This window comes from Rissa tridactyla, chromosome W (genome assembly GCF_028500815.1).
Source record: "Rissa tridactyla isolate bRisTri1 chromosome W, bRisTri1.patW.cur.20221130, whole genome shotgun sequence".
NCBI classification, from domain to species: Eukaryota; Metazoa; Chordata; class Aves; order Charadriiformes; family Laridae; genus Rissa; species Rissa tridactyla.
The window spans coordinates 4,613,593-4,889,991 of record NC_071496.1 but is presented as its reverse complement, the minus strand read 5'-3'; the positions used below and the strand labels follow the sequence as shown (position 1 = coordinate 4,889,991).

Here is a 276,399-nt window from a genome sequence, read left to right as displayed (position 1 = left end):
AACTATGCCTTGTTCTAAAGCTCTTTGGGAACAGCTTGCGTAGCCCCACAGACCTGGGGGCTGCAGGCTTTCCTGCTGCCTTCAGCCTCAAAACCACCCTTTCCCACTTGGCGCCGCGCCAGGCACAAAAATGGCCATATGGCTGGAGATGGGTCCCACGCCCAAAGAGCCAGCAGGGAAAACTATGCCTTGTTCTAAAGCTCTTTGGGAAACGCTTGCGTAGCCCCACAGACCTGGGGGCTGCAGGCTTTCCTGCTGCGTTCAGCCTCAAAAGCACCCCTTCCAACTTGGCGCCGTGCCAGGCACAAAAATGGCCATATGGCTGGAGATGGGTCCCCCGCCCAAAGAGCCAGCAGGGAAAACTATGCCTTGTTCTAAAGCTCTTTGGGAACTGCTTGCGTAGCCCCACAGACCTGGGGGCTGCAGGCTTTCCGGCTGCCTTCAGCCTCAAAACCACCCTTTCCCACTTGGCGCCGTGCCAGGCACAAAAATGGCCATATGGCTGGAGATGGGTCCCACGCCCAAAGAGCCAGCAGGGAAAACTATGCCTTGTTCTAAAGCTCTTTGGGAACCGCTTGCGTAGCCCCACAGACCTGGGGGCTGCAGGCTTTCCTGCTGCCTTCAGCCTCAAAACCACCCCTTCCCACTTGGCGCCGCGCCAGGCACAAAAATGGCCATATGGCTGGAGATGGGTCCCACGCCCAAAGAGCCAACAGGGAAAACTATGCCTTGTTCTAAAGCTCTTTGGGAACCGCTTGCGTAGCCCCACAGACCTGGGGGCTGCAGGCTTTCCTGCTGCGTTCAGCCTCAAAACCACCCCTTCCCACTTGGCGCCGCGCCAGGCACAAAAATGGCCATATGGCTGGAGATGGGTCCCCCGCTCAAAGAGCCAGCAGGGAAAACTATGCCTTGTTCTAAAGCTCTTTGGGAACCGCTTGCGTAGCCCCACAGACCTGGGGGCTGCAGGCTTTCCTGCTGCCTTCAGCCTCAAAACCACCCCTTCCCACTTGGCGCCGCGCCAGGCACAAAAATGGCCATATGGCTGGAGATGGGTCCCACGCCCAAAGAGCCAGCAGGGAAAACTATGCCTTGTTCTAAAGCTCTTTGGGAACCGCTTGCGTAGCCCCACAGACCTGGGGGCTGCAGGCTTTCCTGCTGCGTTCAGCCTCAAAAGCACCCCTTCCAACTTGGCGCCGCGCCAGGCACAAAAATGGCCATATGGCAGGAGATGGGTCCCCCGTCCAAAGAGCCAGCAGGGAAAACTATGCCTTGTTCTAAAGCTCTTTGGGAACCGCTTGCGTAGCCCCACAGACCTGGGGGCTGCAGGCTTTCCTGCTGCCTTCAGCCTCAAAACCACCCTTTCCCACTTGGCGCCGCGCCAGGCACAAAAATGGCCATATGGCTGGAGATGGGTCCCACGCCCAAAGAGCCAGCAGGGAAAACTATGACTTGTTCTAAAGCTCTTTGGGAACCGCTTGCGTAGCCCCACAGACCTGGGGGCTGCAGGCTTTCCTGCTGCGTTCAGCCTCAAAAGCACCCCTTCCAACTTGGCGCCGTGCCAGGCACAAAAATGGCCATATGGCTGGAGATGGGTCCCCCGCCCAAAGAGCCAGCAGGGAAAACTATGCCTTGTTCTAAAGCTCTTTGGGAACCGCTTGCGTAGCCCCACAGACCTGGGGGCTGCAGGCTTTCCGGCTGCCTTCAGCCTCAAAACCACCCTTTCCCACTTGGCGCCGTGCCAGGCACAAAAATGGCCATATGGCTGGAGATGGGTCCCACGCCCAAAGAGCCAGCAGGGAAAACTATGCCTTGTTCTAAAGCTCTTTGGGAACCGCTTGCGTAGCCCCACAGACCTGGGGGCTGCAGGCTTTCCTGCTGCCTTCAGCCTCAAAACCACCCCTTCCCACTTGGCGCCGCGCCAGGCACAAAAATGGCCATATGGCTGGAGATGGGTCCCACGCCCAAAGAGCCAACAGGGAAAACTATGCCTTGTTCTAAAGCTCTTTGGGAACCGCTTGCGTAGCCCCACAGACCTGGGGGCTGCAGGCTTTCCTGCTGCCTTCAGCCTCAAAACCACCCCTTCCCACTTGGCGCCGCGCCAGGCACAAAAATGGCCATATGGCTGGAGATGGGTCCCCCGCTCAAAGAGCCAGCAGGGAAAACTATGCCTTGTTCTAAAGCTCTTTGGGAACTGCTTGCGTAGCCCCACAGACCTGGGGGCTGCAGGCTTTCCTGCTGCCTTCAGCCTCAAGACCACCCCTTCCCACTTGGCGCCGCGCCAGGCAAAAAAATGGCCATATGGCTGCAGATGGGTCCCACGCCCAAAGAGCCAGCAGGGAAAACTATGCCTTGTTCTAAAGCTCTTTGGGAACGGCTTGCGTAGCCCCACAGACCTGGGGGCTGCAGGCTTTCCTGCTGCCTTCAGCCTCAAAACCACCCTTTCCCACTTGGCGCCATGCCAGGCACAAAAATGGCCATATGGCTGGAGATGGGTCCCCCGCCCAAAGAGCCAGCAGGGAAAACTATGCCTTGTTCTAAAGCTCTTTGGGAACCGCTTGCGTAGCCCCACAGACCTGGGGGCTGCAGGCTTTCCTGCTGCCTTCAGCCTCAAAACCACCCTTTCCCACTTGGCGCCGCGCCAGGCACAAAAATGGCCATATGGCTGGAGATGGGTCCCCCGCCCAAAGAGCCAGCAGGGAAAACTATGCCTTGTTCTAAAGCTCTTTGGGAACCGCTTGCGTAGCCCCACAGACCTGGGGGCTGCAGGCTTTCCTGCTGCCTTCAGCCTCAAAACCACCCTTTCCCACTTGGCGCCGCGCCAGGCACAAAAATGGCCATATGGCTGGAGATGGGTCCCACGCCCAAAGAGCCAACAGGGAAAACTATGCCTTGTTCTAAAGCTCTTTGGGAACCGCTTGCGTAGCCCCACAGACCTGGGGGCTGCAGGCTTTCCTGCTGCCTTCAGCCTCAAAACCACCCTTCCCCACTTGGCGCCGCGCCAGGCACAAAAATGGCCATATGGCTGGAGATGGGTCCCCCGCCCAAAGAGCCAGCAGGGAAAACTATGCCTTGTTCTAAAGCTCTTTGGGAACCGCTTGCGTAGCCCCACAGACCTGGGGGCTGCAGGCTTTCCTGCTGCCTTCAGCCTCAAAACCACCCCTTCCAACTTTGCGCCGCACCAGGCACAAAAATGGCCATATGGCTGGAGATGGGTCCCCCGCTCAAAGAGCCAGCAGGGAAAACTATGCCTTGTTCTAAAGCTCTTTGGGAACCGCTTGCGTAGCCCCACAGACCTGGGGGCTGCAGGCTTTCCTGCTGCCTTCAGCCTCAAGACCACCCCTTCCCACTTGGCGCCGAGCCAGGCAAAAAAATGGCCATATGGCTGGAGATGGGTCCCACACCCAAAGAGCCAGCAGGGAAAACTATGCCTTGTTCTAAAGCTCTTTGGGAACCGCTTGCGTAGCCCCACAGACCTGGGGGCTGCAGGCTTTCCGGCTGCCTTCAGCCTAAAAAAACCACCCTTTCCCACTTGGCGCCATGCCAGGCACAAAAATGGCCATATGGCTGGAGATGGGTCCCCCGCCCAAAGAGCCAGCAGGGAAAACTATGCCTTGTTCTAAAGCTCTTTGGGAACCGCTTGCGTAGCCCCACAGACCTGGGGGCTGCAGGCTTTCCTGCTGCCTTCAGCCTCAAAACCACCCTTTCCCACTTGGCGCCGTGCCAGGCACAAAAATGGCCATATGGCTGGAGATGGGTCCCACGCCCAAAGAGCCAGCAGGGAAAACTATGCCTTGTTCTAAAGCTCTTTGGGAACCGCTTGCGTAGCCCCACAGACCTGGGGGCTGCAGGCTTTCCTGCTGCCTTCAGCCTCAAAACCACCCTTTCCCACTTGGCGACGTGCCAGGCACAAAAATGGCCATATGGCTGGAGATGGGTCCCACGCCCAAAGAGCCAGCAGGGAAAACTATGCCTTGTTCTAAAGCTCTTTGGGAACCGCTTGCGTAGCCCCACAGACCTGGGGGCTGCAGGCTTTCCTGCTGCGTTCAGCCTCAAAAGCACCCCTTCCAACTTGGCGCCGCGCCAGGCACAAAAATGGCCATATGGCTGGAGATGGGTCCCCCGCCCAAAGAGCCAGCAGGGAAAACTATGCCTTGTTCTAAAGCTCTTTGGGAACCGCTTGCATAGCCCCACAGACCTGGGGGCTGCAGGCTTTCCTGCTGCCTTCAGCCTCAAAACCACCCCTTCAACTTGGCGCCGCGCCAGGCACAAAAATGGCCATATGGCTGGAGATGGGTCCCCCGCCCAAAGAGCCAGCAGGGAAAACTATGCCTTGTTCTAAAGCTCTTTGGGAACCGCTTGCGTAGCCCCACAGACCTGGGGGCTGCAGGCTTTCCTGCTGCCTTCAGCCTCAAAACCACCCTTTCCCACTTGGCGCCGCGCCAGGCACAAAAATGGCCATATGGCTGGAGATGGGTCCCCCGCCCAAAGAGCCAGCAGGGAAAACTATGCCTTGTTCTAAAGCTCTTTGGGAACCGCTTGCGTAGCCCCACAGACCTGGGGGCTGCAGGCTTTCCGGCTGCCTTCAGCCTCAAAATCACCCCTTCCCACTTGGCGCCGCGCCAGGCACAAAAATGGCCATATGTCTGGAGATGGGTCCCACGCCCAAAGAGCCAGCAGGGAAAATTATGCCTTGTTCTAAAGCTCTTTGGGAACCGCTTTCGTAGCCCCACAGACCTGGGGGCTGCAGGCTTTCCTGCTGCCTTCAGCCTCAAAACCACCCCTTCCCACTTGGCGCCGCGCCAGGCGCAAAAATGGCCATATGGCTGGAGATGGGTCCCATGCTCAAAGAGCCAGCAGGGAAAACTATGCCTTGTTCTAAAGCTCTTTGGGAACTGCTTGCGTAGCCCCACAGACCTGGGGGCTGCAGGCTTTCCTGCTGCCTTCAGCCTCAAAACCACCCTTTCCCACTTGGCGCCGCGCCAGGCACAAAAATGGCCATATGGCTGCAGATGGGTCCCCCGCCCAAAGAGCCAGCAGGGAAAACTATGCCTTGTTCTAAAGCTCTTTGGGAACCGCTTGCGTAGCCCCACAGACCTGGGGGCTGCAGGCTTTCCTGCTGCCTTCAGCCTCAAAACCACCCTTCCCCACTTGGCGCCGCGCCAGGCACAAAAATGGCCATATGGCTGGAGATGGGTCCCACACCCAAAGAGCCAGCAGGGAAAACTATGCCTTGTTCTAAAGCTCTTTGGGAACCGCTTGCGTAGCCCCACAGACCTGGGGGCTGCAGGCTTTCCTGCTGCCTTCAGCCTCAAAACCACCCTTTCCCACTTGGCGCCGCGCCAGGCACAAAAATGGCCATATGGCTGGAGATGGGTCCCCCGCCCAAAGAGCCAGCAGGGAAAACTATGCCTTGTTCTAAAGCTCTTTGGGAACCGCTTGCGTAGCCCCACAGACCTGGGGGCTGCAGGCTTTCCTGCTGCCTTCAGCCTAAAAACCACCCCTTCCCACTTGGCGCCGCGCCAGGCACAAAAATGGCCATATGGCTGGAGATGGGTCCCCCGCCCAAAGAGCCAGCAGGGAAAACTATGCCTTGTTCTAAAGCTCTTTGGGAACCGCTTGCGTAGCCCCACAGACCTGGGGGCTGCAGGTTTCCTGCTGCCTTCAGCCTCAAAACCACCCTTTCCCACTTGGCGCCGCGCCAGGCACAAAAATGGCCATATGGCTGGAGATGGGTCCCACGCCCAAAGAGCCAGCAGGGAAAACTATGCCTTGTTCTAAAGCTCTTTGGGAACCGCTTGCGTAGCCCCACAGACCTGGGGGCTGCAGGCTTTCCTGCTGCCTTCAGCCTCAAAACCACCCTTTCCCACTTGGCGCCGCGCCAGGCACAAAAATGGCCATATGGCTGGAGATGGGTCCCACGCCCAAAGAGCCAGCAGGGAAAACTATGCCTTGTTCTAAAGCTCTTTGGGAACCGCTTTCGTAGCCCCACAGACCTGGGGGCTGCAGGCTTTCCTGCTGCCTTCAGCCTCAAAACCACCCTTTCCCACTTGGCGCCGCGCCAGGCACAAAAATGGCCATATGGCTGCAGATGGGTCCCCCGCCCAAAGAGCCAGCAGGGAAAACTATGCCTTGTTCTAAAGCTCTTTGGGAACCGCTTGCGTAGCCCCACAGACCTGGGGGCTGCAGGCTTTCCTGCTGCCTTCAGCCTCAAAACCACCCTTTCCCACTTGGCGCCGCGCCAGGCACAAAAATGGCCATATGGCTGGAGATGGGTCCCATGCCCAAAGAGCCAGCAGGGAAAACTATGCCTTGTTCTAAAGCTCTTTGGGAACCGCTTGCGTAGCCCCACAGACCTGGGGGCTGCAGGCTTTCCTGCTGCCTTCAGCCTCAAAACCACCCTTTCCCACTTGGCGCCGCGCCAGGCACAAAAATGGCCATATGGCTGGAGATGGGTCCCCCGCCGAAAGAGCCAGCAGGGAAAACTATGCCTTGTTCTAAAGCTCTTTGGGAACCGCTTGCGTAGCCCCACAGACCTGGGGGCTGCAGGCTTTCCTGCTGCGTTCAGCCTCAAAAGCACCCCTTCCAACTTGGCGCCGCGCCAGGCACAAAAATGGCCATATGGCTGGAGATGGGTCCCCCGCCCAAAGAGCCAGCAGGGAAAACTATGCCTTGTTCTAAAGCTCTTTGGGAACCGCTTGCGTAGCCCCACAGACCTGGGGGCTGCAGGCTTTCCTGCTGCCTTCAGCCTCAAAACCACCCTTTCCCACTTGGCGCCGCGCCAGGCACAAAAATGGCCATATGGCTGGAGATGGGTCCCCCGCCCAAAGAGCCAGCAGGGAAAACTATGCCTTGTTCTAAAGCTCTTTGGGAACCGCTTGCGTAGCCCCACAGACCTGGGGGCTGCAGGCTTTCCTGCTGCCTTCAGCCTCAAAACCACCCTTCCCCACTTGGCGCCGCGGCAGGCACAAAAATGGCCATATGGCTGGAGATGGGTCCCACGCCCAAAGAGCCAGCAGGGAAAACTATGCCTTGTTCTAAAGCTCTTTGGGAACCGCTTGCGTAGCCCCACAGACCTGGGGGCTGCAGGCTTTCCTGCTGCCTTCAGCCTCAAAACCACCCTTTCCCACTTGGCGCCGCGCCAGGCACAAAAATGGCCATATGGCTGGAGATGGGTCCCCCGCCCAAAGAGCCAGCAGGGAAAACTATGCCTTGTTCTAAAGCTCTTTGGGAACCGCTTGCGTAGCCCCACAGACCTGGGGGCTGCAGGCTTTCCTGCTGCCTTCAGCCTCAAAACACCACCCCTTCCCACTTGGCGCCGCGCCAGGCACAAAAATGGCCATATGGCTGGAGATGGGTCCCCCGCCCAAAGAGCCAGCAGGGAAAACTATGCCTTGTTCTAAAGCTCTTTGGGAACCGCTTGCGTAGCCCCACAGACCTGGGGGCTGCAGGCTTTCCTGCTGCCTTCAGCCTCAAAACCACCCTTTCCCACTTTGCGCCGCGCCAGGCACAAAAATGGCCATATGGCTGGAGATGGGTCCCCCGCCCAAAGAGCCAGCAGGAAAACTATGCCTTGTTCTAAAGCTCTTTGGGAACCGCTTGCGTAGCCCCACAGACCTGGGGGCTGCAGGCTTTCCTGCTGCCTTCAGCCTCAAAACCACCCTTTCCCACTTGGCGCCGCGCCAGGCACAAAAATGGCCATATGGCTGGAGATGGGTCCCCCGCCCAAAGAGCCAGCAGGGAAAACTATGCCTTGTTCTAAAGCTCTTTGGGAACCGCTTGCGTAGCCCCACAGACCTGGGGGCTGCAGGCTTTCCTGCTGCCTTCAGCCTCAAAACACCACCCCTTCCCACTTGGCGCCGTGCCAGGCACAAAAATGGCCATATGGCTGGAGATGGGTCCCACGCCCAAAGAGCCAGCAGGGAAAACTATGCCTTGTTCTAAAGCTCTTTGGGAACCGCTTGCGTAGGCCCACAGACCTGGGGGCTGCAGGCTTTCCTGCTGCCTTCAGCCTCAAAACCACCCTTTCCCACTTGGCGCCGCGCCAGGCACAAAAATGGCCATATGGCTGGAGATGGGTCCCACGCCCAAAGAGCCAGCAGGAAAACTATGCCTTGTTCTAAAGCTCTTTGGGAACCGCTTGCGTAGCCCCACAGACCTGGGGGCTGCAGGCTTTCCTGCTGCCTTCAGCCTCAAAACCACCCTTTCCCACTTGGCGCCGCGCCAGGCACAAAAATGGCCATATGGCTGCAGATGGGTCCCCCGCCCAAAGAGCCAGCAGGGAAAACTATGCCTTGTTCTAAAGCTCTTTGGGAACCGCTTGCGTAGCCCCACAGACCTGGGGGCTGCAGGCTTTCCTGCTGCCTTCAGCCTCAAAACCACCCTTTCCCAATTGGCGCCGCGCCAGGCACAAAAATGGCCATATGGCTGGAGATGGGTCCCCCGCCCAAAGAGCCAGCAGGGAAAACTATGCCTTGTTCTAAAGCTCTTTGGGAACCGCTTGCGTAGCCCCACAGACCTGGGGGCTGCAGGCTTTCCTGCTGCCTTCAGCCTCAAAACCACCCTTTCCCACTTGGCGCCGCGCCAGGCACAAAAATGGCCATATGGCTGGAGATGGGTCCCCCGCCCAAAGAGCCAGCAGGGAAAACTATGCCTTGTTCTAAAGCTCTTTGGGAACCGCTTGCGTAGCCCCACAGACCTGGGGGCTGCAGGCTTTCCTGCTGCCTTCAGCCTCAAAACCACCCCTTCCCACTTGGCGCCGCGCCAGGCACAAAAATGGCCATATGGCTGGAGATGGGTTCCCCTGCCCAAAGAGCCAGCAGGGAAAACTATGCCTTGTTCTAAAGCTCTTTGGGAACGGCTTGCGTAGCCCCACAGACCTGGGGGCTGCAGGCTTTCCTGCTGCCTTCAGCCTCAAAACCACCCTTTCCCACTTGGCGCCGCGCCAGGCACAAAAATGGCCATATGGCTGGAGATGGGTCCCATGCCCAAAGAGCCAGCAGGGAAAACTATGCCTTGTTCTAAAGCTCTTTGGGAACCGCTTGCGTAGCCCCACAGACCTGGGGGCTGCAGGCTTTCCTGCTGCCTTCAGCCTCAAAACCACCCTTTCCCACTTGGCGCCGCGCCAGGCACAAAAATGGCCATATGGCTGCAGATGGGTCCCCCACCCAAAGAGCCAGCAGGGAAAACTATGCCTTGTTCTAAAGCTCTTTGGGAACCGCTTGCGTAGCCCCACAGACCTGGGGGCTGCAGGCTTTCCTGCTGCCTTCAGCCTCAAAACCACCCTTTCCCACTTGGCGCCGCGCCAGGCACAAAAATGGCCATATGGCTGCAGATGGGTCCCCCGCCCAAAGAGCCAGCAGGGAAAACTATGCCTTGTTCTAAAGCTCTTTGGGAACCGCTTGCGTAGCCCCACAGACCTGGGGGCTGCAGGCTTTCCTGCTGCCTTCAGCCTCAAAACCACCCTTTCCCACTTGGCGCCGCGCCAGGCACAAAAATGGCCATATGGCTGCAGATGGGTCCCATGCCCAAAGAGCCAGCAGGGAAAACTATGCCTTGTTCTAAAGCTCTTTGGGAACCGCTTGCGTAGCCCCACAGACCTGGGGGCTGCAGGCTTTCCTGCTGCCTTCAGCCTCAAAACCACCCTTTCCCACTTGGCGCCGCGCCAGGCACAAAAATGGCCATATGGCTGGAGATGGGTCCCCCGCCGAAAGAGCCAGCAGGGAAAACTATGCCTTGTTCTAAAGCTCTTTGGGAACCGCTTGCGTAGCCCCACAGACCTGGGGGCTGCAGGCTTTCCTGCTGCCTTCAGCCTCAAAACCACCCTTTCCCACTTGGCGCCGCGCCAGGCACAAAAATGGCCATATGGCTGGAGATGGGTCCCCCGCCCAAAGAGCCAGCAGGAAAACTATGCCTTGTTCTAAAGCTCTTTGGGAACCGCTTGCGTAGCCCCACAGACCTGGGGGCTGCAGGCTTTCCTGCTGCCTTCAGCCTCAAAACCACCCTTTCCCACTTGGCGCCGCGCCAGGCACAAAAATGGCCATATGGCTGGAGATGGGTCCCCCGCCCAAAGAGCCAGCAGGGAAAACTATGCCTTGTTCTAAAGCTCTTTGGGAACCGCTTGCGTAGCCCCACAGACCTGGGGGCTGCAGGCTTTCCTGCTGCCTTCAGCCTCAAAACCACCCTTTCCCACTTGGCGCCGCGCCAGGCACAAAAATGGCCATATGGCTGGAGATGGGTCCCCCGCCCAAAGAGCCAGCAGGGAAAACTATGCCTTGTTCTAAAGCTCTTTGGGAACCGCTTGCGTAGCCCCACAGACCTGGGGGCTGCAGGCTTTCCTGCTGCCTTCAGCCTCAAAACACCACCCCTTCCCACTTGGCGCCGCGCCAGGCACAAAAATGGCCATATGGCTGGAGATGGGTCCCCCGCCGAAAGAGCCAGCAGGGAAAACTATGCCTTGTTCTAAAGCTCTTTGGGAACCGCTTGCGCAGCCCCACAGACCTGGGGGCTGCAGGCTTTCCTGCTGCCTTCAGCCTCAAAACCACCCTTTCCCACTTGGAGCCGCGCCAGGCACAAAAATGGCCATATGGCTGCAGATGGGTCCCCCGCCCAAAGAGCCAGCAGGGAAAACTATGCCTTGTTCTAAAGCTCTTTGGGAACCGCTTGTGTAGCCCCACAGACCTGGGGGCTGCAGGCTTTCCTGCTGCCTTCAGCCTAAAAAAACCACCCTTTCCCACTTGGCGCTCTGCCAGGCACAAAAATGGCCATATGGCTGGAGATGGGTCCCACGCCCAAAGAGCCAGCAGGGAAAACTATGCCTTGTTCTAAAGCTCTTTGGGAACCGCTTGCGTAGCCCCACAGACCTGGGGGCTGCACGCTTTCCTGCTGCCTTCAGCCTCAAAACCACCCTTTCCCACTTGGCGCCGCGCCAGGCACAAAAATGGCCATATGGCTGCAGATGGGTCCCCCGCCCAAAGAGCCAGCAGGGAAAACTATGCCTTGTTCTAAAGCTCTTTGGGAACCGCTTGCGTAGCCCCACAGACCTGGGGGCTGCAGGCTTTCCTGCTGCCTTCAGCCTCAAAACCACCCTTTCCCACTTGGCGCCGCGCCAGGCACAAAAATGGCCATATGGCTGGAGATGGGTCCCCCGCCCAAAGAGCCAGCAGGGAAAACTATGCCTTGTTCTAAAGCTCTTTGGGAACCGCTTGCGTAGCCCCACAGACCTGGGGGCTGCAGGCTTTCCTGCTGCCTTCAGCCTCAAAACCACCCTTTCCCACTTGGCGCCGCGCCAGGCACAAAAATGGCCATATGGCTGGAGATGGGTCCCACGCCCAAAGAGCCAGCAGGGAAAACTATGCCTTGTTCTAAAGCTCTTTGGGAACCGCTTGCGTAGCCCCACAGACCTGGGGGCTGCAGGCTTTCCTGCTGCCTTCAGCCTCAAAACCACCCTTTCCCACTTGGCGCCGCGCCAGGCACAAAAATGGCCATATGGCTGGAGATGGGTCCCACGCCCAAAGAGCCAGCAGGGAAAACTATGCCTTGTTCTAAAGCTCTTTGGGAACCGCTTGCGTAGCCCCACAGACCTGGGGGCTGCACGCTTTCCTGCTGCCTTCAGCCTCAAAACCACCCCTTCCCACTTGGCGCCGCGCCAGGCACAAAAATGGCCATATGGCTGGAGATGGGTTCCCCGCCCAAAGAGCCAGCAGGGAAAACTATGCCTTGTTCTAAAGCTCTTTGGGAACCGCTTGCGTAGCCCCACAGACCTGGGGGCTGCAGGCTTTCCTGCTGCCTTCAGCCTAAAAAAAACACCCTTTCCCACTTGGCGCCGCGCCAGGCACAAAAATGGCCATATGGCTGGAGATGGGTTCCCCGCCCAAAGAGCCAGCAGGGAAAACTATGCCTTGTTCTAAAGCTCTTTGGGAACCGCTTGCATAGCCCCACAGACCTGGGGGCTGCAGGCTTTCCTGCTGCCTTCAGCCTCAAAACACCACCCTTTCCCACTTGGCGCCGCGCCAGGCACAAAAATGGCCATATGGCTGGAGATGGGTCCCCCGCCCAAAGAGCCAGCAGGGAAAACTATGCCTTGTTCTAAAGCTCTTTGGGAACCGCTTGCGTAGCCCCACAGACCTGGGGGCTGCAGGTTTCCTGCTGCCTTCAGCCTCAAAACACCACCCTTTCCCACTTGGCGCCGCGCCAGGCACAAAAATGGCCATATGGCTGGAGACGGGTCCCACGCCCAAAGAGCCAGCAGGGAAAACTATGCCTTGTTCTAAAGCTCTTTGGGAACCGCTTGCGTAGCCCCACAGACCTGGGGGCTGCACGCTTTCCTGCTGCCTTCAGCCTCAAAACCACCCTTTCCCACTTGGCGCCGCGCCAGGCACAAAAATGGCCATATGGCTGCAGATGGGTCCCACGCCCAAAGAGCCAGCAGGGAAAATTATGCCTTGTTCTAAAGCTCTTTGGGAACCGCTTGCGTAGCCCCACAGACCTGGGGGCTGCAGGCTTTCCTGCTGCCTTCAGCCTCAAAACCACCCTTTCCCACTTGGCGCCGCGCCAGGCACAAAAATGGCCATATGACTGGAGATGGGTCCCACGCCCAAAGAGCCAGCAGAGAAAACTATGCCTTGTTCTAAAGCTCTTCGGGAACCGCTTGCGTAGCCCCACAGACCTGGGGGCTGCAGGCTTTCCTGCTGCCTTCAGCCTCAAAACCACCCTTTCCCACTTGGCGCCGCGCCAGGCACAAAAATGGCCATATGGCTGGAGATGGGTCCCACGCCCAAAGAGCCAGCAGGGAAAACTATGCCTTGTTCTAAAGCTCTTTGGGAACCGCTTGCGTAGCCCCACAGACCTGGGGGCTGCAGGCTTTCCTGCTGCCTTCAGCCTCAAAACCACCCCTTCCCACTTGGCGCCGCGCCAGGCACAAAAATGGCCATATGGCTGGAGATGTGTCCCCCGCCCAAAGAGCCAGCAGGGAAAACTATGCCTTGTTCTAAAGCTCTTTGGGAACCGCTTGCGTAGCCCCACAGACCTGGGGGCTGCAGGCTTTCCTGCTGCGTTCAGCCTCAAAACCACCCCTTCCAACTTGGCGCCGCGCCAGGCACAAAAATGGCCATATGGCTGGAGATGGGTCCCCCGCTCAAAGAGCCAGCAGGGAAAACTATGCCTTGTTCTAAAGCTCTTTGGGAACGGCTTGCGTAGCCCCACAGACCTGGGGGCTGCAGGCTTTCCTGCTGCCTTCAGCCTCAAAACCACCCCTTCCCACTTGGCGCCGCGCCAGGCACAAAAATGGCCATATGGCTGGAGATGGGTCCCCCGCCCAAAGAGCCAGCAGGGAAAACTATGCCTTGTTCTAAAGCTCTTTGGGAACCGCTTGCGTAGCCCCACAGACCTGGGGGCTGCAGGCTTTCCTGCTGCCTTCAGCCTCAAAACCACCCTTTCCCACTTGGCGCCGCGCCAGGCACAAAAATGGCCATATGGCTGGAGATGGGTCCCCCGCCCAAAGAGCCAGCAGGAAAACTATGCCTTGTTCTAAAGCTCTTTGGGAACCGCTTGCGTAGCCCCACAGACCTGGGGGCTGCAGGCTTTCCTGCTGCCTTCAGCCTCAAAACCACCCCTTCCCACTTGGCGCCGCGCCAGGCACAAAAATGGCCATATGGCTGCAGATGGGTCCCACGCCCAAAGAGCCAGCAGGGAAAACTATGCCTTGTTCTAAAGCTCTTTGGGAACCGCTTGCGTAGCCCCACAGACCTGGGGGCTGCAGGCTTTCCTGCTGCCTTCAGCCTCAAAACCACCCTTTCCCACTTGGCGCCGCGCCAGGCACAAAAATGGCCATATGGCTGGAGATGGGTCCCACGCCCAAAGAGCCAGCAGGGAAAACTATGCCTTGTTCTAAAGCTCTTTGGGAACCGCTTGCGTAGCCCCACAGACCTGGGGGCTGCAGGCTTTCCTGCTGCCTTCAGCCTCAAAACCACCCTTTCCCACTTGGCGCCGCGCCAGGCACAAAAATGGCCATATGGCTGCAGATGGGTCCCCCGCCCAAAGCGCCAGCAGGGAAAACTATGCCTTGTTCTAAAGCTCTTTGGGAACCGCTTGCGTAGCCCCACAGACCTGGGGGCTGCAGGCTTTCCTGCTGCCTTCAGCCTCAAAACCACCCCTTCCCACTTGGCGCCGCGCCAGGCACAAAAATGGCCATATGGCTGGAGATGGGTCCCCCGCCCAAAGAGCCAGCAGGGAAAACTATGCCTTGTTCTAAAGCTCTTTGGGAACCGCTTGCGTAGCCCCACAGACCTGGGGGCTGCAGGCTTTCCTGCTGCCTTCAGCCTCAAAACCACCCTTCCCCACTTGGCGCCGCGCCAGGCACAAAAATGGCCATATGGCTGGAGATGGGTCCCACGCCCAAAGAGCCAGCAGGGAAAACTATGCCTTGTTCTAAAGCTCTTTGGGAACCGCTTGCGTAGCCCCACAGACCTGGGGGCTGCAGGCTTTCCTGCTGCCTTCAGCCTCAAAACCACCCCTTCCCACTTGGCGCCGCGCCAGGCACAAAAATGGCCATATGGCTGGAGATGGGTCCCCCGCCCAAAGAGCCAGCAGGGAAAACTATGCCTTGCTCTAAAGCTCTTTGGGAACCGCTTGCGTAGCCCCACAGACCTGGGGGCTGCACGCTTTCCTGCTGCCTTCAGCCTCAAAACCACCCTTCCCCACTTGGCGCCGCGCCAGGCACAAAAATGGCCATATGGCTGGAGATGGGTCCCCCGCCCAAAGAGCCAGCAGGGAAAACTATGCCTTGTTCTAAAGCTCTTTGGGAACCGCTTGCGTAGCCCCACAGACCTGGGGGCTGCAGGCTTTCCTGCTGCCTTCAGCCTCAAAACCACCCTTTCCCACTTGGCGACGTGCCAGGCACAAAAATGGGCATATGGCTGGAGATGGGTCCCACACCCAAAGAGCCAGCAGGGAAAACTATGCCTTGTTCTAAAGCTCTTTGGGAACCGCTTGCGTAGCCCCACAGACCTGGGGGCTGCAGGCTTTCCTGCTGCCTTCAGCCTCAAAACCACCCTTCCCCACTTGGCGCCGCGCCAGGCACAAAAATGGCCATATGGCTGGAGATGGGTCCCCCGCCCAAAGAGCCAGCAGGGAAAACTATGCCTTGTTCTAAAGCTCTTTGGGAACCGCTTGCGTAGCCCCACAGACCTGGGGGCTGCAGGCTTTCCTGCTGCCTTCAGCCTCAAAACCACCCTTTCCCACTTGGCGACGTGCCAGGCACAAAAATGGCCATATGGCTGGAGATGGGTCCCACGCCCAAAGAGCCAGCAGGGAAAACTATGCCTTGTTCTAAAGCGCTTTGGGAACCGCTTGCGTAGCCCCACAGACCTGGGGGCTGCAGGCTTTCCTGCTGCCTTCAGCCTCAAAACCACCCTTTCCCACTTGGCGCCGCGCCAGGCGCAAAAATGGCCATATGGCTGGAGATGGGTCCCACGCCCAAAGAGCCAGCAGGGAAAACTATGCCTTGTTCTAAAGCGCTTTGGGAACCGCTTGCGTAGCCCCACAGACCTGGGGGCTGCAGGCTTTCCTGCTGCCTTCAGCCTCAAAACCACCCTTTCCCACTTGGCGCCGCGCCAGGCGCAAAAATGGCCATATGGCTGGAGATGGGTCCCCCGCCCAAAGAGCCAGCAGGGAAAACTATGCCTTGTTCTAAAGCTCTTTGGGAACCGCTTGCGTAGCCCCACAGACCTTGGAACTACGGGCTTTCCTGCTGCCTTCAGCCTCACAACCACCCTTTCTCAGTTCGCCAGGGCCGGCCTCCAAAATTTCCATATGTCTGGAGATTGCTCCCACGCCCAAAGAGCTAGGTGTAGGAATGTGTCTGAGAGAAAATGGTCATGTGAGCCAACCTCCCTACTATGAGAGATTAGATTAAGAGCAAAACAGGTGGTAGAAATGGAATTAGTACATGGGAAAAACGGGAACTGAGAAGGTAGAAAACATGTTGTGCTAATGACTAAGCAATTTACTATGTGAATTCTTGTAACCAACCTGATCTGTGAATGACCTGCATGGACAGCGCGTGAACAGAGACTGTAAGCCAATCATATAGCTGCCGCTAGCGCGTGCTCTTATTGCCTGTCTATATATACTCTGTGAAAACTTGAATAAAGGGAGAACGATCATACTCTTAGTGAAACTCCATCGTTACTCCGGGTCCGTCTCCCACTCCAACAGCTAGGAGGAAAAAATTTTGCATTGTTCTAAAGCTCTTTGGGAACCGCTTGCATGGCCCCACAGACCTTGGGGCTGCATGCTTTCCTGGCGCCTTCAGCCTCACAACCACCCTTCCTCAGTTCGCTACGTCCAGCCTCCAAAATTTACATATGTCTGGAGATTGCTCCCACGCCCAAAGAGCCATGAGGGAAAACTATGCCTTGTTCTAAAGCTCTTTGGGAACCGCTTCCATGGCCCCACAGACCTTGGGGCTCCAGGCTTTCCTGGCGCCTTCAGCCTCACAACCACGCTTCCCCACTTTCCGCTGCACCAGCCTCCAAAATTTCGATGTGTCTGGAGATTGCTCCCACGCCCAAAGAGCCAGGAGGGAAAAGTGTGGCTTGTTCTAAAGCTCTTTGGGAGCCTCTAGCATGGCCCGACATACCTTGAGGCTCCAGGCTTTCCTGGCGCCCTCAACCTCAAAACTACCCTTTCTCAGTTTTCCAGGGCTGGCCTCCAAAATTTCCATATGTCTGGAGATTGCTCCCACGCCCAAAGAGCCATGAGGGAAAACTGTGCCTTGTTCTAAAGCTCTTTGGGAACCGCTTGCATGGCCCCACAGACCTTGGGGCTGCAGTCTTTCTGGCGCCTTCAGCCTCACAACCACCCTTTCCCTCTTGGCGCTGCGCCAGCCTCCAAAATTTCCATATGCCTGGAGATTGCTCCCATGCCCAAAGAGCCAGGAGGGAAAAGTGTGGCTTGTTCTAAAGCTCTTTGGGAACCGCTTGCATGGTCCCGCAGACCTTGGGGCTCCAGGCTTTCCTGGCGCCTCCAGCCTCACAACCACCCTTCCTCAGTTCGCCAGGGCCAGCCTCCAAAATTTCCTTTCCCAAAGTGCGGAATAATTACTAAATTGGCCAAGAATACAAAAGTACAGCTTTGTTCACACATTAAGTAAAAGTATAAAATCAAGAGGCTTCTGAGGTAGAAAACAGCCGCGGCTGGCATGCGAAGAATGCAACATCTGCGGTTCCCTGTGCAAGGATGCTTGCAAAGCTACATGAGGCACGGGACGTAATGTAACCATTCCGTGGCCTTGCCTTATGACGTATAGCAGATACAGGAAGGAGATGGTACCATGAAACAGATAAGCTGCATACTAGCTTAGTGTGGAAGAGATAAGCTGCCTACTCGCTACCCTGAGCCAACATTTTTTCAAATTTTGATGAAATGCTGTCCTTTGTGCGAACTTTGCTCATTATAATGTCATTATAATACCAAAACACACCTCCATCCCGAAGGCTACCCGCCTCCCAGGTGCGACCACTCCTTCTTGAGTCTGCGCCCTGACTTTTTCGTAAACTATACCTTTAAATGTGAAGCAAGAGAGTTTTACACCACTCATAAGAAAAGTATGTATGACTAAAGTCACTCAAACTCCACCTTGAAGACAACATAGAGTATAAAAATAACCCAAGAGAGGGGGGATGTCAGGGAAGACACCATCGCGAACAAGTCGAGGAGAACTGCTTCACTGACTTGCAGGATCAGTCGATGGGCTGAGCCTTTCTTCCCCCCCATAGGGACGCCTTTGGGTAAGACTTCGAATATACTGAGTGCTTCCCTGGGAAACTTAGAAACTTCTCTAGAGAATCTCTCTCCTACATTTATAGCCAGGCTGTATTGTTTATAACTGTGTCACGCGTTTTGTATATGTAACAATACCTTTATTTGCACGTGCTTTGCAGACAGTGTATTTATCACCGGCAATCATAAGAACCTATATTATGGGTAACAATGGCTGAAATATAAATACAGCCTGGTAGATTGATTATATTGTTGTCACAAAATGGTGTCGTTTACCTGATGTGCAAGATGCCAATTACACACAGAGCAGAGGTATTATTTATTTAAATCATTTCTGCAGAGATGGGTGCTAGGTGGTAATCCACAAAGTTAGCACACTGGCCTACAAACTCTCTGGAATATTTATACAGTTCAAAACACAGAAATACACAGCCTTAATTATAATTATCGGTTAGTACCTTATCTTAACAATTTCTATTGGTTAGTACAGTCTCACGCTTTCATTTAAAGTTATAAGGTCCTTTAATTGATGTGCACGTGCTCCAGTACCGTGGTGGGGTAGTCCTGTTTGGTCTCTAATTGAGTCGGTGGTCGCAATCTCCCACTGCCGCCTTTCCCCCAGTTTCTGCAAATCTTTGTTGACTTTATGCTTCATCCAGCAGCTGTCCAGTTTTCAAGCAGTTTTGGTGCCTCCTGCAAAGAGATGTTCCCTTGTTATCAGCCTTCTGTTCTTCTTCAAGGGTATATTCATTAGCAATGAGGGGACAGTGTACCCTCAGCAAGTTTGCTGATGACACAAAACTGGGAGGAGTGACTGACACACCAGAAGGCTGTGCCGCCATTCAGCGAGACCTGGACAGGCTAGAGAGTTGGGTGGAGAGGAACCTAATGAAGTTTGACAAGGGTAAGTGTAGGGTCCTGCACCTAGGGAGGAATAACCCCATACACTGGTACAGGTTAGGGGTTGACCTGCTGGAAAGCAGCTCTGCAGAGAGGGACCTGGGAGTCCTGGTGGACAACAAGTTGACCATGAGGCAGCAATGTGCCCTTGTGGCCAAGAAGGCCAATGGTCTCCTGGGGCGCATTAAAAAGAGTGTGGCCAGCAGGTCGAGGGAGGTCATCCTCCCTCTTGCTCTGCCCTGGTGAGGCCACAGCTGGAGTACTGTGTCCAGTTCTGGGCTCCCCAGTTCAAGACAGGCAGGGAACTACGGGAAAGAGTCCAGCAGAGGGCTTCAAAGATGATCAAGGCCAAGCCACTCTCCATGATATTTGAAAAGTCATGGCAGTCAGGTGAAGTCCCTGGTGACTGGAAAAAGGGAAACATTGCACCTGTTTTTAAAAAGGGGAGAAAGGAGGACCCCGGGAACTACCGACCTGTCAGCCTCACCTCTGTGCCTGGGAAGATTATGGAACAGATCCTCCTAGAAGCTATGCTAAGGCACATGGAGGACAGGGAGGTGATTCAAGACAGCCAGCATGGCTTCACCAGGGGCAAGTCCTGCCTGACCAACCTAGTGGCTTTCTACAATGGAGTGACTGCATCAGCGGACAAGGGCAGAGCTATGGATATCATCTATCTGGACATCTGCAAGGCCTTTGACACGGTCCCCCACAACAGCCTTCTCTCTAAGTTGGAGAGACACGGATTTGATGGGTGGAATGTTTAGTGGATAAGGAACTGGCTGGATGGTCACATCCAGAGGGTAGTGGTCAATGGCTTGATATCCAGATGGAGAGGGGTGACGAGTGGTGTCCCTCAGGGATCTGTACTGGGACCGGTGCTGTTCAACATCTTCATCTATGATTTAGACAGTGGGATCAAGTGCACCCTCAGCAAGTTTGTAGATGACACCAAGCTGAGTGGTGCGGTTGACAGGTCAGAGGGATGGGATGTCATCCAGAGGGACCTGGATGAGCTAGAGAGGTGGGCCTGTGCAGACCTCATGAAGTTCAACAAGGCCAAGTGCAAGGTCCTGCACTTGGGTTGGGACAATCCTCCTTATCAATACAGGATGGGGGATGATGTTATAGAGAGCAGCCCTGCAGAAAAGGACTTGGGGGTACTGGTGGATGAAAAGCTGGACATGAGCCAACAATGTACACTTGCAGCCCAGAAGGCCAATTGCATCCTGGGCTGCATCAAAAGAACCATGGCCAGCAGATCGAGAGAGGTGATTCCCCCCCTCTACTCTGCTCTCGTGAGACCCCACCTGGAGTACTGTATCCAGCTCTGGAGCCCTCAGCACAAGAAGGACATGGACCTTCAGGAGCCTGGTTGACAAAGTCCCCTGGGAGGCAGTCCTCCAGGGTAAAGGAGCCCAGGAAGCCTGGATGTTTTTCAAGAAGGAAGTCTTAAAGGCGCAGAAGCAGGCTATCCCCACGTGCCGGAAGACAAGCCGTCAGGGAAAAAGACCGGCCTGGCTAAACAGGGAGCTACTGTTGCAACTTAGGGAAAAAAAGAGGATTTATGGCCTTTGGAAGGAAGGGCAGGCCACTCAAGAGGACTACAAAGAGGTAGTGAAGCTATGTAGGGAAAAAATCAGGAGGGCCAAAGCCCAGCTAGAACTAAACCTGGCTTCTGTTGTCAAGGACAACAAAAAAAGTTTCTATAAATATATTAGCAATGAAAAGAGGACTAAGGATAATCTCTGTCCTCTAGTAGATGGGGCCGGTAACAAAGTGACCAAGGATGAGGAAAAGGCTGAGGTACTTAATGCCGTCTTTGCCTCAGTCTTCAGCAGTAGGACCAGTTGTTCCCTGAGTACCCAGACCCCTGAGCTAGAAGACAGGGATGGGGAGCAGAATGACGCCCCTGTAATCCAAAGGGAAATGGTGAGGGACATGCTTCAGCACCTGGAGGTGCACAAATCTATGGGGCTGGATGGGATCCACCCAAGGGTACTGAAGGAGCTGGCGGAAGTGATCACCTGGCCACTTTGCATCATTTATGAGCAGTCCTGGATAACCGGGGAGGTCCCAGCTGACTGGAGGTTGGCAAATGTGACACCCATCCACAAGAAGGGCCGGAAGGAGGATCCAGGGAACTATAGGCCAGTCAGTCTGACCTCGGTGCCTGGGAAGGTCATGGAACAGATCATCCTCAGTGCCATTACACGGCACATGCAGGAGAACAGGGTGATCAGGCCCAGTCAGCATGGGTTTGTGAAAGGCAGGTCATGCCTGTCAAACCTGATCTCCTTCTATGATAAGGTGACCCACTTAAGTGGATGAGGGAAAAGCTGTGGATGTTATCTATCTGGATTTTTGCAAAGCTTTTGACACCATTTCCCACAGCATTCTCCTGGAGAAACTGGCTGCTCATGGCCTGGACAGGTGTATTCTTCGCTGGGTAAAAAACTGGCTGGATGGCCATGCCCAGAGAGTGGTGGTAAATGGAGTTAAATCCAGTTGGTGTCCGGTCACAAGTGGTGTCCCCCAGGGCTCGGTGCTGGGGCCAGTTCTCTTTAATATCTTTATCAATGATCTGGATGAGGGGATCAAATACACCCTCAGTAAGTTCGCAGATGACACTAAACTAGGTGGGCGTGTTGATCTGCTTGAGGGTAGGTTGGCTCTGCAGAGGGATCTGGACCAGCTGGACCGATGGGCTGAGGCCAATGGTATGAGGTTCAACAAGGCCAAGTGCCGGGTCCTGCACTTGGGTCACAATAATCCCATGCAGCGCTACAGGATTGGGGCGGCGTGGCTCGAAAGCTGCCCGGCAGAAAAGGACCTGGGGGTGTTGGTGGACAGCTGGCTGAATATGAGCCAGCAGTGTGCCCAGGTGGACAAGAAGGCCAACAGCATCCTAGCCTGTATCAGGAATAGTGTGGTGAGCCGGACTAGGGAAGTGATCATCCCCCTGTACTCAGCACTGGTGAGGCCCCACCTCGAGTACTGCGTTCAGTTTTGGGCCCCTCACTACAAGAAGGACATTGAGGTGTTGGAGCGTGTCCAGAGAAGGGCTACAAAGCTGGTGAGGGGTCTGGAGGACAAACCTTATGAGGAACGACTGAGGGAGCTGGGGTTGTTTAGCCTGGAGAAGAGGAGGCTGAGGGGAGACCTTATCACCCTCTACAACTACCTGAAAGGAGGTTGTAGAGAGATGGGGGCTGACCTCTTCTCCCTGGTGACAAGTGATAGGACAAGAGGAAACAGGTTCAAGTTATGTCAGGGGAGGTTTAGATTGGATATTAGGAAACTTTTTTTCACTGAAAGGGTTATTAAACATTGGAATAGGCTGCCCAGGGAGGTGGTGGATTCACCATCCCTGGAGGTGTTTAAAAAAAGGGTAGATGTGGTACTTAGGGACATGGTTTAGAAGTGGTTTTTGTCAGGGTAGGTTAATGGTTGGACTTGATGATCTTAAAGGTCCCTTCCAACCTCAGCAACTCTATGATTCTATGATTCTATTCTATGACCTGTTGGAGTGGGTCCAGAGGAGGGCCATGAAGATGATCCAAGGGCTGGAGCATCTCTCCTATGAGGACAGGCTGAGAGAGTTGGGGTTGTTCAGCCTGGAGAAGAAAAGGTTCTGGGGAGACCTTATAGCGTCATTCCAGTAACTGAAGGGGGCCTACAAGAAAGCTGGGGAGGGACTGTTTGCAAAGGCATGTAGCTATAGGACGAGGGGCAATGGCTTTAAACTAGAGCAGGGTAGGTTTAGATTAGACATTAGGAAGAAGTTCTTTACAATGAGGGTGGTGAGACACTGGCCCAGGTTGCCCAGAGAGGTGGTGGAGGCCCCATCCCTGGAGACATTCAAGGCCAGGCTTGATGAGGCTCTGAGCAATCTGATCTAGTGGAAGATGTCCCTGCGTATTGCAGGGGGGTTGGACTAGATGGCCTTTAAAGGTCCCTTCCAACCCAACACATTCTATGATTCTATGAAGGGAATGGAGCACCTCTCTTACGAGGAAAGGCTGAGACACCTGGGTCTATTTAGCCTGGAGAAGAGGAGACTGAGAGGGGACCTCATCAATGCTTATCAAGATCTAAAGGGTGGGTGTCAAGAGGATGGGGCCAGACTCTTCTCAGTGGTGCCCAACAACAGGACAAGGGGCAACGGGCATAAGCTGGAATACAGGACACTCCATCTCAACATGAGGCAAACTTCTTTACTTTGAGGGTGCCAGAGCACTGGAAGAGGCTGCCCAGAGAGGCTGTGTAGTCTCCTTCTCTGGAGATATTCAAAACCTGCCCAGATGCATTCCTGTGCAACCTGCTCTAGGTGAACCTGCTTTGGCAGGGGTGTTGGACTAGATGATCTCCGAAGGTCGCTTCCAACCCCTAACATTCTGTGATTCTGTGAAAAGTAGCACAGCGAGCTGTAGGCAATCCAGGTGACTCCTGGAGTGCATCGAAGATAACTTCTTAAGCCCAGTAATAGACAGTCCTACCAGAGGGAATACGATACTGGACCTGTTGGACACCAGCACAAGTGAGACAATCGATGATGTCAAGATTGGCGGCAGCCTGGGCTGCAGTGATCACACACTTGGGGAGTTCACAGTCCTGAGGGATACAGTTCAGGGGAAGAGTAAAGTCAGGACCCTGAATTTTAGGAAAGCAAACTTCCATCTCTTCAAGCAATTAGTGAATAGGCCCCCTGGGAAAGTGCCCTCAGGGACAAGGGAGCAGAACAGAGCTGGCAGATCTTTAAGGATGCTTTCCACACAGCCCAAGAGCTCTCAATCCCCAGGTGAAAGAAATCAGTAAAGGAAGGCAAGAGACCAGCATGGCTGAGTCAAGACCTGCTGGTCAAACTAAAGGGCAAGAAGGAAATGCACAGGCAGTGGAACCAGGGACAGGTATCCTGGGAAGAGTATAGGGACGCTGCCTGGTTGTGTAGGGATGAGGTCAGGAAGGCCAAGGCACAGCTGGAGCTGAACTTGGCAAGGGATGCAAAGAATAAGAAGGGCTTCTACAGGTATGTCAGCCAGAAAAGGAAGGTCAAAGAAAGCGTACTCCCCCCAATGAACACGACTGGCAAACTGGTAACAACAGACAAGGAGAAGGCTGAGGTACTCAACGACTATTTTGCCTCAGTCTTCACTGTCAGCCTCTCTTCCCACACCTTTCTAGTGGATAGACTGCAAAATGGGGACTGGGGGAGCACAGTCCCTCCCACTGTAAAAGAAGATCAGGTTTGTGACCACCTGAGGAACCTGAACATACAGAAGTCTATGGGACCTGACGAGATGCATCACAGAGTCCTGAGGGAATTGGCTGATGTAGTTGCCAAGCCACTATCCATGATATTCGAAAAGTCATGGCAGTCAGGTGAAGTCCCTGGTGACTGGAAAAAGGGAAACATTGCACCTGTTTTTAAAAAGGGTAGTAAGGAGGACCCTGGGAACTACCGACCTGTCAGCCTCACCTCTGTGCCTGGGAAGATCATGGAACAGATCCTCCTAGAAGCTATGCTAAGGCACATGGAGGACAGGGAGGTTATTTAAGACAACCAGCGTGGCTTTTATTGCTGAGCACAATGTCATATGGTATGGAATAACCCTTTGATAAATTCAGGTCAGCTGTCCCAGCTGTGTCTCCTCCCAGCCTCTTGCCCACCCCCAGCCTACTGGCTTTGGAGAAGAGGGAGAAAGCCTCGATGCTGTGCAAGCACTACTCAGCAATAGCCAAAATATTGGTGTTTTTATCAGCAGTGGTTTGGTTAGAAATACAAAACACAGCACCCTACAGGGTGCTATGAAGAAAATTAACTCCATCCCAGCCAGACAAAGTACACTAATTTAGAATGGCAAACAAGTCTGATTTTAATTATCAGTTTGTTGAGATGGTGGGTGGATTTTTTTGGTCTTCCTCCTTTTCTCTTCAGGCATTAGCCAAAATTCAAAGAGGCTAAAAAGTGCATTCTTACAGGGTATTCTGCTAATGCTATACGGTCCTTGTACACCCGGAAGACCATGGGAAAGAACATTTCACCCACTTCTGCTAGTGTAATTATATTGTCTTCAGACCTTCCCACAGTCCACAAACATAGGAAAAAGCCTTAAAAGTTTCAGTCATATTTTTCCACACTAGCCCACTACAGAGATACAAAAGATCCAAGGAAGACCTCTACATAATCTTCAAGGAGGGAAAATACTGGGGAAAAAATCAGAAGTAATTTTTCAAATGCACAGCCTTTCTAAAAGCTTCTGCTTTTCTGATTCACTGAAACAGACTCTGAACAATTGTACTCTGCAGGATAAAGAGGCTGTGAAGAAAAATTGCAGAGGCCTCTATGCTCTCTGATACTCTGATTCAGTTGGGAGAACCCAAATCTTTATCTGAGCCTGAAATTTTAGCTTCAAGAATGGGGTAGGTTGACCCTGTCCAGCAGCCAAACACCCACCCTGCCTCTCGTTCACTCCCCTCTCCTGTAGGAAGGTGTGAAATGTGCTTAACTGATTCGTGTCAGTGTGGAACAGTGTTAGGGCCACAGGGTGAAGTGTGACCTTTGATTGTTTTGTCTGTATGGCCGCAGACGAGACGGTGTGTCTATCGTGTCTGTGTTTTGCAGGAGCCACCTGGCGAACATTCTAGAATACCAACTTAAACCGGTCCTGTTGTTATCTGCATAGTGACCTGTAAGAGGGGGGATACACCCATTTTTGGCAAGGGCCAACCATTTTAGAGGCAGTTATGAATATGTATTAGTATAGGAGATATAAACCAAAAATGGGGTCTGTAAGGTGTGTGTCTTGGTTGGGCAGAGACCCCCGGCACACCCAGCGCTGTTTGCTTGCCTTTATTCCTTTAATAAATTATAAATTCTAATTGGAATCCTGTTTGCGATTAAATCATTTATCACACATGTATCAGTTACTTGGGAAGACAAACACCATAATGTCCTCTCCTTCTTCCTCCCAGGTTTTATTGCTGAGCACGACGTCATCTGGTATGGAATATCCCTTTGATCAGTTGGGGTCAGCTGTCCTGGCTGTGTCCCCTCCCAACTTCTTGTGCACTCCCAGCCTACTTGCTGATGGGGAAGTGTGAGAAGCAGAAAAGGCCTTGACTGTGTAAGCACTGCTCAGCAATAACAAAAACATCCCTATGTTATTAACATTATTTACATCACAAATCCAAAACATAGCCCCATATGAAGAAAATTAAGAAAATTTAACTCTATCCCAGACAAAACTAGTACAGCTTGAATGACTGAAAAAGGAGGAATGGACAGAAACTGTATAGCAAGTGCATACAAGGAATCTGCTTGTGATACATCTTTGCAGACTTCATGTAGAATTGTTTATTGCAGTAGGACTCTGACCAATGTATTGTTCATTAATTTTTTCTTCTATATTTAAGCACAGTTTGGTGTCAGAAGTGGGATTGCTGCACACTGGCAGAAGCAACCAGACTGGACCTGGTGAGGAGACCCAACGTACCACAAGAAGTAAGAGATCCTCATTTCAAAATCTCACTTGCATATGGTCTTCTTCCCTACCGTGTTTCCTGGCTGACCGTCACATCAGCAGTAAGAAAAACCTATGTTATTTTATTTTGTGCTTATAATATAAAGAAAGGGGGGAAACAGAATTAAGAGTTGTTTGGGGCTGTTGGTTTTTTTTAAGCCAAATGAGAGTTGGCTGAGTTTGAGACTTCTGAAAGCTTGGGTCGCACTCTGGAGACATCTCTGTGCATGACGACAAGTCCTCTCCTGTTTGAGTCCAGGTTTTGAGGGGATAAAACTGAAGCTCTGTCTTCTCAGGGATACCTGAACCTCCCCTTCTATCCCTTTGCCGAACCTCTACTTCTGTCCCTTTGCCATGTACAGGCCTTAGCTTCCTGCTCCCTCAGTTTTATAAGGACCCGAAAGCTGAATGAGAGTAGGTTCTGAAAGCTTTTCACTTTGAGGGGATCAAGTCAAAGCTCTGTCTTCTCAGGGATGTCTGAACCTCTCCTTCTATCTGTTTGCCATGCATAGGCCTTAGCTTTGTACTCCCTCACAGAGAAAAGTCAAAAACTAATTGGGAAAATGGGTCAAGGTTCCTTCTGGCCAGATCTTAAAAGCCTGTTAGGCTACATGTGCCACAATTACAGTACATGTTTGGGAAAAAATGGGGGCAAGCAATTGGTCCAACTTGCCCACCAGCTGAAGGGCTATACTTATGCCAAATAAGAGCTGCAATTTCCAGACAAGGGAGCCTTTGACCTGGACAAATTAATTTACCTTCATGAAGACAATAAACCAAGACAAGCAGATGCTTGTTTTTTGCCAGACAAGGAGATAAGCAATCACGAGCAGAAATCTATTATAGCTAGCTTACAAGATAATAATGCAAAAGTGAAATAATTTTTTTAAATGAAAGTTTAAAAAAACCAAATTTAAAAAAATGAAATCAAGTAAAAATTAAAATAAGGATCCTTCTAAAACTTTAGCTGCGTCACCTAAATCTCTGTACCCAAGCTTAGTACCTGGGCACCAGTCCTACCCCTGTATCCTCCTCCTCCGGTGATGCCAGACACCCCACCTTATACACTAGGTGGTGCAGGGTTAGAAGAGGAACAAGATCCAGGCAGGGATACTGAGAGGACAGAAGGGTCCGTGCTGGTACTAGGGGGATATCATGGTTTGGGCCAGGTTGGCCAATGACAAGATGACAGATGCTCTCCCCCACCTCTCACTCTAAGGAGAGGAAGGAGAGAGATAAAAAGATTTAGAAGTTTAGAAAAAAATAAACTACTTTAATGAAATATTAATAATAAAATAAAAAATAAATAATGAAATAAATACAATATATATAAATATATATAAAACCATATCAAGCTCCCATGGAGATGTCACTGGCAGGCACTGGGAAAGTTTCAGACTGGACTCGGTAACAAATGGGAACTGGATTCCAGATCTAGCTTCAGGAACGCACAGATCGGGATCAAAGGCAGATGAACTGACAGGATCCTCCTTGGGTGTCAGTCATCAAAGAAAGAGCATCATCAAAGAAAGAGCATCATCAAAAAAGTCAAGCCATGGAAGAAAAGGCAACATGACCCCTTTGATCCCTCAGCTTTTATACTAAGCATGGCAGATGGTTTGGGTCACCTGACCTGTCCACTCCTCCCCACAGGTGCGACCCCTCCACAGGGTAAACAAAAAAGTCAGCTGACCCTGGTTGCCACAGCAAGTGTAAGCAAGGGCCTCTCTCACTGAACAGAAAGTTGGCTCTGCTTCACCCCAAAGCAGGACAGGGGATCTGCAAATATATGTGTGCTTGTGAATCTAGAAAGTGGGGGGTGTGTGCACGTGCGTGCGTGCGTGCGTGCTCTCACTAGTGAAATTGTATCCCTACCAGCTGAGGAAGAGGAAGGGAACTTGGCTGTCTGTGTTTGTGTTCTGTGAATCCTGTACCTGGGTGCTGTTGATACCAATGCCTTGTCTGTTACAGTCTGTGTGACCAGCCGTGTCAATGTCCTGTGTGTGTCTCTGGGATATGAGCTCAGCTTCACTACTGGCTGAGCCTTTAACCGGGAAAACAGCAGCTACATCTCTCATCCTGGGCAGAGAGCTGTGTCCCCAGTGTTGTCCCAAAGTACATCACCAGGGCTGGGCTCCAGTGGCCGAGCAGGAACATCCCGGCTAGGGCTGTTGGAGAAGTCATCCAGTCAGCTGTGCTTCTAACATCCCTTCACAGTTTTGTAGTCAGCAGGACTGGTCAAATTGTGAGTACTCCCGAGATCATGTATATAATTTGTATGCGATGGGGGGGCTGATTCTTTGCTAATGTGCCTACTTGTTAAATTTGTAACCAACCTTTTGAACTTTATGCCGGCACCCAAATGGGACTTGTGCTGGCAAACTGTTGGATTAATTGGAACAATTGGACTGAGAAGATGTTTACAGAACATTAGAAGGTCAATAGGAGGTGTAAACGGCTCAAACTGTAGGCCTAGTGACTGGGATTTGTAGTTTGGGGGATGAAAAGAGAGACTTACCAAAGTATGTACAATACCTCCTGTAAGTAACAGATCACTTCCACCTGTGAAATCGATAATGATATTGGCTATAAAGCAAGAGGAAACCTGAGAGGATCAGGATAAGGCTGAACTCTACAAATTGAATTTCCAAATTTGTGATGATACCAACATACTACAGTTTGTATAACATAGTAGGTTTTAAGGGCTTTAGAATAAGGTATGTAAATTTAGAAGTTAAGATGTGGTGAACTTTGTACTGTATTTTCTGCTTGCACATAAGTATCAGTAGACATGAGCAAAGGAAGTCTGAGAGGCAAAGGAGAGAGAAAAGTCTGGCAACATGTGGTTGAGCAAGATAAACATGAGATAAACTGACCTTGAAGATAAAAAGGAAGTTAAGATTGTTATAGTTGAATTTAAAATAAATCGAGTCCGAAATAGATTCAATAAATATTTATTGAGGTAGGAAGGCAAAAGCAGCGCTGGGCGGCCGGGGAGTCGCAGCTCCACCAAAGGCTCGCAAATTCAAGCAAGCTGAGCAGCTCTTTTTATCTTCACGGAGGTCGGTTTCGACATCTTCGGTACGCCCCTCTGTAGCTTCTTGCTTGAGGTAGTTTAGATAAAATGTGGGTCACAGAATCAGCTCAAAACAATACATTCCGATAACATTGTGGTTAAGCTTTTTGTCAAACAGGAGTTCCCATGTTGGTGTAGCAAGATAACATTGTGGGCATGTCTCTTCTGGTTAAACAGGGAGTTCTCAAGACTGCCACAATGGGTTCGTTCCTCTTGCTTAACTTGTTCGATCAGCAAATCACCTTTAGTTACTTATTACAATCCCCCCCTTCTTTTATTTATAAGTGATTTGCTGATCAAACCTAGACAATACCTCACAAGCTGCATCTAATTCAGGATTTTCGTTCGGTATAATTTTCATTGCCAGTTCTGATTGCTTCATCACCATTAGCTGCACTTTTTCTAACCTGCTTTCAACAAAGGTTACAAATTTATTAATGACACAGGGTCCAAAAGTCAGAGCCAATAGCAACATCATGAGGGGTCCCGCCAAAGTAGAAATTAAGGTAGTCAGCCATGGTGACTGATTAAACCAAGATTCATTTTCTAAAGTCATGGTAATCAATACCATTAATAGGATACCAGCTTTCATTTCCCCACTGTTTAGTACCTCTCTGCCTTCCTTGTCTACTCCTTTGCAGAGAGCAACGGGATATCAAGATCTTCTTGGCAGCAGCAGATAGTCTTCAGGGGAATTTTGCTGTTATCCTGTCAATAATTTCCAAGGTCTAAAGAGTTAGTTATCTCTCAAATATATATTTCCACCTATGTGGTTGTTGTGCCCGTTTCCAGGCGAATCTTATAGCACACTGTCTTAAAACTCTATACCAGTCTGTTTCATATACTTCCCAAAGTTCAGGTACTGACAGTTCCCACCCACAAAATAATTTACGAATTTCCACTGGATCCTCTGGTCCCCTGGCATTGGGGAAAAATCAAATCATTGCGACATTTTATACAGTAGGGTTGTCTCTTAAATGAAACACAGGACCAATCTCTATTACAATTTAGACATCGGCAAACAACCCAACATAAATGTCCGGAAGTAGGGTGTTTTAAGCAGGGTATTCCCCAGAGATCTCCTATTCTGGGTGATTCAGGTATCTCCGTCTCTGTTTCGCAACAAAATGGAAAAACCTGGGGAGTTCCTGTTAGTTTGTATAATCCACCCCCCCCTGTTTGGTCCGGTATCCTTTCTTCACTCCAAGGTGCAAAATATACCTTTCGTAGAGTATTTCCTGGTGGTATTTGGAACCATCGATATAAACTATCTCTTACTTCCCTTCTGGAGTGGTTCATTTACCGGTCTCGCTTTTCCTTATCTTTACTCGAAGATCTCCTGATTCCGACGTCACAGTCCACTTCTCTGGGAAGATAGGTCCCTTAATCCTACTAGCGTGAGTCCATCCTTTTTCTGCTGTCCGTACAGCCGTATCTGTGGTAAGTAAAACAACAAAGGGTCCTTCCCAACGGGGTGTTAGGGAGGTTTCTTTCCAGGTTTTGATTAGTACCTGGTCTCCGGGCTGGATTCGGTGTATGGAAATGTCCAAGGGAGGTCTTTGTACTACCAAGCCCTTCTTTCTTAGTTCCTGTCTTCTTTTTGTAAGGTCTAAAATATATTCTGTTAAAAGTTTATCCTCGACTTTTGGGTGTTCCACTAATAACCCAAAGTCATAAGGCATTCCATACAACATTTCAAAGGGGGATATACCAGTATCTGTTCTTGTCTGAGTTCTAATGTAAAGCAAAGCCAATGGTAAACATTTAACCCAATTCATTTTTGTTTCCACCATAAGTTTGGTTAGGTGTTTCTTTATCTCCCCATTCATTCTTTCTACTTTCCCAGAACTCTGTGGGTGCCAGGGAGTATGGTATTCCCATTTTGTACCAAACAATTCAGTTGTCTCTTTAATTACTTTGGATGTGAAATGTGGACCTCGGTCTGAGTCAATTACCACAACAGTCCCATATCTTGGAATAATTTCTTCCAAGAGAATCTTAATAACTGTCTTTGCAGTAGCTCTTACCACTGGAAAGGCTTCTACAAAGTGCGTAAGGTGATCAACCAAGACCAATAAATACTGATATCTCCCCACCTTTGGCAATTCAGTAAAATCCACCTGTATTTTCTCAAAGGGTCTTTTAGCCAATTCACGACCTCCTTGAACCTTTTCCCTAAGTTGTCGTTTATTCACTTTGTGACAGGTTAAACATCCCTCTAAAATCCTCTTAGCTAGACCGTATATTCCGACACAGGCATAGTTTGTCTCAAACTGATCCACTAAAGCTTGAATTCCCCAATGAGTTTTATGGTGTAATTTATTCAGTATTCCCCGAGCTAATCCTTTTGGAAGAATTTCCCTGCCGTCTGGTAGCAGCCATTTATCACCATCTCTTTTTGCTCCAATTTGTTTTAGCTTCTCCAATTCTTGGAGAGTGAAAGTTTTATCTAATTTTAGCCTTTCAGGTTCCTCTCTCAAGGTCTGAACCATTAATAATGCAGCCCGTTTTGCCTCCGCGTCGGCTAGATTGTTTCCTCTTACAGTATGGGTTAGTCCCTTCTGATGTCCTTTTACATGGACTATGGCTATCTTTAGTGGACCTCTTAATGCCTTTAAAACTTCTAAGATTAGCTTTTCATGGACTAATCCTTTTCCCTGGGTGTTAATTAAGCCTCTCTCTTCCCAAATTTTTCCAAAAGTATGTACCACCCCAAAGGTATACTTTGAATCTGTATAAATAGTTCCAATTTTATTTTCTAAGAGCTTTAATGCCCTTAGCATAGCATATAACTCACACGCTTGTGCGGACCAGGCTTTACTTAATGGTCCTGATTCTTTTATCTTAAAAGTATACCCATTCACAATAGCATAACCTGATTTCCGTTGTCCTTCAACCACTCGTGAGGAGCCGTCCACAAATAATTTTTCTCCTTCGTCTAATTCATCGTCTTCTAAGTCCTCCCTTATTTTAGTCTGCAAATTTATTAGTTGGAGGCAGTCATGTGTCAAATCTTCTTTAGGTTCTCCGTATAAAAATTGGGCAGGATTCTGAATAGAAGTGGTTTCCATTTCTAGTCCAGGGGAGTTAATTAAAATTCCCTCATATTTTAGCAGTCGACTATCTGTAAGCCACTTATCAGCCCGTTGTTGCAATACTCCTCGAATGTTATGGGGGGTGTATACTTTTAGTTCACCTCCCAAGGTGACTTTTCCAACTTCTTCCACTACTAATGCAGTGGCCACTATTGCTTGCAAGCAGGTGGGCCACCCGCGGCTTACAGGATCCAGTATTTTAGAATAATATCCTACAGGCTTTCTCTGCCCTGCCCATCCTTGGGTCAGAACCCCATAAGCTGTCCCGTTATCTACATTGATAAAGAGTTGAAAGGGTTTATGGATATCGGGTAAACTGAGGACAGGTGCCTCTACCAGATCTCTTTTTATATTTTCCCAACGATTCTCATCTTCAGGGGACCATTTTACCAACCTGTTTTTAGTTAATTTTTCGTACAAGAATTTTACTTTACTGCTGTAATTTTCTATCCACTGTCGACAATACCCTAATAATCCCAATAACTGTCTTATCTGTCTTTTATTAGTGGGCGCTGTTAGAGACAAAATTCCTTTTACTCTTTCGGGATCTAATTTCTTGTGTCCCTTTATGAGCCAATGCCCCAAATATTTTACCTCTTCTTCAGTAAACTGTAATTTGGATTTAGAAACCTTTAATCCCTTGAGGCCTAAAAAGTTCAATAATTTGATGCTCTCATTTCTGACTCCTTCTTGAGTTTTTCCAGCGATCAATAAATCATCCACGTATTGTATTAGAATTAGTCCCTGACTTAATTCATAAGATTCCAGTAACTGTTCCAGAGCTTGTCCAAACAAGTTCGGAGACTCTGTAAATCCCTGGGGCAAAACGGTCCACCGTAATTGTTGTTTTCTATGGGTCTTGGGGTTCTCCCACTCGAAAGCAAAATAGTCCCTACATTTTCCTTCTAAGGGACAAGCCCAAAAAGCATCTTTTAAATCTATAACACTATACCATTTATAATCTGGACTTAACTGATTAAGTATAGTGTGTGGGTTAGCCACCACAGGGAACCGGGTAATGGTTCGTTCATTTACGGCTCTCAGATCTTGTACTAAACGATAGGACCCATCCGGCTTCTTTACGGGCAATATGGGAGTATTGTGGGGAGACATACAGGGTTCCAAAAGCCCTTGGGCCAAAAGTCTCTCAATTACTGGCTGCAACCCTTCTCTCCCCTCTCTAGAGATGGGATACTGTTTTATCCTAATTGGCTGGTCTGGGTCTTTTATGGAGACCGTGATCGGTTTGATATTTAATTTTCCCACCCACCCTGGGCTATACCAAGTTTCTGGATTAATCTTGGCTTCATCTTCCACAGTTAATAAGCGTAATCTTACTTTTAATTTCTCTTGCTCTACTTCCAAATTGATTCCTAATTCCACCATCAGGTCTCGTCCCAAGAGGTTATACTCAGCTTCTGGGACCAATAAAAATGTTCCCACTCCATATTTATTTGGGGCTTCTATTGTTACATTCCTTATCGGGGCACCTTAAAAGGTTCCCCCTTTGCACCAATTACTTGGAGTTTATCCTTTGATTCAACACATCCAGATGGTAACTTTTGGACTGTTGATCTTTCGGCACCCGAGTCCACAAGGAACTCGAACACTTCATGCTGAGGACCCAATTTCAATTTTATCACGGGCTCGGTAACCTTAGGGGTCCCCAGCAAATAGAGCCCCTGACCCCCCTAATCTTCCTTAAAAATCTCCTCATCCTGCATTCTTTTCCGACAATTTCTCTGTAGATGTCCCTTCTTGCGACAATAAAAACATTCTATGTCCTGCGAACTAAATCTTCTTCTTCTCGGTTCTACTGGGCCCTTCCGGGGACTTTCTCCTCTCCTGCCCCGATTTTGTCCTTCCCTTACAGCTGCCATCAGGATTCTGGCTTGTTTCTTCTGATTTTCTTCTTCCCTTCTCACATACACCTTCTGAGCTTCTCGTAATAATTCATCTAACCCCCTTTCCTGCCAGTCTTCTATTTTCTCTAACTTTCTCCTTATATCTGTCCAAGATTTAACTACAAATTGAGTTTTCAGCAGGGCTTGACCCACTTGGCTATCGGGGTCTAACCCGGAATATAGCTGTAAACTTTTTCTCAATCTTTCCAGCCATTCGGTGGGGGTTTCATCTTTCTTTTGTTGTTCATTAAAGGCCTTATTAATATTTTGCCCTCTGGGTACAGAATCTCTAATCCCCTGAATTATCATATCCCAGAGATCAATCATGTTATTTCTATGTGCGGGGTCTTGATTGTCCCAATTGGGCCACTGTAAGGGCCATTTTACATCTCCGGCGGGACCATGCTGATGCCTCTGATCCCAATGCCTCAGGCCTGCCGTTCTGATCATTCCTCGTTCTTCGTTTGTGAACAAGATCTTTAAAATAGACTCCATCTCGTCCCAAGTATAAATGTTAGGCCCGAGGAATTGATCAAAACGTTCTGCTACCCCTAATGGGTCCTCTAACAAGTGTCCCATTTCTTTCTTAAATTCCCTCACATCCCCGGAGCTGAGGGGTACAGATACAAATCCAACTCCAGGTTGTGGTCCCCCCATAGCAGTCTCCCTTAAGGGATACAATAAATTTTCCTCCCTCCTTTCTCTAGTTTGACTTCTAGTTATTCTTCGATTAGGAGGAGCCTCTTCCCCAGGTTCTGTGGGGGCTGTTGGAGGGAGATCTTGCTCAGGACCTTGCGGAGGGGGGACATAGGGTGGGGGAGATGCTGGAGGTTCGTCTACATCCCACCTTTTCTTTCTATCATTTTTCTTTTCTTTTAATGGAAACAAATTAGTGGCCTGAGCCATGCCCAGGATCCATAAAAAGGCATATTCACTCTCCTCCTTATTAAATGGTCATTTGTTGTTAACATATATGTTTAATTGTTGGCATATCTAATCCTCTAAGAATCCATGAATTGGCCAATATAAATCTTTTCTTATCTGTTTTCTTCCCCATACCTCCATACAATAATAGACCAATTTCTCCTTGGACTTCCCTTTTCGAGAAGGGGAACTATCCCAATATCGAATCATTAGGCCTAACGGGCTATCTTGGGGTATATCGGGGAGCCCACCCCCACCCCGTATCTCCCGCATGGAACCAGAAGTCCTACTTTTCTTCTGTCCCATCTTCCGAAAGTGCCTTCTTTCACTCAAAATTCACTCACTTCCCTCCATTCGTGGCCCACGCCCTCGCGGACAATGGGAACCGCACTATTAGGAGGTCCACACTCACTTTGTCCGGTGGGCTACTAAGCCCAGTGGACGTCTCAGTCACTCGCACCCGGGTACCCAATCCCTGACCGAACGGAACCGCAATATACTTACTCACTCCCGAGTCTTCGTCCGGCTCTTCGTGCACAAAAATTACGGGGAACTGCAGTATCTCCTTTCTCTTTTCTTTTTGCTTTCCTATCTCAGTTCGGAAAATCCAGGTGAGCTAAGTCATAATCTCCTCCAGGACCATCCGAAGATGGGGCGCCCTCCCAGAGTTGAATTCCGAGTCGGCTGTCTGGATCCGAGTCACGGCACCAAATTTGTTATAGTTGAATTTAAAATAAATCGAGTCCGAAATAGATTCAATAAATATTTATTGAGGTAGGAAGGCAAAAGCAGCGCTGGGCGGCCGGGGAGTCGCAGCTCCACCAAAGGCTTGCAAATTCAAGCAAGCTGAGCAGCTCTTTTTATCTTCACGGAGGTCAGTTTCGACATCTTCGGTACGCCCCTCTGTAGCTTCTTGCTTGAGGTAGTTTAGATAAAATGTGGGTCACAGAATCAGCTCAAAATAATACATTCCGATAACATTGTGGTTAAGCTTTTTATCAAACAGGAGTTCCCATGTTGGTGTAGCAAGATAACATTGTGGGCATGTCTCTTCTGGTTAAACAGGGAGTTCTCAAGACTGCCACAATGGGTTCGTTCCTCTTGCTTAACTTGTTTGATCAGCAAATCACCTTTAGTTACTTATTACAAGATGAGGAACGGAACCCTGCTCAATTGAAATTTGCACATCAGCAAACAACTCCTTTTAAGGAAAAACAACCTGAAGAGCTGGTCCGAGGTTAAACAGCAGATGGGGTTGGAAGTGCCAAAACGACCACCAGGGACCACCAGAGACCATCGACTCAATTCATTAAGCATGTGCGACTGGGAGGAGAATATGTAAATGACTTCTGGGAACTAATTAAGATATGTACGATTTTTTGAGAAATGTAGTGAATATGTAAATATTATGACCATAAATATGTCTGCTCTGTGTTTCCAGACAGACACACTTTGGAGGAGCGATCCCCATGCGTCTCCAACACTGCAGCTTTGCCAGTAAAGAATGCCTGCTTTCTAAGATTTTCACATCAAGTCTTAGAGAGTTTTATTTGCCGCTTTTACGGTATCAGTGAAGAATCAGGTAGAAAAGGGAAATGCACAGTTGCAAAGGAATAGCCTCATCTTACAGAGATTTAAACCTGATGGAGCCAAGTAGTAAAATGGAGTATTACTGGGGAAATTGGTGAATTACAGGGGAACAAACATCACTTAGCTTGACAAATAATGTACCTATTGGAAATGAAAATTTCCTTAGACAAATACATATCACCCTGCTTGTAAACAAGAAGTGGCTGGACAGGACATCCCAGGGTCAACCAATTGGCACAACAGATCCCTGTCTCTAAGGATGCTCAGATAAGTCCCTGGTTTTGTGGTTCTTTTTTTAAACCTTTTCCTCCCCTAAGGAGATGGAACCCTTCTAAGGATCCTTAAAAGATTCTACCCTTAAGAACGACAGGGAGGGGCCAAGTGACAGTTTCGGTGCAGTCGTCCACCACCCCACGCACACCTTAAATGTCAGTGCCACAGCAGCACAACCCAACAGTGAAGGAGTCAGCGCAGGGGAAGGGGCTGAGATAACTTTCAGACCCCTCCACCAGAGAGCCAGGGAAACCAGGCTCATTCACGAAAGCAGCAGGAACTTTGCTTTAAAAGTTTCAGTTCATGCTGAATAGGAGTTTCATGCATGGATGAGCAAGGAGCTTCTGGAAAAACTCAAATGGAAGGAGGAAATTTACAGAATGTGGAAAAAGGGACTGGCCACTGGAATATAGGAATGTTGTCAGAGTATGCAGACATGCAATGAGGAAGGCTAAGGCCCACTTGGAATTAAATTTTAACAATCTCTTAACAGCTTAATACGCTCAGTTCACGTACACGGGCTTCCAGCTTAAAGGTGGGTTCACCATCCCACTTCTTCAGGTCATCCCCCTGGTCACAGGAAGAACCAGAGCGTGCCACGCAGCATGCGCCTGGGGCTCCCTTTCCCCCTGACCGGGGCAGGAGGGGACTGACTTCTTGGGGGACCCCTAACAGCCAAGGTGCTGGCCCATAGGGATGAGGAGGGACAGAGATTTTCTTCAAAGTTTTGGAGCCAAGATGACACTCGCTCCACAGTTGGTGTATCCATATCTGGGCAATACATCTCTGCCAAGCTGTTAGAATATGACGCTGGGGTACATTGAATCATCTTCCTCCTCATGGCCATGTGCACAGGACATCCTCTGGATCTTTGGAGACCTCATCATTGTCTAGATCACTGTGGATTACTTATATCACCTCTAATTCTCTCAGGTACTGGATGCTTTCATCTGCGGTAGTCCGCTTTCCTGGGGAGTTCAGAAGATCTTCCTTGATGGATATCTTGCCCTCACACTTGAGAAGAGCCACCTCCAGAGACTGCAGATTGCTGCCTCTTTTCCAATTCCTCTATCAATTCCCCAGTTTCTAGCGAGGTATCCCAGCTGTTGGGCTTCCCTACCTTCCAATTGCTGACTGTTGGCCCCGTTATCCCAGCACTGGAGCAGCCAGGCAGCAGTCTGCTCACCTGGCTGGCAGCTTTAATCTTTCTGCATGTCTTGAAGTTCTGATGAGGTCAGGGACCGGGTGGTTTCCGCTTCCTGTCTGAATTCTCTCACTCCTTCCTCCAATTTCTTTGTTGAAGAATTGGCTTCTTGATCAAACCTTTCCTCTTCTTCCACCTCCCTTACTAATCGATCATATGGACCTGTTGTTCTCCTTGTCCACTGTTTCTTTTTCACTACTGGAACAATTACTGTAGTTGTATCTCAACCATGGTGTCCTTAGATGCAGTTTGGGTCCCTGCCTCAACCGGAGTCCTCTGAGAGTACTCACCTGTGGCTCAATAGGCATAGGCCAGGCCCCAGTACAGAGCTAGAAGCTGCTGTTTTTCATTGGGGTAGGCAAGGTACCCTTCTATCAGGTGGCGCGTCAATTTGCCATGGTTCCTTGCCTGTTCAGATGTAAAGTCCCAGGTTATGGGAGGTGATACCCGTCCTAGGAACCTGCACAAATCCTTCCACACACTCTGCCACCTACAGACTGGCCGCCTCAGGGCACATTTCAGTATCGCCTCACCCAAAAGTTGTCTTCTCTTACACCAGGACGACACCAGATTCCACAAACCCCATAATACGTTAACAGTGTTAATTAGTAGTATTAAACATCTCATGTAAGGATGAACAAGGACCTCAGGAACCTGCATAATAAAATCATCTACATCAGTCCTGGGTAGGAAGAGGGAGATGTATTCCCTCATCCTCTCCACAAGATAGCTCCCTCAGCACAGCAAGGCCATCAAAGGCAAAGCACATAGCCATTATTTGTATTAACATGTTCCCAAGCTCAGCAAAATAAAGAGATAAACAGTGCAGCCAACAAACTCCGTGACCTTCACAGGAGCTTGCTACTTAATAACTGGAGAATGCATATTCCAGGATATAGTCAGATTGTGAGACCTCTCTATGAAGTGACTCGAAAGGAAAATGATTTTAAATGTGGCCCTGAGCAATGACAAGCCTTTGAGCAAATTAAACAAGAGTTATGCATGCAGTAGCCCTTGGACCAGTCCAAACAGGATGGGACATTAAAAATGTGCTCTACAATGCAGCTGGGGACAGTGGTCTGACCTGGAGCCTCTGGCAGAAAGAACCAGGGGAGACTCGAGGTCAACCCCTAGGATTTTGAGGTCGAAGATATAGAGGATCTGAGGCCAACTATACTCCAACAGCACATCACAGAATCACAGAATGGTAGGGGTCAGAAGGGACCTCTGGAGATCATCTAGTCCAACACCCCTGCCAAAGTGTCCGTGTGTTTGTGTCTCTGTGTCTGTGTGTGTCTGTCTGTCTGTGTCTGTGTGTGTCTGAGTGTGTCTGTGTCTCTGTGTGTCCGTGTGTCTGTGTCTGTGTCCGTGTGTTTGTGTCTCTGTGTGTCCGTGTGTGTGTGTCTGTGTCCGTGTGTTTGTGTCTCTGTGTGTCTCTGTGTCTGTGTGTGTCTGTCTGTCTGTGTCTGTGTGTGTCTGTGTGTCTGTGTCTCTGTGTGTCCGTGTGTCTGTGTCTGTGTCCGTGTGTCTGTGTCTCTGTGTGTCCGTGTGTCTGTGCCTGTGTCCATGTGTTTGTGTCTCTGTGTGTCTCTGTGTCTGTGTGTGTCTGTCTGTCTGTGTCTGTCTGTGTCTGAGTGTGTCTGTGTCTCTGTGTGTCCGTGTGCGTGTGTCTGTGTTTGTGTCTATGTGTGTCTCTGTGTGTGTCTCTGTGTATCTCTCTCTGTGTCTGTGTGTGTCTCAGTGTGTCTGTGTCTCTGTGTGTCCCTGTCTCTGTGTGTGTGTCTGTGTGTCTCTGTCCGTGTGTCTGTGTATCGGTGTCTGTCAGTGTCTCTGTGTGTGTGTGTGCATGCATGTGTGCCTCTGGTTGCACATGTGCACAGGACTGTGCGTGTACATGGAGTGTGTACACAGCTGACCTGCGCGCCTCTGCCGCGCACGTGTGCGCACGTGTGACCGTGCTGTCACACCCGCCTGTGTGCATGGCTGTCTCTGTGTCTACACGCGCAGTGCGTGGGTGCACACGCACGTGTCTGCTTGTGCACAGTCGTGCATGCACGTCTCTGCACACATATGTACACACACACGTGAACCTGTGTGTGCATGCTGAGTGTGCACGCGTACGTACATGCATGCACACATGTACCTGTGTGCACACATGTATGTACACGCATGTACATTGCACGCTGTGTGGGCACACGTTTTTACACGCATGCAAACATACAGTGTGCGTGCACGTATGCACACACATGCACACGTTATGTATATGCATACATATGCACGCATGCACACATGTATGCACACACATGCAGGAGTATGTTGTGTGTGCACATGTATGTACACATACACGAGCGCACGTGCACACACATATGTACACGCATGCAAACGCGCATGCAGTGTGTGCACACATGTCTGTACATGCCTGCAAACGCTCACCCCAGTGCGCAACCGTATGTACACGGACACACGCGTATGTGCACGCACGCACATGTGCACCTGTGTGAGCAGGCGTATGTACACGCGTGCACACATGTAACCTTTGTGCACACGCGCATATACAGGCACGTACACACATGAACACATGTGTAGCTATGCACACATGCACACACCCATGTGCACATGTATGTACATGCATGCACGCGTGTATGCTGTGTGATCACATGCATGTCCATGCACGCACATGTATGTACATATATGCACGCAATATACACACACATGCACACATATGTTCACGCACCCACACATACGCACACGCACACGTATGTGCATGCACATACACATATGTACATGTATGCACATGGACGGATATGTATGTACACATATGCACACAGATGCATATGCATGCACAGGTATGTACACACACATACGCACACATATGTACACGCACGCATACATATGTTCACGCATGCACATATATGTGTACACACACGTAGGCACATGCAGGCACACGCATGTGCACACAAGCACACACACATATATGCATGCACACACGCATGTACATATATGCACACATATGTACATGCGCGCACATATATGTACACGTATGCACATGGACACATACACACATGCAATTCATGCATGCACACGTATGTACACGCACACACACATGCACATGTATGTGTACGTACCCAGACATGTGTACACACAGCTGCATACACACGTACACGTATGTACACACACGCATGTGCATGCACACATATGTACACACACGCATACATACGCTCACACACGGACACATATGTACATGCAGGCACATGTACGTACACACAAGCATATGCACACACACATGCATGCACACACATGCACAAATATATACATGCAGACACACGCATGTACACATATGCACACATGCACACACACACGTATGTACACACAGATGCATATGCACGCACATGTATGTACGCACATGTATGCACATGCACAGACACATATGTATATGTATGCACACGGCTGCATACACACGCACACATATATTCACGCACGCACGCATATGTACACGCACACACATATGTACACGTATGTGCATGCACACAGACGTATGTACACGGACTCACACATGCACACAGACGCACACGCATGCACAGGTATGCACGTGCACTCACATGCATGTTCATGCACACACACACATATCTACATCCATGTACACATATACGCACATGCATATTCACGTACCCACACATATGTGCATGTACTTCTATGTACATGCACGCATATATACACATGCACACGGACGCACACGTATGCACACAGATGCATATGCACGCACACATATGTACACACGCATAAGTATGTTCACGTATGCACACATACGTACGTACACACACATGTATGTACAGGCAGGCACACGTTTATGCATGCACATGCATGCGCGTGTATGCACACAGACGCATACACATGCACACGTATGTTCACGCACGCACGTGTACATACACGCACACACATATGTACATGTATGTGCATGCATGCACACACGTATGTACACGCACACACGTATGTACATACACGCATACGTGTACATACGTGTATGTACATACACACATACACACGGTCGCACGTATGTTCGCACACCCACATGTGCACGCGCACACATGTACACGTTTATACACGCACGCACACATATGTACACGTGCACACAGACGCATCCGCACGCACACGTATGTACACGCAGCCATACGTATGCTCACGCACACACGTCTATGCACACGTATGTACACGCAGCCACACGCACGCACATGTATGTGCACACACGCACACGCATGTACACGTATGGACACATACGTACATGTATGTGCACGCAGGCACACGTATGGAGACACGAGCACACGCACGCACACGTACGTTCACGCACGCACGCGCATGTACACGCGCACACACATATGTACACGTATGTGCATGCACACACACGTGTGCGCACGGACGCACACGCACGCGCACGTACGTACACGCACGCCCCCGGCTGCACACGCACGCACGCGCATGTTCACGCACGCACGCGTATGCACACGCACAGGCACGCGCACGCCCGGTCCTCTCCGCAGGCTGCGCGCGCCCCCGCCGCCGTCCCGCGCCCGCCCCGCCCCCCGCCCTGCCCCCGCCTCTCCCATTGGCTGGGGGGCGTGTCCCTCCGCGGGCGGCGCCCCGCCATTGGCGGCCGCCGTCTTTGTGTGCCGGCGGAGCGGGCGGCCGCCACTCGCCGCCGCGTCGGAGGGGCCGGCGGGACCGGGCCGGGCCGCGCCGCTCCGCGCCACAAAGGCCGCAGCATGGTCCTGGTGCACGTCGGCTACCTGGTGCTGCCCGTCTTCGGCTCCGTGCGCAACAGAGGTACCGCGCGGGGCCGCGGGTTCGCGTCCCGGGGCGGGGGGGAAGAGTCTGTGTGGCTGGGGGCGGGGGGGAGGAATCTGTGTGGGATGGCGGCCGCCCGGCGGGCTCGGCCCGGGCTCCCTCAGGTCGGCGGTTGGGGCGAGCCCGCCTCGCGCCCCCTCAGCCCCCTCCCCAGCGCTGCCCCTTGAGGGGGGTGTGTGTGTGTGTGTATTTCCCGCCCCACCCCCCCGGGGCCGCCCCGGCGCTTGCCCCGCTCCCGCCTCCAGCAAGTGCTTCGGTAGATCCATTTTCCTTTTTGTTTATTATATATTTTTTTTAAATTTTATTTTACTTTTGATTTAAACCCCCCCCCCCCCCATCCCGTTCCCCACCCCTCCCACCCCGTCTCGCCGTGTAGCCTAGCCACCAGGCCATCTCAGCCTAGCGGTAGACGATAACAGCCATTTTTGTACCTTCATCCTGTTTAGCTGAGTACATTGCACTGTAAATTCCTGTTAAGTGGATTCATTTTGCTGTGGTCGTAGGGTCCAGAGTCTCCTGGCCCTCCCCTCACACCCCCCCCCCCCCATCCCCCAAATTGCGGCTGAACACCCCCCCCCCCCCAAAAAAAAAACCCACAAGGAACGGCAATTGGCCTTAATGCGAAAAACAAAATTGTGAAAGGAGTTGGGGAGTAAGAGGATGGGGGTTGAATACACCCCCCCCACCCCCTCCCCCCAAAAACCCGCGGCCAGCAGAGGGGTGCAGCCCCCCTGTCCCCGGGGCGGTGGCAGCGCAGCGTGTCCCCGCTCGCCCGGCCGGCACCACGCTCCGTCCCGCTCCGCCACAAGTGTCCCGTCCCCTTCCCGCAACGTCCAGCGTGGCCGACGTCCTTCCCCCCCACCCCCCCCCAACACACACACACACACGCACCCCTCCACCCCCCAAAAATACCCGATTGCGAAAAGAGACGACTGGCAAAATGGGTTTCCATTAAACAGGGATAACATTTTTTTCTGCTGTGCTAAATTACTTCCTGTTCTTATTTTGTGGGTAATTTTCTGTATCGAATATCCTTTGGTTGTGTATCTCCACCTTTTTTCTTGTACTAAAACTAAAGCATGGTCTGTATTTTTTTACATTACCTAGTTTCTGATGTAAATCTCTCTGTAGAGACATACCCTGCTGAAATGTAATGTGCTGTAGCCTATACATCTGCTCAGTGTACGCTGCTTTTGTTCTGTTGCCCTTCCATAGCATGGTGGGCCTTGCCTTTTTGTATTGTGTGCATGATGACATTGTTACACACGATTCCACTAATACTAATATACGATCTCTCAATAAAGAAACTAGTTTTCCTATATTAACCTAGTGTGCTTTTTCTATTGCTGTTTTCCCATTTATTGTCGTATCCTGCTGTTTAGATTTTTTCCTTGCTTTCCCCCATCGTGAGGTATGAGTGAGTGGATATTTTCCCCTCTGTAGTGCAGATATGGGGGCTTTTTAGTACATTATTTTTTTTTTTCCCTCGTATCCCATATCTACCCTCAGCATTAGTCTGTGTGTACATATTCCTTTAGACGCACGGTCCGTATTACCGTTGTGCCGATGCAGAGTTCTGTTTTACCGCAGAATAGCAAAAAAAAAAAAAAAGGTGTAAAAAAAACCCCAAGCCCTCATTATTAATCAACAGAAGATAAGATATTTCATGAAGGGTCTGCCGCTTATTTCATTCTAGTTACAACATTACACATTCCTTACCAGACTAATACCAAAACGAGAGGGATGACCTCCGGATGGATGGGGGGAATTATTATTTTATCTTTTTTTAAAGCTGATTAACAGGAGGTAAATTAACCTGGAGGTAAAAAAAAAAAAAAAAATTCCTTTAATCTATTAGCTGTATATTTAAACGTATACATATATATGTGAGTGCCCTGCCCACCATCTGCTCGGCGAGAAGTTGCTGTGCCTGGGTCCTGCATGCTATAAATATCTTCACTAGACCCTTGCAAGGCAGGGCTCCTAAAACCATCCCAGCTGCTAATGTTGTAACTACACACATATATATATTTTTTTATTTTTTTTGTTCTCCCCTGCTTGAAGCCTCCAGGCCTAATAACCCGCTTTGGTTGAAAGAGCAAACTCCGGGGTTGGGAGAAAGTCACCGGGAACCTTAAAAATTTTGGAAGCAGAGGGGAGGGATGGACAACCCAATTGCGGTCAGCGAGCGATTTTTTTTATTTTTTTTTTTTTTGCTGCAGCTGCAGAGCGATAATAATAATAATACTCGGTCACCTCTCCTCGTTCCTGCACCAGACCTCCTTTCCCAGGTCTGCAAAATGGTCCTGTAAAACCTCCCAGTTTGGGCTCGGATGCCAGCAGAAACTGCTGGGGGGGCGGCGGTGGGGGGGAGTCAGGGCTCCCAAAAGTAGGAGATGGCGCTGGGGTTGGGGAGCGGAGGGGGTGGAGGAGGAGGAGTGTGGTGGAGAAGGGGGGGCGGGGGGCGGGGGGGGGAGCATCTTGTCTTAATTCCATTTCCACAAAAGGTGGGGAGGCACAGGACTGGTGATTTGTCTTTAATGAGAGGAAGACAAATTCAGCAGGTTTCCCACCCGCCCCGCTTAAAATTTCACCAGGAGCCGCTTGCGAACAGAGCCAGAAGCCAGTGGCCCCAGCAGCCCCCCCCGCAAGAGACCCATCATTTTGCAAGGCCATGCCTTTCCGCCTCCCCCTTAGCTTTACCCTCACTTTGGTTGTTGGTTGGTTTTTGTTGTTTTGGTTTTTTTTTTTTTTAAATTTCTTTTTAAACATTTTTTGTTGTTGTTTATATATTTCCTTCTCCATATTTCCTTTTTTCCGTCTATCTCGATGACTGTTTGGCCACCCTGTTTTTCCCCCCCCTCCTCCCCCCCCCCCCCCCCCCCCAACCGCCTTGGATGTAGTGTATGCTGTGGCCCTTTGTTCTCGCTCCATCCTCGCCCCCGGGGCCAGCGAGCCCCCTGCCTGACACATGTCCCCATACGCGTCCCCAGGAGGGAGGCTGTGCTTCTCGCTTGCATGAAGGGAGACATGCATGCCTGTTGGGGCTGATCATTTTCCAATGTGATTTGGGTTTTTTTCCTCCTTTCCTTTATTTTATTTTGATCTTTTATTTATTTATTTATTTATTTATTTATTTGTGTTAAAAATTCAACCCCCCGCAATGAGATTTTTGAGTCGTGGCGTGGAAGAAAAAAAAAAAAACAACAAAACAAAACAAAAAACCCCAACCCCCCGAATCCCTACCCCAAACCGAAACCCCGACACGGATAAACCCCTCTGAAACGTGCAGCTGCCCCCTTTGTTAGGAGCGACGGATTCACCGCAGCGAGCGGAATGCTCAGCCCCTCCACTCCCCCCAGATCTTCTGCAAATTAGCGCTAATACGGAGCACAAACTGTTTGGTCAATATACTCTTGAGGATACCTCGGTAATCTAATAATAATAACAACACAGAAAAGCTGCTGGGTTAATGGCAACTCATGCTAAGCAATTTATCATCTGCATCATATTTTGACCTGTCTTGTTAGAAACAAGTTCTTACGAGAGGAGACATTCCGCCCCCCCCCGCCCCGCAACCCCTCCACCTCCCAGCCTTAGTAACCACCAGGCTTTCATAGCTCATAATCCATCCACAGTTTAATGATTTAATTCCTTTGACGCTCCCGAGTCTTGAAAAGCCACCTGGTACGAAGAAAATAATTCTTTTTTCATATATATATATTTTTTTTTTTTTTTTTAAATTTTAGCATTGCGGGCTGAGGAAATCCAAGAGGAGTCACGTGCGCTGGGTGTGGAGGCACATGCAGTGATTTCTGTAAAGCCTCTACACCTCTCCAGCACCGACCGGTATTCCCGGGCTCCTCTCACTAACAGGGAGACAGATAATCCCAAACATGCACAAAACAGACTCTATATATTCGTTTATGTAAGGGTCGTGTGAAGCTTTTACACACCCGTGTGCATTTAATGACGCCAAATGGGAGCTGGACCCACCTGTCTCTCTCACACGGGGGTTAGGGCCGGTGTCACCATTTCCACCGTTTTTTAAGAAAAAGATAACACAAATAGCGGTCGCATTTTGCTCAGATTGGGAATTATCAGCAAAGTCTAAGGAAAGCTGATCTGGATTTACCTTGCTGCGCGCAGATCCGGCCCCGCGGAAATGGGTTATTTAAGAACCGGTGAGTTGGTGCCCGAGCGAGAAAAGCAAACGCAGCTGCGAAGCTCGGGGCGGGGGGGGGGGTGGGGGGCATGGTGGGATTTGGGGGGGGTGTTCGCCACAAAACCCAGGAGCTGCTCTGGTTGCTGGGGGGGACAAGGTGGTGGGGACACGATCCGGCATCACTCGGGGTGTCCCGGACAGAGCGTGGGGTGCCAAACCGGAGGGGGGCGAGAGCCGTAGGCGCCAGGACGCTGCCGTAACCACCGCGGTCCTCGCCGAGTCCTCCTCTGTGAACCTCCTGGAAGGACTTTCCTAGAGTAAGTCTGACCTTCCTTTTTTTGTTGTTGACGTTTTAAACCCTGCCGGTAATTTGGGGAGCGCCTCGTTAGCTGGAAAAGGGGAGGATGGAGCACGGCTGGGGCAGGCGCAGGAGCCCCGTCCTCCCAAACCTGTAGGAGAAATTCCCCCCGCCAAGTGCCACGGGGACATCCAAGACGGACACTCATCCCTCTCCACCCACCAGACGGAGGATGGTCGCAACCGCTGGAGGTGCAGGGGTGGAAGGAGAGGGCAGGACAGCTCTTTCTGGGCTCTGCCAGGTCGTGAGGGCACGGGCATCCCCTCCAGCCTCTTTATGTGCTGGTTTAAACCCAAACTGTGCTGCCTCGTGTCAAAACTGGAGACACCTTATCTCTAGAGGTGTCCAAAAAGGAACACGTGCTGCAGCAGGTCAGCAGAGAAAAGCCTTTCTCACCCTTAACCTGGGAATGCTCGTTTTAGGAAGCGTTAAATAAATATGCCAGAAATGCAAAGGGGGGACTTTGCAAAAGGTCTTCTCCTACATCTACATCATCTTTGATATCTGTAACCTGCAAGACCAGAGTTGGTTTGGCAGCTGGGAGAGGTGTGACAGCACCGCCAAATGTCATGTGAGACTCGGACATTTGGCGGTATTTGGGGTGTTTCTACATAAACCCGCAGCTCCCGGAGCCAGGCGATAGCTCAAGGCTTTAGTGTATAAAGTAGAGCCTCAAATTGCTGTTTATGGCAAATTTGATGCTCCAAACTCAAAAGTCAGCTACAGCGCTCTGGAGGTCGGTGGTTTGGGAAGGAGAAGGGCGATGTGCGTCTGCGGTGGGGCCAGGGCAGGGACCTGCAGGTGGGCAGCGAGAGCGGGGCCGAGCCCCAACGGGGAAAATGATAATTTTCTGCCTTTTGGGGTTCAATGTGGGGAGACGGAGTAGGTCGATCTGCAGTCGGGGTTGCAGTTTCCCGAATGGCTCCGTGTGGGACCCCATGGGAGACCCCCCCCCCAGTTTAATCCTGCCGTGGTCTTGTCTTACTCCTAAACCTTCTTAGGGAGAAACTCAGGTCTTTGGGGAGCACCTAAATTCTCCCTCTAAAATAAAATAAACCACCTTTCAGCTGGAGTGACAGATCCTGGTGGTGGCAGGGACCAGGCTCCTGTGCCGGTCAGCTGAAGGTGGGCAGCAGCCAGGAGGAAGGGAAAGCAAACCCATGTCTGCTCCATGCCTCCCCACCGCCTTGGCTTGACCCTTCCTGCTGCTCCTCTGCTCAGTTTTGCAGTCTCCCAGGACCTTTCCTCACCCATTTTCCTGCCTGCTGGTCCTTTACATTCCCCAGCCCCAGCTGGGTTGGGCTGGTTGGCACGTGCTATGGTGGATCTCTCTTGGTAAGTGTCCTTAACCACCCTTGTTTTCTCTCCCTCCCTTTTAAGGCTGTAAAATGTGCCTGCAGGAAAGTTGCCCGTGTGTGGTCTGTAGCTCTTTAATTAAGATTATCGCTTTGGTTTGAGTGAATAAAACTCAGTGGGGTCAGGAGGAAAGCAGATGCTGGAAGCGGTGGAGATGCAGGTTATGGGGAGAGGCAATAAGGGGCGGCTTGGTACCTATGGGCTGGGACCCTACGACGTGAGGGTGTACCTGTGGGGAGATGGTTGGATGAGGATTTCAGTAGCTCGGAGAAGGACCTGGCTGTCTCCATCTCTCACACCGCATCCCTGTGCTCCTGGTCGCTCGCAGTGTCTGCCCTGCCTGGAGGTGACACCTGGAGGTGTGAGTGACCATTGGCTTAGATGGAGCCACTGGCCATTGCTCTTTTTCCCTGGAGGGCTCAAGTGATGTTGTGGAGCTGTTACCATGTGTTCCTCCTCCACCTCCTTCCCCAGATGGTACAAGGAATGGCTGTTTCCCTAAACAAGGAGAAAGCCAGGCCATGGGTACCTTCTGGGACTTCTTTGAAGGGACCCTGAGCGGGGCTGTGGTGGAACTGGACATCCCCCCTGGCCACACGTCCAGGCACCCAACACTGGGGCTGAGTTAGGAGCTGCTCCGAAAACCTGCTCTTGTCTTTTTCTTCAGGCTTGAGAAGGTCTCTAAAAGACATTCAGAAACACGGTCCCTTGGGCATCCATCGTGCTGCGTCTGCTCCCCGCATTGGGCTCCTCCAGTGGAGGGTGGGATTGGGAAACCTCCCCATAGCAAATGTGCTTCGTGTTGTGTCTCTGGGTTTTCTCATTCTCCTGGTGGCATCTGACTCTTCCTTCAGCCACACCGGTAGCTCAAGGTACTGGTGTATCCAAAGGGATCTTGGGTTTTTTAGAAGCTGTGGGTGCATGAGGAGGTACCACACATGAGCACTTGCCCAACCAACCTGTTTCCATGGTACGTCTGCTTAAAAATTGCTACAGACAAAAGGAAGCTTTCTCCTCTCTTTCTTTGGTAGCAAAGGAGGTGCCTGTTCCCCTGTAGCGTTGGGTAGGACCTCATTTGTGCTCCTTGGGGCAGGATGTTTGTCTGGTCCATTCAGGGCTGATCATCATCAGCTGGTGGCAGCTGAGACTTAAATAGACTCTCCTGTGAGCCCCAACCCTCCACGAGGAGCAGCTGGAGGCAGAAATGGGCCGTGGGTTCACGGTGGAGGTGCCTATGTGTGGGATCGGACACCAAGCTGGAAAGGTCTGAGCTCGTTTATACCTGCGTAAATCCAAAATAAGTCCTCAAATTTTAAGACTTGCTTGGCTTTTACACCGGGATGAGTAAAATGGGAATCTAGTTTGACATGGGTTGTTTGTTTTGGGGTTGTTTTTTTTTTTTGGAAAAAAAAAACCCCACCATAATTGGCAGTAAATTGATCACGATCTAAAGGTATTTTGTTTGCACGAGGGTTTGGCGATGCAGTTATCTTTGCAAGACCGTCGGCGTGTTTTCTGCCCTGACGTGGCATTTGCTGGCCCGCTTGAGCAGGAGCTTTTTAAATCTGAAGGTGACAGGGCTGCTCATGCTTCGGGAGAGGTATCTGTCAAGCCTGGCAGCTTCCACATCCTCCAGGCGGAAAATACCATGTCTCTAATTTGCCCGCCAGGAAAGGAGCTGTAAATCTCGTGCAGATTACCGCACTTGTTGTTGTGGTTTTGCTTAAATCCACATTTCTCTTTCTTGTAGCCCGGCCTTTAATATTAATATCTTTAATTTCATTTATAAATTCACTTATCAGCTTTCATTAGTCATCCCGTTAATGATCCCAGGCAAGAAATTTGTCATTTGACGTCAAAAGGCAGATTAAGGGACTTCTAGAGCCTTGGGAAACGGCTTCATGCTGCACCGGAATTATAGCGGTTGGCATATGAGGCTAAATACTATGTATAATTTGCATCTGCTGCTCAGGGGATGAGTGATTATTTTATATATTTAGCAGAAAACAAGAGCGTTTCTTAATCGTGAATGGCGTTACATTTCCTGCAAACTCTGCAGTCTCATGAATCACTGGGCTACGAGCATCTCGTTTGCCGGCGTGCCTGGTCTCGCATTACCGCGGTGGTAAACCCTGGAGGGTCGGATCCTGACAGCTCGCCTCCTCCTTGGGGGTAGTCTTACCGCACGAGCCGCTAATTGAAAGTAAGAAGTTCCCTCAGCATTAGGAGCTGGAAGGGATGGGGAGTGGATTGAGCTTTGCTCGGCCAAGATTGAGCGCCTTTGGTCTCTGCTCTCCCTGAGACGTGAGGGTGTTGGTAGGGTCTGGAGACGGGCGTGCGTGAAAATGGCGGGGGTGGGTGGGGGGAAATCACAATATTTGCTCAAAACGTCAAGAAAAGAGTAGGGTTGGAGTGAAAACAGACGAGATGTAGCATCCCCAGGCACCGGTCCATTCATGTCCGTCACGATGTGGCTTTATAGATGTTAGGAGCAACCAGTGTGTTGGGAGCAGCCTTATCTTGTCCAGCCGTTATTTGTGATATCCCTCAAATTTCCGGGGGCGGAGATAAGGAAGGAGGAGGCTTTCCGCGCAGCGCTAGCACGACATGAGTGGCCTTGGGGTTACAAGGGGGTTTTTTGTTAATAGTGAATATCTTAAGTTGCGTGTAACCCTATAAAAAAGGGGTCCTCTCCCACACTGGCCACCTGCAAAGCCCCTCAGCAGCCCTGAATTCCCCCCTCTGGGCAGGGCTTCCTTTGAGATCGATGGGCTGCAGGCAGCTCTCCATGAGGCTGAACAGAGAAGACTTTACCCATCATGTACCAAAAGCACTTACCGAGCTGGTTTTGCTCAGCCCTTGTTGGCCTGAGTGGAAAATGTCGGTATGATCCCGAGGTAGTGGTTGTATCGCACGTCAAGTGCTGCGCTGGGAGGGTCTGGAGGTAAACGACCAACCTGGCCAGGGGCTGCAGACTGACCTACGCCATCTGGCATTTTGATTATCGGCGTGTGAATCTGGCCTGGGTGGGAAATGGTGGCATGGGTGAATCTAGGTGGGCCCCTCACCACAAGAAAGACCTTGAGGGGCTGGAGCGTGTCCAGAGAAGGGCAACGGAGCTGGTGAGGGGTCTGGAGCACAAGTCTGGTGAGGAGCGGCTGAGGGAGCTGGGGGTGTTCAGCCTGGAGAAAAGGAGGCTGAGGGAAGACCTTCTCGCTCTCTACAACTCCCTGAAAGGAGGGGGTAGCCGGGGCTGTCGGTCTCTTCTCCCAAGGAACAAGCAATAGGACAAGAGGAAACGGCCTCAAGGTGTGCCAGGGGAGGTTTAGATGGGATATTAGGAAAAATTTCTACACCGAAAGGGTTATCAGACTTTGGAAGAGGCTGCCCAGGGCAGTGGTGGAACCACCATCCCTGGAGGGATTTAAAAGCCGGGCAGACGTGGTGCTGAGGGACATGGGTTAGTGGTGGTTTCTGTCAGTCTTAGGTTGATCACTGGACTCAATGATCTGAAAGGTCCCTTCCAACCTAGATGATTCTATGATTCTGTTCTTTGGGGCTGCCAGAGGTTGTGGGGAGATGGAGCCCCTCAACCTCCTGTTTGCAAGGATGAAAGGTGACCCACGTCCCAGGGAATGAAATACCTTCCTACTCTTACCAAAACAGCAGCAAAACCTATTGTCCATCATTAATCTGTTGGTCGGCTCTCTGCCTGACTCCTTCCTGCGTTAAATTAACGAGCAGTGGCCGGACTCTGGTCTCTGAGGTAGCTCCTTGAAGCTATGAGCTGAAAAAATAGCAATTTGATTGCAATGTGGAGGTTTGTTGCACAGGAATCGGGCCCCAGAGCGAGGGATGTCGGGTCCCCATGGCAGCAGGGGACAGCATGGGCGAGCGGTGGGTGGTGGACCAGAAGATCAGTTGGTGGCACTTCTATTGACATGAGTTGCTGAGCACTAGAGCTACGTGAAAACAGAGATATCTGCTTTGGATGATGATGATTATTTTCTGATCCACTTGCTGAAAATTTTTTTTTCCTGGTTTTATATTGTCTTTGAGGTTTTTCAGCAAAATGGGGGGTGTGGGGTGGGGCAGGCTTTTAAATGGTTCATTTGAAGTGAGATGAAATAGGCCACAGCCCCAGAAGTGAGATGCTGTCTTATGGCAGAAAACGAAACCCCGTCAACTGGATGCAGGGAATAAAACCCATTTGTCGTAATCTTTCAGTTGGGTTTTTCGTACAGAAACGTTTCACCTAAACATAATTATCTTTTTTTTTTTTTTCTTTCTGAGAGGTAGGTTCAGTGTTTTTCACTCACTTGGAAAGCATGCAATGGTTAGGAGGAGACTGCCCCAGTCCTTCATGTTCTTGTATGGTGAAACCACGTTGTGCCTCTAGTGTGCGCAGGAATTTTTTTAATCAACAGAAAGTGCTTCAATGCCTGAGATGAGTCTTGGAGAAGCAAAGGCTGTGTTCCTGGTGCAGGAGATGGCAAAATGTAGTTGGCCCCTTACAAAACAAGGGAGGTCATGTCAGGCCCTGCCTCTCCTTCCTTCTCACCTCTCTTGGCAACAGGGGTGGGTTTCCAGGCTTGCGAAGACCGGAGGTGGTTTCCAAAATGAAAATGAGACCTGAGATCTCAAATGGGATGTGCAACCACTGCTTTGCTCCTCACCAGGCTCACCTACCTGAGTGACTTCAGCCTGCAGAGACAATTAGCGACTTCTCCATGGCCTTGTTTGATTTGAGGAGGAAAATCTGTCTGGCACGTGTGATTACAAACTTTCCGGTGGAAATCCTGGATGTTTTGCCAAAGGAGACCACCATAGAAGTAGCCTGGAGATAAGGACATACCATCCTGCCCTGGGTCATTTGCAAGGAGAGCCCTGTATTGACAGATTCAAATGGGACATGATGCCGTCCAGGTGCTGCTTCTATAGGGTGTGGGGGTGTTCTGGGGAAGGAAAATATTACCAGAAGGTAGTTACAAGCTTAGAAAAATCGGACGTGGACCAAAGCAGTTCCTCCTGAAAGGAGTTGGGGTGCTGCTGGGGAGGATGGACTATGTTTGTTGTGTGTCCAGCGTAACTCCGTCCTTCCTGTAGCAAGCAATTTTGAGCCCCATTAACAAAACCAAGGGCCAGACCTCAACAACATCGAGGAAGCTCATAGCAGTTTTGGGGATATGTTACACTGGCTTGTGTGTTCGTCCAGACCGTGTGTGACCAGCTGTGCTGAACCCTGTCCTTGCCCTAGGGTTCCTTAACCACAGCCCAGCATCTCTCATTGGACCTTTTTCTATTGGAAACCAAGCAATAAGGGGAGGTTTTTTCAGCCTGGACTGACCTCGATGCTGGCAGACCTAGGCTTAGACCCATCCTCTGGCTCTCTGCAGAGACACAGCATTTGCTGCTCTTCAGCAAATGCATTATGAGGCTGGTTTTATGCCACTTGAGAAGTCCTCCTGGCCAGCACTGCTGTTGGCATTACCTTCACTTGACTTCTTCACCTTTACCTCTCTCTTTTCCCACTGTATTTTTAAATGTTTGCCATGTCTTCCCCCGTGGATATGATGGGTTTTTCTGAATTGCTCCACCCTCACGTTCATTCCCCAGGCACCAAAGTCTTCCTCAGGGCTGGTGTTGCCTCCAGGGCTCAAACCCTTGGAAACTCTTGAGATGCTCAAGCATGCTGATCTGGTGCGTGTTGGTGGAGGGGAGGGTGAGGCACTGCTGTCCATGGCATAGCATGGCCAGAAGATGGAGGACCTCCTTGGGACCTCTGTATGGGCTGAAGGTGAAGGGATGAGGAGGCTGAAGAACACTGCGTCAGGAGATGGCTGTGTCTGATGCTGTAATAACTGGTGTTCGGAAGGCAGCGATGGGGAGGTCTATCTCATAACTGGAGTACTACCTTTAAAGCATGGTCACGTTGGTCATTTGGCTGGGGGCAAGGAGCATCATGGTGTGGTGGTGCTGATTGGGCTGTAGGTACACATCCCTCATCCAGCTTCACTTCTAGAAAATATTGCTTTTAGAGGGATGGTGGTTTTGTTGGATGCTTTGCAGAAAATACGTGTGCAAAATACCTGCTCAACCATCACGTTGATTGGGGAGCGCTGGTGCCTCTCCTCTCCCCCCACCTCCTGATTTTGGTGCACCGGTACAACTGGTCACAGCTTTCTGGCCCCACAGTGGGAATGGGCCCCTTCCCAATGCCCTGCAATTCAAATGGGGAAACAGGGGGATGGACATGCTTTGCAGAAACCCAACTCACTGGTAGCGTCCCTTGGGGGGAGGTGACATCCAGGCCGGCGCGAGAGCCAAAGGGCATCGAAGAAGTGCTGGGACCCTCCTGCGATCCAGGGCTGGGCAGGTGGATGGTGCAGGGGAGGAGGGATGGACCAGGGCACACAACATCTAACCCCGCTTGGAGCTGCCACCTCTGCAGAGGACTTTAGGGAGTCCTCTTCAAAAGCAGCCCATTGGAGGTAAGTTCAATGGAGTGAGTTGGCACCCTGAGCCAAAACGCTCCTCTCCAGCCCATGAACAGACCCAGCTCCTGGTCACTTTTTTTCAGCGTAAAAAATAAGTCTGTTTCTAGTGATGTCATGACGCACGCACTTTTGCATCACGCCAGGGAGATGGAGCTTTGAGAAAGTCAGCAAATATAATGAGATTTTGTGATTTAAAAAAAAAAAAAAAATAGAAAAAAGGGATAAAAGCCCACAACAGTAACATGAAAATGCAAAATGTTTGCCAAGGTTCAGACACCAAAAGCCAATGAGAAGGTGCTTTGTTCGTATCGATGCCTGCCATGAGGGGTCTGCTCCTCACGTCTCCTGGGATTTTGGGGTTGGCGGTGGTTGCTTTCTCTCTCCAAAGGGCAAGGCTTAAAATTCCTGGCAGATGCGCATCTGTGGGAGCAGTTTTAGCTGAGCTCTGGTGTGGAAATGCTGGGTGATGGTGAAGAAAGGGTGGCAGGACACAGCAGGAAGCCTGGGAGGCTCTCAGGGCAGCGGGTGATGGACTAGGAAGTCAAGGAAAAGCAGCAATGTACAGAAAGAGATCCTACACCGTGGGCTGGGGATGCTCGTCGGTGCAGCTTGGTTACGGCTAGGAGAACTGTGGGTCTCTCCACCGCGTCCAAGCTGGGCAGGGGCTGGGGGTGGCCATTGGCTGGTGTCCATGATATTAAGAGAAAAGGAGACCTTTGTCAGCTGCTCTGAAGGGTTGGCCACTTTGGTTGAATGAGCCACCACTTGTCATGGGGGAAATGGGACGTTCAGGAGCGTGACGACCCTGCCAAAGCTGCACCTCTAATACCACAAAAAAAAAAAAAAAGCATCTCTGCTTTTAAAACGACAGGCAGGATAACGCTCGTGGGGCTCTGCACTGCTGTGCTGCTACCCCAAAACCCTGAGAGAAGAAATCCATATACTCCATTAGATCAGGAGAGCAAATGACCTGAACCCAGGGGCCCCAGGGTTTGCCATCTGTATGGCTTTTGTTGTTTCTCTAAAAAAATAAGAATAACCCCACTGTATCAGAATCAGAAATCAAGATTCCCTCACCCAGCTTTCTGTGTGAGGGTATTCAGGGCTTGGGGACTGCCCGCAGGCATCTCTTTGGGGCTAGATGTTTGTGGATCTGCCAAGTCTTGGACATCTTCTGACGCAGCCAGCACCTCCTAATGGGTCTTGGTTTGATTTGCTTGCCTCAAAATGCTCCGTGTGAAGGCAGGAACAGGATTAGATGCTTTGTAGTCTGTGTTTCTCAAAAACACGAGAGAAATTTTAGAAGAGGAGCGTGCAGCTCGGCCGGTGTTCTAGAGGGACCAGGCTTTAATTAACGTCGCTGAGAAGTTCAGATCCCAACTTTAATTCCTTTTTGTTTGTAAGTGGGAGCTCTGAGGAGTCAACAGATTTTGTGGCTTGAACAGATGATATTATTTTTCTTTTTTCCCCCCAGAGCTGGGTTGAATCTGAAATACGCCTTTGTAATTGCAGTTCTTCTCTCTTCTACTTGATGTCTGCCAGAACCACCATCCAACGGACATTACATGGGTTAGTGGTATTCATGCAGCATTATTTCAGCTCAGGCAGAAGTCTTCTCCTGGATTCAGCGGTTAGTGCTGTGAAAAATCTTGTAATCTTTTTCTGCTCTCTCTAGAGGTTCAGCTATGCTGTGAACTGACAATATAAATGGAAAATGCGCAGCTAGGATTATTTTCATGCCCGTCTTTGTGCGAAGTCTGTGCTCCTCGTGATGCAGAAGTGCTGTGCACTGCACCACTCTCTGCGCGTGTGTGCATTTACAAGCACATCCCTTGCAGGGGTAGAGGAGACTTTTCCATGTTCTTGGTGCGTTCAGAGCTGTAATGCGGAGGGACGTACCCAGCTGCCCCAGAAGATGCTCTTCTTTTTTAACAGCACCTTCCACTGGTCGATAGAGTTGCAGAATAACTCATCTGGGATGAGAGACCCAGATGAAGGCCTCCAGCCAAGCCTCCTGCTCAGGACAGGGCTGTCTTCACAGTTATTGGGTGTCTCAGGGTCTTGACCATTCAAGGATGGAGATGGCAGCACCTCGGTGGAGCCTGCTCTCTGGCCAGCAGTCCCTGGGTGTACACCCACTCTGGATGGGCAGTCAGACGGCATGGGCAGGGGTGCAGATGTGCTTTCCCCTGCCATAAAATTCAACGTTGGACGCTTCCCTTCCATTCTGCACCAGGGTCATCCCCTCCAAACAAAGGGACTTTCCCTGGCCAGGGAGATCCACTTCCATGGCCACATCTGCATGGGGAAGATCCCAGACCACCATGGGTCTGGTCCATGGCCAAGCAGCTGGGCTGTGTCCAACACCCAGAGCAGAAACAGGCTCTCCCCAAAGTGCTGGACATGCTTCTGCTTACCCAAATGGCATGTATGGGTCCAGGTGGGCAGCGGGCACAACGTGCTGACCCTCAGCTCCATAGTTCCCTTGGACCTTCTGGTCTTCCCTAAGGTTGAGTAAGTGCTTTTGGTCTCCCACCTTCATTTCTCCATCCGTACAACGCACCAATGCCCGTCTCGCAGGTCACAAGGTGTAAAATTCAGGGAACAAGGAAAATGCGTATCATTCTGCTCCTTTATAGGTACAATTCCTGGGAAAACGTAAATGTTGCTGTGGAAAAGGGGATTTCTGGTTTTCATCCTCCTTCCTGTGGTTGCTTTTGAGGAGGTGCGTTACAGGAGATGTCTGAAGAATTGTACTCAGCCATAAAAACTTGGTCAGATGTCGCTGCTTCCTTCAAGAAATAGGTTTAGGAATTAAACAGAAAGGTGACAAAGCTGAGATTTTTTTTTTTTTTTTTGGATGAAAAATAAACACCTCAATTCCTTCTTTGTGTCATATATGTATATATTTAAGAATGATTTTAGCATTATTTTGTTTTAATCCCCGGGGGTGGAGGGCATTTTCCCAAGGTAGTAGCGGGAAGAGTGACTCAGAACACACCTCCTTTATCAAATATGCTTAAAAATAATGGTCTGGGGGAAAACCTGGTGCTGACACTAACTGTATGACTTCCTTATCTAGCTGCTCTGATCAATAGGTTTGCTTTCCCCGTGTAGCTGATAGATCTTGACTTTTTGAGTCCGGTAGCGACTTTTTGCAATGCCAGCTGCTTCAGGGCCGTGGAGACTTGTGGCCACTTCTCAATAGCAGGGGATTTGCCGAAGTAAATCAGATCTGGAGTCACTGAGAAGGAATTAATGAGAAATGCCTTGATGTTAGTTTCACAGTTGCTTTAATAGGCATAACTATGCTATTAAACTGATCTGCCTGTATTTAACTCTTATTTGTACTTGAGTGGAATCAATGTTTTTCTTTAGGAAGGATGAATTTTACAGAGTAAAAGAGATATTATAAAACTCCCAAATGCCTCACCTATAATGACATGACAGCTTGCAGCCTGAAACCTAGACTCCTTATACTGCCTTAAAGTCCTATTTCATCCCCTTCCCCACCTCCTCTTCCCCCACACCCCAATTACACTTCCGAAATGGCTCTGGCACGATGGTGTCGGGCACACAGCTGGTTAGACCTAGGGTGGCCACACACAACTAAAATTGTCCTCTTGCTTCAGCAGAGCAACTCCTGACTTCAACCCGAGTCAGCTTCTTCTCCGTGTTGTTGTGTTACGTGGTGGAGAACACCCTCACCCTGACACCTAAATGGGACTTTGATAAATTAAGACTCTATAAGAAGCTGCAGCTTGTACTGGGCTGGTATAGACATGAGCTGGTTGCACCCTTAGATTTGGGTTAGTTGTGCTACAGGGTAGGAAAAGCGTTTTCTGATATCTTTTTAGTGGTAGGTCCTCCTGTAGTGGTCATACCGCTATATGACAGCCATATAGATACTGTCACGAGTGACATTAGCTAATGCCACTTTGTTGTAGAAGCAGAGAGAGAAGCTGCAGGTGAGGTGGGCCATCTGCCGTGGGGCCATGCCCGGAGGGCATGGGCAGATGATGGGTGATCACCCGCGTTGCTCGCTTTCCTGCTGTGTTGACCACCAGCTCCTCAAAGCTGCTTCCCAGCTGGGCACAGACGCCAAGGCGGAGGGGCAGTGATGGTGGCTGTTGGGCGGTGAAAAGCGGGAGGAGGGATAGACCCAACAGATTGGGGTGAGCTTGTCCAGATCCAGTGTCCATGAGTCCAGCAAGGACCTTGTAACATCTCTAAATCCGCTGCACTGTCTTTATGGCAGGCAGTGGGATGAAAAACCTTTATTCCTGCTTATAAAGCGAGGGGTAGAAATTCACAGCTGGGGGCGAAGGCTGGAAACTGAGACAGAACTGTGTTGAAATCTGTTTCTTGCTTTTAGGATTATTTTTTTTTTGTGGATTTTTTCTTTTCTCCCGCCCCCCCCCCCCCCCCCAACTTCTTGCCTCCGTCTTTCTTTACTGAAACTCCTGCAGATTTGTCACAGGTCAGAAAATCTTAAGGCACAGTTTTGTAGAAGATGAATGGACTTTTAAAATCAATTTTGCGGTCCCCGGTGTCGGTGGGGTGCCAATCACTCTGTGCTGGTGCTGCCCGGTTCCTCTGCCGGTATCATTAGGAGGCGCGGGCAGCATTCGTTACAGGGAGGCTGAGTCTCGCCGCCTGTTAATGGAATTGAGCTGCCTGACCTTAACGTGTGACTGATATTTAATTTGAAGTTTCTCTGGACACCAGCAGGCTGTAACGGAAACAATACAGGCCCAGCGACGCAAAGCCTTAGCCCCGAGAAGAAAGCAAAATAAATTAAATTTAGTAATTAGTAAAAATCCTTGGGTCCTCGAGGTCACACTTGGAACTGAAAAAAAGTGTATTTTTTTTCCACTTTGCAACTCCACGGGTCCCTGGTAGTGTCTTGTGTGCCGTGTGAAGAAGTGTGGTACAGTCTATTCGTGCTGGACTGGTGGGAAATTTTGATGCACCTGCTCAGATGGGTCCATCTCCAGCCCCATAAGTCATCTCCATCACCATCTCCTTTGCTTCGCCGAGACGCAGAGGAGAGAGACCCTGTACCCCTGAGACACTCATCCGTCGGGTTTCTCCTGATGCACCCATCATCCCATGGGGTCACTCCTTTCAGGTGTGTTACCTGCAGTGATTGGGCTCTCTACGGTCCCCATCTGGCCTTGGGGATGGTGACCTGCTGAAAATCCATGGGTAACCAGAGTGGATGTGGTCACCTCTGTCACAGTTGCATTCCTTGCTGTGGTGGTAATTGCAGGCAGCATGTGGATTTGATATGATATACCGGGGACTGGGGAGTTTGCACTGATTTGGGATGCTCCCTCGGTGAGGTTGTCCACTGTTGAGAACATCTGTGCAACCGGGTCAGAAGCTGGGCTGGTGGGGGCTGTTTTCCTCCCGTCCTGTGGGATTTTCGAGACTGTAGGAAGAAGTACAAACATCTGCCCGTGGCTCAGGGCTTTGGGCTCTGGCTGGGACCCAGCACTGGCCAGTTCCTGCCAAAGATAAAGGGTACAAGTAGGGCTGGGACCATCAACCAGGTTTATTGCCCGTTCCCCTCTCCCCGTGAACCACACTTGCCCCTTGGTGCCACAGGGCAGGCAGGCGAGGTACAAGCAGGCGGTTCCCAGCACGGGAAAGGTAAAATTGGAGAACGAGCCCACCATCCCAGCTGTTTGGCAGGGAAGAGCATGGTCTCATCTGTAGTCCGGAGCAGATGAAGATGTCTCTTTGGAGCCTGAAGGAAGCTCTGAGCTGGCACGGTGCCAGCTAAAAGATTGAATTACAATTTCCTAAATGTCTCCTGAACATCTAGGGCCACGACGTTGTAAAAGGTGCTCTGTCATCCTTGGGGAAGGAAAGGTCTAAGGAAAGGAGTGATATACGCAGACAAAGCCGAGCTATCTCATGGTCTGTAAATCTGCTGCCCACCTCCCTGGGGCTGACCCATCGCCCTCTGGGATGAGCCTTCCTGCTCCTGGTCATGTGTGTCCGTGGTTTGCAGGGCAGAAAACTGCCTGCCGCTGGGAAAAATGGTTCATGTAAGGCAAAAAAGGTGTATCTAGGCTGCTGGTGGTAGAAACTCAGCCCTGTTGGTCTTCTTTGGTTCATCTTGCTCGCAATGGTAACGCGCTGATCGGCATGAGAGCCCTGTGTGCAGTGGTATCTGTAAATGCCCTGCAAGCATGGGGTGATGTGGGAGACCTCGGCTGGTCACAGGGGAAAAAGGGGGCTTCAGTCCCTGAAGCATCACCAAGAGGCAGTGGGGAAGGGAACGGCGTGTCAGTGACTTGCGCTTGTACAAACACCTTTTCATGGGAGACGTGCAGAGGAGAGGGTCTTGTCCTGGGTCCACCATCCACCACTTCTGCCCAGGACAGCTTTGTCCTCTGCACAGGTCCCATCTCCTCCTCTGTAAAACAGGGTGTGTATTTACCAGCCCGGTTCTCGCTGCGCTGGGTAAGTGTCCCTCCATGCCATTTAAGTACGGAAACAACTAATTTGGGTGTGCCGTGATTCACCACAGCACGAAAAGTCGGCTTGAGGGCCCTGCGGAGGAACCGAAATCAAACAGATTTCAGATGGTCGCACAAATCAAGCTGAAAGGTCATAACAACATCAAGCAGGAGGTCGTGTGTGGCACTGCAAGCCTCTGCTAAATATCAGCCAAAGATTAGTCCATCCTCTCTGAAAGGCCAAGAGCTATAAAGGCTCCTCCGAGTTCCTTCTGCCGCACGTTCAAACTCACGGCATCTAAAAATGGCACAAGCCCCCTGTGAAAGAGAGATGCAACTTCAGGAACAGCAAATTCGAAGGGAAATGTCAGGCTGGTGAGCTATAAGAGAATGAATTTAGAGAATTCTTAGATTTTATTATTTGTTTCTTTTAAAGCCAAAAGGGACTTGTAGATCGTGTGGCTAGCGCTAATTAATCTGTCGTTTTGCCAAGCATCGTCATCCCAGTTTAATCGGCAGCTGTGAAACAGAGCGTTGTCCATCTGCCAGCCTCCTGTCCCGGCTTCTGGGGATGGCCTCAATGGATGGACAACCGTTTTGAAAGATGAGTTTCCGGGGTGGGAGGAAAGCTTGAGCTAGTCTGAGATTGATTAACTGCTTGTTTAGGTCCCCCAGGAGGTGGGAATGGTCAGTCCCATGTGGTTGCATCTCCTTGGCCATGTCTGGATGTCCATTAGGTGCATCACCACATCCCGTATTTGTTTGAAAATCTGCTCTTTTAAAGGTTTCGTCTGACGTAAAAGTTGCCCATGCAGGGACTGTGCTAGAGACAAATTTCCTCTGGGAAAAGCAGAGTCAAAGCATCAGTTTAACCAGGGGATAGACTTGTGGAAAGAGCTCAACAAGGCTGCAGGCTTCTCCACAAGGCCACCAACCTTCTCCTAACAGAGTTATGCTAATTACCTGGCAAATGCCTCGGTGCTTGTGCTGACATGGATGGCTGGTCTAACTGGGTTCAGTAATTCTCCCCAGACCAACGTCTGGTGTCTGACACCGGGTCTCCCACAACCTCCAGAGGTCCAAGAGCAGCACGTGGAGGAGCACAGATGAACCTCACACCCATTAAAACCACTAAAAGCCCATACAAGACACCCTGCAAACATGAAATAACCCATCGGCATGACAGAAATTTCACCTTATATGTGGCAGACCGTGACTGATCCTGAAAACACGTGGGTGGATGCATCAGTTAAGTTAAAAAGTTCCTGGTGTGCAGAAAGCCCTGGGGACACATGCTTTCCCTACCACAGCATCCCTCCTCCTTCCTCCTCCGGTGACACCTCACCACCTCCAGTCATTGCCATTATTTGGATTTATGGGGCACTTAGCCAGCCCTATAAACAACAATTTACAGGTGATTCTGCAACTTGTAACCGAAAACCTCTTCTTTATTTTGTTGTCTCTGTTAAGAGCAGCCCCAGGAGCCGAATTCCCTCCTAAAGCCAGTTTTCTTTCTCAACAGCAAGGCTGGCTTTGGAAAGCAAGATAACGGTGGCAACCTGGTGCTGCTAATGGGCTTCTCCAAAGGGGTTTGCTGGTCCAGGGGGCTGAGGGCTGCGTAGCCTGCCCGTCCGTACCTGCTGTGCTTGCTGGCTACGCAGAATGGCAGTGTGTGGGTTTCCAAGGTGGATGCGAGAAAAACAACACCCACGTGAGAGAGGAGAAATGTTTCTGTCTGAGCGAGCTCGGCAAAACCACTGTCAGGAATGGTAAAAATCATAATGGGAGGTCAGCTCAGGTCCTCACTCTCCTTCGTGTGGTGGGAGGAGGCAATTCTCTGCAAGAAAATGGTGAAGGGAGATAAACTCAACTGTCTCTACCTTGGTAACCCTCCCTCCGGGTGTCTTAAGGCCACCTGGTTTGACTTGTCCCCTGCCAAGATGCACTTTCTTCTCCTAGCAGCTGCTCCAGGTCCCTGATGCTCTCCATCCCACGACCTGCCCATCACGTCCAACCAAGGGGTCGATACGGTGTGAGACGCAGCCCCCGTTTCCCACCCTGCGATGCCCAGTTTAGGTCTGCCTGAACTAATTAGATGGGGAGCAGACTGCTGGGGGTTGTGTTTTGCTCGAAGGAGAGAGCAGACTTTGCTGCCGGGGTCCTTCTCCTCCTCCCCTGCATCCTCCTCATCTGCTCGAGCCTCCCATTCCTCCCGCAGCAGCTGGAGAAGACATGAAGCCAGGGGTTGCAGGTATGCGTATGAACTTCCCTCGTCCCCTGGCGTGGTTCATTCTGGATTTGTTGGTAGTTTCTGCATCTTTAATATACGCATGGATTAATTTCCATTAATCTGCAACAGATTTTCTGTTTTAGTTGGGTTTGCTTCTTCAGACTAGTTTAATGACTGGTACCCTATTGCCTTTAAATCTGAAAGAAAAATAAAAGCGGGAAGACCTTGCTGTGGTTGGAGGTAGCTTTGGACGCAGCGTTGCAATTTATCCACTGAAAAATTCCTGCAATGGCCTCACTGAAGCAGGATGATGCTTCTTCCTTGGGTGCAATTGCTATTTCACGTCAGAGAAGTTTCACATGAGTGACTTCTTGCTGAGACATCTCCTACGTGCTTTATAATGTGGCTTGTGTTGCTCAAGGACAGATGGCCCAAAATGCACCTGTATATTTAGGAGTTTTTCTTTCTTTCTTTCTTTCTTTCTTTCTTTCTTTCTTTCTTTCTTTCTTTCTTTCTTTCTTTCTTTCTTTCTTTCACTCCTTCATTCAGTAAGTCACCTGGATCCTGTGCAAATCCATACCTTATGTGGGCTGTCCCATTCCTCCTGCAGACTACACGTACGCAGGGCTGGCAGCAGACTGGAACCTTTTGGGACAAGGGGTGGGCTCTGCCCCCTGCCTGGCTTCCAGCCAGCAAATTCCCCATATTTCTCTTGCAAGTAATTCTTCTCTGGGTCTGCTGGGATTTGGGAAGGCTGAATCATGGGATGAGCGCATGGGCAGGCTCTGTGAGTGCTGTTGGGTTGCAAGCCCGGCGCTGAGATGAAGAGCTTGGTGGGAGGCTGTTTTGGGGAAAAATTTCCAACCCTGTAGAGTTACCTTCAATCCCCCTCCCAGCAAATGGGAATGTGGTTCAGAGGGAACAATGGGTGGATCCCTGCCCCAAGGAAAGAACAGAGGGCTGGAGCACGACTCCTGTGAAGACAGGCTGAGAGAGTTGGGGTTGTTCAGCCTGGAGAAGAGAAAGCTCTGGGGAGACCTTATAGTGGCCTTCCAGTACCTGAAGGGGGCCTACAGAAAATCTGGGGAGGGACTCTGGATCAGGGAGGGGAGCCATAGGACAAGGGAGAACAGTTTTAAACTGGAAGAAGGGAGATTCAGATGAGATATTGGGAAGAAATTCTTTGCTGTGAGGGTGGTGAGCCCCTGGCCCAGGTTGCCCAGAGAAGCTGTGGCTGCCCCATCCCTGGAGGGGTTCAAGGCCAGGTTGGCCGGGGCTTGGAGCAACCTGGTGTGGTGGGAGGTGTCCCTGCCCAGGGCAGGGGGTGGAACTAGGTGATCTTTAAGGTCCATTCCGACTCAAACCATTCTGTGATTCTATGATATTTTCCTAAAGTAACATCTGCAGATTCCTCCTCAGGCCACATTGCATGACCCTAACCCAACATCATCCCAGCTCCCTGTACCGGTGCAACGTTCCCATACCCGGCAGCTCCCCGCTGCCTCCTGCAAAAAATTCAACCCTGGAGACAAAGCATTCAGATAACGGCACAAGCTGGACAGTAGCCCGGTGTCCCACTAGGGATCCTCCGATGTCTGGAACTGACCATATGAGCAAAATCACCGCTATTTCGCTCTACTCCAGCTGAGGTGGACTTTTGAAGGGCGGCCAAGCCCTTGGGCTGGGGGTGTGGGGAGTCTCCTTGGCTTTTGGCCAGTGGAAAGTAGAGCAAAGTCTGAGTTTGGGGTAAATCTGAAAGTGCTAAAATCCCAGCAGATAGCTGAAGAAAACCAATGTTCACCCAGGGGCTGCTTAGATAGTGCTGGGCTGCAATAACTGCCTGAACTCTAGAGAAGTGGGATGTCACAGGGGCGCAATTAAAACAGCAATCCATACTCAAAACATTACAGACATTGATTAAAGGGCTCGGGGAATTTTGCCGTGTTTTAACTCTTCCTGAACAGCAAGCTTCATATGTCAAAGATCGAATAATCTGGCGCTGAGAGTCATCCCCGGAAATCTCTGGCTGCAATGCTGGCATTGTGCTGGGCGAAGGACATTGATCCTGTTAAAGAGCGGATATTTAAAAGGCAAGATATTTGAGAAATGGCATTGTGAGCTGTGTGTATCTATAAAAAAAAAACTGCCATCATTCAGTATAAGCTGCTGTTCCAAAATTATCGGAAGGTAAGAAAAAAAAAAATCCCACACATTTTTCTTTTCCCATTTTACATGCTTAAGCCAAAAAAAAAAAAAAAAGGCTTATGAGATTTAAGCTATTTATTACCAAATAAAACTACATCTGGGCCGTGTCTTTCTGTGCCAAGTTTTGGCCTCCTGAGAGCACAAACATAGAGAGTTACGAGCCCCTCGAAAATAAGGTTGATGACGGAAACATTGACTTAGTCTTAACTCTCTCAGGGATGCTAGACGCTTGTTGGGGTATTTCAGAAGCTGGTTACAGGGAAATGAGACGCTGCCTGTGATGCAGAGACGTACCTGCAGCATCCCACCTGGTCGCTGCCAGGCTGCCTGCAACCCTGCAGGATATTCTTGATGGAATAAGCAGGAACCTAGTTTCCTATTCCCATTGTGGTGGAAAAGTGAGCCCCTTGCCATCAGCCTCCTTTGACTTCGGCAGGAGGGGGAAATACCCGCAAGCGGGTGGTTTTTCATGCCGGAAGGGACAGCTGTTATCACCTTCTCCATCCCAAAATTAATTCCTGCCCAAGTGAGGGGATGTCCTTTAGGAAACCATCCAGCCCGGGCTTTACCTTTCTGCTGTGGGGACACAGGTCTCCTGCAGTGCCTCCCTCCAGGGTGGTGCATGGCACCCTTGGGCTTCTCTCCAAGTCTCCTTCCTGGCTTTGGCATCAATATAAGGGGCTTATTGCTCCCAAGGGACCCCGCCCCCTGCTTTTTATAGAGCAAACACTTGTGCCTTCAGATGCTGCTGGGGCTCTGGGAGCTCATGGTTTGCTGATTACCAAAAATTACTTTCCTTCGGATAGCCTGCCACCTGCAAATAGGACCTGCATGGTTTTTCTTAGATGGATGGCTTTACATTTAGCCCTATAAAATACATATTTCTTGTTCTCTGGGTAGAGTTTTCCCTTATATGTTATTACAGCAGGGCTTAGCAGCACTAACTCATGCCAGGACCTCATGCAGAAATGTAAAGAACTATTTCCACATTGAGAAACTGACGTTTTACTTGTACTTTAAACACAGCTCACTCTCTCCTGGAGTGACACATACCTATAAAGTTTGGGATATTAAGTTTAATAGGGAACAGGCTTCCAGGATCTTTGATTTTTAGCTACAGACTTCTTATTCATGGAGCATAAAAGGGTAATTGCCAGAAAGTGACGCGGCAGGACTTGCGGTAGCTGGGGTTTTCCCAAACCTGAGTTCAAGTCAGTTCAGCCTAAAGCGCCGCTGAGCTGCCCTGACCCATGACAGCTCGCTGCCAGCATCTCATGCAGCTTCTCTTCAGCCTTGGTCCTTGGGATGGACCGTGGTCCCAGCTGCTGCCGTGGTGCTGGGGGTGCAAACAGGTCCCTGCACGGCACCTCCAACCAGCGCGCAGTGATGGTCTAACCTCCAAAGTCCTTTAGGTTAATTAAATGAAGAGGTCCAGTGGGGACTGGGAGCTTGCAGGAGCTCCACAGGTGCAAGCCCCCATGCTGAGGGCTGCTCTCGGACCAGCTGGTGAGCTCATGGGCTCAGGATAGGACCTTATAATGCTGTACTAGGACTTGCTAACTTTGTTGAATTTGCTGCATCCCATGGACCCACCTACCAAGACCATTTCCTCTCTCAAGAAATAATCTTAATTTTTTGTACCTTGGCATTTGTATGACGTTCCTGTATTCTGTATATTGTCACTTGGAAGAAGCGTGAACTGATGAACGGCTCCAGCCTTCTGCCTTGCGGTGTTAGGAGGGGCACTTTTTTGGTGTGGTTTTTGGGTAGTGTCTGAAAAAATGGAGGGGGGCAGAACAGTATATTGGCTTCCCTGGGCAGTGGGTACCGCAGATGCTGTAGTGTTGCCCTCCTGGCCCTGCTGAGGGTCTCCTGCAGCCTGGTAAATGCTGTGCACAGCACATGGCATGTCTCTGCAAGGTTTAGGAGGAAATCCAGAAGGTGACCTGCAACGTGGGATCAACCGATCCCTTTGTAAGCAGATGTCCCATGTCCTGACTCTCATCCTTACCTCTCACCGCTACGAACTTTATTAGCCCTCAGCATTAACAGTGACAGTAATGACATACCCAGCACTTGCCACCTCCCTTTCTTTAATAGCCAGCCTGACTTCTTGCTGCTCCCCAAGGCTGCACTCTCTCCGTGAGAGCAGACAGCTGGTTTTGGTGGCACATTTCTGCAGATGTTAGGAGAAACAAAACTCGGAGCTGTGCTCGGCTGTCAAAAAGTTCTGGCTTTTTGTGGTTGATTTGCCGGAGAGCCAGCAAAGAAGAAAGGCTGGACTGCAAAACATCCCCCATCCAGCCTGATGTGCTATTCCCAGAAAGGGTGAAACACTCCACCGGCTTCCCAAACCCGCCCCTCAAATCACTGCCACTCACTCTGGAGCTGTGTGGACGTGTTGGGTGGCATCTCCCACCTCCGGGCTTAAGCTGCAGATAAATAAATCCAGCAGGAAAACCCAGCTGGTTATTACAGTCCCGTTTAAAACATGGGGTGGGGGCAAAATCAAGGCGTGCAAAATGGAGATGGATGGGATTGATGCAAGTAACCCCTCCCCAAAACATCCTCCTCTATGTTTGTAGGACAGGTTTCAACAGCTGCTCTCATCTCTCCCTAGCAGGGAGGTTTAAAGCAGCTCAGGCAAACTGTGCCCAAAAAAGCACCTTTCCCCCTCCTTGATGAGAGCGGTATGGAAATCACTGGAAATCCCTATGGACAGGGTAGACAAGGTCCATGGAGGGGAGAAGGCTGGCACCAATGCTGCTGGTCCTCACCCCAAAGCTGTGGAGGAGGGAGAGGATGTTGGGACACAGGACTGGGGTGCTGCCGCTGCACCCCCACAGCCTTGCGGGGCAGAGCAGTCCCATCCCCTGGGCTGTGCCAGGACTGGGGATAAGCCCTGGATTCTGAATGCCTGCGGGGTACGGGTGTACTGAAGGACTCTGCTCCTCTCTGAGCCGTCGTGGCGTGGAATGGGTTGACGCTGAGCAGATGCAAGTTTGAGACCAGGTGGTATCACGAAGCCATTTGCCTAAGCAGAGAAGAGAAACAGCTGAGAGCATTGGCTCTTCCCATTAATGCCTTTTCCGGAGAAGGGTTAAAGTTGCATTTGGATTTTAGACTCTCCAGGTCTGGCAGCATTTGGCTGCAGGGTTTTGGTTTGGGCTGTCACAGAATTAAGAGGCTTCGTGAGCGATGCAGCACAACACTTGAGAGCCTTCCAGGTCCTTGCAATATCTAGCTGGGTTTTTTCCCCCCATGGTTTTGGCTTTTTGCCTATTTCTGGATGTTCTGCGTATAGTTACTGGTAGGAGGGAGCTGCTGCAAGCCCCCCAGCCAGTCATTAGGAGCAGTTAAGAGTGTTTTGAGGCAGGTGTTGAGCACTTCCAAATGTCTGGGGAGGGCTTTGGACACTGTGAAAGCAAGGAAGCCTTGGAAACCCAAGTATTGAATTTCCCTTTCCAAACAACTGGCTGCAGCATATCGCTGCCTGTCAAAGTCGAAGGCTCCTGCGTGCACAAGTCAGCACGTTTTTACATTCCCAAGGGCAGGGATAGGGGTGGCTCCAAGTGCTTCCCCATTGCTCTCTGCAGGCAGAGCCAAGTAACAGACCGCTGTCACGTCAGGATTTTTTTTCTTTTTAAATTGAGGATGAATTCCTTCCCCTTGTTAATTTTCCCATTTCCAGGCTGGGGACTAATTCACGTTGCTATAACACCTTGTTAGTAATGTATAGCTACAAAAAGATGAGCTTTCTTACCTCCTTTGACCAAAGGGGCCCCTGGCCCCTTCCAACGCCCTTGTCAACTTTTTTTTTTTTTTAATTGGGCTAACAGTCCAAACGCTGGTGAAGAGCCGTCGAGCCCAGGCACAGGTTTATTTTCCCAATAAACTGGGTAAATCTCCAACGCTGTTTGCCTTCCCCATCGTACGGCACGTAAAATGGGCTTGGGTTACACATAGGAGCTGGCTGGGGTGATGGTGGGGGAGAAGGGGTGGGTGAGCACCCCGGGATGCATGGCTGATGGGCCGAGCCCTGATAATTGCCTTCGAGTTCAGGTACCAGCCAAATCCTCTCTGCCCTTGGCAGTGCTGGCGTTTCGCTCGGGGGCATAAGCCCTGCGAACGGCCGAGCAGCCCAAAAATGCTGGTGAGACCTGAGATGTGACCCCTGCTTTTAGAGCAGGATTTGAGGGTATAAGCGGTTCCTGTCGACCGTTCCTTCTCCATCCTTTCCAATGCCTTCAGACCAAAAAGAGACAAAAAATATCACAGGGGGGTTTTGCAACATCTCCAAAGCTGGGTTTCCTCCAGCGCCCTTTCCTGGCACACACACACAGAGCTGGGCCCAAAACCATGAGAAACGGGACAGTTTGGGGAGGAAGAGCTGGGCTGGGTGGGAAACATCATGCCAGGCTGCCGGGGCCACCCATCCCTCCAGGCATGAGAGAGCCTGGGACGGGAGGAGTGAAACTGGGGCCATTAAATCTCAGGAAACATTTTCTTTCATCGTGATTTGGCTTTTTTTTTTTTGTGTGTGTGTGATGATCCAAAAATCATAAATACACCCTTGAATGCCGTACATGAGAATAAAGCTATAATTAAAACAGAGTGCGAAGTATAAAAGCAAAAAGACAGATTTAAGTGTAGCAACGCTGCCGAAGTGTTTCTCCTTCTTCCTCGGAAAATATTGCTGAATTCAACACATTCCTGTGAAACATCATCTTCAACAAAACTTTTTTTTCTTTTCCCCCCTGAAGCTAGCGGGAAAGTGTTGCAGGATAAAACCCCTCAGCCTGTATAAACAGCCGTCTCTCTCCTGCGATGGATCCAGGCTGCCCAGCCGTATCCCAGCACCAGCTCTCGCTGCTCCCCATCCCCACCGCTCAGCATCCCTTCAGCCCCGACGTAAATATGCTGATAAACGCTGGTTGTTGCCAGTTGTAAGAGGGTTTTTGTTTTTGTTGTTGTTGAATGCTGAGTCTAGGCTCTGGAAAGAGTCCCACCTTGGCTTTTTTTGGGTGCATCAGGGCTGCACGTGGCTTCACCCCATGGTGTGCAGGAGAGGAGATGCTCCTCTCAGTGTTAGGGACCGTGGGCGTGTGTATGGGCCTGTGCCCCAGCCATGCAGCAATTAATGAGAGGCTTCGTCAGGGTGAGAGGATGTTGAATGGGGATTGTACAAGCAGGCAGGGGCAATCTGCAGTCTCCGAGATCTGTGTTTATGTGTTTTTCAGGATGAGCTGGGCTGTGTTTTGCCGTCCATAGAGGCAGGGTGCAATAAGGGCTATTGGGTGGCAGTGACCACTGAATGGTGATGAGGGAGCCCATCTCAGCTCCGGTCCCCTAAACCCCTTTGCAGCCCTTTTCCATCAAATGTACAAAACTCTGAGCAGGAGGATGAAAAAACCTCAAAAACCTCATGTTTCCACCCAGGACCCAACCATGCTCCACCAACCACGCTCCACCAACCACCATGGACCAGCCCTTTGCCCACCACCAGGGCTCCATCCTGACTTGGTCCCTGTCACTGCACAGCCTGGCCAAGCGAATAAGGCAAATGAAAACGCTCTTTATCCATCTCTAACGTGTGCCGGGGCTGCTCCTTGCCCGGCCACGGGCTGTTGCTGGGGTCTGCTACCCGTTGCATGGCACTAGACACGTGGGACGGGATGTCAGGCTGCACCCTGGGCTGGGTTTGAGCCGGCTGCCTATTAATTTTGGCACAGTTCTTCCCCTTTGCTAAATGAAATGAGAAAGCTGTTGGGGAAGGTGCTGAAAGCGAGACAGATTCCTTCCCGTCGGATACATTTTTCCCAAATTCTTTCCTCCTCCTCTTCCATCCTCCCTGCCCCAATCTCCTCGCCCTGCAGTTTGGTGTCTTATAATTGGAGTGAGACGGCATGTTACCTCCCTCTGTGCAAGACCGCTAGGTTTTTACGCAGCTGAATATACCATGGGTTTGGCTTGGGGGTTTATTTGTTTAATTTTTTTTTTTGTTTTCCAGGTGTGTTGTCACCCCTCATTTCCTGTTAACAAGTCAATTTAACTCATTTAGCAAGGGTATATTCACAAATAATTTGCAAAGGGTTAAGACGTGGTTGACAGCGCCAGGCAATTAGTAGCTTGTTTGTAAAACGCAGTCCTTCTCCATGTGCCACGTGAAGCAGGAGCTGCTCCCACAATTTATACTGTATACTATCGGGGTGGATGCTAACTTCCCACCGAGCTCCTGTCTCCAAGGGGAATTTTAATGCACGTCCAGGGAAACAAGCTGCAGGCGCCTGGGCTATTAAAAGCCTGGCGGGCTCTGGTTTATGGGGTTTATCTGCCATCCCAGGGCAGGAGGAGGGGTTGTGGGGGCTCTAATCAGGGCAAAACGGCCGAGAGGCCGCGGCTCCAGACCCTTGCCCCGCTCCGGCTCAAGGGGCAGATCTTCCGTGCCTGCAAAATCTGTCAGTGAGTGAAGGCAGGGCTCTCCGGGAGCTGCCGTCTCGCCTCCCTCTCCGCTGTGATGGGATCGAGAGGTATAAATAGCCCCAGCCTCCCTTCTCTCCCCCTCAGCTCGCACACTGACCGCCAATGCCTCCGCAAAGCTGGCCAGGTTGCCTTACCCAGGGGAAAAATTCACATGCATCGCAGGCAGTTTAACAGCATAAGGCAGATTTTGTTTTCTTTTCGGAGGTGGCTGCGCTCCCTGGGCTGCAGCTGTCTGCTCCAGATCCCTATCCCCAGCGCCAGCTCCGGGCCTCATCCCGTGTCCCTTCCCAGTAGCCCAATCACTTCAAAAATATCGCTGCCACGAGGAAAGGGGGTGGAAATGAATTGTTCTGCTGTCTGGGTTTTTCTTTGGATAAAGCCCCTAGCATCCCCTGTCTCTCTGCAGGGTTTACCCGGGGGCTTTGCATCTCCGATATGGGTCGGTGTTTAATGAGCACATGGATCCCTCGAGCCTTTCTGGGTGAAATAATGGTGGAGGGGTAAATTTGTATGTGCATATGCATAGTCAAATCCTGACTGATGCTAAAGGAGACTCCCCGGTGACAGAAATACCCAGTAAATTTCTGTGACTCGGTCACATACCAACTTGCAAAAATATAAGAACTTGTCATTTACGGGGTTCACCTAGGGGAACAAAGGAATTGTGAGCATTTCGTTTAATGAAAAAAAGTCCAGGCTGCTTCAGATAATGTGTAAAAACAATAAATATAACCGTAGAACTGAGGAAAAAAAAAAAAAACAAACCAAAAAAAAACAAAAGAAAAAGGGCCAGGGCACCGCTGAGGTGTGTGGTTGTGGGCAATAGAGCAGACCCAGCTCCGTGGGGGTCCTCGGCGTTGCGGCGCGAAGCCGCAGCATCTTTCGCGGCAGCAGAGGTGAGACGGACCAGTTGGGGCAGCTGCTGACCTGCACTCGTGTTCTGGCAGTGGTAGGAATTAGTGAAGCCCCGATTCCTTCATCCCTGGTGCTGGCCTTGGCTTTGGGATGTGGCAGAAGAAGCCGAGGGGGGGTGGGTGCAGCACCTATCAGTGTCACACAAGTCAGGGAGGTGTTGCTGGTGCTCACCTGAAAGCACAAGGTGGATGGGGCTTCCCTGACCCATGGTCCTATACCATCATGCTGTGCCATAGACTCTTTTGGGGCAGGCTTGGCCCCAGGCATGTCAGGGGACCACGTCGCTCCTCTTTTCCACCCTGCAGGGAGCTTGCCCAAGACCCGTTTCACATCTCCACCGGATTCTACCTTTGCATCCATATGTTGTCACTTTTTAGAGCTGGATTAGCCAGGCTCAGGCATTAGCTGCTTTTGTGGCTTAGCAGAGGCCAGGGGGTTGTAAGGCAACAAGGGTTGTCCAAGCTGGGAGCGTGGGTGGGTGGCAGGCTGAGAAAGACAGTAGACCTTGCAAATGTCTCTGGTCAACAGAAGAGCATGAGGAACTAATATGGAGATGGAGAGGAAAGGCAAAGAAGGGGGGGAAACACGCCCCTGCTCCGTTTAGGTCCTTGCATTGGGACAGAAGCCTCTGATCAGTGTCCAAATTACATTTGGCCTCAACCAATGTGAGACTACACAAAACTGAAGTAAGCCGTCTGCTTTGCTAACACAGAAGTGACGCATTGCTCATCTCAGAGCCGCTGATCTGATGTTGCTCTGATCTGTCATCATCTGCCACAGCAACAGGATTTAAATGAAAGTAAGAAGCAACAGGACCAGAAAAGAAGTATTTCTGGCTGGTGAGCAGCCTGACAATGAGCCCAGAGAAATCAGTCCTCCGTGGCTCCAGAGATGAGCAGCTGGAGCTACTCATGCCACCCGGAGGAGCACATCAATGAGCCTCAGGCAGCAGGGCAGACCCTGTCTTCCTGACCATCAGGCTGGACATGGGAACGAGTGTTTCCAGGTCGCCCCCAGGTCAATAGCTTCTCAGGGCTGGTGAGGACTGAATTGCCTCTGCAGCAAGGACACTGGGCTTCTCCCTCCCTCTTCAGCTGGAGGAGACAAGTGTTTGCTGCAAAGACCACTGAAGCTATTGAACCTGTTAGGTGCCTTTGGGGTAGTCCATAAATAACCATCCAAGATCTGGCTGACCCCTCATCCTGCAAAATTGAAGTATAATCCTGCTGTAGGATGAAGACCAAAACTCTGGAGCTCATTGAGTGGGGAGAAGGTCTCTGCCTTGCCAATCCCAGAGCAACATCGCCTTCCTGCAGCCACCACTGGGGCAGGTGGTGGGGAATGTGGCTCATGGAGGATGCAATTAGTGGGAGCTTGATAGGCATAGTTTCCAACTTCATCGTCTTTGCTGCAGAAATGTCCTCAAAGCTTAGGTAATGAAAATGTCAGCCCTGCCCTTGCTCTGGGGAGTGAAAACAAAAGATGGAGTGGTGTATCTGGACTGGCTTTTAGTCATGGATTGCTCTCTGCTGTGTCAGACATTACTGCCCAGGCAAAAAGCAGATTAAATCCCTGAATCATATTTTCTTGAAACATTTTATGGGCAATGCTTGTTTCTTCCAATGCAAATGTGACCTAGAACCCAACTGTGGCTTGGGAAAGAGAAAGAAGAAGTGCTAACGGAGTAATCATTAACAGACACTGCTAATGCGAGATCCTCCATTACGTTGCATAGGGTTGAGTGTCTGCGAGCCAGCTTCTGGTGCTGGTCAAGGTGAGTTACGTGGAGTGAGGGTGCTCAGCTGGTGTCAGCAGGGTGACGCTGGATTTGCCTGGTGTACGCAAGGTCAACATGTGGACTTGGAAAGTAGTCTCCACCAAGGCCCCTTGTGGCTATATCCGATGAACAGAAGAGGGTAAACTTGCAAACAGATAACTCAGAGCTTGAATGTTCTGTTGTGCACTGTTATTTGCTTGCCAGGACTTTCTGGGGTCCAGCAGTACCATGCTTGGCAGGGACTGTCTCTTTGTTGTGCAAGCTGGTTCGGTTATGCCGGCTGTATGATTTGATGACTGCTAATAAGCATAATTTGCTGAAGTATTCCCCAAAGTCTTTGCTTCGCTGTCAAAATCCTCATCAGCAATTGGATTAGTTGTAGGGAATGAACAATTACAGCGCAAGATAGTGAATTATGTTAAGACAAATTGATGGGGTTTGTTTAATCATATGGTCTCGGTCACATTTTGATAGCATTTTTCCTATGGAGGGAAATGCATCATTGCATCAGTAGGTACCAGGAAAAATACTAAAAAATGCTTGTTTTAATTGACTGGTGCCTCAAAATAAGGCAAATCAACTCTCTGTGCCAAAACAAAATGGCTTTTACTTTAGGTTACGTTGGCTCTGCACAGGCCCTGCAACCCTTCCTGACCAGACACCAGACACAAAGTTTGCACTTTCTGGACCTCAGGGAAGAGTATGACGAAATTCCTTGCAAGGACTGTCTTGATGTGGCAGGAAAAATTCAAGTCAAAACTTTCAAGATGATCTGCCCACCCTGTGCTCTCTAGTTCATCATGGTTTAGGCATTAAGGGTCCTTCAGACGTTTTGCTAAATCAGGCTAAGGCCTCCCAACGTACAGCAAAAGGCTGGAAATCCTTGGCCAAGGTTGCACCAGGCATCAAGAGACGAGAGAGATGCAGAGGATGAGAGACTGGCTTTACTTATGTGCTACAAAATCCATTCCAGTAAATGTGGGGGAATATCACTAAGCTTCATTGTCGTGTATCCTCCTAAGCCAGTTTTGTCTGAAATACAAGCAAACTGCTGCCTGGTGGGATGGGCTGGTGTGTTTGGGTGTGCAGGAGGATTGGCACGTTGTCTTCAGGTGCCGTGAAGACCTGGAGGTGTAAAATGGCTCACCCGTGACTTGCTGCAGCTGTTTTCCATTGGGAGGACCCATGGCCATCAGAGGTTGAGCAATTCACCATGAGTCGCTCTGCAAGCACCCAGCAAACCCAGCAGTTAGGAGGCATCTCCCTGTGATTGGGGTGTTGCTCAGCTTGAGCAATGGGCAGCACAGGATCCCTATTTAATTACTCAGCCTTTACCTGTAGGTGGGGTACGGTGAACTGGGACTGATGGCAGCAAATACAACTTGCAGTACTGGGGATGGGGTGCACGGACGGTTCATGGGTCTGGGTTTGCAGCTCCCTCTTTGGGGAACAGTGTATCTGATCCCACCTCCTCTGGTATTAATTAATAGGGTAGACAAATAATGCTGTTATCTGGCAGCGTGAGAAATGACCGCCTTAAAAAGTTCTGTTGGGTGGCATTTGTTACTCACTGCCTCTCAGAAGGGCTCTAGGGAGGATTAGTTGTATTTAAGAGACGTTATGTGTAACTACTTATGCACAGTTTTGAAAACTTCTCCTTTCTGTAAGGTCTTCTCCTGTTGTTTCTCTTCCTGGCATCTGGCTTTCTTTGTGCATCTCCCGTGTCCATACGGACGTGAACAGAAAGTGGTCAGGGCTCCCTGAGCTGCTGGGATGGGCTGGCCCTGCCTGCTGGCGGAAGGGAGATGTAAGCAGAAGGCATCTGGGTGAAGAAGGCATCATGGGCACGTCTGGCCTGTGTCTTGGGATGACGCTCAGTGTCTTTTGCTGCTGTTGTTCCTGGATTAAAAAAAAAAAAAAAGAGGAGTTTTTAGGGAGATGAGATGTTCAAAAGACTGCATAAGAGGTTAGGTGTCCTATCCTGAAGCTAATCCTCAGCAAAAAGGTGTTTCTAATAGTCTCATTCGAGTCTCATCCTTCACCTCTGAGCTGCCTCTCTCCCTAGTTTGAGCCAAAAAATTTTCTGTGATGCCTGTAAATGCTCCGGGAATGTAGGAATTAACATGCCGGATTGGGCCAAGGGCCTATCCAAGCAAGGATCTTGAGGGAGGTGCAAGCCAGTGACAGATGTTTTGCAAAAAGCCTCCCCTACGGATATCTTTCACACCTCATTTCTTCCTCATTCCCACCAGTTTCATGGCTGGTCTCACAGCAGTCCGTGTTGTGTTTCCCGCAGCCACTCTCCCCCTGCACGCAGCTCACCAGGATGGGCTATTGAAGGGGCTCAGCAAAGACCCATGGTCTTAATCCCGGCTCTCAGAGGTGGAAGGTGTCTCATCCATGTCCTGCAGTCAGCAAGGGACACTTTCTTAGAGCAGAGATTATTTCTTTGCCTATGAAACATTTTAAGACAGGCGAAGAAATACCTTGAATTGCATGGAAAGTCTGTGAGGTTTGAAAACTTTGATGAGCTCATAACCCATGTAAACATATTTTAGAAAACACTTTTTTTTTTTTTCCTTTTTTAATATGTCAAGGCTTTTTCATAGAATCACAGAATGGTTTGGGTTGGAAGGGACCTTTCAAGGCCATCTAGTCCAACCCCCCTGCCGTGAGCAGGGACATCTTCAACTAGACCGGGTTGCTCAGAGCCCCGTCCAGCCTGACCTGGAATGTTTCCAGGGATGGGGCATCTCCCACCCCTCTGGGCAACCTGGGCCAGTGTCTCACCACTCTCAAAGTAAAACATCGCTTCTTATATCTAGTCTGAATCTACTCTCTTTTAGTTTAAAACTGTTACCCCTTGTCCCATCGCTGCAGGCCCTGCTAAAATTGTTGTTCTTTTTCTCTTTAAGACAGGCAAACCAAAACAAGCTGAAGCCATTTTCATCAGTATACACTTCATTTTGGAGCCAAAAAGTTGCTTTGAACCCAAACCCATGTTTTGGTTCTAATGTTTTTTGGAGGAGAAAAACCACTAGTCAAAATCATCATTTTTCCGTGGAATTCATATTAACTGACCTGTTTTCTTTTTTTAAATCCTTCTGGCAGAGGAGAGAAAGAACTGTTTGCCCAATTCTTGCCCTGGATGGGCAACCACCAGGCTGGGGTGCCCTGGCCACCGCTGGCCCTCGTGACGGCCGTGCTCTTCTCTTCCAGGTGCTCCTTTTCAAAGGTCTCAGCATCCCCATGCTACCTCCTGCCGGCACTTCCACCTGGGTCCCCAGCCTCAGCTCTCCGCCGACTTCACCCTGCCTCACGCGGTGCAGCCCCAGCCGGGGCTGACCCCCCACATGGCCCCCGCGCACCAGCACAGTGGTCCCCTGCACCAGCCCCTGGCGCCGGTGCCAGCCCTGCCCTTCCAGGACGTGGCCGGACCCTCCTTCCTACCTCAGGCGCTTCACCAGCAATACCTCCTCCAGCAGCAGCTCCTCGAGGCACAGCACCGCCGGCTCATGCCCCATCCCAGGTAAGGGGGTCTTACTCTTCCTAAAGGACGCTGAGAAGCTACAACAGGCTCACTTCAGCGAAGCCGTTTCTGCAAAGCCCCATCAGTATGTGCTGGTAACGTTGGGTTTTCTTCACAAGTTCATCTGTGTACCCCTAAAATGCATCCACCAGAAGGTGGTGCAGGGCAGGTTGCACCTGCAGATATGTGTTTTGCATGAGGATCCATACTGTGCTCATCTAGTATGTCCCAAGGTCACCTATCATAAGCAGGACTAGAGCAGTGATTGTCCCCCTGTATTCGGCACTGGTGAGGTCCTGCCTCAAAAACTGTGTTCATTTTTGGGCCCCTCACGACAAGAAAGACACACTTTGAGCGTGTCCAGAGAAGGACAACGGAGCTGGTGAGGGGTCTGGAGCACAAGTCTGGTGAGGAGTGGCTGAGGGATCTGGGGGTGTTCAGCCTGGAGAAAAGGAGGCTGAGGGGAGACCTTCTCGCTCTCTGCAACTCCCTGAAAGGAGGGGGTAGCCAGGGGGGGTCGGTCTCTTCTCCTAAGGAACAGGCAATAGGACAAGAGGAAACGGCCTCAAGTTGTGCCAGGGTAGGTTTAGGATGGATATTAGGAAAAATTTTTACACTGAAAGGGTTGTCAAGCATTGGAACAGGCTGCCCAGGAAGTGGTGGAGTCACCATCCCTGGAGGTATTTAAAAGCCGGGCAGACGTGGTGCTGAGGGACATGGTTTAGTGGTGGTTTTTGTCAGTGTTAGGTTGATCGTTGGACTTGATCTGAAAGGTCCCTTCCAACCTAGGCAATTCTATGATTCTGTGATTCTATTATTGTAGGAGAATCATAGTAGTAACACCTTGGTCTTGCAGTCAACCTGTTCTGCATGGCAGAGAGTGCAATAGACTACGTGCACAAGCCACCTCCATGTAGCTGCTGTTTCAAAACCATGTAAAAGACAGTATCCACCTCTTCCAACAGGTTTTGCACGTGAAGAGCTTGCTCCTCTGGGTCTAGGTAGGTTTCCCAGATCTATGAGGGAAAGATGCCATTGACCTGCAGCACGTTCAATCATGGAAAGCAGCCTAAATTCAGACTGGGCTGATGACTTCAGAGAGAATTGCTGTAACTCAGCAGCGGTGGAAGTGGATGCCTGGCCTTGTCCTGATTGTGTTTCTTGAGAGAGGGGTTTAGATAGCACGTAGGAGAGGAGTGCTTTTTTTGGAAACATATGGAAGCTATTTGTGGGTTGTACCCATGGATCAAGAATCAGAGGATGAGTCTTTGCGATAATGCTTCATTTGGAAAGAATGCTATAGACGGAAAACACTTTCTTTCCATACACTTTCTGTCTGAAAATTGTGTGTTCTTATCCTTGTTTTGTTTTACATAAGCTGGATTTTAGGTGGATTTAATGATTAGTTAATAATTGGGTAGCAAATATGTGCAGGGCTGAGGCACTGATGATACAAGTATTTATCTCTTAGTCATAAGCTGAATTAAAATAAAAGCAGGGAGCACAATTCCACACAGAAGCTGCTTTGGTAAACGCTGTCAGTGTTCCGTTTGCGAGTGGGTTGTGGTGTGGAAATGGGCAGGGATGCCTTGCCTGGTCCCACAGCCTGTCTCTGAAAGCACAGCTGCATTGGAGGAGGGTGTCAGAAACATTACAGGTGTGGGGCATGACGTCCCAGTAATGGGATTCTGGGTTGCACCTTTAAAAGTGAAGCCTCTGAGCTGTGGCTGCAAGAAAAATTCTTTATCTGATAGTTCCCTGCTCCATTTGCTCTAGTGTTTTCCCGTAGATTTACTTTGCCATGGCTCCACTGGTAAGCAGGGACTTGATAAGGAGCAAGGGGTATGAGCCTGTTTGTGGTGCGAACGCTGCTTGTGCAGCCACCTTGTCTCTCTCCAGATGTGAACGCCGATCAAGCAGGACGTGCTCTTCCCCTGAGTAGTTCAAATGGGCAATAATCACAAAAAGAGGCTCAAATCCTTAGAAAAACCTTGCTGTATTTTCTACCACTTTCCTTTCCCTGCCTGCAAAGGCAGCCGAGCCAGGGGAGAAGGAGCTGGATCCCAGCCTGGCCTGTCCATCATCCAGAGAAATGTTGGCAAAGGCCAGCGAGAGTAAATTCTGCTTTCAGTTACTCCTGAGTAATCGTGTTATGAATGAGGTTCCCCAGGAGTTTATGGACTGCACGGGGAGGCGAGACAACCTGCAGCTTCTTTACGATGATGGATAACGGCTGAACCAGGGAGACGTTTTATCTTGTGTGTTGTTTATGGTGCTGACAGTGGAGAAAAAGCAAGTAGTGCAAATGGCACAATGCTTCTAAGGAAGAAGTTGTTTGGTTTCCTCTTTTTCTCTCCGTGTTGCCACCAAAGAGCATCTCCTGTAACCTGAGCATATGTGGATGGTGCAGGGGCTGAGTTGGAGGTCTGCCTTATGTCCGTGGTGACCACGAGTAAATGACATTGCTCTGGGTTCCTCCTCCCATCATCCCTGACACCTGCCTGGGCTCTTTTCTCTTGGACACATATTCACAAGCCCAACCGTTTGGGCTTTCGCCTTGTGTATTGACACGAGCTCGGAGCAGGAGCCAAAGGTACCAGTGTCCCCTCCATGGCTAACTCTCTTGCTGGTCTCCTCCTCCCCGCAGGCGGGCTCAAGAGCGCATGTCCGTTCAGCCTCACCGCCTACACCCCAGCTTTGACTTCAGCCACCAACTGCAAACTCCACAACCCATGGGACCCCAGCCCAGGTATTTGGCAGAAGGCACAGACTGGTAAGTCTTCCACATTTCCCTTGTGCGTTGAATGAGGTGGTTAAAAAGTCCTGGGGAGGCTGCAAGGGTTGGTGAATGTCATCACGGATCAATGCTTTCATGAAAGCTAATGGTGCAGCTCAGCAGATACAGTGTGGGGAGCGTGCAAAGGGAAGACTCAACTCTGGGAGGGCCATGGGTGCGTGCTAAAGCCTTTATACATGTATATGATAACATCGAGGCATCCATATTGCCCAAAACTCTACATCCATGGATGTAGAGCGCAGACATTAGTCTTCCTCCAGGGGCTTTTCCTGCTGCAGGGCACAGCCAGGGTCTTTTTCCTGTAGACCAACGTCTCTGCCTGAACTAGATCTTCTGCTGACCACCAGGCACTCAAAAAAAAATAGCCACAACTTTTTCTGTGGTCTAAATTAGGGAGCATGGTGCGGCCCTGCCCCGCAGGGTGGCGTGAATGAATTAATAGCTGTTAATCGTTCTCCCACTGTAGTGTTCGATACCCTGGAAAAGCTGAGCAGAGAATTGATCGTTTCATTTTCAGAGCAGGTTTTGAGCTCTCATGCAGTTAATGAGGTACTGGGCACTGCTTGGAAGAATAAGAAAATAAAAACATACTTCTGAAGAGCTGCTTGTTAGCTGAGCAAAGTCCATTCTGTGCACTGAGTGGAAAAAATAGCATGTGAACATGTAATTAGAGACAATCGCAATGTGTATGCACAAGGGGACCGAAATAAAATGTCACAGGAAATCTTAATTATGGCATTTCCTAACATCTGAGCACTTCGCTCTGCAAACGGAGAGTCCTTTCAACACAGGGGGAATGTGTTCCCCCTCCGGGGTAATAACATGCAACCTAAAATATGGCCAGATCCTTCTGCCATTTTCTTCTCAGGTGTTCCCATTACTGGCACCACTACGAGCTGAATTTGGCCGGGATGACATTGTTCAGATCAGTTTGCAAAGCGGTTCACGTACCATCTGGATAGAGCCATTCTTTCTGCCTCTCTTTCGGCGCAGAGCGTTTAATTATAATCATTAGAAGGATCTGATAAAACACTGCTTTACCTTCCCCTCCTCCTCCCTCCTTTCCCCCCATGTGTTGCTCCATCACCTTGTAAAACCTAAGGAGAGGGGATGACAGAAATCATACACTGTGTGTATATATTTGGGTGACTCACTTCCCCTCGGGGCACACGTACAGTTTTGCCCAGTGACAGATATAAAATCTTTCCTCTAATGTGTTACTACCGCACGAGCAGCAGCGGGGCTGGCTCGGAGGCAGTAGGTGTAGGCACCGTCGCGGGAAGTGGGGACAGAAGGAAGATCTGAGGGTGATCAGTCATCTCGGACAGCCCAACCTCGATGAAAATCTTCTGGTGAAGAAGAAGTAAACTCACATTCGGTTCCTTAAATCATCTTCTGAATATGCATTTAGCGAGCATCATCCAACCTGCTACCTGGGTCCTTAGCTTTCACTTTTTGGTTGTGTGTACCATAGGCATCCCAGCTCTTGAACCTCACATCTGAGCATGAAGATGCTGTCCATGTAGCACAGGCTAGAAGGTGATGGTTGGTTTTGGTTTTCTGCAGTTAATATGCTCTGCTTGTTCACTCACAAACCCTGAGAAAACACCGTTCCATGCGGTGTTCTGCTGTGGGCCCTTCTGTGGACCCACAGCATCACTTCGGGAGCCTCAATATCCGATTTTAAGGCGCTAGACGCACCGGTGCACAAACAGTTCCGCAGTGCTCTTATGGCAACTACTCATGCAAGTTAACAATGGATGTTCATCTTTGAGTGATCCTTTCAGTCCTTGATCTCAAAGCACTCTGTGGATTATTGCATCTGTTTTGCAGACAGGGAATATGGGAAGGCAGGGACAAACCGGTCAATGCATCAGGCCAGTGGCAGGGCTGGGAATGGACCCAGTTTCCTCGTTTCCAGTCGAGCCTTCCATCCACCTAGGAACAGTCTGCATCAATTGGATAAATATCCAAAATTGTGACATGGGAGCTGGAAAATGCCCAGTCCTGTGGATTCTCACCCTGGTTGTGCTCCTGCCAGTCGCCTGCTGTGTTTTATCTTCTGCCAAGTTTTGTCTGTCTGGCACCTGGCTAGCACAGGGCCAGCAAAGACAGTCCCTCTCTTGGTTTCAGCTTGGTGTGGGGGTCTTATTAGGGGGTTCTAGAGTACTGGAGCTGCTGCCTGGTTCACAGGCTGTTCCGGGTAAAGGATTTCTGCATTTGCTGTTCCCTCACGTTCGTTACCTGCTGTTGGGCAGAAGCAGTCCCACAGCTGCTGGAGGACACGTCTGGGTTGCTCCTAACAAGCCGTGGAGCTCGCTGCCGCTGTCCTCTGCCCAGGGGAAGGGAAGTTCGAGGCTGAAATGGGAAGCCACCCCTGTGCTCTAATTAGCTTAGCTTTGGCAAATGTGAAGACAATGGTTATTAGAGCGCCGGCTTTTGTAATTATGCTAAAGTGAATGATGTTCAAAGCACTTGTTTGCTGAGGGACCCTTTGGCTGGAGAGACGAGGGATCAGCTAATTGGATTACAGATGGAGATGTTGTGTTAGGTCTCCTCCCGCCCCCTCCACACGGCGCGGGGACGGAGTTGCAGTTTGTCTCCGTGCGCTGGATTGGGCAGAGCTGTGGCACTTGCCGGGATCTTGGTCATATGAAGTCCTGGGATTGAGCTGAGTTGTTTTTCTGGGGGGACGAAGCACCCAAACTCACCAGCTCTGTTTGCCTGGGCCAGGCTGCCTGCGGGAAGTGGCACCATCAGGGATGTCCTGCTTCATTGGCATTGGCCCGCTGGCTGTGTGACACCATTTGCTACAGCAGTCTAATCCAGAAATGTCTTAAAACCTTTACATTTTCTGTGCAAACAGCAGCTCTGGAGTTCCCCGAGGCTGGATTCAGGCAAGGTGCAGTCTCCCTTGTCACCCCAAGTCCTACCATGACCTGGGCTGGGAGACCTCCAAGGAGTGCACAGGCACATCAAAAAGCCCCCAGATGGTTCCTAGCTGGCTCCTAACAACTACCCAGAACGGTTCATCAGTGTGTCCCCTGACTAATTTGTTGTATTCCTGCAAAATATTCAAGGCAAAATGTAATTGTTTGCAGTGATGGCAGCACAGGGAGGACCTGGTCTGGTCGGGTTGAGTTACTGAGCCTGGGCATCAATTGGAGCCACCAAAATGCTCTTGCTTTGAAACTCGCAGGCTGCATCTCTGCAGCTCTTGACCCCGGCTAACACAAATGCTAACTGGCACAAAAAACCACCCTCACGCTCCTTCGTGAGGGCTTGGTGGGCATTGGAGGAAACTCCCTTCCAAGCAGCAGCATCACCCCAGGCTGAGGGACCCACAGCAGCCCAGAGCCCACCAGCGGAGGCTGCCCTGTGGGCATGATCTGACTTGCTCTAAGCCATGCCATCGAAACCGTGCAGTCAAAGCCGTATCTTCATCCTCATGCCCACAGGGACCTCAGTGTCGATGCGGGGCTGACTCACGCCCAGTTCCAGGTCCGGCCGGTCCCTCAGCCCTATCAGCATTACTTAGCTACACCTCGGATGCACCATTTCCCCAGGAGCACATCCTCGACACAGATGGTAAGTGAAATGCTTTTACCGAGAAATGTTTTATGCATTGTCTGCCAGAAGGCAGTCAAAATAAAGGCTGCTATCTTTCTATCACCTGTCTTCTGCGAATCCCACTTATCTCCGGCCGTGGGAGGGAGTGTCTGAAAGGATAATGTTGCATCATTGCACTCTGGATTAGAGAAAGGAAAGAAAAGCTCAGCTGCTCTGGAAAGATTCAGTCCACCACAAGCTGGTCTGCAAAACCTGGGCAGGATGTGAGAGACTCAGCAGTCATTACGAATAACATTATTAATACTGGAACAAATTGTGGGCTCCCTGCATGAAGAAGGGTCGGCCGTGTGTGGCTCCCTGTCCCTCAGCCCTGAGGACCGTCCCTCATCGCATCGTTGCCCTTGACGCCGTCCGTAAAGGTTTTGCATGACCTTTACACAGGTGGAGGTGGGGTCTGAGGAGAAGACGGGCTGACTGGGGTCATTTGCTGGGTGCTGCGTTTGGAGCAGAGCCATGCAGAGCACCGCTAATCCTTAAAGCATCCTCAGAAACCTTGCCGCGTTTTTTTTTTTTTAATCTCGTGCCCATAGCCAGACCCTGACACCTGCGTACTACAGCGAGCCGTAAAGAAATCAAAGCTTGGATGAAGAGAAATCCACCCATTTAAAAATATATAAAATCCCTCTTTAAGCTAATCCATGTGGAGAGCTTGGAACCGCGGTGTTATAGCAACAGGAATTATTATAACAGATAGTTTATTCAGAAGAAGCGCATGTTTTTAGTTATCATTTATAGGAGATCTATTTAATAAAAACTTTTTTTTTTTTTTTGTTATTAAAAGGCTTCCATTGGGGAAGGTGTCAGTGTGCTCTTTCACTTTGAATTTTTAAAGCACTAAATTTGAATCGGGGTACACGAGGGATTTCTATATGCAAGTAGATGCGGCTTTATTCTTCTCCCTCACTTCTCGCAGGTTGTTCACGAAATCAGAAATTACCCTTATCCTCAGCTCCAGCTACTTGCTCTTCAGGGACTGAACCCAAGCAGGCACACGTCCGCTGTGCGGGAGAGCTATGAAGTACGTCTCTTGGGAACTGGAATTGTTATTAAATTTTTAAGTGCTGGGATTCTACGCAAGCTCTAGCATAAACTTGTAAGGCTGTTTTGTGGCATGCCAGCGGCACTGAGTCTTGCAGAAATTTTAATAATAACTGGGAGGCACAGGGGTTGGGGGCGGTGGGGGTTGGTAAAAGACGGTTTACTCCAGGGTGCCCGGTTCTGGCTCGGGTTGACCCTGTCTCCCTTCAAGTCTGTGAACAAAGTGCTCCAGTTCTACAGGGCTTTGCTTCCCAGCCTGTCAAATGGAGCTCAAATTCCTCCTTAATTTCTGAAATATTGGGTCTCCAGCTCTCTGCCTTTGAATGCTTAGTTATTGGTCCAAGAACCAGCAGTCAGATCCACCATCAAAGCACAACTGATTTGATGAGGTGGTGAGCCCCTGGCCCAGGTTGCCCAGAGAAGCTGTGACTGCCCCATCCCTGGAGGTGTTCAAGGCCAGGCTGGACGGGGCTTGGAGCAACCTGGTGTGGTGGGAGGTGTCCCTGCCCAGGGCAGGGGGGTTGGAACTAGATGATTTTTAAAGATCCCTTCCAACCCAAGCCATTCTATGATTCCATGATTTGGGTTTGATGTGCATTTCCACTGAGGAAAAGACAGAAGGGAGCCTTGGTTCCCAGCAGGTAGGGTGAGCTGGTGGGACCTTGTGCCCCGGGAACAATGCTGATGGTGCTTTGCTGCTGTTCCTGCGTTGTAGGAGCTGCTGCAGCTGGAGGACAGGCTGGGCAGCGTGAGCCGGGGTGCCGTCCAGAACACCATCGAGAGGTTCACCTTCCCCCACAAGTACAAGAAGGTGAGCACCCCAAAATCGCGGCATGGCTGCCACCCCCTCTCAGTTGGCAAAGGGTTGCGGGCACAGAGCGGACAGAAGGAAGGACTTTGGTGGGTCTCAGTCCTCAGGGTTGGCAAGCCGGCACCGTCAATATTCCCCAAAATGGGGGAAGAATGTAAAATCCAGAATTGGTGCTTTAATATCTTGTGGGGCTCCTGGGCTGAAGCGGTGGTGTAGCTCAGCTGGCTGTTTCTCACTTCTAGGCTAGGAAGCTGCGGGCCAAATTTTCAAAAGGGTCTCAACCTTCTCCCACCCAGCGGGTGCAATTTCCCCCCTGTCCGCACCTGGTAAGAAAGTGCACACACCAAGGGGGCTTCGTGCATGCAAACCCACCCCATTCTGCATGGAAGCGGCGCTGCCCGCACGCTCTGCCGTGAGGGCGCTGGCTCCATGGCTTGGGGGAGCTTGTCCTCCCCTCCTTTTGCAAGAGGTGTCTCCTCTGTTGGAGCTGATCTCCTGCCCATAAGGAAATGGGTGCCATTTTTTTGGGTCGTGCTAAATAGAAAATGGGAAAAGTGCTTGTTTGCATATTAATTTCACATGTTGGTCATCCCTGGCTGGGCAGTAACAAGTAGGGACATTACATTGCCCAAGTTGGAAGTGAGTCAACTCCTGCTGCGCATTTCCTCTGACTGCATCTCCAGTGGATCCAGAAAAATGATATTAATAGGAATGGATGGGGGGGCAGGGAGAGAAAATGGGAGAGCTGACAGACTAAGCACCGTCCCATGGCGCAGTGTGGGGCTGGGCCAGTAGCCAAGCCAGCATGGGGCACAGTGGTTGCCCTTCCTGGCAGCGGTGGCCCCCCATGCTTTGGGGTCAAGTGGAGAAGCCTCCAGAAAAGGACACTGTGGGGCCATCCCCACTGCAAGGAGGATGGAGGAGGTGGCGGGGGGCTGTGTGAGGGCAGCAGAGCACAGGCTGCTCCTTGAGGCACTGCCACTAACCCCAGGAGGAGACATGCCGACCAGCAGCATGTTGGTGGCTACTTTGGCTGGGCTGTCTTCCCCAGGGTGGAGGATCTGGCTGATAGAAGAAGCTCATGTTATTTGCCTTCCTGCAACTACCCAGGCTTGGGAGAGCGTTAGAAAGCCAAGTCCTAATCAAATTATGTCTTTAACCTTGCTGCAGAGAAGACCACAGGAGGGCAAAGCTGAACCAGATGATGGAGAGGAGTCGGACACCGATGAGAAATGCACAATCTGTCTGTCCATGCTTGAAGATGGAGAAGACGTCAGGTACGATCCTTCCATCTCCTCCTCTGCCTCTCAATGCCATTTGAGTTGTGTTTACTGGGATTAATGATACCATGTGTGGTGGGTTTGTCCCTGTCCTTGTCCTGACAAACTCACTTGGGCTGTTGCAGGGTCTGGGAAACCAAATGCCATTTAGATGGATATTGATATCGGCTGTAGGTGGGAAGAGCTCTGCAGCAGCAGGAAGACGAAGTTTTTATAGTATCTCCTGGGCTTGGTTCACCTGCTTCAAGGCTGTGCCAATGAGCCAGGTGGCAAGTGTCAGAGAAGGATGTGTCCTAGGTCTCAGACAGCCATCTGGAGCTCAGGGACGTCAAAGTCTGAGCTTGACAGATAGAATGACCAAAGTACGATAAAACGAGTGTACACATGAAGTCCCAGAGAGTTTGGCTTGCAGCCAGGATGGAGCTGCTTTACTGTAGAACAAGTGAGATTACTCCACCCGCATGGTCACAGGGAACCATCCTGAGCCAACAACAAAGCCCCAGTTGTCCCTCATGGATGTCCCCAGGCTCTTGGCTGGGTCAAATCTCTGCTTGTGACAGAGGATGGGGACAAGCAATTGCAAGGGGTTGAGCTACCATGGCTGAAGAAGCTGCAAGTGGGCAGTGCAGCTGCACACGGTCCGTCTCCTCACCCTTTAATTGCCTTAAACCACCAAGAATATCTCCGATCCTCTTGCTGTGCGTCTTTGTGGTTCAGGGTCCCTCCAGCTTGCGAGGGTGAGCGAAGAGATGACAAAGGTGATGTAGTTAAAAAGCAACAACACTCTGTGGGGCACACCAGACACACACATGGAAGCGGTGGTGACCCACCTGACTGCTGTGATCAAGAACCAAGAGGTGTTAGAGTAAAACCTAATACTCCTGAAAGGCTAAAAAGCAGCAGCCAGGGCAGTTAATAACCGGAACAACTCAAGTTAGGAGGGTGTGGAGCTTTTTAAAAGGCTTTTAGCCAAGAAGGACACTGTCTCTGACCTATTGTCCTATGTGAGCTGGCATGACTGGGGGAAGGCTGTAGGACCTAGGCAGCACTGGTGTCACTACATTGGTGCTTCCCCATGTTTGAAGCAGCTCTGGCTGCTGCTTTCTGGGTCTTCTTGATCCCCCGGACCTCCTTCATCCCAATGGGGTGGTACTTCTCTCTCTGCAGGCGGTTGCCCTGTATGCATCTCTTCCATCAAGTGTGCGTGGACCAGTGGCTGGCCACCAGCAAGAAGTGCCCGATCTGCAGGGTGGACATTGAAACACAGCTCGGCTCGGACAGCTGAAAGGACTGGCTGGACACACCATTTTCCTTACCAGGTCGTATGGCCATAAACCCTTGCAGCAAAATTTTTGCCTTCTGAGCCATTTGATTGAGAGGAAAAGTCTGCAGGCACATTAGGGAGGAGGAGGCGGAGGAGGAGGAGGCGGTACAATATCTAGCGGTAGGAGATATTGCACATAACGCAGGATACGGGCCCGGTGAAAGGGAGCTGGCATTCCCGGAGCTCAGAGACCCCGTGCTGCAGAAGATTTAGTGTTGAACATGAAGGAACTAGTTGTGGTAGTCTGGCCTGTCAATCCTGCATTTCATGAGGATTGTATATATACCTCTCGAATACGTAGAAACATGTTAGGGGTCCTTTAGCTATTTCTATGGATGGCAGCTGGAGCATGTTAGCTTAAGAAATGTTGTGTTTGATGCCCTACTCATCTTGTGGTGGACATGTTGCTGTTACCTAATTTGCACCAAATATTTTTTCATAGATTCCTTATTTTGGTGCCTGATTAATACATTGCAGAGGGGGAATAAAGAGGTCAAGCTTTCCCACCCTTGGGGTGGGGGGAAGAGGCGAAAAAGCAAAATCCTGTTTACAGTCAGAAGGGTTGCGCTCTTTGCCTCAGCCGCGTGTGCTTCCTTTCCTTGCGTTTACAGTGTGTTGCAAATCTAGAGAAGCTTAAAAAAGTAAAAATAAAAATTGGGAATGAAATGAATGAAGCAGTAGGGAGAAGCTTCGTTCCTGCTTATCTGCTGGTGCTGGACGCTTTCTGTTGGGGCACGATATTGGAGTAGATGCTGTTTCTTTGCTTTCCGTATCTTAACGAAGTCGCTTGGCATATCGAAATCCAAGGAAGGGCTGTCTTCATGATTGCCATTGTCCATGATGCTTTCTCCTGTGAGCTGTGAGGCTGGTTGGCTGCTGCCAGCACTGGTGCAAAATGATGGTGACTGGACTCGGGGCCTATAGCTGTGTTTTGGGGTATAATAACGCCGGAGAGGTGCTGAGAGACGCACGCTGCTGACTCCTCTTCCATGCAAAGGCCTCTCTGATAACAGGATGGGAGAAAACTCGATGCCCTCAAGGCACTGCTGAGGCCACGAGCATTTCGGCGTGGGAGGGGAAGGCAGGGGGGAAGGGGGTTGTCTGCTTTCTGGGTTGTGACCCTGCCGCAGAGCAGGTGCACCTGCACCCGCGCGTGTGTGGATGCACGTTTCAGGCTGTATCCGTACGGGAATGGAGAGGTCGTTGGAAGGAAACGTAATTGCATTAATGCTCAAAACAGAATTGGGAGGTAGTCCCCGAAGGAGCGAGCTGTTGCAATCCAAGCTCCCCCTGAAATAAAGACCTTCGCACACCAACCACAGGGACCGAGCTGAAGACGCTCTGGAGAACCGGCCTTCACAACGAAAAACCTTTTTTTCTTTCATTTCTTTTTTTTTTTTTTTTAATACTTTTTTTTTTTGCATACTAAGGAAGCAAAAGAAAGATGCTGAGGAGCAAGGGGAATTGGTCGGGAACATTATATATTGAAAATACTGATGTGGCAAGGACGATTTCTGGCTCCCCTGAGCATCTGCTTCGCTGGAGCCAAGCGATGCTCTCCAAGAACAATCATAAATTACCATCAGAGAGATCGTGGGATTCCTGTGAGCTGTAATTGGAAAACACCAACCTCAGAGGCACCCCAGAGATTTTTTTATTCCCAGTTGGAGAGGGGAGGGAGAGAGGGGAGCCCCACAGGGTGCAAGGATGCAGGAGCCCCCTCTCTTGCTGTGCCTGTGCAGTTAGGAGGGAATAGAGGAGGACACGTGCTGGCATATAAGAAAGATTCAAGGAAGAAACTTTTTACAGTGAGGGTGGTGAAACCCTGGCCCAGGTTGCCCAGAGAGGTGGGAGATGCCTTATCCCTGAAAACATTCCAGGTGAGGTTGGACGGGGCTCTGAGCAACCTGGTCTGGTTGAAGATGTCCCTGCTCATGGCAGGGGGGTTGGACTAGATGGCCTTGAAAGGTCCCTTCCAACCCAAACCATTCTGTGATTCTATGATTATATGATATATTTACCACCCAGGGCAAGAGATGGCTTCTCAGGGGTTGTGGTGGTCTCAGCCCTGTTGTCCATGGGTCAAGGAGTGGTCCATCAGTACCTATGGGGTTTGCTCCAGCAGCAGCAGATTGAAGCATCATTAAAAAGAATACTAATAATATGGACAAGCAAAGCAAGGTTTTGCTGGTAAAATACACTGTAAGCTGGTCTGGTCTGTCCAGACGTGAGCTGGGGGCAAAGCAGGGGGAGGAACGGGGCGATTGGGACCCCGGCCTGGCAGGGAGGGATGGAGAAGCGCTTCCAAACCGTGCGTTTTCTTAAAGCCTATGCGAAAGTGTTACTATTTGCCTAATGAACAAGCACAGTTTTTACAAAAAAAAAAAAACAAAAAACAAAAAAACAAACAAAAAAAAAACAAAACGAAACAAAAAAACCTTGGTGAAGAAAAGCACCAAACTCCCGTGGTCTCGTGTGAGTGACTGATCCCGAGGTGCGTGCGAATTTACAGCGTCTGGAGTTGCATCGGTGTGTCAGGTTCCTTTGCGTTTAAATAATTTGTACGAGTAGGTTGCGATAATAGGGTGAGTCTAAAAAAAAAAAAAAAACCGAAACAAACAACAAAAAATCTCTAGGAACAAAACATTGATAGTTTACAGGGTTTTGTGAGTTTAAATGCCTTATATTTAACAATCATAATTTATGACTAACTTGTAGATATTGTGGGTTCTTATTTAATTATTTTTATAGTTGTTTTTTTTTGCATTTTTAATTATAATTTATTTATTTAGAAATTAATACTAATTTTTTTTATTACTCCTATTACCTCATTTTTGCATTGTTTCTGGGAATGGAATGCTTTGCATGCGTCGGTACTTTAAAAAAAAAAAAGAAAATTAAACATGGGATGTGGGGGGTAATGCTTATCTTGTCAAAAAAAAAAAAAAGAGAAAAAAATCAGGGTGTGTGATTACAAACTGTATTACTGTGGTGCTGTTACCTTGGATACATTCCATAAAAATGCAAACCTTTGATTCTGTATGCTGTGACATAGTGGAAAACTGCAATATAGTGACTGTGTTTAGCACATATATATGAATATTATTTGCACTCATAATCAAACTCTGGTGATCCTTTCCCTCGCGCCCTTGCGCATTGAAGGCGATTTGACGGCGCTCTGCCAAACCAAAACTTTTCCGGTCGATTCCCGCTGCCGCCCGGTCCCCGTCGCCGCCGGGGATGCCGCTGCCGCTCTCGCTGCATGCGTTACCCTGCGATAACACCCGGCGGGCCCCCCCCGCCACACGGCTGTGCTTGGGGACAGTGCACGCATTTAGCGCAAGGCTCTGCACGTTTGCTTCAAAAGGCATGGAAAGAAGCCCCAGGCATGGTGGTTCTGTCCGATTTTTGGTGCCGGTCGGTGCTCCGTCTGGCTCTTCTCATCCTCTGCGCGTGCACCCAGCTGGGCGCCATGGGGAGGACGAAGGGATCGATTGAGCCTGAGCTTGAAGGCAACAGAACTGAGGAGTTTATTGCAATTTTTAAGGGTTGAGCCCTGGTCCAGCTGAGAGGGGCTGGGATGGATGCGGGAGCGATTCGGCATCCTTTGTAATGCCTGGCCATGATCTTTTTCATACCCCAGCCGTGAAACGTGCCTGCAGCAGAAGCCCTTCAGCGCTGATCTTCTTGACTGATGGGTTTCATCCCCCCCCTGTTAAGGGGGAAACCTCAACTTGGAGCTTTTTAATCCTCTGTAGAGCTGGGACCTGCACCAGAGCCCTCCTGTCCCCAAGGAGGGGACCAGCCCCGAGCTGACGTCCCGCTCCTGCAGAGGTGGCCAAGCATCTCCATCCCCATCCCCAGCCACGGCCGCGCCGCTCTCGCAACGCGCTGCCCTTTCCCAAAAGGCTCTTGAATATCAAGCGCTCGAGCCTCTCAAGAGGGTCAGAGCACCCTTGATGGTATTTTAAGCTTTAAGCCATAACCACTCTTGGTCAGCGCAGATGCTCGGCCGTGTATGGGCAGAAAGTGGGGTTTGATGCACATGCCCAGCCAGTCCCCCTCCCTCTACCCCGCCAAAAAGGCTTTGGGTGAATGTCTCTTTTGGGTTAGAAAGGCACAAAAAGGCTGTATCTTAACATGTTTCTCTCTGTCCCTTCAGGGTGCTGCTCTGCTTTGTTGACTTTGCCTTACCCTAGGTTGAAAACCAGCCTGTGTTGTTTTTTTCCTTGCTGCTCTGTAACACTCCTCCCCGGTAGCCCGGAGCTGTGGTTTTAAGCCATGCAGGGACAGGGGTCGGTTGTTGCCCTCCTGCCCCCCACCTCCCGCCAACAAAGACACTGCAAAAGGGATCAGTAAAACAAGGGGTGAGCGAGAAAAAAGTCCTCTCCTTTAATGACCCGGGCTGGTGAAAGGATCACCCACATTTTTGTACTCCTACTGCTGTTCTGTTGTGCTGTGCAACATTTTGCTACATAGACTATTTTATAGAAGAAAGCTAGAAAAATATTTATTATTAATATTAAAGCAATAGTGCATTGAAGAAATGAAAAGACATTAGAAATTGTGTAAATGCTTAGATTCACTTTTGGTGGATTTTTTGTACTTTATTTATAACTAATAAAACAAACTGCATTGCTAACTATAAACCTGTGCCACGCAGAAGTCACCTGGCAGGGCAGTCTCCTGGTCTTTATTTACCGCTCGTTCCTTGTTTCTTTGGGTCGGAATCAATTCTCTTTTCACTGCTTACGCATTTGGCCTTCGATGTGCAAAAGAGATGCTACTGGGGTATAAAATCCTCTGCCCAGCTGGTTTGCAGAGGCTGTTGGTGCCCGAGCTCCATGGCGGCGGCAAGGTGAGGTTCTCCACACCACGCACACCACTGTGCGTGTTCTCCTGTGGCACCAGTTTTGTGATTTGGTACCAAAATTGCCTTCTAGAACCAGGCTGGAAATCGCCTGTTAAAGAGAGATTTCTCCTCTAAACACAGCCCACGGTGCCCGTAGGATCTCTCCAGAGAATCCTGCGGAGATACCAACAGGTCCTCCAACCTCCCGGTGGAGAAGCATCTCCCTCCCTGTGGGTCTCCTGTTTAATAACTAAGGAAAGAGAAACTTACTGGAAGAAAAACAAAAAAATCCTCCAAACTAATACAGATGTATTTGAGGGTTTTTTCAATCCTTTTGCTACCTGAATCCAATGGGCCATGTACCCAACTTTGCATGCTGCACAGCTCGTTTCGTAGGTCCTCTTGCACTTTTATTTTTTCTCACATTTTTGAATGGTGCCAGACTCTCCTCCTACCGACTCTCGAGTCGGCTCTTCCTCCACATGCATTCTGTGTAGAAAGGCTGAGTCCAGTCCCCAGCTTTGACTGCGTGATTAGACTAAATAAGCCTTGGAGACAGGCGGCTGCCGGTCGTACAGATTTGGCTCCTGCAGGCGAGGGGAATCGCTGGCTCCTCCAGCATCCAGCAAAGGCCGTGTAAGGGATGCTCCATATTCGGGGAGTATGAAGCTCCCATTATAGCAAGCTTTAAAAAATTCAGAAAACAGGTTAAAAATGACCTGCTGGACCAGCTGGGGAAAAATCTCAGTTGCTCGCTGAGATCTTGCTGATGTCCTTCGAGAGGGTTAACAGCTCTGAGAAGAGTTCCTTTGAGATGGCAATCGGTGTTGCTTCAAAGCTGCGTGATCTGATAACAGCCCTGCCAAGCACAGCCAGAGGAGAGGGGTTGTGCCCAGAAAGGTACAACAGCACGGGCCAACGCGTCTTTATTCAAGTCTTTACTCGCTTCGAGGATCTGCTCTCGCAGCATCTGCCCTGGGGTCGGGAAGCTTAGCCCTTATTTGTGTTCTGTAGTATCTAAATCCTCAGCTGGCCCACAGGCTGCAGCTCAGAGCTGTACAACCCCATCAGTGAGTATCTTTTTGCTTGTTTGTTTGTTTGTTTGTTTGTTTTAAATAGAGCTTTTTTCTAAGTCAAAATGGACCTCTACACATAACGATGGGGTAAGGGAGATTGTAAGTGGGATACTTACTGCCCTGTGTTATTCTGCCTTCCTGCACGTAAGGTTGGGGTAGGTGTATGATGCCATCAAAAATATTTCACAACAGTTTCATAGAGATTTGCAAATAATTCTCTGTGTCCTGCAGCAAGAGACAACCGTTCCCTCTTAGCACCCCACACTGCAAAGGACTCCTTGGTTAGACTTGTTTTCACTGGCAGCACCCAAGCGCTTTTGTAAACACAGCACTTCATTGGGCTCCCAAAACGATGGGGACCACAGGGACGATGGGGTAGCCTGGTTTTGCAGACTCCGCCCGAGTGCTACCATCCTTGTCCTTTGCTCCTTCTTCTCATCTATGTTAAAGTTTTTTGGATGAAGGCATGTGCCTTAAAACCCCACCGATTAAGAAATAAAGAGCAAAAAATGGTAGAGGGCGGCGGGGGTAGCAGGAGCCGTGCATCTGCCTAACATACAGCTTTGGGATGCTCTGCCCCATTGCCTGAGCCCTGCAAAAGGCACAGCGCTAAGACAATTTTGGCTTTTCTTCTCCCCAGTTCTCCACTTAGCCAAGAACGTGTTGGTTTTAGCAGCTTAATGCGAATCCAGCCCTTGGAAAAACTCCACTCTTGCCTTATTACTTCTGTAGCATTAGTTGTTGTAGCAACAGAATGACTCCCCAGAGCCAGGGTGGGGTTGAGTTTTGCACAAACAAGGGGCATTTTTGAAGTCTATAGAAGAAAAAAAGCAGAGTTTTTTTCATGCTTTGCCAAAGTTGCCTTCCTGGGAGGCAGCGAGGTTGCTGACCCCGTATCGGCAAACTCCCCCTTGGTCCTTTTTAGGGCAGCATTGCCTGGAGTTCAGCAGAGCTCTTGGGTTAAACATGCCCACCCAGGGATGGCAGGTGGATTTGATGGCAAATCAGGAATCTGCAATCCCATCTCTCACTTATGCAGTGACTTGGTGACTCCGAAGATGTTCACTCCCGCTTCAACAGGACCTCAATCCACAGCTGCAGCTACTTGCTATATGTGATTACTCCCAGATGTGAGCCCATCTCATCAAGCAAGCTAAGGATTTCTCTTTCCTCCTTGCCCCACACAGGAATGGTGCGTGGATCCGGAGCTGCCCCACTGCTCAAGGGCTGGATGCACGGAGCAGTACAGGTCCCACATGCATCACAGTGCATTTGCTCAAGGGCTGGCAGGGGTTAAACTGCTGCCATGCAGCAATGCTGTAAAACCAGCATCTCTGGCGTCTCCGAACCAAGTGGGTGCTGACTGGAGCCAACTGGAAACTCTGGCATTAGAACATTTTAGTGGGAAAAATTCTTATTTCACTGCTGTGCACATTTGTCTAAAAATGGGACAAATCTATTGACAGGGAGGGTTTTTTCATGGCCCTGGTAGACCGGGGTGGGAAGGAAAGCGGAGAGATCGAAAGCCTGACCCTTTTTTCGTTTCACAACACCAGCTGGGGAACTGCTGCTTTGCAATATCGCTGCACAAGCGCACCAAAAGCCAATGCTCCAGACTCTGCTGATGGGAACCCCTTGGCTGTCCAGGCAGCCTGAGCCCCATGCCGGCAGGGTCCCAGGGATGGAACGTGCCTGCTGACCCCAGCACCCACCTTCAGTCCTCCCGAGGCACGTTCTGCTCCTCCTGTGAGCTCCCAGCCCTGGCTCAGTCCTCACTCAGAGCTTGGTAGCACCTGTCCGCGGCGAGGAGGGAGAATACAGCCAGTAAAGGCTGCTATTATTCTTCCCATCCGTGAGTAGTTGATCATTGATGAGGTTGATTACTGGGCTCATTTAAGTAACTTGCTCTGCTCCAAAACCATAAAGATTTCTAAAATGAATTAGTCTGAACTACCATTTGCGAGCTGGCACAGACAGCCCTGAATAAGCTCAACTCGCTTCCCTGGTGCTTGCTGTGGAAAATAAAGATGCAGTACTTCCCTCGTGGGGCTTTGGTGGGATGCAGCAGCTTTCAGATATCTAGGAGCAACCAACAGCACCTGCAATACACCCCTAACTCCTGTCTCAGCATCACTAGCCTTTGCAGGGGCCTCCTTTGCCCATGGCCAGGCAGGGACTCAGCAGTGGGACAGTCCTGCCTTATGGCCAGGCACTTCCAGGTCACAGAATCATAGAATGGTTTGGGTTGGAAGGGGCTTTAAAGACCATCTAATTCCAACCCCCTGCCATGGGCAGGGACACCTCCCACTAGACCAGGTTGCTCAAAAGCTGTCTTTGTCATGTCCCAGCAGAAGCATTGTCCCCAGCCCAGGGGCTGATGCGGCAGGCGGGCTCAGCGGGTTTAACGCGCTCTTGACCTATTTGATTGACATTCACACAAAGTGCTTGTTTAAAACCAGCTTCTGGAAGGGGAACGACCTCTCCTAGGACACAAGTGGGCCAGGAGGAAGGTCTTCTTCTCATGGTGGCTCAGACACCCCCCTTTCTCCTCCTGCTGCTTTGCTCCGTGAGGAGGGAGATGGGGCTCCAGAAGTAATGATTTGTAAACAAGTTTTCTTGTTGGTACCTGTAGAGTTGTGAGTAGCTGGGAAGAGCTCACCTACAGGAGCACTGGCCTTTACGGTGGCCGGGAAATCCCTTCTCCACCACAATCAAAACAGCAATCCATACTAAAAGAAAAAAATTAAAATGAATGGCAGCTGCTCTGAAACAGAGTTGGTGTTCAGGCCATATAGGGTAAGGTTATCCGGCGACAGCGCTGAGTATCATTAGCACAGCTTCCATGCAGTGGAATTATCTGGTAGGTCTTTTGCTCTGGCTGCTGTAACTGTAGATCTCAGCTCTGGGCAGACTTGGATGAATTCAGCCCAAGAGCTGGGTCTGGCTTGGGGAGGGAAAACCCATGGCTGGAAAACAGCCCCCCAGATCCCACCCCGGGAGACCCGTCTGGGTGGATAACAGGTCCTTCCCAGCCTCCCTGCAGAAAGCCCTGCTGCGCCCACAGCTTTCAACGTGGTGCCTTCTGGAGGTGGGCGCGTCTCTGCACGGACATGCAGTGTTTACAGTCGCCAGAAGTGGGAAAAACTGGGATCTCCAAGCTCAATTTTCCTAAATATATTGGCTCAATTCCCTTGTCATCTTTACTCATCTAAAAGGGGAGCCCGTCAGTGGTGGAGGCCAGCGGGCTTTCCCAGCCCTGGCGAAAAAAGGTGCTGAAAGCAGAAGACAACATCTGAGCTGCTAAAGGATGTTTTATGAATCTGCTGGTTGCGGCTTTTAATCATAAATAAGCGAGAAAGGTATTTATTTATTTCATTCACAATTTTATATGTGCTTTAAAAAAAGCAGCATTGCTTTTACAAAATGTTAACCCAGGAAGCACACCTTGCTACGAAAAATCTCTCAATATAAAAGGCAGCATTTTAAAAAGTAAAATGCAATATAAAACAGTATAATGACAAAAACGCACATACAGAACAGATGGAAGCTCTCCTGCAGCCCTGCCCTCCTCAGTATCTAGGAAAAAGCTCCCTCCAGATTAACCCATCGCCCCGGTTTTCATCCAGCCACTTCCCACAGGGAAATATGGTGGTCACGCCGGTCGCCGAGTTGGTGATCTCCACCCGCTCCACCAGCCAGCCCGGCGCCAGACCGCTGTTGTCATGTTCAATCCGGACTTTTTTTAGCTCCCCCATGTCCAGCGTTTCCAGGTAAAACCTGTTGGTTTTGCCCCGCTCAAAGAGGTTCCTGAACTTCTGCTTCAGCGCCCGCTTTCCCGAGTCCCCGTTCAACCCGAAGATGGTGATGAACACGTTGGCATCGGTCCCCGCGCCCTTTTCAAAGCCTGTGACCACGATGGTCTCGTATTTGACTGGCACCAAGCTCCGGGCTTTGCTGGCAAAGCTCTCAGTGACCTTGGCACACTCGAAGACTTTGTAGTCCCGCCTCTTGTAACGCAGAGGGATTTTCACGTTGCACCTGAAATAATATCTGCCAAAGGAAAATTAGCAGCATGTTAATGGTGTGGACGGCCGTGTTATTGGGTGTGATCAAGGTGTTCAAGGCCAGGTTGGACGGGGCTTGGAGGAACCTGGTCTAGTGGGAGGTGTTCCTGCCCAGGGCAGAGGGTGGCACTGGATGGTCTTTAAGGTCCCTTCCAACCCAAACCACCCTGTGATTCTATGATTCTAAATGTTATGGACATTGCTTCTAAATTGCCATATATAAATGCTTCAGTCCTTTTCCACGTATGTGCTAGCACTAGAGTTTCTCTCTAGAAAGACAGCCCTGATTGAACATCGCAACTGCAATGGGAAAACCCAACGTCTCTCTAGACAGCCCCAGACACCCTGCGCATGGGAGGGATGGTGTGGGCCACTTGTCACCTCTTTTGCCTGCGCAATGGCATCTCCATTTACACACCCACCGAGGCAGGACCAGCAATCAATCCTGCAGCCAATGCAGCCCAGTGCCGCTGAGTTTAACTGATCTGAGAGCAGGGTCTCATCCCTGCAGCTCTCGAAGGGAGCTCAGCCAATTATCCCCACCGACAGCACAGTAAAGGTTGGGCTAGGAAATAGGGAATAGGAAAGATGGGAGGAGGAGGTTTAAATTTCCCCCTTTCCTCATCTAGATCAGCCAGCCCATCCTTAGCAGGCAAAAAAAAAAAAAAAAAAAAAAAAAGGCATGGAGCACAGAACTGATAGGTACCAGATGCTGAAAGCCCTTGGCTCGGCAGTGCTGCCTGTGGGGATGCGCAGGGAGCACACAGCACGTCCATAAATTACCACGTACCTGGCAGCCGGCCAGAGGCTGGAGCACTCTGCTTTTAATGATGTATTTCATTTCCAATGATGCAGATCATTTCCAAGCGAGGTTTTTTTTTCCCCCTCCTCCCTCCCTCCCTCCCTCCCTCCCTTCCCCCTTCACCAAACTGCAGCAGGTTTTCCTGGAGGGAGCGTAGCTGGATTGCAGTGCGTGTGCGTAAAATAAACACCTGGAGGAAGGGTTTACTGCAGCTCCAGCAGTGTTTCCAACACTTTTGACGTTTTCCGCAGCCAAAGGAAAGCACTTCTTCCCCTGGGAAGAAGCTTTGTAAATGAGAAATGCTGGTGGGAGCAAAATTTTAGTCTCAGGGACAGAAAAACTGCATGAGGGTGGGGTGGAGGTGTTGCCCGACACTGCAGTTTTATTTCCTGGGCTATGTAATATCTCATGGTCTGGAGTTATAATGGAGCGTGCCAGTTTTCAAGAGGGGCAAGAACAAAAAAGAAGAGGGGCAAGAAGAAAAAAGATGACCTTTCTGGCCCTGGGATTTGCAAGAAAAAGCTCCTAAAAGCAGCCCTTTCACATACTAAGATAAACTATTAAAAGGCAAACAGCCCAGTATAATTCACAACTACTGCTGTAGCAGTCTCATAACTCTTTTAATTTGGTCCTCGGCTAGACTGGGTGGGGTTTTTTGGAATGTTTGGGATCGGGAATACCTGGAGCAAGCGCTTGCTCTCACGGCGCAGTCCGCTCCAGTTGATGGTTTGCAGAGCAAACACCGCTGAGAAGTGCTGCATCTGCAGAGCCGGAGCCCCGCTTCAGTGCAATGACAGGCTTTACCCGTATCTCCTGGCTGCCCTCTTTAATTTAATACAGCTTTAAAAAAGCTGGGGGTTTATGAGAAGACCTCTGGCCCCTTCAAAACATACTACTTGAGCAGTTTCAGAGTGCTCCCAATGAGTTTAGTGCATGGATTTGATTGCACAGCTGGACTTTTAAGGGTTCCAGGCTTTTCCCCACCAGGGGAAAAGAACATGTTTTAGTATGTAATTGACTGAGTTTTCATTCAGCAAATATTATTGTGGCTCTTCTGCTGTCTGATTAATTTGCTAGGAGAGACTCTTAGCTTCTAAAAAAACCCAACCACTTCAAGGATTTCTTCTTAAACACTCAATTGTCTCAGTTGGAACAAACTCCTTATAGTTAAATTCTTTAGCAGCAATGGAAATATCAGAGGGAAGAAAAGAAATCCACAATGAAGTGGTAGATATTTTCTCTCAAGAGGAGTTTATTTTGCAAATGGATGATCTTCTGCGGCTCCTGCCTAGTCCCTGAGCTATCTGCCCCCTGAGTTGTGAACGTCACCCCTTCAAAAGACGGGGCTCAGACCAAAGCCTGTAGGATCTGACGTTCTTGGGGCTTTTCAGACATGTTCATTCTTCAACCACGGCAGATTTCAGTCGTATTGAAACCAGAGTAGCTGAGCTGCATGACCTTTCCAGTGGGCCTTTTGGACCACACCAGAAGGATCTCTCATCCAAACTGGTGTGAAGTGGTGGTTCAGGTTTTGTCTTACTCTCAGCTTTTTTCTCAGAGCTCTTTTTACAAGACTTACCTAAAGGCCAGTGTGTGCAGAGCATCTTACAAACCCCTTAAATTTCAGTCAGTCTAAGTATTTTCCACAAGCGGAGGCATTAATTTGTCATAGCTGCAAGACTGACCCAAGCCAACTTGTTTATAAACTTATTGGCACATGCAAATTCCCTCTCTAACAACTCAGAAATCGCACAGGCGGGTCAGGCTGGGGTGTTCTGTACCCAACACACAGCTTGTCCTTAGCTTTCAGAAAGGGAATAAGATTTGGTAAGCCTTTCCACTATTGCTTAAGTCTGAAGTGCTTCAGGAGGACGCATGCAGAGCTGCTCAGCTTCCCCATGCCCTCCTGGAGCGGCTCCTTGCAGATGTGAAGGCACTTACTTGTTGCAAAGCTCCATCTCCGTCACAATAATCTCTTGGACGTGCCAGAAGACATCAGCTTTTGCAGATGACTTCTTCCCATCTTTTGGGCAGTGACCAACACAGATGGCTGCAATATCACCAACGTTCTTTGAAGAAAACTGAAATGTGTCTGTTGCTCCCCTACAGGAAAGAGGGAGCAGTTTCAGTTAGTACCTTGAAGGCTGGCAGTGACTTGTCTCATACGGACATTAACTAACTTGCACATAGCCACGGAAGATAGAAGATAAGCCTTCATTTAAAGTCATTTGATTTAACCTACAATCATTCAACACAAAGTATAATTTCCATATTTAAATTTAGTATTTTCTCTGATTAAGGGTGACATTAAATTGTTGCCACTAGGACTTTCCAGGATAAACTTGAGCTGTTCCACACACAAAATCAATTTGCCTCATTATAGATAAAGCTAAAGAATGACTAATTTCCCCTCTGGCACTTACTCATTCATCCTTGACAGATACTGTATCTGTTACACATCTACCCACCATAGCTGTTTTAAATTTGCTAGTTCAGCCACCCTTCCTGAAGCTCAGCTTGGAAACAGTTTAGAGAAACAATAGGCCTCTGCCAAACCCTTGTCTGACTCCCTGTCATGTCCCCTGCGTATCTGTTAGGTTTGTCTCCTCGGACTGGTCCTTGTTCCAACCTGCCTCCAAGGATGGGCTGTGAGTGATGCTTTGGAGAGTGGTGTCTTTAACTCCACTGTAGACACCATCAGCGGAAGGTCAGGAGGAAGCTCCCCCCGATCTCTCATGAAATCTCAGCCATTCATACTAGAGTCTACATCAGCTGTCATTTCACCTTCCTTTACAGAGCCGCAAGAAAAACCTTTCCTCCCTGCAAAGCAGCAGAACATCAGCAGTGTCCACGACTTTGAAGAGGTTCCCATCTCCTAAGGACGTGCTGTGTCCTTAAACAAAGTGGAAAACCCATCTCACATCCGGAGCACTTTGGTCCCGCATGAGAGAAGGAATCACCCCCACATTACACGGATGCGCCTCCAGCTCGTCTGCGCACGAGGCTGATATTCAGCTTTTCCCTCACGCGACAGTGATCTTTCAGCCTTACCCCCCGCCAAGATTCATCTGGAAAGTCAAATCTGAGCAGCTCTGACAACATTTAGCCTCCAACTATTTTTACTTTCTCTCTGATTCCCACTGCCAGTGAGATGCTGTAAAAGGAACTAAAAACACCTCCAGCTTCCTTCTGCTCCTCCCAGCTCAAAAATACACAGCCTCCCCAGGGGCTCGCCAGGAGCCCATTTGTATTTACTAATAGAAAAGGACACAAACACACACACATGCATCATCTACATTTCCTTTTACCAAATGCCTTTTTCTTATAATTTTTAAACCTGCTTTGTGTCTGCCCAGCAGAAACTAATTTTACATCTTCCTTTTGAAGTTCAACAAGACCTCACAAAGTTCAACACGACCAAGTGCAAGGTCCTCCATCTGGGTCGGGGCAATCCCAAGCACCGATATAGGCTGGGCAGTGACTGGCTTGAGAGCAGCCCTGAAGAAAAGGACTTGGGGGTGCTGGTGGACGAGAGGCTCAACATGAGCCGTCAGTGTCCACTAGCAGCCCAGAAAGCCAATCGTATCCTCGGCTGCATCAGGAGAAGCGTGGCCAGCAGGTCGAGGGAGGTGATTCTCCCCCTCTACTCCACTCTCGTGAGACACCACCTGGAGTACTGCATCCAGTTCTGGAGCCCCTACTACAAGAGAGATACGGAGGTGCTGGAATGTGTCCAGAGAAGGGCCACGAGGATGATCAGAGGGCTGCAGCACCTCTCCTGTGAGGACAGACTGAGGGAGTAGGGGTTGTTCAGTCTGGAGAAAAGAAGGCTCCAAGGACACCTTCTAGTGGCCTACCAGGATCTTAAGGGGGCCTACAAAAAAGATGGTGAGAGACTTTTTAGGATGTCAGATAATGGTAGAACTAGAGGGAATGGATCAAAACTAGAGACGGGTCGATTCAGACTGGACATTAGGAAGAAGTTCTTCCCCATGAGGGTGGTGAGACACTGGAACAGGATGCCCAGAGAGGTGGTGGAAGCCCCATCCCTGGAAGTTTTTAAGGCCAGGCTGGATGGGGCTTTGAGCAACCTGATCTAGGGGGAGGTGTCCCTGGCCATGGCAGGGGGGTTGGAACTAGATGATCTTTAAGCTCCCTTCCAACCCTGACAATTCTATGATTCTATGATTCTTTTACTCCAGGTGAGAAGCCATTACGCAACTCTGTAGACCATCCTGAAGAAGAGGTGGCGTTTGTGGAAGACACACCACTGGTGGGGAGTCCCTCTAGCCCACCATGCAGTCCCACTACCTTTCAAATCTCCTTTTCTTGGAGGAGTTTTCCATAAGGAATTCTTTCGAGCGGCCCATCTTTCCTTCTAAGATGATCCAGATGTTTTCCTTTGTTTCTGCATCCTCTCTGTCGCTTGTTACTGTGACAATCTCATAGGCTTTAAAGCATAATTAACACACACGTTAAACAGAAAAGGAAGAGCAGATGGCCAGAAAAATTTCTTAATTTGGCTGTCACTTTGCTTAAAAACTCTCCTCCTAATATTTATCACAGCACACAAGAAAGCATTTGCAAAATAAGGACGGAACCACACTGAAATCTGTGGGACTTTTGACTTCTACGTGCTGTGGATTTCACGCAGGGATAGAGTACATGAAAAATATGAGTCCTGCTCAATCAGCTAGCAGGAGTAGATGGAGCTGCTCTTGAACAAGCAGTGTCCAGCTCCCTGCTGTGCTAAGCATCCCCTTTTTAACACAGCCCAAATCCCACAGTTTTTGTGCCACCATTCCTAACAGGAATAGTGAGGGTATCCATGTACCCCTCAGGATGTGCTCGGATGCTATGGTGGCATGTAAGTACATAAAATGTTAACCGAAAGGCTGTTTTTTTGCAGGGGCAGAGTGAAATCACACTGAAGTAATGTGATTATTGACTCTCCAGGACTCTCCTGAAGAAGTTCACCGTGGTGCAGGAATTCTGGAGATGCGCTTTGCATATCATCAGTGCAGTTAAATAACTCCTGCTCACCTCATTAGACACCAGTGTAATTACCTTGGACTCGGTGGAATTACCCAGAGCAGGCCCAGGGCTATGGGGTGTTAAGCTTGGCCATCGTGGTCAGCTGGGATACTTGAGCTAGTAGCCCAGAACATGTTAAGGAGGAAGCTGGAGCAATGTTACTTTGAAAGCTTTAAGGACTGAACTTATTTTCCACCTCAAAGACTCAAGCCCATTATTTCTAATGAGATCATAACCACGTGTCCTTATGGCTCACTGTTGGATTGAACCGCTGCAGATGGGCCCCTCTTAAGTTTCAACCCCAAATGAGATTTTTTGCTTCCTCATAAATCCTGATTTGTTTCTTTCTTATCACAGCATTGCACTTTTGAACTAAGGAGAATCTTAAGTAATTCAACCCTTAAAGCCTGCAAATACAAACACCAATTGCTGGGGAACCCTTAGTGGAGCAGTGTGTCAACTCTAAACTCTAAACTCTTAGTCAACTCTAAACTTACCAGTCCGTTCCTTCAGTTCCAGGATGTCATTATTGGCACAAGCCAGTTCCCTTATGAGCTGGCCATCGTCTTCACCTTTAGCCAACCAGCGATCGCACTGGAAACGAAATGTCTTGTCCATGGCGGAGTCTGTAACGTCAATATATTCCAAGTGCCAACCTGGTGCAATTCCTAGTAAAACAACCAAACAAAAAATATTTTGATATTTACACATAGCTTGGGTAAGAAGGTGAGACACCTCCCCTCAGGAGCACCCGGCTGGTGCTAGAAAATATATGCTTCAGATAATGTCACCAGTGAACATGATGTTGTTCTGATACCAAAAGCAATGATGACCTGCTAAAGACCATAATCTGATCCCTCTTCTAGAGTCAGGCCATGCTTTTCAGGGACTCGCTGGCTTTTGACCAGATATAAGGAAGTTGGAGCGTGGTCCCAGATAAGCCAGATTTCAAGCTCTCTGGGCAAGGGGCCACCTCTTGTCCTTGCCCAGCACTTCACACAAAATGGGGCTGCTGCAATACCAGTAACAGCAGCAGTGAGCAGGGAGAGATGGGTCTGGAGTGCCCCCTCTCAACACACCAACGCAGGGACCGTCCCAGACAAGCACTGGGCTTAGGGACAACAAACCCTTGTTATTAAACAAGACACAGCCGTGTATGCATGGTTTGTGGGTGTCCATCTTGGGAGTGCTAGTGGACGACCAGCTGTGGGGTTTAATGTCTTTCTCTATGGCCCCCCAAACCCTTCATATTTGGATTTGAAGGTCAGAAGGTACATTGCAACTTGCTCTTTTGACCCTGCCAGCAAGGAAATTACCTATGTTAGCCTGATCTTGCCAAGCAAACACAGTGAATTCACTAATGCTGCAACTGGCCATGAACGCAGGACAGACTAAAGGATGGATGCTCTGTCAGGGACCACCAAATCACCTAACTTATGTCTTTGACCCTTCTGAGGAGTCATAGCTTCCTTATAGTTTTCTACTTCCTTTCTTTTTTTTTATTTTCCCCAGTGGAAAAACAACTTGAAAATGAAGAAAAGGGCATTTGGGAACATTTTCCTGATCTCTGTTGAAATAGAAGAAGCCCTTGTTGAGCTTTGGTGGGCAGAAGGTTCTGACAGTTCTACTTACAAGTGCTCTTATTAGTCAAACAGAGAAAGGTTGTGTTCATGATGAGAGATCTCTGCTGACTTATTTACATCCCAGAGACACTAAACAGCTCTTGCGCTTCCAAGAATTCACTGCCATGTGCTTACTTCCTTAGTTTGCAAATATTAATCTTCTTTAGCCCTGAAAAGAAAATGATGGTACCTTTTCGAGTTATGTCAACAAGTCACCCTGCTCCTGTGGACTGCGATCCCTCCACACCATGTGTTGGTAGCTCTCTAACAGCCTCACAGCCATTCTTGTTTTGTACTTTGGCTTCCTGAACCTTCTTCAGGCTAGGAAATCACCTGCTACAAAGCACAGACCTCAACCAAAGACACCACTTGCCCCTTAAATTCCAATTTAGGGGTCACAGAACTGCAAAATCGTTGTGGCTGAAAGACACCTCTGGAGACCTCCTAGTCCAACCCCCTGCTTAGAACAAGGTCAGCTAAAGCAGGTTTCTCAGGGCTGTGACCACTCAGGTTTTGATTATCTCCAAGGATGGACACTCCACAACTTCTCTTGGTAACCTGTGCCAGTGTTTGATTATCTGTGCAGAGAAAAAAGCTTATTTCTTGGGTTTAAATGTAATTTCCTGTATTTCAATTTGTGCCCATTGCCTCTTGTCTTATCACTGGGCACTGCTGAGGAGAGTCCGGCTCCATCTTCTTTATTCCCCCCATCAGATACTTGTACACATCAAGAAAATCCCCCTGAGCGTTGTCTTCTCCAAGGTGAACAGTCACAGCTCTCTCAGCCACTCCTCATACAACAGATGCTCCAATTCATTAGCCATCTTTGAGGCCCTTCTCCAGTACGTTCGTGTCTCTCTTGAACTGGGAGGACAGTGCCATGTGCCAGTGACAAGACCTGTGCAGGACCCAGGCAGGGGAGTTGGATGCACCACCCAAACATGTAAGACCTTCTCCAGGCTCCAGCAGCATAAGAAGGGTATGAAGGGGTTTTGGGCATGAGCTGGTGTGCCATGCCCTCACAGATCCTCACCAGTTTATTGCCTCCTGGGCAGATCTTATCAAGTTCCTCAGGCTCCCACCACTCTCTAACTGGGGCAACTCGCTCTTTGGTGCTGTTTGGAAATTTATTCTAAACATGTTGGCAGTGTCAGCCTTTAATCTTTTTGGCAGGCTCATTTCCATTTAAGTTCAATGAACGTCTCTGCAGCATATTCAGGGGGCTGCTCCGCTTCCATCAAAACTTTAGTTAAAAAAGTACAGGATGAAAGAAAGAAAACTTCCCATCCTTCTCCAGTGAGAGAGACCAATGTCTGCAGACCAGGATAGAATAAATTGGTGATCTTAGTCCTGTTGACAGCAGTGAACAGCATGACTGGGACAGGATCAGAGATAAGCAGTGGTATGAGGAGAGAAACTGAGTGAGACGCAGCCTCACTCCCTCTTCTCCTCCCTCTTTTCTGGCCTGGTCCCACCAGCCGCTCACCAGGAGAGCTGCTGCAAAAAATCTGCTTTTTCATTACAGGGAGAGATGGGCCAGGGCTGACTTTCCAGTACGTGTTGGAGTTGAAGGCCAAGCAAGCACAAATTGCAGCTTTTCCTGGTGTTTCCTGCAAAAGGTGCATTTATCAGCTCTGGGCTATTTAAAGACCAAGCTCTGGGCTCTGTCAGGGGCTCAACACAGGAAAGCAAATACCAACAGGGTGTCCCTTTACAGCACAAGGGTACCTGAAATCAAGGAGATGGCTGGTCGCTCTTAAAAAAGCATTGCTACAGCCTCAAAGCATCCTCCTGCCTGCTTTAAGGAAAAAAATAGTTCTCCTCCCCCTCACTAGAATCGGTCTATCCTTTTTCCTGTTTTTCTTCATGATGATTAGCAATTTTAACTAGACTGGGAACCCTGGAAGCTGTAGGAGTATCCTCTATTGCTTTTCATTTCTCGAGATAAATGATTCACCCCAGGTGAACGGTTATGTGCAGAGCAGCACATCTTCCTGCCCTGTCCATGTCCCCCAGTGCCAGGAGTGGTGTCACACCAAGGCTTTCACTGCCACAGCATTAAACTCTCTGTAAAAGCTGATATGGAATGATTGATGCATGAAATGGATGATGGATGGATGGATGGATGGATGGATGGCATGGAAGGATTGGTTTGGGGCTGAAGAAAGACAAAGTATTGGTTTTCTCTTGTTTCAGTTTGGGAAAAGATATATTTAATATCTTTTTGCATTGATCTAGACAAAAGCACAAAGCCCAGTTATGCACAGAGCCTAAATGTGAGACTTTCCCTCCACTGAGCTGGCTTTGTGTGCCATGGGGGCCCATCAGCGGATGGAGAAAGAAGAAACTGTGTTTGCAGAATCCCTTTTCAGGTCATGAAATCCTGGTTTCGGGATATTACCCTGTTTCCACCTTCTGTTCCTGTGCAGCTTTTTCAGAGCAATGGTCTCAGAGATGTTACAGCACCTAAGAAACATCAGGAAAGGAAACTACATCCCATACAGATATAACACCAGAGTCATCAAATCCTCAGCACGAGCCGGTTTATGGAGCGGACATCAGTGAAGGAAGAGGAATCACAGAAGTGGCGGGGATGTAGCAGGGTGGAAGGACTTTCCTAGGTCCTGTCCACTGCTCACAGAACCTGGCCATGCTGGAGGATCTCTGCAGGGATGGCTCACCAGCCTTTTCCCTGGATGCTGTTGGATGGTGGACCCTGGTCCACTGTGAAAGCCACAGCTGCTCCATCATTTAACTTTCATTGCCTGCCGAAGAGCCAGAGCAGATCTGTCTGTATCTCTGGCACCCTGACCAACAGCACCAGGAGAACAAGGGCTTAGGCACAAATCAGCTACACAAATGCCTTGGAGGGCATCATGGGCTTTCCTGCAGTGTAGTGTACAAACCAGGACCACTACATTTGTCTCCGTTACTCTTTTGGGGCAGAAGGGAAGAAATAGCGCATATCATAGAATCATAGAATGGTTCGGGTTGGAAAGGACCTTAAAGATCATCTCGTTCCAACCCCCCTGCCATGGGCAGGATATCTGAGCAGTCCTTGCTTGATTATGCAGGTCTCGGTCTTCAAAATGGTTTGCCCGCCACTGTGCCTTTGTGGAAGATCCCTTATCACCATAGCAAGTGTTCAACGTTTGTAACAAAAGGTACTTCGCTCCAGGCCTGGTTTGCTGCCACTGAAATCCCCATCAGCAAACCTGCCCTAATAAAACCCGTGGCTGTGCCATGTAGGCTCCTTAATGGTCCGCAGCTGGAAGTGACATTTTCAATAGCGTGGAAAACATTTCAAATGTAATTAGAGGAGAAGAGCTTTGGGGAAAACAGAATCACTTTGCTTGCTTGACTCTGCCAGTTGTATAATTTAGTGTCGTGTAGGGAAATGTATTCTCTTCCCCAAGTGTCCTTATCCAAAAGAGCAGTTATTTATCCCATTTATCCTCTTTTCCAAAAGGGCTGAAGCTGACAACTGGGTGATGCTGGGCGAGGACCCTCTATGTCTGTCTGCAAGGTCTTCATAGGATCATTTTCCCCTTTTCCCAGGCGATGCTAAAAGTCTGTGCTTTCCTGACATTGGACAGACAGGTTGGAGTGTAAGCTCCTTGTCATGTATCTCTGCAGTGATTAGCACAATCGAGTCTGACTTCAGAAGCGGTAGATGTGACACAGATAATGAAGTTACTGCTTCATTTAACTAAAACCCCAATCTGCAGCACAAAAATTTCCCTTAGCCCCTCTTGGGAACAGCCACCGCTTGCCCCAGCCTATATTCACCCCTAAAATATTAAGCTGTTCTGACACATGTGGAAACGTGGGAGGATGGGAGAAAAAGAACGAGAACGAACCGAGTCTGGTGGGTTCTCAACTCACCCACCGGGCACCTGGTCACTGACCTTGGTCTAGTGAATATTAGCTGTTCCTTGCAAAGCGAGAGCTGGTGGGATCCAATCCCTGCTGGCAGAACCACACCCAGGCTTGGATGAGCACACGTCCATGGAAGTTTAAACCGTCTCCACTCTCCAGCCATATTAATCGATTTTCCTTTCTACCCCTTGTCTATCTGCAGCAGACCTTCTTTGGTTTGGTTTTGAAAACGGTTGATGCCTGATCAGGGATAACAGTGGTCATTACTGGTGCTTATGTTCCCACAGGAATAAAAGAAGAATCCCGCTCAGGCCATTGACTGCTGAGGGGCCAGTGAAGAATTGCTGCTGCCCAGCCATTCACAGCCATCACCCAGCGCTGATCAGCACCCTAATTGCATATTTATTTTTTTCTTATCACGTTTTCTGAAACATAAAAGTAATGACCATTGCAAAGACAGTTCATCAGCCTTGTGTCTTCTGACATTACTTATCCCCTGCCTGGTTAGACTATCATCCATCCCTAAACCCCACCGCATGAGACATCACCCAGAAAGTGGTGGGAGTTTTGATAGCAGCTTCAGATTGCTAGAAACGGAGCGTTAATTGTGAGGTGTTAAAATTGTAGCATCTAGCTTTGCATCAGTACATCTCAAAACACTTTAAGAAGGTGAATAATTTTTATCCCTAATTTACATAATTGAAAATGAGGTACGGGGATGTGATTTACGCAAGGTCATTCAGCAAGCCAGTGGCAGAATAAAAATAGATCCATTTTGTATATCTCTCCTTTAGGATCATGTTAGTTCACACCACAACCTTTCTCATCAGAGCAGACAGGCAATGCAAAACCTCTCACAATCTTTGACAAAGGAAAAGCTTAACACTTGGGACAGTTTTAGAAAATGGGTCTCCTGCCCCACCCCCACCCCCCTCCGTTGGCTATGCAACTTGCTCAGTCCAGGATTTGACTCGGATCAAAACCACCCCTAAATTACTCTCAGACAAAAAACCCCACTCCCATATCTTACAGATATACTACTCCTGTGCAAAACCACTTCACAGCTCAGAGTGAAGATATAGCAGTTTCTCAGATGATATTCTTGCGATTGAAGCACATTTTATGTTTTAGTGAGGCACACTTCATGCAAAAGCATTTAACAAGGGTGCGGGATAATTTGTCCCCAAGAGGAGCAAAAGAGGCTTGTAGAAAAGAGAAGCTTTTACGGAATCAATAATTATACAGCTACATCTGGCCTTTTGGGCTCTTTCTACTCTGTAATGAATGGTCTGCAGTTACAGGAGATTGGGAGGAAATGAATGACCTGCGCAACGTAAACACTCAAGTCTTCACCTTCTCTCCAAGTCTGATGTTTTGTTTGCTTACATCTTTTCTTTTTTCTACTTTATGTCAGCTCTGGACTGTGAGATCTTTTCTGCGTCTTCTGCTTGTGCTGTAATGCCTGTAGCTCATCTTTGTGATAGGACGCGTGAAACAGGATGATACCATGGATACTAATTTGTTTTTTATCATAAATCTGTGAAGGTAGCGTAAGTGTTTCTTCCTGGCTCTTCTGCTATTCTTATTATGGAGTTGTTTTCCAAAACCAATAGTTGGCTTCTATTGCTCATCCTGGAGGGTTGTTACCCATGTTGGCTCTTTTAATGCTGTATTTAGTGCTTTACACAAAGTGAAGATACTTGGAACAGATTGTGATGCTTATCAGCTGCAACAGACCCCATAAGTCAACTGCTCAGACTGAGGTAGCCTGGCTTGTTCAGTTTAGAGAAGAGAAGGTGCCCTCATCGCAGTCTACAGCTTCCTCACCAGGGGCAGCGGAGGGGAGGGTGCTGATCTCCTCTCTCTGGTGACCAGCTGTAGGACATGAGGAAACGGAATGAAGCTGCGTTAGGGGAAGTACATACTGGACATTAGGAAAAGGTTCTTCACTGAGACGGTGGTCAGTCACTGGAACAAGCTTCCCCAGGGAAGCGGTCATGGCACCAAGCCTGTCAGAGTTCAAGAGGCATCTGGACAATGCTCTTAGTTGTATGGTTTAGTTTTATGTAGTCCTGAGAGGTGCAAGGGAGTTGGACTCAATGATCCTTATGGGTTCCTTCCAACTCAAGATATTCTGTGATTCTATGACTCTGTAACTGTTGAGCATAAGGAAGAAACCTGCCATTGAAGAGAGAGGAAAATGCATGGCATGTGAGGAGGGCTCTGCAGGCTGGTGCTGGGATCTCCTGAGGGCCTGAAGCCAGATTTGGGCAATCTGAAGGACTAAGGAGCCACGGTGCAGTTGCTGGCATGCTACACCGGTCTGCAGCTTGCATGCCCATTTGTGCTTTATCTAAGGTGTTGACTTCAGTCCACCCAGAAAGATGCAGGAGTTGACGTGGTCTTCCTCTGTACTGAGCCACCAACAAAAACAGGGGGGATGATGGACTCTCCTCTCCTTGGTCAGTTTTACACATCTATTTCTCTTTCTCTCACTTTTTATTTAAAGCAGAAACTATTCAACAAATCTGCCCCACGGATCAACAGAGTTTATGAGGCAACAGTCAAGTGCAGAGAAGAGGGCTTAGAAAAGCCCTTCTCAAGTCTGATAGGTGAACAAATCCTTACAAAGGGCTAAAATGGCAGATCTTTAGGGTTTTTTAACAATTTATGGCCTACAAGTGCCCAAAAGGCTGGAATCATGCCTGCGACTTGCAGAAACATATCTCTGGAAAAGCTGTGTGCTGCAAGTTCAAGGCTTGTGCAATTTAAGATCTGATCTAAGATATTGCTCCTTAAAAAGGTAGTTCATTCAGAGAAAGGAAAGGAAAAACAAGGGTATAGTAAAGTTTTTGACTTGGGTCCGGATCAAGAAAGAGGAATAAAATACTTTCTCCACTGGAAGAGCCACCCATAAGGAGTCAGTGGGGCAGTTAGGCTACTTAAAACTCAATTAGACAATGTCATAGCAGTTGGTGTAATTGAGAGAAGGGCCCTAATGAGGCAACGAAGAAGTTGGGCTGAATAACCTTGGTATTTACTTCTGTCTTGGCTCCTATCATAACACAGAGAAGTCTAGTTTATCCATAATTAGACTCTTCCTGGCTCGCTTTGGCTGATGGCAACTGAGATAATCAAGAATCTGAAATTAATGACTTTAGAAAGATTGCTTATCATCCGGGTTCAAATCTACTCAGGCAGACGAGGGAGCTAAATCCAGATTTCCCATATCTCCTTGTTGCAAGGAGAAAAAGGCAACTACAATTAAAAAAAAAAAAAAGGAAAAAAAAGCTTTCTCTAGGTAAATAATTCCATTACTGAGATACTGAGAAACTTTAAGCCATTCTTCCAGAATGGTGATTTAGTCCTTAAACCAGAGAAAAAAATTGAGGCCTATATTTAGAAAGCCAGCATTTCTACAGACCTACAGATACTGATCTTGCATAAATGTAGAAGTAAATGAACTGAGATATGAGAAAATACATAGTGCCTATCTTAGATGAGGACCTGGGGAGTCTGGAAACGATTAAATTTGCTCAGGGAGTCTAAATATATTAGGTCGAAGATCAGTATCTCAAAGTAAACAGGGACAAGATAAAAAGGCATGCGGCAAAACTTAAAACTAAATTTCATTCACAGCAATTCATTGTTACCAGACTCTTGCTGGTGAGCTCTAAACATCTGAAATATCACGAACAAGTTCCTTGAAATCGCAGTTGCGTAGTCTTTAAACTGCCTGTTTTCAAATGAGCACCGACTTCCTCCATAATCAATTTTACTGAAGTCAGAGGAATTAAATGGGGGCTTCATTCCTCCTTTATACCTCATACAGAGATGCCACTCAGCAATTTTTGTGGGGAAAATGTCATTTAAAAGCACTAAAGTGGGACTATAAAACTGACATGCTTTTCCAGAGGAGGCAAATGCTGTGTGTTTGCAATTTAAAGACCTTCTGACAGTCTTTGCCATTGCAATTACTGCCTCTTCAACTCTGAACACCCCACTGCAGTCACATTTCAGTGAAAGGATAAACAAAAGTGGGATGTGAACTGGGAGCGATCCACCAGCAGCAAAACTTCGCCAACGGGGATGGATGCTGAGCTGGGCTTCACGGCAAGTTGCCACCTGGGGCAAGCCATTTAAATGCATTTTATCCTGAAATAGGGGTGGGTTCGTTGACTTCTTGCTAGGACGAGGTGATGTCTGAATGGAAAGGAAGCCCTGCGATGGCTAGTAGTTCCCTTAACTAGCCCATAGGTGCTAAAAGCACCTAATGCGAGTCAAAACAGGCTGATGCCGTCATTGAGGCTACTTATTAAGAAAATTAGGAAAAGAACATCAACCATGTTCCAAGAATTCAAGTGAGGAGCAATGGGGTAGGCCAGTGTGAGGTAGAGTCTTCCACAGACCATTGGCAGAGAACCATTTAGTCCAAAAAAGAAAAAAAAACTAAGGAAAGAACAATCAACATCTGGTGCCCCAAAGTAACGGTAAATACAAGCACATTTTTATTTAATACCCAAAGTCCCCCAAGCATCTGACAAAAACCATGCACGACCCTTGACCCCTGACCCCACTACTCCTTTCCAAAAAATAGAGCCAGGAATTTCTAACCAGTGGCACAGCCAATTTATATAAATTATATAGAGAGCACAGGCATATATGCAAAGGCTAGCTATAGCCTGGGATCCCAGCAGTAATAAATACTCTACCCACCCAACAAACTGTCAGGCTGCATTGTGTGAAGTTTGAGATAGGATATGCCTTTCACATGACTAATGCAAGAACAATGAAGACAACATATGTTATGATTTAAACTGCAGTTGTCCTTCCTTCTGGGGGGAAAACCAAGTACATTTTTGCTGAACAAAACCTGAGCTCGTTGTTTGTCCAAGGCTTAACCCTGCAGTCAGCTAGGTCTGGCAAAAGCCCTATTATTTATACATGGAAACCAGTGATATTCAGGAAATAAGGAAAGAGAATATGAGGTTGCAATGTGTATGTATATTCATAAATAGGAAGTACTTTTTCAGGTTCTGGACACATGGTTTACTATTTTAGATGACTTGTGGCAGCTATCTGTGTACATGCTCTTAGCCCCCAGCAAATTTAAACTAATTGAGCCTTTTTTACTGCTTAGCCTAAGGCTAAACTCTGTTCCTTCCCTTTGCCACTAACCAAGAGCATGCAGACAGCAATTGCCATAACTCAGTTGCAACGCGGTAACTCCCCAACCTGTATCAACAACATCATCAGTGGCACGGAGAAGGTGAACCAGGATCACTTGTGCAAGAAGGAAAAGGCCGCAAAACCACCTAGATTAACAGGGTTCTCTTGCCATGCACCAATGAGCAGACCCATGGGAGTCATTGCCACGGGATGCCGTGGGTGCTAAATGTCTCCTGGAGAGTTTGGACCAGCACTTGAATGAGAAAATTCACTGCGAATTACTTAACGGGCAAAAGTTATACCCAGTTCAGGAGATGCACCGAGCAAGATACCCATAGCAAGATGCAGAGGATTGGGGAAGGATTACACACGCCTGCTCAGTTCCTCCTCTCCCTCGGGCACCCAACAATGCTGCTGTTGGAAACAGCTGCTGGGCTGGACAGACCCTCGGTCTGACCCAGTTCTCATCATCCTACATCCCAGCCTGTTCACGTGCCTGAACCCTAAGGATCAGCTCCGATCTGGTGGGTGGTTTTCGTTCTGTTAGCATGACCGGGGAGCCACAATGCCCCTTGAGGAAAATGTTCTTTTCGTAGAGGTTTTAGCTGGTAATATATTTGAAAACAAATCTGCAAGTCCACGTTGATTTCTTGCTGCTCTCAGAAGGACACCTGAACCACCCTTCTAACTGCAGAGATGCCTGTTTGCTGAGCTAAAGCTCTAGTGGGTATTTTGATAGCCCTTTCCATTTCGGCATCTACACGGCAGATTCAAAGAATAAGTGTTTTGGCAGCTAAAATCAGGTAAAAGCAGCTCCCTTACCGCATTCAGCACTGGCTATATAACACGGTATTACAGAGGTTAATCAACTAAATTGTCCTGTGTTGTACAAGCGATAAATACAAGCCCAAAGCTTGCAGTGGCTGGGAATAAACAATCATGTTAGGTGGATGGTTGCATTTCCCATATTTCACAACAGGCAGAGGCTACAGTAAGATTTCTTTTGTTTTCTTTAAAAATAAAAATAAGAAGGCAAACTTCCAGTGGGAGAGTCTGACCCAGAGGTAGAGTCTTTCATTAATATTGCATGAGATGCAGCCTTCCCCAGCTGCCACAACTGGGAGAAATCAAGATGACGAAGGCCAGGACGTGTCCACGCTGACATATAACGCCAGCTCAGCCATAAACTCAGTACAACCAGGTGACCACTGGGTAGTCCTGTTGCCATTCCTCCCAGGACTTCAATAGAATCATAGAATCATAGAATCATTTAGGTTGGAAAAGACCCTTGGGGTCATCGAGTCCAACCATCAACTCCACTCTACAAAGTTCTCCCTTACATCATATCCCTTAACACCACATCTAAACGAGTCTTAAACACATCCAGGGATGGTGACTCCACCACCTCCCTGGGCAGCCTATTCCAGTGTCTGACCACTCTTTCTGGGAAGAATTTTTTCCTAATGTCCAGCCTAAACCTACCCTGCTGCAGCTTGAACCCATTCCCTCTTGTTCTATCACTAATTACCTGTGAGAAGAGACCAGCATCAACCTCTCTACAATGTCCTTTCAAGTAGTTGTAGAGAGTGATGAGCTGAGGAGGCTCCCCTCAGCCTCCTCTTCCTCAAACTAAACAGTCCCAGCTCCTTCAATCGCTCCTCATCAGATTTATTCTCGGGGCCCTTCACCAGCTTCGTTGCCCTCCTCTGCACTCGCTCCAGCACCTCGAGATCTCTCTCGTATTGAGGTGCCCAGAACTGGACACAATACTCAAGGTGTGGCCTCACCAGTGCTGAGTACAGGGGGACAATCACCTCCCTCCTTCTGCTGGTCACACTATTTCTAATACAAGCCAGGATGGCATTGGCTTTCTTGGCCACCTGGGCACACTGCTGGCTCATGTTCAGCCGCTTGTCAATTAGAACCCCCAGGTCCTTTTCTGCCAGGCAGCTCTCCAGCCACACTTCCCCAAGCCCGTAGCGATGCATGGGGTTGCTGTGGCCCAAGTGCAGGACCTGGCACTCGGCCTTGTTGAAGCTCATACCGTTAGCATTGGCCCATCGATCCAATCTATCCAAGTCTCTCTGTAGAGCCTCCCTATCCTCATGTAGATCAACACTCCCGCTTAGCTTGGTGTCATCTGCAAACTTGCTGATGATACACCCTATGTCCTTATCAAGGTCATCAATAAAGATGTTAAACAGAAATGGTCCTGACACCGAGCCCTGAGGGACACCACTTGTGACCGGCTGCCAGCTGGATTTAACTCCATTGACCACCACTCTTTGGGACCGCCCATCCAGCCAGTGCTTGATCCAGCAGATCGTATGCTCATCCAGGCCATGAGCAGCCAGTTTTTCCATGAGAATTCTACGGGGGACAGTGTCAAATGCTTTTCGAAAGTCTAGGTAGACAATGTCCACAGCCTTTCCCTCATCCAATAATTGGGTCATCTTGTCATAGAAGGAGATCAGGTTCATCAGGCAGGACCTGCCTTTCATAAACCCATGCTGACTAGGCCTGATCCCTGCTGATCAGGCCTAGTCAGCATGGGTTTATGAAATACTACTGCCCAAACCACCTGGTTTGGTGGGAACCATCAAGCTTCACCTTCAGGCTGCAGCAAGGGCCTGCCGTTAGCAAGCAAGTCATCGTTAATGCAAGGTCCTCTCTTTTAGACGAAGACACGATGGGATGCCAGTGTGAGCGATGCATTTGTTACAAGGTGCTGCACGGTGCCTGAATAACACAAATGACTACGACAGTGGTACCGAGCGCTGCCCGGCTGTTTGTGAAACCAGTCAGGGTGTCCAGCAGCAGGAAACTGTCAGAGTCTCTCTCAGCAGGGCACTGCACACTCACCGGCTGATGTGGTGATTTAAATAAAGACAGACACAGATCTTTATTTCTATCTTCTGAAGCTCACTGTGTTATGCCAGGCTGCATTACCCCATGTGTCAGTGTCAGGCTGCTAGCATTAAATTGCGAGGAAAGTGCCGTACTGTCCTGTGAAAAAGGTACAGCATTAATAGAGTCAGTGTGTTGGGAGAACAGGCTGGATGGCTCTGCTTTGGAGGAGCTATCATTATCCGTGCTGCAGCCGTGGCTGTAAGGTCAGGCTGAAGCTGGGGACCCATTAGAGGAGATATTACATTAGCACGGGGGGGAAAAAGGTCTCCTGCGTGAAGCGGGTATGTCTAGACAGGCAAGAAGGCTGGCTTTCCCTGAGTGAAAACATTGTCCCAACCTCTCCCACCCCCTCAAGTCACCACCCTGACCTTTGTTGTCGTGCCAGATCCGCACTTTGCAGAGATCTCCGAGGCTCAGCATGTCCGAGAAGCTGAATTCGTCCATCTGGTTCCTCTCAAACTTGTTAGATTTGTTGGACTCCTTCAGAGCCAAGGTCCCGCTGTCCCCGTTCTCCCCAAACAGGATCAAGGACACGTTGGCATCGGTGCCTGCTCCTGGAAGGAGAGAGAAAGGCACATCATCACGAGTTGACACCCAGCCCCAAATTGCATGGAAATGGAAGCAGCAAAGACAGGCTGGAAGAGGCTGTAGTGATGCTCAGGGTTCTCCGGGCACAGCCAGTGCATTTCAGTGAATTTGTTCAGGATCCTGCAAGGAGAATGCCCCATGCTAGCTAACAAGCCACCCTTCCAGCCTGTTCCCCAAATACAACTGGAACGCTTTGTCCTTGCATTCGAGGTATGGTGACCATGGTGATAGCAGTACTAACGGGCAGCAGGAGCATCTGCTCCTGATGGACCACTGTGCGTCGCATCGCTTTGAAGAGGGTATCAGTGTTGTGACTCCCATTTTTCTAAGGTGGTTTGGGAAGCAAAGTGACTTACTCAGCAACATCCAGCAATCTATGAAAGAGCGTTAAAGAACATATTTTAATTTTTCTAGCTATAAAGTATTAATACGCGTTGTCCTGGGCTTCCAATTGGGGCCACAGTCCCTTTTCCACACTGTGGTCTTCTCCTGCAGTCCCACAACCTCCTCCTAGCTGTCCTGTGGCACCCAGGACACTTCAGCTGGGGCTTGTCTCGTGCTGCTCTCCCTGTGTTGTATGGCACAGGGATTTGAAAGCCAAATGCAGATCATCCACCAAACCACTACGGCACCTTGTGGCCCACTTTCCCCTCCCACAGGTCTTCCTTCTGTATTCCTGTTTCTCAAAATACTGTCCATGCTGCATTTAATGGAAAAAGCCCTAGTTTCTCATACAACAGTTTGCCCCACCAACTCCCACCTCTTCTCATGTGTATGTTAGGAAAAGAATAATTTCTAAGATGATCTTTATTACCTGACACTGAATTTTGCATGTCCATTACCATCCATATTTTGCTGCAGATGCTCTCTATTTTCCTGACTTTTGGAGAGTTCAAGGCCAAACCATCACCTGCAGTGACCTTACAAACATTTTAGCTGAAAGCATTACAACATTTTTACCTGGCACTATTTATAATCTGACCAAAATTATTGCTTTTTATTTTTGATGCCATAATAAAAAAGCAGATTATAAAAGAAATTTGACTCCACCTGGGCAGACATTCATTGCTTTGTCAGAACAAAAGCCCTTAAATTTTGGAAAATGAAAATGAGATCATCAAACTCAAATCTGTCTTACAAAAAACCTCAGCATCTGCTGCCCTCGGTTAGATAGCCCAGCTTTGAAAACTCTAACTGCCTGCCAAGCCGTTTCTTACACAAGAGTACCGTAAATCCACTTTGTGCCACACGGACAGTACTTCCCACAGCTCCATTCACCATAAAACGCAGAGACAAAGTTGCGGGGAATGAAAACTTTTTGAGAAAGCTACCACTTCTCTGGGATAATTATTTGAACACAGTAATTAGGAATAAATCACAACTCTTCTTACAGAAGAAAAAATGTCAAAAGGAAAAAAAAAAAGAGGAGAAAAAGAGTCATACAGAGAAAAAGCAAAGCAACATTTGGTGTCCACGTGAAAAAATTGCCTATGTTAAATTGGGGCTAATTTTCAGCAGTTCCCTGGGAAGGACTTAAGCAGGAAGAGAAAGCATCAGGGATTCAGGCAGTTCATCTGGCAGTACCTTTTATGACCCTAAAGCTTGCTGAGGTGAGGAACAAAGCAAACTGAAGTCCATTTCCTTACAAGGAGCAGGCTTGCAATTAATGCAAGGTCTCAAAAAAGCACAGAACCAACTGCTTCTTAGCAAAACCTTCCCTGCAGGAAGAAGCTTATGAGGGCCTCATGCCGTGACATTTCCCTCACAAGCAATTAGCAGGAGATGGGAAAGAAAAGAATGGAAATTGCCAAATCAATGTACATTTCACCTATTTGGGCCTCTGATTTTTTTTTTGTTGTTGTTGTTGATTCCAGGAAACTGTCAGGCACATTTAGGAACTGTAACAAATTTGACAAACGAAGAGATGAAGGTACTGTGGTTGCACAAGTCTTAACTGGCAATGAGTGCAATAGCTCACGGGTCGATACTGGGGTCTGCAGCACTGAACTTCATCACCAACACGCTGAACAATGACAGAGTGCATCCTCAGCAGATTTCCCGATAACATCAAATTTGGGGGAGTAACTGACATGCTGAATGGCAGAATTCCAACCCAGATGGACCTTGAGAAACTTGAGGACCGGGCAAGCAGAAATCCCATGAAGTTCAGTAAGGAGAAATGCAAAGTTCTGCGTCTGGGGTGGAACAACTCCCTGCTGGGGAGTTGACAAAGACCCAGAGGTCGTAGCAGTAACATTCACATTCAGGTTGAATCTGAGCTAACAGCAAGTTCTGTGTTCAACACAAATCACGTATTTGGCTACATCAGGAGGAGCATGGCCAGCAGCTGAAGGGAAGCTCTTATTCCCTGTGCTCAGCACTGAGAAGCTCATACTTTGATCATGTTGCCAGTTTGAGTCCCTGGGTCATGTCAAGACGCTGAGGAGGGTTCAGGAGATGGTTGCCAAGATGGACAGGAGCTGGGGCATGTAACTGTGAGGAGATGCCAAGGGAGGTGAGCTGGGGCAGGTGAAGAAGGGTCCCTTGACCACATGGAGGGGCAGTGATAGCAATGACAGGGTGATACGCTGTGGAGATGTTAGACCATACCACAATGACCCACAGGCACAAATTTCTGGTGAGGTTCAGGTTGGGCATCAGGAAAAAAATATTTCTTAGGAATATGGTACAGGTCTGGATCGGGTGCCTGGGGAGATGGTGGCATCACCATCCCTGGAGGTGTCCAGGACTCGGCTGGGCAGAGTCTTGGCTGGCAACAGTCCTTTGGGCAGGAAGATGGATGAAATAACCTCCAGAGGTCCCTTCCAACAAAAGTGTCTATGACTTTATGATCCTTATTGAGCAGCTGCATCATTTTTAAACAAGCTGTAGGCTTGAGTCACAGCCTTCTGAGGCCAAAGAATGTCCTTCTTTTGACTTAACAGAGACTTGGATAAAGCACTAGGAACTGACATCAACTGTCCTAAATTATGTAATTTGTAGGCTGTAGCTGAGCTGACAACATATTAATTAATCTTATAACAGCAGAGATAAAAACCTCCTGCTTCGTTAATGCTTGAAAAATGAGAAAGCAGTATTTATTATTTCCCCATCTTTCTTGCATTAGCATGTATATGATGCCTGCATACAGAATAGAGAAAGTCTGTGTAAGTCAAAATTAATGGCGAGGACATTTTTGTACAACAGAAAGAGTCAGCAGGTGGTCTGTCTCTATTGCAGGTGTGTCTGTGGGTCATACCTTGAAGAAAATGGGATTGTGAGTTATTTCTCTTATAAGATCGAAAGTAAATCAAGATTTTGGTTTTAACCAAAGATTACCCATCTGACTTGGCATGTGTCTGCCGTAACGACCTCTTCTTCCCTTATCTGTGTGCACTCTGAGACCTGCCATCTGACATATTTTTGGTGGCCTCTGGATTTGACCTTTGAAAGAGAAAAGATTTGAGCTTTGCAAGAGAGGAGTCCTTCCCTCATGCAGCCTCTGTACATTACATGATCGTTCCAGTTGAATGACTTCTGGAAAGCCAAACTGTAACTCAAAGGTTTCTTTGATGAACAAGTGAAACAGGACTGTTGTTAAATATATGTGTATGGTGGGGAGGAAATGACTGATGCTTTCTAGTCTGCTGCAGGACATTTTTGGGATTCATTTTCCCTAACTTTAGCCATCTAAGCTAAGTTAATTGTGCTAGCTCTGTCTGAATCTGACGAAGACAGAGTGACAGAGACCATCCAGAGGATCACCCAGACCACCGATTGACTCCTCTCCCAGATGAATTGACCAGGGAGAGTCTAGACTAGACTAGAAGGAGTTAATACCACAAGTATAATTTTTTTGAGCGTGACAAGTAGGTGAGATGAATCCTACCCTACATTTTGTTTTTGTTTGTTTCAATGCCTCTGGTGCACTGGAAAGTTGAAAGCTATTGCAGAGAAAAACTTTATACCTAGAAACAAACACATCTGATCCTATTCACTGTGGAGCATTGTTGCCCCGAGACAATATCAGGGTGGCAGGAGATGATATAACATGTTTAAACTTACCATCAAGGATAAAATGTCTCTTTTCGTGAATTGGTCCAACCAGGAGTAATCGTGGAATACATAATGATCAAAGAGGGGAGATGGTTCATGACTTGTACCCTCTTTAGATAAGCTGGATAAAGTTCAGCATTATGTCAGTGTGCTGTGTGATCTAATCATCAACAGACTCTCTGAAACCTCTCCGTAATCGGCTCTTTCCTACTGGTTGTCGCTGCTCATAATGAAATAAAATGTTTCGTCATTAATACTCGTCATCCTTCATTCAATGGGAAGGGCAGATCTGTCCGCTGTTGCTGTCATCTTCTATTCTCCTCTCGTTTCTATTTCCATTGCTTTTGTGAGTTAGGGCTGGATTTCACAAAAAGGTCACAGAAAGATCTACCATTATACCAGATGGATTGCCAGATATATAAACAAATCTTCCTCTTCCTTTTTTTTTTTTTTTTTTTTTTTTTTGTATTTCACTACATGTTTTTCAGATGAGCAGCAGGCAGAGCAGATAGATAAAAAATGGTGAGGTGGCACGAAGACACTCTGCCAGGGGAATTTTGATATTCTCGGATCAAACCTCACAAGCTGCATAAATTATCACTGGCGAATCCAGAAAAAAAAAAGAAAAAAGAAAAAAGAAGAAAGAAAAAAGAAAAAAAGAAAAAAGAAAGAGAGGAGGAGAGGTAGGGATCAGGAGGTGATTATGTGCATTGGTGTGGCAGAATCCCCTTTGAGGGTCAACCTTTCAAACAAGGTGTCTGCAAGATAATGTCTAACTTGCCCCATTTTGGCACCAGGCAGCCTGTATGCAGTTGCAGCTTTCATTCAGCAGCCTGACAGAAGTTCTCATGAAAAGAGGCAGCGATCCCAGGAAATGACATAGAAATCCCATTTCTTGGCTCTTGAAGCTCTGCAGCTTTCTTTATACTCTGTTCCACCTCTTCTATCTGGTGTGCATTTAGGGATGGTTTTTCATGGCCTGAGATAAATGGTCTCAAACCGCTTTGAAAAGGAGGGTGAAGTATTGCTCCTCTCTTGGGCCAAAGTAGATAGTGCTGACTGAAAACCTGGAGTCCACCTGCTTTGACCGTAGCCTTTTTTTCCACCCTGCGTGGATGAACCTGACCTGACCAAAAAGAAAAAGGGGGCTCCTGACCATTGCAACATGGTCTAGCAATAACTTCTGTTAAGGCGTCTTCAGAGGGAGCAACAAGCAGGCAAATCTAGGCTTTGTGTCTAAGTACTTTATGCCCAGTGCTCAGATGAGGATAAATCCCACAGCATAACAGGCATGATGAACAGCCAGCCAAACTGAAGGTCTTCCAGCATAGTAGGGATAAATTATTCTTTTTAAAATGTAATTTCAAATTAAGCAGGAGATATTTTCCATTGTTAAAAATCAAACTTCATACTAGAAAAGTCATAAAATATCCACCATGCACTTGCCTCCAACATCACTGGTTTTAACCTGAAGAGTGTATGTTGTGTCCTCCATCATCTGCTCATCATTTATCACAGCTGGCATCTCACACACAAGACTTCCCTTGGCATTTTTCAGCTTTGACAGCCATTCACCATAGGTAAATGTGGCCACTTCTTGGTTAGTCAGGTTCTTCAGGATGATCTGTGAAGACCCAAAATAAGGGAAAAAAACTTCAGCTAAACTTGAACTACCATTTGAACGAGGGCAAAGATCAAACCTATAAAGCGCAGAGTGTGGTAGGACGTGGGTAGAGCTTGGTCATAGCTTCAAAACCTGTACTGAGTCTTTCTGGGCTAAACAGAGCTCTCTGATACGGACAATATTTGCTGTGGTGACTTATCCTGAGAAATGGTCTTCATAATACTGGGCCTTTTCACTCATAGGGCAAAGCATAAGAGGAAACTTGCTCCTCTCACACATGTTATGGATAAAGCTCATCTCTAAGAGAGTCAGACCTTTCCTGGAAGACAGTATGGAATTAAGTCTAAAGAGAGTTATTGAAAACCACACTACTTCTCCTTGAAGTACACAGTATCGTTCTTTTGCCTGCCTCCTGCGCGCAAACTCACAGCTATCATTGTAGAGATAGGCAAACCAACCCCAAACAAGTTAAAGCAACGCACAAGATAAAATTAGGCCAGCAAAACTTAATTCTTCACACTCTTCTCTGTCTGGGAAAAGGTGACAGAACAAACAGTATGCAACAGATATTAGTCACACTGTCTAATGTGTCACGGGAAGGAGCTCAGATGCTGTGGTGATAAGAACAGAATAGGAACCTATTTAGAACAAGCCAGTGAGTTCCTCCAACAAACACCTAATAAAACACCCATCCTTATATGTCCTGTTGAATGTGGGCTCTGTGGAGCATCAGCCTACTGGGAGAAAGGCATTACACTTGCCTACAGCAAAAACCTAGCAGTAAGTTCTCACTAAGCTGGGGAAGTTGGAGGGAAGGGAGGAGACAGGGCTGCAAATTACCATTTCTGTTACCATCTAACAGAAATAGAGACCGTACCTGAGTGAAGGAAGCGGTGCATCAAGAAACACTGCCTTGCAAGGTACCTCTCTGCAAAGGCCATGGAAACACTAGCCCAGAGGCATCAGAGGAGTGTGACATGGTGTTAGGAAGAAATGAATCATGGACTCCTGGGAAATGTTAAGTTAAAAGGCACACCTGGAGGTGTCTAGTCCCACCTCCTGCTCCAAGCAGGGCTAACTGCAAGGCCATGTCCAATTGAATTTTGAAAATCCTCAAGGGTGGACATTCCCCCGGCACTGTGGGCCTCTATCCTAGTGCTGCATCACTCTCATTGGGAAGATTTTTTTCCTTATATTCGATCAGGACTTCCCTTGTTGCAACTTGTGTCCATTGCCTCATACCCTTTCACTGTTCACTTCTGAGAAGAGACTGTATCGATGGTCTCCGTAACCTCCCTTTAAGCAGTAGAAGACTGCAATTAGATTCCCCCTTAGCCTTTTCTTCTCAAGGCTTAAAAACTCCATTTACTTTAGCCTTTCCTAGTATGCCATTTGCTTCAGCCCCTTGACTATCTTAGTGACCTTCCGCTGCACTCTCGTATATCAGCCTCAGAAACTTATAAAACTTATCTTGAGATAAAATGCGCTCAAATCCTGTCCTCAAACTGCATGTGTCCCAGTCCATGCACTTCTGTTGACCCCAACCAAGCTTTGCTGGAGCCTTTAGCAGTTCAAAAGAAGAACATTGCTCCAGGTTATAAAAAATGATTTTAAAGAGGGCAGCAGCTACACCGAAGCTGAAGCAGGAGCTGCGCTATTCATGCATTGTACTGTTCCTTGGGTAGGACGCTCATCTGGGGTTTTCTCTCTGCCTGATGCTAAACAGGGATCTGTAACACAGCACCTTCATCCCAGAGGTACAGGACATTTTAGGCTGTTGAAGCTGTCCCACTTTTCTAAAAAGCTGCTTATTCACAGCCGGTGACACTATTGCTTTGTGGTCAGAAAACTGCTCTGTGAGTCAAGAGATGTTGAATCAAATCCTTGCTTTGAACCGAGCAGAAATCAGGTCTCCACCACCCCAGCTGGTGCCCTCTGTGCTGGGGCACAGACCAGAGGGAAGTCTCCTCGCTCAAGGATACGTGAACAATGTCTACGTCCTCGTAGGAGTCCAACCCAGAAACTTTGGCTAAAAATTGCCAATTTGAATTGTGAATCATCTCAGGTTGACTGAAAATGCCCTTTTTTTTTTCTTTCCCTTTGATGCATAAACTCTTTGCTGGAAAAGGTTCAGCCAGCTCTACCTCTTGCCCTGCTCGGGGATGACAGCGACACTGTTAGCAGCAAAAAGGCCTGAGCAAAGCTTGCAGGGAAATGTCAGGAAAGCAGCGGGGGGTAGGAGCAGATTAGAGTTGCCAGCTGGAGTGCACTCGCAGACGGAGAGATCAGACCTCTCACAAATAGCCAGCCCTTGCCCAACGCTCCAGATGCTGTCTGGGAAAAACTGTCTGGCTACTAAAACCACCGGAGCAAAATGCCCTCTCTTTCCATCCCCAGCCCCTCACCCAGGATGGGTGATTTCACCCGCATATGGCTTCGTGTAAGCAGTTTACACAGGCAGAGCGAGCAGCCTCGGCCATCTCGTTCTGGGGTGGTGCTCCAGAGAGGAGCAGACAGGAGCAAGACATTCCTTTTAGGAGCTTTGTTTGCTCGGGGGAGATCGCAGCAAGGGAGCAGGGAACCTGTGGCAAACACAAGTTGGAGACGTTGCCTACCTTACCTAGCCTGAAACGCTGGGCATCCAGCCCCAGCACATCGTGTTGGCCCTCCCATGGTCAGTGCTCAGAGCTGGCTACCACCAGGCAAGCGACGCATCCCACCCAAGCTGGGGGCCATTCGAGGCATCGCTCCCTCCCTCAGATCTATCTCTCTGCTGACTACAGAGGAGGCCCAAAGAGTTTGGTAGAAGAGGTGAAAGCCGAACGCATCTTTTTTTGCTGACTAAAATAGCACAAAATGAATCCCATCCTACAAGGAGATGTTTGTGGGTGTTGCGCACACACAGGATGATGCACGATTTTGATTTGGATCATGAGGGTCAAGAAAGTCACCTCAGGGAGCTGAGTTGAGGATATTTTTATTTTCTCTCTGTTCCCCTCAGGAAAATTATCTACTGCTTGTCAATGAGACTGCTCCTTTACATTGCTTCTAAACTATCTTTTAGGATACCTAGAACTTGCTGTGGACGTCCTGTGCACTTTTAAGCTCAAACATTATCACTAATTACACATAGGTTTTAACTGGGCTGTAGAACACATGTAGAAATGAAAAGGAAGCGGGAGTGGTACCTATGAATAAAATGTTGGTAATTTGCTTTTTAGCTGAGCAAACATCGTAGCTGACAGGAACTTCAAACCAGCAACTTGAAATTAATTGTGTGCTGTACGCGGTAACAGAAAGGTTTGACACGTCCGATCATTTGATTTACCTCAACCCAGCCTTCTCCCAGCTGCAGTGTAAAACACACTCTGCAGGGGCTCACAGCCCACTAACACGAAAATACATAGGTCCTGGATTGTGTCTTTAAAGACTCAACCGCAGGTTTTTATAACTCTGTTGCATGTCATTAGTCTTAAAACCAGGGTCCTCTGATTGTAAAACAAAAAGACTTTTCCCCATTGTAAAGAACAACAGTCAGCTTCAGCTATAATGAATTGTCTCAAATTCTCTTAATCTCCTTTATATAAAGAAAAAAGAAGCGAATAAAGACCAAGTCCCACATTTGGGATTACTTGTGACGTTTGAATGCAATGCAATTAGTGCTTCATTAAGAGAGCTTCTTATCTGCCTGGCTTTGACAGCACAAAGTAACATTAAAATTCTGAGGGAAGCAACTCTGCAGAATTCAACAGCTTTACAATTCCTGTTATTTCACTCAGAGAGCCCTCATCCCTTCTTATTTCCAGCTTTTCAACTTTGTATCTGAGACACTGGGCAGTGGGTGAAATCATTGTGCGGACTGAGGAACTGGCCATCCCAGGAGGAGGTTTCCAAAGCAGGCATTTAGATAAGTTTCCTAATTAGAAGTCACAATTTTTTTACACTGAGGGTGGTGAGACCTGAGCCCAGGTTGCCCAGAGAGGTGGGAGATGCCCCTTCCCTGGAGACATTCCAGGTCAGGCTGGACGGGGCTCTGAGCAACCTGATCTAGTTGAAGTTGTCCCTGCTCATTGGGTTGGACTAGGTGGCCTTCAAAGGTCCCTTCCAACCCAAGCTATTCTATGATTCGATTTTTCAATTTTTCAGAAACACAGAGCAGTGTCGTGGTAGCTCGACGTGGAAGAACACGAGATTCAGCATCAGGTCAGCGGAAAATATCTAAACTCTGTGCCTCTCCCGGCAGCTGTGAGATCAGCGAGAGTTGCTCAGCTTTAGAGAGCTTTTGGTATGTCCTTCTGTGTACTGCAATAATCAATAATATTCATTCTGGCTCATCACATCACTAATCAAATTTCATCCCCTCTAGAGGCTTAAGTATCAGGGTTTAAAACTTATTGCCACTTTCAGTGCAGTTTGAATCTTTGGCTCCAAGTCCATTACTTCACCGAGATTCTGAATGAAATTTCAATGTATTTTATCTAGTCAGAAAAAAAAAAAAAAAAGACTACTTCCCTCCTTGTAAATTGAATCTGCTGGCTGTGTACAACATCATTGATAATTCATGCATTTTAATTGGTATTTATGCGCTTCTATTTCTGGTAAACTAAAAGCAGTATAAATTATGACCAGCAACGTTTTACAAAAAGACCAAAAGAGAATTAAAAAGATCATTTATTGTTATTTTAATAGAACAAGAAAACTGAGAATATCCTGTAGATAAATGGAGCAACAAATGGTTAATTACGGGGTTGATGGCTTAATCTAGCTTCTCATTTCACTGTGCTAGTTAGCACTAACTGTGAACCATCTGTCTGAGAGTTTAGCACTACCCCCACAAGTATTTCATTATGCAGTTTTAATATGCACTTTTGACAGAAATGGAAATGGGCTCAGATCAGTTTTCATGTCACACCAGGCTACATAAGTTTTCAAGGCTGGAATACAAATCAGAGAACGCAAATCCTTCCTCCCCTCTTCCGGAGCACTCCTGTCCTCCCTCTCTGCCTGGGAATGCAAATGCTATGTTTACCTTTGCAGGGAAGGTGGGAAAGAAAAGTAATAAATAAAGTTCTCTGCGTATCACTGGAGCTAGAAAATCCTCCATGCTCTGTTTCCCTAAGAAAAATAGAAACTATGGGTACATTATCCAAAAGCTTCTAAAATCCTGCTCTCAGAGTTGTGTTTATAGTCTGCCTGTTGCTTCTGTAGAACCACAAAAGGGCTATGAGCTCATCAGATGGGTCCACATGAGAGTCCTTTTTGTCTCCTTCTCTGGGAAGGCCTTGCTTTGCGTGGGACAGTCCACCAGGCTGGACTGGACAGAGCTGGCAACAGGAGCATGGGAAGGTGCTACCTGCCAATAAAGATGTCACTGTCCCTTGCCTTAAACCTATTGCTAATTCACGACTGCAAGATCTGGAACGTCTCTGGATGAATAAGCTTTATTTGATTTCATTTTATATGAATGTGATTTATAAAAGTCGTAAAAAGTATCGGGGAACTGGCAAAGGGAGTTTGACCAAGATAACTGAATCAAATCAGAGAACAGATTGAGTTATTCCTTAGGCACAGAGGGAAAAATTGTGTGTCTGTGGCATATATTCAGAAGATATATGCTGGAGGTCTAATGCTTTGGAAAGCCGCACAAAAGTTGCTGAGAAAAAACTTAGAAGTGACAATGCTCAAGCACAAAAAGATATTGCACCAGAGAAACACTTTTTAGACCATGCTAATGAAGGTGAAGAGCAGATCATCACGTCACTGGAAACCGGTGTCCACCTTGGACAAGTGTTTAGAAACACATTATTTATGGCAAAATGAAGGACAGCTTCAGACTAGTCAAAAAGGATAAAGGACGCAATAAAAAAATCCTACACTGTTCTTTTTGACCGTGGGTTAAGCTACTGGGTCTTAACCTATTCTCATAAAAATGTCAAGATACAGAAATCCAGCAGGATATCTACTCCAGAAAAAGCGTGCTAAATAAACATGGCAGAGATGTGTTCCTCCTTTAATGACATCTGCTGGTGTGGAATCAGCACATCACTCCACCTCTATCTTAGAAATAAAAATATAGGGACCCGCAACAGGCAAACTACATTTTACTGCCCAAATATAAGTGACGTTTACATGGGGCTGGTGGTTTGGTAGAAATAATAAAGACAAGCACTGTGCTTTTTCTGAGAGAGGACGTCAGGGAAAAATACAATCAACAGAAACAGTAGGAGTCATTCTGCATACTCTATTCAAAATGGAAGAAGAAAACACCACTTTACTTGTAGGAAGAAGAAAAGAAAGAAATCTGGCTGCGTGCTAGAGGGAGAAGGGAAGGGGGGAAGATGTGATGCTTCACCTGAAAGGATGGATTATTTGGAAATGTCCCACCCAGCCCAGGCCCACGCTAGCTGTCCCTGCCTGGCAGAGGAGGGGGGGTCCACTCTCCCATCGAGTCAGAGCATGGCAGGGGTCTGAAGGAGCTGAGGCTGCATCCTGGGGACCAGAAAATACTGCAGGTGTCCTGGGTGGCAAGCCAAGGCTCTTTTGCAGGGAGGTAGAGTGAGATCCAACAGTAAAGCTTTACAGCACAGCTTTTGCCCTTGGAAAGAGGCAAGAAATGAATAAAAGTGAGTCATAGAATCATAGAATAGAACCATAGAGTGATTTGGGTTGGAAGGGATCTTTAAAGGCTGTCTGCCACGAGCAGGGGACATCTTCAACTAGATCAGGTTGCTCAGAGCCCCGTCCAACCTGACCTGGAATGTTTCCAGGGATGGGGCATCTCCCACCTCTCTGGGCAACCTGAGCCAGTGTCTCATCATCCTCAGTGTAAAAAATGTCTTCCTTATATCTATTCTAAACCTACCCTTTTGTAGTTCAAAGCCATTCCCCCTTGTCCTATCACAACAGGCCCAGCGAGCTGCCTTCCTCCTCTTCCTCAAGGGCTGAGAGGCTTCAACACAAGCAGGTTGCAGAGAGACATGCAATGTGAAGTTACCCTTTCCAGGAACCAGTGCGGGCGAGACCCCTTCCCGTCCGTCCGGATCCTCATCTTCCTGAGGGGTGCGATATCGGCGATCTCCATAATGAAACTGTCCTCCTGGCCTCGCTCAAACCTGCAGGGATTGAAAGATTGAGGAGGTTTCCTGCGGCTTTACAACATTGTCGTGTCTCGATCCTCTGTCCACGCTGCAACTCGCACCTTGCCAACAGCCTCAGATTAAAAGTTTATGAGCGCACGTTATTGGACTTGAGCTTTTCTCTCCTGCAATCACTAGCTACTGTGTTTTTGGCAAGACACCTCAGTGCAGGTTTGACAGGGATTCCTCCTCCCCTGGAAAATCAAGCCCATACGAGGCCCCTGGAATCGTTCCAGGCAGCCTGTAGCATCCATTATCACTCTGTTTGTGACCAGAACAATAGAGGCTCACAGTCAGGTTTCTGCACATCGCCTTCCTCCTGGCATCTGCCCACATGCGTGCCCTTAGCCCACCCCATCTAAAAGCCAAAGCAATTTCGCTTAATCTTCTTTCACTAAGACGCAGCACGTAACTTTGCATTTGCTGCGGTGGCAGACAGTTGCTGCAGCTCAGCTACATACGGCAACCTGACTGCAAGTCGGAGCCCAACGCCTGAGTTTAGTAAGTGCAGGCAAATTGTTTTAGAAAGGGCCTAAAACTGACTGTCCCGCACTCCCCTCCTGAATTTGGGGAATTTGGATTTGCAAATTAGCTCCATTATTCGTAAGAAGCAGGATAGGTTTGTGTAACGTCACATGAAAGATCTCACCCTATGCTTGGTTGTTGTATATACGCACAAGGATATGTTGGAACTGCTCATCCATAGCAATCAGCAGAAAGCAGGAAAAAGGGAAAAACTAACATATGCTTATCACAGAATCATAGAATGGTTTAGGTTGGAAGGGACCTTAAAGACCACCTATTTCCAACCCCATGCCCTGGGCAGGGACACCTCCCACAAGACTTGGCTGCTCAAAGCCCCGTCCAACCTGACCTTGAAGAAGACATTACACCGGCTAGGACCGGAGCTACCTTGCCTCCTTCTCAGCATCAATGGTGCTAGGAAGAAAGCCTTGCTTCAGTGCTTCCTCAGGCTCAATATTACTCTGTTTAGAGCAAGCGTATCTTCTAGATTCATCCCCAAAATACTCTGGCAGACCTGCTGTGGGCTTGGAGATGGAAAGCCAACCCTTGCAGCCAAATCCAGGGGGTCTACAAAGCACCACCGTGACCATTCTGCTGCTGAGGTTCCTCCTTCTTGCAAACTTCTTTGTGTGAGTTACCTGAGTCTGCTGAGAGGTTTGGAGAGAGCTCTGCAAACTGCGGGCGCTACCATAATATAGACAATCCATAATGATGATATCGCATTCCTGGCAATGTACTACTTAGCCTCCTACAGCTGTGCAGTGCCAGGATCTGGAGAAAAAAAAACCCCACCATTTCTTTACCAACCTCTGCTCAGATTACACCCCGCAGCATGAATGTGATTATCCTCACACCATTATCTGAGCCCGCATAGCTGCAGATGTTAGCAATAGGGATTGGCTCGAGCCTCTCAGTTTTCATCCAGGCATTGCTTTCCCTGCACTCCCAGAGGCATTTGGATGGGGCGTTTTGGTCTCAGTCCATTTCTAGTTATTAAGGGTTATGTTTGCTCTTTGAAAAACTCCCCTCTCTTGTTATTTGTCTTTCTGTGGTACCGGATACCAAGACAGCCTGTCTCGCTGTGAGAAAGAGAATGTGCTTTTGTGCCTGGGCTGGATTGATTTCCACTTCTATTTAAGAAAAAGGTGTGACCCTTCCAGCTTGAATTATCCCATGATCCTATGATCAGTTTTCATTACAATCACTATTACTTACAAAGCTTCATAGAAATCTCTCACTCTGCTCCTTTCCAGACTGAGCAGCTCTAAGCTAAACACTCAGTCAGCAAAATAAACCATTATTTATCTTCAGTAAAAGCCCTGTTTACAGTTTGTAAGGCTGATACTCACCTGCTACTTCCGAGAATTCGTTGTACTAGAAGGAAACAATTGCTAAAGTGACAAGCTGGGTGACCCAAGAGCTCTTTTCTATTCTTAATTTATATGAACATGAACATAAGTCTGAAAAAAATTGAGAAGGGAAGAAGTACCCAGACAAGCTGACTGCTGCTATTCCTTTTCCAGGACACTGAAGCATTTATCTAAGGGATTTCATTAAGCTTTCCTACCCATGCCTGCACTTAGAAATATTTCTATTGCCCAGAGGTCTTGGCAATAACAGTAATGTAGCTAAAATTGCCTTAAATCTGCAGCAGGTTAGAGAGACGGTTCTTCGTAATGCACTAAGATGCTGTGAGTGAATTGGCGCTGGATGGCCCCAATAAAGACGAAGCGCTTTTTACCATTTGGTTGCAGTGGCTCTCACCCATCCCTCGCTGTTGGCCCAAAGGCTGGCGAGATTTCCGTGCGAAACAAGAGCCTGGGGCAGCCCCTGTTGTTAGGAGCTGGATGAAGGCTGGTGGGAGTGGCGTGGAAACAGGCAACGTGTGTACGTGGGGACGTGCCTGTCCTCTGCAGAGGGTGCTAACGACAGGACGAGAGCTCTGTACAGTTGGAGGTCTGACACAGAGCGTCTCCAGCTAGCAGAGATGCGCCAGTACATCCCCAAAGAATAGCACAGCATCCTGGCAATATTAAAATATTAATAGCTGTTTATTACGTGTCCTTCTTCTTTATACAGCCCCAATGAGTTTTCATCACCTTTTGCAGATCTTCTAAAGGCCGAAGACAGCCCAAGCAACTAATAACATACAATGTGGCCTTCCTTTATTGTGTTTCCATATCCTTGTAGCAGAGGTTATCCATCCCACCCATACAGACAAATGTGATGGTTTTTTATAGGCCACATAGTTCAGGGATATCACTTGCCTGGCCAGCTGGAGCGAAACTGCAGTCCCTTTCACGAGGGGTTGGAGATGTCTTGGTCCCCTTTAGAGATTTTTTGTTGATGTACCCTAGTGTGAATTTTGCTTTAATTTTAAATACAAACAGTCGTGGTCCATTTTCCCACCTACTAGAATTAACTGTTGGGCTTAAAACAGTGGTAGACAGATCAGTTCAGGATTGCCTGGGGTCTTGGAAGGAGGATGTCACGGATAGCCAGACACGGTGGCAACCCAAGTGCATTGCCCTGCACATTGGATGTCTCTCTGATGTGGAGCAGGGCCAAGAGCTACTTCTTTCTGCATGAGTCAGGGGTGTTTCTCATGGAAAGTTTAGTCAGCAGCACCTCTGCTAACATTTCTTTTTTTCAGAGCAAACAAGGCTCGTGCTTGTTACTAACTAAACACATGAAGGTTTCAAGCTTAGCTGAACACGCTTGCCCAGACATCCGCTCTGCTATGACAGCTGCAAGTAAAACATCCCCTGAGCAAACGCCTCTACCCAGGGAGCCTTATCTTCAATTATCCAGCCCACACGTGATATACAAAGCCGCAGCGGAGGAACTGCATCGCCAGGAGGCTGGGGGAAGGGCCCAGCATCACCTCAGCAAGCTGAGGTGGAACCACATGGCCAAGTGCTCCAGCCCTCCTGACACTCCATAGATGCTTTGCTGAATAAGATCAGAGGTAGTCAATTATTTACATTTAAAGCTGATGAAGCCCATCTCTAAAAGCTGGTTACTGCCATGTTCATTCTCGCCAAAGCTTTCAGTACCAAGGGAGGTGCTAGAAAGGAACAGGAAAGCTTGAGGAAACGGATCAGTGGTGTGTGGGTTTTTTTGGTTTACAGAAGTGCTGGCGTCAGACTAGGATTACAGTGTTTTCAGCTGTCCCTGCTGAAGAAAACATGAGATTTCACCTTTTTAGTAAAACCAGAGCATGCAGGGCAGCACTCCCCACATCTCTCTGCATGGTAAGGCCACATCACAGAATCACAGAATCTTCGTGGTTGGAAAGGACCCTTAAGATCATCGAGTCCAACCAAACCACCTACAATCTCTGCCACTAGAGCATGCCCTGAAGTGCCACATCTAGACGTTTCTTAAACACCTCCAGGGATGGTGACTCAACCCCCTCCCTGGGCAGGCTGTTCCAGTGCCTGACCACTCTTTCCGTAAAGTAATTCTTCCTAATATCTAATCTAAACCTCCCCTGCCGCAACTTCAGACCATTTCCTCTGGTCCTGTCATTATTTACTTGGGAGAAGAGGCCAACACCCACCTCTCTACACCCTCCTTTCAGGTAGCACATCTGGGCAGACAGATGTCACCTTGTGTCCTTTTTGTGCCAGCTGCAGTCAAGCCAGCTCCAGATACAAAACCGCACGGTTACATTAACACGGCACAGAGCCTGACCTAAGAAGCCCACTTCTCAGCAGGGCCCTCAGATACCCGCTCAGGCCCTGGCATCATCCCTCCCATGGCTTCTGGACCAAGCTAGATGACATCTGGCCAGCAAAGCAAACGGGAGGAGAGTCAGCACCTTCCCATCACAGCCACTTCCCAAGGCAGGTGTGTGCAAGTTGGTTTGTCTGTCTCTCATTATGCAGTTACTCATGCATTCCCATTAAATAATGTTTAAATTAAATTACTTATTTTTCCACAATTGCAGAAATTGCACCTGTGGTTTCACGCAATGTCCACAGTTCCTCTTGGAGAGGATGCAGGACTCCACAATCCATATCTTTGTTCGCAATGCTTATCTCCATAGCCACTGAGGAATAGGTTAAACAAAACTTCTACAAATGACAAAGGATGGTTTCCCTGGCTACACAGTGCTCTCCCGTCCTCTGCTCTGCTAAATACATTACAATAACACTTACAAAGGCCCAGTTCTGAATCTATAAACACAATGGGAGCTTGTCTTTGTGTTTCAGTGGGAGCACGATCAAGGCCCCAAGTGCTTCTTGACTTGACGCTAGAATCTGTTATTGCTCCACTTCTGACCAACAAGAATGACAAAGTTACTATACCTGTCTCCATTTTTTTCCAGTTGCATCTCCTCAGTGTTCCCGTTGGATCCAAAGACAGTCATGAAAATACTGGCGTCGGTACCACCGCTTTCGATGTCACCAGTCACAACCGTGACTTCATAGAGGATCTGGTGAGGATTTGAAACAATCAGAAGGTCTCATAAGCTGTCCTTAACCTATGCAAAAGCCTGGGCAAAGGGCTAGACAGGCTTTGCAGGAGATCTGCTTCTTTGCCAGAAATGGTTACAACACAGCTTCTTGGTTGCTCGCCACACTGTGGTTCTCATAGCCAAAGCTGGAGGTTGAAACTTGCTACAGGACCTTCCTCTTTGCATGATCTATGACCTTTTCTGCAGATTTTCTCAGCCTAGAGAGACTCAGAGTGAGACATGTTCATTTTGACAACCTTATGCTTGGGGAGCGATGAAGACCAGTTGAACTGCTTCTCCATGGAGTCAAAACGCTCACGTCAATGTGCGGATCACCAACCCTCTGCTACTGCCATCTCCTCCCAGCCACCTCCCAGCACTGCAGACCTCCATACTGCACCAAACTTTTGCCTTTTTTAACAAACTGCTCCCAAAGACACAAGTTTTTCTTTCCCTTGACTTCAAAATATTTCCCCCAAGTGTTCGGTGTCCATCTGGGCAGCATGTTGTCCAACAATAGTAACAGTTTTAAAGTCTATACATCTGAACGGTCCCTACAGCAGAAGAATGCAGCTTTCCTATTTCCCAGCGGGACACCCCGCAGCATCGAACGCGGAGTGTTCCCACATCTCGCACATTAAAGGTATGCCAATTTGTGACAAGATGTTTTGCATCATTTTCACCTTATTAGCCTAACTTTGTTCTTTTCTCCTGACATGTGAATAATAAGATTCAGAATGAAACATTTCAAAAGCGTGCAAGTCCCAGCGGCTGTCAGCGGCATTAAGACTTTTAGGCCACCGAGATGCTTTCAAGATCGTACCTATGGTAACAAGACCCCTGGATGTAAGAGGTGGAAGAATACCAAGAAACAGCCCCAACAAAACATATTTCAGATAGCGCACCGCTAGGCAAGTTTTATTGGCCTGAATTGTGACTGCCACATAAATAAAGAGTGGAAAGGAATAAAGTCATAGAAAAATTATTTTCCAAGCTTGTTCCATCCTGACTAACCTGTCCATCACATATTCATCCACATACATTTTAAATCATAGCAAAGCATCATATTTGCTATAGGTAGGAGAAGAAAAACCCTTTTACCAATGCATTAAATGTTTTTAATGACCGTGGTGGACATTAACTAGTTTCTCTATGTATGGGGAGGCAAATACTCAATTTAAAGCACAAAGAGGGAATATAAAACCAAGAAGAAAATTAAATTGAAATAGGTATGTATGGCTGTGCAAGAGTCAAGCAAAAGCAAAACAAAAAAGCATTAACTTTCCCAAAGACATTAAACAGGTTAGTCTTCTTTGAACTCTAAGAAAAAAAAAAATAAATGCAGTTTCTGACTATAGCTATTTACGAGGGAACAGTCCCAAATTCCCTCAACTGGGAGACTGATCAGAAAGTCAAATGCACACTTCTGATTTCATGTCTCAAGCATCTCCCCTGATTTCCTTCAAACCTTTCAGCAAGTTTCTGGACCAACATCATAGGAAAAACAATTAGTTAGATGTGTCTATTTTTGGCATGCTTGTGAGAATAAATATTCAGGACTGGGCTTTTAAAGGAAGACTGAACATAAGTCTTCATTAACATCCACTTCAATCTATGGGCAAGCCATCAGCTCACCGATAGGAGTTTGGAAGCCTTATCCAGGAGGCTAAACAACTGACGGGAAGTTTTTAAGAGATTAGGTTTTAACCTTGGTATTCAGTCTGAGGGAGTTTTTTTCCCCTCTTAGGTCAATTCTACCACTGAAACCTGTGTTGAGTTGTTGAAGCCTTCACAGATGCTAAAGATGTTATCACATTTCTGTGTGTCTGGGAAACAAGAAAGATTTCAGCAGAACATCTTTAGCTTGGGAATCAAGAGCGGCATAAAGAAAAATTAATGTACTACGAAAGTGTAAACTCACTGTAAATAGAAACACATCTATAGAGATTTTAAATTGCCATACAGGTATTAAACACAGTATTATTGTCCCATTCATCCAGACTGTTATTTCTGTTATAAATCTTACTTCCAAAATCAGCATAGTTCAGCTTTCCAATTTGTACTTGGTTGAAATATGGCATAGCACACATTACTTCAAATTTCATATATAAGGATGAATAGACTATACAGTTTTTTTCATTGCTTATTCAACTTTAATTACTTATTAATTTCAAAGATCGAGCTTACAAATGTCTCCATGTTTCAACAACTTCCAGTTATTATTAGTTTCTAACTGAATTCAGTTTCCCTCTCCTGCATTAGAGAAGATGATATGTAGCTACTCTATGCCGAGATTAAAATATCTCCACTACTCTAATTTAATGAGTTAGAAGTATCTCCTCAAACAAAACATGACGGAGTTAGATCGCACCAAGGTGTTCACCCAGCAGCTGCTCCCACTCTATGGGGTGACGCAGTGGGTGCTCCCGGTGTGGTGACAAAATGAGGACATGCTGAACTGTGTCCCACCTGCTCTGCCCTACCCTGTCCTTCTGCCTGGGCCACGGCTGCATCCAGCCAGTGCTCTAAGTGGTAATGACGCTAAACCAAGTCCTAAAGATTTTGCTAAAGAAATAACAAAGAAACCCTCTGCAAGTAAAAGGCTTAAACCACACGCAGAAGTCAAAGTAGGAGAACTGTTGACACACAACCTATATCAGCACAGGTCCGTGCAACAGCTAAAGATACAGGATGAGCCCAGAGCCTACCTTGAGGCCAATGTTAACACAGTCAGCATCCAGGATGTTGAGGATTCGTGAGGTGAGCCCATCACCTTTGTCTCTGGCCAGCCAGCACTTACAGACAAAGTTATACATGACGCCTTTGGTGGGCACGACGATGGTGAGTTCTTCCAGCAGCCAGCAGCTCTCAGGGGTAGCGCCATCATGCCCCACCTGTGAAAGTCAGCGAGAAAACGCCTGCTGGTGAAAGAGGATTTCTTCAGAGGAGAGACCCCAGCTGGGGGTTTTAACCAGTGATGAATGACTATGACAGTGATGAATGACAGGGCCACGAAGATGATCAGAGGGCTGGAGCACCTATGCTATGAGGACAGGCTGATAGAGCTGGGGTTGTTCAGCCTGGAGAAGAGAAGGCTCCGCGGAGACCTTATAGCAGCCTTCAAGTACCTAAACGGGGCCTACAGGAAGGATGGGGAGGGACTCTTTATCAGGGAGTGTTATGATAGGACACAGGGTAACGGCCTCAAGTTGAGAGAGGGTAGATTTAGATTGGATATCAGGAAAAAATTCTTTACTGTAAGGGTAGTGAGGCACTGGAACAGGTTGCCCAGGGAAGTTGTCAATGCCCCATCCCTGGAGGGGTTCAAGGCCAAGTTGGATGGGGCTTTCAGCAGCCTGGTCTAGTGGGAGGTGTCCCTGCCTATGGCAGGGGTTGGAACTAGAAGATCTTTAGGGTCCCTTCCAACCCAAACCATTCTGTGATTCTGTGACTAAGGGTGTTGACTATGCACGCGCTCACATAAAACACTTGCACGGTGGAATGGAGCAAGCTGTGAAATACTTTGTGCCATTGCTGCCCAACAGGCAAGACATCAGTGTACATGGCAGCTGACGTGGGCAGGGAAGCTCAGGTCATCGGCTGCTGAGCATGAGGGAAGTCCCCAAAATAAGCAAGGTAGACTGGACTGACCTACGTGAAAACAAGTCCAGTCTCTTACCACTCTACTTCTGCTCCATTGACTTCTATCTTCTAGATTGCTGATCTCTGTAGACACATCTCTCCAACCCCTTCCACTGCTGTTGCAACACTTAGAAGTGTCTATCCAAAGCTTCATAGCCAAGATCAACGATGCAGCTGGACAAACACCCACATGTATTATTCAAGTACTCCTTGCCTCACAAATCCACGCCCAAGTCAACTATATGTAACAGGCTGTTTCTCTGCTTCCCATCTCCTTAAACTGCAAAAGCTCCAGGTTTGCATAGGAGCCAACAGGTGAAGCTTACATCTGTAGCTGGTTGATTTTCAAGAACAACGTCCTCCAAACTCAAGAATGGTCCATCCTGGAGAGCAGGAAGCCACACAAGGGTGGTAGGAAGCCTGCATGGATGAACAAGGGCCTCCTGACAAAACTTTAATGGAAAAAGGAAGAATACTAGATGTGGCAGTAGGGAGAGGGGACCTGGAGAAATAAAGAAACACTGCCCAAGTGTGCAGAGATGAGGTTAGGAAAGCCAAAGCCCACCTGGAGCTGAACCTGGCAAGGGCCATGAAGAGCAACAAGTGATGGTCCTACAGGTATATCAGCAGCAAGTGGACGCCAATGGTGCAAACTTCTCCAAGAAACTGCATACATCCCTCTTAAAGAACATGGGTAATTCATCCTGGGGCAGACTTATAAGCATAATTATGTATCCCAGCTGCTGTACGAAACTCAGTCAGCTAGTCACGCCAATGAGCGATCTGTACATAAAAGGTTGAATAAGAGAGCTACCTACAGTTCATTACTTTCAGAGCAAGTGTTGTTTGTGTCATCACTAGGAAAATGAGGTCCTTAGCTCTCACTGGTTTTGTTTTTAAAATATCAGTATATTTAGCGTTGCTCAGAAAATAATTTTTAATAACAGGTTCATTGAGGGCAATATATCTGTGGTATCTTTTTTTCCCCCCAAAAACAGGTGATCTTTTTCATCTGACTGTCTCAGACATCACTGCTATTAGGAGTATTATTGCTATACTAATGTCTGTGCAGCTGCAGAAAATTAGAGTTAACCGCTGGAGAAATTCAGGTCTACAATGGATGCATTAATTCTCGGATTCCTAGGGTGTGAGGTGAATGGGAATATAACACTTGCCTTCCCATTCCCTCTCTGCCAGTTTGGCTGCCCTTCTCCCAACCCAAAGCGCCTCAGAGACCTGTTGCAGGATGGTGCAGACGAGGCGGTGGGGAAAGTTCAGGGCGACGGCTCTGCAGCGAAGCAGGGACAGAGCAGCCGGAGGAGAAATCCTGATGAGCCCATTGAAGTCTGCTGCTCTTTTGGGTTTGTTACAGCCACCTCCTAAGGCATCATTCCAAGACTTTGCTAGGTACCTGATTTTCACAGCAACCTTTAACTCCATTGGTATCAGTCACTGGCCGGGAGAACGTATCCTGCACATGCAGTTGCCTTGGGGAACCTGCACACAAGCAGATTTCCAAGGGCTCCAAGAACAACGTTGTAAAGCCTGGGATAAACTCACCAGTGCTGAGTCTTCCTTGTGGCTGGTCTTTTAGAGCAGAGCGCTGGAATTTGTCTTACAATTCCAAGCAAATCTTTAGATAGAGCATGCCGATACAGTGAACGACCCAAAGCCGTGGCCACACCAGCAGTGCAGCCTGGACGTTCATACCACTATCACAACAAGTTGTTTGGGCTGAGATTTTCAAACTGGGTTAGAATGACAAAATTCCCAAGGCAGCTAGATTCTTGGGCTGTTTGAAAATCTTTGAAATTCGTTCCCATGGCCCTGAGGGACTGTTGAGTACTTCACATCCCCAAGACTAAGAAACACAATTTGCACTGTGCAACTCACAAACACGTTGAAACCGAACACAACAACAGGGGAAAATGGGAGAGAATTTGAGTGGTAGACAGAAGGAAAAGATGCCAAAAAATGGGGTTTCTTGCTTATTCTGGAAGGTGCGGAGAACATTAGAGAGACCCAAGGGTCTTCCAGGATCAGATCCCTAGTCAGTGAGGGACTGGACTTGCAACGCTTTGCAATCCATCACGCTTTGTGCTTGCTATGGAGGAATGCTCTGAACCAGAGGTGGTTTAGAAACGCAGACCAATGCAGGGCTCTTCTGATCATACCCGTGTCCCTCTGCAGCAACAGCAGTCTAGGAACAGACATGCTCTCACTAATTAGGAGAAGAAATATTAAAACTTGCTTTCAGAACACAGTATAAAGTGCCTATACCCAACAACTTTTATTATTTATTTTCATGTCAGCGTGTCTATTAAAGTACACCAGTACAGTAGTAAATATTATATCTGTGGGCTTACAAGACAGGTATAAATGGGCCCCTTTCAATTTACTTCACGTTCCACTGTTTCTGCCTTCACTATAGCATATTTGCAGCAGGAGAATAACACCAAACTAAAAGTGGCATCACGCTGCAAATCTTACGAACCCAATAAATCCTGCAGTCTGCTGCCTGGGTTATACAGAGGGCTTCTGGAAACTTAATCCCCATGCTGTGCTGTTTTCACATGGTAACTCATATTCACAACTTCTTGCCTTCTTCCAGAAGCAGCCAAATGCCAAATCTGAGCACGAACTGTTCCTTGCTTCTCCCAAGTAGATAACTAGCAATTTTCAGCAATGTCCCTGAACACTGCAATTTTCTACAGGGAAAATATGGACTGATTCCATGGCAACTGCAGCAGACTGGCGCATCGATGTCATCGCTGGGACGTGCATCAGCCAGAAGAGACCTTCCAAGCAGAGGGCACTGCATGAAGGAAGGCAGAAGGCCAGGAGCAGATGGCTCCTCCAGCCACGAGCTGGGGGGTTACAAACTAAAAGGGAAAGATGAGCACAAGGTGAGGCAGCAGACTGGTGAGATCACTGAGGATAGGGGTGAAAGAGGGCTGAAGATCACCACCCAGCTTGAAAGCTATATGTTATTTCTTTTTCTAACTCCCTGCATTTCATTTGCAACCTTTTCTCTTCTTTCCCATTTACAATACTTTTCAAATTATTTGTTGTCCTTGCTGCTGTCTATTTCCAAGCATTTTCTTCTATTTTCTGCTATTCTCTGCCCAGCCCTCACCCTACCTACTGTCACTTTTCCAGCGACCCTCTCTATTTCTTTCTTCATCCAGCCCCTTCTGTCTCTCTGACACTGAGGGGACATACTGACTTTTTCCTCCCTCTCTATCCCAGCCCATGGCTGTTCCCATGTGCACACCGTCTGGAAGAGAAGGATTTATGTACTTGCTTCACTTTCGAAGTTTGACCTAGAGATGGCTAGATAGAACATGCCGCTAATACTCATAATATCCAGGCACTTGGAGTGCATTAAGGAAATGGCTTGATAATAAACTCAAATCTAGTATGGAGACTTTTCAAGGTGCCAGAATCCGTTGCTTGAACAAAAGCTAATGGCAGTGCCTCGGTCTATCAGCTGCTACAACAGGACATACAACTGCAAAGATTTTTTAATTAGTTATGATTTCTCTCTTTATATTTCTTTGACTCATCTCCTTCTGAATACACAAGCATGCACACCGACAGGTAGGTTTACTGCAACTCAGGGCATGGGGTGAAAATAAAATTAAATAGGCTCTTGAAGTCCTTAGATGCTGTGGGTTTCAGCTCTTGGGGGCTGGAGCAGGCTTTTTGGAGTTGAAACTGCCATATGAAATGATGTACACAAATTCACTGGAAGATTCATGTGGAGTTTAAGCTCAGTGATGGAAAGTCTATGCAAATTCCGTCTCCCCAAGCCATAGCAGGAAAAATGGTTCCTGTACTGAAATTTATTTGTGTACGTTACTTATGAACAATGATTAATTTTCTTCTCTAAGCCTGGGTCCTCCAAGCTGTAAAAACAATTTTCATGTTTAACTAGAAAATTATACAAGATGTGTTTCTCACTGCAGACACAATTTATGAAAGCCAACTGGAAGCAGTGTAAAAATCAACTAGGAAAAAGACTGAGAGAGGACTGCGTCCTGGGAAGCTTCACTGCATCTGTCAATAACAGGGCTTGACTACGAAAAACCAGTGCCAGAGATGGGACAAAACCGGGATATATTACAACTTCCTTATAATTAAAAATTATCTTCTGCCTCCTAAGGGTTTTGTGAGCTGTAAAGCGTACTTATTTTCAGGTTCAGACACATGTGAAATCTCATTAGCACATCCCTCATTACATTCCTTTTAGACCCAAGTGCCTTTCCTTCACTGCTAAGAATAACAGGAACATGTGTTTTCTTCGTCCACATATTTCATATATAGTTATGAACACAGTGCTTGCGCTGCATTCACGAAGTACCTCCACTTTTTTGATCTCTCCAACGTCTAGGCCCCAAACAGAGAATTTCTCTACGGAGCCATCTGCAAACTCGTCTTTTTCTTCTGGGAGATCCAGCCACAGCCTCTCCGTCTGCACTTTCTGAGGACCCATGATGATGATGAACACTCGGCTGTCGGTGCTGGAGTCAAACTCCGTGCCCGTCGTGACGGTGATGTGGTACGGGATCACTGCAACAAACAGGGGTTTAATCATCAGAAAACCCACACACGCACGCATTCACATGAGACTTCAGAAAACCAGGGACTCATCCCATCAGAGGCAGCAGTTGCGTATGCTAAATAGGTCCACATCCCATTGGACTCATTCGGAGAAGGGATAACACCATGCTGCATTGGGCCACAAATGTGCATGGGAGACTACCTTCCCGTGCACGCTTGGGACTGAATTCATCAAGGGTTAACTTCCCTGGACAACCCTGCTGGCTGCCAGTCCACATTTCTCCCTCATAGAGAACAGAACAAGCAAAGGGCTTGGATCTTTATTTACACCAGGAGACCTTCCTGAAGATGAGACCGAGCACCTAAATCTTAAATAGACTATAAGACCAGAGCGATCTTACGCTCACTGTTCAATAAAGGCAAATAAATCTATGCTGACTCCAAGGTAAACCACCGCCGACTGAATGTCCCAGCACAACTGCAAATGTTCTTTGTGCTTCATTAAAGGATTGCTGTGATCGATGGGGCTGCTCAGGGTTTCAGCATCCCTTTGCAAATCCAGGCAAACTAGGAATAAAGGTAGGTCACACAATATTTTTATATATTGCATAGTAATAGCAATTCAGAGAAAACCCTTCAGGCCAAGGCTTGGGACTTAGCAGGTTTTTCTGTGGTTTTCAGAAATTTCAGTTCAGCTGTTAAAAGGGAGGAAGTGCCAGACTGCTTTTCAAGTGCTTTCCAAAAGCTCATTTGGGTAAGCCGAGCGGGTGGTGCAGAATTAGACGCTGAATACTCGTTTGATTTCTCAGAACATTTGTGCAGAGCTGTTCAAACCGTTCTGACAAGACTCGGAGCTCTGAAACTTGCCTCGTCACAGACCTGAAACTCAGCGTGGCTTCATCATCGCTCTTTTGATTTAAAAAAAAAAAAAAAAAAGTTTATAAACCTTGGCAAAAAACGGTTGGCTTTCAAATCATCCGGAATTGACATCTAATTTTGCTTTATGATAACTAACAACATTTTTGGGGTGGGGGTTGCACTAGGAGCTCACATCAAGCCCAGAATGTGTGTGCAATATCAGGGAAGGCATGAATTCATGCTGACCAAATCTGTTCTTACCTCTGGAGACAGAGCAGAACCCAAAGAGATTCATTGAGCCCCAGTCTGAGGATTTTGTGTACCAGCACAACACGAACTGAAGATTAGGCAAGACTTTTTCTCCCCTTTCTGATATAATTTACATTTCAGTGTGCACATCAGCATAATGATATGCAGTGCATTCTTCACAAAATAACCATTGGAGCTGCTGCTATTAGCAGGAGAAAGGGTTTAGCTGTAGGCAAGACAGATTTTATAAAAATATGTTGAGGCGTCATGCTTAGAACAGCTCCAGACTCCTCTTTTAAATAAAATATATTTTGAATGGGGGCAAAATTTTCTTTCATACGGTTTTTACCCTGTTCTCCTGTGACAGACTAAGTTCACAGAAGTACCAGCATTTTCAACCGATGTTGCATCCTCAAGCAAAGTACTTGAAACACCTACATGAAAAATGAGAACTGTGAGAAATTGTTATCATTTCCCACTTTAAATAATGGATACAGAGACATAGAGTAGCTTGCTGCCAGGCGGCAGGAAACACTATTTGCTGTTCTTTCCTTTAAAAACTAGAAAAATGATCCTTTAGTGTGTTTATCTCACCTCTTCATTGTCTCCCTCTTTCTCTGGGACTCCATAGTTCTACTTCTTCAAACATGGGAGAATGCAAAACCCAGGGTAGGTGGCCACAGCAGGACACCACAGGTCCTCCAGGCCACGTCCCTTTGCCCCCTGCTTCCTGGAGTCCCTGCTCAGAGTTCAGGCTGTTTGAGGGCATGTGTCCCCCTGACAGGGGGTTGGGTTTCGTTGGGATGTAGACCACATCATCTCCGGCACTGCCTTCCAGCATGGAGCAGGGTTGCCAGTTCAGATCCATGCAGGTACCTAGTCAACAGGACCTTCCTCTGTGCTCCATCCTCACACCACCTCCTGTCCCTCAAAGGTATTCACCATCTGAGCATGGCAGAGTCAGAACTGGGCTGCTCGAACTGTCGCTCCCTTTCCCAGGCACCTCCCAATACCACTTCCCTTAATCAAGTAATTAACAGATGGCCTTTTATCCATCTCAGGAGGTGGCTGTCTGGCTCACAGAGCCCATCTTATCTGACATTCCTTCAAGAGGCAGTTTCCTTAATGAGGCCATGTCACTGCAACAGAGATAGTGGTGATGACAAGCTCCAGGACTCAGAGAAGAAAGACCACCCTGGCACAATGGGGATGATGGGAACTATCCTAGCTCTGCTGGAGAGGGGTTCTCATGGGAGATGCTGATGTTTTACCCATTATTTGTGAAACTACATGGAATGCCAACGTGGCAGATGTTATCCATTGTCTCACCACAGAAGTAATATCAGAAGGAACATGGGAATCACTTATTTCTCGTTTGAGGACAATATGGGATTACAAAAGAAGGGTTGCCCCAAGACACATGGGTTGCAGAGCAGGTTAAGAAATGTCTACTTCACAACTTAAAGGCGTGGGACACGCAACCCAGGTATCACATCGCAACAAGCTACTGGGCCTCAGCTGAGCTGCAGTAATCATTTGTGAGTTCCCTTGGACCATGTCAGTGAAAGCTATCTAAAACTCCTAAGCCAAATTACATCATTTTACACTTGGCTTACCACGGAGGTTTAAGTGTAATTATTTTGCACTTGCTGTGGACTAAGCGCACGTATACAGACAGTGACTGTGACTCAGCTGCTGCCCAGTTACTTGTTACAACACAGTATCTTAACCATACATCCAAAATCTTAATCTAAAGATAAAAGACCCCATGTAGGATGACAACAAACTGTAGATGCAATTTAGATGATAAGATTTTCCTAGAACACAAGGGTGGTTAATCAAAAGGCATATAAATACAGCGAAAAAAGCCTGTGTGGTAATGGAATTATAAGAAAATATCGACGGACTGGGAACGTTTTCCACAAAGGTTACTTCAGCTGATGGACATTGATCTTCCAGGCTTCCTTCACATCCAGGACAGAAATAAAACCTGCACAACATTCCCACTTCATATCAGCAGCAGCTGAGCATGACTAACCTCTCTGCAGGAAAGCTGGCCTTTCAGACACAGTCCGGCATGTTTCACTTTTTATAAGATGCAATCCAGAAACAGCTGTCTCAGGAACCAGAGCCTAAAGATGAAGCTCTGCACTGGAGCCACCAACTGTTTCCATCTGTTATTTGAGCGGAAAACTCAGTCCAGAGTTTATGGGCTCCCTATCTTTCAGCAACAGCGCTCGCAGACCCTCCTCCCCTGCCCAGTTATAAGACAGACCACTTTCTAGAAAAGAACAAACTCACCTGAGCCCTCTCAGTCGAAGTTTGTTTTCTGAGAGCCGAGAGACCTATCTGTGCTCTTGCTCAGCCCCCCGTATCCCACTCTCCTCCCAACCCAACAGCTGCTGTGATGCAGCTACATGTTGTAAGGAAAAAAAACCTGGAGGGTTCTAAAATAAACCATTTAAATTCATATTAAACAAATATCCTTGGTGATGAGGCACTACTAGCTTGATCCTGAAAAAGGGAGATGGCTTAAGCATGACAAATAAAGTCTCAGGAAATTCAAAGCTTTCTTTAGTAATTCAGATCCAATACGCTACATGAAACATCATCTTGAGTAGGTCAAAGAGATATAGGAGCAAAACCAGAACTGATATCAGCAACAAAAGTTACTTTAAGGAATCATGTGGAAAAGAACCTCTGACAATCCAAGGGAGGCTCTTTTGGTGATAGCGTGTCTGACTACGGTCCTTCTCACTGCAAAGGGCTTTGGATCCTTTGAAGGACATTTCAGACAAAATTATACAAAACTTGCATAAATTCTTCCCTTAACTCTATCATACCCCAGCGCTCAGAGGGTACTGTCACTTCTCCCCACTCTGAAGTGCTGTCTGCAATGAAGCTGGTGGAGGAGGAGGAAGAGGGAGTATGATTCTTCAGGTCCGTGGGTTTCTTTCTGGGGAACCCCTATGTATGATGTTGACCAGCTCCTTTTCCACATTGGGTGGTGTGGATACACTCATCTGACTTTAGGCAACATGATTTGGGTATTGCAGCTGGCTGGGGGGCCCCTGTGCCTTTCACCTCACCACAATAGAAAAGAGCGTCCCCTTGAATACCCACCCACCTAACGATATTGTCACATTGTCCAAAGCACCACACTGCCTGGAGAACGTACGTCTGCTGACAATGGAGAAGTTAATTCTGACAAGCTACAGCATCACCAATTTCCACAGGAGAGAAAGAAGAGGGTTGGAAACACTGAAGTTGATATGAACTTCATGGCTTATTTCACTGTTAGGGTCGGAGAGGTACAAGAAAAGCAACAAACACAGAAACACAAGCACCGTTCCAGCCTTTCCCAAAGCGGTCACAACACAAGGCGAAGAGAAGCAATTTGCTGTTCTGCCTCTCCTTGCTCTTCACCAGGACGAATGCAACCTCTCAAGCACTGAAAGCCAAGAGCACATGCATGCATGCAACCAAACACGGCGCTCGCTCACGTGATCCTTCTTCTGCTGCCTTGACCAAGCTGGATTTTTTCTTCTCCTTTAGGTTTGCATTGCTATCCTGACTCGACAGGCTGAGAGACGAGCCATCCAGGCTGTTTCGCTCACCATCATAGCTCTAGTTGGAAGGCACGTATGGGAAGGTAATGAGGTTGGGTGCTCAAGTGTCGTCAGCTCTTCCTAAGTGCCTCCAAGAACATGAGAAGAAATCCCTGTAGTTCCCCAGGTAGCTTTTTGTTCAGTGTAGCTCAAATAAATGTGGCTTGTGATTTACTGCAGGTCATTCATTTACTTCATTGGTAACCTTGACAGGCCATTTTGGATGCGTGTTATAATAAAAGAAAATATAGTGGACCTAATGGACTTTAATAGTGTGTTGTAACTTTCCTCTACTACCTGTGCGAGCAATAGCCACAGAAAATTCAGATGAGTGGGACAGTGCCGGATTTGCTTATCAAGGCACAGACTGCGGTGTCAGACTAATTAACCTATTACAGGTCAAAGCGCGTAAGAGGGAGAGTACTGCAAAGGTGAATGATACAGAACATCTATTATATTTGAGGAGTTAGTGCAGATGCATTCGGTGTCATTGTCCAATAAATGTGAGGCTCTTACCATACAGCCACGTAATTAAAAAAAGAAGAAAAGTGATTAGGTTTTCCTCATTTTGAATTAATACGAGCAACGGGGTAAGTGTGACCACAAGAATTCCTAGCATTGTCTGCTGCAATTTTATGAGGGAGCATATGGTAATACTCATCCATGGTGTAACTCTTGTTACGTCCATTCTGTTGTATTCAGGATGAGTCTGGCCCAAGTTCATTGATGATAATTTTAGTGGTAACTGTCAATTAAAATGTCACTGCATTTTGCAAAGTGGACTCCTTAAATAAAACGGACTTATAATCAGCTGCTTTATTATGCCTCACTGTATAGAAGCAAGAGGGGTCTATTAATCTTGTTTGATAATTTTAATTAGTGTATGTACCTTGAATTCCAATTAGCTATATTAGCCTGATAAAGCCACAGCAAATGTGCCAGCAGAAAGTGCATTTCACTAAAAAACATTTGGTGCTTCGAGTGGTAGCAAGGAAACTAGACTTTTTATGTTTGGCATTGGTAGAAGAAGTTGCTGAAAGATAAACCCATCCAGCCCAGCAAGGATGAAGTCAAAGGACCCAATATTTTGACCTGAGGACTTTGAATAGTGGGACCCATATCTAACCTACTTTGTGGGCACTACGAGGACAGCAGCAGGGAAATAGACTCTACTGTGCATCAGCAAGGTATTTGACTCTCAGCTGAAGAGTTTCTCTTAGGCTCCTAGATTTTCCTGTTGAAATTGCATATTAGAGAGCTAGTGATACTGGGCTAAGAGTGGCCATACCTTCGGCGCTTGTCTGAAAATCACAAATTCATTTTGGACAAGCAAAAAAGTTTAAGTCCCTAATGATGTGTCTTGGACTTCAAGCAGATATTCAATCATTTTATGTTTATTACTAGCAGGGGATTGGGATCACAGTGGGTTTGACCCGTAACCGTACCTGTTCATAAAGTGTACGCTCTATCTTTTTGTCCTCTTTCTTTTTAGAGAGCCAGCGCTCACACAGGAAAACAAACGACTCCTCCGTGGTCTCATCCAGGATCTCTACTTTTTCCAGGAACCAGTCAGGGCTGAACATGCTATTGTCGTGACGAATCTTGATCTTGTACAAAATGCCAAGGTCCACAGCCTGTATAGTAAATGTGTCCTCCTGCAGAGTGTTCAATAGCAGTAGCTTCTGTTAACGAGCTCGCAACAGATCATCTACCAGACAAAAGCAAACGGAGACTACAGAGCACAATATGTGTTTACATTCCGTCTCACGTGATGGTGTTTGGTACACTGAAACTGTTCTGCAGGGAAGTGTTTTGAAGCCTGATTCTGCTATGAGGGGAGCTGCACAAAATGTCACTTTCACAACCGATTACAATATTGAATGCCCGGAATTTTACATCCTGTTTTTTAAGTCTAAGTAAGATTTCTCTTTCTAATTGTGCTGGTTTTGGCTGGGGTAGAGTTAGTTTTCTTCATAGTAGCTAGTGTGGGGCTATGTTTTGGATTTGCGCTGGAAATAGTGTTGATAACACAGGGGTGGTTTAGCTGTTGCTGAGTGGTGCTTACACAGAGCCAAGGCCTTTTCTGCTCCTCACACCACCCCACCAGTGAGCAGGCTGGGGGTGCACAAGGAGTTGGGAGGGGACACAGCTGGGACAGCTGACCCCAGCTGACCAAAGGGATATTGCATACCATATGGCATCATGCTCAGCATATAAAGGTGGGGAAGAAGAAGGAAGGGGGGGACATTTGGAGACACAGCATTTGTCTTCCCAAGTCACTATTACGTGTGATGGAGCCCTGCTTTCCTGGAGATGGCTGAACACCTGCCTGCCCATGGGAAGCAGCGAATGAATTCCTTGCTTTGATTTACTTGCACCCACAGATTTTGCTTTACTTATTAAACTGTTTTTATCTCATCCCACAATTTTTATAACTTTTACTCTTCTGATTCTCTCCCCATCCCACTGTGGGGCAGTGAGTGAGTGGCTGTGTGGTGCTTAGTTGCTAGCTGGGGTTAAACCATGACACTAATCCAGTTAGATTTGCACGGACAACGCAGATAAAACAATTTTTGCCATCATTATATCTGAGTATGTCCATATGGGGCTGTGAATATGACTCATGGACTGAGTACAGATTACAACTTTCGGAGTTATTTTTCCAAACACAGCCATAGTTTAGGTCACATCAGTTTATCATGCTCTGCAGTGAATTGTGGTATATACTATGTACGTGCAAATCAGTTGCACAGAGGCTATGGGAATGAGAAACCTCAGGTTTTGTGCACTCTCAAATCTGCAGCTAACAATTCAAGCCAGTTTATATGGAGCAAGCTCATAATTTGTCTATCAGTGACTTCACAGAAACATCTACCCCATTTGCTGCAGTGCCGGTCGGTTGTAATACCCAGTTGACAATCCATACAAAGCACTTTAAGAGGTAATGAACATGGTAAATGGAATCAATCAATTCATCCCTCATAGGAAAACTCAGCCTATAAAGACAGTCATGGACTTGTTAGGTTAAAGACTGCGAAATGGAAAGTGTTATTAACCCATTGCATCTGTACCTTTCCTCTTTCAAACTTGTTGAAGTTTGTTTCAGATTTGCTGAGTTTTCTCTCTCCTGTGTCTCCCAGGTCTCCGTAGATATTTAGGAAAACATTAGCATCTGTTCCAGCACCGTAGATATCTCCGGTGAACACGCTGATCTTGTACGTGTGAACTGCAGAAAGAAACGGAGACGCGATTTCCCACCAGGTGAATTATCAAGGTCTATCTTGTATACTGAATTTACCTAAGAAAATGGTCCCCAAACTTTCTGCTCATCACTCAGTTCTTGTAGGTCTAAAATCCCATATGCTTTATCCTCCCAGGTTTCTGGTAAGGATCCACAGATTGGAGAATCACCGGGCTGAAACTTGCTGACCATCCTTTTCTCCATCTAATCAATGCCTGTGTACTGCTTTGATCACATAGTTCACAGTTAAAAATGCAAGGAACCATTATGGTGATTACTGGATGCAAAGTCAATAGAGGTGAGGGAACTCAGCACCTTTTCATACAGAGGCTCAAGGGACCTACATCTGAGAACAAGTGATTCAGTGTTGTGAATTCTTAATACTCCACTTTCCATAAACAAACTCCAGGGATTCAGATACGCAATTACTACCGGAGTTAATGGCATGTATCTCTATAAATTCCCCAAACAGAAAGAGAACAGGTTTGTGGGTCCTTTTGCTGAGACAATATTTAATTAAGGAAGTTTTGGAGCTGTACTGTTTAAGTACCCTTTCTCTTTAGCTTGCTCAATGACAATCCAATAAAACCTCATCAAATCTTTAGTAATGTGCTTTACTAAACCTGTTAAATACTCCTGTTTTGCTGCTCTTTTCCCAATTACATAAGGAAAACAAACAGTTACTGAAAGCATCCTCACCAGGAAAACAATTAGGGGCTGATTACCCTGGTGGCATAGGAGCCTTGGAGAATGCCTCCTTGCAAATACCAGGGCAATGCAAATGAGGAAAAGGCACAAAGTCTTAGTTAGGATTCTTCTTTGTATGTTAACAGCATCAAAGAAAATGTCTATATTGTCTTTTTCTTCTGTACCTATCTTTCCCAGTAAAACAGGGCCTATTCCGCTTCATCGTCCATGACAGATTTCCATTGATTTCCCTAAGAAATGGATCAGGATCATCACCTGAGACCATTCACCAGTCTAGGTGCAATGCCGGGTTTTCTGGTTTACCTCTCCACATTATGTCCTGCAGTGTTACAGCTTCATATTTGAGAGAAAACTGCTACATTAATAATGAAGGAGGCAATGCATATAGTCTAATTAGTCAATGAATCCCTCTTTGGTTTTTGCCTGCCGGTTCTAGAGACCTTCAGGACTGAAATGTAGTTTACTACTTGAAAGACTATCCTCAGAACACCACAACCTGATTTTCCATTGCTGTCACTTACGCTGTGTCACTGCCCAAGATGTATGAGGACTCATGGAGATGCAGAAGATAAAATTCCCATCCCAGATATTTTATATCTAAAGCAGAAGTTCCCAAACTCTGGCCCTAGCTCCCAGCCAAAAGAAACCTTCAGTTATCCAAAAATCCTGTTCCATAGATTGTAAAACTTGTTTTAAGGCTTTTCCGTTAGAAGGAAAAAATGAGTCATCCAGGTTAGTTAACACATGGTAACTAATGCAAGGCAAAGCAACAGAAGTTAGTAAGTTAAAGAAAATGTCATGCAGGCATCTAGCAGCCATGCCACTGACTAATTGGTATTAAAACTCTCTTTGCCTCTGCGGGAAAAAAATCTCCCATGAGCTACCATGTAGTTCCTAACAGGAGGAAAGAGCACAACTCTCTCCTCTAAGGGCACAGTGCAAAGGCTCCAGCCTTCCTTACAGCAAGGCACCTCTTCCCTTGGCGATGGAAAACACAATAGATATAAATCCCACCCTGATAATGGTGCACTGTAAATGCAAATCAGACTCTGAGAGAAAAGAAACAGGGAGAGAAATTATTTTCTCTGTTGAATCATCTTGTTGCCAGATGTAAAAACCAAGGATGAAAATGGCATCTGAATTCAGTTTGCTCTGCTGAGGAGGTAGGGAGGTTCACGACTTCTCTCAAGGGCAGAAGGAGCTTGGGTGGGAAAAGGAGTCCTAGAGGAAAAAGAGTTAGGAACAGCTGGGCATACAAAGAATCAACAAGTTTAGGATGAAACTTCCGTTCTTAGAACCACAGAATCATAGAATTGTTTAGGTTGGAAGGACCTTTCAGATCATCGAGTCCAACCATCAGCCTAACACTGACAAAACCACCACCAAACCATGTCGCTCAGCACCAAGTCCACACATCTCTTAAATACCTCCAGGGATGGTGACTCAACCACTGCCCTGGGCAGCCTGTTCCAATGTTTAAGAACCCTTTTGTTGAAGAAATTTTTCCTAATATCCATCCTAAACCTCTCCTGGCACAATTTGAGGCCTTTTCCTCTTGTCCTATCTCCTGTTCCTTGGGAGCAGAGACCGACCCCCCCTGGCTACATCCTCCTTTCAGGGAGTTGTAGAGAGCGAGGAGGTCTCCTCTCAGCCTCCCTTTCTCCAGGTTCTTGTTCAGTTGCTTCGGTCACCAGGAGGGCCAAGCACTGAATGTGAACGCTTTATAAGATGGGCTTAGAGCTGCATAAGTATTTATTCTCCTCCCCAGAGACACTTTAATGAGGTGACGGTGGCTGCCTACAACCAAATTTTTAGAGGATGTCCATATGTACCTGAAGAGCAGCAGGAAAAAAAACTTTGACAGTAAAGAGGAGCATAAATCAGACTGGTAGGGTAGGAAGGGAAGGTGAAGTTGGGCAAAGAAGTAAAGATGTTTGCAGAGCCTGGAAGACAAGATGGAAGAATTTTGTTAGGCATCAGCGGAGACATGCAAACTATATCTGTGTGAAAGGGTGGCTGTGACAGTTTTGTAAATGCCCTATGGGAAAATAATGGCATTATTGCACAGAAGTGCTTCAGGTATAAAAGAGGCCAGAGAACAAGAAGGGAAAGAAATGTGAACAGTCGTATCAGCATTGCATTTGCCTGAACCACACATCCACATGTTTTATTTGAAAAAATCAGATTAATAGGTCCCTACCTACTCCTAGGACTATGTTACCTTCTAATGGGTCTTCAACTTCTTCCTCTATCTGCTTGAGTGTCCCGTCCTTCATGAGTTTTTCAGTAAAAATATCAGATGGTACCAGTTCTCTGATAATCTCGCCGTCGTCTTCAGACTTTGCAAGCCATCTTTCACATGGAAATGTGATGGTTTCTGAGCCCTGAAGTAAACAGGACAGAGATAATCTCTTCAAGACAACGTGAACACATGTCAGCATTTCTCCTTTGAAAATACTCTGACTTACAGGCGAGGATTTTTCAACTCATGTATGTATGCATGTGTATGTAGATGCAGAGCTGAAATACTGTACAGAAATATATTTCCTCCAGAAAGAGGACATCTGAGGACTCTGAGAAGAAGCACTGAAAGTGTAGAAGAGAACAGTATTCCCACTGGCTGCGTGAGACTGGCTGCAAGATCCAGTAGATCTCTGCCCTTCCCAGTTTTCGATCTTGCAAATTCCTAATCAGGACCGCACCATTCCCGCCAAAGCCGTGTTTTACTGAGACTCCACAATCCCTCTTCAATCCTTATCCAGGCAGCATTCCCTTTGAAGTCAGTAGGGTTTTTTTTTCTGAGTCAATACTTCAGGATTTTGCCCTATAATTCTGTGACTCAGGCCGGTTTCCAGGCAATTCCCATACGTGCATTAAGAGGAGAAAAACAGTGATTTAATTTTTGATCTTTTGTTTTTATTTCACTTTGGTGGAAACAAATATGATTTCTATCATCAAACAAACAAAAACAATAGAACATGTGTTTTCCACTTGGTAAACAAAATCAATCCCAGACTACTCATTAAGAACAGACTCCTGTGAGGCCTCCAAGATGGTAAGAGGCAGGCGGCTTTCTGAGTCCTGGGCACCCCAGGCTATGTCTCCATAAAGAAAGGGGCATGAGCCATCATGCAACTTGCAGAGCCCACAGATGAACTGAAGAAAAAAAAAAAAAAGTTAGTTTTAATCTCACAGTAACTAAATAAAGGAAGAAAAAGACGGCACTGTCCTTAATGTCAGCTTCATCATTTCTCTCCCAAGTATCACAGGGGCTTTCTTTCTGCTGCTTCCAGGACTCTGTGTGCCACCACTTTCATGTATAACTTAGACATTAATATTGTCCACCTTAATTACTCTCATGTAATTATTTACCAAAGCAATACAGTGTCCTTTCCTCATGATTTTTACTACTTAAATGGCAAAATACTAATACATCGTGAAAGAAGGAAATTGCTCTCACTGTAGCAATATTGAATATAGTTATCGCTGTGTACTGCAGCACTGTTCTGCCCTAAGCTGCCGGATACTGCCCTCCCTGACGCCGTCACCGGGGAGGAACAGGTTCTGCACCTACCATCAGAGGTGCACTCCAGTCACGGCTAACCTGGAATGAGTCACGGCTAACCTGGAATGAACAGGTTATCGTCCCACCGTGCACAGATCACAGACAAGCTGATCTGCAGGAGCCAAACCCCTCCAAGGATCTTGTGTGATCCAGTGTCTTCGGTCTGCAGCAGAACCATCCTTCGAACCCACATAGCACAAACCTTCTGCTGTCAATAAAACACCATTTCTCCTCCTCTTCGCTGCTCCCTGCGGTGCTGCTGTTTTACCCCAGGCTTGCAACACTTAACTCCATAAGGCGGTTTGGAGCATGACTTGTACAACACAGTGTGAAACAAAACCTGCAGCACTTTAGATCACAGAATCATAGAATCACAGAATGGTTTGGGTTGGAAGAGACCTTAAAGACCACCTCGTTCCAACCCCCCTGCCCTGGGCAGGGACACCTCCCACCACACCAGGTTGCTCCAAGCCCCGGCCAACCTGGCCTTGAACCCCTCCAGGGATGGGGCAGCCACAGCTTCTCTGGGCAACCTGGGCCAGGGGCTCACCATCCTCAGAGTGAAAAATTTCTTCCTAATATCTAAGCTAAACCTCCTCTGTCCCAGTTTGAAGCCATTACCCCTCATCCTATCACTACATGCCCTTGCAAAAAGTCCCTCTCCAGACGATTTCAAGTATTTTACTTTCAAGTGTTATTTGTGCTGTACAAGCAAAACACAGCACCTAATGATTGGCCACATGCCTATTTCTGCCTCCTCACTTCTGCCCGGGCTGTCTGACCACGTAACCTGTATAATCTCACTGTAGCTGAGCCGATTAATAGTGCTTATCAACCCCACCTACGTTCTGGGAAGAGAGGGCTCTCCAGAACGATGCTTCCGTGCTGAAACTCTCTCCTCCCGGCAGAGATCCCACTTCAATCATGTCTCTCGCTGAAGCTTTTAACTGCTCCTAAACATTCATAATGTTGTCTGTACGTGTCATTGATATGAACACTGTTTATTTGGTAATAGGATGTCTAGGGACTTGAGTGCCTGCACAGCGGGGCATAATATGCAGTTACCGCAAGAGTTAATTGTATCATTATTGTTAATCACCATGTCATTGCCACAGTTTTTATTGGAGTTTCCTTGTTAGTGATTGCATTAAGTGACGTAAAGTGCACTATTTTATGTTACCCATGGCAAAATCCTCTTGCAACTCCTAACAGAATTTGTTTCATTAGAGTCTGAGTCTGGCCCTAAGCTGAAGCAGGGGAAGACAGTGTGCTAAAAGTCAGTGCTTTGCCCTTCTCCGAGTTGTAACAAATGAAATATAATTATCAGATATAATTGGCGTGCCAAGACAGAGCTTTATTGGCATGCAACAATCCTAGTTGCCTACCCAAGTGCTTTCAATTTAATCTGAAAAGTTACTGACCTCATTTTTCTTTTGCAGCATTACAGTTACATCTAGACACATCTTAGCAGTCTGATCAGGTAGCACAGCTTTTAGAAGCGTTGGCAGCATATTGCTATCCTGTGGCAGGTCATAATATCCTGCGGCTGATCAGCGGCATCATGCAGTGCTCTACTTTCTTCTTTTTTCCCATGCCATAATCAAAAGATCAGCAGAATTGTAAATCTCTCCGTTTTTAAGTTGTTCATGGTTTTCCTCCCTTCCTCCACCTTCCTGGGTTTCTCGCTGCCTGTCCTTCAAAGCTGCTGTAATGACTGCAGGGGGCACAGCCCCGAGACCCTTTCTAGGCTAATGGAAGAGTACCCAACATGGAGCTCTCGGGAGCTCCCCAAAGTGCTCCCAAAGTTAAGGGTAGATGTAGAAAGAGGCAGCTCAGGAATCTCTTTTCCCTTGGTTTCCATACCTTTGTGCATCCCTCTCTTCATCTTCCCTAGTCTATGACCAATAACAATATCTCTCAAAACAACGTCATCTTGTTCATTAACTTAATGAAGCTGTATGAGGCAAGGGTTGGTCAATACACAGATAGAGGGTCTGAAAATAAGAGACTGACAAAAAGACGATAACGAGAAACAAGCAAAAGGCTTGTGAAGAGGCTTGTACAGGAGGGTACAGGCTTGAGCATGATGAGGAAGGTTCAAGGCAGGCCTTTGATTTATCATGAGGCAAAGAGACGAAAACATATCCTGGAAATTTTGAAGGAGGAAGCAAGATGAGAAGTAGGTTCACCATGACTGAGCAAGCTGTGTTTACACCAACACTTGATATTAGAAGTCAATTCAGGAGGGGGAAGACCTGAGCATTGAGGTGGAGATGAAAGCTGACATCCCTTCAGAATAAGTGGAGAAAGGACAAGAGCTACTGCTCCAATTCTGAACTGATCCTGAAGAGGTAATCTTCTTCTGATCTTCCCTGCAGCCACACTCATTCCTGTTCCTACAACCAGCATGGCTGAGGAACAGTTTCTTATGTGGACAAGATCAAGATGACCAAGCTGGCTGCAGTGCCTTAATCCTGTTGACATGAGCAACCAAAAGTCCTAGGACCTACTTGATGGTTTTTATATGAGAGAGACTTGCACTGACAGGCATTTTTCATGTCTTAATTGTACTGGCTCCCTGCATTTATTCTTCCAGAATTAAGAGACTGATGAAGTGATTTCTTGTCTATGTTTAGCAACAATCCATTTTATTTTAAAATGGTACACCCACTTCCTTCCCTGTGATTGTTCAAAACAAAACTACACATGAAAATACGAAACTTTGGCCTCTCATGTCACCCAAACCCACCATTATCTAAGTTAGCCTTGGGCACTCTGGTGCAGTGCAGCACAGGGACATCTGCTCAGCCCTGTAATTCTTAGAAATGGGTACAAACTCCGTAATTTCCCCTCTCAGTCCAGCAAGCAAGTCATGACAATGTTGCCTCCAAACCCAGCAGGCAGATTCCTCCTTCACACAAAAGATAAAGGGTTGCAAAGGCCTCCAAAAGGTTGAGGAGCAACACCACTGCTTTGCTCCCCTCCACTGCCAGGAGGAAATAACTCTATTCTAGTCAAAAGGTACAACGAGAACAGCATTTTTTAAAAAGCATTGATTGCAGAGTCTTATAGTCAACATTTGAAGAATAAAACATGGTAATACATGTTTGTTGTCCCCAGGTCCCCAAGCTCTAGCAAGTTCATTAGTGTGCATTGTTCTTTAGGGAGTAATTTTTCACTGTTAATCACAATTTGTATACAGAAGATGCGCTTTGGGAAATGGAAGCGGCTGCTAATGGAAACATATTGCAGAGTGCTGGGATTCGTAGCATACCTTTCCATTTGGCAACAGTCTCCGAATGGCCACACGGTCCAGATGCCATCCCGAGTTCAGTCCTCCACCCTTGTGTCCTATGCGAATCTTTTCAATAATGTCACCAACATCCTCCAGCTACAGAAAAATGACCAAAAAAAATAGCATGAACAACAGGTGGCTTTTGAGACACCACCTCTTTAGCTTCTTCCCTATTTTTCCAGTCTGTATGAAGTCCCACAGGAGCAACTATTAGTGTTGATGCCAATTACACCCTAACTTGCATTTTGGCTAAAGGGTTTCCCTGAACTTCTGTTCCAAAAATTGAAAGAATCTGGCTCTACACAAATTACCCACCATATGAGATAGATTTTGTTGCGCAGCAGCAATCCTGCATCTCAGGCTTCTCTGTATGAGTGGGAATTAAGGTAATTTTTTAGAAATTGCAATGCTGCTGCATCTTAAATTGTTCTTTTGATATCCCTTTCCTTTTTAAACACTTATGTGCATTCTTATAACGCTGCAAGAATAGCTTTGAGGTCAAAATACAGTATTAACTGCCTGGCTTTTTATATTATTTCTCTCCTGTTCCTCTACAGCATCCCAATGCTATTCTGAGCAAGTCAACAGGATCACTATCTTACGAAGCAGTTACTGGGTTTTTATGCCTCACCTTACTATTTGAGTGATTTGTTACTAGTTCATTACTCTTAAGTCACCTTTCTTCCAAAGGCTTGGACAGGAAAAATGATATTTGCTCCTAAGTTCCCGGTAGCTTTTGGTTATTTCAGTGCAAGCGTTTATATAGTTGGCCTTTAAAAAAACAAGGCTGGCTGCAAACCTCCGTTTCATCAGGAGAAGCACACTGAGCTGTCTCTCTGTCCACAGGGTCTTGGAGTCTTTTTTTCCTGGAAACATGAGGAAACTGAACATCTCAATTTGCACCACTGGAGACTACTCCCTTCTCTTCCTAGCTGACAGGATTGCCCCATACCAAAGCAAAGACATTCACAATTTTAGGAGACTCCCCAACTCAGTAAGACTGACTGCACTATTCAAGGAGTTCACACTCCGAACAAATGGGGTTTGACTTCACCAGCCCTGTCCAGACTTTAGACAGCATAAGCATCATTGCGAAATAATAAAACGATCCAAGCTCATTTCTAAAGCTCATGCATGCACACAAGTATACACCAGGGGGAAATTATTTTCTCCTCTTTTGTCCTGTCCAAATACTCATCTTTCAATGAGGCTTTTAGTCAATACATAGCAATAAAGTGTCGCTGGGCCAGTAAAGATCCGTGTTAAAGAAGTGGTCTGTACCCTGCTGTAGGCATCTCCAGTAAATCATCACTTGGGACCATAGCTGAGACCAGTCTCTAATCTTTTTTGTCTCTTTTGTAAAATACAAAATGGTAAGGGCACTTAAAAACACTAAAACAAACGGGCAATTCTCAGTTGGTGTTTCCTGAGATCCCCAAATGTTTTTTAAGGTCTGCTGAAGTCCAAATTATGGCTGTACACAAGTAGGTGAAAGAAGAATATATTTTGCTTCATCCCCGCCTCCTGCAGCAAGAGGAACTGGTGAAGAGAGAATGAAGTTTGGGGACAGGTTAATATGATGTAAATCTGGAGAACAAACTGCATTTTCACTCACTTCCTTTAGGAAAAGCACTGATGCTTCAGATTCTACCAAACCTAAAATAAATCTTACGGAATAGAGAAATAACAATAACACTCAGTTTAAGATTTATACCTATGGATTAATGGAACCTCTGTTATGAAGAACTGTGTGGAAACTCCCCCAAAATAAATCTTATTCTTTGTTTTTAAGGAATCACACTGGGGATTTATTTTATGATTCATGCCATATAACAACAATGTGGGCTGGGAGCATTTTAACTTGTTTAAAAGTTTGGTTTAAGATTTGCCTTCAATTATTTTACAAAACCAAACCAAACTCAAAACACAGAGAGGTTCTGTGGTCCTCTACAAAGTCAGTGTTGCTGTTGCATCCAGGGAGGGAAGCTGAGGACATGAGGCAGTTCCAAAAGGTACTGCCTATATATTTTTTGCCTCTCACAAATTCTCAGCAATAAGAATATATTATGAATAGGAACTGCTGAATACCGTAGATGTAAATGAGCTCACTCGTTGATGTGCACTGGTTTACTATTTGCATATAGTTGTGCAAACACTTCAGGAAATACTTCATAAGATCTTTCAAATAGTTAGCCTTGGGTATTCAAAAATCATGGAGTCTGCAGCAAAATAATGGTCTCACTGTTCCAGGATACAGAGAAAGAGAACACGATGCTTAGGTTGCCATAAAGTTAGAATAAATGAAGGGACTTTTCACCCCAAAAGTGCTATGTTAGTAATGAGCACCATGGACCAGCCCCTTCAACATAATCTGCTCAAGTAGGAACATGAAATGATGCAAAGAGACTTGAAACTCAAGGCAACTAGTTTCAGCAGTACTGCAAGCCTTTGGATCCTGTTACCTTTCAAAGTATTGCAAACTGCAAGAGAAAGCAAATATCCAAAAAAATAAGATGAGGGGAGGTGCACATATTGGATCCAGCATGCATGGACACTGATAGCTTCTCTTTCATAGAATCATAGAATGGCTTGGGTTGAGAGGGACCTTAAAGGTCATCCAGTGCCACCCCCCTGCCATGGGCAGGGACACCTCCCACCAGACCAGGTTGCTCCAAGCCCCATCCAGCCTGGCCTTGAACCCCTCCAGGGATGGGGCAGCCACAGCTTCTCTGGGCAACCTGGGCCAGGGGCTCACCACCCTCACAGCAAACAATTTCTTCCCAATATCTCATCTAAATCTCCCCTCTTCCAGTTTGAGGCCGTTACCCTATGTCCTATCATTACACTCCCTGATAAAGAGTCCCTCCCCATCCTTCCTGTAGGCCCCCTTTAGGTACTGAAAGGCTGCTATAAGGTCTCCCCAGAGCCTTCTCTTCTCCAGGCTGAACAATCCCAACTCTCTCAGCCTGTCCTCACAGCAGAGGGGCTCCAGCCCTCTGATCATCTTCATGGCCCTCCGCTGCACCCACTCCAACAGGTCCATGTCCTTCCTGTGTCGAGGACTCCAAAGCTGGATGCAGTGCTCCAGGTGGGGTCTCACCAGACTGGAGTACAGGGGCAGAATCACCTCCCTCGACCTGCTGCCCACACTTCTTCTGATGCAGCCCAGGATGCGGTTGGCTTTCTGGGCTGCCAGCACACATTGCTGGCTCGTGTTGAGCTTCTCGTCCACCAGCACTCCCAAGTCCTTCTCCTCAGGGCTGCTCTCAAGCCATTTACCAAGTATGGTCTAGGAAATGGAAGATGTAAAGACCTTCCAAAGTGTCTCTCAACTTTACCTAGAAGGGCAAGGTTCCATATGTATGTATTGGTACATCTCAGCTCCATGACGAAATTGCATCAGCCTTTACAAGGCTCAACATGGGCCACAGGGACACTGCATGTTGATACCTTTGAGCTGCTACTAAGTGGAGGTCAGAGAGAAAAGATTTGATCCAGTCCACAGTAAGTCTGTTGCAGAACAGAGCTCTGAACCCACATTCTTCGAGTAAAAGAGCTGAATAGCTTTCCCTAAAAGAGGAAAAGTTCCCACTTCATTCCATTTTCTCTTCTTAATCCCCGTAGGGCAACCTAAGATGACAGCAAGCGTCTTTGATCTTACCTCTACAATGAACTGATTCACCGAGTTCCTTTCAAAATACATCCTTTGCTCTCTCTTGTTGAGGCACAGGGATTTCTGCTGAGTGCAGATCCCATCACTTCCATAGAGAACAATGAAGACATCTGCATCTGTGCCAGCTCCAAAGATATCGCTGGTGTAGACCGTGATCTCGTAAGGAACAACTGATTTGGGAAACAGCAGAAAATTAAAACAAACAAACAGAAGCTAGTAAGCAGCATACCAATGCTCCTGAGAAAATTTTAATGAAGCAAAATTTGTATTAGAAAACTCAACGGTTAAAGAGGACAGGGTAGGAAGCACACACTTGTGGTCATTTATATATCAACCCAGTCAGTACTATGAGAATCGAGAGGAATTGCCTTTAACCCTATAAGGCCAATTGACCTCGATGCGTGTTCGTTTACTGAGATTTTGGGGTTAATCACATGGTCAGAAAGCACTCGGTATATTTATACCTGCCATCTAAAGTTATTGAAACAGGATTTACTTCAGCAGCTCATGTCTTAAAGGAAAACATGAATTGACAATTTTTTGAGCAACTAGGCAGATGGATGACATTAAGCCAACTGGAAGCAGTATATAAATATTCAAGATAGTCTAACTGATAAAAAATCTCCTATTATTTTCATTACTAAACAAGTGACAAAAATCAACAGTTAGGAAAAGAAATAAAACCCTCTGCTGTCCACTCTGATCTAGTTTTCTCTTAGTACCACCTTCTCCGTAACACCAAGGCAAACAGGATAACTACTATGAGATCAACAGTGAATGCAGAACAGTAAGGATCACACCCCCAAATACTTTCTTATTCTATTTCCTTGGTTTCTCTAGAATGTCCTACGACCCCAGAATCTGATGCCATCTTTTGTTCTTTTCTGCCTTCACAGATTCCCAGTCCTGAGTCCTGATGGTGGAGCACGACTCAGACTTGCTCAGGAATAAGACTGACCCAGGAACAAGACTGGGGCTCTGTTCCTGGCTCTGCCACAGATTTGCGGAATATCCTGTTTCCAAGGTGAGACGGTGTTTAGCTCACAGAGTGAAAAACCTATGTTCAGATGTCTGCACGTCAAATAGGTGTGTGTACATCTCCAGATGTAATGACTACAGTCAATGCAGCTTGAAGAAAGAGTCAGACAAGCGAATGCGGGCATCTTCCTCAGGGTTAGCTGAATCATTCTCCAAATCCACCCTCTGTGAATGACCAAATATTTATTGATCATCATAGAATCACAGAATCATAGAATCAAGGCCAGGGATGGGGACAGGGCTCAGAGCAATCTGGTCTAGTGGGAGGTGTCCCTGCCCAGGGCAGGGGGTTGGAACTAGATGATCTTTAAGGTCCCTTCCAACCCAAACCATTCTATGATTCTGTGATAAAGGGAATTCAGACACGCCACTGTCATGAGGACACGTAAATTCAGGCGGGGCCATTTGGTAAACCAAATCCTGTCCCTACCTCCTTTAAATCCTTTCTGAAACCTATAGATGAAAAATACTGGGTAAGGCTTGGGCACCCCTAATTAGCTGCAGGGACTTCTGCTGCCGCAAGCAGACACAATCCCTGTAGTCCACCCCGCAACCCGTAAGCACAGCCTTTGTCACCCAGCGCTGTCACTGGGATCTGCTCCTGGCCATCCCTCTCCCAAACACCACCCACCCAACTTCCATCGTTTCCCATCCCTTGCCACAATCTTCTCAGCCGCTTGTCATCTGCTTCCTCCTACACTGCAGCGACTTCAGTCATCTTTGCTATTTACACTACAGCACTTTGTGCTGTATTTCAGATTCAACATCTCTGCTAGGGTAGAGAGAAACTTTCTGGCACCATATCTGGAGTAACTCTGATTATGCGTATCAGAGACTAATCATTCATTAAAAACCCAGGCTCTCTAAATACAGTTCTCAGGAGAACAGAGATGAAGAAGTTTTCTTCTACAGAGAGTCAGCCTGGAGGTACTTAATATTCCTTCTGCCCAACCCAATAAAATCTGCTCTGCTGTGCTGCAAGTAAACTGGAATAGCTTCTCCAGTATGTAAGAGGGGGGTGAAAAAATCCCGGAGACCAAAAATCACACGCTACGCATTTTGAATTAAAAATTATCTTCTCTGCTGAGGTCCGCGGCGCTTGCTCTTGTTACTTGAATATTAACGTCAGCTTAGAACTGAATCAGCAAAGCGGCACCGTGACAAGGTCACCGGCAGCCCAACTTTCAGCTGTCAGACGCCCATTTCATGTACACGGCACTTTTAAAGTTGTGTCCCTACAGGGATGATTTTAATTGGACTGACGATGACATGTTATCATCGTTTGTTCGGCGTGAAACAATTCTGGCACGAGTCATCATAAAACAAATCAAACCGCTTTAGTTACCTCTGGCAAACCGAAACCCCCAGGTTAGCAGTTAGGAAGCCAGAACGCAGTAAATAGTGCAGCGGGAATGGTTTAAACGGTGAAAGAGCCTAAGCTGACACCGAGCCTGGTGCAACCTTTTTGCCAGGGAGGCCTGAACTATTTTCCAAGGCTGAAGGTAGACTGATGATGAAACTCAGGTCTACACAAACTATGTACTCAAAGGCACAGTATGCCAGGAACTCTTACATCATTGTAATATACAGGGACATTAATAAATTATATAGTCAACATCTGCACCAAAATATATATTGACTGGGATAACGTGGAAAAACCTGATGAGAAGCACGTACAAGGTCTCTGGGTTATATTCACTCCTATGAACAGATTTGCTATATCTATCTACCAATATATTTTTTCAGACACAAGGACTATTACTTCTTCCAGTTGACTGACAAAAGCGAGGAAGGGAGCAAAGAGTAACTGTTCTTCTGCTCTGGACAGTTTAGGTAAAGAAAGTAAGACAGGAGAAATAAAAAATAGTTTGGTCAAAGCCAAGAGGGAGGCACAAAAAGATGACCTTGGCAGATCCTGAGAGAAGAAAGATGATTTTAGCTTACAGGATATGAGGATCTGGACGTTGCGGGGTCAGCCAGCCAGTGTGAAGGAGACCTTCAACAGGAACCACAGTGTTGACAGTAAAAAAGGAGCTGATCATCTTCTGCGTGGTTATACTCACAACTACTTACAGAGAAGGAAACTGAGGCAGAAGAGAGATTGGGCAGCTCTAACTTTTGATGTCTAAATAAGGAACTGCAGGAGATAAGGCTGTTGATACCATCGATGCATACAATGAGGGATGCAATGAGACAGGAGGCAGCTTTGGTGCGAACAACTCATCACTTGTTCAGAGCGACATAGGAAGCATCTGGCAGGGCATGGGGTGGAAATCACAGAATCATAGAATCAATTCTCAGATTCCAGACCTCATCCCTCATCATTGTGGCATCCAAGCTAATGAAGGGAAAAGGCAATTTTGATAAGTCTCCTGAAGGTGGGCCAGGAACTATTTGTCGACAACTTGAAATGAAGCAGGTCAGGGAGGGACAAGTCATACAAAGTCCCAGGGCTGTGAGTTCCCTGCACACAGTCAAGGATGCACATGTGAAAAGGGAAAGAGAGGGCTGCAAGATAAGCAAAATAATGTTTCCAGTCATTTATTTCAGGAAAGCAGTGTTATCTGATTCTCGATATTCTGGAGACGGGAAAAGAAGTTGCCTGAATAGCAGAGTTTGATGTGTCATAGCAGACTTGAAAATTATAAACTTAATACTCAGCAGGAGCTCCCGAAAGACACTGAGTTTACCCCAAACATTTATTTAGAGGGTGTGAAGTGAAGACTAAGAAAAAATTGGAGAACGCTAAAAGAGGCAATCTCAAGCAACACTAGCAGAAAAACACCACCCTGAAGACACTCTGGAAGAGAGACTTTCAGCAAGAGAGGGGTGTGCAACGCCAAAGGCACTGGGGGAACCAAGGCTTGGAAGCAAGACCAAAGTGTCTGCTTCGACAACAGAAACAGCAACATTAGAGTGGAGCAAGATCAAAGGGAAACTGGAGACAAGGAAGACATCTTGGAATGGGCTGAGGACTCGGAGATGACAGGGTGAGAGGCAGCAAAAAGACGATCATACACAGCCACATGGCTTCTAGTGACGCTTTGATTTGGCAAATACAGGAAACGTTAGTCTAGAGCACCCTGAGGAACCTTCTTGTAGTAATTGGAATAGCTGGCATGTGATCGTTTATAAATATTCCAAAGCCCGTTCAAGGGAGAGGCCAAGCCTATTAAGCTGCATGACCTAGTGAGATTTTATCTTCTGTAATGATGGGTGTATCCTGGGGAAATGGCATTCTGCTCACATGGGATATATTCTGTTGTCTGCAGTTCTGCAGGGAAGATAATTCTCTCAATGGCTCCATCGTCCTCCGATTTATCCAGCCAACGGCCACAAGGGAACTTGAGGCACTGTCCCAGCGACGGGGCATCAATCTCCACCCATTCCAGAAACCAGCCAGTTGAATTACCTGTGGTTGGAGAGATAACAGTGAATAACCCACAAAGCCTTTACAGAAAACAGCAAATGAATCATTGCATTCCAGACCGCTGAGAAATAAATCATCCTCTCTTTTGCCAATGGAAAAACAGAATAGACACCATAAAGATGATTGCAAGCGACTGTTGAGGTTTGAGCTAATGTGCTTTACATTTCTATATGTGTCGGGTTAAAGGTGTGCACGTAGAAGTGATAATTACTCGATCACTTGGATTAATTTGCCTTTGTAATAAGACAGAGGAGTTATCAACAGCTACGTCTCTTGGTGCCCCATAGGGAAGGAATCCATGTGTCCTTCCACTGCTTCCCTTGTTAGTAGTAGAGACACAGCCATGTCTAAAAAGCAGCCAAGACTTGATGAACAAAACAACAAAAATAGTGATAGAGAAATGAGACAAGTCTATAGGTCCCATGCGTGATGAGAAAAAAATCCAAGGTCTGGTGATGTATGAGAAATCTCTCTAAAGACGTGGCTGCAAAACTAAAGAGCCTCTTACAGAGAGAGCGCTGGCAAAGCTACCTGCAAGTTGCCACCACTGTGCTCTTATTGCCACAGCCATGGGAAGGGTATTTGCAGCAAAGACAGGAGCAGCAACAGCCAAAGTGACAGTAAGGATCCGTCACCAAAAGGTAAATTACGTTTGGGGTATCGGAGGCAGGTCATTTTATCCAGCAACGTGCCTAATGCATTAGAAATACTACATTACAAAGCAGGCTATCTTACCTTTATTGTCATGGCCTATCTTGATTTTTTTCAGGTCTCCAATGTCCACAGACTCCACTGTAAACTCATCTACCTTCCCACGCTCAAATTTGTTCTTGTTAATCTTTGAGGCCTTTAGGCTGACTATCCCTGTTGTGGCAATGCAAAAGGACATTGTTCAGCATGTGAAACAAATCCTCTGGGAATGTCAACAGTGGAACAGGGGAAGTGGCTAAAACGCGAAAAATGGCTTTTCATTTCAAGATCTGAGCTTTCTCCCTCCCTCCCTCCCTCCCCCCTGCACCCAAATCTGTATCAACACCCAAAAGATACAGAATTCCTTTCTTGAGTGATCCTCTGGCAGCGCCACAGGGACGATGCCGTTGTGCTGTGTTCACAGCTGAAGAAATTGGTCCTACCCCTCACTTCCCTGTCACTCTCACAGGCATCCGAGTCACAGCACACACAGCTCCGCTGCTTCCAAGAGGATTTGCTCATCAGCTGATTAAATACTTGTGGGCCACTCAAAGAGGCAGAGGAGAGCCGGGTTTCAGGAGCGTGCTGATTCATTGCTGAGGAAAGCAAATCATTCACTGCATTCACTACCCGGTAATGTAGTCCCAGTCAACTGTGCTGTTTCTATAATTGAAATTAAAGCCTTTGGATCGGCAGCTGGTGCAAATCAGCATCGCAGAGTTCGACAGTGATTTACAGCAGCTGGTGGTATGCTCCCAGTCATCACGAGGTATGCAGAGACAGGGAGAATGTGAAGTTGTACTAAAAAGGAGTACTAAGGGGTACTAAGGAAACAAAAGGAAACCATGACCTGTCTTCTCAAGTATCCAGCAGTGAGGTGCTATCCTGTTCCACCATGTGAAGCCATACCTGTATCGTCTTTACTTCCATAGAGAGTGATGAAGACGTTGGCATCTGTCCCAGCATTCTTCTTGTCCCCGGTTTTCACTTTCACGGTGTATGTTGTTGATTTAGCTGTCAGATAAAATATCTTAATTTAAGAGTGTGAAGTCTGAGCAGGAATTAACGCTACTTTTCATTGCATATGTGTGTTTGGTTTGGGTTTTGTTTTGACCGATTACAGCCATGCTGTAATCTCTAATTCCTGTTGTATGCTGTGGTAGCTCCTGGGGCGAGCTGGGCTATCTGGTTGCAGAGTCTTCTACTGCTCCAGTCATTCAGTACATTCTCTGCATATCTACAGATAAGAAATGCACTCAAGCCTTCCCATTTGCTTCCTGGGAATCTGTAAGGCTCTTCAAATCTGTTTCTGCCTATTATGCTATTTCATTTAAAAAAAAAACAACCCGCAACACTCCCCCCCCCCGCCCTTTATTCTAATGGCACCAAATAACATATGTGCATATAACACATACCAGAAAGTATGTGCACATTGACATATACCATTCATATTCGTGAACACACCCTTCACAATGGTGTCATTAGGGAGGTTTCTATTGCACCATCGTCTAGCAAGCGCAGTAAACTCGTAAAAATTGTGCTAAAGACAAATATAGTCTTCACTGCGCTGCAAAAACCTACTCAAGATTTCCAAGCCGGCACCTTTCTTCCATAGTTAGACATATGTTTCCAAGACGCTGCTCAGCCAGAAGGTCCTCCTGAACTGAAGGGCTATCCAATATGCGGAAATTTGTTGGCTGTACAATTTGTGGAAATTGTTCATGTATCCAAAAGCATCTGAGGGGGGAGTTTAAGACCTTTCACTGGCAGTGAAGCCAATGCTGGGCACTTCAGCATCAGACCCAGGAGTCTGTCATTGCTCTGCCGTTACCACGCAAAATTATCTACAAGGCAGACAAAGTTATTTCGGAGGACAACGGACACAAGCAGCAAGATGGAAAGAGAGACAAATTTAGGTCCCTTCCCTTTCTCTGGTCATGTTTGCTCTCTGCTTGGTTTCACATTGAAATGTTCAACCATTCCAGTCCATGATGTGAAATGGCTGGGATTTATGCCTTAGGTATTAGCAATGAATGTGCATTTCAGTTGAGAGGTGGTGACTGAACACGTTATCCATCTTCCTAGCTTTCTCACTTTGCGTCCAATCTTGCAAGACGATTAAATCACCTAAAAATGAGTGTGCGCTCCTCTCTGGCTGACACGCACTTCACACTTCATTCACACCTGAAAACTTGATGGTTGGGGCAGAATTCCAGCCCAGTGAACGCTAACTGCTAATGCCCTCAGCAGCGCTAATAACTTGGTTCCTTTTCAACCCCACACTGGAAGAAATACAAGGCTAACATAAACCTTTCTGTTCCAGGCCCAGCGTTGCAAGAGACTGGCCATCATTTTCCGAATCTTTCTTTACAAACGCTTCGTCCACTGGGACCAGCTCCCTGACAATCTGACCGTCATCTTCCTCAACCGCTAACCACCGCTGGCATGGAAAATAATACCTACAAGAATGACAGCAGCACCCAGCGCTTACACAGGACTTCGCAAGCTTTAATAACATAAACAAGCACAGATCAGAGGTTACTTAAAAAAAAACCAAACAAGATTACTCAAAGCTGAACAATACACCGGTTTTCATCCTCAAGTACTGGTATTGTTTGTGGGAACTAAATTCATAAATAGGGGAGTGAGCACTTACTGAAAAGTGCTGTTTCTAAGCTGTCAGACCGATATGATTGATTCCTTTTAGTTTTCACTCCCAGAAAAAGTTAAATAACTCGAGGGAACCTCCAGTCCCTCAGGCATTTTATGGTCATGAAGAGTGGCCCCATCTTGGGGTCCTTATGAGCAGTCCCACCCACCAGAGCAGTGCGCAACTTTTAGGCATGTGACGTCCAGCATGTTCCAGCTCAAAGGCAAGCCTGCGTTCCAGGTTTCTAACAGCCTAGGCTTTGCTCATCCAGCTGCCTGTGAAAATCAGGGCAGTCTGCTTAGATCAGGACCTGCTTTTGGCCCAGATCTTTACATTAGGTGCAAAAGACAAAGGAAATGTGAGGTCAGGGACTTCCAGAGTGGAGCCTTGCAAAGAAATGCCTAAGTGCAGGCTCTGCAAGGAGACCTCTTCAGTTAGGAGTCCCTCCCTGGAGAAACAGAGAAAAGCTGAGGTTGCCTTCCAAACACCGCTGGTCCCCGAACTGCAGAGATGCTGGGACAGCAAAACCCCCCACAGAGGTACCCCAGAATGGCCCCACACTCAGTATAACGCCACAACCATCACAAGGCTCCCAAAGGATGCCTGTGAGTTGGTGAGGAGCTGCGACGATGCCCTTCTGCATCTCCTCTGCCTTCCCACGGTTCTGCAGGCTCCTGAGAACATGGTCCCCTTTTCTGACCGTGTGAAAAGGGTGCGACAGGCTGCTCACGTGCTGCTCTCCTTCAGGTCAACAATCTCTACCCTCTCCAGGAACCAGCTTGGGCTAGCACCAGAGTTATCGTGGCGGATCCGCAGCTTCTTCAGCTCACCCAGGTCAACGGCTTTGATGGTGAACACATCCACCTGCACAGGAGGCAACAGGCAAATGACTGTGTTTCCCACAAAGGGGGACAGGCAGGCAGTAAATGGCCAAGGGTAGCCTTTTTTCCCATTAAAACAAAAGGTGTTTGTACGTCCCCCTTGCATTCTTTGGGTGGATGTACTAAAATAACTACAGAGCTGTGAGCTCTCCCATTAACAGTCATGCTTGGCTCCTACAAGGCAGTATCAGCCATGGAGCTGCTCAATCCTTCACCCCTTTCTTTACCTCATCCGCATTTCAGCTTCCTCTAGGTTTAACTCATCTCTCCTAAATCTCTTTCGCTTCACGCTTAGCATTTTCCTATCTGGAACTGGACGCGAACTCCACGGAAACTCTCCTGTGCACCTCCATGTGCTTTATTTCAAACCAGAGAATTTTTTCCTGTTGTCATTTACTACAACCATGAGGTTCATTTATTAGCTCTATTAGTGTGACAGGACGGACCTTGTTGTCATAACACTTTAAACGTCTTAATGTGATTAACTTGTTGGTAGACTTTGGGTTTCTACTCCCAAGAGCAGAGACTGTTACATTTGCAGCTTGGAGCTCTTCCCACTGAATGAAGAACCATGTGCAGGTTGCAGTTTCACCGGTGCCAAGCTCATAAATCACAGCTAACAGCTTATTTAACAACCTGAAGCTCTTTTTTTGTGATTGCGAGTTTTCAACAGCTGCTTATTGTTTCCTCAATTTTTCGTTATTCAAAATCATGCCTTGAATAATTCCTGGCTGTAATAGTAGCTTGCTAATTGTTCATAAACATTTTTATGGCAAATATTCAATCTACAAGAGATGCTGTTTAATTGGACTGGATTATAATGTAATTATAGCACACTGTGTAATATTGCTTTTATTCCCTGACTGGTTCAGTGGAACATTTAAAATTGTATTTGCAATCTAAATGCTGACATACTTGAGCTGCCCCACAAATACTCTCCAATATTAATTTAAAGTTTGTGGTTTTCAAGTATTCCTGGAAGGGAATGCTGTTACCAGAATGCTTACAGGAAGCCAATGCAGGAGGTGGCTCCGATGTAGGATTGGCGTTCAGCTTATTATTCAAATGAATTTCCCTTGGAAAACGTTCTGGGGCATTTTGCTTTAAATAATATATTTAAGAAATAAAACACAACATTTGAGCTTTAAGTTGAAAGAAGCATCCGAGCCTCGCAGAGAAGAGACTTGTAATGAATGGCCGGCATGATAACCGAGAGAGCTCTGCCAGCCTTCTGCTCGCGTGAGTGAGTTGAGTTCATGCATTACCTGGCCCTTTTCAAACTTGTTGAGGTTATTCGACCTTTTCAGCTGGCGCTCACCCGTGTCTCCTCTTTCTATGCCATAGATGCTCAAGAAGACATTAGCATCTGTCCCAGCCCCCCACACATTCCCAGTGAGAACATGGACTTCGTACGTATTCTCTGCAAATAAAATTGCAAAGGCAGATCAGGAGGAGCCCAGAAATAACCATATTTCATCAGATCCATGGCTCACCATGAAAGCACGTAGCCCAAAAATGCTGGAATGGTCAGCTTTAAGAAAGATTTTGTCTGGACCTTGTTTGCATCTATCTTAAAACCTGAGCAGCTCCACCTTTCTCTAGCTTTTGTCATTAACCATATAAATAGTTAGAGCTTGCTAAACTCCCAGGAACAGTAGTAACCTGTGGGACTCATGACACAAGTGCCCCAGACAAGCCTTGGAGAATCCTACCGAGGTCCTTTAAGGTACTCCCATTTCAGGCTGCTTCCTCCACCCTCTGACTTAGTTTAACCATTGTCCTCTTCCTCCCCACAGCTGATCAACCAAACCACAGTGTGAGCCACATCACAGGCCTGGGGCAATGGGATGGCTGGGGGGGGGCATAAATGGTCCTGAAAAGCACCACAGCATGGTTATCATCCTTCACGCAACTGCAGTATACACACACACACAAACACACACATATTCTTTCTGATATTTACCCTCCAGGGCAGACTCTTCATCAGGCACCAGCTCCACCACAATCTCCTTATCTCCTTCATCTTTAGCCAACCAGCGGTGTGCCACAAATGTATAGACATCCATTCCTTCTTCCTCCTTGGTCTCCTCTTCTTCCTCCTCATCAGACTTCTTTTTCTTCTTCTTCTTCTTATCGGACTCCTTCGTCTTTGTGGCAAGTCGCTTCAGTGTGACACTCTCCAGGAACCAGCCATCCCCAATGCCTGTCCCATCGTGGCCTATCCGAATCTTATAAATCTTGCCAACATCTGCAGCCTCTCTCTACCACCAAGGGAAAGTCAGCACCCAGGAGGTTATAAGACATCTTAACTTCATAAAGTACATTCTTAAAAATGAGGAGCATCACCTCTATCACCCAAAATCATCTAAGCAAGGATAAGATCAATTTTTTATGCAAGTTTACCTTCACTTTTTCTTTCTTGTTTTATTCTTTCATAACTCCCATCACCAAATCTCATCTGAACAGACTGAGCCGAAGACATTCAGAACAACCATGGCAAGGACAGGAGCTGAATTCGTATTTACTGTGCTCTCTACTTCTCCATTGCTCTCCTCACTAGTATTGTCTCTATGTTGGCATTAAAGGTGAATATGCCAAAATATCATACTAGTTTATGAGATTCTCAGTGCCCGAGTTCTTTTTTAAATGAATAGGACTACAAGGATGTTGTGAGATTATGCAGGGAGAAAATGAGAAGGCCCAAAGATGAACTAGGGCCCAAAACTTAATCTGGCTACTGCAGTAAAAGACAATAAAGAATGTTTCTATAAGTACATTAGCAACAAAAGGAGAGCCAAGGAGAATCTTCATCCTTTATTGGATATGGGGGGAAACATAGTGACAAAGGCTGAGGAAAAAGCCGAGGTACTTAATGCCATCTTTGCCTCAGCCTTTAATAGTAAGACCAGTTTTTCTCTGGGTACCCAGCCCCCTGAGCTGGACAACATGGACAGGGAGCAGAATGAAGCCCCCAGAATCCAAGGGGAAATGGCTAGCAACCTGCTACACCACTTAGACACACACAAGTCTGTGTGTCTAGATGACGTCCACTGGGTACCCACCACCAAGGGTACTGAGGGAGTTGGTGGAAGTGCTCACCGAGCCGCTTTCCATAATTTATCAGCAGTCCTGGCTAACTGGGGAGATCCCAGTTGAGTGGTGTCTAGCAAATGTGACGCAGATCTACAAGAAGGGACAGAAGGAGGATCTGGGGAACTACAGGCCTGTCAGTCTGACCTCATGTCAGGGAAGGTTATGGAGCAGATCATCTTGAGACCCATCACGCTGTACATACAGGAGAACCAGATGATCGGGCCCAGTCAGCATGGGTTTATGAAAGGCAGGTCCTGCTTGACTAACTTAATCTCCTTCTATGACTAGGTGACCCTCTTAGTGGATGAGGTAAAGGTTGTGGATGTTGCCTACATTGACTTTAGTAAAGCCTTTGACACCATTTCCAAAAGCATTCTCCTGGAGAAAGTGGCTGCTTATGGCTTGGACAAGAGTACTCTTGCCTGGGTAAAAAACTGGCTGGATGGCCAGGCCCAAAGAATTGCGGTGAATAGAGTTAAATTCCAGTTGGTGGCTGGTCACAAGTGGTGTTCCCCAGGGCTCAGTACTGGGGCCAGTTCTATTTAATATCTTTATCAATGACCTGGATGAGGGGATCAAGTGCACCCTCAGTAAGTTTGCAGACAACACCAAGTTGGGCAGAAGTGTTGATCTGCTTGAGGGTAGGAAGGCTTTGCAGAGGGATCTGGACAGCCTGGGGCAATGGGCTGAGGCCAATGGCGTGAGGTTCACCAAGGTCAAGTGCCAGGTCCTGCACTTGGGTCACACCAGATCCATGGATGCTACAGGCCTGGGGCAGAGCAGCTGGAGAGCTGCCTGGCGGACAAGGACCTGGGGGTGTTGGTCAACAGCGGCTGAATATGAGCCAGCAGTGTGCCCAGGTGGCCAAGGAGGCCACCACCATCCTGGCCTGTATCAGCAGGATGGGTGTGTGTGGCCAGCAGGACTGGGGCAGTGACCATCCCCCTGTACTCGGCACTGGTGAGGCCCCACCTCGAGTGCTGTGTCCAGTTTTGGGCCCCTCACCACAAGAAACACACTGAGGTGCTGGAGCGTGTCCAGAGAAGGGCAACGGAGCTGGTGAGGGGTCTGGAGCACAAGTCTGGTGAGGAGCGGCTGAGGGAGCTGGGGGTGTTCAGCCTGGAGAGAAGGAGGCTGAGGGGAGACCTTCTCGCTCTCTACAGCTCCCTGAAAGGAGGTTGTAGAGAAGTGGGGCTGGGTCTCTTCTCCCAAGTAACAGGCGACAGGACAAGAGGAAACAGCCTCAAGGTGCGCCAGGGGAGGTTTAGGATGGATATCAGGAAAAATTTCTTCAAGCAAAAATTGTCAAACATTGGAAGAGGCTGCCCAGGGAAGTGGTGGAATCACCATCCCTGGAGGTATTTAAAAGCCGGGTAGACATGGTGCTGAGGGACATGGTTTAGTGGTGGTTTTGGCAGTGTTACATTAACGGTTAGACTCGATGATCTTAACGGTCTTTTCCAATCTAAACAATTCTATGATTCTAAATGAGTAATAAGAAACATTTAATGCTTAGCATGAGATATGAACCAAGGAAGAATCAATAATGGTATGGCAAAAAGGCAGTAAACTTGGACTCAGATAACCTGATCTCTGACAGGGACCATGGGATTGGACTGCCATTCTCCTTACTTCTCATCTGGAAAATTAGAAGAGTATCTTCTCACTTTGCTAGTGAGCAGAGAGGATACAATCACTAGTGATTACAATGCATCAGTGGCAGAAGGCTGTATCAGGAAGATTTCCATCTCTCTAGTCAATACAGCAAATACGAAACCTTGTTGGTTGAGATTATTTGTCTGGATTACTACCTAATGAAGTAGGATAGAAGGTTTTACTCCATGCAACCCTTCAACAACCAATGACATGTTTCTGATGATTGCTTATGCTATTAGGCAGTGTTTATGTTATAAAACTTGCAAACATTTGCTTCAGGCTGAAATCTGGCAACTTGGCGTATAAGGTTTCAGTCTAGAGGCATTTTTTTCTATAGTAGATTAGAACAAAATCAATTGCACACAAGATGCTTATCAGAAAACTAAAATTGATCCAGCTGCCCTGGCATAAAGAATGTGTCTTTCCTTACACCGCTTTATCCTTAGATTTGCTATAATCATCCTGCATGCCCTGTCTATATCTGATGGCATTTCCTATTAGTATGTAGCTCACAGAATCTTATTCTCGCCCATATCTTTCTGTAAATATTAATATCATGAAAGAGATAGAGGATCTGCCTGTTCATGCTTCACAGCTTCTGCCTTGTGTGCTTATGAAAAAAAATCACAGAAAATGGGCAGAACTTTAAAGCCCAGCAATAAACATCTGAGAGAGGGCATAAACATGGCTATGTAAACAGAACACTGTACATATGACTTTATCATAAATCTGATATTGGCTAATGGCTTTTACTCGTAAATTTTGGAAAAGTTATTTCATTTAAAATCAGAGAAACCTAATCTTAAAATTATGAAGTCTTAAAAAAGCAAGCATTTATAAAGTGCTTGTCATCTTAAATCCCAAGGAACTCATTAAAAATGGATAAACATCACTAACTCCATTCTGTAAAGCAAGAAACTGAGGCAGGAGGAGGTGAACTGATCTCAAAAATACACGTTACAAAACTGCAGTAAAGCTGTGGATAAAGGCACCTCCATTTGGCCAGTGACACCAGGAAGGATTCCCCAATCTTTATGATTCCCCAGTCTTGATGATTCAGGGGAGCTTCCACAGCTAGGTCCAAGTAGGTGCTTAACTATGATGAGATGGATCCCACCTCTGTGGGACTGCAAATTCACAAGGAAACCTAGACACCACCGTGCTGAGCCTTGTGCTGTGAGCCCATACTACAGATGTGCCGTAAATCCTGCTTCCATCTGGACTCTGTGCTTTACTGTCCAGATGCTGGTGTCTCCTGAGGTTACTTCCATACACAAGTATGTGGATCTGACATGCACCGTGATTGTGAAGTGCTCACCAGACTAGTGCTACAGGCAGTAAAAAATCCATGGGGCACTCACACATTCACAGAAATTACAGCGGCAAACCTCTGCAGGGTTGGGCTGACAACATATACCCGTGGCAAAAGGTATGTGTGACCACAGGCTAAGCCAGGATTCCTTATGTTCTGTATGGGGTTTCTTTTTCCCCAACTGGATAAAGAAAAGGGACAATAACATGTGGTCAGGCCCAAAATATAAGTTTAAGGTCTCTTGAGATCTAACACAAGTACCTCCTTTTGAAAATAAAGGTAAACAAATGCTGCTATTAGACCATATTCTTCCATGACACTTTTGCTACCAGTACCTCAGAAGATGAAAGTCACTCTGCAAAACACAGAACCTCCCAAAAGAAATGCAACACCTCCCAAAAATACAGAGAGAGGACAGCAGACACCAACAGACCTGGCAATTTTGTTAAGACACGAATTGTTTTTTGTGATTGGGCCAATTAGCCTATTGAGGTCTCAGTTTTGGCTGGTCATTTCTTTCCCCTCATAGAAGCAGAAACGACTGCCCTCATCATACCTTGAAGACGTCTGTGGCTCCCCGTTCAAAGTTGTTCGATCTGTTTTCTAAGATGATCAATTCGGTTTTGCCCGTCTCGCCATAAATCTGCATGAAGACTTTGGCATTGGTGCCTGCGGCCCGCACATCTCCAGTGACTACAGACACCTCGTAGTTTATCACTAGTCCAAAAATAAAGGCATTAAATCAGCAGACGAGCTCAGATAACAACATTCCCGAGGGCTCAGGTTCAAAATTAAATTACCTTGTCTTAACAAATGACCATGTAGCCGACCATTTGCTCTTATCCAAACCAAATCTGAGATAACACAGCACTTCACTGAGGAATAACCTAACAGTTTTCCCTTTTACAAGTATTAAGCCAGTGTCAGAGGGGTGCAACATAGAGCCTTAAAAGGGAATTTCATTTCAATATTAACCATAGAGTGGTTAAGTGATCTCCTTAATGTAATAGAAGGGAGGGAGTTACACAGAGCAGGGGAAAACCACAGCATCCTTTCTCAGGATCCCAAGGCAAATTTTAACTGTAGCCTTAAAAGAAAATTAATCTACTGATAAAAGTCAAATAGACAGTAGGGATTTGGTCCTTATTTATCAAACAGCCTCTCTCTTCCAGATAATGGGGTAATACAAGCAGGATGGGACATGCTTGTGCAGGACTGGGGCAGGTAAATGTGAAAAAAGCAGAACCCACTGATATGAAGAAGCACCTTGTGCTGTATTACACTGCCCAGGACGTCAATTTTTCATACAATTTCAGGAAACTTAAATGGAAAACTCAGTAATGTTTTTCCAGTTGTTTTAAAAAAACAAACAAACAAAAAAACCCCCCCAACAAACAGCAGAATAATCTACTTTCCTCACCAACATAAGCTCTTTGGGACAGGGAATTTTTTGTTTTGTTGTCTAACACAGTGGTGTCCTGGTCCTTTAAGAATGCTGGTAATACAAATTTAGTCCTAGCTATAAGAAAAGCACAAGTTTCTCAATGTGTTTTATCTCACATTTCTCAATAGGCACAATCTCACTTGGGTAGACCTCCACCTCCACCCTGCCATCAGCCTCATCTTTGTCGAGCCATCGGTTGCAGGGGAACATGTACTGCCTTCCCTGGACCGGAACCGTGATCTGGACGCTGGCCAGGAACCAGCCAGACCGGAGACCCACGTTATCGTGTCCGATCAGTATTCGGTTGATCTTGAAAAAAGCAAACAAAAACCGAGAGGGCAGGAAAAAAAACCCCAACACAACAGAATTTACTTAATGTATAAAAATCTCCTTCCCCCGGCACCCTGTTCTTAGACCATGTTCATGTAAATCATGCATATATGTATTTAACTACAAACGTAAAACACATTCTTCACATGCCAGCATGCACGCTAGACTGCCGACGTAATAGCCTGTATAAAATGTATTCCTTAATCTCCAATGCAAAGGTCAAAGATTCTCACATCACATTTAATCCTTAGCTATGTATTGATTCTGAATTCATCTGCTTGCACGACGCACAGAGCCACCTGCAATTAATTCTTACCTTCCCAATATCCATCGTATCTAGGGTAAACTCATCCACTCGACCACGTTCAAAATAATTGCCTAGATCATTATCAGAGACTAAGAGAGGCTCTTTGCTGGAGTCTGCTTTTTCACCGTAGAGTTTGATGAAAACTTTGGAGTCTGAGCTGGCACCTGGGATATCTCCTGTCTTCACACTGATGTGATAACTGACATCTGAAGCGAGATCAACATACAAAATGCAGAGACGTGAGTGGCATTTCCAGTGCTCAGCCAGGCTATTGCCTTCAAACAGATATCGAGGAGGGTGACTCCAGCTACAGACACAGAAAGAACTTTGCTCCTCCGTTCATCCATCCAGATCTTAGGACCACATTATCACACCTTGGAATTATTTACCAAAACATAAGAGATGCAACAGTTACACTAATAAGCAGAAAATGTCCTGTACTCCTCCCTCGCACCATAAAAATGAGCTTAGGCAAGTGAGGTGATTTCACTTTTTTTATACTTACAATTTAATTCAATAGCTTTTGACTTTTTTTGCTAAAACAAAACAAAAAGCATCTCAACCTGTGCTGTTTTCTAAAGAAAATTGTAGTATTGGAACCCCGGTTCTCCAGAAAAGGACAGTGTAATCTTTTTGGTGATTTTCTTCTGGCAACACAGTTATTCACCAGAATCTACTCTATTAAAGCAGTGGCAATTCAAGATCCCTCAGAGAAAGCTATACAAGAAAGCAATTCTTAAACAATGACGTTAAAAATCAAAGTTTCTTTCTACATATATAATGTTGCAATTATTCTCTTTTATGCAAATTAATCCCTTACATAAACTAGGATTTAAGGGTCAGAGGCTTTTCTCCCCCAAGTGACCTACTGCAGCTTCTTGCATAACAATGGCAAGAAAAAGCCTAGTAGATTTACTGTGAACTGCCTGAATTTGTAAGTAGAATAAAGCGAGTAAATATGTGCGTAACAGCTCAAACCCAGACTTTATTTTTTTCCAAGCTAAACTCACTTTTTAGCATTGGTGACTCCCCAGCAGGCACTAATTCTCGGACAATCTGACCATCGTCCTCATTTTTGTCAAGCCATCTGGTTTACAAAGAGAAGTAAGTTATCTTTGAATAATTAGGACCTATTAGACCTTTCAAAATCTAGGCTGGCTCCACACATAGTAATAATTCCCACCACAGTCATAAAGATATTTTTACATGGCTCTGTGTCTCTGTTATGTTTGCAGGAGCTTGACCAGACCCTACGGCAGTCACACTTTAAACCTCCAGTTTTGCAAGAAGAGAGACCACGAGAGCCTTGTGTGTAGCACAGCAGGTAAGCATCTGCTGTGATGTCCATCTGTCCGGAAAGCACAGACTCCATAGGCACAAGTTATTCATGGAAAGAGGTGATCTCAGTCTCTTGAAAGCATTGACCTTCATTGACCAGAGATGCTTGTAGCCTTTATTACTAACCACCTTGATTACAAACTTCAGGACACTGAAGTTACTAAAACTCCCTTTTTTGTGTGTGTTTCTTACACTGGTTCATCATCTCTTTTCCTCTCTTTACAAATGAGTGTGTAACCTTTTTGCCTCCACCAAGGAAGGGCTGAATGATGTTGTTCCCCATTTCAGGGCTGGGTATACATGGAGGCAGCTGGCACCAGCAAAAGGAAGGATTTCCATTGTTTCTCAACATTAATCTAATGATCCAACTAGACTAATTTGCCAGTCACAAAGCAAAATGTAGCGTGATCTCAAGGGAAAAAGAATCTGAAAGGAAAATGGAGGGGAACAAATTGCTAATCTGGTAGCCTTCACAGCTGCTCCTTGAGCCTCAGGGATGAAGGAATTACAACCCCAAGCCCATCATACGCTGTACAGCAATCGTCGTATGACAACAGCAAGGGCCCTGGCAGAGGTTTCGCACTTTCTACTTCAAACCCCAGCTGCTGCATCATTCAGGACATTCCTGTAAGCATCTGCTTAGGGTCAGGTTTCCCACAGCCGAGCACTTCAGTCCCTGAACATCGTGTCGTAAGAGCAGGTTCCTAGAAAGCCCCTTGTTCCCAGGTACGCAGCAACCTGCAGGAGCATCTTTTGCAGTTAAAAATACTGCTTGAAACCAGCGGGGCTGAACAAAGGACAAGTGAGCAAGCTCTGGCAGGTCATGCAGGGTATTTAAATTGCTATAATTAATCCCAGAACTAGAAAGAGAAAAACAAACCCCCAGAAACTGTTTCTTCTTAAAGAAGGCCACACAGCTATGTGAATGACACCAGGCCGCAGAAGACCTGCTTCTGCACAAACACATGCAGCGCAGATGTACGGCAAGCTTCCTGCAACGTCACCATGCCACGTGTGTCCTCCTTGGCCAACCCTCAACGCAAAAAAAGGAGGGGAGCTCACTTCCCAGTTAAACTTTCACCTTTGATTTTGCTGAGGAGCCGGCACACACGGCAACCAGCAAACGACCCTCACAACAGGGTCTTTGGGACATGAATAAGTGCCCACTGACAGCAGGATCAAACCGATGGTGTCTCACTGGTAATAAGCCAGCACAGTTTACAGTCATGACCAGTTGGACTCGCCATGGTGACCAAGAGGAAACCAGGCATTTTGGAACACCAAGGACAACAGGTCTCCATTTCATCCATCTGAAGGAACGTTATCTTTTTAGTATCCTCCTCTCCCTTCCCACCCAGAGGAAAACAATAAGCACAAAGAAACCATGCAAAAAACCAGCACGTGGAAAGGAATCCAAACGTGAGCTAGAGCCAGCCGGTCCCAGAAGCACTTAGCAGCAAAGTCCCCATGCAAAAGAGGTGCATGCAGCCCCACCACACAGACACACTTCTTCACTCCCAGCTCCCCTCTAAGCTTTGGCGGGTTGTCGGGTATGCAGTCTACCCCGTATTCTTCCCTTTCACTCTGTAAAGCGGGTGGCCATGTGCAGGTGGCTTGAGAAGGGCTAAAAGCTAAGGGGGTCAGAATGAAGGTGGTGAACACGCGGACATGTGATGACCACACAAACACCATGTGAGGGCATCAGGTGCGGTGTTGTGCCTCAGTGGAGGCTGAGCGGTGTAGAGGGGATAAAGGAGAAGAAAAATCTGTGGGGAAGACCGTGAAATTGGTGTCAAGAATTGAGCAAGGGGGGAGTGCAAGAAGGGCAGAAGAGGAGCATGCCAAGACATCGCGTTGTCTTAAGAAAGAAAGCATTTATTGATGTTTTGGGGTTGGGGGATTATTTTTTTTTTTTACCTGTTAGAACTGGTCCTTAATACCTTTGTATCTTGTAGTTCTTGATGCTGGCTCAGGATTCACGTCCTTGGACAGGTATCCAATGGCTAAGGGATCACACCATCCCAAAAGTCAAGATGCTTCTGCATACATGGATGTTAACTGGGAGGACCCACAAAATTCCAGCCTGAATTCCACCACCCCGGGACCACTGAATGCAGGAAGGCAGAAGCCCACAAAGTAGATACACCTCTGCTCTGCTGCTGGGCTTTTTTTTTTTCCTGCTGCTTCTGTTGCCAGTGCACATGCTGTTGTTTTCTGTCACCTTCACCATTACTGATGTTTTAGAGAAATGTGGAGTTTATCTGGGTGAACCGCTTCTGTGTCAAGGTGTCAGGATGAAAATATGTCCCACAAGAAACAGATCTCTGCGTGCGGCGCGGCAAATGCTAACTGCTTCGGCAGTGAGGATGGACAAGAAAAATTAATCCAAAAAGGAGGACGCACCCCTGTATAAAGGAATTCCCTCTATCAATGTTGGTAGCTACTGATAGCAAGGAAGGGAGTGTGTCTTGGACTGGAAAAGGAGGAGGGAGGTTTATCAGCAGAAGTGGCTTAAGGCTCCTTACTTTGTTTCAGCCAAGAAAATATCTAGAAGTGGCAGAAGCACGATTTTCTCAAGAAGATGACTTTAACTAGTGACAGAGGAAGTATTTGGATGAGCGATGCCATTGCATTCCTTCCCTTCAGCACATATGCTGCAATATCCTAATTTTACTTCAATGTAATTCCAATCGCGTATCACTGAGCAGCAGATTGCAACCAGGGGTTTATAGTCTTACACTGAACGCAAATGGATCGACACATTATAAACACATCAGGCTGCAGAAAATAGAAATTTTCAGCATAATGCAATCATATTCCTAGCACAAAAGACCTGTCAAAATCTTTTATTTTACCAGGGCTTCCGCGCAATTTCAGTGCATGTAATTCATGTGCCACTGTGGGGTTTCAGGGGTGTCATCATGTCCTGTATCAGATACTTAATTCTAAAGAGATACTGTACATCCAATAACCCAAAATGGTCATAAATATGACATGAAAGCCACTTCAGAGAGAATTTCTAGAAGAGTGTCAGGGAAACAGTGTAAAAAAATATGGTATGACATCATATTTAGCATTTGAAATCCTGCAGATGATAGCCTGTGTGCAATTAGAATGATTAGCCCATCCGTTAGATTCAGATACATATGTATTTGTGTGTCTTTAGATATAACCTATATATATAAATATGTGTAAAACAGATAGACATTTCAGTCTATTTTTAGGCAGCAAAAGGAGGTTTCTCTGGATCCTTTGTATGATGAACACTTTTGGCATTTGGTTGAATAAATGTTCTTTCACAGGAACCTCCTGGTGCATCATCCCATTCATGTTCTGTCTGTTGTTCTTCAGAGAATTACCGATATTCCCTTATGCTTGTGCTGGAGAAAAATTAGGATGGTGCAGTCCATATGCTTAGAAAAAAATGTAACGAAGTATCATTGAAGATTTCAGTGGAGCTGTAATGATTTATAGCATATAGAATTCTATCCTGTCACGAACTCACGACTTTGCCTGATTGAAAATTCATTTCTGTCTGGGATATAAATATTGTTAAAAATAGACTATTTTAGAGAATGTCAGCTAGTCCACGCCTGGACTTCCACTGAGCCTTGAGGAGAAAATGGAATCTGAAGAACTCAGTTCTGAGCTTCAGAAAGGTTCAGCTCCAGTTCTGGGGCGAAAGGTGAACTCCTTCATTTTGAACTTTCTAGCAGTATTCATAATCACGTACGTAAACCACATCAGGTGTTATAAAGTATCAATTGTTCAGTTGTGCCACTGAATGATTCGGTGTTCAGTCCCTAAAAGCACGGATGTTATAATGTCCTGTGGTCATAAGGGAGGAATAACACTGCAGTGCATCCGAGTGACCTACTAGTAATTCTGCAAATAAGGCTCTGAGAAGTTACTCGTATTTACTTCTTGCAAGCACAGATCAAATGACCGCTTTAAAAACCACTGACTCTAGGAAGAGCTACAAGCCATTCCCTTTACAGCCAACTGCTTTAAGAGTTGAAAGCACAGGCCTGGAACTCATTATTCCTCGATGCTTTTCCTGAATCTGACACCAACTCACAATTAATCCACTTAGCTTCTCTTTATCTCTGCTGGCTCCCTTGCACAACAAAGACAGTCCTTCTCATTGAGCTCTCATGACTATTAGGTAATAGATGTTCCTGTAGAGTCATAAAAAGGCTTTCAAGTTAAAAGACAAAACATAGCCATGTGTATGAGTATGTAAACAACAAGAACAGACACTTCAAGGAGTTATATGCAATGAAGATCTATAAGGATATCCTACAGAGCTTAGTTACAGTGGATGATGGTTAGCCAGCTCTTTGCTGTAATATCTGACCTCCACATGGTGGCATAGCCTGGTTTTTACAGAGGGAAGATGCCTGTGAAGCTTCCTGCATGGGTGACATGTGTTTCTGCGGGAAGGCATTTTGTCCTCTAGCTGTCTCACAGTAGAAGCTAAGCAGCAGAAAGTCAATGGAGTAGCTTTCAGTAAGGACACAGCAGCAGAAGTTTTTTTCTCCAGACCATGCAATTGTGCTGTGTAGAGGAGTGGAAGTTAATCAGGTCTTGGAGATGAAGGCAACGAGAACATCAGCACGGCCACTGGCTGGCCACAGATTGGCCAAGCAGAAACAGAAGCTTCCCTGTTGTCCCCCAGATGGAGTCTATAACTACCCTCGCTTGCATTGGCTCACAAAAAGAAGGCCTCTCTTCTTGGCCAAGTCTTCTTCAACATCTTGACTCTGAAGAAACAGGTGAAGCAGGCCTCTCTGAGCGCCTGCCCATGCAGAGAGGACATAAGCTGTCCTTGGCCTACAGGACTGGAGGGGAACATCCAAACGCTGCAGGTCATGGAAACGTTTATCCCTCACACGGAGGATGCAGTGGGTGAGCACCTTCGCCCTCAGATATCTCCAGACTCCATGACGACACCCGTATACTGCGATGATGCCCCCGTCTCTCAAGAGACACAGGCACCAAAGATAGTGAGAGGGAACAGCTGTCCCTGTGTTTGGAGGTGATCAGTCATGTTACCTTCTCAATCTGAGAGGAAGAGATAATGCTGGCACAAGGACAGCAAACAAAGCTGCACGAGCAACACTGATTTCACTCGGAAAAAGAGTCATTAAGAAAGGCAAGAAGAGTGGAATTCCATCACTTGTGTCTTGAAGCCTGAATGCACCCCATTAATATTTTGGGCATAAGAGGCTTCGGGGTTTTTTTCCCCTTCCTTTTTCAGTCCCTGGCCTGAGGGGAAATGCCCCAAGGACTCTGATGCTTCTGACCCAGAGTGCGAACCTCAGGGGCAGGGGGTCATCACTCCCAGCTGAGGGAAGACACCCAGTTATACAGTCAAGCAAAGAGACAATTCAAAAAGAAATCTTTTCCATGAGCCAGCTGCACGGTGCAGTCAGACACAGAAGTGTCTCTGAGGACTCTGAGCAAAACAGCTATTCACGTGGACACTCCATGTCCAAGTAAAAACCCATCTCGCTTGCCTGCCTAACTCAGTAAAGCATATGGTCGTTAAATATGTATCAAAAGGCAGCAACGACAACACGGTGGTTTGTTCTTTGAGAAGGGAGAGACTGGCTTGCTTCTCGCAGCCAGGATGACATTGCATCTGCCGCTCCGAGCTGTCTCCCCGGTGGGTTTGCTCTCTGATGTGACGGGGCTTTAGCAAGGCAGAGAGGCTGGGGCTGGCTCCGGGCATGTACTTGGCTGACTCCCCTCATTACAGTGGAATTCTTCCCGATTTGCAGTGACAGGAGACAAATAACTGGCTCTAGTGCTTTTACCTTTGTTTGCAGTTTTAAAATAATTGTGTCTGCATTTTACAATTCCACTTGTTCCCCGGGAGATGAGTTTTCAGAACAGGTACTTGGTGTTAAGTGGAGCTCGGTGGACTTCCATCTTACAGGGTGGACACCTTGAGAGGGCAAGTGGGGCTTTAGAGGACACTGGGCTACACTGAAGTTTGTCTCTTTATGTTTTCACGCAGTTCTCTCTGGTTTGTGCTGCGATGCTGAGGCAGGCCCTAATTAGTGCCAGGACAGATGGGGCATCTTATTCCCCATGGGAATGGGGCAGCCTTAGTACAGCACATTTCTTTTGGCCACTTGAGTGTCTAGGAAAGAGAAGAATACATTTATAACTCGCCCATAGGGGTGAGCTACAGCCCTCTGCTCTACCGCTGTCTCTGCTGCATGATGTGCGTTTCCCTGCATGCAAGGAGCTCTCAAGATGGCAACGTAGCAATTTTGCATTCTCCCAACACAAAAATAGCATCCCATTGCTCCTGGAAAGATGGGATGTGCATGTGAGGCACCAGAACCCCATCCCACACATGCAATAAAACTAGCAGATTGCAGAGCGTGTTCCTGCAGCAGGCAATTGCAGCGGCACTGGATGTGGTACTGGAAGGTTGCATTTTAGCCTTTTGGAAATTGTCTGTATTACTGAGCTAATTGCGGGGAAGTTCACAATTCATATTGCTGTTCATTTGGTAAGGGGAGTTAGAAGTCTTAAACCTCCCAATCCACACTCTTTGCTTTCCGGCTTAGCAAAAAGAAAAAAAAAGAAAAAAAAAAAAAAAAGGATTAAGCTGCGCTCAGAAAATTCCAATCTTGGAAGAACAGCTAGGCTCTTCAAAGTTTGGCAAACACATAGATGGAGGCATCCTTTGCAAGCATTTTTTCCAGTACCTGTAGCAGGGGAATTCCACAGCCTCACTTTCTGGCTGTCCTTCTTCCCTCACTATCACTTTGGCAAGGTACCAGCCACTGCTTCCTCCTTTGCCATCATGCCCTATCCTCACCCTCCTCACCTGCTTCAGCGTTACTGCTTCCACGAAGAATTCATCAGCCTTTGAGAAGGAAAAGGAAAAAGGTAAGGCAATAATTCTCCCTAAAAACAAACAGACCAACCAAATTTATTGTGGCAATCAAACCAACATCATCAGCGTGCTGCAAGATAATTCTTCACAAGATGAAGGAGAAAGTACGAATTAATTTACCAAGGAATGAAAGCTTGAATATTTGTGCTAGATGTATAACATTAGATTTAGAAATATATGATCTGCCAGCATTTTAAATCTCCCATGTCATTGCATGCCCTCCGCAGCTGTAAAAAAAAGAAAAGTAATTTGATTATTAAGAAGTTCATACAGAGAGGCAGGAAATCCAAGTTCAAACCCCTGCTCAAATATCAGCTTTCTGGGAAACCTGGGGCAGGTCACTTCACACCACGTCCACAGAAGAATTTAGAGTTACAGTTCAAAGACATTACTGCACGTTAAATTCAGACAACATGGACTACTGAGCACAATTTGACCCCAGCCATCCCCTGGCATGCAAACATCAGGCATGGTTGCACAAGGGCGTTCCCAGCTGCTCCATGAGTTGTGTTCAGAGGTTGGTGGGTACCCAACCCAGCAGCTAAATACCCTTAATACCCTACAAGAGACATGAATTTTATGTCTTTTCTCTTTTTTAGAGTCTGGAAAAAGGCTCAAATAGGCAACCTACAGATTAGCCCAAGTGATGGCCCCTCAGGAGCAGAGCTCTGTTACACAAGAGCTAATGGGAACAGCAGTTCCTGATGGCTGAAGGAAGAGAGATGTATTAAAAGAGCAAATTACCCCTCTAGGAAGTAATACCAGATACCAGACAAGTATCTATGGTACATGTAAAGACACACACACGTGTATGGTAAATACCGTGTGTAAACATGCAGCATATCTGAAGCGTATAGCCCACCAAACAGACATGACTGCTGTGGTTACCATCAGGCCGAGATACCTCTCTAGGTAAGAGCAAGCTCATTCTTCATCTCCCAAAAGCCTGTGAAATACATACGGTGGTAGCATATATCCAGCTAGCTCCCAGAAATCGTGGCGGCAAGGCAATATTTACTTAAATATTTAAGTTTATTAAAACAATCTTAATTTTTCCAGCATTCAGGACTCCAAACTGACCTTTAAAATAAAGACAACTGAACATATTACCACTGATTGAAGTGTTAATGATGGGTTTACACACATGAACAAGCGTTACTTACATACTCAAAACTGCCGAATTGGGGTTTTAAGGTATCAAAACCTCACTGAGTCAGTCTAAGTCAATGAAGTCTAATTCATTAGGCCTGATGTTCATCTTATGTATTAAAGGCTGATGTAAATTAATGAGTAAGTAACTAACTGGAACCACAGCAGGGCAAACACCTAATTTAGAGGCATCTTTAAATGTTACCCTCTCTACAGGCTGTTAGTTTGCATCTGCGAGCAAACTTTTCAAGTTAAATTGGTAATCAAAGTACTACTGGTTTAAGTGGCTGTAGATCAGAGACCGCACTGACTTTGCTACATTTCTTTTTAACAAGGTGTCTGAGTTAATCAGTGTAGATACACTCATTCAGTCACTTGGATATATGAGGTCTAAGTTCGTCAGGATCAGTCCTTAAACAGCTTCCAATTCATTCACCAGCTTTCAGCTCCTCATGCCCAGACAGCAGTTTTCCATTAACAGGTTCTAGTTTGGTTTATATCATCTGGACACTATTAATCGCATGAATTGGTTTCCAAAATTATTTCTTCTTCCCCCCGCCCCCAGTCATGCAAGTTACCCTATAACTCATTTTTAGGTGTAATAATAAAATAGCCATCATCTGTATTCAAAATATTGGTATCTTCTGTGAACCAAGCATCTTTCTTTGGAACTCCATTGAAATAGTCTTCAAACCACCACCAAGACATAACTCATTTTGCTACCATTTTGGCAAAACTAGACTTTGCCAAATGACAAAATGCTATCCTTTACTGTTTGGACCTAACTTTTAAAAATAAAAAAAAATCTATAATGTAATGTATAAGTGCATAGGCAAAAGGATGATGCTTGCAATGTCCATGTCTGCAAACATTTATATCATTTAGAAGTAGAACAAACTTTCACACTGTGTAAATCACACGTTTCCACGGATGGGTCTTACAGGCACAAGAAAACCTTGATGAAAATTCTTTTAAAGTCTAACAACCTCAATGATTTCAGTGAAGAATTGGAAATTCTGGAGACTCAAAGGCAAATGAAACTTGCTAATGCATATTTCAGAAGCCTCAATTCAATGGTCAGTTTTGAAAACGTGACTTCCTTTTATCATTTTCTTTCCATTCCAACTCTTCAATCAAATAATGGCACAAAAGAGGGGAAATCTGCAGAGTTCTGTCATCAGATTCTCAAAATCTCCTCCAGGAGATACTGATTACATTTTACCAGTCTAAGCTGGACCCCAGAGATCCAAAATGTGCCTCATAATTGAATACATATTAAGTAGGTTGACCCCATAGATCAGATCAGCACACTATTTGCTTGTTAATGCTGCAGGGGCTTTAACTACAGTTTGACCTCTTCGTTATCTCCAGCTTTCCAGGGAACAAGCTCTGTCTTCAGTTCAGGCCATTTCCACCCCGCTCCATTCAGGACACGAGCATACAAAAAACATATTGAAAATAAGACACAAAAATTGAGTGCAGCATGGTTGATGGGAGACTGGATGAAACAGAAAGGAAACACGTTAGGCTTTCGGTTCTGATTTTCACATTAAATAAGACGCTTTTTCTTCCTTTGCCCCAGAAGCCAAATTTTTGCCAGATTACATGGAGGGGGAAAGGTTTCCTCTTGTTCTTGGAAGATGGACGGATTTTCTGGAAGCCTGGCCCAATCTGAAGATGCAATTTCAACAGTCAGGACGTAGCTGGGGAGCAAACCAGGAGACTCTTCTACGAACAGACCAATGTCAAGCAAGACCACACTGACCCTGACCTAAACCTCCCTCCAACTGCAACCTCTTATGATGCTCTGTGGACATGATTTATTTCTCCCTAATGCCCTTGCCCAAACAGGCAAGGAAATCAGCCAAGTTTACAAATATACATCTCAAAAAAACCTCAAACCAACCTACAAACTGTCACATGCTTTAAAACCCATCTTAAGGAGCTGCTGTGTGAACTTACATTGCCTTTTTCAAATTTATTGACAGTGTTGATGCAGTTGTAGAGAACGCGGTCTCCCGTGTCTCCCTGGTCACCAATGAGGCAGACAAAGACGTTGGCATCCGTGCCGCTCCCACTTACCGTCCCAGTGCAAACCGTCACCCGGTATTTTATCACTGTGGAGACATAAATTAATAAAAAAATTTCAGCAACACGATTAATTGTCATTTAAATTTACTGCATTTTCCACAGACTTGCAATTAATTTTAAGTGCTCGTACTTCCAGTTAGTACTTCTGCTGATGTATTGACTTTTACACTTAGGAAAAAAAAAAAGATAAAAAACAAAACAAAACAGAACAAAAAAAAATCCCTCCAAAGAAGGAGACAAAAATGCTATTCCCTTCAGGTAAAACTTTATGAATTGGAGTGTATAGCCTCCACGGGGCCCCAGCCCTCCTACCTCCCTTCCTGCCTTCCTGAGAGTGTCCTGGTGATGGGGGACCTTGTAACGATGTGTTTGGGGAAGACATCATTTTCAGCATCCAGGGGCATGGCAGGCAGACAAAAAGAGTTAAAAGGGGCTGAGCGCTCAGGGACCTGAGGAACGGGCTCTTCGTGTTGGCTTTCTGGGGCAGGACAAGCCCACTTGGTCCATCGCCTTGGGACCCTTACAGTGCAGGAGGTTGGGTGGTGTCTTGTCTCCTTGTCACCTTTGAGATCTTTATTTAGGATTTTGTCATATGGATTTTGAGCTGCCACCTCCTCCCCGTACCCTACCCTCATCTCTGCCCTCCCATCCCATTGAGTGAAGGACTTCCAGAAGAAATTTCTCAAGGAAGAACCAGCCCACAGACCAACCTTCGAGAGAGAGAGACCTGTCTTCTCCAGCATCGGGAAGGGATAAGAAGCAATGATCCCACCCTCCCTTCCCAAAACCCCCTGCAAGCCCAACACATGGATGCTGTGTCTTGCCTCTGCTCGGCACAACTGCTCCGCACGGGAAAGTGCCTGCATTTGAACTCAAGCAGCTCTCTCCACAGTTGATTAAAAATACATTTCAAAACCAGGTTTATTTACATTTTAATAACATCTGCAATTACAATTACTCTTCCTCTTCTGAGGAACTGCTCAGCTGCATGCAGATCACTGAGTTCATCAGAAGTTTCACAAAACAGGGCACTCGTGGTCTACAGAGTGCGGAGCCCCATTGAGTGCTTCGGTGGAAATTAGAGAAATCCCAATGGCCACCTTGAGGTATTCTGCTCTCCAAAATTCCCCCTCCAAGGACACTTGATTCTCGTCACACAAGGTCAAGACAGGAGTAACCACTCCAGGAAGCCAACGCAAAGGTCTGTGGCTTTCCTTAATTAAATCACCAGTTAAAGCATAGTAAACCCAATAAACGGTTCGTGTTGCTCACACATACTGAAAGGTGCCTATACTCTTGGACAACTGTCCTGTGCAACTTCCTATACATTTATACATATAGCTGCATAAATGTGCGTATAATTATATAAAACATTAAAGCTCAAAAATGATCATTAAATTTTAGATTGCATTCCAGCTAAGCTTGCTTTCCGTGAACATCCCTTCAAACCTGGCATTTCACATTTTAAGGGAGACTGGAAAAAATACAAGTTTGAAAAAAAAATAAAATATAGATATAGCTCTGGAAACAATTGTGCTGTGGCCAGATCTCTCCCATCTCCCACCACAGGGAAATCTGCTCAGAATAAGAGCCTGGGATTTCTGAGGCTTCATGCAGCTAATGATGCACACAGAAAAGACTGCAGAGAGAAAGTGCCAGAAAGAGAAGCTAATTGAATTGCCTCGGTCTGCCTGTACATCCCTTATACAAAGAGGGTTTCTTTCCATTCAGGTCCTAAGCAAGCCCCTGCACGGAGCCCGTGGCTCTCACCTGGCATGACTTCAGTCACTAGAGATCCCTCCGCAGGGAGCTCCCGCACGATCTCATTGTCGTCTTCATTTATATCTAGCCAACGGCCACAGTTGAATGAGTATTTTTCTTTCGTCAGCGTTTTCAGCAGAGTTACCTTCATTAAACCAAAACACTGCGTGAGTTCAGAGTCTTAAAGACAAAAAAGCAACAGGCTCCTGACAGGTTTTTGGGGGTTTTTTGGTTTGGTTTTGGTTTGGGTTTTTTTTTTGTGCCTGGGAAGGAAGAGTAGGTAGCAGTAGAGAAATAACACACATTGATAACGAGATCGTCATTCCGACTCGTGCACCGCACTGATGCATGGAGAAAATTCTGTCATAGCTGATGGCTTTTCATTCCTCCTTTCTCCAGTCGCTCCATGATGTTGTGAAAATTTTGATGGACACCGTGGCTCTTAGTAGTTGCTTTTCATATGCCACTGTACAAATCCCAAGAGCAAACCCTGGATGGCACTTGCACTGCTGGTTCTCGCAGCTTAAAGTCAGTGCATGGCACATTGAGAAAACACCCAGAAAACGGCAGCAAGAATGATCAAAGATTCTGCAGTACCTTCCAAAGGGGTAATGAGCAAATAAGCTCTGCAGATGACTGTTGAAGCAGGTGAAGGGAGGGTATGATGAAGGTCTACAAAATCACAGGTGGCATGGAGAAGGCAGAGGGGGGTCACCTATTCACTCTTTTGCTACAAGAAATACAGGGCATCAAATGATGCTTGTAGAGCGAAGTTCAAAGCAAACAAAAGGACACAATCAACCTGTGAAGTTCTTGCCAAAAGCTATTATGGTTGCTAAAAGTGTAAGTGTTTGAGGGGAGACTGGAGCCTTTGAGCAAATAAAAGTAAGAGAAACCTGCTCAGTGCTCCATGATTAGTAGATCTGTTCAAGAAGTAAGTCTCCAACTGGAAATAAGAAAAACTAGAAGAATGCTAGAGGTAAGTATCATAAATACTTATCCTTTTCTTACAGCTCTCTAATCATGCACTTATGTGACACAAGAGAGAGGATGTTGGGCTAGATGGACTTTTGGCCGGACCACTATGGCTGTTCTTGCGTTCTTCTAGTAGAAAATGGAAGCCTGCCCCGACATGAAGTAAGCCTCACATGAAATGTGTGAGGACTGGAACAAAGCATCATTAAGGCTTCATCTTAAGTTCCTAGGTGCTTAAATGGATGCACAAGTGATGGGATTCATGTACCGTGAGCCTGATGCATCCAGAAAACTTCAGACTGGCTGTATACGGGCAGATTTATTTCACTTCACTGGGTTTGCTTAGACAGTTTGGCCCAAAGTGAATCCTAGACATCCTATCAGATCCCTCTTATCCTCCCTGAACACAATTTCTGGGATGGGAAAGAGGATACCCCAGGGAAATGTATGGCTATAGAAGGTCCAAGCATTCTTGCTCATCATCTGTGAACAAACCAATAAAGACAATTGCAGTGGCCCCAAAGTCTGACCAGCTCCTTCTTTTTGATAAAGACCACCTTCTCCCACCATATGGTGAACACAGCAGTACTTGACGCCCTCTCCCCACTGGAGAGGTGTTTGACCACGTATGCTTTCACAGCTCCCCAACAGTGCAGGAGGGCAGGATCTGTCAAAGCACATTAGAGGCACGCAAGAAAAATCACTTAGCGGTAAATTGTGATTTATCATCGCAGCTATTTATGGCTGCAGAGCAAAGTGTATGTTTTGTTAAGCACAGAGAACCTGTTCCAAGCTCTGCAGAAGGAGTATGGGTGAAGCTTAGGGATGAACTTGCTGCCTTGCAGACCCAGGTGAGGGCTGACAGCACAGTAATCATTGCTGGTGGAACAAAGGACGTGTGACTGAAGATCAAGATCACCCTTTTTATTTCTCATACAGCACAGTGCTGTTCTCTTCTGCACAGCCTCCAGTCTGCAAATGTCAACCTCCTGCAATGGGCTGTCAGCACTTCAGGGCAGGTTATGCTCCATTGTACAACAGGTCTCTACCATAATCAGTTTTTTTTTGTTATGACCAGCCTAAATAGGCCGTAGAAGGAGTGGGTTTACCTCTCTGTCTAAGAGTAGGAAGCTTTATGAAGAATAAGGAACCCCACCACCAGCAGCATTGAGGGGGAACTACAGTGGTGTGACACTGTAAGGATGGGGAAACGTGATTTTCACCATCGATCTGGGCTGTTGGTAGCTGCCATTTCCCATTGCTCTCATTTCCCATGCATAGCTTGCCTGAACTGAGAGGGACAGAAAGGAGAAGGAATTTCCTCCAAAAAAATAGGCAATGAATCCTTCTCTCCCCGCATATTTTTGCAAAAGTTACGATGTGCTCTCTTCCCATCCCATTTTCATGTAGGATTTCCACTTCCACCCCTCGGCCAGCAAAGGGCGGCACCTCTGGCCACAGCAGCTCACACTCAGCTGCCAGCTGAGGAACACAGTGACCCAGGACCGACAGTGCAGACCTTTGTGACCAATCTGGCTTTTCAGGTCTACATTCCCTTGCTGTTCCCTCACCTTATTCAGATGCCAGCCAGCAAAGGGATTTCTTTTCTCGTGCCATATCCGAAGCTTATAAAACGTGCCCAGATCAGGGAGTTCGATCTATGGTGGGAAAAAAAAGTCCGTTAGCCATTTCTGTAAGTCAGCAAAGCATGCCCACAAAGGACATCTCTGAACGTCTTTTAAGAGCCAAATCAGAGAGAAGTCAAAAGCTAAAGTAAAAAAAATATTGTGTCCTTTAAAAGTAAACCCTACTCTGCAAAGATTCATAGAATTCATAGAATGGTTTAGGTTGGAACGGACCTTAAAGATCATCCAGTTCCAACTCCCCTGCCCTGGGCAGGGACATCTCCCACTAGATCAGGTTGCTCAGAGCCCCATCCAACCTGGTCTTGAACACTTCCAGGGATGGGGCAGCCACAGCTTCTCTGGGCAACCTGGGCCGGTGTCTCACCACCCTCAGAGTGAAAAATTTCTTCCTGATATCTAATCTAAATCCACCCTCTTCCATCACTGCTCGTCCTATCACGACATGTCCTTGGAAAAAGTCCCTCCCCATCTTTCCTGTAGGCACCCTGTAAGTACTGGAAGGGGCTCTAAGGTCTCCCTGGTGCCTTCGCTTCTCCAGGCTGAACACCCCGAACTCTGTCAGCCTATCTTCATAGCTTGATGCCTCTCTTTTCAGGAGAGGAAAACATATAAGTTGAATCCATACACTTTTGATCATGAGATTTCCTTGAAACCACTCTTCCCAGTAGGACCTAAGGCCTCTTAGCCTTAGCTAGAAGTTCTCTAGCTTCAGCTTTTTCTCAAACAGGGCCTGCAAAGCACAGCCACGCTTCCTTCAGAAGGCATCTACAACTGTTGATGCAAAGGGGGTAAATGTTTTGGCTACAGCCATGCATTAAGATGATTTTGTTTCTCAATTTTGTTCTGACCAGTCCCCAGTTAACGTTTAAAAATATTTGTTCCTAAACAGAAGACCCCCCACAGAAAGAGTGGTCAGACACTGGAATAGGCTGCCCAGGGAGGTGGTGGAGTCACCATCCCTGGATGTGTTTAAGACTCGTTTAGATGTGGTGTTAAGGGATATGGTGTAAGGGAGAACTTTGTAGAGTGGAGTTGATGGTTGGACTCGATGATCCCAAGGGTCTTTTCCAACCTAAATGATTCTATGATTCTATGATTCTCCAAACTCAACATGCTGTTGAGCTCAGTCCTGAACATTCACGGAGGCTCACGTCTAGGAGGCTGAAAGACCAGATCACCAAGGAGAGGAAACACCACTGCTAATTCTCCTGCAAATAGCCAATGACCACTTAGGCACTGGGGGAAAAATACATAAATTAATAGCTTTGGAGAAGCATGGTCTAAAAGGGGCTATAACATGAGTGGGGCTGTGCCTCATGGGAAGAATATCTGCTTCAGGAGCCACAGAGGAATATGACTTGAAGTCATCAGCACCTGAGCACCCAGGAACACCAGCCTAAGCCCAGTTTGGAGAAGACAAGCCATATCCCTAGGTGGGGAAATCATTTGCGTCACCAGCAAACTGAATGGCTTCACCTCCACTTCAGAAGGATCTACTGAGGTCAAGACCTCATGCTGATGATTTTCTATGCAGAGCTGAAGCTAATGTGTTGGAAAGCGATACCAAGCCAAACTTACCACTTCCACAAGAGCCATACCATGAACTTGTCAGTCTGTCCAGTTTCAAAGTTGTCTGAATTGTTGTCCAGTTTCATCTCGTCTGACTTCCCCTTGTCTCCATAAATCTGGAAGAAGATGGTGGCATCTGTCCCCGCATTCTTAATGTCACTTGTCCAGATCCATAAAGACCAGGGGTTTTCTACAAAGAAAGGTTTGAGGGGTTTTGTTTAAAAAGTAAGTTTTAAAGGTGTCCTGGTAAAAAACATAATAATTCTTTGCCCCGGGTGGTAGAGAGGGCAGGATGGTACAAAAGAAGACCAGGACATTTTATCCTTTTCTGCACAAACATAATCAGCTGCTTCAGGACATACAAGAATGAGATTGCCTGGAAATATAGCTCTGTGTTTTCATTTAAAATAAAATGATAAAAAACATAAATCACCGCTTTCCAGGTGAACCATATTCTCCTATGTCATGCATAGAAGGTAATATATACATAAGAACACACATACAGACAGGGTAATCCAGGGATGTGCTCCATGCAGTTTCAATATACTTCTCCAACACCCACAACTCTAGCTTCGAAGACCATTTGAAAGCCAGGCAAACACTGTCAGCTTTCTTTTTGTTAATGAGAAAGTGCCCAGTTACTCGTGTATGGTGCAATGCAGCCCCAGGTAGCTCCTAAAACTTGCTCCAGGTGATCTGTGTCTGGAACAGGGAGAATGGATACAACCACGTATCACTTCATCCTGAGCTAATGAGCCTTCCTGAGGTTGGAATTACCCCAGTTACCCCAGATATGCCTTTTGCAGGACAGGCTGGCTCGAAGCCCGTTCAGGTGTCTCTAGCCAGGCTGCACCACGTGGGGCAAACATGCTCAGAGCTACGTAAAGGTATTTTTCAAAAGTGTTTAAAATTATTGAGACGCCTAAATCCCACCCAACTTCAGTTTGCACCTGTGTTACTCTAAGTGGCGTGCCCAAAGATCATGGCAAAGCTACAAAATTTTTATCTCTTAAGTCTTCACCCAACATTTTAACTGTAAGAGCAGTCCACCTGCAGCAACTTCACAGTGGTTTTCATACCAGAGGACAGTTGCGTATATAATGGTGACGTTATTCCCTCTAGAGAGCCCCTCATCTGCATTCTTTATTCATAATAATGTGTTTCACTTCTGCAGGCCTTGCAGCACCTGCAGGAGAGGGAACAGGTTTCTTTCCTGGACTCAGACATCAGCTGAATTATTAACAAATCCTAACGAAAGAATTGCTAACCCTTTCGGTACGCTTGAGCCCACATGAGTACGGCTCGACCTTCAGAGCCCAGAACGGAATACAAAAATACAATGACATGCATATAAATTAGATTTTTTCTGATCTCCTCAGCATTTGACTGTCAAAAAGAGGTGACAGCTACTCAAAAAATGAGGGGGGACGGGGAGAGGGGACTCTCTTGTAGAAAAAGTTCTGCCCTTATTTTAATAATATGCAAAACGTTGATGGCCACTCCCTTCTGAAAAGCACCAGCAAGTCTTATCTGAGCAGAAATGAAGCAAAGGCAAGTTTGCGTATGGCATGCGATGCAGCAGCCCCGCTCTCCCCGGGGGAAAGGGCAAGGGCGATTCAGCCGCCAGAGACTTCCCTCATCGGTCTGGCTCGGCCTCCCCGACCTCTTGCTGAAGGAAAGGAGGAGCGATGCACGCAGGGAGGGGGGAAAGGGAACTTGTACCAGGATTAAATGCTGACAGAAGGCTCTCAGGGAGAAACCACCCAGGGAGAAACGTGGGTGAGATAGGTCTGCAGCTGCCGGGGGAGACCAGGCATTTCCCCAAATACCCATCATCATCATCATCATCATCCTCCCGGGGCGCGCTGGGCACACTCCCCTGCTTCCTACCCCTTCACATCAAGGGATCCAGGCAGTTTGGGAATTCTCAGAGCCAGAGCAACTATTCCCCGGGGCACGAACACCAGGGAGGGCTAGACCTGACACATCACTTTCCGGGATAACATTCGAGATAAGGGTGGTGGTGGAAATAAGTTTAAAAAAATAAATAAAAAGACTGAGAATTAATACAAGCTACACGTCGAGCTGCAATCCGCTGCGGGAACAGCTTGCAAACGCTGCGCAGGGAGCCATTTCACCATGGATACCCGAAGTGAGGTTGAACCGAGCTTTGATCAGCTCTAGAGAAAGGGACAGTCCTGCGTGCAGGGGGAGAGAGGCGAGATGACATAATAGGTCTTTTCTAACTCCAAGTCTTACGCTTCTATAATCTGGCAGCTAAAGGTCACAGATTTCTCAAGGCTAATGCTCTCTGTCTATCTCCTGCACTGCGGCAGCAGGGGAATTAGCCCGTCAATAACAATCAGAGCTGATAATAGAGGGTTAAAGGTTGCAGATGCTTTAGCTAAACAGTCCGAGTCAGAGGCACAGAGGTGGTTACAGCACTGACTAACATTTAGATAAAGCTTATTTAAATGAACTGCTGTTTAAGCAGGAGCCCACCCGAAGCATTCGGATTAGACTGTATCTTATTATCCTAATTAAAACATTCTGCTTACACATACACACTGGCGCAGGCGAGACGGCAGCGATCCGTTCGGCTTCAGTAGGAAAGCAGCCAGCGAGGCCGGGTGCTGGAGCCATGGGCGGATGGATGAACGCCCCCGCACCGCACGGAGCAGCATCTCCCAGCAAACCTCTGCCATTGCCTCCCTCTAGAGAAGAGGCTTCAAAAGCAGTGCTCGTGTGCCTCCTCAGGCACGTTCGGCAGCTGGACACGACTAAGAGCTGTTTTTTCTTTAAGGCCAAGAATAAAAAAGATGAACTTAGTAGGAAGAGTTTGGTTTTTCTTCCTGCTTTTCCCCAGGTTTGTCTTTTTATTTTATTTAGGTTTTCTTTCCATCTGGAACCAGAAAACTTTGCTTTTGTAGTGATAAGAAACATAGCCTCGCTTTTCTGCAAAGAAGTGGTGGCTGAGACAGCCCTAAAGTCCGGTGGACCGAGGAAGGCTGCCAGGTCCAGTTCCTTCCCTTAAGAAAATGAGTGCAGTTCTTCAAGGGTATTTTAAAAGTTTCATTTTAAACTCCCCAAACCAGGATGTTCAAAGCTGAAACTCATGCAGGACTCAATTCACTTGAGCCTCTACCCGACCATGCCCCATCCCTGGAGGTGTTCAAGGCCAGGTTGGACGGGGCTTGGAGCAACCTGGTCTGGTGGGAGGTGCCCCTGCCCAGGGCAGGGGGTTGGAACTGGATGGTCTTTAAGGCCCCTTCCAACCCAAACCGTTCTATGGGCCTACCCATGTTGTATTGCATGGGTGACACTCAGGGTGCTGTTGCATAGCGGGGTGGGGTGGGGGGGTCACAGGAGGCTCCTGGACACTTGTACCTACTTTTCAGTCTTCTCTGGCGCAGGGAAACCATTTCGTAGAGCTCCCTCTCTATGAGACCATCTCCTTCATCTTCATCCAGCCATTTCCCACACGGGAAGGTTTGTTCAATACCAGTGAATGGGCAGTAAACCACCACCTAGGAAAAGAGACTGGGAAGGTGAGTTCTAATATTCTGTTACTGCAAGCCCACAGGGCCTTGATACTGAAAACTTAAGTAACTGAAGCAAAGACAGAGCTGGAGATCTTGGTACTGCTCTCAAAAGCAGGTTTTCTGGACCAACATGAACGGGATGGGTCGCACAATTCCCAATTTGGAGTATACCTAGGACCCTTCTGTCCTTTTATTCCCACTTTTCCAGAAGTACATTAAAATGAGTCAACCAAGAGGAGATAAAACACCATCAGGGCAAGGGAATGGGAACAGGCAGTGTGGCTGCAGGAGTCAGCGTTGTGTCAGTGTGCGGCACATAATAGAATCGTAGAACCATAGGATGGTTTGGGTTGGAAGGGACCTTTAAAGGCCATCTAGTCCAACCCCCCTGCCCTGGGCAGGGACACCTCCCACTAGATCAGGTTGCTCAGAGCCTCGTCCAACCTGGCCTTGAACACCTCCAGGGATGGGGCATCTGCCACCTCTCTGGGCAGCCTGCGCCAGGGGCTCACCACCCTCAATGTAAACAATTTCTTCGTTACACCTCATCTAAATCTCCCCTCTTTTATTTTAAAGCCATTACCCTTTGTCCTATCACTACAGGCCCTACTAAAAACTTTTTCCCCATCTTTCCTGTACGCCCCCTTTAAGGACTGAAAGGCTGGTATAAGGTCTCCCCGGAGCCTTCTCTTCTCCAGGCTGAACCCCCCCAGCTCTCTCAGCCTGTCCTCACAGCAGAGGGGCTCCAGCCCTCCCAGCATCTCCGGGGCCTCCTCTGGCCCCGCTCCAACAGCTCCGTGTACTTCTGCTGTTCGTGCCCCAGAGCTGGAGGCAGCACTGCAGGGGGGTCTCCCTCGAGCGGAGCAGATGGGCAGAATCCCCCCCTCGCCCTGCTGTCCACGCTGCTGGGGATGTAGCCCACATGTCCTGCACCACACACCAGCGCACAGTAGGGTTTTGCAAGAAACACAAGATACAAAAAGCCCTCAAACACATCCTAAGCTGATTTTGCTTTCCAGGAAAACTGCATTTCCTCCCAGTTTCAGGTTAGGCAGCTGCTGCCTCCTCCACCCTCCCATTAGCTCCTGCTGATCTTGTACATGATCTCACATCACATATTTCTCCACTACCTCCCAGTGACAGCGGTGGTCAGCCACTTTGTAGATGATAACTTCAAAATGCTCAGCACAAACCGAGACTATTTCTGTCCGGCCCCTTGGGCGAATATCTGAAGGTGCTTTTGGCGCTGAGCAAAAAATAATCTCTATCTTTGTGACTGCAAAGGGGCAATCAACCCAATTAGCGAGTGATTGACTTATGCATCTAATGTGCCTTTGAGGCAATCAGCTACTACCATGCATTATGTATAATATTGACTTGTTAAACCGGAGATATTGTCATCCAAATAAAAGCAGGGGGGTTTTATTATTTTTTTTAAACTGCATTTGGTTGTTGGGGTCAGATTATGAATAGGGAAACAGTCTGAGAGCTACCTACAGACAAACAACTTGGTCTCACCTTCTCACAAAACCAGCCAGAGCTGACACCGCAGTTATCATGCCCAATGGTGACCCTGCTGAGAGGGCTGAGAAGAGCTGCTATCTCCACGTTAAAGAGATCTGTCCTGGCACGCTCAAATTCACCTCCTTCCAAAAAAATCTTCCCACTGTTCTTTAAGCCTTTGGAGCCGTGGAGAATTACGTGGATCTTGGAGTTTGTGCCAGCCCCTCTGATGTCGCCTGTCACTACAGCAACGTTGTACACAATACCTGAAGGAATCAGGAATTTGGTTAGAAAGAAAAGAAGGGAGGACAAAAGGCTGAGAGTAATATTTTTGATTGGATGTACATTGGGCTCTACTGGTTTCCCACCGGTCTTTTTAAGCTTTCGACTTACACAGTGCAATGCTTCATTTGTTTTTATCCCACACATACCTCTGAGAAATGCACAGCTACCTTCAGACTGTCGGAATTTTGTGACGACAAACTTCCCGTCGCATGGCCCAATGGGGTTTTTATCACCATGTGGTGATAATTAGGTGAAGAAAAGCAAAAATATTGAATTGGCAACTAAGTTGCTTGGTTTTGAGAGGTACCAATCACTAAACACGTCTGAGGATGCTGAGAGGATGGAGAAGTGTCCTTTAAGCTGTGGTGGCAAGATCTGTGGCACCACAGAACTCTGAAAACTCGGGATCAGCAGCTTCTAATGCTGCTGAAGCCAGCAGGACCTTCACTGTAACTGTGAGATCCCAAAGATCTCAGTGAAATAAGGCTTGGGAGAGGTATTAGCCCAGCTGGAAGAAAGGAAAATATTTCTGAAAAGAAGTCAATATGCATGAAAGTTTACATATATATTTTTTTTTTCCAAGCTCCGACTGTTGGTCTAAGAAAGATAACACTTCTTTCTGCAAGCCCTTCTTGCTCACTTGCATCTCTCAGACCTGTGTCATGGCACCAAATAGACACTTCTATAACTATAACAGTGTTTAGGGGAGCCTGAATAAAACAATTGGAGCCCAAGCTAAGTTCTTCCTTTGCTTAAATCACCCACAAAATTTCAATAGGGACTTTGGATGAAGTAGAAACATCAGGACTTGCTCTCTTTAAAAAATCCTCTCTTTGAAGTTTATGTTAAAAATCGTATTCAAGCATGGTTGACTGTGCATACGTCTTTAAAACAAACTCATGAGAGAAGGGGAAAAAATGCACAGTCATGAATGGTAAAAAATAAGGGAACCTTTTAGTAAATGAATTGATTTTTTTCCAGATTTCCTGCAGTCAGGACTCTGCACGCAGACCAGTCTCCTCCTGCACATGCAGGGGGGAGTACAAGGACTGCAGATGTTGAAAACCATACAATGAAGTGAAGACCAGCTGTTACGTGCATAGTCAAAGTGTTGCCTTTATGCTCACAAATAAATACAGGCAGAACGCGATCCAAATAATCTTCTGCCTCTTGGTAAGTTCTTTTATCCACCTTTCTTTTGACAGAGGCATAACTTTTGATTGTTAAAAAAAAAACTTTCGTTTTTGTCTCTAGCCATGCTGGATAATAAAAAAAAAAAAAAAAAAGGAAAACAAAACAGTTTTAGGGCTCGGCACTGCCTTTCTTGTTTTGTAAAAGGATGTGTAGTTCCCTAGGCAAGAACCTGAAGTACAATATGCACTGTGGAAATTGCAATCCACTTTCAGAAAGCTGGTGAGCGACTTGCTGAAGTACAAGCTGGATCTTTCATCCTCAGCCCCTCATCCAGGTGCATCAGGTGATAAATCAGCACGTAGGTCCAGCGCAGCTTCACCAGTGAGATATGGAGGTGGGAAATGCAATGGTTGTTGAGGGACCCTCACACAAAACAGCCTCTGACCAGCAGATGCTCCACTGCAGGTCTCCCTAAGCATAAGGTGTTCAATCTTTAAAGAAAACACAGCTAGAAGCATTAATTAGGCCTTTGTATCATCACATTTCCCACCATGGATTCAGCCCATGACTTTACCTGTGGCTTCAGTGCCCCCAACAAGAATGTCCCTCTGGATTTTTCCATCATCTTCATCTAAAGCAAACCAGCGTCCAACTGGGAATTGGTACACACATTTATTGCCAATGTCTTCAATGATCACCTAAGAGAAAAGAAACGGCACTTTGCAAAATAATGTGGAAAAAGCAAAGGTGTTACACAGGGGGTGACAGAGGAGCAGAAGCTTAATGTACACACTCTCACCTGGTATTTAATACATTCAATACTCGAGCAGATCCCTCTCCGCTCCCTAATTAGTACTGATAGAATCTCAGACAATCAGTGAGTAAAAACCCAGGTTTTTTTCTTTTCTTTTTTTCTCCAGTGAACTCAATCTGCATCTCTCGCCGCGTATGAGACCAGATGTCTCTGCTAGCAAGACCAGCTGGCTGGCCTGTCTTCCTTCTCTCCAGAGCCCCTTTGCTGGCTACTCTTCTCCATCAGCTGAATGGCAGCTCTTTGTTCTGCTCTGGGAACAGGCTGTCTTCTTTCTCTCTCAGTTTTAGAGCCTTTTTATAAAATAATACTAAGGAGTTTCAGGACAAATCAAGACCATCGCATCAGCTTGTGCGACCTAGTAATATTGTGTTATCCCATTCAGTTACTCCAGGATGGAACCGTTGCAAATACAGCCATGAAACCATGTGGTATGAATAATTTCTAATTTGGAAGGATTTGACTCTTGGACCTATTACATACATCTTTTACTGAAACAAGCCAGGGAACAGTCTTGCCTTTAATAGTAGATTAAGCCAATGTTACCCACTTGGAGTTTCTTGCACCTCACAGAATCACAGAATGGTCGGGGTTGGAAGGGACCTGTGGAGATCATCTAGTCCAACCCCCCTGCCAGAGCAGGGTCACCTAAAGCAGGTGGTTTCTCTGGTTTCTCTTCAGATCGTATAAATCTTTTGCCTTTACCTCCTGATGAGGCATTTTTTACCAACATCTTCTTCTGGGTTCCTGAAGCTTGCGATAGAGTTACTGCAACGTTTTAAACAAGCAGTGAAGAGTACAGAAGAGTTTCGGACAGAAGAGAAGAAATCAAAGTTTCTACTCGCCTGCATGGCTTATATCTCAGAGAAAGAAAATCACTGTTAGGGATAGAAAGGCATTGCCACTTTTCTCTGCCTTCCCAGCAAACAAGAAGAATCTGAAATCTGTCCTTTCTGATAGATTTGTGAAACCGTTCTTCGGGAACCAGAGCTTCCTCTCCTGTCACTCATCCCACACTGTGCTGTTGCCTCCAGCATTACCGATTCTCGTTGTACCTCTGTAGACACGGACAGCAGTGTCTTCCAGGGCTGGGATTGTCACCATGAGAGAGCAGTGCTGGAATGTCCAACTAAAATATATGAGGTTCAGGAGAAATATCAACACTCAGCTTCCCCTCTACCAGCTGATTCTCTTTGGGTTCCTGTTAATATCTTTATTCATAGATCTAGGGGTAGAGAAAACCAGCTCTGAGTATAAGGCACACGGAAAACTAGGAAACACAAGAAGAACTTCTAATGATGTTTAGGAAGTTCATCCAGGAGTGACAATGCTAGAGTCCCCAGATATTGGAGCAAATTAGAGAAAAACATCTACCAACAGCAGAAGATAACTGGGCCATGTTTTAGCTTATTCCTCCAAGCTTCCAGTTGAACTTGGAAGGCAAAAGTTGCCTTTTACTACTTAATCACAAACATCTCGGAGGTTCCTGTGGCAGAACATGGGATTAGTGTGTTGGATGCAACTAGTCACTACTTTGGGCTTTAAGACTAAAGCAACCCAACCAACATCAAAACTCCCGTCATGCACATCTGCAGTGTGAGAATGATGTTCCTTTTCTGTGGGTTTTTCCCCCCCTAATTATTACAGGCAGCACAACAGCTCTGTTTTTCATCTTCTGCATTATTCAAGGACAACCGACATAATAACTTTTAGTGCAGCGTATGGTGATGGTGGAAAAGAATGTGCTAATATTTGCATTTGTAATATGTCAAACCACCCTGTTATCTAGGATTTACAAATTTGGGGTCAGCTCTTCAGTGGATTAAAGCCAGCTGTGTTAAACTACACCAGCAGAGGAAAGAAAATCAGATTAGAGGAAAGAGTCATGGATTTCTCTTAAAATATTCCTTCAACCATTTCACTAAAAGCTGCAATACCTTCACGCCTTAGAGCAGGAGATTAAACCGAGGAGAAAAGTGGAAGTGGAAGAAAAGGATCTTTGTGGCAGGTATATCTCTTTTGCTCTACCCATGATAAATCACTTAAATTTGGCCAAGCTATAAGTCTTTGCAAATTTCCAGTATGAACAGACCCCACAGGTATTTCTTAGACTGTGGTATCTTTGCCATCTTGGTAATGAGTTAAGTCAAGAGAGTTGGGGCGGGGGGTTGGAAGCCCCAGCTGAGAGAATTCCCTCTCATCTGTCAAAGAAACCACAGGGACTGAGGCAGAGGAAATCCTGTTAGAGCAGGCAAACTCAAGTCTTAACAACTGGATTTTCTCACTGCCACAAAGCTCCCTGAGATGCCCGACAATTTACCTAAACCCAGAGTGTCCCTCATTGTCTACCCACCCAACCTGAAGCTGCTGCAGCTGATTTTAGATGCCCCACACTGGCATTCACCGGGCGGCTGCCAGCGCTTCATCAGCCCCCCTTTGCTCTGCAGAAAAAGCAAGTGCTGGAGAAGACACTTCTGGAAAGGCAAAAACTTGATTTGTGCCTCTCTTAGTAAGCAGGACCTGTACCACCAGCAAACATCTTTGCATTTCTTGGCATCAGACCACCGAGAGGGTAAAAAGCGAGACATTTTGATCCTGCACCATGCTTATGTTAAACATCTCAGGAGCAACTAACCTTTGCGAGGAACCAGCCAGCAGAGCCACCCTTGTTATTATGCCCTATATTAATTTTCCTTAACCTTCCCAAATTTGGAGCATCGAGTGTGAATTTGTCCTCTGCTCCCTTTTCAAAGTTGTCTTTGTCATTGTCAAGTTTCCTCACACCTGAGAAAAAAAAAATAGAGAAGAAAAAGCAGGGAGGAAAGGGTTACTGGCATACGTGTGTTTTTAAGTGAAGAAATATTTAGGAATGTCACCACTGACTGAATCAAATATTCTCCAGGTACCAGCTCTCTGCAACCAGGATTCAAAGTAAAGGCAGAGGACTTTATATTCTAATAAAAACGGTACCTTTTCTTGAGCACACAAAAGACCAGGATTTTCACTCTAATGTCACAGTTACTTAGAGCTTCCAGAGTTTTCAGAAATATATATCCAGATGGCTTTTGCATCTTTTTTTTTTTTCATACCACCACATTTCCCTTTTATTTTTAATGTCTTTAAAAACCTCCAAACTGTTTAAAAAAAGCCTTCAGTCACAAACTGCAAATTTTGACATTTCAGGGCATAGGATTCTTTGCTGCATCACACAGGAAGGATTTATTTTCAAATTAGGACCCAACCAAGGGTATATTGCCTTTTCCTGATCTCACAGGAACTTGCCTTTATGAAAAGTATTAAAGCACTGACCCCGGTTGCAACCAAGGCTGTTCCTGTGCCGGTGGGACTGAACCTGCCCAAGATACCAGCGCAGGGAAAGGTCTCAGAGGGCAATTCATCCCATTTACCGGAGAAGGGGATGAATCGTTTTCCAGAGGTGTTATTTCTCTGTGCAGATATGACAGAGTGCCCGGGCAACCAGCTTAGATTTAGACTCCCACTTTCAGATGTCTCCAGTGAGATCAGATGAATCCCCTTGTAAAAGTCTGGAGAATTAATCAAGGATGAGACCCATCCACTAGGTTTCGTAATCTGTTCAAGGACACTTGGCAGACATCATGTCATTATTTCTTGAATTTGACAGGATAGGTGCAGTATAGAAGAGAGAGAATATTTGCTCTTTGGGTCTCCAGGAATTTCTGCCCACTCCTCTCCGTGGCGTGACATAGTGGTCCGGGGACACCTTTTATTATTATTCCATTAAAAATATTTTAAAAAAATAAAATAAACTTGCTAGACCACTGTTGTGGTACAATCTGCATTGAAAAAAGCTACCACCATTAATTCAAAGCCAGCTGATACAAACCTTGGTTAGAATATCTTTCTAAAAGGCCAGGAAGGCTCAGCCACAACCTGTGACACACTGAGAGGACAGCATTACCCGTCCGGGGCCACAGAAAGGTGGGACATGCAGTTCCCACTGCATGATGCCCGCAGATACACATTGGTGTTGGATCCCTCAGCGGGCTGCCACTTGCTGCACTGGTTTACGCTGGTGGTTTATGCTGCATTTTCCCAGGGTTTGGGTTTTTTGGTGGTAGGTGACTTGGGTCACGCTCACAGCCCAGCTACGACTGTTGCTCTGCAGACGCGGCTTCCAGAAGCAGTGGATGCGAGAAACCCCAGAGCTAACGCCACCATTTGTTGTGCCTTTCGCTCAGCCAAATTATCCTGCATTTGCCAGATTGCGGCTGTGTGTTGTTCAGATCGCAGGCCCGCAGAGCTGGAAGAAATATTTTAGGAAATGATTTGCATTTGAATACCTGTGTCTCCTTTCTCACCGAAGATATTAATGAAGACATCCGCATCTGTTCCACTGCCGCTAACTTCACCCGTAAAAACTCGGACCACGTATTTGTTGACTGCAAAGAGAGAGGCAGAAATCCCAACTCGTTAGTAACTCAGTGGTTTGACAAAAAACATGATAGTACAAACCAATTCAGCCTCTGCTGATGCTACCTTGAAAGCATGTCTGAACCATGGCTCCTGGTACACTGACCCTCTTCTCCATAAGAGCAATAAAATCCATAGGCAGGGCTCCGACCCTGGGCATTCACTGCCCAGGGCAAGAGGAACAGATCGCTCAGGTCCCAGCCTTGACATTGAAAGTTGAAATAGATGAGAGGAAAGCGCAAATTTTGATGTTGATAGACGGCCATTAAATGAACGCAGACCTACATAGCTGCCTTGCTTTTTCAAAACATCCATGAGTTACAGAGCCAGCCATCCGCCCAAGCTCAGATCTGACCCCTCTGGTCCAAGTGCTATCCTAGAGCTATTTTTGCAGCTTAGCTCATATTAAACCTAGCTGGTGACAAGTATTTTGAGGAAAGGTCAGTCACACTACACAAGCACAAAAATTTGAAGGTGACCACCCTGCTACTTTGCCCAGTTTAAGAAAAAATAAAATCCAGTCCTTCCCATTTAATGGAGAAACAGGAGTAAAGCCCTTGAGCTGTGCCACTGTGAAGCTACATCATGTGTGGCACCAAGAAATGCAAAAATCGCGTGGGTGAGCCACACCACAGATGTTTTGCGTGTGTTGTATCAGTGAGTTTGAGAAGCAAGTTCTTCAAAGGGATCAGAGTGGTTCTAACTTGTCTCCAAAGGGCAGCAAAGGGTGAGCTCAGCATCTTCTGAAACCAATGAGAAAATTCCCATGGCGTTCGGTGTGACTACATTTGGGGCAAACGTGAGCAACTTTCAAAAACTGCCGCTGAAGTCTACCTGAGTACCTCCAAGCGAACTCAACCAGGACAGACTTCTAGTACCGTATCCTCTGCGCAGAACCAGTGCTGGAGACAGACAGCAAGACACAAAACAAAACCGATCAAGATTAATGCAAAATCTACTACCGAACAGTACGTGATGTCATATATGCGCTCAACAAAGTATCTGTTATAGCCTGTATCGCTGGGCCCTGGCTACCTGATAGTCCAAGCCCTGTGCTACATCACCTCTTTATTCCTGACTCCTGGGCAGGCAAAAGGGACAACTGCACAGGCCACATCGCACGTACCTCCCTTGCAAAAATAACATTTTTTGCACCATGATCCATGGTGAGCAACTTTTTCCCCTTTGCCAGGCGCAAAGTTAGTGGAGAAGCTCGTCTGGGCTTTCCAGCCGACAGCAGAAATAAATTCCCTCAGGAGCTACAGACTGTCACAAACCCTGGGTCACCTGCGTCCTCCACGATAATCAGGGTGTATTAAAAATTATTCTAAAAGACAGCAGACACTTTGGTGCACATGCTCCCCCTGAGGCAGAGGACGTGAGAGCAAGCGTATGAGAAGCAGTTGTCGGTCCATCCCCTGAATTATAAAGATGCGCTCAGCTCCCAGGATGAGGATTACAAGGGCAGAGCCCAAACAGAAGGGAAAATCACCTGTCACGGTTTAATGAACGTGCTCTGAAAAGGCTAAAAATCAGGCTGACGGTCTTGGCGCCCCGTCACAAAACATGCCACTACAAATAAAATAATAATGATAAAAGTGCAATAAACACTAAATAACAAGAAAGAGGAGGGCAGAACCGGGCTCAGACTAGGGAGAAAATGCTTTAATGTCTCTCTTTAACTCTTTTGCTTCAGTTCGTAGAGAACTTGCAACCTGCTAGCGATAATGCCAACACCAAAGGATTTCATTTGCATTAGCCAAGGATGGAGGTGGTGCAATTTACAGCTCCCATTTGGCCACTAAGCTGCGCTAACTAAAAGTGACCCATTGTACGTCTTTAATCACAGCCCACATTTTTCAAGAAGCTTTGCTCCTTGCACCTCCTCTAGAACATTTATTCTGATGTCAGTGATTAATTTTCCACTCCACTTTTCAGGGGCCAGAAGGACCTGGTGGGATAAGAGGATCCACAAAAGGACAAGCATCAGCAGCTGAAGTTAGATTACCCTTGTAGGATCAGGCTTTATGCTTCTTAGGTATAGACCAGAAGGATGCCTGAACACATGCAGAGCACCGAGAAGGACAGGTAGAGAACAAGTCAATGAAGAGCAACCAGCAGCAGTGACCAAAAACAGGGCAGGAAGGGCATCTTGTTGAAGTTCTGCAGAAATACATCTGGCCAGCAAGAAAAACCCTGGTAACGTTATTTACCGGATCTAACGCCTTGAAAGATTTTTCAACATCACTATATTTCAAATCTAAGGTATATAATGACATCATTTGACAACCTGCTCAGGACGCCAAGTGCTCCCAAGGGCTCTTTACGTACACGCCATCGCTGGCCGTGTCAGACCCCATTGACGGAGCTGGTTCCTGAGCCCACGGAGATGGGCGGTGCGTGGGGTAACCGCTGTGGGCTGGCGGCAAGGCTTTTATGTTGTCCCCTAAAATATAAGCAAAGCTGGCGTGTGTGGTATGTACTTGCGTGTCCCTTCTCCGTGCTCCTTGCAGATGTGTTTCCACAGGCAAAGCTGCTCCAAGAACGTTAGAGGTCCTTGGCTCAGCTCACAGCACATCTTTCCTTCATGGACCACAGGCACATGATGAGTTTGTGCTCACCAGGTTTTCCCATTAATTTTTTTGGTATGTTCCCAACTGTGAAGCTGTGTGCGCCCAAGCCAGTCCCTATACCTGCCCCACTCATCTCTGCCTACAGGACAATTTTAGTTCCTGCATCTCCAGGGAACAAACGGGATCAATCCTGATCCACGCTGAGTTTTTGCCAGTGCCCTCTCCCTCTCTGAGCAATTCAACACTCAGCTGCAGCAGAGAGAGTAGCTCTTCATTCTGCTCAGGGGTCCTTCTGTGCTTCACACATCAGCACATCTTACAAAATTACATGGGGGGATGTGCAAATTTAGATAGAAAGGGAGGCTGCATCTCAAAAAGTCATCGAGGATTCAGCTGCGAGAAGCATGCAGGGAAAGGCTCTCACTGCAGCCAGGCAGAGATCTGGCTGAAGTCAAGCACCCTTCATTTTAGGCATGGGTGGATGTTGTGCCCTGTTCTGTAAGCCCTTAATCATGCATTATTTAAAACAGTAACATCACCTTTTCAAAAATACCCACTCGGCTATTTTTTAGTCTCAATACATGGCTCTGAATTCATCTGCAAAGCAGAGCAAGATGTTGCCTAGATTTTTTTTTCTTTTTTTTCTTTTTTTTTTCTTTTTTTCTTTTTTTTCCCTTTTTTCTTTTTTTTCCTTTCCTTTTTTTTCTTTTCTTTTTTTTTCTTTTTTTTTCCTTTTCCCCCCCCCCCCCCCCCCGAATGCTTCTTCTAGCACCGGGAACATGCAAGATGCTAATGTACGGCTGGTAAAAGCTGTGACTCCATCTAGCAGCGCAGGCAGGGAGAGGGGAGCTTTCCTAGAGGCGAAATTAGCAGCTTCAGAGGCACGAACTGCACGATGCCAAGAGCGAACAAAAATTTAGTAGCAAGTGCGGTGACTATTTTCTGCTTTCTTTCCTCTCCCCGTTGCAACACAGGAGTGCAAATGTCACGTACGGTTACAGCACCTTCCTTTTCCTTACAGCTCTGTTAGAGGCGGTCCAGCTCCTCACCCAACACGCCGACACACACAAAGCTGTCCCAGGAAGGCATTCGGAGATGTTGCCAAGATGCCATCCCAGGGCAGCAGCGGGGTGGCACTAACTGATATGACCCTGCCCCCCCCCCAACGTTAATTCAGCGGAGGTGTGAGAGTCAGGCAGCTTGTCTGTTACTGAGTCAACTCAGCCCGAGCTTTCAACAGCTGAAAGGGAAGATTAATACTGCAGCGTCAGCGCCAGGCTCTTTCCACTGAGAGCCCAGGGGTTTATTTTGGTGACGGGCTGTGATGCCACGGGCACTGCCAGCACTGATCCCAGGGGATGGTGGGCATGGGGATGGAGCCCTCCTACCCCCCATGTAGCCCTTCGAGGCTGGCCCCGCTGCCACCTCCATCCCAAGGAGCCAGCACTAGCCCAACACCTTGCCCAGCATTTTTCCATCCAGCCCCAGCACCCCTGGGTGCTCTTGTGCAACCTCTCTCCCTGCCTCCAACCACGGAAAACACATGGACACATCCCAGCCAAATCCTTCCACCTGCAACCTGCAGCTGGCTGCTCAGACATGCAATATGCACCTGTTAGTGCCATTTATTTAGCAATATGGTCACCTGAAATGCCATAGGGTGGAATTGCCTAAGGAAATCTTGTAGCTAATATTATTTGGGGCAATGGATAGGGTGTTTAAGCTCAAGCTGCTGAGTTCGTAGCAGCAGGAGCGCCGGATTTAGGCAGGGAAACAAAGTCAAGCCTATTTCTTTACCTAGATTTACCAGGGCACGTTGGATTCCCTGCTAGACATCCCTGCCTTGTGCTTGACCCGTGGTGGTGCAGGGCAGCGGCACAGCGTCCAACAACTAACAAATGTCACAGCCTTCAGAAGCAAAACACGCTGGGTTAGAAGCAGGGAGCTAAATCGTAGGCAGCGATGGATTCTTCTCATGAGGCACCTTTTAGCAATTATCCTTCTGTTTTCACAGTGCTCCCAAGGGTGGCAATGTTTAAGATCCATCCTGTTCTGCTCAGCAGTGGAGGCAACGCTACTGTCTCTGAATCGCTGCTGGCAAAGAAATACATTTGTGGTAAGCACGAGAAGTGAAAAGAACTGTTGCCGGAGGCAGAGGGCTGGATCTGCAGGCAAGGTGCAGTTTCAACCCGAGTCTGCCACAGCCTTTTTGCAGGCGCTCAGGAAGGTGGTTCCACGTCCATATGCCTCGGTTCCTCGCTGTCAGAACGAGTCAGGCATTCCAGCCCACCAGAAATTGTCTGACAAAACCTCTTCTTGATGGAAAGCACTGGCTTGTCAAAATGGAAGCTCCTTTATGCCACTTCTGACAAGCATATTCCTCAGTGACAGCTAGACTTCTTGGTCAGAGCAACCCTAAAATGTCAGACAGCCGATGGTTAGGGCATGAAGCTGGGATCTGGCATCCCAACATGCTTGATTCAGAGCAAGCATCTGAATTTAGTTCTTGTCTGTCCTGGGAAAGAGCTCATCCCACCAGGCTACCACCTCTTCCTAGATCAGCTTCTCCCGACCTTCTGGTGGAGATGCCTTACTGCATTTTCATACGCAGCCCTACCTCAAATACTGTGTTCAGTTTTGGGCCCCTCACCACAAGAAACACACTGAGGTGCTGGAGCGTGTCCAGAGAAGGGCAACGGAGCTGGTGAGGGGTCTGGAGCACAAGTCTGGTGAGGAGCGGCTGAGGGAGCTGGGGGTGTTCAGCCTGGAGAAGAGGAGGCTGAGGGGAGACCTTCTCGCTCTCTGCAGCTCCCTGAAAGGAGGGGGTAGCCAGGGGGGGTCAGTCTCTTCTCCCAAGGAACAGGCGATAGGACAAGAGGAAACGGCCTCAGGTTGCGCCAGGGGAGGTTTAGGATGGATATTAGGAAAAAGTTCTTCACTGAAAGGGTTATCAAGCGTTGGAAGAGGCTGCCCAGGGAAGTGGTGGAATCACCATCCCTGGAGGTATTTAAAAGCCGGGCAGACGTGGTGTTGAGGGACATGGTTTAGTGGTGGTTTTGTCAGTGTCAGGTTGATGATTGGACTTGATGATCTGAAAGGTCCTTCCAACCTAGGCAATTCTGTGATTCTATCTCTGGAGTCTCTGCAAACACTGCAGAGAAGAAAACTCGCCCAGCCCTAATCATTACGCCTCTCTCTACTGCAGTATCAGGGACCCTGGAGATAGCTACGCAGAGCAAAACATAATGAGAACCTAAAGCAACTCCTGTAAAAGCGGAGGAGCCCTGCTGAGCTGATCAGGAGATAGCTCTGTCTCAAAAGCATGGCCTGTTCTTGCACAAAGAACTGCACAGTTAAGGAAGACATTTTTTCTCCCCGTCCAGGAAAGGGTTGAGTTCAAAGGGCTGGTTTAGAGCTTGAGAATGATTAATCTCTGTCAAGAGTAGTTGACAACTATCTTTCTTAATCAGCTGCCCCTTCAGAGGGGTGAACACCTCCTTAAACCAAGGGTTCAAACTGGAAATGCAGATTATAAGCATGCTTGGAGTGCAGGGGATGGTGGTGAAGAAAGAACTTCACATTGCCTTCAGCCAAAAACACAGAAAAACCTTTGCATGGCTTTGGGGTGTGCGTCATCAGAGGCAGCACCAAGGATGCAAGGCTGGTGCGATCCCGGATCGGCATTTCGTCAGTCTCGGAAGACCTCTCTAAAAGTGCGTGCTTAAGAAAGAGATATTATTGCTACCACCCAAGGAGGCATAACGCATGGAAAAAGGAAACAATTATGTTTGCTCTGCTGAATATTGCATTATCCTCAACTGCTGCCTCACGCCTCCTATAATGAACTCGACCCCTTGGATGGGGATCCAGCCCAGGGACCACGAGATTCAGCCCATTTTTGGGTGGGTTTTATGTGAAATCAAAGTACGCATCAAAACAGTTAATATATTAGGATTCAGCCCAGATTGTCCCTCTGCAAAGCCTGTGAGAGGCAATCTACCACATGCAGGAGTCTTTGCTTGTAGGATATGCTAAACTGATGTTCCTACTGTGACTTCAAAGTGATGATGACATTTTGAAGTGAGCTTTAAACGACCTTGCCCAAGAGACAATAGCGGTTTAGTTGCAGAAGCAGGGAGCTTAGCACAGAGCAACTCACCTTGTGACAGCGGCACGGAAATCCTTGTTCATCTAATTCTCCAAGATTTCTCATTATTTTTCATTAGTTCAGCCCCAAGGTGGGAGCCCACAAAAAAAAAAAAAAAAAAAAAAAGAAAAAAAAAGAAAGGCAGACATTTCACAAAAGAAATATCCGCTTCCTGCTTTCCCCAGACCTGCTATTATCAAAATTGAAGAAATAACTGAAAATAACCTCTTGGGTAAAACATCTCTGCTCTGAACAAAGAGTGAAATAATTTTACAGTGTTGTTTATAACCATATTCTTATCACTGTACATCAGTCCCGCTTTGTATAAATAAGATATTTAAATAAAGTTACTTTTATTTCAAAACTGATTGTTGACTTAATTAAAATATCCAGACATAATTGGTGAAAATTATCCCCCATCTTCACAAACACGTTACACTGCTTTCTGTTGGATGTACGTAGATCTGTGTACCAGCCACACACACAGATGTCTCATGCCTCTCCAAAACGTTTTCTCTTGAAACACGAGGCCCTTTATATAAATTACAAATCTCTTATTTCCATCCCATTTCTGAGGTCTGTGCATCTTGTCTTCCTTGTGGTTTACAATTCACCAGCGTTTCTTTTTATGTCTACATTTCAGTTTCTCACTGCCCATCTTCAGAAACAAAACAACAGGCAAAAAATGTGCTGTAAGTAAAATGCCCACAGCTGACTTGTTTTAGACGTGGTGATATAAGATGGGCAAAGTCTGCAGGGAGAATAAAATCTGTATTAGACCAACTCAAGTGTTTTTGGAAAAAAAAAGACATTTTTGGATATTCAGCGTGCCAGATAGCCTGACAGTTTTTTTCCAGTGACATCAGCTGGGTAGTAAAAGATATTACTCCTGCCACAAACCTTGTTTATTGAATATCTCAGCATGCAGCAAGGCCTCATCCTTAATACAGGGTATTCACCATTATTCAAAAGTAAACAACTCATATTTACTTCATAAATATATTTAGCTGCATTTTCCTGTGCTGATTATACACTTCCAGTTCTCAATGTAAATAAAGATGAGTTTTGATGAGCAGGTAATATCTATTAATATTTCATTCCCCCACCCCTTCTACATCCTCAGAAATGTTTTTTTTTTTTTTAGTTTTTTTGACCGTGGAAGTTTCCAAAATGTGACACCTCCTTTTGAATCACGACCCAGGGGAGACAGGAGAGAGACCAGTCCCACTCTCCAGACCTGGCGCTTTATAAAATGAGGCTGCAAAGCCCACAGGGCATCATCGACCGGTGCCTCACGTCCAAAATGCTGCTCCTTATCAGAGCTTCCAGCACCGGTACATTATTGAGAAATATTGGCCACAGCTTCAGTTCGGATCCAGTCCAGCCCTGAGGGACATGCGTATCCCGCTGGGACAGGAAGAATTTAGCTACCAACTCAAAGCCAAGCATGTGCATCAACACCTGCTGCCCCAAGTGTTTGCTCGAGCCACAGCCATGCCAGTGCCTCATAAGCCTTAAGTCAGCCAACATTAAAACTCTGGACAACGGACTGTGAAGTCTTAACAGAAGCTTCTCTCGCAGAGGAAAGAAATAACACAGCTTACATTCCCAGCTCAAATATATGAGTTTTAGGTCCTAGTGGATCAGAGAATCGATCATAGAATCATAGGGTTGGAAGGGACCTCTGGAGATCATCAACTCCAACCCCGTGCCATAGCAGGGTCCCCTAGGGCAGGTTGCACAGGAACGCTTCCAGGCGGATTTAAATCTAAAGACCTCAGAGAGTACCTAGGGCACTTTAACTCTACGTGTACTTGCACAGATGCCATCAAAGGCACACCAGGCAGGGAAGTCCAGCACAGGGTGCTTCTGGGTAAAAAACTGGCTGGATGGCCGTGCCCAGAGACTTGTGATTAATGGGGTGAAATCTTCTTGGCAGTTGGTCACCAGCGGTGTCCCTCAGGGCTCAGTTTTGGGGCCAGTTTTGTTTAATATCTTTATCAATGATTTGGATGAGGGGATTGAGTGCACCCTCAGTAAGGTTGCAGACGACGCCAAACTAGGTGGGAGTGTTCATCTGCTTGAGGGAAGGAAGGCTCTGCAGAGGGACCTGGACAGGCTGGGTCAATGGGCCAAGGCCAATGGTGTGAGGTTCACCAAGGCCAAGTGCCAGGTCCTGCATTTCGGTCACAACAGCCCCAAGCAACGCTACAGGCTTGGGGAAGAGTGGCTGGAAAGCTGCCCGGCAGAAAAGGACCTGGGGGTGCTGGTGGACGGCCAGCTTAACATGAGCCAGCAGTGTGCCCAGGGGGCCAAGAAGGCCAACAGCATTCTGGCTTGTATCAGGAATAGCGTGGCCAGCAGGAGCAGGGAAGTGATGGTGCCCCTGTACTCGGCACTGGTGAGGCCTCACCTCGAGTGCTGTGTTCAGTTCTGGGCCCCCCTGTACAAGAGCGACATTGAGGTGCTGGAGCGTGTCCAGAGGAGAGCTACCAGGCTGGTGAGGGGTCTGGAGACCAGGGCATATGAGGAGAGGCTGAGGGAGCTGGGCATGTTTAGTTTGGAGAAGAGAAGGCCGAGGGGAGACCTCATTGCCCTCTACAACCACCTAAAAGGAGGTTGTACAGAGGTGGGTGCTGGCCTCTTCTCCCAGGTGAATAATGACAGGACCAGAGGAAATGGTCTGAAGCTGCGGCAGGGGAGGTTTAGATTAGATATTAGGAAGAATTACTTTACTGAAAGAGTGGTCAGGCACTGGAACAGCCTGCCCAGGGAGGGGGTTGAGTCACCATCCCTAGAGGTGTTTAAGAAATGTCTAGATTTGGCACTTCAGGGCATGCTCTAGTGACAGAGACGGTAGGGGGTTTTTTGTGTGTGTATGGTTGGACTCGATGATCTCAAAGGTCCTTTCCAACCATGAAGATTCTATGATTCTATGATTCCTGTGCACAGGCTGCCTTCATAATACCAGCACCAACTGCCTGTCCTGCCTTCGAAGGAAAGTCTTCTGTAGCTCTCTCCGCCCACGGTGTTCTCCTCTGACCCACCATGAACACAAACTGTCCAAGTCTCCTCAGGTGACCTCATTAACTCTGCCCCAGACGAGGACAGACCAATGATTCAAAGAAAGTTGTGAAAGACTAATGGATTGGGGCTGACCTGCAACTTGCTCGGCTGAACTTCTCTCATTTGTAATTATAATAAATATTGCTCTCCTTTTTTAAAGGCCAGAGTACCCTCTGCATGCACAAGCACATGGACACATTTCACCACTCATCTGCCTTTACAGCAATCCAGTTGCCAATCACTCAGTGTGACCTCACAGCCATTATCCTTCAGGGCGTATCCATGCAAACTCCCAGATGCACCACCCAAATCACGACAGAATTGACACAACCACTGACCTTCCATTTCAAAGCTGATTCTTGTCACAGCGAGGCAGAAAACTCATGTCTGCCTGCAAAAGACCATGCAGACTTAGCCCGAGATACAGCACAGCTGCACCTGATCCGGTCTTGCGATCCATTTTTGACATAATATTAATAAAAAAAAGCAATAAGTGATGAATGCCCAGCAGTTGTATGTATGGAAAAAATAAATGCAACGCAACTGTTGGATGCTCCCATCTTCAAGGTGTGTCTTGCGTTGGGACTGGCCTGCTCCTCAGTGCTGAGCTGTGTAATGCACCCATTATAAACACGTTCATTACTAATAGACCAAATAAGACTCAACTTTACCCAGAAAAGGCAGAGAATGGAGTTTTACAGTTTGAGATCACCCACGCGGTTCTGTCCTACCATGAATATGCAACCTTGAAACAGTGTGACACAAGCTGCTGTTCCCATCCACATCTGTAGCCCATTGTGTCCAATCCTAAACAATTTTGGAGTACTGATGGCCAGCTGGAAATCAGTCCTTGGCTCTCAGTCTCATTTGCAACAGGCAGGTTGGCAAGACTTGACCAAAATTTGTCAGGTTAGCATAAATTGCGGTCACACAGAAGACTGAATTATTTTTCGGGTATATGTGCTGTTGAACATGGTTTTAAGGACCAAGTGAGTAAATGCTCCCCTTTCAAATGAATGTTCCTGCTTTCTCTCAGTAAAAGAGCAAGTACAGATAATTGTTTTGATTCGGGAGAGATTTCAAGAGTAATCAAGGACAGCCAATATGTGTCAGTGGTACCTAACCACACTTGTTTCCCTCGTTCTTAGGAAAACTGGAGGTCACACTGTGGAGAGCCTAGACTAACCTCGACCAACTAAACAGTGACAACAGCCTGTTGTTACCCCAGGGAGAAGGCGACTCATGGATAATTAATATATCATCTAACCCTACCGAACTTCAGCTTCTTTTATGAATTAAGACAAAATGTAGCCTTGCAAAAAGTATTCCAGTATTACGTCTTGAGACACCCTTCAATCCACCTGAAGACCAAATCTCAGGACTCCCTGCTTTCCGGCTGGGTGATAAGAGCTGTACCCATCACAGGGGTGGAGAAAGACACGGCCCTGGTGTGCCACCGGGGACCTGCGGCGGGTGCAGAGCAGCTCTGGGGCTGCAAACCCCCAGGGAAAGGGGAGTAAATCCAACTAAATGAAGGTCCCCATGGGGTGGAAGACACAAGGGCCTGTCCACAGAGTGGCATGAGTGATTCATTACCAGTCGGTAGATATCAGACAATGGGCTCGGAACAAGCTCCAAAATTTCATTTACTTTTGCATCTCCATTGAGTCAGTAGTTCTAATTAGTGTAGCTACAAGATATGGTCTCCTCCTCCACCGCGTTGGTAGGACATCAGACACCCTCAGAGTGATCCAAAACCCACAACACTCAAAGGAAAACCAGCGCCCGAGTTCAGCTTTGAGCCCGTCCCTTGCATAAAGGCTCAGCCACAGTCATACAATTCTAAGGCTTCATAAACTCAAGTGAAGCAGCATAAGACCGAACAATAGACCTTCCTTGTAATTAATACCTGTAATGTAAATTAATCCAGGCTGCCAATAGCGGCTGTTGGGTAAATAAGAATCTGTGGCACTATCACTGTCAAAGGGTCATGGGCATATGATGCTGTGGATGTGAATACAGGGAACAGAGGATCATTCAAGCAGGAACACTTAAAGCGTAACCTGTTCTCCTTGAGAAATGTGTGACATTCAACAGAGAACCTGACAGGAGCCATTTTATTCAGATAAGTAAATGCAATTACTCAGGCGTCTGCAATCACTAAGTATTCCTGCCATCCTCGGAAACTCTGTTTGGATCATGAAAAGAACTCTACTTTTGTTTTCTGTGCATGTCCAATATTTCACTTATATGTTGACTATTTTTTGGAACATACTCTTTTCTACATTTTTTAATAATGCCTTTAGGGTTTTTTTTTCCCTTTAAAGCTCTCAGCCCTGCAGGGATTCTCTCGCTGGCCTGTGCTTTGCACCAAGAAAGAGGCTGAGTCTCCCCATGACTTGGTAGGTTTTGGTCCAAGCACCAACAGTCCCCTTCATATATGCTTCAAATGCCTCTAGAGAGCTTCAACAGAGCAAAAATATGACCAAAAAATCATTTAATTTTTCTCCAGTCCACATACCACACGTATCACAGAGAAGATGAAGGCCCCAGCAGTTCAAGAGAGGAAGGTGAATCCTCATGACAAAGATGGGAAAGCTCTACAGGAGAAGATCAAAAGCTGAAGATGTTGCAGGAGAGGGAACATGGTGGAAACTTGTTTGGTTACCTCCAAAAACATACCTGACTGTGGCAGCAAAAGGAGCATGAAAGCAAAGCACAAGTCTAAGGTCTGTAACAACAGTGCCCAGGTGTTTTACAAAGAAGAACTAAAGGAAAAAAGGGAACAGGGAATGAAGAGACATGACCAACAAGGAGAAGAGAATGGCACTGAACACTGCTAATGATGGGAACATGGACTTTAAGAGGGAGAAACTAATGTTTCTTTCAAGGCACATAAAATCACCAAACCACATAATTATTCATTTGCCTAGTAGCCTAGAAAATGTTAATATTCAAAGAGTAAACCCCACTGTTTAATCCATTTGAAAGAAAAAAAAAAAAAAACGCACCCAAATTCGGGGCAAATGACTGGTTTGTACAAAGAAAATCATATCACAATCTCATTTCAGACCTTTACTGATCCAGAGGGAGCCAAATGAATTCGGGTAAATTTACGTTTTCAGTTGACAGTTCACCTCAGCAGCCTGGGAATGTTTATCTTGCATTAATTATGGTTCAAGGGGAACTGCAACCTGAGATAGCTGAGCTAACCCTCTCCTCTTACAGATTCAGACCTGCCGCCTGGAAGGCATCCAACCCTTCACCCGTGCTTCTGGCCTCAGCCCAGCTCCCTGCATTTATACGGACGGCCACAGAGCATCCAGCCTGTGCCACTCAAAAGTGGGCTTTTCTATCTGATAATGGTGATGAGAGCAGACGCATTTCTGACAAACGCCTGGTTAAAGCTCTTCTTTCATATTCTTAAGGCAGGAGACAACCTTATTTGTATTTGTCCTGGACCAAGCACATGGTGAGCAGTTGATCTATAACCCAAAACCACTTCTCCGGGAGAGCGAGCGCTCGGGACTAGCTTTTCGTCTGGTGAAATGCAAAGTTGCTGCAGCAATTTCATTGGAGCTGCACTGATTTTTACCAGCTGAAGGTTTAGCCCACAAATCTTTTCCTGCTGAGAGGCAGGTGTGGAACAGGATGGAGAAAATCACATACATTCCTATGAAACAGCTTTCCCAGGCAGGGGCAATAATAGATTCAGGGAAACTGTTGTGTCATTTAAAGATCTATTAAGATTGAATGGCTGACTTTCTCTCGTTAATTGTGTATTGCTTTGACTCATCCACTACCTTCTTCAGTCACCTCCTGCCCCCTCAAGTGTCCTTAACTCTTCCATTTTACAAACTGAACAGATAAAAGAGCAGCAAAGGACTTTGGCACACGCAGCCCCAGCAGTAACTGGGTGGGTTTTTGGCAGAGCATCTCCAGACGTTATCTCATTCCCCTGTGGCATCCACCCTGGAGAGGTCTGCATTTATAAAATGCTCCCACACACACTTCTTGTCAATGGATATTATTTGTGCATGCTAACTCACACGCAGTATCCCTTAATACTTATATCGTCAACGTACTGAAACGGTTTTAGGACGTCATATCTCAATAGAGCATAATTATTTAACAATTCAGGAACAAACAGTGTCACGATGTACTGTTTCACTTCAAACAGGATCTCAATGAAAACAACAATACTTTGCCCTTCTAGAGCATCTATCAATGCTCAAAGCATTGTATTAAGGCTGGCAATAAACTGTTTTTACCAAAAAAAGAACCCGCTCCTAAGTGTTAACATCAACAACCCTAGTGCAAGACTCAAGGGGCTGGGTGGCAGTGGGGGTTGGACTAGATGATCTCTGAAGGTCCCTTCCAACCCCTACAATTCTATGATTCTGCGAAATCTACTACTTATTTTCAAAAAGATGTGATACTAATTAAAAACACAAGTTCTCCCTCTTGTGCACCGAACTATACCTGTCCTTTCCCTCAAGCCTGTGGCTAGAGGCGGGTATACTTCACTTTCCTTGCCCAAAATTAAGCTCCCAGAAAGGAGTGGTGCATTGGTGAGGTCATTAGGAAAACACAATTCGGTTTCCTCATTAGCACTTGCAGATAAACTGCAGACATACCACCTGAGGCTGGTTTGCTGGCTCCACTTTCACATCTCGATCGTCTTCCCACTCACGTTACATGCACTATACATCACCACATGGCCTACACACCGATATCAATTTGGGAGTACATGTCTGGTTTGCAAGCTGTCCTGGCTTCGTTTCAACATCATTAGCTTAAAACCACTCTGAAAAATAGGCACCGGTTCAATATGGATATCATACGCATCCAGTAAACCGGCGTAGAATTACAGCGAGAGGGTTGGCTTGTTTATGGAAATTTCCTGCAGGTCGCCACCAGAGGCTGGAAACACTTTATACACAGGACTGCAACCACGCTGCCTCTTCGGATAGCACACAACGATACTGGCTACATCTTCTGGGGTAGGATGCCTCTCATCTACACGTAGCCATTTAATCTAATTTTAAGTAGTAATCGTGGATCCTTCAGTACTCAACCAATGAGCAGAGCTTCTCCAAACAGTGATTTATCCCACCCTAAGATGTCAGGTCTAACACCGGAAGAAGGAATTACCCTCTGGAGGTATCTTGCATCTTCCTCTCCACTGACTACAAAAAAACCCTCTCAAATTAGCGTAGACTATGCGATTACATTTTATGTGCCTGAAGTCATCTGAAAGCAACCCTCTCCTTTCTGACAAGGCACCAGACACCAGAGAACCGAGCTTTTTGGAAAACCCTTACTTTTGGGCACGTCCATGGGATTCAGGCTGCCGATGAGGTCTCTGACGTACAGTCCGTCCCCGTCCTCCTTGCTCAGCCAGTTGTTGCAGGGGAAGTAAAACCGGAGGTGAGGCCTGTTCATGTCAGTCACAATCACACGGTCGAGGAACCAGCCCGCGTTCAGCCCGGTGTTATCGTGCTCAATCCTAGAGGAAGAACAACCCTAAACTTGATATTTTGATTAAGACTGGCCAATAGCACTGTAATTTTGTGGAATATGTTATATTAGGCAAGGCTAGAGCAACTATACACAAAATGCCTGGCTATCCAAAGTGGTTTGCAGGATTTCTGGGTTTTTACAGAGTATTTTGTAAATAACAACATTCCTACATATATATATATATGTACACTGATATCATAGATGCATATGTGGGCTATTGTCTGCAAGGGGATGCACGCAGACGTACGCACACCTGTATGTTCATACAACATATGCATTCATTCACCTTACCCTGCATATCCAAAACATAAGTGACTCTCCTCCTGCCCTGTATCCCTCCTGCTCTTTTTTCTTCTTACTTTGTTTTATCCACCTCTTCCCATTTTCCCAGCTTCCTTTGTACTGCTTACTAATTTTTAATTTTATATAGGTCAGTCAGATGGTGGTTAAACATAATAATTATCATTTACATTACACTAATTTAGCAAAAGAGGATAGCAAACCTCCATTGGAACATAAAAACAGTCCTAAACGCCTTCCTCCATGATTGCATGTGACAGAAATACAATTCTTGGTGGGGAACGTGGATAGTTCTAAGCAATACTGTAGGTGATTTCATGCTTCAGTTCAAATCTTAGTCAGTAAACAAGCTTTTACCACCTCTTAACTTCACCTTGATAAGAGCACGTTAACGAATAATGAATAAAACATAGCAACGCTAAAACCTCTACAGCCTGTCATTCGATTAGCACCTCGTGGAGCCAGTTGTGGTAGTAACATTGTGCGGGTACCTGATTTTCTTTATTTGTCCGACGTTGTTGGTTTTTACTCGGAACACATCTGTTTTGCTCCTCTCAAAGGCCGTGCTGCTCCTGTAATACACATGCATCAAAAGCTATGGTAAAAAAACAGCAACCTTGTCAGCAAGCACGCGTGGTGGCCTGACAGAGCGCTACTGTTTAAGGAAGGATGAAGAAATGTCATTCCTAGCACTGGAAAGACCTATTTTTCAATGCCCACTTTCCCGTGACAAGTTTCAGGTGCTCTAAGTACTGACATTTAAGAGACTTTTTCCCTTCTTGAGGTCTAAGAATCCTTCCAGAAGCTGAGACGGAAGCTTTGGGGGAAATGCAATGCTGGCCCAAGCAGATGCAAACCTTGGATCACATTCCATATCGCCTCCAAGAATTAAACATGACAAAGGTTTTTCAAAATCCTCAACTAAATCACCCATAGAGGTAAGAGCTGGGGCAGCGTGTAAGACTTTCCTATCAGCGAGTGGCTTTCAGTGGTGTCTAAAAATAATCTTCAGCTAAGATATTTCAAGGCAGCGCCAATGAAGCAAAAATTTCATGAAGAACTCCAACTCTTTGGTAACACCTCATCTGTGGTTCCTCAACTCTGCTAGCCCACCCATCGGTTGCTAAAACATAGAGGTAACAGCAAAAGACACGGGGATGTTTTCAGCTGCTTCCCTCCAGGGTGGCTGGAAAGTGCTCATTTGTAGCGTCAAGTCAGAGTTTTGTTTCACCCTTATCAACCAGCCAACTACTGTGGAAGACCCTGGTGAATCTGGCCCCCTGCACGTCCACCTCAGTTGCTTTACAGGGCCTCAATATGCTTTTCGTCCCTTTCCCACTCCCAGACGTGCCCTCTCCTGCCATCCTACCTCCCAGGCATTGCGTGGACCCACCCTTGGTGATGGAGCGAAGGGGCTCCATAGCCCAGCAAGTTCCCTGAGGAGCCACAGATCTGCCCAGAGTTCAGCCAGAGATAAAAGCATCCAACCGTATCAAAGGTTTTTCTCCATGCCCATCTTCCAACATTTTTTTAATGATCACTGAAACTTCCTTTGCAGCTTTCTCCTACGATTTGTATCTCACTCAAAGCACAATGACTGTAGGACAGGGACTAGTTTGATTTTTTTTTTGTGAAATGTTAAATGTATGGTTTGCATTTCACAGGTGTGAGTGGAAGGCAATACCGGCCCAGGTCAGGGCAAGTAGAATTTAATTCCCAGTTCTGGCTCTAGGCTGCAGCGTGATCTTTGGCAAGCACCTCCATCCTTTTTGAGCTTGTTTTTTCCACAAAAACGCTATGAATAACATCAAGGCAAAGCCCATCCTTGCTCTGGAGACACAGCCTGTCCCACCTGCCCTCCCTGAGGGGCCCCCATTTCACCTGGGGGGTGATGATGCCTAAACACAGCAAAATCCAGAAGTCATATTAAAGTGAACGAGAAACCACAGCACTTCAGCAGCATAAAGGCCCAGTGACAAGCAGCTTGTACTCAGAAAGTTAATGAATATTAATAATCGAGCAAGGAGGTTCAGTTTTCTCGGCTCTCTTCTCCATGCCATTGAAGGATCTGCACGCACCTCTGTTTAAAGGTTATTTTGTGTGTTCTGCAAATGCACGCGCAGCCCTCCCCCTGCGTCCTGCCCTTCCAGATGTCGTGCCAGGAGCATCGCCGCTATACGAAAAGGCTAAAATGGTTAACCTTGCCGTGAAGACAAGAGACAACTCCAGCCCAGCCTCCCTCAACCTGGCTGTTGGAGAGAAAACAGTCAGCGAGCGCCAGGCAATTAGTTTGTCAGGCTTGAGAGAGCATCGTAATGACAGCAGCTTCTCCTCGCATTGGCTCCGGAGATGGATGCAGTGCTGCAGACTGCTACAGAGATGGCACAAAAGTATTAAGTGAGACTAATTAGCCCAAAAGCTTTCTGTGCACCAGTCCCAGTGGCTGCTGGTTTACGGCAGTCCCACCACTCTGTGGGGCTGGTTTGGTTTGAGAGAGACGGGGAGGAAACCTGCTGTTGGAGGGGCACCAAGTGGGCATCCCAAAGTGCCTGTCGAGCAGATGCTTCGTGCATCTTGGAAGAGCTTGGGGAAGCATTGGGAAACGTGACTGAGGTCCAGGAGTCAAAAACAGGGGAAGTCTTGCTGTTGAAAGGTAGGAAGAACTTGAGTCTCTTCCCTTGAGGTGGATACGCAGCATTGACGGCACAAAAAAGGGGAATGTTTTAAGGAAAAATATAATCCTTCCTTCTAGCATTGTTCTAGCTTCTCCAATTACAAGGAAACAGGGAAAGTGAGGGAATATCCCACAGTGAATGTCTACACTGAACTTTATCCAAAAAAAAAAAGAAAGAAAGAGAGAGAGAGATGAATAAATTACAGCTGGGCTTTGTCAGAATCTGGTCCAGGCTGGGGCTGGGGTAAGAAATTCACAGCCTGATTACCATAAGGAACTCGTTACCCTGAACAATGCGGCACGCTGGCTTGCACAGCTCCGGTGACAAATAAAGCAGGGAAAAATCTGACTTGGAAATTGCAGCAGTAAATTTCTAATGCTCAGGCTTGACTGGATTCAGACCCAGGGACTGGGCATGGATAGCCATAAGTTTGGTCTAAAGATCAGCAGAATTTCACTTGGAGCTCTGTCTTTCAGCTGGGATAGCAGGCTAGAGTAACTTCAGAAACAGATTTGAATCAGCTTTTGTATTTCACATCTTTAATTGGCTTTGGCAGCTCTATTTTTTATAGTCCGTTGTGGTATTTTACCCAATTGCTTTTTAAGAAACCTCCAAGGAACTTCACCAAAGATTAGTATATGATATTCTCAGATTTTTTTTGTATGTGAAGCTGTTTTCAGATTCTTTTGGTTGAATGATTGCCTGCAGGCTGCAGGGCTCGTAACACAGATGTACAGTGATTTAGAGCACTGTGTCCCCTAGTTGGGTAAGTCATGTTGCTAAAAAACACCACAAGAACTGGTGCATATTCGAGCATAGTATTTATACATCCCTGCGTGTATCTCTTCTGTAGGACACTGGCGCAGACAACAGAGCCAGTGCCATGAGAGTTTCACTACTACTTGGTGCGTTGACAACAAGAAACTATCAATGATGCAGTTTTAAACGCAAAAGTACATAAAATGAACATCTTCACTAGTAAATAACTTTTTTTTTTTTTAATAAAGGGGAATTAACAAGAGCTAATCCCACCACCTAAATGAAAGTCACATTTTAAATGGAAATTTTGAATATTTGCAGAAAATAATCTTCGCTTCTGATCAGCTAACAGCACCCTTTCCAGAGCTGAGCTCTTAGGAAGAGAGGGGAAACCTGGGTGCTGATGACAGCAGAGGCATAAAAATAATCACTTTAGCAGTGACGGAATAACCTGAACCGATTTCGCTTTGAGTCACTGCATTAATGATCATTAAAAATTTTAAAGATGCTCCGTTAAATCATCAGGAAGAGTCGGTTCTTGGTGGCATCTCCCTGCCATCTCTCCTCGTCTACCTGCTTCTGCCATGGATGTGTAGCAGGAGTTGGGCACCAGGGGCCATTTCAGAAGGTTGCACAGCAAAGACCGTCCTACAGCCTGTCACTCTCCAGGGAAAAAAATAACGCTGTTTGAATCACCTGCTATCTCATGGGAGGCCAGTTTCTAATGGACTAGGGGTGGACACCATAGTTTTGACATATAGAGGTGTCAGGGATGAGCACTGGTCTATCCCTATTGTTCTCCTGGCTTGAAAGTACAAACAGCTTTGCTCATCCTCAGATTATCCAATATACATTATGGGCTGGGTGAATCTGTGTTATCAGCCTTCTGGCTGTGACGGCGGCTTGCCACAAGATGCAAAAAAGATATTGGAAAAATGTTTCTTCCTACACATCCACTATGGATCACTTCTGGAGAGAGAACACTGGCCTGGATGGATTTAGGGACAGCCAAACTGCAAAAAAAAAAAATAAAAAACGTATGTTCAAACATATTTACTCTTAACATGGAGCTCCAATAGCAGCATCATTAACATCCTTCTTGGAGCAGCAAATACTCCAGGGAGTACGGTCTGCAAATATTTTGCCAAGACTGTTGTCATGAAGCTGACAACATCAGTCGGCGGGCGGCTGGAAATACCCCATAAGGCAGCGCACATCCAGAAATACTCCAGATGGAAAAGAAACCAGCCGAAAAGCACAGCGACTGCAGATGTGTCTGTATCAAGGACATTATTTTCTTTTTCTACAAACAGCCAGTACAGATAACCAGATAGTGCCGTTGATAACGGTGCAAAGGTTGCTCAGCATTTCCCAGTATTAAATTACATTTTGAATTGCATCCGCTTTGCCAAAATCTGGGGGCAAATTTTACTTCGCTGAAAATTTCTACCCCAGTCCCGCAGAGAAATATTTTTTGAAAATTTTAATGAGAATGAACTCAGACCTTTTTAAGACTGAGAGTAACAAGCTGGGGGTAGGGGCAGAAAGGGTTTTTGGCAGAAAGGTATTTTAAGCAAGGCAGAAATGTTGAGTTTGTTCCAGGAAGGCACCTTATACTCATCCCATGGGAAAACTGGCCAGGTTTTACAGTCGGAAAAACGCTGCTGGCAATTATCAGCAGGGATCTGGTCTAGAAGCTGAATTCCCTTAGAAGTCTGCCTGTTTGGAGTAAATTGCTGTTTCTCCCTCTAAGGCTTGACCTTCCTTGTAGTTGGTACCGCCAGCTGTTACATGCGTAGCTGCAGGTGGATTATAATTTATACATACACCAGTTCTACCAGCTCTTCCCTTTATCTTGCCCAACACCGCTGCCTAAGCACCCTCTCAGGTGGTTTTGTTCCTGAAATGCTAAACACAGGCTAGCCAATACGCCCTGGAGTAAGAGAGAGAAGAAATTTCCCACTTCATTTCTTTTTCAGAAGCTAATACAGACTCCAAAGTGTGCCATCACTTAACGCTGCCCCGGATCATTAAGTCTTCAGAGTGCGGTGTAAGTGCTGCAGATTTGTACGGGCATAAATCAGAGTACGGTTAGACACATAAGCAGCTTTAAAATAGGAAACAACCCATGTCATTAAAGGAAAAGTATTGCAACTCATCTGTGAAGAAGAGCTTCAGCAGTGATGCAAGAAGTCTTCCTCCACTGCACTTGGGGTTTGTTTCCTTCCTAGCCTCAACAGCCCCTTCTATACCAACTTTCTGGCAGTTTCTAACTTATTATATTAACCATTCAGAGCAAACAACCTTGCTTCCCTGTATTTGTTTATGTATTCCAGAGCAGTTAAACAACAAAATCAGATCTTCTGCAACTCGGTAAGGCTCAGCCGTACTACAGCTACAAACATTAACATCATCTAAAGACCATCACGTACGTACTCTGCAATTCGTGTGTATTTGTTGGCATTAGGAACAGGAAAAGCTCTGTATAGCAACCCAAGGCCAGGTAGAAGGGACTGCCAATTAAAGGCATTCAGCATAGGAAATAAAGATTCAAAAATTCCTCAAACGCAGTTAGAAGCCGGCTGTCACCTACCAATTATTTCATCTTTCCTTCAGATTGCTGTAGCTGCTGCTTTTTTTTTTTTTTCTTTTTTAAAGGAAAACTCTCCCCATGAATATTTATTGCGGTTGTCACAAGCTGGACTAGGTAAGCCTGACACAGAAAAGTGGATTCCTTTGTACTAACAACAAACAAATAAATTTGCTACTAAACACTGTGAATGAGCTGGCAGCTGAGTTTCGCAACCGGTCCTTTCCTACCTCTGCCCCAGCGTGGTGGAAGGCACATGAGCTAGGAGAAATAAAACGCTATGGAGGGTCAGCGCTGTCTGGTCAGCGTTGGACCATGGAGAAGAAGCTTGTGCCTGTAGGAAAGGTCTGGGCCGCTGCCAAAATGCCACCAAGCAATCCCTTGGTGTCCACCCATGTGCCCGAGATGGAGTCCATGGAAAGAAGCTTATTTGTGGTAGGGCTTTTAGCTTCTGGCTGAGCTGTAGCTGGTGCAGGATGGCAGGTGGGGATCTGGAGAGTTTCTGAGCTGGGTTTTTAAGCAGGATTTTGCCTGGGCTGAGCAGCGTTTTGTCAGCACCCATCCACCACCTCCGGCACTGGCAGGGAGGTGTTACCGTCCCCCAAACTGGCAGACAGAAAATGCAAAGGAGGATTCGTTCCAGTCCCTCCTGGACCCAAACACTACTACCTTGGCTAAACCTCCTGGCCTAAATAAATGCATCTTTTGGGGAAGAATATGGGTCCTGCCACTTCCAGAACTGATGTTCCTCCTGACAAGTCACGATGAAAATTTGTGTCTGTTTTTCACAGTTACCTTATTGTTGGCCAATGTTAAAAACACATGATATTTCATCAGCTTGCCATGCCTTCCCTTTACCGCACATGACAAAAAGATCTGAAATGTCATGTATTTCACTACCAGCACACAATCACAAAAGAAATAAGAAAAACCTATTGTAACCAGAAGCTGAAACGGTAGTACCGTCTTTAGGCGATGCATGATATTTTAGCTTTCTGTCATACACGGGGAAACGTAAACACCTATAAAATGTCATGCATCTGCAGTCATAAATGAACTCGTGTAAACATTTAGTTGAAAGATGCATGAGATTCCATCCTTTTGCCATATTCACAAAGCTGCATAATAAATTTGGGGGCAAACTGACTTCATGGTTTGCTTCGTATTTAGGAGACAAGACTATCAATTAAACAGATCCGCAGACAACTCCTACGCTAGGACTAGCTTTTCCCTCTCTGTTCCTCGACGAAGCTCTGTAATGCACCAGACTTTGCTTAGAGATGCAGAAATTTCCCCGATGCTTGGGAAATCCCCAGTGGAAAGTTGTAGTTGCAGTTCTAGCGGTCACCTCCTACGGGACTGGTTCTAAGAGCCCTGAACTCCAGAAGGTTGGCTTCCCATGCCTTTCATCCTTGCTTACCAACACCTCAGCCATCTGCTCTCTGCAGCAGCAGGGACCAAGCCCAAAATGCCAACCCGGGTCTGAACAAGCTCAAATTGCTCCTGCTGCAACTTAAAATCATCCCTGCGTGTCCCTTCTTGAGGCTTTGAGCAGCCTGGTCTAGTGGGAGGTGTCCCTGCCCAGGGCAGGGGAGTTGGAACTAGATAATCTTTAAGGTGCCTTCCAACCTGAATCATTCTGTGTGATTCTTTCCTTCTTTCACAAAAAAAAAAAAGCAGTGAGGAAAGAGCAGGCATTCACCAGTGCCAGCAAAGATGACTTGTGCAACCAGTCACAGCTGATTAAGAAATCTATTATAGGGATCTCATGACTTCTTCTCTAAAGAACACGCGGTTTTGGTGTTCTCTTTTGGAAGGTAATATTTGGATTCTTTCCATAGCCACATGCAGAAGAGCGCTTGCACAGTGAAATGGCTCTCTATGTAAATGCTGACCACAAGAAAACTCCCTGGAAAGCAGATGTTGCCTTGATGGCTTTGCCAAATACTACAAGGCAGGTTTGGGTGCTAGAAGCAATTCCTCCAGCAGAGCTGCTGCTGCTCCCACCTCTGCCACTGACCTGCTATGGGACCATGTCGTCTTTTACCTCCTTGCCTCGGTTTCCATCTCTGTTAAATCAAGAGAAATGGTATTCAGCTTTATAAGTTCATTGGGTTGTCTGGATGAAAATCACAGAACGGAGACAAAGCACTTTTGTATAGATGTATGATGACATACAATCAGCAGGTTCTCGCTGGTGTTTCTGGAGATGCCAGGATAATAAAACACCTTTGCCTTGCTCTGATTTCTGAATTTCAAATATGGCAAACAGGGCTGAAATTTCATGTATTTTCTTTACCATTCCCATATCATTTTCTTTACAGACTCTCATGTTTGAGTTGCTTCACTGGGAAGAGAAGCTCTTTTGAGGGTAAAATTTAAAATAGCTGCAGGTACCTCTTGTCGGTGCTGTAGAAATGGAGAAAATGTGAAGTTACCGTGTGACATTAGCACAGGATTAATAATTTCCGAAGCACATTTTCAAGAAAACCAAAACAATAAGAACACCGAAAAACAGAGACACACAGCCTCTCCTAGACCCCACGGAGAAGGGATTTCTGCTCTTAGTGCAATTGTCTGGCTAAGGGAAAATTAGCACATGCAGAGCTGGGACTTTGTTAAAGGAGTTGAGCACCTGCTGGCCCTGATGCTCGCTTTTTCTTTTTTTTAAAAAAAGCTATGGAGAGAGTCAAAAGTTTAATAGTAGCTTGTTAAATTATAAAATATGGTTTCCACTAAGTTCAACATAGTCATAAGAACTGAGAAGTTGCACCCAGAGGGTGGCATTGGCATCAGCTGGAGGAAAACAGAGCAGTGCCACCACAACGGTGTGCGACCAAGCACACAGCAGATAGGGTGGAAACAGCCTAAATTAGGAAACAGCTTAAATTCTTCCATTTCTGCTTGCCTCAGATTTCCTATGGCTGAGTGTGGGTGTTTACCCATCAACAACATTGCTTCAAACCCACTGAGTTACTCTTCAGAAACGTTCAAGGACACTTATCTCGGTACCTGACTTAGCATGGAGACCTCAGTGGGATTTAGGCATGCTAACATGGCCCATCATGCCCACTCCAACAAGCAATGGATATTCTCAGCTCCTAAATTGGGAGCTCCTAATTTAAGCTTTAAGAAAAGCACGTATCCCCACACCTTGCAAGTGTGAGCCTTATATAATATGGATCTGAACACATATTTCCACCTACAGAAAGGAATGCAGGTTTGCAAGGGGTTTGGTAAGGAACATGCAACAGCAAAAACTCAGATTTCCCTGGTGATCTCAAAACACCTTTTAGATTTATCCCCTCTGCATCCATCAGCACAATATTACGTTTCATCAAAATGCAATAAAAGTTACTGAAGAGCAGGCCTCAAAGATAGAGATTTCCTTCCAGATACTCACTTGCTTGTGAGATGAGTCTTGGGAGTAATCCCATGCTCTCCAAAGAGAGTAACGAAGACGTTGGCGTCAGTTCCTGCTCCCCGGACATCTCCCGTCACTGTCACCACCTCGTAAACTGTGGAAGGAGAAAAGAAAGATCAGGACAACAGGAGAAATCCCTCACCCGATAAGCTACAGATCCAAGACATCCCCAAACCTGAGCTGAAGACCCCAGAGACAGATCTCTGCATCCACCACCGAAACAAACCCATCTCCGGGGCAAGGCATGATCAGTGCTAAGGGTCAAGAGAACTGGTGAAAAACTTCACATCAAACGAAAACTGCTGGAGACGCTTTACATGGGCAGAGAGGGACAGAGTTAGGAAGGATTTTGCTGAAAATAAAGCACTTCTCTGTGAATACATCGCCTCCCCTACCATAACGCATGTGCATGTCTTATGTATAACAGATGAATTTATGTGAAGTGTTAGAGTAAAGCTGTTGAGCCATTTTTCGTGTATGCACGTGTCAGTGCAATGCACGCATCAGTGCAATGTACGCTTTCCTGTTTGTTCTGGTAAGACATTTGTACAAAGCTGAGAAATCACTACAGCCAGAAAGTTTGCATTTCGGTTGTTCTGGAGACTTTACCAGAGACCAAATGTAAAATCATGAGGAGAATAAGGTAGGAAGATGCTTAAATTAGAGTCTCAAAGCTCTATCAATTGATCTTTCCAAGCAGTAGATTGAGCGGTGACTTTATTACCACACATCGATATCTGCTTGGGAGAGACACGAGTTAAAAAGAGCCTTTTACTCAAGTGGAGAAAGGTATGACAAGACCCGATGTCCAGAAGGTAAAGCTAGATAAATTCAAATTACAGTCAGACACGCAGTTCTTAAGCAGGATGACGAGTGGAGTTTGAACAGGACTTAAGGCTTGGGAAGAGGTTACCTTTCTGAAGGACATGTCTCGGTTGTCTCAATACAGAAGGAATTGGAGGAAATTATAAAACTTTGCCTTTGGCCACACCAAGCATCCTGATGGCCCCTTTTCGCTTTAGAACACACAATGGTCATTAGCTAGTGACAATATTTCAGTCTCAGACCTATAAGTGGGAGGAAACGATAAACTTTCATCATTTCATCTTACCCAGCCTGACTAAGTACATGATTTCTCAGAATTAATGCTGTAAAACCGCCCTTCTTCACAGGTGCATCAGGACTCATGTATTTTGTTAGCGTCCGTCTTTCCCCCACTACACCTCAAATATATTCAAAAGAGACAAAAACCGTATTGGGACTCCTTACTCAAAGCACCAAAGTTTTTCCCCACTAACACTCTTCCCTCAAAGCACGACGGAGAAGAAATTAAATCCACATTTTAACTGAAAAGGATGTAGACAGAGTGCTAGAGCAAAACCCAGGCCACTCATGTAAAACTGATTAGAAACCACTCCTCATTTCCAGCGGCTCTATTGCACTGAGACAGAAAAACATACCACAATATTCTCCTAACCTCACCTTTCCATTAATGTAAATAGGACAGGAAGGGTACATTATTATAATAAATACAGTACGTTTGATCTGTGCTCGGCTAAATTTTAAGAATCCCTTGGCTTGGCGTATTTCATTTATGGGCTGAAAGGAAGAGAAGGTTTCTTTGCAAAAAAGAATATATGAAATCCACAGCTTGCATATGAGTAATATGTAGGAACAATGTTTTCATTTCACCTTCCTCCTGTTAGCGTTCGCACATGCCAACGGGAGATGCTTGGCATAGAACGGAGAGACAGACGACGTCCTCGCATTAGCCATTAACAGGAGGAAGACTCGTAAGCCACCCTGCCCCAGTGATTCACCACTGATTGCTTCGTGGCTTTCCAGCGCCGACTCGACTCTGCTTTGGAAACAGCGAGCTTACGTCATTAAGTTATAATATTGCTGCACCCGTTTATGCCTGGCCATCTCAAAGCGTATGACAACTTACCTGTACCATGGATGTACTTATCACTGCCAGAGCATCCTACAGGCACTGCCTGTGGCCACACCAAGCATCCTGGTGGCCCCTTTTGGTTTTAGACCACACAACGGTCATTAGCTAGTGACAATATTTCAGTCTCAGATCTATAAGCTGGAGGAAAGGTTAAGCTTTCATCATTTCATCTTGCCCAGCCTGCCTGCTAAGTACTTGAGTTCTCAGAATTACTGCTGTAAATTGGCAGTTACAGCTGAGCATCCCTCTCCAAGCTTTCATTGGATGTAAGGTCCTTTAATGCACCGATCCCCCTCTCCCCACAGAAGCTCCGGAAAATTTGGCCCTGTTCCTCCTTTCAGGGGGTGAGGTCAAGTTGTGCCCTGCTTCTTGCTGGCAGGCAGGTGGCTGAAGGCGTTTTCCCCATGAAAAAGGAGGGAAAAAAAGGGTCATCACAACAATCCATAAGTTCACAGGTTTTCTAGTAAGTGGGTGTTTTTTCTTTTCATTGTTAGAGAAGCGCTAGGACTAATAAGTTACGTGTGGCAGGCAGAGTCTGTCGTGTTACATCCACTCATGTTACATCAAGTGAAACCCATTCCTGAACCAGTCTGTTGCACCTCTCTGGGTATTGACATCCCCTCATCTATACATCTAACCTTAATTTCCTCACAGAAGGTGTAAGTCAGGCAGATCTACTTTCACTTTCCCACTCCTAACAAATGAGATGATGGGATACAAGGAAATTAAGTGTCTAAGACAACACCATCAACAAGCCACAATACTCCCCCCCCCCCCAACTTAAAAATCAAAACCCTTCTCTAATTCCCGCAATGGGAGTCTCACAGTTGCAAGAAAACACAAGCCATGAACACGTACAAATTTGTACATCGGGTTCACAACCCTACATTCACCTTACACACACTGGAGTGCGCACGGAGCACGTGGATGAGCAGTTTTTACCAGGACAGATGTGCTGAGCCTTGCCCAAGTAGCACAGGTCATTACTGAGCATATGCTGCAGTTAACATCATTTTCGTTTCGTACCCCAAGCCTCTTTGCTGGGAACAGGGTCCATGATATAAGACGACAAGAACTGTAGACTAATGACATTTCTTAACCACCCCAGGAGTTTGCTCCTGAATAATCGGATATTCTGACTTTGAGAGAACGCGTCCAACCTTAGCAAATCCCAAGCATAAACATCTTGTACTTTATGACTTGGGACAATAAAGCTGAAATAGCCGAAAAGCTTGAAATTGGATTTCTGGGGAAGTCACGCTTCTGGAATCTGGGCTGGAATCTGGTGGAATCTGGGCTAGAAAGATCAATTTTGCCACTTCAGTGCTGCAGCTGTGAAGGCGAAGATTAAGAAAAGACAGAAGTTAAATATCTCAAGTATTCCATGTGTTTCATCATGCAAGTTAGGTCTTCCCTTCCCACAAAGTTCCTTTTTTTCTGGATGGTCCCATGGGATTTCCAATCTTCTCCTCATTTTGAGTCCCCATGTTTCAAACCCCTCTCCACCACTCGAGAGGTCTGAATTACCTGCTGAGGCTTCACCTCCATCACTGCTGTGAATATTCTCAGGATTGTGGGCAGCAGTATTCACCAAAGATTTACCTCTATGGTGCAAAGGTGCCAGCCCTTAAAACCCTTCCGCTGATGGAAAATAGCTGCCCAAATTCTCCAGAATCTCCCAATTCATTTAACAGGAGCAGTGTGTAAATAAGTTTGGCCAACTGTTTATTCACTTTGCTTATCCTCCACCTGCATCAGTCTTGTAAGGAATATATGCTTATCACCAGGCAAAGTTAAAAAAAAAAAATCCATCCAGTTTATATTGTTATATTGAAAGGTTTAAAAAAAAGAAAAAAAAAAGCCAACAAAACTGCAATATTTCTTTGAAAACTAATGAAGTTCAAAGGTTGCTCTTTTCCCATCCTTTGACACTGATGCACACAGTCAGTTCAAGATTTCTTTCAGGGCTGTTGCTTGGTCCAACAGCTAAATAGAAATTATAGCAAGTTTTTTCAGGATAGAATGAGGTTTTGGTATATCACTCCAGATTTGGCTGTATCTTACTATTTAGACTCCTCCTCAATGGAAGCAATCACTGAATGCAAATAAAGAGACCATCTGCAGGGATTTTACGGTTACCCTTGAAGTTTCCAAGTGCATCCACAGTCTTCCTCTTCCCTTACTAATTTATGAGATGCGAGTATGTACATGGCTTTGCTTTTAGCTGTCTGACATCAGCGAGAGACATACTGGGGAACCTTTGAGGTCCTCAAAGAGATCTGCTCTCGAAGTGGAGTTTGGGATGGCTGGTTCAACCCCACTGACATCTCCTCCACTGAGTCAGTTGAGAGACCAGTTCCAAACAGACACTGCATTGTTTTACCAGCTGCTCACCTCAAGAGTTTCTGGTTTTCCCATCTTAGTCAGCAGGACTTGAAACAAGAACTTTCTTCAGAGCTTTGCAATAAATTTCGGCTTCCATAGTGTGAAAAACAGCGCCTTATATTCATTCCTGCTGATCTTACACAAAGAATCATAGAACAGAATCACAGAATCATTTAGGTTGTAAAAGACCTCTAAGATCAAGTCCAACCATTAACCTAGCACTGCCATGTCCATCACTAAATCACCTCCCTCAGCACCACATCTACCCATCTTTTAAACACTCCAGGGATGGTGACTCAACCACTGCCCTGGGCAGCCTCTTCCAATTCAGTGAAGAATTTTTTCGTAATATCCAATCTAAACCTCCCCTGGCACAACTTGAAGTAACTTGAGTACATCAAGATGTGCTTTGGCAGAAATCTCTTAGCCTCTCCATGAGTGGATGGCTTCACACCCACCATATCCCTATTTCCTTCTTGGTCAAACATAAGGTGTAAACCATGACATACCCCTGCCCCTTGTCAAATATTGGCACTGATCATCCGCCTTCCTCCAAATATGGACAGGGTGCCCCAAAAGTCCATGCCTCTTCACCTAAGCTACTGCTCAGTCATTAAGCCAGTGTTAAGGTGCTTCTGCCCATCTCTGCTACTCCTTAATGCTTTTCCTACCAGTGTTGGCTGAGTTCATCGCGCACCATGAGTATAGGAGCCCCAAAAAGGTCATGAAAGTAAAAGGTAGGGTACAGGATCCCAGCTTGAACATAGGCACGCTGCATGGGCCACTGCTCCCAGGAAGACACCTACATTTAGGTGCTTTTAATTGGCAAACAATCTCACCCTCAAGGTCAAGGTAAGTCTATTCTGTGTGCCCAGAACATGGCCAGGTTACAGTAATCTAGAGTGTTAATATAGGAATGCTTGACTTTCAGGCCAGTCTCCAAATCCTCCTTTTCTCCCACTGGGCTAGGCAGAGTCAATATAAAGCTTTTAATACAGCCACTGATACAGACTCTTTTGTTCCAAGTATTGTCTCAATCAAGTGGAATTTTGTTCACTTATCTCATCTGGTAGATATTGAATCTTCAGCTGACTCCAGTGTTCAGCTATCTGCCATGAAGTCTTCGGAAACCAGGGAAAGTTTCTGCAAGCTAAACAGAACTGATTTGCTGTGGACTGCAAACCCATTACCGCTTTTCATGGGCATATACAAACTCAATAAAGTAAATAATAGACACGAGTTTCTTTTTGCTGAAAATAATCATTCCAAAATGGTCATTTCAAGCACAAGACACAGCAAAATCAGTATCGGGTTACATTGAAGCATCGCTGGAAGAACTTACATCCATTTCTCTGTCTTGCAGGAAGAGCTGATACTATAAACCCATCCATCCAATGGCCAGAGTAGAGAAACACTCACTTCAAAATGGTCGCTAAAATGACTGTAAAGCTGTAAAGACTGACAAGTCTAGCTAAAGACTGACAATCCTCTAGCTAAAAGCATGCAAAATTCCCTTAGCTCCACAAGGAAGGAATATCTTCAGGGCAGAAGAGTGCTTTGGCTGATAAATTCAGCTTTTTCTGACTCCAACGACGTGGGACTGCTTAGCACCAATTATGGCAGTGGCTGCAGATCCCTTCAGGTCACATTCTCATACAACGAATATGGAGAACCGGGCTGAAGATCATGCCGGCGCCTAACTGTTTTCTAGCAAGAGTGGCCCTTGGTAGAAAAAAAATTAAGGGCTATGCCACAAGAGTGATTAAACAAGTGGAATAAGACAGCAAAGCTGGTGAGGACTCATCAAAGAGTTTGAGTAAGGAAGAGGGAAAGCAGAAACAAGAGCTGAGCCATGGATAGCGGGTGAAACAGAACGGGTGAAAGTCCCAAAGTGTCTGCAGGCACGAAACTTCCCAGTGTGGACAGAAGCACTGGTGTCCTGGAGGCAGCCTGCAGTGCACTGACACCCTCCAGTATCTCTGCCTTTTACACAGAATCGCAGAATGGTATGGGTTGGAAGGGACCTTCGGGGATCATCTAGTCCAACACCCCTGCCAAAAGAGGTTGGACAGGAACGCATCCAGGAGGGTTTGGAATATCACCAGAGAAGGAGACTCCACAGCTTCTCTGGGCAGCCTCTTCCAGGGCTCTGGCAGCCTCAAAGGAAAGAAGTTGTTCCTTGTGTTCAGTTGGAATTTTCCATGTTCCAGTTTGTGCCCGTTGTCCCTTCTGCTGTCACTGAGCGTCACTGAGAAGAGTCTGGCCCCATCCTCTTGGCACCCACCCTTTAGATACTGATCAGCATTGATGGGATCCCCTCTCAGTCTTCTCCTCTCCAGGCTGAACAGCCCCAGGGCTCTCAGCCTTTCCTCATCAGAGAGATGCTCCAGTCCCTGGGTCATCTTCATAGTCCTCTACTGGACACTCTCCGGCAGTTCCTTGTCTTTCTTGAACTGGGAAGCCTAGAACTGGACCCAGTGCTCCAGATGTGGCCTCACCAGGGCAGAGTAGAGGGGGAGGATTTACGTCTCTCTGAGCCGATCTACCACATACCAACACTGCACCCATGGCAAACCTTATCTCCCTCAGCACCACAGGCTTCCTCGAAGAGATCTGCAAATCCGTACCTCCAGGTTGCACGCACAAGGTGGGCAAGAACTAAACCCTCCTAGACCAAGGCAGTAGAAGAAACGGGCAAGATGCCATCTGGATCTTGAATATAAACCCAAACCAACACACACTCCTTTGAAGCTGTCTATCAGAGCTACCTTCGGATGCATCGGTTTAGCAGGACGCATTTACCTCGGCAGTGGTAATGGTTGTTTGCACTTCACCGTATTTCCAGTTGGGAATCACTGATTATTCTCAATATTCACTTAACGTTGATTCAAGCAAAGCACTAATCACTCTGGCTCCTACTGAAGCACTTCAGCGTATGTTTGTCTCGGAGCACCTGAAGAGTGCCTTGACATTGATGCAAAATACTTGGAAGTTTTTAAGGGTCTGTGCTGACTGTTACAGGTTATGTTTGCTTAAATGATGTTCTACGCACATGAACACGGCAGTTAAATACTTACTATGGTTACAGTTTTATCAGGACCATCCTTTACCCACGGGCCTTTAAAGTCAGCACTTGTTTGTTTTTATCAAGCCACAATTTGAGTAATAATCTTTTTTCATACACAAAATGAGTCAAATTCTTCTCTCATTCACTCTGGGGCAAATCATGACTAACTCCATTGACTTGAGCACAATGACTTTGGATTCATATTGGCAAAACTGTGAACAGATTTGGGCCTCACACGCTATGAGAGATTGCTGCTCTTTATATGCTTTAGCGAAAGCAGCTTTCGAGTCCGGCATGGATGCCAAATTAATTATTCAAAGCAAAAGAGAGGGATTTTTTCCATGAATATTTGGACTTTCTGCACACCATTATACATTCTGTTATTCATAGATTATATAAAGAATTGCAGAATTAGTAGTATCTTGCATTCTGAGACACTTCATGGACATGAATTAGGGAAGTTCCCTGCAAACTTACCACTAGTAGACACAGATAGCATCATCTTTAACTGAAACATCATTTATCTCCGAAAATATAAGTCCAAAGCTGAATACTGTCCCGTCTGTTCCCACAGGCAGAGTAATTGTGGTTTGGAGTTTGTTTTACTTCATCAGCTATTGCAAAATCAACATTTCATTCTCACGCACCGTAGGAAGCCAAACTCGATTCATCTGGTGCTCGGGCTATCACTTAAAAGTGCTTTTGCCTTAGCACCACCAGGAAAAACATCTCAGTTCTTTGCTGGAACAGCAAAGTAGAATTAGCTTAGCAATCGACATCTTTGTTATTCAAGTTGAAATTGCGCTGGAGGAAAACACTGCCTCGGGGAAGGGAAACATTTGCAAGAAAAACCTGTTCCATTTCTTTCATTATCTTCTGGAGACAAGGAGGGCCTGGGTGTCTCTGAATCACAACTGTGGACAAGAACATTAGACACTGCTGTCCAGTGGGAAGCGTATAATGCAGCCTGGGTAAAATACGATATTGATTTTACCTGCAGTCTGTGGGAGAGCAAACTGTCTGCAGAACGCAACTGAAAGTAATTCCCTGCTGTCTATCACGTCCCCAGGTTCAAACAAGAGCCCCACTTTCCTCTAGTTGTCCAGGCAGCAGGACAACCAAGACCAAGGAGAGACGCTCTCGCTGCCTGCTCTGACCCCCAGCACCCGGATAGCAGGAAGAGCAATTTCACCAAAGATCACATTTTGGCTGACTCCCCCCCGGCCCCAGCAGCCTCGGCCCAGAGGCATTGCAGCTGTTGGATGCTGGATGCTCCCTCTTCTCCCCAGGGAACAGCTGAGTTGTTTTTGCAGAGAAAAACACACCGACAGTGACATGTTTCAACACTGCCTGGCCTGAGGCAGTGAATCCAACAGGACCATATTCAGGAGCCAACGGCTGGCAAAGCCACCAAGGCAACAGCTGGCAAAGCCACCGCAGGAGAGGACGGGATGATGCCATGAGCAGGGGCAGTCGCCCCATGGCTGGCACATCGGAAGGCGACACTGCGCCCTTGGCAGCTCTCAGCTGAGGAACCAAGACCTGATTTCCAGCCACGCTTCAGGCCAATGCTTGGCATGAGCAGGGACTGACACCTGTCAGAAGCTCGTTATAAATACAAGTTACGTGTGTTACCTATATTTACACGCACGTTGTTAGATGTCATTATGAATCAAGCATAACACGACGACGTAATCATTCACAACAGACAGCTATTACTATCCAACCAGCACCTTAGAAAGGATTTTTAAAAAAAAAAAAAAAACAAACACAAAATACCCAAGTATGAACGGATACAAACTATGACCTTCCCACCTCCTACCTCTTCCTTCTTTGCAAATATCTCCTGATTAAGACTTGCAGCTGACAGAGCAAGTCTGATGGAGTTACTACCATGATATAAAAAGGAGGACACCAAACTGATGTGGAAAAATAAAGCAGATCTGAACATCAGGGGGTGAAGTGCCGGAAAGACCAAGAGTTTTTAGACAGCCACATCCAGTTACAGCAACGATGGACGACTGCTTTGTGATATGTGTCCAGCGAGTCTTGCAATGCACATAAATCCATCAACAAAAGCCACAATTATTGTTTTCAGGCTGCTTGCTTTTTAAGTGTTGCCACTCAGGTGTTTGTGACATTGTGTTGCAGAGCAGTGTCCAGCAAGGAAGAAAAACCAAAGGCAGAAGAAAAGCTCCTCTGGACAATGCCTGGGGAAACATCTGTGCCCACAAGGCACTGAGAATAAACGACTATTTGTTGGGGCGGCAATAGTCAGCCAAGAGGACACCATAACCAGACAAAAAAATATCTTGTGAATCTGGAAGTTACGTCCTGGTCACATCCTCAACAGCTGACACAGAAACCCCCGGTAAATCATAGCATGCCGGCAGCAGTCAGATGTTCTCAACACCAACCCCACCGGGACTCTCTGCTTTCCTGGGGCTCAGACAGGTAAACCGCCTCACCTGAGGCTGTGCAGGGGATTGACTCAAGCTGGAATAAAAATCGGACTTTCCCCAGTTCCCTGTCTGTGCTTAGTCCCTTGTAGCTCGGTACGGTTTTCTGCCCAGGCTTCCCATCCAGCAATCCTGCTGTTTAGTGGCACAGTATTCAGATACTTGTCCAAATACCCAGGGACATGGTGATAAACAGCTTCACGGAGAGCCTGGGAGATGTTTATTTAACAAAGTATAATGGGAACGGAACTCATGATCCTTAAATTACCAATGCAATCCCGAAATTTGATGCACCAGTGGAGGGGACTGCTGTACCTGGGAGCAAAAGCAGCTCCTCAGTCTTCTTTCTGCAACCAGAGAATGAAAAAACTACCCAGGCAGAGTTCGGAATTTCTGAAAAAACTTAGGAATCACAATTAGTGCCTTAAGACTTCAAAAACATTGTAAAAATAAAAATTTTTTACACTGAAAGGGTTCTTAAGCATTGGAACAGGCTGCCTAGGGAAGCGTTTGGGGCACCATCCCTGGTTGTATTTAAAAGACAGGTAGATATAGTGCTTAGAGATACGGTTTAGTGATATTTTTTGTCAGAGTTAGGTTGGTGGTTGAACTCGATGGTCTTAAAGGTCCCTTCCAACCTAGGTGATTCTATGATTCTATGAAAAGAAAAAGTGAAAATCACCAAATCTTCTTGAAGCAGTCCACTATGATCGAGTCCTGCATCCTCTAAAGGTCACCTTCTTCAGAAAGGACACTTTGCCCTATGCCTTGGATGCTACAGAACATTAAATCCAGGGTGATGGGACACACGGGTTGGGGGGAACACATCTAGAACTGAATATATAGATCTGCATTTAACATCTGCTTCTCAGCAAGATCTTGTACAGATTCTCTTCAGGAACTCTCAGATATTTTCTGTTAAAGTCCAGAACCCAACATTCAGTCTAAAAAGTAGCCACAGGAAATTAAAGATATAAAACTGAACTTTCCATTCCATTCAGATTTAAGTATTTTGGGTGTGAGGAGAGCAGCAATGCTGGAAAACTGCAGTCCTTACGGGTGTGAGCATCAGCCACACTGTGGGTTTGGCAGCCTGGTGCCTACAGCTGTTCCTCGATGCTGGTTTTGGTGCTGCCAGCTGGGCTGAGCCATCCCAAATGGATCATGTGTGCCTAACAAGGATGGATTCTTCCAGTGCTTGGGGCTGCTAGGTCCTGCCCGGGCAGAGGGAGAGGTGGGAGATACACAAGCTGCCCCCTGCCCCGTGCCTGAACTTGGCTCAGCACACACCTGCCAATGAAAGGAGACACCTGCAAGGGCCTAAATCTTCCAATCTCAGCTAGGGCTTGCTCCAAAAGGTTTATTTGCACTCATCTGCTTTACAGTACCGATTTTCTGTACCAATGACTAGCGGCAGCCCTCCTGCAGGTCACAGAATCACAGGATGATGGCCAGCTATAGTTGATCGTATAGTTGATGGTCATAGGTCATAGTTGGTCGATGGCCAACTACGGAGGTCAAAGATGAAGAGCCGCTGTGATTCCTTGCAAAGCCCCATCCACAGCATTTTGAAGACTCATTTCCAATTTGTAAGAACTCATTTCAGCAGGACACCTCCAGGCAACTTTAACTCTCCAATGGGACTACACAGGTGTGTAGTGAGGGGTGTCTAATAGCCAGGCCCAAAGGTTTTTCGGTGCCTACGTAAAAATATTAGCAAGTGCTCCTGCAACTTAATCAACACTTGGAGGTCACAATTAGTTTAGTGTTGGCTTGTTCAATCACACGAGCTAATAGTTCCTGTATACACCCATCTAACAAACTCTAAAAGTGATCTAAACTTCTCAAAATTCTTATTTCATCAGTCATTTGTAACTACGGAAAATTGCAGTATGGTGCGATCCACATCTCCAAGGCAGGTGCAGCACCACCTTCTCTTGGTAGCGTGTTTTGCACGTCCCTCTACATCACAAGACATAAAATTGCCACTGGTACAAAACTCTTCCCTGAATGTTTTAAGCTTAAAACCAAAGCTCATTTTAGCAGTAAGGAGAAAAAAAAAATCTTTCTTCCAAAGAGGAGTCCTTGTTCCTTCTGATCTGGAATATTAATCAAAGCCTCGGTTCGGGAAGATCAGTAGGAACAGGGCTAAGACGAGGTGATTTTGCAACTGATGATCATCTGTCATAAAAGTATGTGATACATCTCTCCAGTTCTGTATATAGCACAGGAAGAGAGCTGGCGACCACACAGCACTTGCCCTCCTCCTCCATTCTGCTGCTAAATTACATTAAGCAGAATTTAGCCATGAACTCAGCATGTCCTGAATGCTTTTTCTGTGTAACCCTTTGCTGCAGTCGCTAAAGGAACATGATAAACGTAGCACAATCAAACGGATGGTGCTCATCAAAAGGAACAAGTGGCTTGTATACCTATTTACAAATCAACAGTGGAGATTCCACCCCTCCCATCACCATTTGAGACAATGTGTTAACAAAAAACATGCATTTCTTGAGTAGCTTTCTTCATTTTACAATTGTCAGCACTGCCAAGATCACTGAAGTCCACCTTCACCCATTGTTCCATATGGATAAACCAGCGGTTTCATGCAAAGTACTCGGCATATGTCCCTGGAAAAGATGACTGCAGCCTCAAAGTATTGCATCTCCCGGGAGCTAATCCAAGCTTTGCTGCCTTGCATGGGAGTGTACATTCCTCATGGACCTCTACAGTGTCTTGATGATCGTGAGTCACCCAAGCTTTCCTAGCTATTTACTGTCACACACACCTGCCATTTAAGAGACTGCATGTATGGAAGTGCCTTATCCTTCATCCTCTACAAAATATCCTGGGAATCCTGGCCCTGGAGATGACGAGCACCTGAGTGTAGTGCAGCACGTGTGACTGCATGCTACAGTAAAACTTCCAAGAGACAAGAAAAACCTACTACAGGGTTTGCTTCTCTTTAAAGGAAAGATAGACGCTTCTTAATATCCAGATCTGAAATTTGGGAGGAAAAAAAAGAGGGGAGAAATTTAAAAAGAGGTTTCTATCATCAATAGGACCCCCAAAAGACTGTTTTCTTCTGAAATAAGATACACCTCTTGATGAGCTACAGCTGTGCAAAGAGGGATACCCCAATATCTGCTGAGCCAGCAGCACTTTACTGTGACACAGGAGGGACACCATCTCCCACAGCCCCTGGATGTCGGGGGGCTGGAGTCACTAAGCCAGCAGCTATCAACTCGGCCAGAGGGAAGCCTCCATTAATGGCATAAAAGCAAATTTGGGGAAAGTAACATTTTCTTTCTTCCTACCAACCCAGAGATATCCATGGCTTTGGCAGAGGCAACCCAGAAAACATATAGTGACTCTTGGTCCCTTCCTCCCTGGTTCTCTGACCCCAGACCCGAGCAGGAGGATAAATAACCGTGCCACACTCCATAAATAACCATGCCAGGTTGGAAGGGACCTTGAAGACCATCTAGTTCCACCCCCCCCTGCCCTGGGCAGGGACACCTCCCACCACACCAGGTTGCTCCAAGCCCCGTCCAGCCTGGCCTTGAACACCTCCAGGGATGGGGCAGCCACAGCTTCTCTGGGCAACCTGGGCCAGGGGCTCACCACCCTCATCATAAAAATTTTCCTCCTCGTGTCCAATCTAAACCTACTGTCTTGCGGTTTAAAACCATTGCCCCTTGTCACGTCGCTACAGGCCTTGGTAAAAAGTCTCTCTCCATCTTTCTTATAAGCCCCCTTTAAGTATTGAAAGGCTGCAATAACATCTCCCCAGAGCCTTCAGTACTGTACTGTGGAAGTAACTTTGCAAATACTTATTAATAAATAACTAATCTTGTTAACACCAGGATCACAGGAATGGACAACAGCTGCAATTTAGTTAAAAACGTCTGCTATCTCTGCTATAATTTTGTCAGATACCCTATCACCGAGTCACTTGATATCTTTTGTTTTCCTGTCCCCAGGAGCCGGGATTGCCTTGTTCTTCAGTCATCGATCGAATGGGGGGGGGGGGGGGGATCCCTTCTCCTGTTTGCTAATACAATAAGATAAAGAGGACATCAGATGACACAGGCACCATCAGCTCCCTGCTCATGAAACATTTGCAGCGGCTCTCTTTTCTTTTTACCACAAAAGGAATCACGTCTTGCAGACTGAAATGTCTCTCTACTGAATATTCACCATTACCGAAGGCAGCTGACATGCCCAATGCTTCTGGGAGGCTTTTTGCAGAGGTCACACGTTTCTCAAAAGCCTGACCAACAACAGTCCCTTCACTCAATGGTCCTTTGGAATAAAAGCAGCAGTGGCCTCCAACTAAGTTACACACACACAAAAAAAATCTACTGTTTTGAATCAAAATACGAAGAGCACAGTGGATGGAGAGGGAATAGCTGAAACTCAAGCGAGAGGATATGGCAGTCAGGGTTTTCTCCTGAGCCTTTGCTTTTTGATGCCAAATGGCCCAGTAAGAGGTTTTCACTGGTGGAAAACCTCCGTGGCTCATTGGTTGCATGTGTCCTACCTCACATCCTTCTCTTCTCGCTTGCCCACCATTTCTTCTCTCACATACGTGTGCACTCACTTCCATAAATGTATGGAAATTGAGGGTGCAAAATACTGAGCCACAGATCAAAGAGGAGAATCCATGATCTAAGGGAACAACCAGTGTTTTGCCCTGGGGACTTTCGGCCACATGACAGGTTTCTTGGAGGTCCTGGTGCTATCATGGTAGTAAACATTGTGAGTTTTAGACCCAAGATTTTCTATTTCTGACAGGGACTAGAAGAATCAAGTCCTGGCTTAATTCATTCCCCAGTGTTTCAACCACAAGCTAGTACCTTCTCTTGCAGAAACTCTTGAGAAATTAAGCAGAAGACCACGTAGAGATTATTATAAATGTTTGCTGGAAATTCTCTCTTTAAAAGTGCAACAGTTATTATTCCTCTACTATAAAAAAAAAAACATAGTATAGGGGGTGATAACCTCCCTCCCCCAGAAGAGCCATCACAAATGAAGTAGGTTTTGTGCATGATCTAAATACAGCATATATGGGAGGGCCCCGCTTCTCCTGCGGAGCAGTTGGATCATTTTTCTTTTCCCGGTACAGCCATATGGCACCATTACAGAAGGCATCAGTTATAGTTAACCTATAACCACACCGCAAGCGTGAGATGCTTTACAAGGTTCCTTAGGCACGCTCAGTTCTCCAAATTGCCACATGCAAGACGTGTTCTTACTCTAATTAACCGATGGGGAAACCACAGTGCCGAGAGGTTAAGTGTCTTACCCCAGTCACGCCAAGACCCAGTTTCACAGGTAATGGGCCGCTGGTGTCACCCCTCGGTGGTCCATTGCCTCTTTGCTGCCCACCCCTCTGATAAGGAGATAACCTCGCTGTGCTTGGGAGCATCCTCCTACCTATTGAGGGCTTTTTCTTTCAGTCGTGGAGCTACACCATGGGTCTCCGCTGTTCGCCTTGCAGTTTCCTCACCTCTCTGCCACAGCGCTGCAGTTTTGCTGGGGAGGTGGGGGGATGACTAACTGCCACCCAGCAGATAAATGCTAAAGTACAACCTTTTTCCACAAGCTGTCTAGACGTTGCCAGGCTGATGGCTGCAATCATTCTCCAGACCATGGCCTTCTAATGATACCACCTAAGACTTTAAGTCACTGTGCGACTCACAATGCTTTGAACTAAAGCACCCTGTGCGAACAGAGAGAGTGGACTATTTATTGTACCGACACAATATTAAGTTCAGAGATGGCTAGCAATATTTCCCCGGCTCTATTTGGTTACTTACAATGGCCAGAGAGAGGTGGCGTGCTGGACCTCCTGCTTCTACATCAATCCTAGATGGTCCGCTGCCTGCCCATCCGATTGCTGAAGCCACCGGCACGTTCCTGCTGCCTACGCTCGAGCAGGACCACGCATCTTTGCTACCTATCCTGCTTACAACAAGGGGAGTCTGCCAACTGCAGCTTCTGAACAGCACCACAACGCAGATATTAATTAGGAGAATGTAATTACAGCAGAACCATGCACACGGCAAAGCAACTTCATAAACTGGAAAGCTCGTACAGAAGCAGTCTGTCAGTGCCACCTCACATAGTAAAAATCCTTATTTAATTAGAAATATTCCCCACATAGGAAAGACAGAGCACCTACACCCCCAGGAAGGATCCCCAGACGGGCATCCGCAGGCCCAGCAGCGTAACTGCCTGCCCAGGAGGGGAGATGAGAAACGATGGAGCTGACCTTTTTTTTTGTTGTACTCATCTTCTGTCGCATTGGAGGAGTCCGAATGATAGTCCCGAAGCTCCTGTTCGTACATCTCCAAAAAATTATCGTCCGTCTTTCCTTTCTTGGACTTGTCACCTTTCTTCTTCTTCTTTTCTTTGCCTTTTTTGCCTTTTTTCTTCTTTTTTTTTCTGCGCTCATAGTCGTCCTCATCCTCACTGCTATACTCTCTTCGCTTGGTTTTTTTCTTTTTCTTTTTCTTTACGTCTCCATCATTCTCTAAGTCCTCGGACTTTGATTTCTTTTTGCTTTTTCTCTTCTGGCTTTCATCTTCCCCGTCTTCCTCAGCTACCTCCTCAACTACCTCTTCCACTACCTCCTCTTCCTCCTTCTCCTCTTCCTCCTCTTCTACTTTGTTCTTTTCGGTCTTTTCTTTCATGTCATTGTTTTTCACCCCTACACTTTTAACAACACAATGATTGCCTTTATCTGACTTCTGCCACCAACCCTGGATCCTTCTCCAAGTGCCGAAGTCCTTTAGTCCTCCCCTCTCCCTGCCTGAGGCTGACCTCGTTTCACAGTGTCCTTCCTCCCCACCGGCTCAGCGTAGGTATGTCCTGGAGTCCCTTGTCCTTCCCAGTCCACAGGTGCCAACAGCTCACCTCCTTCTGACTCTTCCTTCACCTCCTTGACTGAGGCACCTTCCTCTCTCTTCTGTCTCTCCTGGTCTTTGGGTTTTCTCCTTTTCGTTATTATTATTTATTCATTGGTCCGTGCTGAGAACTTTCTCTTTTTTTCAGTGCCACCTCAGCCTCCGCTCAGGGTCAGTTGACAATCTGGGTCTACAGTATCGGGACATGCCAATCAAGGTTCTAGCTCCCTGGAAAATCAGTCAGATGAGGGCACATGGTCAAGTCGCTTCTTGTCCTTCACATGCCAGCTGAGGACAGGATAAAACAGAGGCATTTCTCCTCCTCATAACATGTACCAGCTTCAGAAACCTCATGAAAAATTACTTAGTGCTATGCAGTCATGTGGTTATAAGACAGATGGGCAGGTGAAAAAGGAGACCCACCAAGCAACCATATCGCACTGGTCTGCATTTCCTCTCCATTATTCATGGTGTCAGGATCACCTTACTGATAACAAAGGTCTCAACTTTACATGGATTTTTTTTTTTTTTTGACCAGCCAAGCCAGTGACCAGAGAAGCAAACACCTTCAGGATCTCTGCCTGGAGACCTTCAGCATCAGCAACGCATTCCTGCATCCAGCTCCTCCGTCCCCCAATTATTGCGCTGCACTTTGAACCAAATGAAAAATCAATGCTCAATAAATAAATACAACAGTCAGAAGATGATACTGAACACGCTTTGCACAAGGTGCCTTTATAACAGCCCATCTTGGCCAATGAAACAGAAATAAACCTTATATTAATAACTGAGCACAAGCACAAATACACCCATCGGGCAGCTCTCATGGGCAAATACTGAGGTGAGATAGGTGGAGGATGGGAAAAATAAATATGTAACATCATGGTTGGAAGGACAGCACAGCATGAAGCATGCCCAGCACCCCGCTTGTGCCCAGGGATGTCAGCATGGGGCTCACCTAGCATCTAGTACCTGCAACAGGGGTTTCATTCCCATGCCCCGAGGTAGATATGCCAGTGGGACATAGGACGGGGCTGAGGGTCCTTCAACCTCTCTGCTCCCACCTGAGCCACCAGCACAGCCATGGTCCAAACCCCACGATGGCGTATGTGTACAACCCCAACTGTTGAGCCTGGGTGGGCACACAGCCCTGCAGAGGCTCCGGCGGGCAAGGGAAGGACAAGCACCACGAGACCAGGTCAAACTCAGCTGAGGTCAGGAGCAGATGATTTAAAGTCTGACTGCACAGGGGAAGAGAAAAAGAAGAAAAATGATTTCTTCTTACTCAAAGGTGCTGTTATGGGTTTTGTCATAGAAAATGAAGTTTAATTAAAAATTGCGATATGGAAAACCACACCGAATTTCTCTGGTGTAACTCAAGCGTATGTAAACCAAGCAGGGCAGTCAGCCTGGCACTAAATCACACTAACAGAAGAAGCGAGAGCTGAATTTATGGCAGGGTGGTAGGATGATGATACAGAGCCTCCTGCTACCGCCCGCCCTGCCTGAGGGATAACTCAGCCCACAACTTCCTCGAATGATGAATTAAGTGCGATTTGCTTGAGGGTGTGCTGCCCAAGTTAATGATACCGTAAGTATTGTGTGGTACATCAGAGGGTTCAGCCGTGCTAAGTCCTTAATGCACATGATCTAAAACTCTTCCCAGCTAAATTTGGGGGTTTCCAGCAGCCAGCCTGGCAGGGGAGGATGGCATCAGTGGTGGGTTATCAGGAACACAAGGAACAGATCATAGAATAGTTTGGGTTGGAAGGGACCTTTAAAGGCCATCTAGTCCGACCCCCCTGCCACGGGGAGGGACATCTTCAACTCGACCAGGCTGCTCAGTGCCCCATCCAACCTGGCCTGGAATGTCTCCAGGGATGGCAGGATGGCAGTGGCATTGCCCCATGGAGCAGATGAGGAGCACCAAGCCCAGAGGATTCAGGGTTGGAGAGGGTCTGTCCCACCCTCCTTAGCAGGTTTTTGGCACCAGTCTCCAACAATTTCATGTGAATAATAATATTTTAAAAAGCACTGTATTTTTATGGCTTCTGATGCTGAACGGAAATCTTTCTATTAAGCATCATAAAGTGAATTATTCAGGGACGGCTTCCAAGTAGGTTAAAGCACAAGTCTGGGATGAAACAGAAGAATGGCTTTTCCAAAATCTTAAAAGCATAAAGAAAAAGAAAATAAAAATCACTGCCCTTCCTCATGATACAGCTCTCACCTGCCAAACTCCTGGGACATCAGCACCACGGGACCTGCACGATGCCTGAAATCCCGTTTACTTTTAGGTCTTAATTTTCTGGAAAGCGGCAGAAAGGCACGTTTCTGCATGGCACTTCTGAGAGCAAGCAGGGGATGGTTGGCTCAGCAAGCACCAAGGGCACACTGATCCAAAGGGAACCATCCAAACACGTGGATGCTGCCGGTCCCAAGGAGCTCGGGAATCCTGCAGAGATATTTGATGATGCAGCACATTTTCTCAGACAGATGCTGCTTTGCAGCGCACTACGTTCATAACTGTTACCTCTCCCCTCTCTGGTACAGCCATCAGTCCACAGCAGAAATCACAGGCACAGACATTTCAGCTTAAAGCTGGATTTAGATTTTTGCAGCAGAAAAGCCAGCCCTTTCCACCAAAAAAAAAAAAAAATTAAAAAAAAATTAAAAAAAATCCCACATAACAGGACAAAAACACACCTTCAGAAAAAGAAAAATCATGGGACCTCTCAGAAAAGCAGAGCTCACATCTTTGTTATGCTTTCACAAGGTAAACTCTTCATCAGACTGAGTTCCCTGAGTGCTGCTGCTCCGAACGGCTCCAGCTCGGTGCAGCAAAATGCTGACGGCATCGACATCTGAGGCCAAAAGGCAGCATCACGACTACCCAGGACGAGTCATCCGGGTGCAAGATTGGTCCCTTCTAGCCCTAAAATAGTTTTCCTAATATCTCCTTACCCCCACACCCGTAGCACGTTACCTGCCTTTGGCAGCAGAGCTGTTGGGGTACAAGAAATGCCTTTTCCTCCCCCACACTGTGAGACTCAGTTTTAGGATGCTCAGGGCACCCCTGGGAGAAACCTGGTGCAGCCCCAGTGAGGGCTGAGACCATGCGTTGGCCCCAGACACATTTGAGAAATACCCCAATTAATAAGCCATGCGTCGAGAAGAAAGATCTGAGGCCATAAAAGCACCAGTGGGACACTCCAGTAGTTGAGAACCACCCCTCTGAGCTACCTCTAGCCTTGCGCTTCGCTTTCTGCTGGGGCAGCAGAGCTGGACCTCGGGTATAAGCCAGAAATAAATCACCCCTATCAAACGAGCTCAAATGATGGGGGAGAAGAGATATTTACCACGACTCATTCAAACGTTGCTCCACACGCTTCCTTCGTCTGCTGTTTTAATTAAAAAGAAATGTGCCGAGAACGCTCCAGCTCGCTTTTGTTCTTTTTGTGAATAACAGCTGGGAGAAGAACAATGGGGTTTATTGGTGCATAAAGAACTACCGGGAAAGCAACCAAGCTATTGGTGAGAACCATTAGTTAAAACTGTCGACAGTATTTATATGGGTTTATATTCTTACCCTGCATTCAGCAAGAGATTCCCCCAAATCCTCCTTCCCAAAAAGGCTTGGGCCAGAACCTACCAGAGCACTGTGAGTCCGTGGTGACTTCTTGAATTATAACAGATTTGGTGGAGTACAAGAGGTCAGAATTTGGCTCTTTGGGGTCCCATCTCACCTGTAATCATTTTTTCCTGGGATGCTAAAACCTGTACAGTGCTTAACCTGGAATTATCACATTATTGCATCCTGGGATGCATCAAGAAGAGTGTGGCCAGCAGATCGAGGGAGGTCATCCTCCCCCTCTACTCTGCCTTGGTGAGGCCGCACCTGGAGTACTGCGTCCAGTTCTGGGCTCCCTGGCTCAAGAGGGAGAGGGAACTGCTGGAGAGGGGACAGCAAAGGGCTACCAAGATGATGAGTGAACTGGAGCACCTCTCTTATGAAGAAAGGCTGAGGGATTTGGGCCTTTTCAGTCTGGAAAAAAGATGACTGAGAGGGGACTTTATCGACACTTATAAATACTTAAAGGGTGGGTGTCAGGAGGATGGGGCCAGGCTATTGTCAGTGATGCCCGGCAACAGGACAAGAGGTAACGGGCACAAACTTGAACATAGGAAGTTCCACCTAAACATGAGGAGGAACTTCTTTCCTTTGAGGGTGGCAGAGCCCTGGAAGAGGCTGCCCAGAGAAGTGGTGGAGTCTCCGTCTCTGGAGACATTCCAAACCCGCCTGGACGCGTTCCTGTGCCACCTGCTCTGGGTGACCCTGCTCTGGCAGGGGTTGGACTAGATGATCTCCAGAGGGCCCTTCCAACCCTATGATTCTATGATTAGGTAGAATCACAGAATGGTTTGGGTTGGAAGGGACCTTAAAGATCATCCAGTTCCAACCGCCCTGCCCTGGGCAGGGACACCTCCCACCAGCCCAGTTTGCTCAAAGTCCTGTCCAACCTGGCCTTGAACCCCTCCAGGGATGGGGCAGCCACAGCTTCTCTGGGCAACCTGGGCCAGGGGCTCACCACCCTCACAGCAAAGAATTTCTTCCCAATATCTCATCTCAATCTCCCCTCCTTCAGTTTAAAACCGTTCCCCCTCATCCCATGGCTCCCCTCCCTGATCCAGAGTCCCTCCCCAGCTTTCCTGGAGCCCCTTGAGGGACTGGAAGGGGCTGGAAGGTCTCCCCGGGGCCTTCTCTTCTCCAGGCTGAACCCCCCCAGCTCTCTCAGCCTGTCCTCCCAGCAGAGGGGCTCCAGCCCTCCCAGCATCTCCGGGGCCTCCTCTGGCCCCAGTCCAACAGGTCCATGTCCTTCTTGGGCTGAGATAGTGAGATTATTATTAATAATAATTTTTAGGTCAATATTAGGCAAGGCATGAAGACATCTTTTCTTTAGTTCATTCCCTTCTATTTGGTTCCTATTTTGCACCTATTACCATAAAATCCAGATGTCCTGTACCCAGGCGCCAAGCAACACAGCTGACGCATCCCAGAGAAACATTTGTTCTAGTCTCCTTCCCAAGGCAGATGCAGCAAAGCCTCTTGTTTCGGGAGAGGTTATTTTTCAATACACGCTGCTCTGCACTTATGCTTAGAGGAATCTGTCATCCTCTTTGCACCGTCTGGGGGTAATTTTAAAAAAAAGTTGGTGTCTGCATTTAGATGCTCTTTTGGTGACCAACATAACCCACGGAGATGAGGGTAAAGAAACTGGCTGTGAAGGACAGACAGCAAGACATAGGTCAGATATAGGCGAAGCAGTTTTCCAGATGTTTTATGAACCAGCTGGTTTAGTCTGCCTCCCTTACTGCTCTTCTGGGGTTCAGGTTGGGGTGCAATCCAGAAAGAAGAAAAAAAAAAAAAAAAAAAAAGGGAATCCTTGAATTCTAGCTGAATTACCACAGGTAGCCGAGCTTCAGGGGGCTTTGAAGCACGCGATGCTCTGCCCAGGGCACCTCCCAGCCCCAGGGGCTCAGCCTCTGCTTTAGTACTGCAGGATTTCACATATTTTTCCTGTGCACATACTTGGCAGCAAGGCAGGGTCTACCCCCATCTCTGGATAGCTTCTTGAAAATACTCCCTGCAGCCCAGCACGCCGCGTACTTCTAATACATGGATACACATAGTCCATCACCTTCAGAAAATAACTGTATTTAACGCCACAGAAATAAATACCAAAGGATTCCTTTAATGGAGCTATTTCATTTCTCTCCCACGTACACGAGGAACCACACAAGACCGCTCCAGGCTGGGCCGAGGAGGTGCCGGGGGAGCCGCTTGCCGGTGGTGCGGCACCAGTCATTAAAGATTTAATCAGACCTCACGGTGCCTACTACGAGCTTTGCTTTTTCTTCCAGCCCCAGTCGGCTACTCGTTACTCTTTATTTATTTATTAACTCAAATAACAAAAAATCTGCATCTGCATTACAACCCCATCAGCCCAAACAGCTCAGCGAGAGGCGGTTGGGGATGCTGGGGTACGGAGCCCAATCCATCTCAAAAGACAGGCTGGAAAGGTTTTAATATGTCCGTGGGCTTCAGTGGGAGCTCGCTGCCTTCAAGCGTATGGGCATGACGGCCTCTGCTGGTAAAATGGGGTTTAGCCAAGGGAAATATTTCGAAATATGCAAAATGCAGCGAGAGATGCTGAGTGGTCCCGTGAGGAGAAGGGGCAGCAGTTCTTGGTCCCTGGGAGCTGCAGGCATCCGCCAGCAGGGACACGCTGGTAGACCCCGAGCCCTCAAAAGCCTCGGAACAGCAGCTCCTGCAGCCAGCTCAGACTCAGGACTGGGGAAACTGCCGTACTCAAGGTCGTAAAAAAAAAAAAAAAAAAAAAAAAAGCTTGAGAATAGGAAAAAAGCACGAGGGCTCTCAACAGAATTTGCCCAGAAAAAAAACCCGTACATACAAGCTCTTACGAGAACAGATGGTTGAAGCTGGGGGTCTTAAATCCATGTCAAGATGTGGAGTCGTCACACAAATCCCTAAGGCAGAGCACAGACCCCACCTGCAGCATCCCTGCTGGCACCTCCTGGGACGCGGCCGAGCGGGCCCCGAACATTCCCTACCCACCTTCAGGGGCCAGAGGAACTGCAGGAGCACAGAACTCAATGTGGATTCGACACCCAAACATTTTCCAGAGCTTTTTTACCCTGATGACACTTCTGATTGAAATAAGGAGGTGTGGGGAGAGTGCCATGTCCTTACCTACTTTTCCTTGGGGCTGTGGTACCTCTGATTTTGGGGCTCTTGTCAGACATTTAGGAACTGCTTCAGATACCCACAGCTGGCGAGTTATATATGCAGTAATCCATTAAGGTTTAATCACAGCCATGCGTTGTTTTAAAAGCCACGAGCCTGAGAAGAAACAGCATCTTAATGCTGCTAGTATAAAACAGAGCCCTTGCAAGAACAAGCGTGTAAGGCTGGAGAAAGACGTGCTCTTTTTTTTTATTAATTTAATAACTCACAAGGATTAAGCACTGCTAAGAATCAATTAGCAACAATTAAATATAGATTGAGCTGTGATTATGGCTGTGATGATGTGTCCTTAGAAAGTCAAGCTGAGCCTACATGTACTCAGCAAGTACAAGCTCAAAAAATTATCTCTATTTGCAGCTTTTTTTTTTTTTTGCGTATGCGAAGCTGAGAAGTCAAACTCTGTCACCAAAGGAGTTGTGCAACATGGGTTTGGGAAGAACGCAGTCCAGGCCTTGTTCAAGGGAGTATTGCAACATGAGAAAAATGGGAAAGGAGCTTATTGCATTTTCACCTGCTTCTCCCACTGCCCTTTAGCAAAGTGATAAGAAAGTAAAACCCACAGAGATCAAGAATTTCAAGTGTACATAGATAAACTCCAACACATAAGGGACTAGACTATCAGCTAAACAACTTAAAGGACTTTATTTCTATTTAAAGCAGCTGTGCAGACAGCCCTAACTAAGGCATTAGCTACAATTACTAGTATTGCACGTGGCTTCCTTATTTCAGAGACTTTTTCCTTAAAGACTAACAACTCAAGACCTGCGGATTACAAGAGAATGAGAGATTCAGCCCCGAGACTGTAATTCATCTATTCCTTTTGATCATAATATACATTAACCCAACCACCGAAAGCGGGAAGAGGGATTCAGAGCACCGGCCACTTCTGTACCAAGTGCTGAGCACCCCCTAAGATGGTGAGGCTCCTTCATCGTCTTGTGCAGGAGCTATTTTAAGTTTCCCCAAGGTGGGATCAACCTACCTCCTTGCATCCTGAAACTTTCTGACATATCTGTTCTGCCAGAAGGCTACAAAATCCAGAGTTTCTTAAAGAGACTGTGACTCACATCAGCTCTGAGTATTTCAAAGGACACAAAGGTTCTCTCCCCGCCCATGAAGAACACCACAGATCACAACGAGAGGCAGCAGCGCAAGTGGCTAAGTGGCAGGGACACGAGGAGACAAGGAGCTATCTTCAAGCACTGCAGCAAGGGTAAAGAACCAAAAGTGTTCAGTTTTGCAAGGCATGGAGCACGGCGAGGTTTAAAGCATGAATAGAAACACCGAAGTCAGTGGGAGCAATCGACGCTTGAAGCGTCACCTGAATCAGAGGAGATCGAAGTAAACCCGAGAGCTTTGCTCCTATCCCAGTGACACACAGCATGTCACCGCCGCCTGCGTTGCTGTGGCTGCCTCTCTCTGCAGAGCCCAAGCACAACTTTGCTCACTCCTGCCCAGCTCCCAGCACCCACGGCCCAAGAAACCAGCTGCAGCCCCAGGTCCTACTCAGCCAAGGCACAGAAGCAGGAATTTAAGCCCATATCAAGTCATTCCATACCATCCTGTTGAACCTACTGTCTGCGGTGGAGGCCAGGCACCATCCCAACCCAACATCCCCAACACCCCAATCTTCCCCCTTCTCACCCATTACCATCTTTAGCAAGATGAGACAGATGGAAAGAGACAGATGGACACTGCAACCATCCTAGCCCTGATATTCTTCATCCCTAGCTCAGGGCCTTTTTCTCCACCCAGAAGAACCATCAAAGCCATCCCTGATCTCCAAGGCGCATGCATTTCACACCTCTCCCCAGCGTGGGTTTACAACCCCATATCCATCTGTACGCAGAGCTGACAATTCCACCGGAGAGAAGAGATTTAAAGAGGAAAAAAAGGGAAGGAGGGCGTCAGATCCACGCTCTCCTGCTAATTCCTACCAAAGGACCAGGCTGCATTTCCAGACATCTTCTAGCTGCATCATGAGCAGCACATCTTTTCTACTTTGGTCCACCACCTGCAGAGATAATCATCCTTTTCATTAACCTGACTGCTCCTGGGACTAGATAGTCCCCTGAAAAGTGCTATAAAACAAGTTACAAGCCAAAAGGCATGCTTGAGGTGGACAAGCCTGCAAATGGTTTCACCTGAACTTAGCCTTCTCTCTTAAAGGCTTGAGGAAGACCTAAGAGCATATGGTGACTGCACTGTGTAGCAGCATCAGCCTAAGATGCACAAAAAGAGGATTTTAAGGATGGCTATGGGAAACACTAAGGTGAAGTCGGCATTTCCCTGGGGAACGGAGCCCTGTGCACAAGCCAACGGGACGTAGCGGGGCAGAGCCAACCGCAGAGGGACCGACCTGCTCCCATGTGTGCAAACACCCTGCTCATGGGTGGCCAAGGAAAGAGATTCTCCCATGGATTAAAACTAAAAACACCTCCTCCTTTGAAAAACATATTAATTAATGGCATTCATTAGGGAGCTAGCCAGGAAACTAGGTAATTTAATTTCTCAAGTACACAATGTTAAGAAAGATAAAGGGCCAAAAGCCAGTGCTGCCATCAAGGTGAAACCTCTTTCATTTATTATCTGAGAGGTGGGGAAGTCAAGCATGAACGTCAGAGTGTCGCTAGAGAAACCAGATACACCGAGCCAGTACTAAACTCTCCAAATGAGTCCATTATATCCATTGCTGTCACACACCACCCGAGGGAGATGGGAGAAGTCTCCCGGCTCACCAGTGATGCCGTGGGCCAGTGCTCTCCTGCAGGTGAGAGCTTTGCTGGGCTAGACACCACGCCGGGCAAGTCAATTATTTGAGAGAGAAATAAAAAGAAAAACCCACCAGCCAGCAATTTGCCATGGGAAATCATGAGCAAAGAAAAATTCAAATAGCATTCCTGTAAAAGATGTTGATGCCCGTGAAACGCTGATTTAACCAAGAGCTACAAATTTTCTTTTAAATCCCCAGACTAGTTTGCAGCGTTTAACACACACAGAGGCTGGGTCAGTTGTCCCTGCCAAGAGATATCCCATCTGGACTGTGTTTGGGGCAACAATAGAAAAAAAATGACTTTCTTGCCATCATCTACATAAAAAGTGATGGAAACAATCAAACTTAGTCATTTTGTTGTGTGTGTCTGGTTTTCTTCCAAACACATCAGAGAAACACAAATCAACCCCTACAGCAAGCAGTCAAGCCAGAAAGCTCAGCCACCCTCCAAACAGGTAATTTGGGGTTTGGGGCTCGGAGAGATAAGGTATTTGTTTTTATTACAGCACTTGCCCAAGCTGATTTAGCACAGCAGGGCCAGAGACGTGAGCAGAGGAGCCCAGTCTCACTCCTTCCCTCAGCACGAGGGTTGAGTGTTTCCTTGGGCTGCCGTCGTTTTTCCTTTCCAGGGAGCTCCAGGTAACTCCAAAGCACCAAAATTCAGCACAGGGAGGCACCTGGCCAGAGCGAGGAGGCGCGTTTTGACTTAGCAAGGCATGGCGGTCTCAGCTCCAGAAGTGCTTTATGGGAAGAGATTTATATGATTTTTTTTTTTTTTTATTTTTTTTTTTAGTTTTATTTAATTATTTTAAAATACAAAATTAGAAATGGCAAGAGACGACACCAGGACAATCAGCCTAGGACGCCACGATTCTTTAAAAAGACTTGAGGCTCTGGGGGAGAAGAAAAAAGCCACACCACCACCACCACCACCCCCCAATTTTAGAAGGTAGAACAGTATAAATATACCCATCTACTGGTTCCCAGTCCACCCTGAGGAGTCCAAGACGATGCTCTCAGCACACCCCACAGCGGTCAGTGGAAGGGAGACTGCCTCAACACACACAATTACAGGGCAGTTCCCACTCCTTTCCCACCCCTAGAGAAATGTAAACACTTTTTTCCCCCCCATCCCCTTAAAGATCAGCCACGTCAGCACGTTATTTTTGGTAATTAACACCATTACAGCGCGCCGTTAAGTTATCCTAAATTCATAAATAGGACTGCACTGTAACACTGAATCCAACGGGGGAAATATATTCTTTCATTTAGGACAGGTTTGAAATTACTTTTGGATACATCTAACCCCTTTACAATTGGAACTCAAGCAATTTCACTGAAACCCCGTTCGGTTTTTGTATTCAGGAACAGAAACCCTACCCCGTACACACCTCCAAGGGAAAACATTACCGCGATCCAAAATGGCATTAAGATTTAATCCAAACACCACAGTAATTCAGCCATTTAAAATTCAATAATGGTTCCTCCGATTTGACACATAGTGAAGCTGATTGCAGAACTACCATTAACTTCAGTGATTTGGCTGCGAGCTTCCTGACAAATTCAAAATTACATCCAAATCACACAACATCATTTATTATGATGCAAGCTATTATACAGTAAATTAAAAATCAAGGCTGACAGATGTTTCTACAGCTCTGTTTACTTAAAAGTTACGCAACTAAAGAACACCATTTTTAATTTTTTTTTTATTTAAACCTATACACAGGTTACCGAATCAAAGTACGCTTAATATTTAAGGCAAACAGGATGATCCCTATGAGAATTTAGCGAAACCGGTGCCACTGTTGACATTAGATAGCAGGAGTAAGTGTTTGCCGAGTTCAGACCCATAATTGTTGTAATGACAGTAAATACGCAGACCCCGATGCATGTCCTCCAACAGACTTAAGCTTCCGGGAGGACTTCTATATCAGATCCACGTATCAGAGACCAGAAGAGCAGCAGTGATTAAGGCCCGCAGCAGACAGCTTGTTGTTGAATTTGGGGACATTTGCAGCAAACGTGCCAACTCTGTAAGCTGCCCTCGCCTCCCTCGCTCGAAGATAAGGATCTGATTCAATAAACCCAGAAGGGCTCGAACGCTCGGCTCTTCAGATGCTGCCAAATTGGCTCTGCAACGGTCATTGGTTTCCTCTCCTGCATACCCACAGCCTCCTCGAAGTCAAAAATATCGCTCAGCATCCCCACGCTGCCTCCGTCCCTGGGGGACGGACAGGTTAGGTGGCCCAACAGCATCCCCGCGCATCCGTGGGGAGAAATTTCCCAGCAGCGACGCCCAGACACACCTGTGTGTTATACCTTAAACCCCTTCCTGCGCTGGAAAGGTTGTTTTACATTTTAAGGCAGTTGTTAGCAATGCAATCATCACGGGAGAAGCCTCTGCATACTCTGTTCCCAGATAATGGCGGGGGAGGGCGGAAATTGGTTTTATTTGTTATTTTTTATTTGCTCTGGAGCGACATTAGCGTTCCCAGCTGAGACTGGGTCCCTGCTGTGCTGAACGCTGCAATAACCACATGGAGGTGGAGAGCCCCAAAGGCTCTGTGCAAACAGGAGAGACGCAGAGCTAATAGGAAGAGGGCAGGAGCACGGCCACGATCACCGAGCAGGTCACCACAGCCGAGCTGGGAGCACCCCCTGACTCCGTTACCTGCCCTGCTCCGGTAATCACTGAGTCACCACCAACAACATGCTCCAAAAACCCAAAGTTTACTGTCTTCACGTGTTCCTTGCTGTGTGTAGCCACCTGCAGGTAGGGAAGAGGGCTCGGGGCTAATACGTGCTCTTCACAAACAACTAAAGAACTATCGAGGCAGTGGTGGCTCCCGAACAAGCTGATCATGAGCAATTTTAAGTCTCCCAACATCAGAGCAGGGAGGTTCTCAAACAGCTCCCCCAAAACCAGTAGTGGGCACAAACCCACAGATGGATCTGTCAGGGGCTTGGGGCCTTCATGGATTAAGTGCTCCATGGGTTAATCTGAGACTAGACTTGGTGATACACGTGGTCCCTTGCAACCCTGCATCCTCCAAAATAATCACATTGTGAGCAAGTGACGTTACAGTGACATGTCACAAAATAAATACTTCATAGATGATCCAGGGCTCATCATCCTGGCATTGACTTATCAGTATTGTCCATCTTGGTGGCACTTCACCATTCCTGGGGCCTGATCCAGCAATTATTTACACCAGTTACAATATAGCAGCACTTGCCTCACCGGTGGACTTGTCCCCACCACGGGCACGTGGTCATGGAATCAGAGAATGGTTTGGGTTGGAAGGGACCTTTCAAGGCCATCCAGTCCAACCCCCCTGCCACGAGCAGGGACGTCTTCAACTAGACCAGGTTGCTCAGAGCCCCATCCAGCTTGGCCTGGAATGTTTCCTGGTGACGAAGTCAGGCAGTCAGACAGAAGGTCACGGCTCCAGCTCACCCACTGTCAGGGAAAGCCTTGCAGATGAACACTTTGATGCAAAGGCAGGTCCTTCAGATCAGCAGCTCAGCTACCAAGCTGTAAGTCCTGCTCCTCCTGCAGCCCCAGATGCTGCTGCCCTGTAACACACAGGGCTGCCCAGGTGGGGCTCATCTCAACCAAATGTGTGCTGTAGGTGTCCACACCCCAGCGACCCACCCCACGCCTCTGCCAGGGTTGATGGCTGACTGCTAAGACAAGGTGTCACCATGCGCAGGGATGAATCCCACCCAAGAAAACGCAAGGGTGGTCCTGGCTTTTCTGAATCCAGGAGATGCAGAAGTGCTAATGAAGAGATTGTCATACTGTGGCCACCTGCTGCCCAGACACTGTTCGCACACACCTTCACGCTGTTCTGCAACCCACCAGAGGGCTTCTGCTATTGCTATACAGATTGGCTCCCTTCTTCCTTTTCCTCATGGACAGGGTGAGGTCCCATCACCGATTCGAGGCAGGCAGATTGCAGTAACAGCTCTGATCACAGCCAGCCACAGCCATCGAACATGTTCTACAGAGAAAGTCAAAAACCCTACAAATACTTTACAAACATCTCCCAGCTGGAGGACCCGGCGCGAGACAGCTCCTTTCATCTCTAAATCCCAGAAAACATAATTAACAGCTCTTTGCAGACAGGCCCTCAAAGAGGGAAGGTCAAACATCTTGCCAAAAGTCTGGGCTAAAGATGGGGTCCTTTTTCAGTGCATGGCACCGTCTCAGCCATTACAAACCAATCACGTCCTTGCACGGCACCTTGGAAGTGAAGCACACCAAACATGCGGCAGCTTTTCCTTCAGCTCTGGGCGTTCAGCACAATGCATCAGCCCTCGATCGACCATGGCTGAAAATCCCGTGCGTTAGTCCTGCTCTAGGAGAGATCAGGGAGGATGGAGAGCTGAGAGCAGCTGCAGAACTGCTGGGTTTTTCTTTCCTTTTAAAATGAAAAAAAAAAAAAAAAAAAAAGAAAGCGAAAAAGCAAGCTTCGTTTTTGCAGTCCCGCACAAAGATGCGCGCTCTCTTCAGCTTTTCGCCCTTTCAAACACTAATCATCCCCAGAAAGTTTATGGCACAGGTAAGGGCTGAATTTCCAAGACCTGCTGTTAGGAAGGAACCAAAGAAAGCCTTTTGTGGTTCTTTCACAGACTGGGAATGCTACCAGTCCTACAAAACCCCTCCAAATTATGACATGGGATTTTAAGGGGTACCTGTGAGTCTGCTTACCCACGCGTGGGCTGAGTGGGTTTACTTCTCTCTTTTAATTCGCGCCAAATCTCTGAGTCACCCCGGTAGCATTGCCTACCTCTCATAACACCACCCTCCTCCTCCTCCCAAGGATCCTTATATCTTGAAGAAGAACTAAGGCTTTGCAGCACACAAACTACTCAAGAGAGAAAGTCAACTTTTGGCCAAAGTTTCTTCACCCAGCTATTTTTTCACCTCCTTTCTTGCATCAGCGACAAAATTATCGCCAACAAGAATTTCTTTGCTAAGAGAATTAGTCTAGAAGATCTCCGTGCCAAGGAGGATCAGCGCCATTGTTACAAGCTGCCAAGAAACAAGAGTGCAAGTCTATATACGTGTGCCTGGGAAAGGGTAAAAGTAAAATAATTGCAGCTGAACTTGCCCAGATAACACCAAATAAAAAAAAAAAAAACTTTCTCTTAAGCTGACGTAAAAATAGAAAAGCTCTCAGAGTTACAGGGATCCAGACCAAACCCAAGAAATATTAATACCCCTTACCTGTCTGTGCCATGGATTTACTGTCAGGCTGTCAGAGTTGATCTAGTTATTTCCTGCAGGACTTGCTGCTTGCTATACCTTATCTGAACACAGCTGGAAGTAGCTGTAAGCACACACGCAAAAAAAATCTTCTCCAAAATGCGCTACACGCGTTTCCTCCCCAGGTATCCTCTGTATTAATTGTCCATGGGTGACTCCATCACAGCCGCACCAGTGGCCTCCATCCCAAGAAGGTGAGCAAGATGCAAGCGCTCAGGTCCACGCGTAACCTGAAGGAACCAGAGAACCAGCCTGCCCTGAACTTTATTTCTGAGCCCCCTCTGACATCAAACCGCCCTCCACCATCACCAACCTAATGGGCCACCCGGAGATCAAGCTCTGCTTCGAGACGAACCATGCTTGGCTGCCTCCTGCCAGCAGAAGGACTAATAAATTATATTAGAGCAGGGGTGAACAGCAACCCAAGTTTAACACCTATTGGCCCTGATGCTTCTACCTCTCATGGTAAACAGTTGGATTTTGGTCTGGTGATCCCAGGTCCTGCTTCTCCTACAGCATTGAGACTGGTCAGATTGGTATAACATATATACTTGTAGTTAATGATTTTTGTAAAAAAAAAAAAAAAAAACCCAAAGCTTCCCATATTGGAGAATTCAGCATATTCACAATAATGGTTCATCATCTCCCCTGGTGAATATCTCCCATGTCTGACTTCAGCTTCCAGCAACATCTTCTGTACTGATGCCTACTAGACTGAAGCAAGGCCAACTTTGGGCGCCCAGGAAGGCACCGGTGCACAGATACCACGGTGAGATAAACTAAAGTGCTTGACTTGTTAGTTTTCAGGCACATGTCCAAGCTTTTCACCATTCTCATTTGAACTCTAACATTTGGCATGCTTGGCATTGAGACTTTTGCAGGGGTGCTGTGTCCGAGCCACACGGGGAGGTGTTCCCGCACAGGGACCCGTGTTTCCACAGGGACGCTGCCCTCTGCAGTAGGAGTTCATGGAAAACCTGCTTTAGAATCACAGAACGGTTTGGGTTGGAAGGGATTTTTAAAGGCGATCTAGTCCAAGCCCCCGCCATGAGCGGGGACATATTCAACTAGATCAGGTTGCTCAGAGCCCCGTCCAACCTGACCCGGAATGTTTCATACCTATGGACTTATTTCACATCACTGCATGTATTGAACATCAGCAGAGAGATTATATTTCCCGCCTGTAAAAATGCAGATTAAGAGCCAAAACCTAAACTGAGAGTGTGACTCAAAACCCAATGCCCTGAGCCTTCTGAGAAGGTTTTGCACCAGCCCTGGAGTACTTCACACGCAGAAGTACCCGGGCAAAAATCCCCACTGCTCTGCATTGTAGCACCAGCTACACAGCTGTCAGGAAGCAAACAAGCGACGATATTTTTCCATGCTGTTAGCTTTGAAATTACGTTCCTGGAAGCAATTTAGGTTTAAGGGCCCGAGCCCCAATATCTACTGAAATGATCCTAAATAAGCACTGTGACACAGCTAAACTCCAGGAACAAGAGGAGAATGACAGTTTCTTGCATTTGCTTTCTGCTAGGAGAAAGGGACAACATGGCAGGAGCAAAGAGAGCTTGTATATGTGCATATATATATATTTATATACACACATATATAAAAATACAGAGAGAGTATACAAGGACCAACAGCAACTGAAGCACACACATAAATAGAAAGGAGAGAGAAAAGTAACCCAGCTCAGCCAGTGCTGTCCTTGCAATGGACTATGGCATACGAAGGAGGAATGTGAACGAGCAAGGCAGACGTACACAGAATCATAGACTGGCAGGGGTCGGAAGGGACCTCTGGAGATCATCTGTTCCAACCCCCTGCCAGAGCAGGGTCACCCAGAGCAGGTGGCACAGGAACGCGTCCAGGCGGGTTTTGAACATCTCCGGAGATGGAGACTCCACAGCCTCTCTGGGCAGCCTCTTCCAGGGCTCTGCCACCCTCAAAGGAAAGAAGTTCCTTCTCATTTTTAGGTGGAACTTCTTATGTTCAAGTTTGTGCCCATTAACTCTTGTGCTGTCGCTGGGCACCACTAAGAAGAGCCTGGCCCCATCCTCCTGACACCCACCCTTTAAGTATTTATAAGTGTCGATAAGATCCCCCCTCAGTCGTCTTTTTTCCAGACTAAAAAGACCCAAATCCCTCAGCTTTTCTTCATAAGAGAGGTGTTCTAGTCCCCTAATCATCTTGGTAGCCTACAATATCAAACAGGTGAAATAATCCACTAAAAAAAACCCAACCACCAACATAGAGGGCACCTTTATGAGAAGGGACGAAGTAACGGTGTTACTGCACGTTCCTGCTCTGGGAGTCATAAGTAAGTCATAACCCACGCCGAGATCAGCTCTGCCAAATAATTGAACTGAAAACCAACTGAAAGCAATCTAATTCCCAGCAATTTCTAGGGGGCAAAGGCTCAGTTCAGAAAATCCTGGCCTTCGTGGCAAATTGTTACTGAACCGGATCAAGGCAGGATTTTGTTGGACTTTGTGAGTGCCTGGGGGCTTCCCTGAATCCAGACGGGAATTTCAACTCTTCACAGAGAAAGCGTTTGTGCAATTTCTTTCTGTTCCCTTCACAAAGAAGTTGCCCAAGTCCAAAATTTCCAAATTTGGTGTCCTAAACCAAGGCAGTTTTTGCCCTGTTTTCACCGGGGCTGGGCAACTGCAGCTCCCATCTTCTCAGACCCATCCTGCCATAAGCCAGCACCTTGCAACCAGCTGTGGTTCCCAGCCTTAGCATCTCAGGGGGGACTTTTTGAGACTTAATTTCATCAACCCATCAAAATATTTATTATTTCCTTCACTGTAAACCCATCAGCAGTCTCACTCGAGCCAGCACATGCCGAATTAAACTGCCCTCAAAGTGTAATGGTGGATGAACTTCACTCTTGCCTCCTTCGTGGGCAGCGTGATGCTCTTTGCAGCACATAATAGCGTTGGATGTGCAGCCGGTTAATGCATCCAGCTGCTCAAGGGGAAGACAAACAATTTTTTCCCCTTTGTGTAAATTCTTCAAGTCATAAGGTTTTCTGGAAGAATTCCCCAGGATGTCTCTGATTGGTTGGTGTTTTCTTCAGACAAAGGCCACCAGTGCTTGCTGGTGTCACTACAAGAGCAGCCTACGCGCCCTGGGCAGAGCTTAGGACATACCTTCCCCTTGCTGTCTCTTCCCACAGCATGAATCAGTCTCCAAGACATTTAAAACCCCTCAAAAAAAAAAAAAAAAACACCCTGCCTTGGAGGTGACAAACAACGTATGATATTTTGTGGGCTTCTTAACGTTGAGCTATCAAAAAACGCTCATAACCTGCATACTTCAGCCGTAATGTTTTTGCAACACACTTAACCAAGGACCATGGTCAAAGTGTAAGTTTACTCAACCTTGACCATGGCATCCCACCCACCGTGGGAGGTCAGCGATTAAGAACCATGCAACACTCTGCCTCTTCCATCCCCTGCTTGGGTTCCAGGCCAGCAGCGTACCTGAGATGTGCTTAAAATTCAGCCTCAGACCCCAGAGTCCAAATTAGGGATTTCAGTGGTGACATTAGAGCTGTTCAAAGAACAGGGCAGTGCTCCAAAATTCCACCTTACGTTGTCTCCGACACATAAAGAACAAGTCATACCTTTATTTGAAAGGCACACATCGTTTCATGAGAAGCTACAAAGCAGAATAATTCAAATATACGTTTAATAAAGGGCTTGTGAAAGTGTAAGTCGTCTTGGTCTTTTGACAGAGACTTTTCAGATTTACCAGCACACCATTTCACATGCAAATAAAGAGAAACAAAGCAGGGAAAGCACAAAAGGCTCCTCACCCTTTATCGTTTTACCATCATGATTTTCAAGACAGTTCAGCCCTCATTGCCAGGGTCCCATCATAGAACGGTTTGGGTTGGAAGGGACCTTCAAAGTTTAACTAGTCCAAGCCCCCTAGATCTTCAAGGCTGTATTAGTCTGCATTATTTCATTTGAAGTATTAAACAATAAACCTCTTATTTCATATTGCAACAGCCTAGCCTATGCACCCCCCAATCACATGGATTTGGGGAAGCTTACTATAATCATAAGCTATCAAGTCATCACATAAGCTTTTATTTCCCCGTCATTAACTTATGTAAATTCAGCTCCTTTGGGGGTGAAGCTGTGGCAGGGGAGTGAACAGGGCACTCTGCTACTCTCTTTCCCGATTTACACATACTCTTACAGATGCCCTCCACCTGTCTCCTGAAGAGGACAAAGCGGTGAAGCTTTGAAAAAATAGTGCCAGTTTAGGTTTTCTACCTGACTGCAAAATATTAGCATCAGGCTCAAGATAAACAGAAGCTGTTACTGCATTCCTTTGCATACCTCCAGCCTCAAGACTTCTCATCTCCATATTTTTAACTATTTTCTCCTTACAGAGATAAAAGATTCTTAATTTATTTTTTTTTTCCCTCTGTAATTATGGCAGGTAATTATACCTCAAATTGATTTTGTTGAGGCTCACTTTCTGGAGGGAGGGGAAAAAGGGGTCTGTGTGCATCTAGAGTTTAGGGTATAAAAGACAGAAAGATGAAAATCATTACCCTACCGGCACACCCAAACCAGGCCATCTTCCCCCACCACTTCACTCCAGTGGTGCTCCACCCGTTCCCTTCTTCAGCTGTTGGTTGCAGATGGTTAAATGAAGCCACCTGGGAGAGGGAAAAGTTCTTCCTGAGGTCTCAGGTGTCCTCAGCAGAGGAACCGGCCAAGGCAGTGGGAAGGGAGTTCGGTGGGTATTTATGTGCCAAAAGCAGACAGCTGAGAGCCCTGTCAGAGTTAATGAGGGCTTTAAAAAAATATGAAGCCATCAAGGACCTATTGGCCTCTGAGAGATGGTGGGGAGATGATAACAAGAGGTGGGGGGAAAGGAGGAATAACTAACTGCACAGTAACCAGATATTCTGCCGTTGCAGGCTTCACCCATAATGTCATTTCTCCCATTTAACTCACCTTGACTTTCCCCATATGCTACGAACTAGATCCATTTTATCGTTTCGTACAAAGGATGAAAAAACCTCCAGTTTATGACTTTTAACGTCAACACAAAGAACAGCACAATCCCCTTCTCGAGGCACAGACCAGCTTTGTTTGATGGAGTCTGTCCTATATAACTGAGAATATCTTCAGCCCTGGAGTTAAACAGACCTTAAGGTATTTTCTTGCTTTTCAGTATTCAGACTTGAGCACAGATATCTTCCCTCTTTCCCAAGTATTTTCTACGTGGGTAAGGGAACAAAGGATGGCCAGCTTCTCCTGCGCTCGACCAAAGGGCAGGTCATCACCGGTTCGCAATAGAAACAAAATTAGGTCAGTGCAGAAGCCTTAGGAAAATCCGATGCAGAAACCCTGCGTTGAAGACACCATCTGCTGTTCTTCCTCAGGTCACAACTCACCAGATGCACTTCCTTTTGCAAAAGGCAAAGTTTTCACTGTAATTAAAATACTACATTAAGATTTACGGAGCTGGTTTCATCAAGATCTGGCCAACACTGCAGGCCAACACCAAACAAGTGATGTCTCACGATGTCTCTTTGGAAGAGCAACCTTTAAGGTTCAATATTGAATTTTGAAGGCGTTGAACATATCAACCCTGCCACAGGGTGCTGTGGGGGGTGTTTCTGCTCCAGCACTGTCTGGGGTGGCAATGCCAGCCTGCGAGGCAGCATGGACCAGCAGGTCCCAGCCGGGCATGTTCAGCAGACCATGCCTCAGAGAGAAAATATTGAATTTAGGCCTTGTTTCGGTTTACTTATAATGATGGCAAAGCACTTTCCCACAAATGGTTGTTTATGAACTTGCCCCAGTTTTCTAAGCCTGTGTATAAGTGAGCACATATTGAAGTATTCTCTGCTTTACTGGCTTTTTTTAAACTCGAAAAGACAAACCTTGAAACAAATAATGGAGCCAGTCAGTGAATTCAACTGCTTCAAAGAGCTAAAGGACCAAAGCTTGGAGGCAGCTGGGAAATTTTTTGAGTCAGCAGTTCAAAGCCTATTATTTCAGATATAAACCATAAATTAAGGGGGTGATGGGAGACGTACTCCAAAAGTCAGCCTGAGTTAGACGTTGGAGTTTAATAAAGAATAAGATATTGCAACATGGATTTTCTAAACAGAGAGGGTGCCTGACTAACCTGAATTCTCTCTCTGATTATTGAGTTTTTTAAGAAGCAAAAACGTGCCAGCTGTCTCATGTTTGCAAGTTAGTCTGTTATGGAATAAGTTGCGAAGTGGAAAATAATTGAATTCAAGCTGATTCAAGCGTCACTGGGCAGTGAAGAGGAGACAAGGAGTTTTTGCTGAAAGGAGAACAAATGAGCCAGAGCTTATCAAATGGAAACCCGGGGTGTGGGTATGTGTGACTGAGAGGTATGGAGCTAATTAAAAAAAAAAAAAAAAAGGTTAGAAGAATAATCAATATGAAGGAAAATGTCGTTTCATTCCGTTGAATCAAAATATGCTCCAAGCACACGGAGGAGCTCCAAGCACATGGGACCAGCTCCCAGTGCCAGCCTGCCCACCTCACCCTTCTCACCTTGGGCTTCCTATCGGGCAGCTAACCCTTGGGTTGGGTCCTTTTGCTCTTTTAGGTGTTTTTCACGTCATTCCCATTGAATGGGATAATGAGAGGGAAAATGCTACTCAGGTGCCGCATCGATATCCTCATTGAATGATAAAATTTATGCTTGGGAAATTTTTCAATTTTTAAATGTGGTTCACTTGGCATCCCTTCGATCTGGCAACAGTTACCCCTTCTAGGTATACATACATGTGTAGGAATGTGTCTGAGAGAAAATGGTCATGTGAGCCAGCCTCCCTACTATGAGAGATTAGATTAAGGGCAAAACAGGTGGTAGAAGATGGAATTAGTACATGGGAAAAACGGGAACTGAGAAGGTAGAAAACATGTTGTGCTAATGACTAAGTAATTTACTATGTGAATTCTTGTAACCAATCTGATCTGTGAATGAACTGCATGGACAGTGCGTGAACAGAGACTGTAAGCCAATCATATAGCTGCCGCTAGCGCGTGCTCTTATTGCCTGTCTATATATACTCTGTGAAAACTTGAATAAAGGGAGAACGATCATACTCATATTGAGATTCCATCGTTACTCCGGGTCCGTCTCCCACTCCGACATCCTCCGACATCTGGTAGCAGAGGATGGTTCAGCGCGACTGAGTTCTCCGAGACTGCAGTAAGCAGCTAGAGGAGGGGAGTGGGAAACTTCGGCTGGGAGACGTGCTGCTTGGGCGCATCAGCGGGAGCAGACAACGGCGTGAGGTCGCTCCTCACCTCCCAGGCGCAGCTATGGAAACAGAAGCTGCGGCCACGCTACTCGCTGGGATCCTCTCTAAGAGAGGGATTGAAACACCAGCGAAACTGTTGCTCAAACTGATTAAGCCGGGGCAGGAGATGGGGCAACAAGTAACAAAAGAAGAAGGGGCTATATTAAGACTTCTCCTGCATATCCTCTCTAAGAGAGGGGTGAAATATGATGAGCGTATGCTCCGAAGGTTGTTAACCTGGTGCAGAGAGAACGGATTCGCACCAGAGCCCCAGACAGCTTTTAAACCAGAAATATGGGAGGCTGTTGGGAATAAACTGTGGGAAGTGATAAGCAAAGGAGACAAAGAGGCATCACCGTTAGCGACGACATGGTGGTTGGTGTTATCGACCTTACAAGATATGAACGCGGAGCGAGCCACAGCAGCCGGGGCTTTTGCAGCGTTACAACCCACGGGAGGGGGATCGAACAGGCCAGGTCCGAAGGTCTGGGACGATCCCCTGCTGATCCCCTCTGCTCCACCTGAGGCTGATGGAGGAGGCAGAATGTCAGCAGAGACGGACAGAGCCGGAGCTGTTTGCTCCTGACATTGCCCGCTTCGCCCCCTCCCCTCCCCTGTCGTCCCCCTGAGATAAAAGTGCTGTTTTTGTACGTCTGCTGTGTAAGTGTGTGTGGGCACCAGCTTATACCTGCTGATCAGCATGTGTGCTACTGTTTGCTTTTGTTGTGTGCAGTGTCGTTAGGTGACTCCACTTGAGCAGGTGTTCTGCCCGGTGTGGTACTGTTCTCGTATGCAACTAGGGCTGACACTCCGTCAAGTGAAGAAGTTTGTGTATACACAATGTTTAGACATAAGGCGAGCGCACCCCAGGTAGATACACCAGGATGGGCTGTAGAACCGATGGAAGTCCTGAAATATTGGGGGAGTTTTCATGAGCCGACACGTTTACACTCTCGGGAACGGCTCGCCCGTGCAGGGCGTATCGCTGGTTGTTTGTTGTTTGTCTATAAGGTCATGGTTGATTGGGAAAAGGAGTTGAGCCAAAATCTATAGGATGCTCTGTATGAAAATGAGAAACTTAAGGAAAAATGAGAAACTGAGCTCTTGTTGCAAAGGCAGACTTTTATGTCAGTTGTAAGTGATGGGAAAAAAAAAAAAAAAAAAAAGAAGAAAAAGAAAAAAAGAAAAAGAAA

The 276,399-nt window shown here is 47.0% G+C and overlaps 2 protein-coding genes across 2 annotated transcripts; one reads left to right on the top strand and one right to left on the bottom strand.

The window, feature by feature from the left end:
• Nucleotides 1–42,943: 42,943 nt before the first annotated feature.
• Nucleotides 42,944–94,625, top strand: LOC128902092 (E3 ubiquitin-protein ligase RNF165). Its single transcript, XM_054184446.1, has 8 exons — nucleotides 42,944–43,085; nucleotides 78,782–79,091; nucleotides 81,739–81,864; nucleotides 85,347–85,476; nucleotides 86,432–86,536; nucleotides 87,272–87,367; nucleotides 88,538–88,644; nucleotides 89,815–94,625. Exons 1-8 carry the CDS (start codon nucleotides 43,025–43,027, stop codon nucleotides 89,930–89,932), a joined length of 1,053 nt encoding a protein of 350 aa, XP_054040421.1. The 5' UTR covers nucleotides 42,944–43,024; the 3' UTR covers nucleotides 89,933–94,625.
• Nucleotides 94,626–99,383: 4,758 nt separating this feature from the next.
• On the bottom strand, nucleotides 99,384–252,795 carry LOC128902103 (lipoxygenase homology domain-containing protein 1-like). The gene is made up of 42 exons (XM_054184480.1): nucleotides 252,375–252,795; nucleotides 236,212–236,326; nucleotides 235,206–235,217; nucleotides 227,276–227,356; nucleotides 226,286–226,470; nucleotides 211,046–211,144; nucleotides 209,359–209,507; nucleotides 206,487–206,610; nucleotides 204,509–204,759; nucleotides 202,840–202,975; nucleotides 199,478–199,638; nucleotides 197,805–197,891; nucleotides 195,268–195,403; nucleotides 193,369–193,523; nucleotides 190,067–190,227; nucleotides 183,014–183,090; nucleotides 182,013–182,209; nucleotides 181,483–181,675; nucleotides 180,479–180,639; nucleotides 175,825–176,122; nucleotides 175,127–175,281; nucleotides 173,711–173,844; nucleotides 172,641–172,789; nucleotides 171,240–171,344; nucleotides 170,376–170,504; nucleotides 169,458–169,622; nucleotides 165,161–165,342; nucleotides 161,479–161,595; nucleotides 156,861–157,023; nucleotides 153,762–153,916; nucleotides 152,136–152,345; nucleotides 150,586–150,709; nucleotides 145,776–145,984; nucleotides 140,479–140,664; nucleotides 137,622–137,749; nucleotides 132,642–132,759; nucleotides 125,470–125,647; nucleotides 119,748–119,933; nucleotides 106,297–106,467; nucleotides 105,077–105,215; nucleotides 102,707–102,868; nucleotides 99,384–99,949 (listed from the first exon to the last, which is right to left on the bottom strand). The coding sequence occupies exons 1-42, from the start codon at nucleotides 252,793–252,795 to the stop codon at nucleotides 99,469–99,471; spliced, it is 6,945 nt and encodes a 2,314-aa protein (XP_054040455.1). The 3' UTR covers nucleotides 99,384–99,468.
• Between the last annotated feature and the right edge of the window lie 23,604 nt (nucleotides 252,796–276,399).

Excerpts from the sequence above, each read along its gene's own strand:
- LOC128902103 (XM_054184480.1), bottom strand. The coding sequence starts at position 252,795 with ATGAAAGAAAAGACCGAAAAGAACAAAGTAGAAGAGGAGGAAGAGGAG. Across the intron at positions 202,976-204,508 it reads CTGGCTGGTTTTGTGAGAAG|GTGGTGGTTTACTGCCCATT; the intron begins GTGAGACCAAGT and ends CTCTTTTCCTAG. Across the intron at positions 137,750-140,478 it reads GTGTTAACATTGGCCTCAAG|ATCCTCTATGAAGTCACGGT; the intron begins GTAGGCTCTGGG and ends AATCCTCACCAG.
- LOC128902092 (XM_054184446.1), top strand. The coding sequence starts at position 43,025 with ATGGTCCTGGTGCACGTCGGCTACCTGGTGCTGCCCGTCTTCGGCTCC. Across the intron at positions 79,092-81,738 it reads CGGCTCATGCCCCATCCCAG|GCGGGCTCAAGAGCGCATGT; the intron begins GTAAGGGGGTCT and ends TCCTCCCCGCAG. Across the intron at positions 81,865-85,346 it reads TTGGCAGAAGGCACAGACTG|GGACCTCAGTGTCGATGCGG; the intron begins GTAAGTCTTCCA and ends TCATGCCCACAG.